Genomic DNA, 242983 nt, shown 5'->3' with positions numbered 1-242983 from the left:
TAATTTATTGATGATAGCCATTCTGACAGGTGTGAGGTGATAACTTATTGTCATTTTAATTTGCATCTTTCTGATGATTAGTGACTTTGAGTATTTTTTCATATGTCTCTTGGCCATCTATATGTCCTCTTTGGAGAAGTGTCTATTTAATTCCTTTACCCATTTTTAAATTGGATTGTTCATCTTCCTTCTGTTAAGTTGTATGAGCTCCTTATATATTTTGTATATTTACCCTTTATCAGATGTATCATTGCCAAATATGTCCTCCCATACAGCGGGCTCCCTTTTTGCTTTGTTGATGGTTTCTTTTGCTGTGCCAAAGATTTTTATTTTGATGTAGTCCCATTTGTTTATTTTCTCCTTAATTTTCTTTGTCCTAGGAGATGTATCTGTAAATATTGCTACAAGAGATATCTTGAGATTTTGCTGTCTATCGTTTCTTCTAGGATTTTTATGGTTTCACGGCTTACATTTTCACAATTTAACAATTAAAAAAACAATTTAAAATGGGCAAAGATTTAAATAGACATTTCCAAAGAAGATAAACAAAGGATCAATAAGCACATAAAAAGATGGTCAATATTATTAGTCATTATGGAAATGCAAAATGAAAGCACATTGAAATACCACTTCACACCCACTAGAATGCCTAAAATAAAAAGGATAGACAATAATAAATGTTGATGAGGGTGTGGAGAAATTGGAACCCTATACATTGTTGGTGAGATTGTAAAATACTACAGACACTTAAAACAGTTTGGTAGTTCCTCAGAATGTTAATATGATCCAGAAATTCTACTACTAAGTACATACCCAAGAGAATTGAAAACCTATGTCCACATAGATACGTGTACACGAGTATTCACAGCAGTATCATTCACAACAGCAAAAAACTAGTATCAGCCTGGCCATTGTGGCTCAGTGGTTGAGTGCAGGCCCAGGAACCAAGAGGTCATGGTTGGATTCCCTGTCAGGACACATGCCTGTGTTGTGGGCTTGAGCCCCAGTAGTGGGCGTGCAGGAGGCAGCCAATCAAAGATTCTCTTTCATTATTGATGTTTCTGTCTCTCTCCCTTTCCCTTCCTCTCTCCCTAAAAATCAATTAAATTTTTTTAAAAAAACTAGTATCAACTCAAATGTTTATTAATTGGTGAATGGATAAACAAAATGTGGAGTACCCATATACTGGAATATTATTCAGCAAAAATAAAGGAATAAAGTACTAATACATGCCACAACATGAATGAGTCTCGAAAACATTATGCTAAGTGAAACAGAAAGGTAGTATAGATAATTCACTTATGTGAAATGTCCTGAATGGGCAAATCCATGGAAACAAAGCAGATGAGTAGTTGCCTAGTAACAGTGAAAGCTGTGGGGAGGAGAGAGTACGGAGTGACTGCTAATGGATATGGAGATCCTTTTTTTTGGGGGGGGGTGATGAAAATATGATGATATTGATGTGAATGGTGTGAGCCATCATCTCTAGTGGTTAAGGTTGCACAATTCTGTACATATCATAAGAATGATGTAATTGTATCTTTTAAAAGGCTGAATTTAATGTTGTGTGAATTAAAAATGTACTTAAACTAGTTGTTAGCACGAACCTAAGTACTCTGTTTCCAAATATTCATTGCCTCTCTCTGGGGGAGTCTTAGTCATGTGACATACCTCAGCCCCTGAAATGTGACTGGGAGTGATTGTGTATATAAGTCCCTGGCAGGAGCTCTGGGAGCCAGCATGTGGCTCACCATATCATTCTCCTCTGCTGCAATAGTCAGCAACGCTCCCCAGCCTGTGTCCCCGAGTAAAAACCATGGAGAGTAGAGTCCCCAGCTTTTGATGGACACGTAGCAGGAGTGAGAACTGATGTTGTGAGCTACTGAGATTGAAGGGTATGTGATGATAATAACAACGGCTGGTATAATTCCCACCACTGGCAGAAAGGAGGAAATAGACACTGTCTGTCGCGCCATTACCTCAAACAATACATTTATGTGGCAACACCACGCAGACGGTGAAAACACAGACAGGGGAGTGTAGATGAAGGCAAGGCAGGAGGAGAGGTACCCATTTACCGAGTGGCCCGTACTGGTTTGGGGAGTCAGAGTGCAACACGCAACTTCTCTTTAGCTGACACTGACCGAGCGCTCACCATGTGCCAAGCCCTCTGGGGCTCTGGTGCTTGCCTTGTTTCCAGTCTTGCCAAAGAGCGGTTTGGTGATGAACAAGAAGCTTCCTCAATTTTGACCCACAAATAAACAGTTCTATTTTAGAGAAATTAGTGAAGCAAATGAAAGGCTGTGGGATCTGCTTAAAATAGCAACAGAGTGTCAAGGGCTGTGAGCCAGACCAAACAACACACCTTCCCACACACCCCGCTGGGGCCTGTGATTACTCAAATCCCAGCGCTGGCCAGGGGGGCCCCCCATGGCCAGGAATGGCCCTCAGGGAACACGGCTGGAAGGCAGTTTGCCAGGAAAGGGCTGCTGGACCTGGCCTCCTCTTTGAATGGACGAAGACCTAACTGGGCGAAATGCAGGACGCTATTCATACACTTATGCTTCATAGCATGACTCCCGTTGTTTGCTTTTCTGCTCCCTCACCTGGAAGTGGGCCTTGGCAGTTCTGCTCGCAGCGTGGCCTGGCCCGGGAGGCTGGGAGAGGGACGTGGCGCAGAGACCCCTTTAGGCTGAGCCGGCACAGCCCGGCCAGACGCTTACCTGGTGGGAAGGAGGCTGCAGAGACACACATTCATTCGTGCCCAAAGGTTTTAACACTCTCTTTGTGGATGGAGCGAGGTTGGTTCACTCCCGAGCTCCAGTGAGGGGCTCCAGGGCAGAGGCTGGACCTTGAGACTCATAAACAGAAGGGCAGGCAGGGCTGGGGGCAGTAGGTGTCTCTCTGCCCAGCGGCTAGGCAGCCTGCTCAGGGCTGGCAGGTCCACACACAGTGTGCCTGGAGGCAGGAGTACAGCCGACACCAAGGAGGACACCTGGTCCCGTCCTGGGGTGGGAAGGGCTGAGCTGGCACCAGAGGCCGGGAAGGCCTGGGCCTGGAGAGGAAGAGCCCTTGGCGGGGAGGAGACAGGCAGGAGACCTGACCGGCTCTGTGCTGGCTCGGCTGTGGGGTCTGTGAGGGCTGAGGGGGGTGTGGGGGCCGTGGGGACCGTGGGGGCTGAGGGCAGTGGGGGGTGTGGGGGCTGAGGGCAGTGGCTGCTGTCTCACCCACAGGCGGAGGCAGGGAACAGTTGGGAGCTCCCAGGTGCATCTCAACTGCCACGGCATCTCTCAGCCTGGGAGTCTCTCATGTGTACAGTAAGCATTTCCTTTAAAAAAAAAAAATCAGAGAAACAACATCTGTAAAGCCAACTCGTTTCTTTCCACCTGCCCTGCTCTCTCCTCTCACTGAGGACGGCCTCAGGAAGGCCCACCCACCACTGGCAGAAATGAGGAAACAATGGTCAGCCCTGGGTGACGAGAGTGCGGACAAGTAGCAGCTCCTTCTAAGAATCAATTCAGGCCCGGCAGTGTGGCTCAGTGGTTGACCACTGACCTATGAACTAGGAGTTCCTGGTTCAAATCCCAGCCAGGGCACTTGGCCGGGGTTGTGGGCTCGATCCCTGGTAGGGGGCGTGTGGGAGGCAGAGGATCAATGACTCCCTCATCATTGATGAGTCTATTTCTCTCCCTCTCCCTTCCTCTCTGAAATCAATAAAAACATATTTTTAAAAAAGAATCTATTCAGGAGGATATGAAAAGTTTCTCTGGGTCTAAAATCCTGCACACTGGGTTAAGATGCTTTATTTCTAGGCGTCTTTGGTAGAATTTAGAGTGATGGAGAGATGTAGCCATACACCCAACAGGAGACATGAGCACCTATGTAAGAGCAGGTCCTTGGATAGGAGACCATGGGGCCTACAGAACGGTCGTGACGGGGACCATGATCCCTGCCCTGGTGCAGGGCAGAGCTTTTGGATGGGCAGGAAAGGGGGAAGGGCACAAAGGAGGCCTTAACCCAAGCTGGGCGTAACCTCTGAAATTCCCATCGCATCGTATCGGCGCCCTGCATCTCCCGTTCGCGAGCCAGACAAGAGTTGGTCTGGTTCATCTTTGCCGCCTCAGCAGTTCCTGGTTGATGCCTGAGAGGACCCCGGAGCCAGGTGGTGCGTTGAGTTTTGTATTTCACAGATGGTGTCCATCCGTTTCCACAGCGAACTGTCTGAGGAACAGTGATTTATTCAACTACTCATGTCACTTATTCAACAAACATTTATTGTGAGCTAAGACGCTGTTCTGAATTCTGGGGGCAGAGGCAAAAATCATAAAGCTTGCATTCGAGTGTGGGGAGACGAACAAAACAAATGAAGATGTAAAGAGCATAGGCTGTCAGGCAGCCGCCGATGCTGCGGAGCTACATAAAGCCGGGAAGGGGCTCTTTGAAAGGGAGGATCCGAAAAGGCTTCCTGTGCGGTGATCCTTGAGCAGACACCGGGAGGAGGTGGCGGAAGGCCCTTCCAGGAGGGGCCAGGCCCTGGGTCGCATCTGGTGATCAAGGAGCAGCAAGAAGGCCGGAAGTTTGTCCTGTCCAGGTCTCAACACACAGCTCGGGTCCCAGTCTAGTGCCAGAATTCTAAACCTAAAAAAACGGTGTGTGTTTCATGGGCAAATACAGTGGATACATTTGATAATGTTTAGGTTTTGTTTTGTTTTTTCCTTCTATAAATCTTTGTTTGAACATATTTCATTTATAAGCTGATAAGTTTTTAACATGCCCTTTTTTAAAACTTTATTTATTTGGTTATTTTTTTAATCCTTGCCCGAGGATATTTTTCCATTGATTTTTAGAGAGAGTGGGAGAGGGACCGACGGAGAGAAATATGGATGTGAGAGAAACGCATCCCTTGGTTGCCTCCTGAATGAGCCCCGACCAAGGCCCAGGCCAGAGAGGAGCCTGCAACCTAGTATGTGCCCTTGACGAGAATTGAACCTGGGACCCTTTGGTCTACAGGCTGATGCTCTATCCACTGAGCCAAACTGGCTAGGGCAACATGCTTTTTTAAAAAAACAAAAGATTTTAACCATTTTAAATTGTATAATTCAGTGGCATTAAATACATTGTGTTGTGCAACCATCATCACTATCCATTTCCAGAACTTTTTTTATCATCCCAAACAGAAACTCTGGTCCATTAAACACTAACTTCCCTTTTCCCCATATTCCTAACTCCCTGCTAACATCTACTATACTGTACTTTTATGAATTTGCTATTCTAGGTACTTCATATCAGTGAAATCATACTATGTGTCTGGTTTATTTCACTTAGCATGTTTTTAAGGTTCATCCATATTGTAGCATGTATCAAAATTTCTTTCCTTTTTGTAATTCAATAATATTCCATTATATGTACAGTGGGACAAAAGTAGGCTTACAGTTGTTTGTATGGAAAATAACACAATAATTAGTAAACAATACAAGAATAAACTGTGTTTCACATACAATTGTAAACTTCTTTTTGTCATACCCAGTGCAGTGGGGCCTTGACTTACGAGTTTAATGAGTTTAATTCCTTCCGAGACCGAGCTCGTTAACTCAAATTACTCTATCAACTCAATGCAAAAAATCGGCGGACAGCTGGTACCTCAAAAAACTCCTTAGTCGGGACACTCGTAAGTCAAGGCCCCACTGTATATACCACCTTTTATTTACCCATTCATCTATTGATCATTTGTTGTTTCCACCTGTCGGCTCTTGTCCTGCTATTATGGACATTGGTGTACAAATACCTGTTTGAGTCCCTGCTTTCTTTTGAGTGCATATGCAGAAGTGGAATTGCTGGGTTGTATGGCAATTCTGTTTTGAGGAACTGCCAAAACTGTTCCATAGTGGTTGCACCGCTTTACATTCTCAGCAGCAATGTACAAGGTTCCGATGCTTCCTTGTCAACATGTTAATTTTTTGTTTGTTTTGAATAGCCATCCTAGTAAGTGTGAAGTAACACCTCATTGTGGTTCAGGTTTTAGTTTTCGCACTGACTCCGAATTTGTAAGCCATCTTTAATAGTATAGGTAGTTTTAGTTTTGGTCCTAGTGGCCCTTTGTTTTTTGACCCACTTCAATCTAAATTTATACCAGAGATTCTCAACCAGAGGCAATTTTCATTCCTAGTCCCTCCCTACCAAGGACATGCAGCAATGACTGGAGGAAGACATTTGCAGTTGTCATACGCAAGGAGGGGATGCTGCTGTCATTCAGGGTGTAGATGCCCTGGATGCTGCTAACCATCCTACAATGTACAGGGCGGCCACTTGCAGTAATTTGGCCCCAATAGTGCCAAGGTGGAGAAACCCTGGACTATAACTATCTTGCCATATTTCATGTGCCTTTATAAAGTACCTTAAATCCTTTTGGGAATAAGGCAGAATATATAGTATGCTACGGCTTCTAAGTGATACTAACATTGTGATAAAAATGCAGAAGCCATAAATTTCTTATAATAGCATCTATATGTATATTCTAACTATAGATATTTGAATACATTTATTGGATTAGTTGCTAATCTATATAATAAAAGCCCAAGTGGCCATTACGGCAGAACGACCGGTTGCTATGATCACACTGACCACCGGGGGCAGACGCTCAACGCAGGAGCTGCCCCCTGATGGTCAGTGCGCTCCCACAGGGGGAGCACTGCTCAGCCAGAAGTCAGGTTCACGGCTGGTGAGTGCAGCAGCAGTGGCAGGAGCCTCTCCCGCCTCCGCGGCAGCACTAAGGAGCAGCGAGCCGAGCAGGAGCAGTGAGCTGAGTGGTAAGGAGCCTCAAGCAGGTGGGTGGTAAGGAGCGAGGGGTCCTGGACTGCGAAGGCGCAGGCCGGGCTGAGGAACCCCCCCCCCACCACTCCAATGCATGAATTTTGTGCACTGAGCCTCTAGTTATTTTAACTAAAATACAGTGAGATGAAACTATTGCCATTAATATTTTTTTAAAATTAGTATGGCCCTAACCGGTTTGGCTCAGTGGATACAGCATCGGCCTGCAGACTCAAGGGTCCCAGGTTCGATTCTGGCCAAGGGCATGTACCTTGGTTGCGGGCACATCCCCAGTAGGGCGTGTGCAGGTGGCAGTTGATCGATGTTTCTAACTCTATCCCTCTCCCTTCCTCTCTGTAAAAAAATCAATAAAATAGATTTTTAAAAAAATTAGTATGTTCCTGAAGGAAAAAGCAAATCTAGATATCTGGCCTTTGATTACATTAAAAAATATCACATACCAGCCTGTCTTGTACTAATCCAGCCGTGGGCAAACTACGGCCCGCGGGCCGGATCCAGCCCGTTTGAAATGAATAAAACTAAAAAAAAAAACACAACCGTACCCTTTTATGTAATGATGTTTACTTTGAATTTATATTAGTTCACACAAACACTCCATCCATGCTTTTGTTCCGGCCCTCCGGTCCAGTTTAAGAACCCATTGTGGCCCTCGAGTCAAAAAGTTTGCCCACCCCTGTGCTAATCACACATGGGGGACCAGGTGGATATGGTCCCTGTACCCATGGGGCACAAACCTCACTAATGAGTATCTGATGTCGGGCCAAGCAGTTTTCGTGTTTTGCATCTCATTTTGTTTTTTTCAGAACTGCAATTTCTGTAATTTAAATTGCCTATTTCCATGTCTTTAAGTTAATTACTGGAGATTTTTCCTTTTCTTCTGAGCTGCCTCATTACCTTGGTTATTCATGGTGTTCGATGGCTTCCTCCTCTGAGTAGACATCAATGTATGAGTGGTACTGCTCTATAGACTTTTTATTGTTTTGATGCATCTTCCCTTTTGAGTTGAATAGTTTAAGGAAACAAGAATTCGTATAAAATGAAAAACTTTAATTGTTTAAAGCAAAGGCACAAGTAAACATTTCAGGTTATCATACAATGTTACAATAAGAAATTTCAATGGTAAAATAAAATACATTATAATTTTGCATATCTATAGTGTCATGTATTACTCTAGCGGCTAGAGTCTAGCATAATGTATTATTCCGGCATCTCTTCTTTGGAGTGAAAAGGGGACAGGTAGATCAATGGATATGATATAAAAACTTAGATTATAAATAGCATACACTCCACTCTTAATTTCAGTAGAATGAATTAAAATTAATTAATTTTAAAATGTACTGTTTTGTTAATGATAGAGCAACAAGAACTTTCTTGCTAAAGCTCATTGTTTTAATAAAAGTAAATCATTGATTTCTGAAGTGTTAGCTGTCAACATCTGGTAGTATAATCACCAAGCTGGCCATAAAAGGGCTTTACCAAAATACAATTCATCTACTTTTCTTATTTAAATCTAAAAATTATAGTGCATTATGTAAAAGATAAAGGATGAGGAGCCAAATAATTTCTTATGTCATAAATAATATACTTTAAAAGGTCTACACCTTTTCAATCAAAGGCACTATCTGGAGAGTAACAAGTTGCATCATGAGCCAAGAAAAAGTTGTTTTTTTCTTTCAAAATAGCCAGCCAGTTACTTGGGATTTGATGTCTCAATTTGTCATCAAGTGCCTGATATTTATCAATAAAAAGGGTAGATGTGGTATAAAGTTACATCTTTGACTTCTTTTTCCAGGATGAAAAATTTACCATTAAATTTTAAAACAGTGGTTGAAGTATTTTCTTGACCTAAAAGTTCTGTTTCATCACCTCAATGCAATTTCCACTATATTTAGGTCATTTGTAAGCCTCTACCCTTAGTCTTTCAACCCAGGGTGGCAATGACGCCAGGAAGGTGACTAGCCCAAGGGAGTGTGTGTTATTTTAATTTATTATGAGTTTTAAAAATTTATTTCATCCCCCCCCCCCCCGGCCCCAATATTCCTCAATTCTGTTTAACTGAGTAACATTTAAATGACAAAATAATTAAAGAAAGAAAACATTGTCAATGTCCTAAAGTCTTAATTTGAATAAAATGGAATCAAATCAGAACACAGTATCCTATTGCATCTTAAAGGTGAGGAAGATTTTAAACTCTTCTAAGGAGTATTTGAATCAAAGATCTTGAATGAGAAGATTTTTTCTTGTTTTTCATTGTCCAAATTACAAGAGTATCAATCAATTAAGGTTTACTTACCGTGATTCTTTTAATACCTAATTCCAAATCAGGAAAAGTACTTAAGAAATTCTCTAAGAATATCTTTCAAGGTTTAGAATTCAAACATGATTACAGAAAGATGTTCTTTCTTTTAAAGTCAGATGATAACATTGACTCAATGAGGCATACCTTAAAGGTCAATCATACATACTTTAAAGAGCAGTGCTGGGATTTTGGAATCCTTTCTTTCTCCATTTCCAAAGACATAGCTATCCTTCCAAATCTGTCTATGGTGTCACAGGCTTCATGATATAAAATAGCTGGCACACGTTTCACTTTGAACAATTTTGAATACAAGATCCACCAGGAAATTTTAGGTTTCCAAACTATTAACTCAACAGCAAAAGCAAATGGTCTGATCCTCTATTAAGACAAATTGAAGAAGCAAGCAAACATTTTAGAGTATCTAAATCAAGGGTCAGCAAACTTTTCTCTAACGAGCCAGACAGTAGATAGTTTAGGCTACTCAGCTTTGCCACTGTAACATAAAAGTAGCCATAGACAGGATATAATGCATAGCTATGGGTATCCAATAAAAACTTACTTATTAATATAGAAATCTGAATTTTATGATTTTCATGTAACAAAATATCCTTTTGATTTTCTTTTCTTCAACTATTTTGAAAACGTAAAAAAGCTTTCTGCTTGAGGTCATGTAAAGACAGGGAGTTGGCTGGAATTGGCTCGTGGGTGCAGCTGCTGACCTCTGGTCTAGATCATTCAGATTTCTTGATGTGGGTGTCAAAGCAATCATGAGGCCATGAATCATCTCATTTCACTTGAACATCAACAGCCTCTAGGCTGACAGTAATGAACCCCAAAGCACCAGTCAGGCAATTCTAGTAGAGTAGTATCTATACTCAAAAGCTGTGAAGTGTGATTTAAACTTATTTAAAATCACACTAATTATCAGAAAAGCAGGGAATGGAGAAATTCATTAGCTGAACCTTTTCAAACACTTTCACTAATTATCAGAAAAGCAGGGAATGGAGAAATTCATTAGCTGAACCTTTTCAAACACTTTGGCGTCAGAGAGATCTGCATTAAAATCTTGGTCTGCTACTCACCATGTGACCACAGGTAAGACATGTAAGCACTAGAATTTAGCCTGGTGCTACGGACACAGCAGGCATGTTCTCAATCTCGTTTTCTCAAGCAAATAGCTAACACAGGGCTTCTCGGAGAAAGCCTAATCCACGGAGATGCATAACCTTAATTCCTGGTGTTAGACATAAAACTAGTTTTGTCTCTTCTACTCCATTCTGTAATATGTATCTTTTTCTGCAAGCAACATATTGTGCAAAATTGTATCTCTATACTAAATCCAACCTTCCCATCTTATCCTCCAAGGCTATTTTTTTCATAGGATGCTGATGAAAATGAGAGTAGGAAGCATCCAGTGAATATATTCTTGTCTTTCCATAGTGTAAGTGTAATTTGGGTGTTTCCTCTAATTTATTAATGATAGATACTCAGTTTCCTAGGAAAAAATAGTCTAGATGATTAAAAAAAAGGGAAGAATTGGTAGAAAATAATTCTTATGGCTTTATCTATAGATTAGCAATTAAAGAATCTGAAGATAATGATTTGTAGATATTATTGTTTGGTATCTTGGACTTCAGTCCATTGCTTAATTTATATTAAGTAGAATATTAGCACTAAGTAATGTGTGCTATAACTTCTTTAATCATGGACAATTAGTTTCATACATGTGAAGTTAAAAGGTCTTACCAATAGTGTTTTTGAGCAAGCATCAGTTATAAATCTGCTAGTGTTGAATGCTAAGCAAAGTACTAAAACTATTAAAATATTAGTGTTTGGTTTTATTTTCAATTTCCCTTTAACTTTGTATTTACAGAAGTCCTGTTAGAATGCTGAAGGCAGTCACTTTGCAACATGTACATTCTCCATATAAAATGATGTTCAATGTTGGATGATGCAGATTTATAAATTATGTACAAAAAACAATATATTTGTAGTTAACTTACTGCGCTGGATAATAAGCAATATATGGAAGTATCATATGATATGCACATAAAAACTAGAAATTCAAACGGAACTTAAAACTCTCAAGACAGTTAACCCTTAATTTGTATTTAAAACATTATATGGGGAAAAAAACCTGTGTTTGGGAACTTTCAGTGGTCTACTAATAAAGCAGTAATTTCAATTGGGGGGGAAAATTCCCTCAAACACAAAGCATAAGATAAATCTGACGTGCGTCTTGGTCAAATGTTTGTAGACAGCTGCCCTGAAAACAAATTGATAAACATAAATATACAATTTGTTTACTAAGCATAAAATATTGCACACGAGCAGTTTTGTCTGAAGAAAATTAAATTTTCCATAGTTCAGAACTTCAAAATGGTTTCCACATATAGATATAATTACATTTTCTACACAAGAAACATTAAGATTCAGTAATACTGCTAGAACCTTATTTTTCACATTAACCATAGTCCAGCCTACTTTATGGCAATGGTCAGTCAGTGGTGACGGTTTGGCAAAGATCAAAAGGCAGATAAGATTGAAAAATATATATATGTACATATGAAACAGATATGTCCCCAAAAACCCTTAATCATATAACTGATCCTTTAAAAAAATCCAATCTAGTTCACAGTGATGGTCAGACAGTGGTTGAGTACGATTCTCTCTTTCTTGGGGGCTGTTCCTTTTGATCCACTTGATTGCCCTCTCTGGTCTCCATCACACTGTCTTCTGTTTCGCTTTCACTACCATCTGCCACAATGGGGTCTAAAGACATCGCGCCAGACTTTCTGTGCAAAGGAAAACCAATGCCACTCTCCCGCAAGGAATTCTCCATGAGCTCTTCATCAGAGGAATGGGATGAGTCATCGTCTCCTATCAAGTGGTTGACAATGTGGATTCCATCAAAAGGGGGTTGGCCCAAGAAGCCCCTCTGGCCTTTGAGGCATCTGAGCTGTCAAAACAAAATCCAAGTTAATACAGTCACCTGGGGAAAATACACACACACCTCACCAAGAAAGCAAACATTTCCTGTTTAAGGAAGATGAAACATTGATTTCCTCCTATTTATAGATAGAATAGTAACTACCAATTTTTGAGCAACTCCTGTGTGTTACGTAGTCGGCACATAATGTGTTATGTTAACTGAATAATTACAACAGTCATTATGGTAGATTTTATTACCCTCATTTCAGAGGTTAGGAAACAGACTCAGGTAGAGCAAGTTGCTGAGGACACATAGCTAATAGTGAAGTTTAGAATCAGATTGAACTTTCATTTTACTAGAGGTAATACAATGAACCCCATGAACCCATCACCTAACACAATTAACACAACATCAATAATCTAATTACAGTATACCTCTCCAGTCCCTGGATTATTTTGAGGTAGAGCTTAGATATCCTATCAGTTCACCTTTAAATATTTCAGAAGATATGGACTTAAAGGCCATACTCCAAACTATCACACTGTCTTTTAAGAGCATGTCTCCTTAATTCAGTGAATCATGAAAATAATTTACAAATCATTAAAATTTGCTTTAATGTCCTGTTACAATATCCTAAGAACTACCACACCACTATCACTCTGTTAGAGCAGGAATGCTTCCTCCCACTAAGTTACTTTCTCCTGTGGGGGGAATGTCAGTAGTGTGTAACGTTTTTGCTTTCCTTCCCCTCCTCTTTCCTGGGAGGAGTGACTTCCCTCACCATCAAGTAGGGGAGAGCAACTGCACGTTTTGCTCAGCTCCTTCTCTTTCCATCTTTGAGAACCAGGTGGTTTCTCTATTCCTGGAGTTTTATAGGGTGTGACCCTCGAGGAGGAAGGGTTGTGGAGATCAAATGCTACACTTTACTGGTGGGCAAGTCTGACTAATTCTAGAGTTCATATTGAAAAACCCACTGTCACAAATCTAAACCACATCCTCCAAACCCAGCTTTATCAGAATTTAAGGTTATTTCTTTTCATCATCTGTCAATCCTTTGCCTAAGTTCCTTCACATTCCCACCCACCTCCATGGATACTACTACTTGCACTACCATATAATTAAGACATTAGCCCTGTCCTCAAGAGTTTATGCTTTAAATGTAACATTTAATTTTGATATTGTCATGTGTCAAAAAATGCAAAAACAACAATAAAGAAATAATTAACTACCAAAATCTGCTTTGATTATCAAGAATTTTGCTGAAATACACTGCATTCTCCTACCCTTATCATTACTGTCAATCTTCAATTTTGTTTCTCAGGGACAAATTCCTGGTCACTTACTATCTTTCAAATCTTGAGATAAAAGCAATGTGAAATACTCAGGAAATATTACATACACTTTCAAAACTAACGGTTCCGAGAGTACAGACATTACACGTAAGCTTTGCCATAACACCTCCCAGCTTTCCCTACAGACTTCCAGGAAGATGTGAGGAAACCCAACACCTCCCTGCTGGTACGGGACCACAGGACACAAGAGCGTGCTGGGACTCGGCACAGTGATGTCTGTGGCAAACTTTCACCCATAAAGAAATGCACGTGCCCTCGGCGGAGAGAACAAAACGATCGGGAGGTACATGTAACCAAAATAACACCTTTCTCCTTGCGGGTCAGGAGGGGTGCAGACTTGGAGCTGAAAGACAGAGAGCACCACAAAGCCTCCCCGTGGCTGTGCTACCCACTGCATTACAACGGCCACATCCAGTTCTGATGCAACATCCTATCACCGCATTGCAACACATGAGTTATGGCTCCAAGTGTTAAATTCAGTCAGTTAATCTCTTCCTTTCTCTCTTTTCCCCAGGCCCCTCTCAAGAGATAATATGGAACACGTGATTCCTTCTTCCTGGCTGCTGCAGAGGAGGAGCACAGCAGGGGAACCACAACTTCCCAACTGTTTGGAAAGTTGTAGCTTTCCTCTGCTCTAGCAAAACTTACTACAATTAAAACCCTGCAGTACATCAGATGTTAATAAGCCATCTCAAATATTACATAAAACTAACTATATGTTGAGGGTCATTTCCTCAATGTCAAAGGAGATGCAATTAATGCTGCTTTTTTTTTGAGAACTGCTAATATAAAATAGCAAAGGCATAGAGGAATTGTTTTGGTGGGCAAGAGAAAAGGTTAAGGGAAGAGACTATTTGGTAAAACTTAGTTATCCCCTGGGCCTAGGAGGAAAGTGGACACGGGCAAGGAATTACAGAGTACTAAGTACCCAGATGTGACCTGGAAGGGCTCGACTCCAGGTGGGGATGTCCTCCGGGACCCCTCCTCCTGTGAACTGGGACTTGACTGGAAGAACACCAGCGCTGGGCCCACTACAGTACAAAGTCTTGGTTGCTTAGCTCTCAGAGCTGCACTGCTTATCCTTATTACTATTCTTTTAGGAACTAATTATATTTAAACAATACAAAAAACAAGATATTTAATCTTCTCAGTCCAACCCAACCCCCCAAAACTTATTGGTAACAAACATTACTGGTAACAAACTTAGATTAGCATATCTCTAAATATGGCCCACTGGCCATCTGCATCAGGATAACAGAGGGTGCCTATTAAACATGTAGAATCGTTTCCCAGATCTAAGGAATGGAAACTCGAGAGTGAAATCCCGGAGCCTACATTTCTAACAAGCACCTCAGGAGATTCTGATATCCTCAGTTTGGGAATCATTGTGGTAGACCCTCTAATCCAACCAAATGGGGCCGAGTCACAGAGGACTTACCTGAAGTGGAACTCTTCGTTACTCAGGACAAAAATGCGGCTCAACTATGGACATCTCCTGTGTGTGTGTCTGGTATATACAAATGGACACCACCTTTCAGCAGCATAACTAAGCTAGGCCACCTCCACCATCCAGAAAGCAGCAGTCAGTTTAAACATTTTTCCCTGAAACTTTCTCCTGGTAGGGTCCAGGAATGCGTATGTTCAACAAAACTGAACTGTTCTGCCCAGTCAGCATGGCTCAGGGATTGAGCGTCGACATACGAACCAGGAGGTCACAGTTCGATTCCTGGCCAGGGCACGTGCCCGGGTTGCAGGCTCTATTCCCAAAGGCGGGGGGGGGGGGGGGGGTTGCAGGAGGCAGCCTATCAATAATTCTCTCTCATCATTGATGTTTCTATCTCTCTCTCCCTCTCCCTTCCTCTCTGAATAAAAAAAGAACAGGATACTCTAAAAAGAGATCTTAAAAACAAACAAATGAAAACAGATCTTAGACATACATTTCTCTGTCATGAAAGACATGAGCTTTGAGATTGAAAAGGCCTGTGAAGTACCTGGGCACAAAGAAAAGAACAAAGCATCCAGCCCCAAACAAAAACATGTTTTATATAAAATATTAAGAATCAATGCCGAAACCGGTTTGGCTCAGTGGATAGAGCGTCAGCCTGCGGACTGAAAGGTCCCAGGTTCGATTCCGGTCAAGGGCATGTACCTGGGTTGCGGGCATATCCCCAGTAGGAGATGTGCAGGAGGCAGCTGATCGATGTTTCTCTCTCATCGATGTTTCTAACTCTCTATCTCTCTCCCTTCCTCTCTGTAAAAAATCAATAAAAAAAATATATATATATATAAAAAAAAAAAAGAATCAAAATGATATCAGACTTCTCAACTATAGAGCAGAGCCTTTAACATTCTGAGAAAAAAAATTTCTAATCTACATTTAATTATCTTTAAAATTTTTAATGCTCACTCAAACTATCAATTAAGTATGAGGCTAAAATATGAGTTAAAAGCTGCAATGACTTAACCTGACCCCTCAAAGAAAACCCTTTTCTGGGTGAATCACAAGAACCAAAATTCAAAATAAAACTTTTTTACAGTTTATCTCCCATAAATCTTTTTTTTTTTCCCCAGAAAGATGGATTTGCTACATCAAATTGAAGTACATTAAGAAAGAAAAAGACATTTTTTTATCCAGGAAAAAGCAAGTCCAATACAAAAGTGAAGTCAAAGGAATCCCTCTGATGCCGAAAAAGCTCCCAAGATGACAACTGTGCAGGAGGCCTGCAGTCACCTTGTCCTCACTGAGGTCGCCTGGGGCAGGCCAGAGAAAAGACTTCTTCAACAAGGAGAAATTAACAGTACACATAAACTGTTTGGACAGAAGAGAAGAACACATAACAGGGGTTTTAACGGTACGAGAGGACAATTACACATAAGAAAACACACCCTAAGAAAAAAATGAAAGAACTAAGACAATCATTTGAATAAAAGTATCATGTAAAATAATCACATTAAGACATTGTTTCCATACAATTGAATGCTATTTGGCAATAAAAAGGAATAAAGTATGGATACATGGATGAACCTCAAAAACATTAAGTCAAAGAAGCCAGATACATAAGATGACATATTGCATGATCCTATTTATCTTTTATTGTTATTTTTTGCATGATTCCATTTATATGAAACGTCCAGAATAGGCAAGTCTATAGAGACAGAACGTAGATCAGTGGATGCCTAGGACTGAGGGAGAAGGGAGGAGAAAGGAAGTGACTGAAAATGGGTATGAGGTTTCTTTCTGGGGTGACAGAAATATTCCAAAATTGTAAATTTTATCTCAATAAAACTAAAGTCAGAAAAACAAATTACTCCCTCTCCAAACCCACATTATTTTCCAAACTTTCCTCATAAGACCATTTTGGAAACCTGTAAAAATAAGACTTCCCGGGTATCTCGGTCTCCATTCCAGAGGAAAGGCCTGAGGAGTTGCATTATTAAGCATCTGTGTGCTTGTGGTTCCACTGTGAATTGATATAGACTTAAGGATGTAAATGTAAACTAATGATGTTGATCCTGAATACTAATATAACCAAAGTCATTATACAGAAATATTTCGTTTTATTGTGCTTTGCCTTACTCCACTGGCAAATACTGCATTTTTTACAAATCGAAGGTCTGTGGCAACTTCACATTGAGCAAGTCTATGGGCACCATTTTCCCAGCAGCATTTGCTCACTTTGTGTGTCTGCATCACATTTTGGTAATTCTCACAATACCTCAAACTTTTTCATTTTAGTCATGTGCTGCAACTATGTACTGCGTATAAAAGGTGGTCCCCATAAGATGGAGCTGAAAAATTCCTATCTCTCGTGATGTTGTAGTCATTGTAACACTGCAGTGCAATACAATATTTATGTTTGTGGTAATTCTGGTGTACAGTGTTCATAAAATTTACAGCAGTGTAATGTCCTAGCCCTTCACATCCACTCACCATTCACTCACTGACTCACCCAGAGCAACTTCCAGTCCAGCAAACTCCACTCATGGTAAGTGCCCTATACAGGTGTACCATTTTTTATCTTTTATACTGTATTTTACTATATTTTTTCTGTTTTAAGATGTTTTTAGAAACATAAATGCTTACCTTGTGTTACAATTGCCTGCAGTGTGATGGACAGTAACAGGCTGTGCAGGTTTGTAGCCTAGGTGCAATAGGCCATACTATACAGCCTGGGAGTGCAGTAGGCTATACCAGCTAGGTCTGAGTAAGTGCACTCTATGATGTTTGCACAATGACAAAAATGCCTAATGACACATTTCTCAGAAGGTATCTCCATTGCTAAGCAACACAGGACTGTATTATATGTTATGGTGATCTGTGATCAGTAATCTTTGATGTTACAATTGTAATTGTTTTGGGGAGCCATGAACCATGCCCACAATTCCACCAACTGGTCATGTCCACCAACTGGTCATGTCCTGCCCCCCCACCCCATCCCCTCATCTCTTTCCCTCTCCTCAGGCCTCCTTAATCCGAGAGACACAACAATATTGAAATTAGGCAAATTAATAACCCTACAATGGTCTCTGAGTATTCAAGCAAAAGGATAGTTATATGGTTCTCTAACTGGAAAGCTGGAAATGCTTAAGCTTAGTGAAGAAGACATATTGAAAGCCAACACAGGCCATACAATTAGCAAAGTTGTGAATGCAAAGGAAAAGTTCTTGAAGGAAATTAAAAGTGCTACTCCAGTGAATACATGGATAAGAAAGTGAAACAGCTTTATTGTTGATATGGAGAAAGTTTTAGTGGTCTGGATTAAAGATCAAATCAGCCACAACATTCCCTTAAGCCAAAGCCTAATCCAGGGCAAAGCCTAACTCTCTTCAATTCTATGAAGGCTGAGAGAGGTGAGGAAGCTAGCAGAGGTTACTTCAGGAGGTTTAAGGAAAGAAGCCATCTCTATGACATAAAGTGCAAGGTGGACCTGCAAGTGCTGATGAAGAAGTTGCAGCGAGTTATCCCGAAGATCTAGCTAAGATAATGAAGGTGGCTACACTAAACAACAGGTTTTCCACGCAGACAAAACAACCTTATATTGCTTTTAAAAAATATATTTTTACTGATTTTTAGAGAGAGGGGGAGAAAGAGAAATATTGATGTGAGAGCAAAACATTGATCGAAACCTGGGCATGTGCCCTGACTAGGAACCAAACTGCAACCTTTCAGTGCACAGGACAACTCCAAACCAACTGAGCCACACTGGCCAGGGCAAAACAGCCTTATATTGTAAGATGATGCCATGTAGGAAGGATTTTTCATAACTAGAGAGTGTAGTCAATGTCTAGGTTCAAAACTCCAAAGGACAGGCTGACTCTCTTGTTAGGGGCTAATGCTGCTGGGAACTTCAAGTTGAAACCAATGCTCATTTACCATTCCAAAAGTTATACTAAATCTAATCTGCCAGAGAAAAATATCCCTTTCAAAATATTACTGCTCATTGACACTATACCTGGTCACCCAGGAGCTCTGATGGAGAGGTACGAGATTAAGGTTTTCATGCCTGGTAACACAACATCCTTTCTGCAGCCCATGGATCAAAAAGAATTTTGACTTTAAAATCTTATTACTAAAGAAAAACATTTCATAAGGCTATGGATGCCATAGATCAGATGTGGGGAACCTTTTTTCTGCCAGGGGCCATTTGAATATTTATAACATCATTCGTGGGCCACACAAAATTATCTACTTAAAAATTAGCCTGTTACATATGGTCTAACATTTAATTAACTCACCCCTAATGCCTTGACAGGGCCAGACCAAATGATTCCTCGGCCTTATACGGCCTTTGGGCCAGATATTCCCACCCTGCCATAGTGATTCCTTTCATGGATCTGAGCAAAGTAAGCTGAAACCTTCTGAAAAGAATTCACTCTTCTAGATGCCATTCATGACTCATGGGAAAAGGTCAAAATATCAATATTAACAGGAGTTTTTTAAGAAGTTGACTCTGAACCTCATGGATGACTTCGAGGAATTCAAGACTTCTGGGGAGGAAGTAAACGCAGATGTCATTGAAACAGCAAGAAAACTAGAATTAAAAGTAGAGCCTGAAGACGCAACTGAACTGCTGCAATCTCATGGTAAGACTTCTACTGTGGGTATGCTATCAAACAAATGAGGAGTTGCTTAAGGATGAGCAAAGAAAGTGATTTCTTGAGCTGGAATCTACTAGGTGTACCAGTTAATGCGGATTTTGTAATCAAAGAAAACACCGTAATTTCAAGAGAAACATCAAAAGTGCTTTATTAAAAGTAATGTCCACTGATAGCTACACATTTCCCCCATCTTTCAGGTAATTTGTGGATACCGTCCCAATAGAACTTTTCTTGTTTTGAGGCAAATCATTCAGAAACCCAATTTTTCACTTCTTCATACGTTTTGAAGTGCTGCTCAGAAAGTGTGTGTGTCATTGATCAGAACAAGTGGGAAGATCTGAAGGAGCAAGGTCTGGTGAATACAGTGGGTGGGTTAATACTTCCCAGGCAAGATCTCTTAACGTGCCTTTAACTGGTTTTGAAGTGTGTGATGGTGCGTTATCATGAAGCAAAATTACTTTGCCGTGTCTTCTGGCCCATTCTGATCGTTTTACGATCAAAGCGTGGTTCAAATTGATTATTTGTTGTCGGTAGCGATCAGTATTAATGGTTTCACCTGGTTTTAGAAGCTCATAATACACCACACCTTCCTGATCCCACCAAACTCAGAGCATTGTCTTCTTTCCGAAGCGATTTGGCCTTGCAGTCAATGTTGATGGTTGACCTGGATCAACCCATGATTTTGTGCATTTGGGATTCTCAAAATAAATCCACTTTTCATTGCCAGTCACAATTCGATGCAAAAAAGACTTTATTTCATGCTGTTGAAGCAACATTTTACTGATGACTTTTCGGTTTTCCATTTGTCTTTCACTCAGTTGATGTGGCACCCATTTCCTTCCTTTAATATCTTTCCCATTGCTTGTAAACGATCAGAAATTGTTGCTGAGCAATGTTTACTCTTTCTGCAAGTTGTTTTGAGTTTGACACGCATCTTCATCCAATAATGTTTGTAATTGTTGGTCTTCAAACTTTTTTGGTTGACCTGGATGTTCTTTGTCTTTCACATCGAAATCATCACATTTAAAGCATTTAAACCAGCGTTCACAAGTATCTTGAGATGGAGCATGTTCACCATAAGCTTCCTGAAGTATACGATAACTTTCAACAGCACTTTTCTTCAAAATAAAGTAATGAATTAAAACTTCCCGCAAATGCTCTTTTTTGGGGGGCACAAAATTCAACATTTTTAAGCGTAAAAATATCTATGATGTTAACACCTTCAGCAAATTTGACATATGAAGTTTTGAAGCTTGCTGTCAATACAACAAAATAGCATACATATCAAATCGCATATATATCACATATGTGTAACTCCATCCAGTGAAAAAAATCCGAATTTTTAACTGGTACACCTAGTACTCCTAAACATGCTGTGGAGATTATTGAAATGACAGCAAAGGATTTTTTTTTCCTTCAAAGATTTTATTTATTTACTAGAAGCATGGTGCATGTGCACAGATGGGGTACCACTGGCCTGCCCCAATTGGAGTGGCCAGGGGGAGGGGCTGTGGGCAGTTGGCTGGCCAGCTCCACCCCCTGGTTGAACTCCCAGTTGAACTCCAGGTTGAGGGGACAATTTGCATATTAGCTTTTATTACACAGGATTTGTTTGGGGTTTTTTTAGAGAGAGAGGAAGGGATGGGGAGAGAGAAACATCTATTTGAGAGGAAACCATCAACTGGCTGCCTCCTGCACACCCACTACCAGGGATCAGGGATCGAGCCCGAAACCTGGGCATGTTTATGCCCTGATCAGGAATTGAGCCAACAATCTTTCAGTGCACATGACGATGCCCAACCAACTGAGCCATACCAGCCAGGGTGACAACCAAGGATTTAGAATATTACATAAACTTAGTTGATAAAGCAGTGGCAGGGTTTGAAAGGATTGACTCCAATTCTGAAAGAAGTTCTACTGTGGGTATGCTATCAAACTGCATCGCATGCTGAATCAATTGATGTGGCAAATTCCATTGTCTCATTTTAAGAAACTGGGTGGGTTGCCACAGCCACCCCAACCTCCAGCAGCCCCACCCTGATCAATCAGCAGCCACTGCTCCACATGGCTCCACAGCCCAGTGGCGGCTGCCTCCACACTTCCATCTGATACTGTATACATTCTTGTGTGATAACATGAACTGATTTTACAAGACGTTGTCGTAAAACTAATTCTTTTAACTATTATATTGAACTGCATGCTATTGCTATTTTTGTAAGTAAAAGTCAAATATCAGCAATTTCACTTGATTTAATTAACCTAATATTAAATTATATTTTTATTATAAGTATTCATGCAAACTCCCTCAAAAATCTGTGGGAAATAAGGCAGGGTATAAATCTAAAAACAAACACTTCCCACCATGCATACAGAGTTTCTTAGTTTCAGTTATTTGTTTAGTTGTATTCCGAGAATAAGGCCATCAATAAGACCTCTAAATTGTGCTACAAGATGTACTTGTAGCTTGATCATTTTCATAATAAAGTAGTTACACTCATCTGAAACCCCCCCCCAAATAATCCAATAACATAAAAACAAAACAATTAATACTGCTTCCTTTACTTTTAAAAGCATTTTTGTTTTCTAGTATTATTTCAATATTAATTTAAAATATTAGCATCTTGCCGAAACCGGTTTGGCTCAGTGGATAGAGCGTCGGCCTGCGGACTGAAGGGTCCCAGGTTCGATTCCGGTCAAGGACATGTACCTGGGTTGCGGGCACATCCCCGGTGGGAGATGTGCAGGAGGCGGCTGATCGATGTTTCTCTCTCATCGATGTTTCTGACTCTCTATCTCTCTCCCTTCCTCTCTGTAAAAAATCAATAAAATATATTTTAAAAAAATAAAATAAAATATTAGCATCTTAATAAAACTTTTAATAATTTTATAACATTTTAAATAAATCAATAGCCATAAATAATTTCATAAATACTTTCTCTTCTTGATTGAAACACACATATATGAGTGTATTACTTATAAATTTTTCCCAAATTATATGATTTAACACTAGAATCCAATATTTAAAATGAGCACTACCCGGAAAAATATTGCTGTACATTTATCCTACCTCTTCTGTTAGCCCCTGCTGGTGGGGATTGTTCCTTAATCATTTTTATATCCCAGAACTTAGCATTCTGACTTGACAAGTGTTGGAACATAAGAAATGTTGATGAACTACACTGAAAACATGGCAGGATTTTTTTTTTAAAGCCCTCAGGTACTGATTATTCATCCCATCCCCTTAAATGCTGAATGAAAATATTAATAAGTAGACAGATAGGAATACTAATATATATATATATATACAAGATCCAAATAATGCACTATTTCTTACCTGATGTGGACTGCTTCATCATGTTATGCATTAAGAAACAGAGTAAAAATAGTAAAAACACGTAGAATTTACTTAAATAATATTGAAGACATTCTGACATATTCACTACAACTTAAAAAGTTAACAAAATCATAACTTCTCACTATCAACAAAGAGATGAGACTTCAGGATTTCACTTTTTGTATTAAACAATGCTGACCTAAGAAAACATTTAGCAATTGCAAAAGGAAAGCGATAAGCTAAGATATTATATAACTTTAAAGAATAAAGCACAAAATGCAGTATAGTTAATAAGAAAACAGGAAACTGTTATGTTCATAGTCTGATGAACGTAGGTTTTGACAGGAAGCAGCAGTTCCTAACTGCATGATAGTAAAAATTAAAACACAAAAGAAAGCATTAAAAACTATTACAGTTATTTCACAGAAATATTATAATTAAAATTTTAAAGCAGAGAACCTGCAGGAATGAATATTCCCAAAGGACTTCATAATCAGTAAGGGTATGTAAGTATTTAAATTTTTTTCGTTAGTTTACTTCATTAACTAAACTAAACCACTAAAGGTTAAGACAGAATTTTCTTTTGTAAAACAGAAAAGTATCATAGTTTTGGAGATTTATAGGCTTTAAATATAACTTCTTAATAAATAATAGAAAAATTAGTGCTAAGAAAATTGGTCACTCGAGCTAGTGTCCATGTGGACAGAGGACAGATGTTCTCTATGTGTTCGCTTTCTGTCATCACATTACAGAATACTGGTAACTGGAAAAAGTTAGGGTTGATTTTTACAGTTGATTTTATAAAGAGACACAGGTTATTCTTCCTCAATTTTAACATATTGGGGTAACAGATTTAGTAATAAACCCTTAGATATTATAAGTGAAATAAGTAAGTCAGAGAAAGACAAATATCATATGATTTCACTTGTATGTGGAATCTAAAGAACAATATAAAAGAACAAACAAAACAGAAACAAACATAAATACAGAGAACAGACTGATTGTTGCCAGAAGGGAGGTGGGCTGGGGGGCAGGGTGAAAAAGGTGAAGGGATTGAGAAGTACAGATTGGTAGTTACAAAATAGTCAGGGGGATGTCAATTACAGAAGAGGAAATATAGTCAATAACATTGTAATACCTATGTATGGTGCCAGGTGGGTACTGGAAATATCAGGGAACACTTTGCTAAGTATATGATTGTCTAACCACTATGCTGTACACTTGAAACTAATACAAAATAAAATTGAATGTAAACTGTAATTGAAAAAGAAAAACATTTTAAACCCTAGATTTACATGATGCTTTACAGTTAAAAGTACTTCCAGGCATATTATTTCAAGTTAACATTTTTCCCCCTGTATGTGATTGGAGGTTGAATGGTGCAACTACCACTTTCTCAGATTCAAAAAAATATGAAGGAGTGCACTGAGTATTTTGAAAGACTATGAATCCACAACAAAGTGGAAAAAAATCATCCACACACCAAAAAAAACCCCTAACCAAATGAACTTTGATCACTACTAGACAGGGTTGAACCACTGAAGTGAGTCATGTGATACCACCAAGTGAAGTGCAAAACAGTTGCAGTAAGTTTCCAAGACTGAGTCATATCAGATTATAACGCTTTTGGGTTATATAATCAATCTTTAAAACACAGAGTAATATAGCTTTTAAAGCTAAATGTAATTTTTCTAGAAGAGATGTACAATATATAAAATTTTAAATAACTCAACATTATACTTCACATAGGAAGATGGCCATAAAATCCAATAACCTCAAAGATTTGTGTTTCTAAGTTCTAGAGGCTTTCATTTCCCCCCTGAGAGTTTAATCAGTAATTTTGTTGAATTCTTTATAGAATGGTTTTCTCAGTTTTCTAATTTTAAAATAAATGCAAATGGGAAATAATATGCTACATTTATTCTCAATTTTCAGCTTCTTTAAAAATGGAATTATACAGATGACAAAGATTACAACTAGCAATAAGCACACAAACCCAAAGATTTCCAGTGAATCAGAACAGGAAACCAATAAAAGTGATCAATCGGAGGTCATGACTTTTTGATCGTAGAATTACATAGACAAGAGCCAAAATTCAGACCTACAGTACTTAAAAGATTATTTAAATATTCAATAATTTTATTAAAATAATATAAAATAGAGAATGCTGAAAATGTTTCTGGCTTTAAGCTAAATAAAACATTTTTAAAAACCAGGTAAAAACCTTAAACATTTTTTAAAAGAATAGATTCTATGTTAAATGTATAAAATGCAATAGTTAAGACATTTTTAGAAGCAAAGAAAACATGTACGCACATTAATAAGTGAAAAAGATGGAAAGGAAAGTTTGAAATTGAAGGAAGTTATACTATGCATTTGCCACTACAGAAGGAGAGAGGGGGAAGAAACAAAAGTCATTTACAAAGAACTCTTCATCTTTTTTTAGTGCACACTTAGATTTACCCAGTATAGTGGGTCAAACAAAACGAAACTGCCATTGTCCTCTTCCTGGCAGCTGACATATCTTGATAAAATTGAAACCATTAACATTATTTAGACGGTAGTCTAATGTCAATGGTTGATGAGGTTAGGAATATATGAGGTTCTATGTAAATCTATGACCAATTACAGGAAATAAATCACTTCACACTTGTTTCACTCTGAACTTTTAAAACTACATCAAAGTACCACGTACATTTCATTTGATTTAACCTTTAGCTGAACACTGAAAAAATTCAAACCTTTAGCAAAACATCTTCACGAAGTGGGCTTTCTTATTGTTTTGTTGGTGGTTTCTTTCGCTGTTCAAAAGCTTTTTATTTTGAAGTAGACCCATTTGTTTATTTTGCCAATGTTATCTCCGATAAGGGTTTAATCTCCAAAATTTACAGGGAACTCATACAACTTAACAAAAGGAAGATAAACAATCCAATCAAAAAATGGGCAAAGGATCTAAATAGACACTTTCCGAAAGAGGATATTCAGAAAGCCAAGAGACATGAAAACATGCTCAAAGTCACTAATCATCCAAGAGATACAAATCAAAACAACAATGAGGTACCATCTCACAACTATCAGAATGGCTATCATCAACAAATCGACAAACGACAAGTGTTGGTGAGGAGGTGGAGAAAAAGGAACCCTCATGCACTGCTGGTGGGAATGCAGACTGGTGCAGCCACTGTGGAAAACAGTAATGGTGTTTCCTCAAAAAATTAAAAATGGAACTTCCATTTGACACAGTAATCCCACTTCCAGGAATATATCCCAAGAAAACAGAAATACCAATCAGGTGTTTGGATATATGCACCCCTATGTTCATAGCAGCACAATTTACAATAGCTAAGATTTGGAAACAGCCTAAGTGCCCATCAGCAGATGAGTGAATTAAAAAACTGTGGTACACCTACACAATGGAATACTACGCTGCTGTAAAAAAGAAGGAATTCTCACCATTTGCAATAGCATGGATGGAAATGGAGAGCATTATGCTAAGCGAAATAAGCCAGTCAGAGAAAGATAAATATCACATGATCTCACTCATTTGTGGAATATAAGAAACAACATAAACTGAGGAACCAAAATAGAACCAGAGTCATACTAGTAGAAGCATTGGACAGACTGTCTAACCTATGAAGGAAGGCAGGGGGTGAGGGGATAAGAGGTCAACCAAAGGACTTGTATACATGCATATGAGCAAAACCAATGTACACAGATGGGGGCTGGGGGGGGGGTGAAAGCATGTGCTGGGGGCTGGGGGTGGCCGGGGAGAGGTCAATGGGGAAAAAAGGAGATTTATGTAATATTTTAAACAATAAAGAATTTAAATTTTTTTAAAAAAACAAATACATCCTCACGAAAAGGAAATACTTCTTTTTTTGAAATCTGGATTGAATTATTTTAAAAGGAATTATTCCTCTCTAAAGCTAAATCATAGGTTTTATCAGTCTAGCCAATCACTTAACCAAATTTTGAATCATGTACCAGATAAAGAACTTGAATTTAAAATATACAAAGAACTCTTACAACCTAATTTAAAAGAAATATCTCAATATGACATGGACAAAGGATTTGAATAAATATTTCCCTAAAATATAAATGGCCAATAAGCATATGAAAAGATGACCAATATCATTAGCTATCAGAATAAAAATCAGAACCTAGATGAGGTGACATTCACACTTACTAGAATGGCTATAATACTAATAAAAAAGAGAGAAACTTAAAACCACAATCACACCTGCCATGAATAAATCAACAAACAAGTGCTGGTGAGGATATAGAGAAACGGAACCCTAGTACGCTGCTGGCGAATGCAGCCATTATGGAAAACAGTATGGAGTTTCTTCAAAAAATTAAATATGGAACTGCTGTTTAACCCAGTGATCCCACTTCTAGTAATATAGCCTAAGAAACCTGAAACACAATCAGAAAGAATATATGCACCCCTATATTCATAGTAGCATAATTTATAATAGCTAAGATCTGGAAATAGCCCAAGTGCCCATCAGTAGATGAGTGGATAAAAAAGCTGTAGTACATTTACACAATGGAATACTATGCAGCAGTAAAAAAGAAGGATCTCTTACTCTTTGAGACAGCATGGAGGGACCTGGAGAGTATCATGCTAAGCGAAATAAGCCACTCATGTGTGGAATCTAAAGAACAAAATAAACTGATGAGCAAAATAGGTCCACAGGCATAGAAGCATGGAACAGACTGATGGATCTCAGAGTGAAGGGGGAAGAGGGAGCAAGAAGAGATTAACCAAAGAACATACATGCATATATGCATAACCCATGGACACAGTCAATAGTGTGATGAAGGCCTGGGTGTGGTGGAAACTGGGTGGAGAGGCACAATGGGGAGAAATGGGTGACTTCTGTAATCCTCTCAACAATAAAGATTTTTTAAAAATATATTTATTGATTTCGAGAGGAAGAGACAGAAACATCAATGATGAGAAAGAATCATTGATCGGCTGCCTCCTGCACATTCCCTACTGGGGATGGAGCCCGCAAGGTGGGCATGTGCCCTTGACCAGAATTAAACCCGGGATCCTTCAGTCCACAGGTCGACACTATCCACTGAGCCAAAACAGCGAGGGTGACAATGAAGATGTTTTTAAAAGATACTGGCAAAGATATAGAGAAATTGGAACTTCCATATAGAGCTGGTAGGAAGGTAAAATGATACAGCTGCTTGAGAAAAGAACTGGCAGTTCCTCAAATGGTTAAACATAGACTTACCATATGACCCAACAATTCCACTAAAAATATATTCAAGACAAATGAAAACGTTTTACAAAGAAACCTGTACACAAATGCTCACAGCAGCATTATTCATAATAGCCAAAAAGTGGAAACAACTCAAAAGTTCATCAACTGAGGCATGGATAAATAAAATGTCGTATATCCCTATGAAGGATTATATTAGGCAATAAAAAGGAATGAATTACTGATACATGCTATAACATGAATGAACTTTGAAAACATTATGCTAAGTAAAAGAAACCAATCATAGATGAAGACATAGCGTATAATTATATTTAAGTAAAATGTCCAAAACAGGGACATATCTAGAGATAGAAAGTAGATTATTGGTTGCCTAGGGCTAGTGAAGAGGCCTAGGGGGGGAATGAGGAGTGAATACTAATGGAAGTAGGATTAATTTTTAGAGTGATAAAAATGTGAATATAGTAAAAACCACTGAATTTTACACTTTGAATAGGGGAACTGTATTGTATGTGAATTATATGTCAATAAAGATATGTGTGTGGGTATGTGTATATATAGTTATTTTGTGGCTATGTTTCCAGTGGAGATACTGCCAGATTGAAAAGAAATAATTTTCTATTTAAGAAATGTGTAAGATTTGATTGAATTTAAACAATTTACCAACAATGTTAATTTTCAACATTCAGTTTTTTCTTCAGCAGAAAAAGAAATGGTGGCTACTGTCTACAGCTTCATTTTAAACAGGCAGAAAATATTTGTAATAAAAGTTTTAATTTTTAGATTGAAGTATTAAGTATAAGAAGATGAATGTATTTGTAGTATTCACTTTTTTCAAAAACTAAAACTAACTCCTGATGAAAAAATAATTTTACAAATACATATACTCCTATATAAACTACACAAGGTTCACATGTTGTTACTGAACACACAATAAGCTCTCAGCCAGACAAGGTCAGTATCCCTCTCTTCCTCCTTCTGAGTGCTCACAGGCTGCTGATGTAAGATTGGGCACTTGCAAACAACATGACCTAATGAATGCTATCTTATCATATCACAGGTTCCTCAAACTGACCACAACAACTTAAATCAGACAGGCAGCAAGGGAGCACTAAGTCTCTGACACATATTATTGACATGACATTTCAGCTGTCCAGCTTGTGGGGAGTAAAAATCTGATTATCTCACGTCCAACTGCATCTGTGAGATATGGTCCATGAAAAGCACAGGACTGACTGCACTGAAGACTTCCAACAACAATGTAAACGTTTTAGTATTTGTAAATCTGAGAGAGCTAGTTTGTTCATCTTTTATCAAATCTCCTTAATTGACAGTAAATTTGTGGAACACATTTTCAAATGTTCCTAGTTTGAACAAAATGTTATTGTTCCTTTTTAACAAACTAGCATTTAAAAATGGAATTACTTGATGTATAAAAATAAGGTTTTTCAAATGATTGACTATATTTCAAAATCCTGGCATAGTTGAAGAAATTGGACTCACATTGAAAAATATATAGCACTAAAAAACAGTGTTAAGTATTGGGTAGCTTGGTAAATAACAGCAAAAGAATATCTAAATTAGACTGAAAGGATTCAAACAGGCTCTGAGATGCATAATTTAGATCCAGGCTTTGAAAGGAATATAATTCAAAATATAATCAAGGAAGATTGATTTAATGAATTTGCTCTTGTGTAAGAAAGCTTTTCCCTCAGCCATCAGATCAATCTCTACAAATGCTCTTTTCACACTAAAAACAAACTAACCAGGGAAAGTCTCCTTTTTGCTTTCAGAGATGACCCTCTCTACTGATTTCCCACCTACTTTTTATAGCTGCTCCTTCTCAGTCTCCTTTGTGAGCATTTAACCTGCCTCTAAACCTTTGCATATGATGGCGTCTCTCCAAAGACCCTTCTGCTCTCCTCTCCCTGGCCGTCTTCTCCTTCAATGCACACCACGAGACTTTTGAAATGCTTCTAGGCCATGGTGCCATGTGATTCTACCAACAGCGCTGCCCACATTGCCTCTCACTAACAGTCCGAATTCCTTAACAACGGGGTACTAATTTTATACATCTAGGACAGGACTGGGATGGATGTATAACTTTTGGAATGCAGAAACTAAGGCCTGAAGATGCCTGGGAGCTAAAAGATGTTCAAATGTTCATGGACTTCATGAATATATGAAGGAAACTGGTCACAGGTAATCAGTGGCAGAACTAGGCCTAGAATCCAGGTCTCCTGACTCTAAGTTGCACTGTTGTAAAGATGACAGTGTCTTGGCCACCTGTAGTAAGATGGAGAACAGACACAACATCCAGAAACGAAACTAAACTGATTAAAACACACACACACACACACACACACACACACACACACACGCAACAAATGAAAATCCAGAACAGCTATTAAGAACCTGATAAGTTTACATGAATATCTATCCCTCCCCTTCTCCATTCTATGGATGTGTTTAAAAGTTCATACTGGCATGATAATGAAAGGAGAAAGTTAAGAATTAGATGCAGAGGAAGGGTAATCAACTTTTGAATAAATAAGTTTTAAATATGAATATTCAAGTCTTGAAACTTGAGTACATAAGTAAGTTCACTGGATTTTAAAATTGTAGCTTATTCTGGTTGCCCATATCAGGTTGAATGAGATCTTCAAGCAAATCCTATTAGTAAGATCTAAAAGTATGCTATTAGATGGTCTAGTCACAGGAATGCTAAAAAACAAAACAAAAACTTTTCCACCCTTACTGAATTAAATCTGCTTAAGAACTATAATTATAAAACCATAAAAACTGTTGCTATAGGCTTTATAGTTAGTTCCATTTCCCTTTCAAATGCTTATCATCATCTGCATTTATTTCTCATAATCCAAGTGGTATTTGACATCCAGTTCCCCTTGAAGTAGTTTCTTATGACTATTGTTTCGAATCTACTTGTCACAGAGTAATTGTTAGGACCATTTATTAAGCAATTTATAGACCAGTACTAATAAGCAATGTTTCACTACTGTACTACTGAATATTTAGCTATACTCATTTGATACAAAATACTATTAAAAATTTGCCACCTAGTGCCAGAAAACACAGAGATGTCCAGAGACTAATGAAGGTATAGAAAAAAAGATACTGGTGGTAGCTTGAAAGAGTTCCAACTGGTCAAATTCAGGACAATCTGAACACCAAGAGAACAGAATGAATCAGAATTCACATTACTAGGACTTTTGAAAGACACCATCTTTGCCATCAAGGAATTCACAGTTTAGATTGTTCCTAAGCATCAAGGAGAGTACAAGAACCATTAATTAAAATTAATGAAATTAAGTGCTATGTTATCTCCCATTTCTGAAATACTAAGTGCTATCAGTACCAACTATATAGTATTTGTCAAATTAACTTTACACTTTTCCCCATTAGACTGTAAGTTCCTTGACAGTAAGTCTAGGAAGTACATTGTACTTTCAATAGTGTCTGGCACAACATCAGAAAAAATCCCATCTGACACAGCTTAATATCCAAGTCTGACTTTATAATTCCAATTGGCTCTGTTCCTTGGCCAGTGTGATATTATCTCCTAAGGATATTTATTCAGCCCTCTAATTCTATTTTTATTCTTTCTTTATTGATATGTACCCTCATTCCCCCCCTCCACCCCCGCTCATGCCCTCACCCCCCTGGTGTCTGTGTCCATTGGTTATGCTTATATGCATGCATACAAGTCCTTTGGTTGATCTCTTCAGCCCTTTAATTCTGAGGACCATATCCAAATCCCTTATTTCAGATTGACTCTGCATTCTCTAAGTTGGCAGCTCACCCAGACTTTATCCTAGAAATCCCTTAACAAACCTTCTTGAAGCATATACTACCTCAGTCAATATTTCAAAAAGGCGTCTTTCCTTGGTATCTTATCTTTACTAGGTTCTAATTCCTTTCCCCACTTTGTTCTTTATTTTTAATTTTTCTTTTTTTTATTATCTCACCTTACTCTCTCCTATATTTTGTATTATTTTTTTCATGATTCAACTCCAGTTCCTTAATTAAATTTCCATCATTAGAAACACATATTTTCATTAAGAAATTAAAAAATCCTTTTTACCTATATCAGAACTAGGATACATAGCTGCATATAATTGGGTAGAACACCCTCTTTTTATGAATATGACATAAAACTAGAAAGTGGTCTAAAAATCTTAAATAAAAGTAATGTATTTTATGTGAGATTATAGGTTTTCTCTGAATGTGGTATGTTTTATATTCTTTTGAAGGTGAAGAATGAATGAAAATATATACAGCTATGGAGATTTAAAAACTTAATCTAGAAACAATTGCTAGAAGTTTGTCCACCAGTTAAAGAACAAACTCTTGAAACAGAATGTATTGAATGGTTGAGCTAATTTATGTCATTTGTAAGCTTGTATTTTTAAAATAACAGGTATATATGAAATTAGGTTGACTATTTTTTTTACCTGAGGATATATTTTATTGATTTAGACAGCGAAAGGGGGAGGGGAAGAGAAGGGTAGGGGAAGCTGGGGGAAGGGGATGGGGGGGGGGGGAGTGGAAGAGATCAGTTGTCTCCTGCACCCTCCCTAACCAGGGATCAAACCCACAACCTTTTGGTGTATTGGACGATACTCCAAACCAACTGAGCCACTGGTCAGGGCTGGGTTGACTATTTTTGTCTGGTTTTTTGTTTCTGGAAATGTTAAATTTGGCTAAAAAATCTCAGTTGCCTCTATTTTCAGAAAATCATTTAATATCTAAAAGCTAAGATTTTAGTAGCAGCCACTGAAAACTGAAGCAGAATTTGAGGGAACAATTCAGACCAGTCCCCAGCCTCAGATGGAAAAGAAGTCCAGAACCTGATGCTGAAAGAAAAGTAAAGATCCTAAGTGAGAGTAGATTTCTAGTTACTAAACACTGGTTTCTCATCTGACAGAAGTAATTAATTTAAATTCAATTAAACACTTATATCTGCCACTATATCTGCTATGTGAAGTAAGCAGATTGGCAGGATGGTTGAAGGGAGGTGGGATATAGATCAGAAGCCAGAATGCCTGGGCAATAGTTCTGTCTCTGCCACTAAACTAGCTGCGTAATTCTGAGCCCTTAACTTTTGGGCCCTCAGTTTCCTCATTTATCAAGTGAAAAACTAGATAAACTTTAAGAACACATCTAGCTTAAAAATATATGATGAATCTGAAATATCAGCTTTAAGTCTTTTACATAGTGATATTATTCCAGACAAAATATTGTACATCCTATCTAATAAAAGAGAAAAATGGTAATTGGCGTACGACGATACCCTTTTCATTGGCTAATCAGGGCTATATGCAAATTAACTGCCAACTAAGATTGGCAGTTAACTGCCAACAAGATGGCGGCTAATTTGCATATGTAGGCACAATGCAGGGAGGCGAAAGGGAAAGCAGGAAGAAGCCCCCTGCCACTGACAGTGATTGGAAACCCAGGGGGGAGCTAAGAGCTGGGGGGCAGGGCAAAGGCGGCCCTGGGGCCGCCTTTGCCCTGCCCCCCAGCCATGATCGGAGAATCAGGCGCCTTTGCCACCCTGGCCAGTGATAGCAGGAAGTAGGGGTGGAGCCAGCGATGGGAGCTGGGCACGGTCGAAGCTGGCAGTCCCGGGAGCTAGGGGTCCCTTGCCTGGGCCTAAAGCGGAGCCCACGATCGCGGGGCCGCTGCAGCTGCGGGTCCCCGCTGCCCAGGCCGGACGCCTAGGCCAGAGGCGTTAGGCCTGGGCAGGGGTGGAGCCTGCAACGCGGGGAGCTGGGGGTCCCCTACCCAGGCCTGACACCTCTGCCGGAGGCCTCAGGCCTGGTCAAGGGGCTGATCCGGTGATTGGTGATCCGAGGGTGATGAGGGTCAACTCCTCTGGCCGAGGCATCAGGCCTGGGCGGGGGGCTGAGCCGGGGATTGGGGGGATATGATGGTCCCCTTGCCCAGGCCTGAAGCCTGGGTCAGAGGCGTCAGGCTTGGGCGGAGGGTGGAGCAAGCAATCAGAGGGAGATGGGGGTCCCCTGCCCAGGCATGATTCCTGGGCCAGAGGCCTCAGGCCTGGGCGGGGGCCAGAGCCAGTGATCAGGGGGAGATGGGGGTCCCCTGTCCAAGCCTGACACCTCTGGCGGAGGCGTCAGGCCTGGGCAAGGGGCTGATCAGGCGATTGGAGGGTGATGGGGGTCAACGCCTGAGGGCTCCCAGTATGTGAGAGGGGGCAGGCTGGGCTGAGGGACACTCCCCTCCCGACACACATCCAGTGCACGAATTTCGTGCACCGGGCCCCTAGTTGTACAATAATTATCTTGACTTCAAATAAAATAACTTCTTATCCAAGATAAAATGGAACATACAAGAGAAAGAGAAGTAATAACACTCATTTAAATATGTCATTAAAAATGAATTTTATATCCATAAATGGAGGTTACAAAATTGAAAAACAGTGCTAAACATTTAATCCAAAGGCCTTAAAGCAATTTTTGTAGTTGTACAAATAAGACCTCTCATTATCTACATGGAACCTTTTTGGGCAGCAAAGAAAAAACATTTTGCTTGTACTGAGGCCTGTGTGAGCTTCTGCATGGCACTTTACATTTCTCTAACTAGAGAAAGAATAAATGTAAGGGGATAATTTCTTTAATTAAGAACATGCCACACAGAAAAACTGAGCATTTTTTACTGTACAAACATACATGAAAACTTGTAACTCCATATATTGAAAATTTTCTTAAATAATTCTAAAACTAAAATTCAATTATCAGCAGGCATCAGTACAATTAGAAGACATTTTACAAATATTTTTAAATTTTTATTTATTGATTATGTTGCTTTTAGAGATTGGTAGGAAGAGAGGGAGAGAGAGAAACATCGATTTATTGTTCCATTTATTTTTTTTTCTATGTAGGAGAAATATACTACTATTCAACCTCTACTGTAAGGTTGGCAGCCCTGAGAACTCCGTTTATGTAGCATGTTATGGAGGTGTTCCACTTATTTATGCATTCATTTTTTAAATAAAGTACAAGATATATCCATTAACAGATCCAAATTTATCTTTTAATAATAAGAAGCTAAAAGTAGGTAAATTTAATTTTGATATTGAATAATTTTATCTCACTTAACTTAGTAAAACCCTAAACTTTTGAGTTACCAAACTATTTTGGGAAACTATGTTTAACTATATATATACATATATATATATATATATATATATATATATATATCCTCCCCCACACACACACATACACACATATATTATATACATATAATATAAAGTTAAATAAATTTAATAAAGTTTATAATATACAGTTAATAAAGTTAAAAGACATGTCTATTCAAACCAAACTTAAACTAGCTTTAATATTAAATATTTTTCTAGATTACATTATCTTAAAAATAAAGGGTTTTTTATTATTGCTTAATTTATTTATTTATTTTAAATATATTTTATTGATTTTTTTTACAGAGAGGAAGGGAGAGGAATAGAGAGTTAGAAACATCGATGAGAAACATCGATCAGTTGCTTCTTGCACACCCCCTACTGGAGATGAGCCTGCAACCAAGATACATGGCCTTGACCGGAATTGAACCTGGGACCCTTCAGTCCGCAGGCTGATGCTATATCCACTGAGCTAAACCGGTTAGGGCATTATTGCTTAATTTATATAAGCCAAATAAATATTAAAATTAACAATACCTCCTGGAGGTAAAATAAAAAAAAAAAAAGAACACTATATTACATATAAAACATACAAACAGGGAGAACCAAGATGGCGGCATAGGTTAATGCCGGAGTTTGCTGCTTTGAACAACTACTTCAAAAGTGAAACTAAAAGACGGAAGGGACATCACCCAGAACCACAGGAACGCTGGCTGAGTGGAAGTCCTACAACTAGGAGGAAAGAGAAACGCATACGGACACTCAGAGGAGGCGCAGTGCTGAAGTCAAATTCTGAGGTGTGGAGTGCGCGGAGCGGGCTGGCGGCGGAGGGCATGGTTGGCGTTTTCAATCGGGAGGGAGTCGCAGACTCTGAGCTCCAGATACAGGCGAGTCTTTAGGGACCCAGACTCAAACGGGAGAAGCGGGACTGTCTGGCTTCGGTCAGAGCGAGTGCAGCTTTCTCTCCGAGCTTTGCAGCGGGTGCTGGGACTCAGAGAGGCACAGCCCCTGGGGACAGGACTGAGAGCCGCCATAACTGCTCTCTCCGGCCCACCCTGTTGATCCTGTGTGACCCGCCCTGCCCAAGCCCTGCACAGAGGCATTTGCCGGATAGCCTCAGGCAAAGGCTAGATTAGCACCTCCCTAGAGGACAGAAGTTCTCTCACTGCTGACACAGCTGATTCTCATAGCCACTTGGCCTGGAGGTCAAACCCTCCCTGGTATTAGCTACAACAAGCAAGGTTTAACTATAAGACTGCAAACAAAGACCACTAGGGCGTGCACCAAGGAAGCATAACAAAATGCGGAGACAAAGAAACAGGACAAAATTGTCAATGGAAGATATAGAGTTCAGAACCACACTTTTAAGGTCTCTCAAGAACTGTTTAGAAGCCGCCAATAAACTTAATGAGATCTACAAGAAAACTAATGAGACCCTCGATGTTATATTGGGGAACCAACTAGAAATTAAGCATACACTGACTGAAATAACGAATATTATACAGACTCCCGACAGCAGACCAGAGGAGCGCAAGAATCAAGTCAATGATTTGAAATGCGAGGAAGCAAAAAACACCCAACCGGAAAAGCAAAATGAAAAAAGAATCCAAAAATGCGAGGATAGTGTAAGGAGCCTTTGGGACAGCTTCAAGCATACCAACATCAGAATTATAGGGGTGCCAGAAGATGAGAGAGAGCAAGATATTGAAAACCTATTTGAAGAAATAATGACAGAAAACTTCCCCCACCTGGTGAAAGAAATGGACTTACAGGTCCAAGAAGTGCGGAGAACCCCAAACAAAAGGAATCCAAAGAGGACCACACCAAGACACATCATAATTAAAATGCCAAGAGCAAAAGATAAAGAGAGAATCTTAAAAACAGCAAAAGAAAGAAACTCAGTTACCTACAAGGAAATACCCATACGACTGTCAGCTTATTTCTCAACAGAAACTTTGCAGGCCAGAAGGGAATGGCAAGAAATATTCAAAGTGATGAATACCAAGAACCTACAACCACGATTACTTTATCCAGCAAAGCTATCATTCAGAATTGAAGGTCAGATAAAGAGCTTCACAGATAAGGAAAAGCTAAAGGAGTTCATCACCACCAAACCAGGACTATATGAAATGCTGAAAGGTATCCTTTAAGAAGAGGAAGAGGAAGAAAAAGGTAAAGATACAAATTATGAACAACAAATATGCATCTATCAACAAGTGAATCTAAGAATCAAGTGAATAAATAATCTGATGAACAGAATGAACTGGTGATTATAATAGAATCAGGGACATAGAAAGGGAATGGACTGACTATTCTTGGGGGGGAAAGGGGTGTGGGAGATGCGGGAAGAGACTGGACAAAAATCGTGCACCTATGGATGAGGACAGTGGGTGGGGAGTGAGGGCGGAGGGTGGGGCGGGAACTGGGAGGAGGGGAGTTATGGGGGGGGGAAAAAGAGGAACAAATGTAATAATCTGAACAATAAAGATTTAATTAAAAAAAAACAAGCAAACAAGATCACAAAAAGATAAAAAACAAACAGAATTAAAATAATTATAGGAAAAACACAAGATTTTTATGTTCCCTTCACAATTTTTAAGGAGGCTGGGGAAAGGGGGGTCAGGCATGGAAGACTTCAGCCACTTGTACAAAATAAAGGCTGTAACAAGAGACAAAAAAGAACTCTGCAATTTCACTTCTGGGTATGTATCTGAAGAAACCCAAAACACAATTTTGAAAGACATATGCATCCCTATGTTCATTGCAGTATTATTTACAATAGCCAGGATATGGAAGCAACCTAAGCATCTACTGACAGACAAATAGATAAAGAAGATGTGGTACATATATACAATGGTATATTCCTCAGCCATAAAAAAAGAGTGAAATCTTGCCATTTGTGACAACATGGATGGACTAAGAGGGTATTATATTAAGTTAAATAAGTTAGCCAGAAAAAGAAAAATACTATGGTTTCAATTATATGTGAAATCTAAAAAACGAAATAAATGATCAAACAAATCAGAAACAAACTTATATAGAGAACATTATGATGGTTGCCAGATGAGAGGGGGGTTAGTGGGGTGGGCAAAAATGGGGAAGGGATTACGATTATAAATTGCAAATTGCCAGTTATAAAAATAGTCATGGGGATATAAAGTACAACATAGGGAATAGTCAATAATATTGTAATACCTATGTATGGTGTCAGATTAGATTAACTATGTATAATCTAATATTGTAGATTAACTATGTATGGACATTAGACTTATTTGGGTGATCATTTCGTAAGTTATATAAATGTCACTCACTATGTTGTACACCTGAAACTAATATAATATTATATGTCAGCTGTATTTGAAAAATTAAAAAATTATTTAAAAAAGGAAAAAAGGCCCTAGCCAGTTTTGCTCAGTGGATAGAGTGTCCACCCACGCACTGAGGGGTCCCCGGTTTGATTCCGGTCATGGGGAAGGAACCTTGGTTGCTGCTTCCCCGACCCTGGTCAGATGGGTGCAGGAGGCAATCAATCGATGTATCTCTCACACATCAATGTTTCTCTCTGTCTCTCCCTCTCCTTCCCACTCTCTCTAAAAATCAATGGAAAAATATCCTTGGGTGAGGATTAACAAAAAAAAAAAGGAAGAAAAGCTAGGGAGATCTAAGATGGTGGCAGAAAAGGTGGATGTTACACACTCACCTCCTCCTAGGACCAAACTGAAATCACAACTAAAATTAGAACAATCAACCTGAATAACCAACTGAAGACTAGCTGAAGAGAAGTCTTATAACCAAGGAAAAGAAAAAAAAGCTATTAAGCAAACAGAACTAGAATTACTTTTATAAGGTTTTAAGAACATAAAGCACAATCAACTATTTTATTAAGATATAAAAATTTAGCCCTAACCGGTTTGGCTCAGTGGATAGAGCAACGGCCTGCAGACTCAAGGGTCCCAGGTTCGATTCCAGTCAAGGGCATGTACCTTGGTTGAGGGCACATCCCCAGTGGGGAGTGTGCAGGAGGCAGCTGATCAATGTTTCTCTCTCATCGAGGTTTCTAACTCTATCCCTCTCCCTTCCTCTCTGAAAAAAAAATATATATATACATGAAAAAAAATGTTAAAAAAAAGATATAAAAATTCATCAAAGCTGTTTAATGGAACAATATAATTTTTAGTGTAAGCAAACTATCTTTAATCTGAAATGAATTTATCTATTCCTAGAACATCCATCAGAACACATCACCATGAAGAACTAGTGAAAACATAGACTCTATATTTTAAAAACATTTTTGAATCAGTTGTTTAGTATGCATTTTCCCATGAAACAATACTGCAAATGATAGCAAAGGGCTGAGCAGCTTAGTCAACTGGTAATTTGGCTGAACTATTGGAATATACTTCTCAATAAGTCAATACCTAGATGATTTCTGAGTACATTTCCTTTGGCTTATAAATGAGTATAACTTTCTACCTCATCTTCCTTTCCTGGTATAAAGAAAAATTATTGGGGGAGAAACTAAGATGGCGGCATAGGCAAACACCAAAATTGCTGCCTCCTACAACAACTTCAAAACACAATAAAAGGACAGAACGGACATCATCCAGAACTTACAGGAGGGCTGGTGGAGTGGAAATTCTACAGCTAGAAGGAAAGAGAAAAGCACATTGAGGGTCAGGAGCTGCGGAAGTAAAGTGCAAAGGTACGGAGGCTCGAGAGTGCGAGGAAAGGGGCTGGTACCTGAGGACACGGCTGTCTTTTTGAATAGGGATGGAGTCACAAGCTCCCGACTGCTCTGAACTCTGGTTCCGGGAAGTCTCTGGGGACCCAGGACTCATACGGGGAGAAACTGGACTGTCTGGCAGTGGGCAGAACTCAGAACTCGAGGGCGGCTTTTCCTCAGAGGTGCTTGCAGCAATTAAATTATCAGGACACTGAGACGTGCGCGGCCCCTTAGGGCAGGGCTGAGAATCCACCATAGTTCCTTGCTCCGCCCTTTCATTCCCTGAGACCCTGCCCCACCCAGGCTGCGGCAGAGGCTTTTGCATATGAATGCCCTGGCCCTCTGCAACCTGAAAATTACCTAACAAACTGGAGCTGGGCCACAGACCCAGAACTTCCAAGAGAAGGCCCAAGGCCCCATAGCAGCTTGCATTGCTTCACAGCTGGGCCTCATCAGGGCACCTCCAAACTCCAAAAAAAGGAAGGGGAATCTGCAGTTCTCTTCATAGCTCCTGCTGGGTAACCTCCAAGAGCCAGTGTACCCAGTGGTCAGAGGGGGACCATCCGGATTACCACTCCTCAGATCCATAAGGGACACACCCAGGGGGCAGACTCAGTGAGCACTAAAGCCCCACTGAAGCAAGTCTTGCCCCAGAAGGGTGTCTTCAGCACAGAAGTTCTCCCACTGCAGACACAGCCGATTCTCACTGCCAATTGGCCTGGAGGTCAATTCCTCCCAGTGATCCTACAACAATCAAGGCTTAACTACAACAAGACTGTGCACAAAGCCCACAAGGGGGTGCACCAAGAGTGTCCACCTCAGGTAACGGGGGAGGCTGAGCCACTGGGCCCTACAGGACACCTAGCACACAAAACCACTCTACCAACACAGGGAAGCATAAAAAATGCGGAGACAAAGAACCAGGTCACAAATGACAGAAATGGAGGAAAGCAAACTACTGGATATAGAGTTCAAAACCACGTTTATAAGGTTTTTCAAGAATTTTATGGAAACCGCCGATAAATTTAGTGAGACCCTCAAGAAATCTAGTGAGACCCTCGAGGATATGAAAAAGGACTAACTAGAAATTAAGCATACACTGACTGAAATAAAGAATAATATACAGAGATCCAACAGCAGACAAGAGGATCCCAAGAATCAAGTCAAAGATTTGAAATACAAAGAAACAAAAAATACCCAACCGAAAAAGAAAAAAGAAAAAAGATTCCAAAAATATGAAGATAGTGTAAGGAGCCTCTGGGACAACTTCAAGCGTACCAACATCAGAATTATAGGGATACCAGAAGAAGAGAGAGGGCAAGATATTGAAAACCTATTTGAAGAAATAATGACAGAAAACTTCCCCCACCTGGTGAAAGAAATAGACTTACAGGTCCAGGAAGCGCAGAGAACCCCAAACAAAAGGAATCCAAAGAGGACCACACCAAGACACATCATAATTAAAATGCCAAGAGCAAAAGACAAAGAATCTTAAAGGCAGCAAGAGAAAGACAGTCAGTTACCTACAAGGGAGTACCCATACGACTGTCAGCTGATTTCTCAACAGAAACCATGCAGGCCAGAAGAGAGTGGCAAGAAATATTCAAAATGATGAATAGCAAGAACCTACAACCAAGATTACTTTATCCAGCAAAGCTATCATTCAGAATTGAAGGTCAGATAAAGAGCTTCACAGATAAGAAAAAGCTAAAGGAGTTCATTACCACCAAACCAGCATTATATGAAATGCTGAAAGGTATTCTTTAAGAAGAGGAAGAAGAAAAAGGAACTCTTACCATTTACCACAGCATGAATGGAACTGGAGAGCGGATAAATACCACATGATCTCACACATTTGTGGAATATAATGAACAACATAAACTGATGAACAAGGACTGATCCAGAGACGGAGAGGCATTGATTGGACTGTCGGGCCTTGGAGGGAAGGTAGGGGAGGGTGGGGGTAAGGGAGAAAGATCAACCAAAGGACTTATATGCAAGCATATAGGCCTAACCAATGGACACGGACAACGGGGGGGGGGGGGGGGGTGGCGAGGCCATGAGCGGGGGGGGGGGGGCGGGGTAGGGGGTAACGTGGGGATAAGGACCTATATGTAATATCTTAATCAATAAAAAATATATTTAAAAAAATTATTTGTCTTTAGTGGTCAGCAGCTGTAAGAAGATAGAACTATGTTGCAAAAGTAGATGGCTTATTCATTTCTGGTGCCTATAATTTTGTTTATTTAAGTGTTCCTGATGCCCAATCTACCTGAAAAATTTCTTTTCATTTTTCAAAACCGAACCCAAATGCTGTTACCAGCTTACTTACCCCTGCATGTTTCAAAGGAGGCTATATAGCATATGGTGGTTTAAGTGCATTGGATGGGCTTGGAGTCATATATAGTCTGAATCAGCATCCTACCTCTATTACTGTCTAGTACATGACCATGAGGAGTTAATACTTTTTATTATATGTAAAACATGAATAATAATAGACCTAAAACCTATCCTCCTCAGACTATGTCAAAAGATCCAAGAGGAAGGAACACTTCCCAGCTCATTCTATGAAGCCAATATCACCCTAATCCCAAAACCAGATAAAGACAATACAATGAAAGAGAATTATAGGCCAATATCCCTCATGAACATAGATGCCAAAATCCTCAACAAAATCCTAGCAAATCGGATCCAGCAGTACATCAAAAAGATCATACACCATGACCAAGTAGGATTTATCCCAGGGATGCAAGGATGGTACAATATCCGCAAATCAATAAATGTGATACATCACATAAACAAATTGAGAGAAAAAAACCACATAGTCGTATCAATTGATGCGGAAAAAGCATTTGACAAAATCCAACACCCTTTCTTGATAAAAACTCTCAGCAAGATAGGAATTGAGGGATCATACCTCAACATAATAAAAGCCATATATGACAAACCCACAGCCAACATCATACTCAATGGGCAAAAACTAAAACCATTCCCCCTAAAAACAGGAACAAGACAGGGATGCCCCCTCTCACCACTCCTGTTCAACATAGTACTGGAAGTACTAGCCATTGTGATCAGAAAAGAAAAAGAAATAAAAGGCATCCAGATTGGAAACGAAGAAGTAAAACTGTCCTTATTTGCAGATGACATGATACTGTACATACAGAACCCTAAAGACTCCATCAAAAATTATTAGACTTAATAAATGAATCCGGCAATGTAGCAGGATACAAAATTAATGCTAAGAAATCCATGGCATTTCTTTACACCAATAGTGAACTTACAGAAAGTGAAACTACAGAAGCAATCCCATTTACCATTGCACCAAAAAAATTAAAATACCTAGGAATAAACTTAACTAAAGAGGTAAAAGACTTATATGCCAAAAACTACAGGACGCTGAAAAAAGAGATAGAGGAAAACATAAACAGATGGAAGAATATACTGTGTTCATGGATTGGTAGAATCAACATCATCAAAATGTCCATACTACCCAAAGCAATTTATAGATTCAATGCAATCCCCATTAAATTACCAACGGCATATTTCACAAATCTAGAATGAACATTCCAAAAATTCATCTGGAATAAAAAAAGATCCCGAATAGCTGCAGCAATCCTGAGAAAGAACAAAGTAGGTGGGATCTCAATACCAGATATCAAACTGTATTACAAAGCCACTGTTCTTAAAACAGCTTGGTACTGGCACAAGAACAGACATATAGATCAATGGAATAGAATAGAGACCCCAGAAATCGACCCAAACCACTATGCCCAATTAATATTCGACAAAGGAGGCAAGAGCATACAATAGAGTCAAGACAGTCTCTTCAATAAATGGTGTTGGGAAAATTGGACAGATACATGCAAAAAGATGAAACTAGACCACCAACTCACACCATACACAAAAATAAACTCAAAATGGATAAAAGACTTAAACGTAAGATGGGAAACCATAAAAATACTAGAGGAATCCACAGGCAGCGAAATCGCAAACATATGCCGAAAGAATTTCTTCTCTGATAATGCTCCTACGGCAATGGAAACTAAAGAGAAAATAAACAAATGGGACTACATCAAAATAAAAAGTTTTTGCACAGCAAAGGAAACCATCAACAAAACAACAAGAAGACCCACTACATGGGAGAATATATTTGCCAATGATACCACCGATAAGGGTTTAATTTCCAACATTTACAGGGATCTCATGAAACTTAACAAAAGGAAGATAAACAATCCAATAAAAAAAATGGGCAATGGACCTAGATAGACACTTTTCGAAAGAGGACATACAGAAGGCCGAAAGACATATTAAAACATGCTCAAAGTCACTAATTATACAAGAGATGCAAATCAAAATGACAATGCATTATCATCTCACACCTGTCAGAATGGCTATCATCAACAAATCAACAAACAGCAAGTGTTGGAGAGGATGTGGAGAAAAAGGAACCCTTCTGCACTGCTGGTGGGAATGCAGACTGGTGCAGCCACTGTGGAGAACAGTATGGAGCTACCTCAAAAAACTAAAAATGGAATTCCCATTTGACCCTGTGATCCCACTACTAGGAATATATCTCAAGAAACCAGAAACGCCAATCAGAAAGGATATATGCACCCCTATGTTCATAGCAGCACAATTCACCATAGCTAAGATTTGGAAACAGCCTAAGTGCCCATCAGCAGATGAATGGATTAGAAAACTGTGGTACATATACACAATGGAATACTATGCTGCGGTAAAAAAAAAAAAAAAGGAACTCTTGCCTTTTGCAACAGCATGGATGGAACTGGAGAGCATTATGCTAAGTGAAATAAGCCAGTCAGAGAAAGATAAATACCACATGATCTCACTCATTTGTGGATTATAGAGAACAACATAGACTGATGAAAAGGGACAGACCCAAAGACTGAGAAACAGCAATCAGACTATCAATCCCCAGAAGGAAAGTAGGGGAGGGCGAGGGGAAGGGGAAGAGATCAACCGAAAGACTTGTATACATGTATATAAGCCAAACCAATGGACATGGACAACAGGGGGATGGGAGCATGAGTGTGCGGGACGGGGCGGGGGGGAGGTTTGGGGTTAATGGGGGGGATGAGGACACATTTGTAATACCTTAACTAATAATAAAAATATATATATATTAAAAGAGAAAAAAAATAATAATGCTACCTACTCATAGGATTGCTGTGAAGATTAAAAGAAATAATGGAAGTATAACACTTAGTTATAACACTTAGTGTCCAGCAGAGAGTGACTGTTATATGAATGGTAGCTATATTCTATATATACAAAAGCCTAAGTGACCGGCCGACCATTTGACCGGTAGCTATGATGCATACTGACCAGGGGGCAGACGCTCAATGCAGGAGCGGAAACCACAGGCATGGAAACATGGAACAGACTGATGAATCTCAGAGGGAAGGGGGGAGGGAGGGTGGAGATTAACCAAAGACCTTATATGCATACTAGAGGCCCCTCAGCCTGGTCTGTGCCCTCTTGCAATCAGGGCCGGTTTCGGCCTGATCCTGAAGGCCAGGCCAAGGGACCCCACCCGTGCATGAATCGGTGCACTGGGCCTCTAATAATGCTATTTTTTTTTTTTTTATTATAGACTGTGAGACTCTTGAGGCTATAGATTGTGTTTCAATCTTCTTTATCTTCAGTTCAAAACCCAGTGCATAGTATATAGTGGGTGCTATGATGACAGATGGGTGGGAGGGTAGGATGTGGAAGATGGGATATGGAAGCACTTGAATTGGGATCCAGCTTCTTTTCTATGTATGCCATGAGGGCAGGATGTAAGGATAGCAGAGGATTTAACCACAGCTCTTGCCAGGTCTGGGATAGCACAGGTTTCCACGGTGAATTCTGTGGATAACTTAGCAGGATAATAGAGGCTCCAAATTAAAAAATTTTTATGAAAAGTAGGTAAAATTAGGAACAAAATTAGTTAGGTGATAAGAGTAGGAATAGCAGGGGTTGGGATTCAAAGAAGACACTGGGATGAATCATAGGGAACCGCAGGAAGTGAAGATAAAGCTCCATTTGTAGTGCTAAACAGGGAGAGACAGGGGTTCTTCAAGCTAGGTCAACTGTGGAACTCACTTACTGGCTAGGTCAACTGCAGAATTCACTTATTGGGTATATGCAAATTCACGTGTCAAGAGAGTGAATAACATAGTTAGTAAAATATTGTCATTAACTGCCACTCTTAAATTTTTAAATATTGACGTTTTCTAATCTAATGTCTCCATAATCAACACAGAAAAGAATAGGCCAAACTGAATTCAATCCTGGCCCAACCATTTACTACTTGTATAATAATCCTTGGCCAGTTACTTAATCATTGTGAGTTTGTTTCTATATCCATTCAACTGAGAATACCACCAACATGTGGGAGTATTATGAAGGAGGGTTAGTAATAATAAATATGAAGTGTCTGACATAATGCGTGGCCCATAAAGGGTACTCAATAGATAGTAACTATTATTGTTATTTTATAGATCAACAATAAAATCAGCCATTCATAAGAAATAACCTGCTTAATCTTCTTTACAGCTGGCTATTCTAAGTGGTCACAGTTATTATAACATGTACAACAATGCTGTATCTACAAAGTTAATTTTTATGTTGAAAGCCAAAGATTTTGTCAAATTCTAGCATATAGGCAAAAGTTAATTTGGAAATTTTAGACTGATTTTGGTTACCTTTTTCCCCCCACTGTGAAGTGCTGTATTACAAGAATGGGGTGATAACTTTATAACTTATATATTGTACACCTGAAACAAATATATTGTATGCCAACTGTAAATGAAAAAAAAAGTAAATAAGTAAAATGAAAAATCACTAGAATAAAAAATTACCTAACTTAACCCTCTTAAGAAATTGGTCTAACAAATAGTAATTTTCATTAAGTCTACTACAACCAGTATCTTGGTTTAAATTGTACCTTGTTTTCATTTATCTTTTCCTTAGTTATAAAACTTTAAAACAGGTAAGTATTAAAATCTGCTCAAAAAACATAATGAAAAGGAATCTCCATTTGAAGATCTATAATAGTTTCATATTATTTAGTAAATTTAATCTCTTCTAGCCTTGAAGATCCACCATAAACTGGTTCTAGTCAATCTACCCTTATTTCCCACAACTTAGTCAACATTCATTCTATTTGTTGTTGTTGTTAATCCTCACCTGAGGATATTTTTCCCATTGTTTTAGAGAGAGTGGAAGTGAGGGGGAGAGGCAGAGAAGGAGAGAGAGAGAGAGAAAGAGAGAGAGAGAGAGAGAAACATCAATGTGAGAGAGACGAATCCATTGGTTGCCTCCTGCACTCGCCCCCAGACTAGGGCCGGGGATCAAGCCTGGAACTGATTTACGTGCCCTTGAGCGGAATCAAACCCGGGGTCCTTCTGTCCTAGGGCTGACGTTCTATCCAACCGGCTAGGGCAATGACATTAATTCTTAATTGAATCTGGACTCCTCTAAACTCCCAACCTCTGTATTTTGAGCTCACCCTCCCTCCAAGCTCCTGTGGCCCCTAGCTTTACTATACTCACTCTCTTCTCTACCATGTTTTCTGACTGGGGCCTGTTTAAACCCAGGCCTTTGGCCTACTCTGAATCCCATAATTAACATCTCATCATAAACTGTTTTAGCTTTTATTTGCACAATCTAGCTCTTTTTTTTTTTAACAGTAGAAAATTCTACTGTTGATCAGTTTTCTTTGCAAGCTTGTGTAACATAAAAGACTGCTTTCACAGGGCACACATGAAAAAACGATGGTAAAGCTAAACCTCCTCTAAACTATTTTCTACCGGTCCTGACGAGGAGAATATCACTCTTTTTAGTCAAGGTACATGACAGGAAAATTTAATATTTGCAGAATGATTTTTAGGATAGTCTTAGAAATAAAGTCAATCCACATACAATTTTCTTAATTCAGCAACATGAAAACTTCCTTATCACTAGAAATCAAAATTATAAATTGGAAAGTGCTTTACTTTAATCATTAATTTCCTTGAGAAAACCTTTTGAACACAAGGAATAATGCTTGGGTTTTCAAAAGAATAAGGATTTCTAGACCATGCTTATTTGTAACTTGTTCTTTCATACTAGGTTAGTGGATCAGAAGAGATCATAAAAAATGTACACAAAAAGGAAAAATTATGCAGAATCCTAAATACCTCATATGTTATCATGGCTGAAAATCAACAGTCACAGGAATGATCCCCAAAATTTTAGGACAAATTAAATTAAACCATATCTAAGATTAAAAATTTTTGTTAATGTTTTGTTTCTTCACTCAGAATGTACTTAGATTGACTACCTCCAGGAGGTATTACCCAAAACACTCAGACTTTAACTGAAGAGTGTTAACACCAGGAAAGAGTAATGTCCAAACTTTTTCCTTTGAGGTTTAAATTAACTTACTGAGTGTTTTTCCCCCTTAATGAAGAGGCTTATGTTACCCATTACATTTATCATCACTGTGAATAAACATTATTGTACAAATAATTCAAGATTGGATGAGAAACAGGCTTTTCCATTAATGTCTTAAAGATATTTATCATTAGAAAATAATAGAGGACAAGGAAATTGACCTAGAGCCACAGTAACAGAAAGTATTCCTCTATCAAAACACATTAGTTTAAATAATTTAAATTACTTAATATAGTACACTAGGCAAAATTATCTGAATTTCATGAGTTGAATCTCACAGATTCAAGGTAGTGCCAGTTTAAAAGTATTCAGCTACTAAGAAATCTGTTAACTGAAATTAGGCAAGTATCCTTTTTTGCAATCTCAGTAATACCACCTTGCAGGGAAAAAGAAGAGAAGAGTGAAATGACTTCCCTCTATCCACAACGGTAAATACCACAAATCTATTGGTATATATAAAAATTTTTAGATTAATTGCAGTCACTTTGACACTTGAGACAAACTATCAAGGGTTTTTAGATCACAATAAAAAATAAAATATTTTTCATGCAAATATTGACTATTTTAGATCATCATTAAATAGGTTTAAGAAAAATAAATCTTCAATATTGGAACAGAAAAAAATCTTGTTAAAAGAAGACAATCTTCTAAAATATAATTATAATCAAGAATTTACAAAAAAAAAGGAGACATATGTAATACTCTTTGTAATACTTTAAGCAATAAAACAAAATTTAAAAAAAGAATTTACAGAAAACACTTCTCATAAAAGAGTCAGTCATAACCAGTAATAAAGTGTTGTTACAATACAGAGGAAGGAAGAAAGAAATATGTGAAGATCAAAATTTATCACTTACCTCATGATTCAGCTCTGCTATCTGATCTTTCAGTTCCCTAATATACTGGTTAGAATCAGACTTGTTAAGCTGTCCTTGAAGCTTTCCTTCTTCTTTCTGTTTTGTGAAAACATCAAAGGAAAAACAAAGGAATTTTCACAGCATGTACTCAAATACTTGAAAATATAGGACAGCATAATGGCATACCCTTTTAAGTGGCTAAATTCTGAACAAATCTGTTCTCAAACTATCTATGAAAAATAATTCATAGTATACTTTACTGAGTATTTCCAAATAATGCTTAATGGAACTGTTTACAATAAATACAATTTACAAAAGGTACCTTTGAGAGACTTACAAATCAATAGTTAATTGGGTCTAGTAGTGAAAAAAATTATCCTAGAATTTCAAAGCCATTTATCTAGTTATTTTGAGTGCTAATGATTCTCTCCCTATAAGAGACTCAGTGCTTAGCTGAGAAGGGAGTGAGCCTCCTACAGCTACACTGGGAATCTGCTTTTGTTTGGGCAGCAGAGAAGGGGAGGAAAAAAAGGTTCTTCAAACCACTCTTAAAAGGGGAAGACAGCTCTGACTCTCTTCTATTCAATTAGCTCAGGAATGTGTGCTGGGAATCCTAGAAATGGCTGCTATAGCCCCTCCCCTTATTGCTCTTTGTTCTTTTTTGGCAACCTGCATTAAAAACCTTTTATTGGATATGGCCTGCTGAATTAGTTTGATTTAGCTAATATTTGTATAGCTGTAAAACACAACTACAGTTTCTATAGGCTCTAAAACTTTTCTTATATATTTAAACACATGAACATCACATATAAATCTCCTAAGCACAGATCTAATTTAACAATTACTATATCCCAAATACTTATGCTAGGCTTCTTATATATATACAAAAGATGCCTATGAATTTTAGCCATAAGCCTTAAGGAAAACACACACATATTTTGAAACTTTACTTAAAATATTAGTTTGTCGGCCAGAGAAGGGTAGAACCAACAGAAGAGCTGAGAAACCAAGCAGATTGGTTCCTAATTAAATTATTTCAGAAGCCTTTCCTACCTGCCTTTTCTTTTCTTTTTAAAAAGATTTTTATTAATTTTCAGAAAGAGAGAAAGGGAGAGGGGAAGAGAGAGAAAACATGGATCAGCACAACCTCTACCAGGGATTCAGCCCGCTACCAGGCATACGCCCTGACCAGGAATGAAACCGGCAACCTTTTGGTGCATGGGAGGATACCCACCCAATTGAGCCATACTAGCCTGGGCAACCTGTTTTTTCATTTAATGAACCAATAAAGTCCCTTTATTATTTGAACCAGTATGTGTATGGGTTTCTATCACCTGCAGCCATAATAGCTAAAATATCTTGAGGACTTATCAGACCTTCTCCATTGAGGTTCCCCAAAGGAATTAAGCCCTAACTCCTAAAAGCATCCTTGTATGTAGTGATTTAACTCACCTCCCAAATTCAGTCTGTTTCATGATTATCTTATCCTAACATTTTCCTTAGCTATAGACTTACTCCACCTTAGTCCTGTGAACTCCAAAGTGGGAAAGGATGATGTCAAGTAAAAGGGCATAGGTAGTGAGTGAGTGAAGTGAGAAGAATGTAGAAAAGAGAAAAATAACATATGGAGGGAAACTATTCAGTGACGTTAAATTAAAAAAAAACACACATTATTTTTATAAAATGTTTTTTCCAAGTATTATATGTAGCATGAGAAATGGCAGTAGCAACTGAGTAAGTAATACACTTCCAAAGGCGACTAATTTGGTGAGAATTACTTTACGTTCAGTTATACTTTTTGATTATTTTTAACTTTAGAATCACATCATATTAATTCCCTTGAAATGACTGATTAAATAGAAATGTAACCCACTTCTAGAAAGAAATCCTTCAGGACGAAATGGAAAGGCTAGCTATTTGTGGTTTGGGGTCAGACTTAGAGAAAGGTACCTTTAAATCTGGTCCTCAATGAAGGCAAAGTTCTTGAGGATGTTGGACATCCCATAGCAGTAATATAATGTGGGATACAATAGAAATTTCAGGGCAAATAAAATGACAAAGCCCAAGGTAAGCTCTGACGTTGTAAGAAAAAAGTTCAAGAATACAGAAATACTTCAAGTTTAAAGGATGAAAAATGACCAGTAACAATAATTAATACCAATTCTTTCCTGTAAAAAAAAGTCTGTTAAGACAGAAACCATTAAATTTGTTTTTACAGAAAGTGATCAGGTGATGCCAAAGAGCTGTTTCCTCCAAAGGTAGTCTTAGTAGGGTTTAGCTAAACTTTTTTATATAGCACCTCGATTTCTTTGGAGGAAAGGCAGTATTTAATAAAAAATGAGGCAGTTAAGAAGTTTTAGGAGAACCAAGATGGCGGCATAGGTTAACGCCGGAGTTTGCTGCTTTGAACAACTACTTCAAAAGTGAAACCAAAAAACGGAAGGGACATCACCCAGAACCACAGGAACGCTGGCTGAGTGGAAGTCCTACAACTAGGAGGAAAGAGAAACGCACACGGACACTCAGAGGAGGCGCAGTGCTGAAGTCAAATTCTGAGGTGCGGAGCGCGCGGAGCGGGCTGGCGGCGGAGGGCGCGGTTGGCGTTTTCAATCGGGAGGGAGTCGCAGACTCTGAGCACCAGATCCGGGCGAGTCTTTAGGGACCCAGACTCAAACGGGAGAAGCGGGACTGTCTGGCTTCGGTCAGAGCGAGTGCAGCTTTCTCTCCGAGCTTTGCAGCGGGTGCTGGGACTCAGAGAGGCAGAGCCCCTGGGGACAGGACTGAGAGCCGCCATAACTGCTCTCTCCAGCCCACCCTGTTGATCCTGTGCGACCCGCCCTGCCCCGCCCAAGCCCTGCACAGAGGCATTTGCCGGATAGCCTCAGGCAAAGGCTAGATTAGCACCTCCCTAGAGGACAGAAGTTCTCTCACTGCTGACACAGCTGATTCTCATAGCCACTTGGCCTGGAGGTCAAACCCTCCCTGGAATTAGCTACAACAATCAAGATTTCACTATAAGACTGCGAACAAAGACCACTAGGGGGTGCACCAAGGAAGCATAACAAAATGCGGAGACAAAGAAACAGGACAAAATTGTCAATGGAAGAAATAGAGTTCAGAACCACACTTTTAAGGTCTCTCAAGAACTGTTTAGAAGCTGCTGATAAACTTAATGAGCTCTACACGAAAACTAATAAGACCCTCGATCTTATATTGGGGAACCAACTAGAAATTAAGCATACACGGACTGAAATAACGAATATTATACAGACTCCTGACAGCAGACCAGAGGAGCGCAAGAATCAAGTCAATGATTTGAAATGCGAGGAAGCAAAAAACATCCAACCGGAAAAGCAAAATGAAAAAAGAATCCAAAAATGCGAGGATAGTGTAAGGAGCCTCTGGGACAGCTTCAAGCGTACCAACATCAGAATTATAGGGGTGCCAGAAGATGAGAGAGAGCAAGATATTGAAAACCTATTTGAAGAAATAATGACAGAAAACTTCCCCCACCTGGTGAAAGAAATGGACTTACAGGTCCAAGAAGCGCGGAGAACCCCAAACAAAAGGAATCCAAAGAGGACCACACCAAGACACATCATCATTAAAATGCCAAGAGCAAAAGATAAAGAGAGAATCTTAAAAACAGGAAGAGAAAGAAACTCAGTTACCTACAAGGGAATACCCATACGACTGTCAGCTGATTTCTCAACAGAAACTTTGCAGGCCAGAAGGGAGTGGCAAGAAATATTCAAAGTGATGAATACCAAGAACCTACAACCAAGATTACTTTATCCAGCAAAGCTATCATTCAGAATTGAAGGTCAGATAAAGAGCTTCACAGATAAGGAAAAGCTAAAGGAGTTCATCACCACCAAACCAGGATTATATGAAATGCTGAAAGGTACCCTTTAAGAAGAGGAAGAGGAAGAAAAAGGTAAAGATACAAATTATGAACAACAAATATGCATCTATCAACAAGTGAATCTAAGAATCAAGTGAATAAATAATCTGATGAACAGAATGAACTGTTGATTATAATAGAATCAGGGACATAGAAAGGGAATGGACTGACTATTCTTGGCGGGGGAAAGGGGTGTGGGAGATGTGGGAAGAGACTGGACAAAAATCGTGCACCTATGGATGAGGACAGTGGGTGGGGAGTGAGGGCGGAGGGTGGGGCGGGAACTGGGAGGAGGGGAGTTATGGGGGGGGAAAAAAAGAGGAACAAAAGTAATAATCTGAACAATAAAGACTTAATTAAATAAAAAAAAAAAAAAAAGAAGTTTTACAATAAAAATGGGAGTGTTTTTAACTTAAAGACTCCTGAAAGATACTTGTGGAAATCAAAGAAGTTCTCTTAGATTTTATGACTAAAAAAACCCAGATGGTCCTTGAATTTTCATTAATTGTAGGAAAAAGAATTTCAAAAGAGAAAAACTTTATATGTTTAACTCCTATTATATATAATTGTTCTTTTTAGATTTAAATATAACTTTATAAAGCTTAATATTGGGTTTCTTCAGTAAAACTTTTTTTTAATCTTTATTATTCAGATTATTATAGATGTTCCTTTTTTCCCCCCATGGCTCCCCTCCACCCAGTTCCCATCTCACCCCATGCCTTGGCCCCCCCACTGTCCTCATCCATAGGTGTAAACTTTGTCCAATCTCTTCCCACACCCTGCACAACCCCTTCCCCCCGAGAATTGTCAGTCCACTCAATTTCCATGCCCCTGATTCTGTTACATTCACCAGTTTATTCTGTTCATCAGATTTTTTATTCATTTGATTTTTAGATTCACTTGCTGATAGATATGTATTTGTTGTCACTTTGTTGTTCATAATTTTTTATCTTTATCTTTTTCTTCTTCTTCCTCTTCCTCTTCTTAAAGAATATCCTTCATGCCCTAACTGGTTTGGCTCAGTGGATAGAGCGTTGGCCTGCGGACTGAAGGGTCCCAGATTCGATTCCAGTCAGGGGCATGTACCTTGGTTGCCGGCACATCCCCAGCGGGGGAGTGTGCAGGAGGCAGCAGATCGATGTTTCTCTCTCATCAATGTTTCTCTCTATCCCTCTCCCTTCCTCTCTGTAAAAAATCAATAATAAAATATATTAAAAAAAACATTAAAAAAAAAGAATACCCTTTAGCATTTCATATAATACTGGTTTGGTGGTGATGAATTCCTTTAGCTTTTTCTTGTTTGTGAAGCTCTTTATCTGATCTTCAATTCTAAATGATAGCTTTGCTGGGTAGAGTAATCTTGATTGTAGGTTCTTGCTATTCATCACTGAATATTTCTTGCCACTCCCTTCTGGCCTGCAAAGTTTCTGTTGAGAAATCAGCTGACAGTCGTATGGGTACTCCCTTGTAGGTAACTGACTAACTTTCTCTTGCTGTTTTTAAAATTCTCTCTTTGTCTTTTTCCCTTGGCATTTTGTGTCTTGGTGAGGTCCTCTTTGGATTCCTCTTGTTTTGGGTTTACTGTCCTTCCTGGGCTTATAAGTCTATTTCTTTCACCAGGTAGGGCAAGTTTTCTGTCATTATTTCTTCAAATAGGTTTTCAATATCTTGCTCTCTTCTTCTGGCACCCCCATAATTCAGATGTTGGTATGCTTGAAGTTGTCCCAGGGGGTCCTTACACTATCTTCATATTTTTGGATTCTTTTTCTTTTTGCTTCTCCAGTTAGGTGTTTTCTGCTTCCTCATATTTCAAATCTTTGACTTGATTCTTGGGATCCTCTAGTCTGCTGTTGGGAGTCTATATAATATTCTTTATTTCAGTCAGTGTATGCTTAATTTCTGACTGGTCCTTTTCCTTTTTTTTTTTTTTTTTTTTTTTGGCATTCTCACTAAGATCCTTGAAGGTCTCACTAAGTTCCTCGGAGGTTTCTAGAAGATTCTTGAGTAACCTTATAACTGTGGCTTTGAACTCTACATCCAGTAGTTTGCTTTCTTCCATTTCTTTCATTTGTGACACATTTCTTTGTCTCCGCATTTTGGCTGCTTCCCTGTGTTTGTTTCTATGTATTGGGTAGCTGCTAAGTCTTCCTGAGTTGATAGAGTGGCCTTGTGTGGTAGGTGTTCTATAGAGCCCAATGGCTCAGCCTCCCCAGTCACCTGAGGTGGACACTCTTGGTGCACCCCTTTGTGGGCTGTGTGCACAGTCTTGTTGTAGTTGAGCCTTGATTGCTGTTGGTATCACTGGGAGAAATTGACCTCCGGCCCAATTGGCTGTGAGGACCAGCTATGTCTACAACGGAAGAACTCCTGTGCTGGAAACACCCTTATGGGGCAGGACTTGCTTCAGTGGGGCTTTGGTGCTCACTGAGTCTGCCCTTGAGTGTGTCGCTTATGGATGTGAAGAGTTGTAATCCAGTATGGTCTCACACTGAACACTGGGTACACTGGTTCTTGGATCTCCAAGGAGGTGCAAAGTCAGCCACAGCCTGGGGCTGCCTAGTAGGAGCTACAGAGAGATCTGCAGATTCCTCCTCTATGTATCGGGTTTGGAAGTGCCCAGAGGCCCAGCTGTGTAGCAAGGCAGGCTGCTGCCTGTTTAACAGGTTTTAGGCTGAGAAAGGACCGGCCATTCATATGCAAAAGCTGTTGCGCACAGCTTGGGTGGGGTCGTAAATTGGGTGGGGTAGGGTCTCAGGGAATCACCAGGGCAGAGCAAACAGTAATGGCTGCCAGTCAGCCCTGCACCAGAGAGGTCCCCATGTCCCAGTGTCCCCAAGCAGGAACAATGATTGCCGCAAGCACCTCTGAAAGAAGCCGCCCTCGTGTTCCTGTCCCAATGCCAGATAGTCCAGTTTCTCCCCGTATGTGTCTGGGTCCCCCAGAGTCTCGCCCAGAACTGGAGTTCAGAGCAAGCTGGAGCTTGTATCTCCCTCCCAATTAAAAAAGCAGCACACCCGGGTGCCAGAACTTTCTGCGCCTCTGCACCTCCTACCAGTCTCAGTGCGCTTTCTTCACCTCTCTAGTTGTGGAACTTCCACTCAGCCAGCTTTCCCGTGGTTCTGGGTGGTAGTTGTTCTGCCTTTTAGTTGTAATTTTGATGTGGTTGTGAGAGGCAGCAAGTACAGGCGTTTACCTATGCTGCCATCTTGGTTCTCCTTCAGCAAAACTTTTACAGACAACAAGTCAGACTATGATGTCCATTAAACCAGTTTCTCTGGACACACAAACACACACACACACACACACCCCACAAACAACAATTTGTAAGGCACACTACTAAACTGAGGAAAGAGGAAGGTGACCTGAGGACAAGACAATCACCATCCCAGCACACTTGTCACATATCAGCAGCACATGTGTGACAGACACACCAGTTAGAAAGCTCTGCATGGGATATTCTGATTCGACAATCTGCTTAAAGGAAATATAGCTGCTACTTAAAAAACAGAAGTGAAAAGTGAGAGATATTTTAAATGCTATTTAATAAATTAAAATGTATAAATAACTTTTTATCTAAAAGTCTGGGATTTTTGTGTTCTATAAATGGGCTCTCATTTAAATATATTAATTCAAAGTCATTTAAGAATCCTCTTTAAATGTAAAAACTGAATAGCTATATATTTACAATACCCTCCCCAAATCTAAGTAAATATTATATTTTAAGAAGGGGTATCAATTTAATTTCACTTGTGAGACAGTTCATTCAATAACCTAATATTTAAGGTTTTTGCAAGTATTTTTAAGCTTTCTATTTTCAAGCAATGTTCACATGGTTCTTTCTGATAAGCAGGTGGGAAAATGTCAACTACACTAATAAATTTACCAGGAACCTACATTTTCTTGAGTTTTTTTTGTCTAGCTGATAACAACAATAGATTGCCGGTTAACCAGTTTCCTAAGCAAAACTAATTAGGTAAGTAATAAACTTAAAGAGCTCAAACACATCAACAATTTTGGTATTCTGTAATTTCACTGAACAGACTTTAAATATATAACCTTTTGGCACACAATAAAAGAAACTTTATATTAAGAGGGCATAAAGTAACATTTGAAAAAGGTTTAAATGTACATTTCACTCTTGGAACTATCTTTGAATATTTTAGCAATTACCAATATAATATCTATGCTAATCTAATTCATATTGAGGCCTTAAGCCATAGAACTTTGTACATACGCCTCTTATTAATCAAAAGGTTATCCATAACTCTAGTTAGTAATATGCATGTTTAAGTCACTAAGGGTGAAGTATAACAAGTTTACTCTGAAATGCATCCAAAAATAAAGTAGCTAGAATGGTGGATAGGTGAGTTTCTGATAAAGAATAGATAAAATATATCAAAATATTAATTTCAGAATGAGGCGGGTGAGTTTATGGTGTTCATAGTCCAATTCTTTCAACTTCTGTACGTTTGAAAATTTTCATTTAAAATACTGGGAGGAAGAAGCCATCAATAAAAATAATTAATTGTCTCTCCCTACTGCCTGCTAAAGAGTGAACCCTTGGTCCACACTGTACCTCATTTATATATGGAAAAAGATACTTATCTCCCACAGGTTAGTGACTCTTCATTTAAAATTTACCTTTTGCTCTAGGAATAGATACTACTTTCTTCACATTTATTGGAAATTTAAGAAACTAAAAAGCAGTATGATTAAATCACATAAATTAGTATCTTATTAAAACAGAACATAATTTTAGAGCGATCTGAGTTATAATTTCATCTCCAGAATATTTTGTAGATTTTGTGGTTGTTTCCTCAAGATTCCTTATCTCTCCGTCATTATGTAATGGTATTAAGATTAGAATCATCCCCATCCTTAACCCCATTTGTAACCTGATTAATAGGGTTTAAAACAAGTAGGGTAATCATACCTATGTTGCACAGTGGTTGAATCAGGGGTTGTACAAATAGTGTGGTTTTCAAAATCTTTTGCTGGAAATTATGGGGCACAGTTTCTTATCCTGGACATTATGATATGTGGGTACTTGTTAGCCATTTTAACACAATAAGAAAAAACCTCCTGAGGAGAAAAATGACAAGGGCAGAGTCTTGAGAATCATGCTTCAATGCAACAAGTTGGAGCCCACATCAAACTTCCTGAAGCACATCCTACTTTTGAACTTTTCAGGTTCATGAGCCAATAAATCCCTTTTATTATTAATAGCCACAAATAAATTCAGATTTGGGTTTTCTGCTAACTGCAAAAAAACATAATAGTTTAAAATAAAATATGGCTAAGTAAATGAATACAAAAATATTAATAATATAATCTAAAATACCTAAAGCAATAGTTCCCACAGTTGACTATGAAGAAAAATTACTTTGGGAGTTTTGTAAACATACAGATTAAAAGAACCCATTCTGACCTGAATCCTAAATATCTGGGATTGGGGCTTGAAATCAGTACACTTTGAAAGCCACACTATAGTGGTGATTATGATGTAGCCAGTGTGTAGACCTAAACTTGAAATGCCCTGGTTTGAAGCACCTTTGAAAATTAACTATCAACTATGTTTTTTAACACAAACTCAAAATTCTATTTATGTGCCAATTATAAATTACTTTTAATCCTATTTCCTAAGGATCTCAAACATTTTGACTTTACACTTGTTATAAAAATTACTTGGTATAATTTTACATATAAAAAAGAGAAATATTTCTTTCAACTACCACCACAATGGTAAATGTGGTAAATGACCAAGACTCATAACCTTATTTACAAATAGTCTCTACATTTCCAGAAAGAATAATTTAAAAACAAAAATAGAGGAAAACTGTCAAGGGTTCTTAAATTAATTTCTTTTCAATTCTGCTATCAGTTTCACTTCACATTATATCTATGCTACTTTCAGCTGGTCAGTTCCCTGTCTACAGAGGTTGGTTCAATTTTGAACTCAAATCCCTTTCTTGGTTAACCTACCTCTCAAACAGAAATATTATTTTAAAATCTAGTAATATATGATGAGGAACTAAATAAAATGGTTAGGCTGAGAAAATTCCACACATATGACCCCTATTACTGAAAACTAAGATAACGGTTCTAAAGAATGAAGAGAAACCAAATATTTGGAGACCAGCAAAATGATTCTATAAAAACTTAAGAACATCAATTTCTAGGAGATATGGCAATAAATAAGGGGAATTTGAAGTCCAATTCCCTAAACTTTTTAATGGGTAACAGGTGGGTATAATAAAAAAAGCCATGTTCTTTAATATAACACATAAAAGTGTGGAGAGGAATATTTTACTCAGAGTAGTGGTTCCAGTGTTCCACCACCTCCACTGTGCAGCCATGACTTTAGGCATATACACTCACCTGCTTTTCCCTGCAACCAAGGGAGCTGTAATCAGAAAAAGGATGAGGTAGAAATGGAATGAGCCCAGGATGTGCCACGTATTCTGTTACAGTTGATTAAAATATCAACAAATACTGTAGTCAGCAGGAAAAAAATGACTAGGTATTTGTGCAGTGTGTAAACAATCACAGTAGAAAAGTGGACATTTTATTCAGAGATCTCTTCAACTACATCTCCTGTACTCCAACACGTACTTAGAAAGTTGAATAATTACATGTGATGGTTCCTCAAACTAGAAGATGGAAGAAAAAATGTGCAACGTTTTCTTGATACCTCTAAGCAGCATGTTTTTACATGATATATTGCACCAAAACTGAGATGAATACGTTGTTAAATTGCTTTAAACAACTGTTTGGGAGGAAAGTGGGGTTTAGTAGTGTATGCTCTTAAAAAATACTGTGGAGTGGAGAGAAGAAGAGGCAGGGGCCAGGTTTGTTTAAACCCACAAATTTAGTCAGCTCATTTTAAAAGAGATATTGTAATAGGAATGCCTAGAAATCAATTCTTGTTTATTTGTTTCTTTTTCTATGTTTTTAATGTTGGCAGTAACTTATCCTATCTTGCCACAGGAAGGACACTTCCTTACACAGGAAGACAGTAGATTTTAAAAGCCATTGTTACAAGCCACTGGTTTTTTAATACTCTCTACTACCAGATAATTTGCTTAGAAGTTTTTGGGTTTTTAAGATAATTTAAACAGCTAGTAACTGATTAAGGTAATTTAAACAGTTAATCTTGTATATTATTTACATCTTACAAATATTTTTTCTAGGCTTTTAGTTTTCAAATTTTTCAAATTCACAGATCTAATGGTATAACAATACCTAGATGCCCTCCAATTATATTCACCAGTTACTATTTTGCCACATTTGTCTTCATTTTTTCCATCTGTGTATATCTGCTGAACCACTTGAATGTAAACTGCAGATAAGACATGCCACTACTATATGTTTCAGTATGTATCTCCTAAGAATAAGGTAATGTCTTCCATAACCAAATGCCATTATAACACCTAAATTAATACTAATTCCAGGTATATTCATTGAACATGTAGTTCCTATTCAAATTTCCCTAAAAGTGTGCAAAATGTTTATTACTGTCCAGAATAGAACCAAGGTTCACACAGTTACATTTGGTTATTGTATCTCTTTAGCCTCTTTTAACCTATAATAGTCCCTCTGCCTTTTTTAATGACATTGTTAATATTTTTAAAGAGTCCAAGTCTAAAAATTGTGTATTATACACGTTAAAATAGAAATTTTTACCATTCCAACAAAACTCCAAGTAAAACACTGTTTTTATTCCCTTTTTCAAACCAGCAGTGAGGTAAAATGAATATAATATATATTTAATGGGTGGTTGGATCCAGGGAGTAAGTGTAGACCAAGGCATTTCTGCCTCTTATTAAGAGGCTACCCTATAGGTTTAACTGTGAGGTTCAAAGAACTCTCTCCACGTTTGACGTCACTTTAAAATAAACCTGTCATTGGTCTCTTCACAAAAGTATTCTAAAAAGTAGGCAGATGATTTTAAATTCCGGGAAAAGTATAGGGTTAGTCACAAAGAAACCACTAAGAGAGGACTTAAAAAAGAAAGCATCAACTCTGGCCAGTTTTTCCTAGTGGTTAGAGCCCGCGGACTGAAGGGTCTCGGGTTCAATTCCCAATCCAATCAAGACACATACCTGGATTGCAGGTTCAACCCCCGGCCCGGCCCCGGTCTAGGTGCATGCAGGAGGCAACCAATCAATGTGTCTCTCGCTCACCCCCTCCCTCCCTTCCACGCTCTAAAAATTAATGTAAAAAAAGTTTCCTCAGGTGAGGATTTTTTTTTAAAAAAAGCATCAAATAGCCACTCATTAAGGTTCATCTTGCTCACTGACACAGTGCTCACAGGTAGAGAACTCTATAGCTAAAGAAAATGTGATTAATCTTCTGGATAGTGTAAATGTCATATTTTATTATCTTCATATTCCATGTCATGGGGGTTATCATCTCAGTGAAAGATTCATCTCCATTTCTGTTTCTTGGCTCTGTTTTTTGTTTTTTACTCTACCAACTAAGCTATCAAAGGGTGCACTGTTTGTTTTTTGTTGTGTGTGTGTGTGTGTTTGACGCCACAAAGTTAAAATCCAAATACGTGCTCTTGTGTCATGTAAAGCAGCCTTGCCTCACTTTCCCCTATGAGGAAAGGATAGAGGGCGAGATAGCCCGTTTACTAATGATGAACACCATCATGCTATGCTGAGTTAGGACCTAACAGGACCTCTGGGGAGTGCTGCCTTGGGATACCAACACTTTTGAAGGATTAGTTCCAAAAAGCCTTTCTAGGTAAACATTTCATCTTCTTGTCATTTTACTGCCCATTGCTGTTATTTCCCTAGATCCTCTCCTCCCAGCTCGATGATTATTGTGGTCTAGAGACCAGCTGTTCCCAGACTCTGGATTCTATTACCAATTGCTTCCCTCTTGGTTGATAAAGAATAATCCTCTTTTGGGGGATGGCCCCTTCATCTGTGCACTGTCCTCAGAGATGGCTTGACCTAAGCTTCGATAGACTAGAGGATGAAGCAGATTCAGGGCTGGCTAACTTACCAAGGACCACATGGCCAGCTAGGAAAAAGTCAGGTGCAGAAGTCAGCTTTCACTCCTAGCCCCACGTTTGTGAGACAAATCACAGCAGGGTATGTGCTGGAATTGTTTTCCTAAAAATAGTGTTGCTTATTTTATGTTCTTCATGTATCTTTTTCTATTCAAATTAATTATTATTCACTACCCATCTTTTCAAATAACATACACATTTCTTAGTTCTTTTTTTTAACATATATATATATTTTTTTAAATATATTTTATTGATTTTTTACAGAGAGGAAGGGAGAGAGATAGACAGCTAGAAACATCGATGAGAGAGAAACATCGATCAGCTGCCTCCTGCACATCTCCTACTGGGGATGTGCCCGCAACCAAGGTACATGCCCCTGACCGGAATCGAACCTGCGACCTTTCAGGCCACAGGCTGACGTTCTATCCACTGAGCCAAACCGGTTTCGACATTTCTTAGTTCTTTATTTTGACTTGTTTTAAGGTGAATTTCCAGTAGTTTTTTAAAGAAAGGATCATGAGCCTTGGCTGGTCTGGCTCAAAGGCTGGAGCATTAGCCTGCACACTGAAGGGTCACAGGTTCAATTCCCCATCAAGGGACAGTACCTGGGTTGCAGGTTAGACTCCTGGCCCTGGTTGAGGCATGTGCGAGAGGCAACTGATCCATGTGTCTCCCTCACATGGATGTTTCTCTCTCTCCCCTCCCTCCTACTCTCTCTAAAAAAGCAATGAAAAATATATACTTGGGTGAGGATTAACAACAACAATAACAAAAGATCACACCCAGCCGGTGTTGCTCAGTGATTGAGCGTAGAGCTATGAACCAGGAGGTCACAGTTTGATTCCCAGTCAGGGCACATGCCCTGGTTGCAGGCTTGATCCCTGGTGCAGGAGGCAACTGATCAATGATTCTCTCTCATCATTGATGTTTCTATCTCTCCCTCTCCCTTCCTCTCTGAAATAAATAAAAATATATATTTTTAAAAATCATGAGAACAGTATCCCAGCAGTCTTTTCAAAATGGAAAATGCCAACCTATTTTTTTTTAAAATATATTTTATTGATTTTTTACAGAGAGGAAGGGAGAGAGATAGAGAGTTAGAAACATCGATGAGAGAGAAACACCGATCAGCTGCCTCCTGCACATCTCCTACTGGGGATATGCCTGCAACCCAGGTACATGCCCTTGACCGGAATCGAACCTGGGACCTTTCAGTCCGCAGGCCGACGCTCTATCCACTGAGCCAAACCAGTTTCGGCCCAACCTATTTCTTATTTATTTATTTTTAAATCCTCACCTGAGGATATACTTTCCATTGATTTTTTTTACAGAGAGTAAGGGGAAGGAAGGGGAGAGAGAGAGAGAGAGAGAGAGAGAGAGAGAGAGAGAGAGAGAGAGAGAGAGAAACATTGATGTGAGACACAACATCTGGTTGCCTCCTGCAAATGCCCAACTGGGGCCAGGGATCCAGCCCACAACCAACGTATGTGCCCTTGGCTGGGAATTGAACCCGAGACCCTGTTCCAAGGGCCGGCACTCTAACCATTGTGTCAAACCGGCCAGGCTGCCAACTTGTTTCTTCAACATATTTAAATAACTTCTTGTTTGACTATAGTTGTTTGGGACACCCAAGGTCAGATTTCTGTAGACTAGCCCTAAAAGAACTTTCTGTGGTAATGGAAATGTTCTCCATCTGCACTGTCTCATATGGTAGTTAACAGCTACCACATAATATGAGTCTACTGAGCTACTGTAACTGAGGAACTGATTTAAATTTTATTTAATTTAAATCAGCTAACAGCGGTTCTCAACCTGTGGGTCACGACCCCTCTGGCAGTCGAACGACCCTTTCACAGGGGTTGCCTAAGACCATCCTGCATATCAGATATTTACATTATGATTCATAACAGTAGCAACATTACAGTTATGAAATAGCAACGAGAATAATTTTATGGTTGGGTCACAACATGAGGAATTGTATTTAAAAGGCCAGAAGGTTGAGACCCACTGAGCTAGAGGCTACTGTATTGCAGAGTGCAGCATAGCCATTGCTTCATTGGTCTCTGGACTGAATATGCTATGAGAAACCTGGAAGACAAGTCTTTATCTTGCCATAAAAACTTTGTAGGTAATTTGCTCTGAGAATTTACGGAGCATTCTGTATCAAATTCCTAGAACACAGGGTGGGTGTTCTTTTAATTTAATATTTGAATCTTCCTTAATCGCAGGTACCTTTCTTTTGTTGATTTAAAAAAAATTATTTTTAGAGAAAGATGAAGGGAGAGGGAGAGAGAAACATCAATCAGTTGCCTCCTGCCTGCATCCCAACTGGGGATCAAATCCGAAACCTGGGCATGTTCCCTGAATGGGAATGGAACCAGCAATCTTTCAGTGGACAGGATGGCGCTCAGCCAACCGAGCCACATTGGCTAAGGCTCCTTTTGTTTATATTTTTGAATACTTTCTTTCCATTTGCTGTGGGATACCAATTTTCTTTAGTGTAAAACAATCTGTCTGTCATCTGTATCTATTAGCTAACACTTGTTTTACATTCTTAATCTCTGCAGTCAGTTATCCCAAGTTTTTTTTCCATGCCTTTAATCCACTTTTTAGCATTTTCTATTTTTTTTATTAAATCTTTATTGTTCAGATTATTACATTTGTTCCTCTTATTTTCCCCCCATAACTCCCTTCCAGTTCCCACCCCACCCTCCGCCCTCACTCCCCACCCACTGTCCTCATCCATAGGTGCACGATTTTTGTCCAGTCTCTTCCCGCATCTCCCACACCCCTTTCCCCCCCAAGAATAGTCAGTCCATTCCCTTTCTATGTCCCTGATTCTATTATAATCACCAGTTCATTCTGTTCATCAGATTATTTATTCACTTGATTCTTAGATTCACTTGTAGATAGATGCATATTTGTTGTTCATAATTTGTATCTTTACCTTTTTCTTCTTCTTCCTCTTCTTAAAGGATACCTTTCAGCATTTCATATAGTCCTGGTTTGGTGGTGATGAACTCCTTTAGCTTTTCCTTATCTGTGAAGCTCTTTATCTGACCTTCAATTCTGAATGATAGCTTTGCTGGATAAAGTAATCTTGGTTGTAGGTTCTTGGCATTCATCACTTTGAATATTTCTTGCCACTCCCTTCTGGCCTGCAAAGTTTCTGTTGAGAAATCAGCTGACAGTCGTATGGGTATTCCCTTGCAGGTAACTGATTTTCTTTCTCTTGCTGCTTTTAAGAGTCTCTCTTTGTCTTTTGCTCTTGGCATTTTAATTATGATGTGTCTTGGTGTGGTCCTCTTTGGATTCCTTTTGTTTGGGGTTCTCTGCGCTTCCTGGACTTGGAAGTCTATTTCTTTCACCAGGTAGGGGAAGTTTTCTGTCATTATTTCTTCAAGTAGGTTTTCAATATCTTGCTCTCTCTCATCTTCTGGCACCCCTATAATTCTGATGTTGGTATGCTTGAAGCTGTCCCAGAGGCTCCTTACACTATCTTCGTATTTTCAGATTCTTTTTTCATTTTGCTTTTCCAGTTGGGTGTTTTTTGCTTCTTCACATTTCAAATCTTTGACTTGATTCTTGCGCTCCTCTGGTCTGCTGTTCGGAGTCTGTATAGTATTCTTTATTTCAGTCAGTGTATGCTTAAGTTCTAGTTGGTTCTTTTTCATAACATCAAGGGTTTCATTAGATTTCTTGTAGATCTCATTAAGTTTATCGGTGGCTTCTAGACAGTTCTTGAGAGACCTTAAAAGTGTGGTTCTGAACTCTATATCTTCCATTGACAATTTTGTCCTGTTTCTTTTTCTCCGCATTTTTTTATGCTTTCTTGGTGCACCCCCTAGTGGTCTTTGTGCGCAGTCTTATTGTAGTTAAGCCTTGATTGTTGTAGTTAATACTGGGGGGATTTGACCTCCAGGCCAACTGGCTGTGAGAGTCAGCTGTGTCTGCAGTGGAAAAACTTCTGTCCTCTGGGGAGGTGCTAATCTAGCCTTTGCCTGAGGCTATCTGGCAAATGGCTCTGTGCAGGGCTTGGGCGGGGCGGGTCGCACGGGATCAACAGGGCGGGCGGAGGGAGGGAGCAGTTATGGCTGCTCTCAGTCCTGTCCCCAGAGGCTCTGCCTCTCAGAGTCCCAGCAACCGCTGCAAACCTCGGAGAGAAACCTGCCCTCGCGTTCCGACCGATGCCAGACAGTCCCGCTTCTCCTGTTTGAGTCTGGGTCCCTAGAGACTTGCCCAGAACTGGAGCTCAGGGCCTGAGCCTCCATCCCAATTGAAAACGACAACCACGCCCTCAGCCACCAGCCCGCTCCGCGCGCACCTCCGCACCTTTGTATTTTCCGCACTGCGCCTCCTCTGAGTCTCGGTATGCTGTTCTCTTTCCTTCTAGTTGAAGAATTTCCCCTCAGCCAGCTTTCCTGTGGTTCTGGGTGATGTCCGTTCCGTCTTTTAGTTGTATTTTTGAAGTGGTTGTGTGAGGCAGCATTCTCCCGTGTTTACCTATGCCGCCATCTTGGTTCTCCGCATTTTCTATTGAATAGACTAGTCTTTTGTGGTTTCAGCAATAATGCACTAGACTTCAATTTGTTTCCTTAGTGGTACAATCTTTTCTCTTACCTCATTACATTTTTTATCATCTTATCTTTTAATATCTTAATTTTACTGAATTTATGTTTAGTTGTTTAATAGGGTGAAACAATTAATCCCTCTCATCCTTGAATTACCTTTCTTTTTGTTTGGGATCTCTTTGAATGGTATTTCTTTCTTTCTCTGTTCTAATACTATAGACCTAGTTGTTGTACCATTTCTTCTCATCATGCTCATGGCTAGGTGATTGTCCAGGTATTTCAAATGCTTTAACAAATGGGTTATTTATTAATGCTCTTTCCACCATATTTTATTTTATTTTATTTTTTTAAAATATATTTTATTGATTTTTTACAGAGAGGAAGGGAGAGAGATAGAGAGTTAGAAACATCGATGAGAGAGAAACATCGATCAGCTGCCTCCTGCACATCTCCCACTGGGGATGTGCCCGCAACCCAGGTACATGCCCTTGACCGGAATCGAACCCGGGACCTTTCAGTCCGCAGGCCGACGCTCTATCCACTGAGCCAAACCGGTTCCAGCTCCACCATATTTTAAATCTATTTTCTTTGCCCTCCAAGCTCAAGTTTGTTCACACTTTTCTACAACCCGAGGGATAGCACATGGAAAGGGAGAAGCTGGCTGAACAAGGGCTCCACATGTTCTCCTGCGATTTTGTTAAATATCTTGTGTAACCTAAATGGAAGGGGGATATGTCAAAACCTTGGTTTTAGAATTCAGATCATTTCCCAAATTCACTGTGCTGTCCCAGGGCCTTCACTTTAGTTAAAATTTCTTATCTCTCACTGGATTGTTCCTTCCAGAAGTTTTTACAACCCTCTGTCAGGAAATTACATTCTCGTTTTCCTTCTTTACACATTTGGGATATACACAAATCCTTGGGGGATTGTGCTGACTCAACTATACCGTTTGGTGAGTGGAAAGGAGAGGAGAGACAGTCAAGGTTAAAAGCCAAGCCCTGGTAGGTCTCTCTGCTACAGAATGGCCTATTTCTTTCCTTAACTGTCACTGAAAAAGTTTATTACATTAGGTTGTGCTTTTTTTCCCCTCTCAGACTTCTTTTAGTGGGAAAGTATTTGCCTTAAGAAAAAATTACAACTATTTTTTACTATTTTGTTAGATGGCTGGGATAGAAAATTCTGGGATCAGTTTCAATCTATCTCTGAGGCAGCATTTGTTTAAATAAATGAATCTTTACATACATATAAAGTATTTAGAATCTGCTGCTCTATGACACAGAATATCAGACTCTCTTATACATGACTGTTTTCTGCCCCTTAAGTTTAATTCAGCAATTATTTTTTTTTGAGCACCTGTTATATGCCATGGCACAAGGTATCATATAGCAGTAAATAAGAAAAACAAGGTTCTGATGTATTATGTGGTTATGAGTTAATTTTTAAAATAAACATAATTTCAGGCACTGATAAGAGATATATTAACATAAAAAACATGATGATGAAATAGAGTAACAGTGTGAGGGGACTGCTTTACAAGGGTGGTCACAGATTATTTCTATGTTGGTGACTTTTAAATTGAGATATAAATGATAAGAAAGAACTGGTATTGGGAAGATCAGCAAGAATAGAATTCCAAATGTAAGAAAGAGCAAGAACAAAAGCCTCAATGTAGGAATGAATGATATTCGTTCAAGAAACAAAAAGACAGTTGGTGTTGCTAAAGCATAACGTAAAGGGGTGTGCTGTTTATGATGCAGAGAAGTAGGCAGGAGCCAGACTGCTTAGGGACTCTAAGGGCAGAGGAGTGTGGCACTTTTGCTAGGTTGACCAAGCTTTCTTTGTTGCTATTTTCTATAATTATCTGGAACTCCTACTTCTTATTTCCATTCTAGCAATATTTACTTTAAAAATTATTCAAATGTATGTACATTAAAAAAAGTACAATGGTAATCATGTAAATTCATAAAGTATAGAAAATTCATTCCTGCCCTGGCTGGGAAGCTAAGTTGGTTGGAGCATCGTCCCACACACAAAAAGGTTGCGGGTTCGATCCCCAGTTGGGGCAGGGGCATGTATGGGAGGCAACCGATCACTTTCTCTCTCACATCATGTTTCCCTCTTGCTCTATTAAACAAACAAACAACAAAAATCATATTCTTGGATGAAGATTTTTTTAAAAAAGTAAACTCCTGATCCTTTTGCACCAAGCCCTTTCCCACCAAACACTCTTGCCAAAGAGAATACTGTAAATAGTTTGATAGGTATCACAGATGACATTCCAATGTATTCTAATACTTACATATATGCATACACATGTATGTCTATACACATAATATATACAAACACTTTTTAAACAGACACAAAGGGAATTATGACATATATCCTGTTTATCATTTGTTTTTCTTACTTAATATGCCTTACAGAGCTTTCTTCATTTTTTCTTAAAGATACAGACTATTCCAAGTATGGATTAACTATGGTTTAAGCATGCTCCTATTGATGAGTAGTTGCCAATATTTTTAAATAATAAAAGCAATATGGGATGTATGATTTATCTTAAGTATATAAAAAACAAAATAAATCTAAAATAGAAGGGAGAAAATAAAAACAAGAACAAGAATAAAACAGAAAAAAATGGTGGCTTGTTGTTTAAATTAGCGATTGTTAAATAGTATTGTACTGCCCAGTAGTAGTAAAAGTATTGGCTACAGGAAGTACCACTGCTTTCTTTCTTGAATGCTCTATAGATGTCTAACATATCACCCAATTCTCAACTGAAACTTATAACTAGTTAATAAATTTTTAAGTTAAGTTTAGAATAGGAAATCAGTACTTAATATACCTTGACATTTTAAGCCTGACAACTTAAAACTTAAGACACAGTTTACAAATAGACATCACACCCTTAAAGGAAATAACAGAAACAATTAGTAATCTCTCTATGCTCTCTTCATAGAGATTTCAAAATAAATCTAAGGTTATACATAGGATGTGGGTTTTTCACTGGGAGTAGTATTACAGAAGGTTTGTGGTATTAGAAGAGTCATGACACAATGCAGGTTGCTTAGTCTCAAATGCAAGCATAAAGCTTACATTTAAAAAATATTTTAAATTATACTCAGAGATGAAAAAAATGTAACAAAGAGATTATGCTACATAAAGATATATCCAATCTCTCTCTCTCTGTAAAAGTTAAACTATTTTAGAGACCATAAAAAGGCAGTATCTTGACTGTTTTAAAGGTTAAATAATACTTGTTTTCAAGGCTACATTATGAAACTATTTTCAACGGTCACAGAAGCAACCATATTAACTTGCAGCAGGGGCCCAATTTCTAAATCCCAATTTGATATTTTCAATTAATTTATCAAAGCAAATGTATTAAGAAAATAATAACTGCATATGAAATTATTATAGAAAAAAATCCCATGATTTGAGTAAATTTGTGACAAGTGATAAGTAATCACCGTGATTAATCAAATAACCTTACTGAAACATCAATAGCAACCTCTAAGCTTTTAAGTTATTACTGATTTGTACTTTGCCCTAAGACAAATTAATCAGAATAGTAAATGTGGTAAATGTTAGCCTCTCTGTGACTTCAAGGTGACTCATTCGAAACATCTAAAAACAAATCATACTCATATCATGTACTATCGGTAAGTTTCTAAAACAGTTTCCTGTAATTTAAAGTCATGGCCAACAGATATATGAAAAGATGCTCAACTTCACTAGTTATCAGGAAAATGCAAATAAAAACTAGAATGAGATACCACCTCCCACCTGTTAGAATGGCTATTATCAACAAGACAAATACAGATAAATAAAACAAGTGTTGGAGAGGTTGTGGAGAAAAAGGAACCCTTGTTCACCTCTGTTGGAAATGTAAAATTGGCACAACCACTTTGGAAAGCAGTATGGAGGTAGCTAAAAAAAATTATGAACAGAGCTACCATATGACCCAGCAATTCCTCTTCTATCTACTGGAAAATTTTGAAAATATTTATTCCCATATGCACCTCTATGCAGTATTATTCACAGGTTGCCAAGACAGAAACAACCAAAGTGTCCTTTGATAGATGACTGGATAAAAAGATGTGGTACATATATACAACTAGAGGCCGGGTGCACGAAATTTGTGCATGGGTAGGGTAGGGTCCCTAGGCCTGGCTGGCGATCAGGGCGGATTGGGGCCTTCTGGCTGCTGGCTGGAGCCTTCCTTCCGGCTGCTGGCCAGGGCCTCCCTTCCCTGGCTGCTGGCTGCGGCCTTCCTTTGTTCCACGCCGCCCCCTGGTGGTCAGCTAATGTCATAGTGAGTGATCGAACTCCTGGTCTCCTGGTCGAACTCTCGAGGGGACAGTTTGCACATTATGCTTTTATATATATAGATGGAATACTACTCAGTCAAAAGAAAAGATTAAATACTACCATTTGTGACAACATAGGATGGACCTTGAGGATTATCATGCTAAGCAAAATAAGCCAGTCAGAAAAAGCTAAGAACTATATGATTTCACTCATATGTGGGATATAAAACTGAAATTCATAGACACAGACAATAGTATGGTAGTACTAGAAGGAAGGAGAGTGGGAAGTAGTAAAGGGTAAAGGGGCCATGTATATGGGTGGTGGGTACACAATCTAATATACAGATGATGAATCATGGAAATGCACACTTGAAGCCTATATAATCTTATCAATCAATGTCACCCCAATAAATTTAATAAAAATAAATGATTGATTAATAAATCTAAATATTCATGTAGTCCTAATAAAAACCTTAGCAAGCAAGAAAAAAAAATTTCATGGACAAAAAAGTTTGTTCATTTTAGTAACTAGAAAAAAATACAAGTATATACTACATATAAATATTTTTAAGAAAATAAGGTAAGTTGAAAAAAATAATAAATCAAAAATTTTCCTCAGTGCTAAGACACACACATACACACACACATACACACACACAGAGTTTTAAAGTGATGTTGCTTGTAAGACCAGCTAAATGCACACATGAAAGACCAGCATTTGTACAAGGTCCAAAAAGCTAGAAAATATTTTTTTTTTTTTATTGCTTAAAGTATTACAAAGAGTATTACATATGTCTCCTTTTTCCCCCCCTGCCCTTGACAATCCCCTGGCCTCCCCTACCCCCCAGTGTCTTATGTCCATTGGTTATGCTTATATGCATGCAGACAAGTCCTTTGGTTGATCTCTTACCCACCTCCCTCCTGCCCTCCCACCCTCCCCGGCCTTCCTGCTGGAGTTAGACAGTCTGTTCGAGGCAGCTCTGCCTCTGTATCTATTTTTGTTCATAAGTTTATAATGGTCTTTATTATCCAGAAATGAGTGAGATCATGTGGTATTTTTCCTTCACTGACTGGCTTCTTTCACTTAGCATAATGCTCTCCAGTTCCATCCATGCTGTTGCAAATGGTAAGAGTTCCTTCTTTTTTACAGCAGCATAGTATTCCATCGTGTAGATGTACCACAGTTTTCTAATCCATTCATCTACTGATGGGCACTTAGGCTGTTTCCAGATCTTAGCTATGGTGAATTGTGCTGCTATGAACATAGGGGTGCATATATCCTTTCTGACTGGTGTTTCTGGTTTCTTGGGGTATATCCCTAGAAGTGGGATCACAGGGTCAAATGGGAGTTCCATTTGTAGTTTTTTGAGGAAACTCCATACTGTCTTCCATAGTGGCTGCACCAGTTAGAAAATATTTCTTATAAATTATAGTTTAATTGGAAACGAATCACTTTTGTGACTAATATTTAAAATTCTATGTAATTCTAGGGGTTCCCCAAAACCATGGAATTACATAAACCATTTTTATAGTACTTTAAAAAAAAACAAACAGTTTTAGACTTATAGAAATACTGAGAAGACAGAATTCCTATTTACCCCCTGCACTATTTCCCCGATTATTAACATCTTCCATTAACAAAGTATGGTCAATTTGTTACCATTAAGGAATCAATATTGATAGTTTTACTAACTGAAGCTCATATGTTATTCAGTTTTCCTTATTGTATATATGTATTTGCTCATTTTTTAAATTTGATGTCCTTCTGTTCTAAGATTCTATGCAGGACTCCACATTACATTTAGTTGTCATGTCTCTTAGGTCGCTCTTGGCTGTGACAGATTCTCAGACTGTCTGTTTTTGATCATCTGGAGAGTTTTGAGGAGTACAGGTCATGCATTCTGTAGGATGCCCCACTATCAAAATTTGTCTGATATTTTTCTCATGGTAAGACTGGGATTTGGGGTTACTGGAAGACTAGAGAGACAAAGTGGCATTATTATCACACTGAATCACGGGTACATACTTACAATGTGATTCAAAACTGTTAATGTTGACCATAATCATCTAAGTCAGTGGTTCTCAACCTGTGGGTAGCGACCCCTTTGGGGGTCGAACGACCCTTTCACAGGGGTCACCTAAGACCATCGGAAAACACATATATAATTACATATTGTTTTTGTGATTAATCACTATGCTTTAATTATGTTCAATTTGTAACAATGAAAATACATCCTGCATATCAGATATTTACATTAGGATTCATAACAGCAACAAAATTACAGTTATGAAGTAGCAATGAAAATAATTTTATGGTTGGGGGTCACCACAACATGAGGAACTGTATTAAAGGGTCGCAGCATTAGGAAGGTTGAGAACCACTGGTCTAAGTAAAGGAGTGTTTGTTAGGTTTCACCACTGTAAAGTTATATATTACTAGAGGCCCAGTACATGGATTCATGCACCGGTAGGGTCCCCCGGCCCGGCCTGCACCCTCTTGCAATCCAGGACCCCTCGGGGGATGTCAGACTAGTGGTTTTGGCCCCATCCCTGCAGACCAGGCCAAGGGACCCACCGGTGCATGAATCCGTGTACAAGGCCTCTAGTATGCATATAAGATCGTTGGTTAATCTCTTCCTGCCCTCTCCACTCCCCGCTTCCCTCTGAGATTCATCAGTCTGTTCCATGTTTCCATGCCTGTGCATTGAGCGTCTGCTCCCTGGTGGTCAGTGTGCATCATAGCTACCGGTCGACCGGTCACTTAGGCTTTTATATAGAGAGATTTTTTCCCTGCCCTTTCCATACTGTAGCCTTTGTAGGAAAGTCACTGTGCATAGCCCACACTTAAGGAGTAGGGATTTCTGACTCTTCTCCTTGAGGGCAGAGCATATGGAACTCTTCTTCACAGAGATTTATCTCTTCTCCTCCATTTATTATGTTAGTCAATCATTATTTATATCAGCATGGATTCATAGATATTTATTTTATACTTTGAGTTACAATCCACTACTACTTTATATATTTCTAAAAGTACGCTTTTATTGATTTTTTAGAGAGAGGTAGTGAGTAGGGAGAGAGAGAGAAACCCTGAGAGAGAAACATCAATCAGTTGTCTCCTGCACACCCGCTAATAGGGATCAAACCAAAACCCAAGCATGTGCCCTGACCAGGAATCAACCCAGCTACCTCTTGGTGCATGGGTTGATGCTTACTTAACCAGTGAGCCACACTGGCCAGGCATCTACTATTACTTTAAATATTCTTCCACCTTTGATGACCTGGAGCTCCTGCAGTTGGATCCTCTTTGTCCCTTTAACATACATCTATTAATGTAGTTTTGTTTTGTTTTTGAGCACTCCTTTACTTTCCGGCATTATAAGATGCTCCAGGCTCATCTTGTGTATTTCCTGTCTCAGTCCTGGAATCAGCTATTTCTCTGAGAAGCCTTGATTTCTTTTATTGGAAATGGTATAGAAAACAAGATCTGTGTGCTAGGTGTACATAAACTAATTTTTAATAACACCAAGACAATCACTGATATTACGATACTTAAGAGTCTAACCTACCTTTACTAATTCTTCAGATGCTACTATGAATTGGTTTTGGGTATCTGAATGATATCTTTCATTTACAGATACAGCAATACCTTAAAAACCTCTAGATACTAAATCCCTTTATATTTAACTGCATACTAAAGTTGGATACCAAGAATAATCTCTGAGCACATTAGTAAAAAAAAGTTTTAACTAAGTTTTATAATACCTAATGACTAGGTAACAAGCTAAGTAAAATATTCTATATACCTTACTTTCTTTGTTGAGAATTCATGTTAAGACTAGATAAGGTTACAGAATAGATATTTTTCTAATTTAAAAATGATTAAAATTTTGAGAAAACTATTAAAAAATGAAAAGTATTTTAATAATCAAGTAAGTTGCTCAAAACAGAAAGCACTGCTTCAAGGGGGAAAAAAATCTTGCCCAAAAAAGTTTGTTAGCCAAATTGGCATATTAAACTACCACCTGTCGTGAAACTAACAAACAGCTCAGGAAGTTGGAAAGCATGAATTGATCACAAAGTTTCCTGAAAAAACTCCATCACTTAGTAATGTCATGGTAATGTAATTAAAATATATACTATTTTAAAGTTCAATAGTGAAGATTTTATCATTTCCTCTCCAATTTTGTCATAACTGCATACTGATCTGGGCACACTGATTTAAACCTAATTATGTCAGAACAGAATTTTGAGTGGGTGTTTTTAAGCCAGGAGTGGTTAGGGTATTGCCCATCTGAGGCATCCTAAGAGGTTATCTGCTGGGCAAACTAACCAAAGTGGGTAAATGTGACTGGGTACCAGGAAAAGAACAAAAAGTTGGATTTGAGTAGAACTAAACTGTTTTAAACGAAAACCTTTCCATTACTTATAACAAAGCAGAATTAATTTCACAGATGTGCTTAGCCCACAGAAGCTTTTTTTTTTAAATTTTTTTTAAACATTTTATTTTTTTAAATATATTTTATTGATTTTTCTACAGAGAGGAAGGGAGAGAGATAGAGAGTTAGAAACATCGATGAGAGAGAAACATCGATCAGCTGCCTCCTGCACATCTCCCACTGGGGATGTGCCTGCAACCCAGGTGCATGCCCTTGACTGGAATCGAACCTGGGACCTTTCAGTCCGCAGGCCGACGCTCTATCCACTGAGCCAAACCGGTTTCAGCCCACAGAAGCTTTTAATATGGTCATGACAAATTATTATATTTATCTCTATAATAACCAAAACATAAACTCAATTACAGGTTAAATATCAGAAGGCTTGGGTTCGATTCCCATCTATTTTCTTCAATTAACTGAGCAAAATTAACTTTTCTGTGTTTTGTTCCACCATCTGGAAAGTGGAGAGTTCTATTGAATATTGTTTTCTGAATCAATTCAATCTTTTAAATAGGTTAAGTGTCATCTGACTGATCACTCATAGCTTAAAATCCTCCAGTGACTTTCCATCTTACTCAGAAAAAGGCCTAAATCTTGAGCCCTACATGATCTGCCCTATTTACCTCTCAGACATCCTCTGCTTCTCCTCTAACGCCACCCAGGGACTCTACTCAGACAAACTCTTTGGCCTTAGACTCTTTGCCTTTACTATTCCCTCCCTTATCGGGGATTTCTTCCCCCAAATCTGCATGACTTATCTGCTTCAAATCTTTGTCTATATCAGGTTCTAATGAGCCCTTGCTGAAATTTAAAATAGCAATAGTACCCTATCATCAACAGCTCAACCCTCTCCCTTTCATACATTTTTTTTCTCTATTGCATTCATCATCTTCTAAATTACATACTACATATGGTTCATTTATTTTGTTCATCTGACTTTTCCCTCTACCATAAGCTTGATGAGAACAGGGATTTTGTGTTTTGTTCACTAATTCTTCTAAAGTGTTTAGAATATGGACAGGCACATAGTAGACACTCCACAAATATTTGTTGATTTGAAACCGATACTTCATTTAAATTCATAATTTAATCTTCACATCTGTGCTTTTAAATGAGAATGATTAAAAAAATATGAGGTGGCCTGGCTGTTGTGACTCAGTGGTTGAGCACTGGCCCATGCACCAGAAGGTCACTGGTTCGATTCCCAATCAGGGCACATGCCCAGGTTGCAGGCTCGATCCCCGGATGATGACTCTCTCTCATTGATGTTTCTATCTCCCTCTCCCTCTTTCTTCTCTCTCTTGAATCAATAAAAATATATTTTTAAAAATACTATGAGAGGTATAAGAGAGGTCTATAACAGTGTTAGAGGAGCTGAGACAACAAAATTGGCTGAATTGGCATCATCAGGGAAGACACATCACAGCAGGTCACCTTTCCGAAGTAAAAAGGAGAAGAAAAACAAAGAGTGAATCAGATGACAGACTGGAAGGATTCTTAACTAATTTACTGTGACTCAAGTACAGGCATATGCTGAGAAAAGTAAAAAATGAGGCATGAATCAGAGCAGAAAGGGTCTTGTGAGGAGAGCCAGAATTTGAACTTTGTTGTGAAAGCCATGGGAAGCTACTGAAAGATTTTAAATGATGCACAGTGAACTGGTAGGAACTATATTATAAGCAGAGTTATAGGAGGCAGTTGATCTGCTATTAAGAAAATTCATAAAACTACCATGACAGTACTTTTAATATTAAAGAAAAACATTTCATTTTAATCCCAGAAAGAATTTAAGTTACAGAGTAGGTTCTCATAAAAACAACAAAATCTCATTTTAAAATCATCTCTATGTCTCAGTTTCCTTAACTATAAAATGGAGACAATAACAATACCTATTTTGTCAAATGGTTGTTTTTTGTTGGCTTTTTTTTTTTTTTTTACTCCTCACCCGAGTATATTTTTTCCATTGATTTCTAGAGAAAGAGAGGGAGGGAGAGAGAAGGGGGAGAGAGAGAAAAAAACATTGACATGAGAGAGACACATTGATTGCCTGCTGCATGTGCCCCTACCGGGGCCGGGGAACCTGCAACCGAGGTAAGTGCCCTTGACCAGGTCAAACCTCTGACCCTTTGGTCCATGGGCCGGTGCTCTAACCATTGAACAACTAGCCAGGGCCACATGGTTGTTGTGAAGACTAAATAAGAGAATATATACTTAAGTGACTAATACTGCCAGGGGTGGGGTACTTTTTGTCTACCAAGGGCCATTTGGAGATTATATATATATATATATATATATATATATATAAACATTATTGCAGGCCATACAAAATTATCAACTTAAAAATTAGCCCACTTTATTTGGTCAAATGTTTAATTAACTCAGCCCTAATGCTTTCTTTCGCAGGGACAGACCAGATGAATTCCAGGGTCTTATACAACCTGTGGGCTGGATGTTTTCCAAAAGCAATCAAGGCTGCTATTACTACTTTTATTATTAGTATCCTGGAAGAATTAAAGTTACAAGTAATAAAGTCTATGTTCCCCAAAATGAAAAATACATAATAAAGGGTAAATTAAATAATAGGGCTTACAGTGGACAGTAATAAGCTTACTGAAGTATACATTTTAGGAAAAACCAAAAAGTCAAAGCAATTCTTAATTTGAAGCTATACACAATTCTTGCAAAGGGATAAATTCATTACCTGCGGTGGATAAAGACTATCTTAAAGAAAACTCAAATACTTTCTGCACTTTCCAGTTTGGTTGTAATTTTTGGAATCCCTTACAAAGCTGAATGTGCTTTTTTTTAATATTAGGTACTTTCTGAGCTGTTTTTCTGGAGACTAGTTAGGGAAGAAAGGACACTGTACACATGCTTTCTCATTTAATCCCAACAACTCTAAGGCAGGTAACTTTAGGATCCTCAGTTTTGAATGAGTAAATAAAAAATAAGTTAACTTGTCAAAGAGATAGTTAATAAGAGGATTGACTTCAAAATCTATACTGTTAACCAATACAAAATCTCTAGGAATTTTAAGAAGACAAAAAGTTGTGACCACAGAGTCATTTAGAATTCTAAAATCCTCTTGTTCCTAGTGATAATTAAGTTTTTTATTCCTATCAGGGTATGTGATAATTATCTCTGCAGGCTACTTAAAGAAATTCCATTAGCCTGAGGCATTCAGCCAGCAAGTTATCTTGTAAAGCACATGTGCAGAGAGCAAGAAAAAAATAAATTTCTCCTTTAAAGATAATTGCCATTATCTTATGTATAATTAAAGCCATTAACACCAACAATAAATATACCTGAATTTTCAGAGATTTAAATTCTATCCAATGACATTTCAAAGAAGGGCCCAGGCTCAGTAATTTCTTCTGTATAATAATAAATGCATTTAGGCCAAGTCTGAATTCATTTAATCCTTCCTAACAAGTAGTGACCTATTGATAAAAGGATGTATACCAATTGATACGTGTGTGAATATAGGATAACCTCTGAATTTTAAACATTTGAATACTCAAATTATATATATTAAAAATCACTTATTGTAGAAACAACAGCAGGTGAGTAAATTATTGCATTCATTTAATTTCTTCAAATACAAATATTTGAGTGATGGCTATGTAATAGGCATTCTAAACCAAGTACAGAGAAATACAGAAATTGAATAAGACAGGTAAAAATTCCTTGCTCATGGAGCTTCCATCCTGGTGGAGAATGTGCATAAAAACAAAAATGTATCATTTATGACAAAAGATTGTCCTGAAGAAATATAAAGCAGCATAAGAATATAGTAATCAGGACAGGAATATTATTTTACATAGAAATTTGGCCAAAGGAGCTTTTTTTAAGAAAATAATGGAGACCTGAATGAAGTGAGAGGATTATGCAGTATTTAAAATTCAGAATTGTAACTCTGAATTGTCACAAAAATTGAAATGATATACACTGTAACCTTACTTTTCAACCCAAATAAGTACTATAGAATGGTGACTAAAATCCATCGATAAGTGCCATTCATGTTGAGAAGGAAGAAACCTAGGTGATAACTTTTACAAACAGTTCTAGGGAAATGCCAAAATTTTAAAGCCGCTACACTTAGAAAAGGTTAAATTCATTGTGAAACCCTAATATAAAATACCTCCTCAAAAGAGGGGTGAGGGGAGAATTATGGGAGAGGATATTAAGTATATATTACAGATGTAGTTATCTCAGAACAATCACATGTGGGAGATTATGAACTTTAAATCATAAAAGTGTCAAGTTGACTAAAGAATCTTTTAAAATAAATTTAATAAACTTCAGCCTCATAAGTATACCTACTATATAATTCTAGTATTTATAGAAATAAGTATTTATCTAATGTATTTTCTCACCTAAATATGACATTTATAAAAGTACAATTTTCATAACTACATTAAAAAGCAGTCTTTGATTATACTAAATAACAGCTTATATACTAATGTAACTTACTAGGTGAAGAGTTTGAAACATTTTATTCATGAGAGTAACAGTAATTGAAAGAGCTGGTCTGAAGAGATTTGAAGTATAAAAATGTTTGACTAAGTGGAGTTCTCCCCCTAGTGGAACTTGAAAGTGATCTAAGATATTTCCTTGACGAAGAATAACCTAAAATGTATTATTCTTGGAACTGAAGAAGGAGTTTCAGGTTTTAACAAAAGCTCTCTTTATGGTCCTAATCTGCATGTAGTAAGTAAATAAATGAGTAGAAGTTGAATCATTAAGATGTTTACTGAAAACACATTTACTAAATGTATTAATAGCAAGCTAACCAAGAAAAATTCAGTAAGCAAAAGCACCTCAAAAGACTAGGGGGCACAGAAAAACACAGCAATTTAGGAAGACATAGCAATGTGTAGAATGGTATCTAATTCTGAAGGAATGTGAAATTTTGAAAAGAGAGTATATGTGTGTAGGGTGTAGGGAGGAAGAATGGGGAGGTAATGGTGAGAGATGAAGCTAGAAATGCAGGTTGGTTAATAATGAAAAGATAAGCATTTTATGTTGAAGAGCTTTGATATGATTTGGTAGGTAAAAGGCAGTCAATAGAAGTTTTTATGTTTTAGAAAGATAACTGGTAGTTTTGTGGAAGAGCTGAGGGTGGAGAAAAGGAAACTGGACAGGAAATTACTAGTCAGTTGTGAGGGGCAGATGAATTAAGGGAATGGCAGAGGATATAGAAAGGCTAAGTAAGATTTTTAAATGTTTCTGAAATCATTAAAATTACCTTTGATTTAATTTTACATTTACTCAGGCCTTTTCTCTTTTGAAGGAACTGAAGAGTTGGGCAAGACACTTTAATCTGTATGAATTATTAAGGATTTTTTGAAGCCTTGGTTGGGTGACTCAGATGGTTGGAATATCATCCTGTACACCAAAGGTTGTGGGTTCTATTTCTGGTCAGGGCACATACCTAGGTTGTGGGTTTGATCCCCAGTTGGTATGCATATGAGAGACAACTAATCAATGTTTTTCTCACATTGACGTTTCTCTCTCTCTCTCTCTCTCTCTCTCTCTCTCTCTCTCTCTCTCTCTCTCATCAATAAACATATCCTTGGGTGAGATTTTTTTTTAAGTCGTGTGTCCTTCCCTATGAGCAATAGGAGGGCTCTGAATTCTCTTAAAATAATTTCTTTGAAAACAAATCTACTAGAGTAGGTGAGGGGGTAAAGTGCTGATAGAAATGTCAACTAGCACAAGCACTTGGTAAAATAATTGGATATTATCAGGTAAAGTTGAAAATTTGCACACTCTATATAACAGCCCTGGTATATATGGTAGAGGATAAGAAAAGCACAAGTGAAATTCCTACTAGGTTGAATAATCCTATAAAACAAAAGGCTAATATGCAAATTGTCCCCTTGACTAGGAGTTCAACCAGGAGTTTGACCAGGGGGCAGGCCTGGCTGACCAACTGCCCATGGCCCCTGCCCCAACTGGTCCCGTCCCTGATCGGCACCCCCCCCTGATTGGGGCGGTGCTAGCCGGTAAATCTCCCGCGTCCCTTCCCCCAGGCCTGCCTGGCCCAATTGGCCCCAATCCGGGCAGGCTGGCTAGACCCCACCTGTGCACGAATTCGTGCACTGGGCCTCTAGTTCAATAATATATAATCCCATTGATCAAGCCTAGAGGAAAAAAATAAGAAAACAATTTTAGTTGGAAATAGGAACACATTTGATTTTAAACATGGTGAATTTGAAGTGTCTACAATTTCCAGGTGGAGCTGTTCATTATCAATGAAAACTATTAGTCTACAGCCTGGCTGGTGTGCTCAGTGGTTGAGCATCCACCCATTAACCAGGAGGTCACGGTTCAATTCCTGGTCAGGGCAGCCGATCAATGATTCTCTCTCATCATTGATGTTTCTCTTTCTCTCTCCCCTCCCCTTCCTCTCCTCTCCCCTCTCCCCTTCCTCTCCTCTCCCCTCTCCCCTCTCCCCTCTCCCCTCTCCCCTCTCTCCTCTCCCCTCTCCTCTCCTCTCCTCTCCTCTCCTCTCCCTAAAAACATACTAAAAAACAGTAACAACAGCAACAATGACTATTGGTCTATTCATTAAAAGACACAATAAATTTAAAAACAATAACAACAAAAGACAAGTCACAGAGAGTAAAAATTTGTAAAATATAACCTCAATAAAGAAAACTACAAATTCATGAGAAAAAGACAACCCAATAGAAAAATATACACAAAAGACTAACAGGTACTTGACAAAAGAGGAAATCCAAATGGCCAAAATCGTTAGTACCAGGTCAATGGAAACTAAAAACATGATGAAATATCACTGCATACCCACCCAACTGGCAGAAATTGAAACATCTGGCACTACCAAGTGTTGGGGGAAGATGTGGAACAATAAGAACTTTCGTATGATTCTGTTGGGAGTTTAATCTGGTGCATTTTAAGAAAATAAAGTTGAATATTTGCATGCCCTCTGACCAGCCATTCTGCACCTTGGTATAAATGCTAGAGGAACTTGTGTACAGGTGGTTAGTATAGTGCACAAGATTGCTCATAATCACAGCACTGTTCAGAATAGTGCCAATCTGGAAAGTCCTAAATGACCACTAATATTAGAATGGACAAATACACTGTGATATATTCATAAAATGGAATATGTATAACAATAAAAATGATGACTCATACTGTTGAACAAGGAAAGTAGAAATAAAAATGAAAATATTTAATATGATTATACAAAATTCAGAAACAGGGTAAACTAAACTGTGTGGATCAGAGATGCAAACAAAGAGATACAACTATAAGGAGTTTTATGGTAATCACCATAACTTTTAGTATTACCATAAAATTCATGATAATGGAGCAGGGTGTGATTGTGTAGACTATGGAGTATAGGCAATATTTTCTATAGTGGTCATATGGATAACATTTTTATATATATACTGGAGGCCCAGTGTATGAATTCGTGCACCAGTGGGGTCCCTCGGCCTGGTCTGCGGGATCCAGCTGAAACCAGCTCTCCAACATCCCGAGGGGTCCTGGATTGTGAGAGGGTGCAGGCCAGACCGAGGGACCCCACCGGTGCGCGATCAGGGCCAGGGAGGAATGTGGGAGGTTGGCCAGCTGCTGGGGAGAGAGTGTGGGAGGGCTCAAGGGCGTGTCTGGCCTGTCTCGCTCAGTCCTGATCAGCCAGACCCCAGCAGCAAGCTAACCTACCGGTCAAAGCGTCTGCCCCCTGGTGGTCAGGGCACATCATAGTGACTGGTTGACCGGCCGACTGTCTGCCCCCTGGTGGTCAGTGCATGTCATAGCGAGCGGTTGAGCGGCCTTAGCGTATCATTAGCAAATTACGCTTTGATTGGTTGAACGGCCGACCGGACGACTGGACACTTAGCATATTATGTGTTTATTATATCTACTAGTAGCCCAGTGCACAAAAATTTGTGCACTCGGGGGTGAGGGTGAGGGGTGAGGCCAGACCCCTCAGCCCGACCTGCACCCTCTGTCATGTTCCAGGACCCCGGCCACTCCTGGCCTAGGCACAGGCCTACAGGCTTGGGGCGGCCTGGCTCCCGAGGCCCCATTTTATCAAGAGAACAAAGTCGGTGTTAGTTACAGCCCTCACCGAACCCAGTACACTGCATCTGTGCATACAACCGCCTCGTTCATGTGCCTGCTTCGCCCTACTGAATTACTAACATCTTGAGGACATAGCTCTGTCTTATCCTGCTTCAACTTCAGTGCCTGGCCTGGTGCCAGGGACCTGAGAGGGTTTGCTGAGTGAGTGAATGAGTGAATGAATGAGCAAGTAAGTGAATGAGCAAGCAGCTACCTGTCGGGATAGTTCATACTCCGCTCTGTGCTGCCTGATGCAAACCCTGGGAAGTTCCTCTTCTGCTCTCAGTGGCCCCACTCCCCTCTCCCAGCTGCATAGTTTGTGCAGGACAAAGGCGGCCCCGGGTGTGCATGTGGTAGATCCATGCATTAGCACCTGCCAGCCTCGGATCCCCGCGGGAGGGCCGTTTGTGGGCGTGGCCGGTGGCGGATCCGTGCATTAGCACCCGCCAGCCTCGGGTCCCCTCGGGAGGGCCGTTTGTGGGTGTGGCTGGTGGCGGATCGGTGTGGTCCTGCCCGCCAGCCCTGGGTTGGGTCCCATACGAGCCACCTGCCACCCAGGTCACAGAGAGCAGGCCTGGATGGCAGCGGGGCAGGCAGGATGGCGCTGTCCCGCCCTGCCTGCAGTATGCAAATCAGCCGCCATCTTGGTTGGCAGTTAATTTGCATATCGTCCTGATTAGCCAATGGGAAGCGTATCGGAGGTACGGTTAATTACCCTATTTGTCTTTTATTAGATGGGATATAGATATAAAAGAGCAATATGCAAATCAACCGAACGGCGGAATGACCAGAACGACTGCTCGACCAGTTGCTATGAGGTGCACTGACCACCTCTCGGTCCCTCCCCCTGGCCAGCAGGCTGCAATTGCCAGATGGCAAATGGGGAACCAGAGGATGCGAGTGACACCAGGCCAAGGCCCCTGCCCTGCCGGTCACCCCACATACAGAGGACGACACGTGATGGGAGTGGGACCGGTGAGCGGGCAGGAATGGCCAACCTCTTGGTCCCTCCCCGTGGTTGGCAGGCTCCGATTGCCCAACGGCGAATGGGGAACTGGGGGTGGGTGGCAATGGGTGGCGGGACAGGCTGCCAGCAGCCAGGGAAGATGGTCCTGATCGCAGGCCAGGCCTAGCAACCGTACCTGCACGCGAATTGCATGCACGGGGCCTCTAGTAGGATTATAATTTTGCTTTATGAACTCTGTATTATTGTGCTAGTAATTTTTAAAAGGTTTAACAATTATTGGTCAAAAGTAATCACAACATGTTTTGATTTATATAAGTTTATAAAAAGGTATCCTTTATGTTCTGTTGATAATATCCCTCATAAAGTAGTACATGCTAGGGATGGACATATATTAGGAATCACTTGTAAAGACTGCTCCTGAAGCCATGTAGGTGAGACTTTTCATTTGAATACAGTTTTTAAAACACCCAAAACTCGGATTTTGGGAAGAATACAAAGATTCAGAACTGATAGAGAAGACTGAAAACAACAGTTTAGAAAGAAAGAAGAAAGTCAAAAGTGAGTGTTGTTAGGAAAGCCAAGGGAGGAGACAATGAAAAGAGGATGAGAGGTCAACAATGACAAATGAGATATGTTCAAGCAAGACAAATACTGAAAAAATACCAACGAATTTGGCAATCAGGATTCCAGTGATCACTTAATCAAGTGCCATTTGATACTAACATACTGCTATTGATAGTAAAAATTTCACACATTTTCGTTTATTTTTCAAAAATGAAATGTTATATTTCATCTTAAATAAAACATGCATTATGCCAAGTTCTTCATTTTAATAAGTACTTCAGAATTAATAAAAAGAGTGATTTAAATCTTGCTATTTTGTGACTGATGTATAAAATTTTTTATAATTTTCTTGATGTTAGAAAAGTACATATTAAACTAGAATTGCATACAACAGCAATGTAAATAGCTGATTATAAATATATTATGTATGCCTTAAGTTTTTCTGAATATGTGCTACTTTATGGGTAATATTATCAATAGGACAGAAAAGATACCTTTTAATAAACTTATGCAAATCATAATGTGCTGTGATTACTTTTGACCCAGATCAAAAGATGAGATTATAATATGTAAGTCTTAGAACACATCGATTGGTTGCATCCTACATGCCTCAATCAGGGCCTGGGACAGGGAGGAGCCTGCAACCAAGGTACATGCTCTTGACTGGAATTGAACTTGTGACTCTTTGACCTGCAGGCTGATGCTCTATCCACTGAGCCAAACTGGCTAGGGCAGAAATTAACTGAATTTTAATTGTAATTTAAGGACAAAATTATTTTTCAGGTGGGAAGAAAATTCTAGATTTGCAGATAAAACTATTTATAGCCTGGAACAGACCAAAATAAAATGCTGTGAGAGAAATAAAGATTTTAAATATAATACTTTGCCCATAATGGAAATGTATGTATTACCTTATTCTATATATTCTATATAATAAAAGCATAATATGCAAATCGACTGAACAGTGAACAACTGGTCGCTATGACATGCACTGACCACCAGGGGGCAGATGCTCAATTCAGGAGCCTCTCCCACTTCCTCTGAAGGCGGGCAGTAAGGAGCAAGGGGTCTCAGACTGCAAGAGCCCTGGACTGCGTGAGGGTGCAGGCTGGGCTGAGGGGACCCCTAACCCCCCAGTGCATGAATCTTGTGCACTGGGCCTCTAGTCCTATATAATAAAAGGCTAATATGCAAATTGTCCCCTCCACTGGGAGTTCAACCAGGAGTTCAACCAGGGGGTGGGGCCAGCCCACCAACCGCCTGCGACCCTTCCCCCATGGCTGGCTCTACCCGCAGTCCCTCCCCTCAGCCGGCCTGGCCTGATCTGCCCCAATCAGGGTGGGCTAGCCAGATCCCACCCGTGCACAAAGTCGTGCACCGGGCCTCTAGTACTGTATAAGAAGAAGTGACAAAACAGTTATTTTTAAAGCTTTGAATTTTCTTTTGAAAACAGCTTTGACAATATAGAAATGTGATCATTATCATTCAAAAATGGACTTGGAGCACAGGCAACAAAAAAAACCCCCATAAGTTAGACTTCAAAAAAAACCCCAAAACTTTTGTACATAAAGGGAAATAAGAGTGAAAAGGCAACCTATGAGATGGGAGAAAATGTTTGTAAACCACATATCTGATAAGGGATTGACACTATAAGGAACTTCTAAAACACAAGAATAACCTCATTAAAAGATGGGCAAAGACTTGAATAGACACTTCTCTAAAGAAGATACACAGAAGACAAATAAGCACATGAAAGATGCTCAATATTAATAATCATTAAGGAAATGCGAACTAAAACCACAGTGAGATACCAGGCACACTCATTAGGATGGCTGGTATTGAAAAAAGAAAACAAAATTAATATATGTTGGTGAGGACGTGACGAAATCGAGACCTTTGTCCTTGTGCATTGCTGGTGGGAATGTAAAATGCTGTAGCTGCTGTGAAAAAAAGTATAACAATTTCTCAAAAATTATGCCGAAACCGGTTTGGCTCAGTGGATAGAGCGTTGGCCTGCGGACTGAGAGGTCCCGGGTTCGATTCCGGTCAAGGGCATGTACCTGGGTTGCAGGCACATCCCCAGTGGGAGATGTGCAGGAGGCAGCTGATCGATGTTTCTCTCTCATCGATGTTTTTAACTCTCTCTCTCCCTTCATCTCTGTAAAAAATCAATAAAATATATTTTAAAAAAAAATTAAACACAGAATTGCCATAGGATCCAGCAATTCCACTTATGGGTGGAATTGAAAGCAAGGACTCTAACAGATATTTGTACACCATGTTCATAGCAGTATTATTTACAACAGCCAAAATGTGGAAGCAACTCAAGTAATCATCAATGGATAAATAAAATGTGGTACACACATACAACGGAATATTATTCAGCCTTAAAAATGAAATTCTGACACATGCCACAACATGGATGAACCTTAACAGCATTATACTACGTGCAATAAGCCAGTCACAAAAAGAAACACTGCATGACTATACTTATATGAGGGACCTAAAATAGTCAAATTCAGAGACAGAAAGTAGAATGTGTGATTTCCAAGGGTTGGGGAAAGAGGAGAACAGAGAGTTATTTAATAGGTATAGAGTTTCAGGTTTGCAAGATGAAGAGTTCTGGAGATTAGATGCAAAACTATGTGAATGTACTTAATGTCATGGAACTATACACTTACAACAATAAAAAGAATGGGCTTGGAAATGAGTAAGTGTTAAAAACAGAATCACAGTCATTTTCAGGATGAAGATACAATTGTTCAGGCACAGAGGGAGAGGAAACGATTGCATTATTTGTATGTGTATTTTATTATGTCCATATGGTACCTGGATTTCAAGCTCAGCGATGTGCTGCTGCAGTTCAGCCACAGCAGCTATGCTATCTGCTTCCCGCAGTCTCACGGCCATCACTTCTTCCTTGTTCTAGGGTGGCAAACAAAACAAGCCAATAATAAAACATACAATTAACCAAACTAAAGATAAATTAATACAGAAACAGAAACACTGTAACCTATCTCAAAATTCAGAAAATAACAAGCCCATCAAATAAGAAAAAGCCATTATCTCCTAAACTTGGTATGAAATGAATATACAAGATAGCACCCCATCTTTAAATATTAAGAAATATCATTCATATAAATTAATATTGCTCAAAATATTTAAATTAAAATTTAACTTAATTAAATTTTTTAAAATTACTAGTAACTAAAGTTAAGTTTTTTATAAAAGAACAATTATTGAGAACTTTGAAACCCTTAACCAGGACAACAGAATAACAAAGATATGAATACTAATAATGTTAGTAGATAATACTTTAAAAATCATATTCTTTCTGAAGAATAAATGTTAATAAATATTTACATCATATTCAAATAATAACAAAAATTAGACTGTAACACAATTCTGCATAATATTTACCCCTCCACCTCAAAATGTCACAAAGAAAAAACTCTAAAACCATATTCTATAATATCCGTGCTGTCACAGATTAGAGGAAACTGAGACATGCTAGGAAAATCTGAATAAAATCTATAGTTTAGGACTAACATTGTATCAACATTCACTTCTTAGTATCAATAAAGGTACCATGGTTATGTAAGATGTTAACATCAGGACAAGCTGATGAAAGGGTCTATGGAAATTCTCTGCACTATCTTTGCCACTTTTCTTTGAACATAAAATTATTTTAAAATCAAGAGTAAAAAAATCTCAGCCAGTGTGCTCAGTGGTTGAGCACTGACCCATGAACTAGAAGGTCACAGTTCAATTCCAGGTCAGAGCACAAGTCCGGATTTTGGGTGTGATCCCCAGGAGGCAACCAATCAATGATTCTCTCTTATCATGTTGTTTCAATCTCTCTCTCTCATCAGTAAACACATTTTTTTAAAAAAGAATCTTTTCAAAAAGTAAAAAAATCTGAAGCAAATACAGTAAAACAGAAAAAATATCATATATTGCTTTCCTACTTAAAATGTTTCACTAGCCTCCCACAGAGCAAAACCCAAACTTGTTGCCATGAGTATAAAAATCTACACTAATAAAAGAGAAAAATGGTAATTGGCGTACGACGATACCCTTTTCATTGGCTAATCGGGGCTATATGCAAATTAACTGCCAACTAAGATTGGCAGTTAACTGCCAACAAGATGGCGGTTAATTTGCATATGTAGGCACAATGCAGGGAGGCAAAAGGGAAAGCAGGAAGAAGCCCCCTGCCACTGACAGTGATCGGAAACCCAGGGGGGAGCTAAGAGCTGGGGGGCAGGGCAAAGGCGGCCCTGGGGCCGCCTTTGCCCTGCCCCCCAGCCATGATCAGAGAATCAGGTGCCTTTTCCGCCATGGCCAGTGAGAGCAGGAAGTAGGGGTGGAGCCAGTGATGGGAGCTGGGCACGGTCGAAGCTGGCAGTCCCAGGAGCTAGGGGCCCCTTGCCTGGGCCTAAAGCGAAGCCCACGATCGCGGGGCCGCTGCAGCTGCGGGTCCCCGCTGCCCGGGCTGAACGCCTCAGCCAGAGGCATCCTGCAGGGGCAGGGGCGGAGCCCGCGTGATCGCGGCGCCCCCCCCGCTGCCACTGCAGGTCCCCGCTGCCCGGGCCGGACGCCTAGGCCAGAGGCGTCAGGCCTGGGCAAGGGGCCGATCCTGCGATTGGAGGGTGATGGGGGTCAACACCTGAGGGCTCCCAGTAGTGAGAGGGGGCAGGCTAGGCTGAGGGACACTCTCCCCCCCCCCCCGCCCCACACCCAGTGCACGAATTTCGTGCACCGGGCCCCTAGTTTACATATAAGAAGTAGGGTCACAGCCTATCTCCCTGGCTTCATCTCATTAAGCTTTTCATTATGTACAAGACTCAGCAACCAAGTTCTTTCCTGCTTTTGAACTCTGTGACCCTATTCATGCAGGGATCTTGCGCTGGCTCTTCACAAGACTAATTCTTTGCTACTCTTTAGGTCCCACCTCTCATACCACCTTCTAGCACCGCATCTTAATTCCCACTTCCTCTGAACTCCCAGTCCACAGTAGATCATTAGTAATGATCTTATCAATTTTCACTTATTATCCCACTAAACATTATGTCCACCTTCCTCACTACTGTATCCTCAGTGCCTATAAGAGTAACTGACAGCCCTAGCCGGTTTGGCTCAGTGGATCGAGCGTCAGCCTGCGGCCTCAAGGGTCCCGGGTTCCATTTGGGTCGAGGGCACCAAAAACAAAAAGAAAAAGAAGAAAAAAAAAAGAGTAACTGACAGAAGACAGCCAAATATTTGACTTTATTCTCAAATACATAAGTAGATGCCATCATTCTTTGAAGTCTCATAATCTCGCCTCCTCCCAAACCGATTTGAGAATCACTGTCCTAGAATATGTAAATTACATCTATTTAAAACGAAAATATTTGCCTAGACACTTTGTAAGTAACATGACAAAGAAACAGGTACCATAATGCCCTTCTGTCAATGAAAAAAATGGTACAACATTCAGGAGGGTAATTTAACAAAATCTATGAAAAGAACCAATGTATTTACTCATTCACCAAACAATAACATTTATAGGAATTTATCCTACAAGAATGTGTAGATACATTTCTATACATCTGAAATTATGTATTTTACAAGGTTATTCATTATACTCCGTTTATAGTAGTAAAACACTGGGAACAACCCATGTGCCCATCAATAATGAGAAGACACTTCAAGAACTGATATTTAAAACTTTAGAAAACATATGGCCAAAAAAAAAAAAAGCAAAAGCAGAATATACAGTATGCTAACTTTCATGTAAAAGAGTGAGGACAAGAAAAAGTATGAACATTTACTTCACAATATTTGCCTAAAAGAAACTCTAAAAGGACTTATGAAAAAATAAAAGCATAACCTGGGGGTAAAAAATGAAAGAGGTATGTGGGAGGGTCAAGAAGAGAATGAGATAGAAGGGGTGTTATAATATTAGTATTGTAATCATAGTAAAAATACCTTGACTGACTTTCCTCACTTAACATTATTCATTACACAATTTTATAAGTTTGTATATAAATTAATATGTTTTCTCAATATATGTAGAACTAGAGAACCTAAAATCTTCCTATAATCTTCAAATTTTAATTTATGTAGAAAATCCCACAATCCCATTACTGAAATCTTAGGATCCAGGTGTGCTATGAAATTTCAGATTTTTTAGATTTTACAAAAGTAATATGATATATCCAGTAGGAGCTGAGGTGGCATCCATAATGAAACAGTATACTCAATGCTCAACACAATGAGGCAGTGAAGTATAAATACCCACACCAACTTGGATAAATAAAAATGATAAATGGCCATATTTCAATTCAAATCAGGTTTTGCTTCCAAATGAATTTGTGTAAAATTTATGAAAAAAACCTTTGGGTTTTATAGTGTTTGGGATTTTCATATTGGGAATCATAGACTTGTACTATGATCTTAAAGTGGGAACATTCAAATTCAGTTACAGAGGGAAAATAACATTAATATTAAAATAGCATCCTGACATTTTAAATAAATAAAAAATTAAATGAACTTTATTATTGTTTATCAACAAATAAGCTATAATCATATAAAACTAAATGAAAATTAATCAGATTTATATAATTGAAGGACAGGCTTCCTTGAAAGATAGGTTTGTTCCTGAATTGTTCCAACATAACAAGGAAAAATAAACTTAATCAGAATGTACTAGGTGCTAGAGAGACAAATAACACACTAGTCATTCTTGAAATAGGCAAAAGGCATTATAAAAGATTAAATAAATCATTACACAGCTTAAATGCAGGGGAAATATCAGAGTCAGCATCTGTAACATACTTCACAGAGGTATTAATGAACATTAAAAATTTTTTAAATCTCAAAAGAGTTCTTAAATTCTCTAAAATTCCAAATCTGAGCCTATTGCTTAAATTCAAAGAAAATTATTTTCGTCAGCAAATTCCCCAAATATTTATTTCCAAAGAACACTTTACTTTGATTAAAAGGTGGGAAGGCATTTGAGGAGAAATATTAAATCTAAAAATAGTGTTATCAACACATTTTAATAAAAACTTATAGCAATAATGAAAAACATTACATTTAGTTCTTTAATAAAAATGAGTCAGCAGACAATATAGCACAATAAAAACTCAGTAAAATATTAGTATAACAAATCAAGTTGATATAAACTCATCCCACATCATTTTATTTCTAAATTAGTCTAGTCATATACTTCAAGAGGGACTCCTCTTAAATTAGTACAAATTTCAGTACTGCCTACAGATTTCTGTCAGTGTAAATTGTAACAGCCATGCATATTAATTAGGATGTAATTTCATCTCTGGATTTCAGTGACACTGATAAACCACTCAAGCTTCACTCTTGGTTTTTAATGACACCAGAACAAGTTGATGGAATTACAGCTTTATATGTGCCATTGAAAGTCTTATTTCTTATCATAGAATAATAGGACTGGAATCTTTAAAGGGCATCATTCCTACGATCTCACCATGGAAAGATGGATATCTAGTTTGTTTTTTAAATCCCATAACTTGTCCTCAGCAATCCATTCTAATGCTCAGACCCCAGCACCTCTTTAGTTATTTCACACACACACACCCCCTCTCCTCCCACCCCACTTCCCATCTCCTCTCTCTTTCACCACTGCTATACTATAAACTTATTTCAGGAAAAAACATACTTGCATTCTAATGCTTTTACATGCTTTATGAATTCAAACACTTCACACAAAAATAGAAAAACTTATTAAAGTAGTAATGAGAAATGGACACAGTTTTCCCAATCCATTGGCACACACCCATTTCTTTTGCTCTCTACTCTATCCAGAAAACATGTGAATATATTCACTGCCCACTAATAAGGTACCTATCAAAGCAGAGCTGCCCTAACCTCTCTAAATTACCTATCTTCTTGGTTGAGACCTTAAAAGCTTTGGTTTTAAAGGGCTATCGGTCAAAAGAAATGTTGCAGACAGATACCAGTTTTAACCCCTTGGCTAACTTAATTTCATGCACTGGCACTTAACCAAGTGGTCAAAAACAAGGTTTCCTACCTGAAATCTACCTCAGAGCAAGATGCCCTACCCTGGTCTGAAAGCAACCACCAAACCAAGTTCAGAAAAACTGGAACATTAAACTAGTTTTATGGCTTTATTTGGTTTAAAGATGATGTAATCAATAATGAGATAAAACAAAACAGGAATTTTTATATTGACAAAAACAACTAGCTACTTGATATGTTTACCTTGCATTCAATCTCTGCTTGTTTGCGTTTTGCTTCACTTAATTGAGTAAGCAGTCCTTTGTTCTGCGCAGAAAGATACTGCACCTTCTCCTGTAGACTGATCACCTCTTGTTCTGCTCTTCGAAGATGGTTACTGTTGATCTGGTTCTAATAATAAAAAAAATACAAATACTCAGATTATACATATAAAAGGCCTGAAAAAACTCATAAATTTCTACCTACCCATTTCATGCTTATACAACATTATAAAAAATGTTGTTGCCGAAACCGGTTTGGCTCAGTGGATAGAGCGTCAGCCTGCGGACTGAAGGGTCCCGGGTTCGATTCCGGTCAAGGGCGTGTGCCTGGGTTGCGGGCATATCCCCGGTGGGAGATGTGCAGGAGGCAGCTGATCGATGTTTCTCTCTCATCGATGTTTCTAACTCTCTATCTCTCTCCCTTCCTCTCTGTAAAAAATCAATAAAATATATTTAAAAAAAAAATGTTGTTATATTACTTATAGGTAGATTTTATTCAACAAATACTTAAAAACTAAAAAAAGTGAAAGATTTATAAAACTGCTTTAAAATCAAATTAATGAATTCATAAGGTCCATAATTAGAAACTCTCATTATAGCTCAATTTACCATCTATACTAATAAAAGGGTAAATGCTAATTAAACCAGACATCTTCCAGACATCCTTCTGAACAAAGCCACAGTGGCGGGGCAATCAGGCCAGCAGAAGAGAGCAGTTAGGGGCAATCAGGCCAACAGGGGAGAACGTTAGAGGTGATTAGGCAAGCAGGAAGAGTGGTTAAGGGTGACCAGGCAGGCAGGCAGGTGAGCAATTAGGAGCCAGCAGTCCCAGATTGCGAGAGGGATGTCCTGGATTGGAGAGGGTGCAGGCTGGGCTGAGGGAACCCCCTCTTGCATGAATTTAGTGCACTGGGCCTCTAGTTATATAATAAATACCTATAAACTACAAGGATGGTCACATAGAACTTGAAGGTATTAATTTCTGAAATAGGCAATGTGGTACAAAGTGGGTAGATACAGGATGAGGATGAATTTAGCTCTTCTTTCCAATTATCAAAATAAAGCACAGACCAATTGAAGGTGCCATTACCATTTACTGGATGTAAACCTGTTTTCAAAAATGTTCCATGTGCATGTCTACATTCCTCCAATACACAGAACAGTCTACTTTCATGGAGCATGGACTGATTTTGAATTCTGGCTTACTATTTGGTGATTAAGCTAACTAGTTAATATTTCTGAGTCTCAATTTTCTTACTTAAAAATGTATATAAAAATACTACTATCCTGGCCTCTGTGGCTTAGTTGGTTGGAGCACCATCCCATACACCAAGAGGTCGCAGGTTAGATTCCCAGTCAGGGCAGATACCTAGGTTGTGGGTTTAATCCCTAGCTGGGCACATTGAGGTAGCAACAGATTGATGTATGTTTCTCTCTCACATCGATATTTTCCTGTCTCTCTTTTTCTCTTTCTATCCCTTCCTCTCTCTAAAATTAATTTAAAAAATACTACCTATTTCCCATTTGGTTTTCTTCAGAATTAACTGAGATAATACATGTAACTAGCTTAATATATAGTAAGAACTCAATAAACACTATCTGCTTCATGTTTTATAATTATAGGACATGCTATAAAAAACCCCCATAGAACTTGAATCAACTGACTTGAGATAATTTTTCCATTCAGGCTTAACCCAGCCTGAATTTTCTCAACCTCAAATTATTCTATCAGGGGCCTGAAAGCAACAATAGGAATTTTCATAACCAAAGACATGTAAAATCTGGCTCCTCGTTTAACAGTTCTTCAACCTTGGTCAAGTTATCTAATCCCATCAAATTTCAGTACACTGGTATAAGCATAGATATTCCCACTTGCCTTTCAAGGCTGTGTTGTAAGAATTATATGAGAAAAGTTTATGAAAGGAATCTCATACAATGCCTGAAATTTAACAGATACTTAATAAATGCTCAATTGTTCCTATCATATCTATTCTGAAACCAACCCTGCCTCTAGTTTTAATTAAAAATCTGGATCATCTAATAGATTTAAGATCCAACATTTCTTACCACTTCTGGATTTCTTCATCTTCATTTTTACTTATCTTTCTGACTCACAGAAGAAATGCCTCCTTTCTAAGTAATGCCTCTATATTACTCTCTTCCTTTTCATTTTCAACGAATACTGCCTGTCTACAAAATTGTAGTAAACTCTTGGTATTGTATTCAAAATGTTCCACCACCTCTTTCTACTGCCTTGCCTTCTACCATTAAAACAAATAACTATACTTCAGAGGAACATACCTTTAAGATAAGCTGTAAAGAATTCCCACAGATAAAATTCCTCCTGCACCCTGATTACAATTCCATGACCCAGAATGACAAAACACACCCAAAACCCAAAAATTGGCTATGAATGAGAAACAGTAAATAAAAAAATAGCAAGAAGAGATTTTTAAGAACCCTATATAACAAATCACAGAGACTTTATATGAGATAATTTATGTTTAAAAAAAAAGATAATTTATGTTCAAAATTATTAGACATAAAAAAGGAAGCAAAAGCAAAGCACAAGTTACTGTCAAGAAAATTTGACAAATTTTAAAAAATAACCAAGTGCAATTTCTAAAAATAATATAGCCACTGATATTAAAAATCCAATTAAAGGTTAGATTAAATACACTGAAGAAACAATTAGTGTCTCAGAAATCAGACATAGAAAAGAGAATAAGAAAGTACAAAAAAACCAAAACTGCCTAATAGAGGTTGCAGGATAAAATAAAATAAAATAAAATAAAATAAAATAAAATAAAAAGGAGGTGAGAGATGATGGTTTAAGACAGCAATTTTCAACCTTTTTTGTTTCCCGGCACACCAGAAAGATATTATATTTTTGCCAATCTTAAAAAAAATGGATATAATTTTTATTCATTCATATAGGATGGCTTCTATTGTGCTGGCTGTTGTCATTTTTTTTTATTTCACAACCTAAGGCAGGTTGGGGAACATCTGGCCCGTGGGTCATATAAGGCCAGCAAAATCCTTTGGTCTGGCCCTGCCAAGTCATTAGGGGTGAGTTAATTAAATGTTTGACCAAATATAGCAGGCTAATTTTTTTAAATATATGTTTTATTGTTAATAGTATTACAGATATTTCCCATTTAGCAGGCTAATTTTTAAGTTGATAATTTTGTATGGCCTGCAAATGATGTTATAAATATCCAAATGGCTGTTGGCAGAAAAAAGGTTCCCTATCCCTGATCTAAGGGAAAAGACGTCAGTGCCCCTGACTAAATGGTCAGGTATTTCATGTTTTAAAAATTCTTGCAGCACACCGGCTGAAAATTGCTGATCTAAGCAATGATAATAGTTGAGAATATTTTACAACTGAAAGAAAAAAAAAGAAAATATATATAAATCCACATGAAGTTCAGGAAACACAACTAGTCCCAAACAGGACAAATAAAATCCTCACTAAGACAGAATGTAACAAAGCTTAGAATGCTAAAGAAAAGAAGAGGCAAACGAAGGTAAAATCTGAGTCTGTGAAGGGGGAAAGTGAAATATCTGGCAGACATATATATCAACAGGAAAAATATGTAGTGCTTAAAAAAATAAATTTCATCCTCCAATTCTATACTCAGCTAAACTTTTACACAAGAGTGAGAGAAAGCATATTTATTTTCAGAAAGTACGAGTATAAATATATGATTGAAACTGGAAAGAAACTTAAATAAAAGAATAGAGAGCAAAAAATTGGTAAAATAGGTAAACAAATTCAAACGAGCAAAGACTCCATAAAACAACAATAATGCCTAGTAATTTGGATGTATAAAAAAGATATACAATAACAGTAAAATGTAAGATCTGAAGATGGAAGAAGAGCACATGAAGTTCGTCTAAGGCCCTTACTAGTTTGGAAGGAAGACAGAGATAATTACTAACTTTAGTCTTTGTTTAGTCAAATAAGCATTTTCAATATTTTTCAAGTAATATACACTAATAGAAAAGAAATTATGAAAGTCACACTAGAAGAGAGAAAGAAAAATGAAAGTAAGCCAATAAAAAGCAATAAAGGAGGAAAAAGCAGAGAAAAGGAAGACATAAAAATTACAAAGTAATTGCAAATATATCATAATAAAGACTTTTGAATTCTGTCAGGAATCTAGAGAGTCAGAAAGTGCATTGTGCTCACCCTTTCAATTAAAAAAAGAAAAAATGCCAGTCAAACTCTACATTCATGACTTTTGTTGAACCCATAGAAGTGAGGTCAGAGGGCAACCAACTAGCCCCAAATCTAAGGAGAGACAAGGGCAGAAGCAGTTGGAAACTATTAAGCATATTTCAACTAGAATAAGTATCAGATTGGTGGAGGCCAAGTGTGGAGCCCAAGGGCGCAGCAAAGTTCACAAATCTCTTCATGGGCCCCAACAGGTATATACAAAAAATATTGCTGAGAACCTTGAAAAAGAGAGGTCAACGGTACAGGCCCGAGGGAGGGGAATAGCAGCCAATACGGGAGGGGCACTAACTCTTGCTTGCCTCCTTTAAGGAATAAAAGGTTTAATTTGGTTGGAATACTAATCTCCTTGGGGCACTAGGGAAATTTTTGTATCTGAGGAAGGGGCAGGACTATATATGGGCCTAGGACTATAGTTGCGGGTGGGGCAGGAGTACTAAGAAGGCCAAATACCCCAGGCCCAGGGACAGTGCAGCCTAAGGCTGAGACTTTATCAGAACAATAGGACAGAGGTATTTTCTACCAGCCAACTTCCTGTAACAGGTAACTGGAATACTGCTAGAGAATGACCCTCTCTGAGGTGCTATGCAAAGGGAAGACCTAGAGACACTGAGAAAATGCTTGGCAAACCAGCCCCCAATCTAAAAATAAGATATTGTTAGAGGAATTTGAAGTCTGTGGTGTAATGAAGGTTAACCACAGAAACAAACCTCAAACCCAGCCCAACTCCTAACTATATTAACTCAAATCCCCCACATTAAAGTCCCAGAGGAAGGAAAGGTGTGCGCATAACCAGGCACAAAAACTGTTTACCTTAGTCTACTGTCCTACACAAGGTATCCAATTTTCAACACAGAAAATTACAAAGCTTAGGAAAAGGTAAGAAAAACAAAACATTACCAAGAGACAAAGTAATCAACAGAACCAGCTTCTTGTATGACACAGATTTTAAAATTATCGACAGGGTATTTAAAATAAGTGTGATTAATGTGCTAAATGCTCTAAGGCATCGGTTCTCAACCTGTGGGTCGCGACCTCTTTGGCGATCCAACGACCCATCCTGCATATCAGATATTTACATTACGATTCATAACAGTAGCAACATTACAGTTATGAAGTAGCAACGAAAGTAATTTTATGGTTGGGTCACAACATGAGGAACTATATTTAAAGGGCCAGAAGGTTGAGAACCGCTGCTCTAAGGGAAAGGTGAAAAACATGTAAGATCAGATAGGTAATATCAAAATAATGGAGAGAAAAAGAAGAGAGCATCCAAGAGTTGCTGGTCATCAATCTAACACATGTGTAACTGAAATACCAAAAGAAGACAGTGTGAAACAGAAGAATATTTGGAGAAATAATGACCCAGAATTTTCCAAATTTTATGGTACACATACATCCACAGGTCCAAGAAACTCAGAGAAAAAGTAAAGAAAAAACCACTCAACTCATATTTCCCAAAAGAGGCTGTCAAATTTCATTGAAATTTGAAAATTTCAAGTTTATCACTTAAAGTTGTTCAGAGAATCTTTTTAAAAAGTATTTTCACTGAATCTATACCAGGTAGGGCAAAGGTACGTTTACGGTTGTGAGTATGCAAAACACAGAGTTTATTCTTACTGTACATTATTATTTACAAGTTTTTTTCCATACAAATTTGTAAACCTACTTTTGCCCCACCCTGTATTTACCAGGCATGTTCCTTTTTTATTCTTAATAGTGTTTATTTGTGTCTTCTTTATTTTCTTGAAGTCTTGCAGAAGTTTGCTTTATCTTACTAAACCAGACTCAAAAAGACACAGAAAGCCTGAGATCAGTAACCCTTCAACAACTAGGATCAATAGTTTCTATACTCACAAAATAAGACTGTTTGAAGATAGAAATTCCAGCAAATATTAAAATAATGAGTAATTCCAATCTCATATAAAATTTCTGAGAACAGAAAAAGATAAAATACAACCCAACTCATTCACCTTGGGGCAAAAATCAGGAGTCTCCCCCAAAAGGAAAATCTAACTTAGGTACCACAAAACCTAAAGTATAAAAAACCTGAATCCAGCAACGGTCATGTGTTGTATATGTCTCTGTGTAAACGTCCTGTCACAACCTTGTTTGCCTTTTAGCACTTTAAGAATAGTTTCTCAGTGTAACTGGTTTGCTTTACAAACCTATATATTTTACTTTATGCATTAAAAAGCATTATTTTGAGGAGTCATGGGTTTCAGACTGAAAAGGGGGTTCATGGAACAGAAAAATAATAAAACCCCCTGATAAAAGAAGCTCTTCGAGATACACACAAGTAAAGATGTGCACGGATGTTCAGAGCAGCACTATTTACAATAGCAAAATGGGTACAAAGAGTGTGTGGTTCAGTAACTAAGGTATGCACACTAGGCGGACTTTTCTAGAAGTCATTAGGAATGAAGGAACTGGAGCTATATGTATCAATAAGGACACATGTCTTAACCTGGACGCTGGGTACATAGGTGTTTGATGTAAAACTCTTTGAATGATTAATATAGCATTACTATTAAACCACCGTTTTTATTTTTCACATTTTGCAATGGGAAAACTTCACGGATCATCTCTAGTTCAAGCACTGGCACTTAGGAACCATTTCTCTTCTAGCAAAATTCATCCAAAATCACACTTATTAGTCAGGTACAATTCAAAATACAAAATCCTTAGGGAACCTTCCCCCAAACAATCTAGTTGGAACTAATTTTCCCCTCCATTCTCCATAGCAATTTCCAACTCTCTAATTACCACATTTCTGATTATATATTTTTCCAGTTATATTAAGACTAGAGGCCCAGTGCACAAAATTCATGCGGGGGGGGGGGGGGAGGTCAGTCCCTCAGCCCAGCCTACACCCTCTTGCAATCTAGGACGCCTCGGGGGATGTCCCACAGGGATCAGGCCTAAACCAGCAGACAGACATCCCTCTCGCAATCCGGGACCACTGGCTCCTAACCACTCGTCTGCCTGATCACCCCTAACCACTCTGCCTATCTGCCTGATCACCCCTAACCACTCTGCCTGCCTGCCTGATGCCCCTAACTGCTTGCCTGCCTGCCTGATCACCCCTAACCGCTCACCTGCCTCTAACTGCTCGCCCCTAATTGCCTCTGCCTTGGCCCCCACACCCAGGACCCAGGCATCTGTCCTCCACCAGCCGCAGGCACCCAGGACCCAGGCTTCCCTCCCTCTGGCAGGCCGCAGGCACCCAGGACCTGGGCTGGCTTTGCCCGGGCCAGCCACAGGCACCCAGCCAGCTTTGCCCGGGCCAGCCACAGCGCAGGCACCTGGTACCCCAGGTGACCTCTCTTAGGCCCCAGCTTTGTCCAGAAGGATGTCAGAATGACGTCCGGTCTAATTAGCATATTGCCCTTTTATTAGTATAGATATAACTGACATATAGCACTGTATAAATCAGTGGTGGCGAACCTTTTGAGCTCTGCGTGTCAGCATTTTGAAAAACCCTAACTTAACTCTGGTGCAGTGCCACATATAGAAATTTTTTGATATTTGCAACCATAGTAAAGCAAAGACTTATATTTTTGATATTTATTTTATATATTTAAATGCCATTTAACAAAGAAAAATCAACCAAAAAAATGAGTTCACGTGTCACCTCTGACATGCGTGTCATAGGTTCACCATCACTAGTATAAATCTAAAGTGTACAGCATAATGACCTGACTTAAATATATTATGAACTGATTACCACAATACTTAATTAACATCTATCATCTCAGAAAATAAATTATATTAAATATAGTTTGTGAATGCCTGATTCCTCAAGGATAAGTTCTTGGAAGGTTGGACAGTACTTTATATCACAAGTTCTCAAAACCACATTTGTTGAATTTGACTCATTCACTTATACCCACTCTGAAATAAATCCTGAACATGGCTTAAAAGCTGTGTTTGCATCTTTAATATCTATACTGAGATAACATTTGATTATAAAAACTAGATTTCTACTTTTCATCTTACTATTATTTTTAACTACTACAATGAAAAATACAAGAAAATAACTTTGAACAATGTAAAACAAAATATATTTATTTATTTTAAAGGATTTACATATTCATGTTATGTTCGGGTTGGAATGACTGTTTTTTGCACATAAGTTTATAGACTGATATGTGAGTTAACTATGCCCCCTACTGACTGAATAAGTATTTTGAAAACAAAATTAACATTACAAAGAATAGAGAACATGGCCCACACAAATGCATCACATAAAAACTATATGTACCTTTATAATACAAATGGATGTCATAAAAAGGACCTTTCAGATCTTAAATATATTTAAGATAGAGTTTATTAGAGAAAGGGGGATTTGAGAAGTATAATTTTGAACTGACTCATTCAGAATCACATTACACAACTTTAGGAATCATTTTTCACATTATATTTTATACCAGTGGTTCTCAACTAGGGAATTTTGCCAAGGACATTTGCAATGTGTAGAGATATTTTTGGTCATTACCCATCTAGTGGGTAGAGGCCAGGGATGCTACTAAACATCCAAAAATGCACAAGCCAGTCCCCACAATAAAGACTTCACCTTGTCCAAAATGCTAATAGTGTTGAGATTGAAAAATCTGCTCTACATGAACATTCCCTCTCAAGTTGTATAACAAGCTAACAAAGTCAAATGGAGCATTACGACTTGCTTAAACTTTGTTGAATGGCTCAAAGACATTACGTCTCTGATATCAAAAACCATAATGTTAGCCCTTTTTATTTGGGCTACAAAATTGTAGTCTAGATAGTTTCACATGTCCACCTTTTAGCTCTATTCTAGGGATGATTCAATCTGTGCATAAATTTTTGATCTGCTAATGATATTTTTTAAAGATATTGGGCTTTCCATCTTACCTGTGTTTCCATTTCCATCATCCTTTGTTTTATTTCTCTTATTTCTGCCTGTGTTTCTGCTTCTCTAAGTCGAATAGTCATCAATTCATCTTGTAACTCATTCACAGTATTTTTCTTAGGTGGGTCTTTCCATCTCCCAGTAGTACGAGCTAAGTGGCGCTAAAACACAAAAAATTACATTGCAACAAATATTTCCAGTATCAAAATAAGAGCTAACTTTACTGAGCAATTATTTTAGATCCAGTAGTATGTTAAGCACTTTATACACAGTATTTTATTTAATCCCCAGAAACATCGATGTTTCTAACTCTCTATCCTTCTCCCCTCCCCTCTGTAAAAAATCAATAAGATATATTTTTTAAAAATAAATAAAAAGTTACAAATTTATATTGGTGTCAGCCTTCTACTATCTCATACTGAAAAATGGATTTAATATCAACAGAAGAAATATGTACTATATAAAGGATTATTTCTTTATAGGTTTTTAGAAAAAATTATATAAATTACAATGATATGACAGCAAAAATATGATGATCTCCATTTTATCTTCTTTAATTATAAGAGTTAAAAAGGGAGAAACAGTTAAAGATACTTGCAACTTATAAATTCTCTCAGTTGTGTACATTATACAGGGTCTTTCATACTTTAAAGTCATATCCCAGTGTTGATCATCAACTACTTCAAACTCATACAAATTGAATATTCAGGTTTTACCCTCTTTTTAGAAAGCACACAAAACATATTGATATACCTGCCAGTGTTCCTCTAAATCTCTGACTTGTTGTCTAAGTTCTTTCAAACCCATAATAGCTTCTGCTTCTCTCAGTTTCACAGCAATGAGTTCTTCCTGAAGCCTTGCAATGTTATTCTCATCAGGAAAGGAGTTGTTTCTCTAAAGCAAGAAAAAATTTAACTTAGGATTTTTAAATGTAAAGAATAAAATAAAATAAATAAAGCATATAAGAGCTATTTTGTCCCATATATAATTATACTTAATTTTATTGAGATACTAGAGGCCTGGTGCATGAAATTCGTGCACTTGGGGGGGAGGAGGGGAGAGGTCCCTCAGCCCGGCCTGCGCCCTCACCTTCCGGGAGCCCTTGGGGGATGTCTAACTGCTGCAGAGGTGAGAGAGGCTCCTGCCACCACCACTGCACTCGCCAACCGTGAGCCCAGCACAGGGCTTATGGCTGAGTGGCGCTCCCCCTGTGGGAACACACTGACCACCAGGAGGCAGCTCCTGCATTGAGCATCTGCCCCCTGGTGGTCAGTGCATGTCATAGTGACTGGTCGTTCCACTGTTCAGTCAATTTGCCTATTAGCCTTTTATTATATAGGATAATTCATAAACCACAAAACTTACTCTTTTTAATTAGACTAGTCAGTGGTTTTTAAGAGATTCACAGGGCTGTATAACCAACATCTTGATCTAATTTCAAAACATTTTAATTACTCCCAAAAGAAACCCTATACCATTACCAATCACTCCACATTTCCCCTCCCCCCCAGCCCTGGGCAGCCCTTATTCCTTCAGTGTCTATGGATTTGCTTATTTAGGACATTTTCCTATAAATGAAATCATACAATAGGTGGCTTTTATAATTAGTTTCTTTCATTTGTCATTTTTTAAGATTCATTCCTTTTCTTTTTGCCAAATAACATTCCGTTCATTATATGGATATACCATATTTTATTTATACATTCATCAGTTGACAGAAATCTGTGTTGCTTCCACTTTTTGGCCAGTATGTACAAGGCTGCTATGACTGTGTAAAAGTTTTGGTGTGGACCTGTTTTTAATTCTCTTGAGTATATATCAAAGAGCAGAACTGCTGAATCAAATGGCAATTCCACATTTAATTTTTAAGAAACTGTTAATCTTTTCCAAAGCAGCTGCACTATTTTACATTTCCACAGTAATGTGTAACGCTAACTACTTAATTCTGAGAACACAGAAAGTCTAACTCTACTTTGTTTAATAATACTAATCAGTGTTACAAACCAATAGAATTAAAAATGCTTTTCAACATGACAATAGATTTACTCACCTGTGGTTAGGACTCCAAATGAAGCATAACATCATTTACATTTTAAAGATTCATGGAAAAGAATAGCCTAAAATCTGTTTTGTTGTATTTTCTCAGCATGTCATTTTGGAGAGGAGTATAAAATCTCTGTGAGTTAGTCACTATTTATGTCAATAGTTACAAAATTAGTACTACTATTAGGTTAGGTGACTGTTAGATTACTCTCCTATCATACTGAAAGACCCACCTTAAGAAATAGGGTAGCCCTGACTGGTTTGGCTCAGTGGATAGAGCGTCGGCCTGCAGACTGAAAGTTCCCAGGTTTGATTCAGGTCAAGGGCATGTACCTTGGCTGCAGGCACATCCCCAGTGGGAGGTGTGCAGGAGGCAGCTGATCGATGTTTCTCTCTCATCGATGTTTCTAACTCTCTATCTCTCTCCCTTCCTCTCTGTAAAATATCAATAAAATATATTTTAAAAAAAAAGATATAGGGTAGCCCTGAATTAAAATGCTCTGGGAGGTGACCATGAGATCCTAAATGAGATGCCCAGTAAAAGCTCCATAGGTAAACTGAGGTACTAATGAGACTAACTTGAATCTATGAAATTTTCTATCTCTGAATACATAAAGTGGTTCTTGCCAACTACACATTTTTATGATGAACTTTAAATATTTTCTCTATGAAAAACCAAAAATTTACTGCATATGCATAAAAAGAGAGCCTTGCTTGAAGAAATTAACCTTAGGAAGCACAAAACCTTCCAATTTCCTTTCTATCCTATGCCATGAATACCAACAAAGCTCCTTAAGAAATCCATTTTCAAAATGGACTCAAGGACATTTCTTACTACCAAAAATTCAAAACAGAGAGGACCAGTTTCTTATCTACATCATGGAGCCCATAAAACTCCCAAGTTAGAGACCAAATATTCTGTTAGGCATTTTCAGTCTTATTGGCCTTTTTCTCAATAAATAGAATAAATTTTCCCCAAAAAATGTAAAATAGCAAGCAGATTTCTAGCAAAATTATTCCACTACTGACTATAGTTATTTCCTGCTCTATTTCCACTATTTGCCTAAACCTCAACTTCTTTAATGACTTTGAAAAGAGATAAGTTAGCTTCCGTAGCATACCTCAAGCTAAGATCTTCCTGAGGTGGCTTACTATACCTTGGAAAATTGCGACAGTTATACTCAGATGAAATTCTCCCTGAAATGTTTATGTATTAGTCATATCCAATCTCTTGCAGAAGAAGATATTACAATATTTGAGAACAGTTAATTTCTATCCCCTAAGTATCTCTTCTCCAACATTTAAATATTATTCATATCAAAATTATCCTGTTTTCCTGTAAAAGGACTCTAATCTCTACTTTTACCCTTAAATATGGGGCTTTGAGTAGTATGGCAACAACAAAGAATAATTGGGAATCTTACTTTTTTCCTTTCAAATCTCAGTATCTAATATGTAAGGTTTCTAATGTGTAAAATCACCAAATCCAACTGAACTGCTCAATAAGTACTTAAATATCTAACACATGTCCCTTTAATTTGGGAGTAACAGCATTTATGTTGGTCTCACCTTCTCCATATCCAGGACTTTATCCTGCATCTCCTTTAGTGCACACTGAGCCTCGGCTTCCCTCAGACGGGCCTGAACCAATTCCTTCTCTAGCTGTAGCACAAAATCTTCACTGTAGCTGGAACTGCATTTATGCTACAAATTACAGACATATACTGAAATTTCATGAAGCATAAATGTACGTATAATAGAAATAAATGCAATGGCACAGTACAGTTATTAAGAGCAATCAAACATAAAAGTTCCATCTACCCAATATTTTTAGCATATCTCCTCCAAATAACTTTTCAATGAATAAAAAAGTTTGACATCCATAAAGATGATCACATTATTGGGTGTTGGTAACCAGTTATTACACTCATTAAATCCAATTTATAGAAAATGTCTCTTTATCTTTCTATCTATCCAGATACTAAGAGTCTGTCCTGATTCTATAGACCTGCACTGTACAATAGTGTAACCATTTGCCGCCTGTGGCTCCTGAGCATTGAATGTGGCTCGGCCAAGTTGAGAAAGGCTGTAAGTGGAAAATACAAACTGGATTTTGAAAATATGAAATACAAAAGGTAAAATATCTCATTAATAACTTCTATATTGATTACCTGTTCAAATAATATTTTGAATATACTGAGTTAAACAAAAATATTCACTTTTCTGTAATTATTAATTACTACTTTTAATGTGGCATTTTAAATGCCGATGTGGCTCATTATATTGCTATTGGACAGTACTGTTATGGACTACACATAAGTACATATTTACTGAAAATTCTATTTTAATTTAACAGAAATAAAAACAAGGGATCCACAATAATGTGAACCATCCTAAATCCCAGCAAAACAAAAATGTATTTTCTTTTAGAACTGTAGATCTCTTTTTAAAAATATGCATAAAAATTAGTGTTGGAAGCAGAGAAAAATGCAGATGCTGCATGAACAAATTAACCATAGAAGCATGAAACCTTTCCATTTCCTCTCGTATGCTATAATGTGAATAGCAATGCAGCCACTTAAAAAATCTCCTTTTACTAGTAAACCAGTTTCTACACAAAAGTTGTTCTAAAAAAAGCAAAAATATGTCAATTCACCACTCTAAAAGATTCCTAAAATAAAGTATCACTTTACATCAACTCAAAATTTCAAAATAGAGTCATAGAGAACGATCTCCTACTGAATTAGCATGAGAATGGCTCCTTTCATTCTTCAGAATATTAGGAACAAAACAAATGCCAGACTAAAACTCTATTTTAAAAAAACTATTAAGTGCCTATTTAAAACATATGGTACTCCCTTACCCCAGTTACCCAAACAGATGATGTCATTTTTTAAAATGTGAACAATTCACTTATTAAGCAAATTAGGACTTTTTAATTCAATACATTACACATTATTTCTCCTAGTAATTTTCTGATACAATTAAAACATTTCATTACAAGAAATACATCTGCAACAAGTATATCACTTTAGCAAATACTTACCTTACCAAATGGGGGAAAGGCACTCTTTTGGAATGACCAAACTACAGGTGTCATCATTTTTGTTTAATAAGATCATAGTTATTTTATGAATAATACCAGGATTTTTTGCCCTTAATCTAAAGCCCTAGAAACTGCAGTTCAGGTTTGTTTGCCAAGACTCTATTTTAGGAAACCCCCAGGAATACATCAAACCCAAATGACCCATATGAGAATGGACTCACTGACCTGGTATAAACCAAAGGATCCAACCAAGCACACAAAAAATGCTACTAAGATTGGGAAAATTTTTTTTCAATAAAATTTACAAAACTTCTAATTGTTCTCTTGTTCAAGTGGTAAATTCTAAATTCCACAGTTTATATGTTATTTCTCCTTTCATACTTCCTATTTGTTCCTTAACCCACTGAAAACTAGCCTTAGTTCCTGATAAAACTGCTCTAATTATGAACAATAGCAATACTCAGTAAAAACATAAAACCTCAACGAAAGCCCTTTTCTTCAGCTCTTATCTTCACCAGGCAACTGATTAATCTTAAATACAACTTTTTCCTGCCTTAGATTTTGGGATATTTCTCTTCCCTGGTTCTCCTGCCTATCTTCTCTATCTCCCCTACCAATTCTACTTTAGATAGGTATCCATGAGTTTCAATATTGTGTTTTATCTCAATCTTTCCTTTAATTTTCTTATTTTGTAAATCAATCCTATGTGATTTCTTCCATTGTCCATATAGTAGTCTGCATGTATAGGCAGTATCAGATATTGTCTTTATATAGTCTACTTAGAAGATGTATGCTATCACCAAGGAAGCATCTATTAAAATAGCAAAATGGGGAAGGTAGAGGGAAACAGGGACAAGAGGAAGAGAGGACAAACAATGTTGGAATTCAAAGGAAGGAAGGAAGGAAGGAAGGGAGGGAGGGAGGGAGGGAGGGAGGGAGGGGAAGAAGGGACTCTTAAGTCCATATTTCCAGCCCACATCTTTTTATTAAGCTATATCCATATTCATCACAATTTCCTACTGGTCTTCTGAATCTGGTTGATCTCATATTCACCTCACATTCAACATGTCAAAACTCAACGCCCCATCTTTCCCTCCTAATGTATTACTATTTTGCTAAAAATCCCACCATCTAACATATGACCAAGTCAAAACTTCCCCTGTTATATTCCCCTTATAATCATAGAACCTGAATAATTTTTCTTCCAGATATCTCTTGAATTTGTCTGTTCCTCTCCACCTTTATTGTCTTTGTTTTTATTCATGCCTTCATCTCTTTCTTTGGACTATTGCAATAGTCCTACCTATATCCTTCCTGTTTAGTGGGTATCATTATTTTATGTTATGTTTCACACTAAATTGAAATGAATAGAAGGCATTTTTACAATTCTTCCACCTGAACCCTACTGTTTTGAGCTGGAGGAAGTTTTGATTCCACGTTTATTAATACAAATGTGCTACTGAAAATTATACAAACATTGAAATACCTTTAAAATGTATTCAGGATGAATCTAACGCCACTAAGCCACTTTCACCCTGGCCAATTATATTCATACACACTTTGGTTGGGCAAAGAGTATTTTCATTTTAAAATCAATTGGATAGGATGATCCATTCTGTGGATAACAGTCAGCCTCCTTCCTAACAACTCCCGTCATTGTCCCCAAACAAGCTTATGAACAAAGTGGCCATGGTGACAGGGATGGAGGTTATGCATGGGCTCAACAACATGGATTTCCACTCACTGAGGCTATGACCACTGCAGAGTGTCCAATCTGCCAGGAGCAGAGACCAACACCAAATCCCTGATATGGCACCGATCAGTCAGCTACCTGATGGCAGGCTGATTACACTAGACCATTTCCAACATGGAAGGGGCAACATTTTGTTCTTACTGGACTAGACACCCACTCAGGATATGGGTGTGCATTCCCTGCATGCAATGCTTTTGTCAAATTAGCATCAATGGACTTAAAGAATGCCTTATCCACCAGCATTGCTTCTGAACACAGAACTCACTTCACAGCAAAAGAAGTGCAACGATGGGCTCAAGTTCACAGAATTTATTAGTCTTACCATGTTCCTTAATATCCTGAAGGAAATGGCTAGACAGAACAGTGGAATGGCTTTTCTGAAGACTTAGTTACAGCTAGATGGCAATACCTTGCAGGACTGGAGCAAGGTTCTCCAGAAGTATGAACATGCTTTGAATCAGTGTCCAATATATGGGTTTTTTCCCCCATAATAAGGATTCACAGATACAGGAATCAAGAGGTAGAAATAGGAATGATACCGCCCTAGCTAGTTTGGCTCAATGGATAGAGCATCGGCCTGCAGACTGAAGGGTCCCGGGTTCGATTCCGGTCAAGGGCACATGCCTGGGTTGCGGGCTCAATCCCCAGTGGGGGTGTGCAGGAGGCAGCTGATCAAGGATTCTCTCTCATCATTGATGTTTCTCTCTCTCCCTCTCCCTTCCTCTCTAAAAATCAATAAAATATATATTTTTTAAAAAGAAATAGGAATGATACCACTCACTATTACCCCTAGTGACTCACCAGCAAAATATCTGCTTTGAGACTCTACTCTGCTGATCTTCAGATCTTAGTTCCAGAGGGAGGAATGTTTTCACCAAGAGCCAAAACAATAATTTCACTAAACTGGAAGTAGACTCACCTGGCCACTTTGAGATCCCTATGCCTCTGAATCAATAGGCAAAGAAGGGAGTTAAGGTGCTGGCTGGGTGACTGATACTGACTACCAAGAAGAAACTGGACTACTAGTCCATAATGGAGATTAGGAAGAGTATGCCTGGAATATAGGAAATCCTTCAGCATCTCTTGGTATTATCGTACCCCGTGATTAAGGCCAATGAAAAATGACAACAAACCAATCTAGGAAGGAGTACTGAAGGCCCAGAACCTTCAGAAATGAAGGTTTGGGTCACCCCACCAGGTATAGAACCATGACCAGCTAAGGTACTTGTTGAAGGCAAAGGAAATAGAGTGGGTAGTGGAAGAAGGTAGTTAGTCATAAATACTAACTACCACCACGTGACCTGTTACAGAAATGAGGATGGTAACTGTCAGAAGTAGTTCCTTTTTTAGAACTTTATTGTTGAGAGTACTACAGATGTTCCCTCCCTGCTCCCTATACCCCCCTCATCTGGTTCTGACCCTGGCCTAGGCCTTTGACACCTTATTGTCTATGTCCATGCATATATGTATATGAGTAGTTCCTTTTAATTTTGCTATGAATATGTTTGTGCATCTATCTATCCATCTCTCTACCTATCTTCTTTCCTCTTATTCCCTTATCCTATCGAATAAAAGAGAAACATGGTAATTGGCGTATGGCTGCTACCCTTCCCATTGGCTAATCAGGGAGATATGCAAATTAACTGTCAGCCAAGATGGCGGCCCGCAGCCAGGCAGCTTGAAACTAACATGAGGCTTGCTTGCTTCAGTGGCGGAGGACTCCAACGTTCCCCGCCTGCCGTTGCAGGCCTCTGAGCTGGCAGTTTGAAACATAGTTACAAAAATAGAAGCTAAACAAAACCCCAGAAACCAGCTTTCAGCTAGCCAGGATCTCAGACCTGGAGTTGATACAGAGTTTCGATTGTAGAACCTAAACAAACCAGATACCTGCTTTCAGGAGCGGAGGCCTAAGAGCTGGAGCCTCAGAGCTAAAGCTGGTTCAGAATAAAAAAAAAAAAAAAGAAAAAAAAAGAAAGAAAAAAAGGAGCAGTTGGGAGCTTCAGTCCCAGCCTGAAAACAGCCCTCAGCCCCTCACCCAGACTGGCCAGGCACCCCAGTGGGGACCACCACCCTGAGGGTGTGTGACCAGCTGCAAACAGCCATCATCCCCTCATCCAGGCTGGCCAGGCACCCCAGTGGGGACCCCCACCCTGATCCGGGACACCCTTCAGGGCAAACCAGCCAGCCCCCACCCATGCACCAGGCCTCTATTCTATATAGTAAAAGGGTAATATGCCTCCCAGCACCGGGATCAGCGGAGCCGCGAGGTCTCCTGGCACCGGGATCAGCATGACAGGGGGCAGCGCCCAAACCCCCTGATCACCCTGTGGCTCTGTGTGTGACAGGGGGCGGGGCCACAACCTCCCTATTGGCCCTGCTCTGTTCGTGACAGGGGAAGGAGCCCCAACCCCCTGATCGGCCCTGCTCTGTGCCTGATAGGGGGGAGCTCCCCAACCTCCTGATCGCCCTGCAGCTCTGTGTGTGACAGGGTGCGGCGCCCCAACCCCCCCACCCCACGGGCCCTGCTCTGTGTGTGACAGGGTAGAGCCATAACCTCCCCATCGGCCCTGCCCTGAGTGTGAGAGTGGCGGCGCCCCAACCCCCTGATCGGCCCTGCTCTGGGGGTGATAGAGGGCGGCGCCCCAACCTCCCCATCCCACGGGCCCTGCTGTGTGTGTGATGGGGTAGAGCCATAACCTCCCCATTGGCCCTGCCCTGTGTGTGACAGTGGCGGCGCCCCAACCCCCTGATCCGCCCTGCTCTGTGCATGACAGGGGGGAGCTCCTCAACCCCCTGATGGGCCCTGCTTTGTGCATGACAAGGGGGAGCTCCCCAACCCCCTGATGGGCCCTGCTCTGTGTGTGACAGGGAGCAGCGCCCCAACCCCGATTGGCCCTGCTCTGTGCGTGACAGGGGGTGGCGCCGCAACCTCCCCATCGACCCTGCCTTGAGTGTGACAGGGGGCGGCAACCCAACCTGCCAATCGGCCCTACCCTGAGGGTGGCATCACAACCTCCCGATCCGCCCTGCTCTGTGCATGACAGGGGGCAGCGCCCCAATTCCCCAAATGGCCCTGCTCTGAGCCAGACCAGGGGCTGCACCTAGGGATTAGGCCTGCCCTCTGCCACCCGGGAGCAGGCCTAAGCCAGCAGGTCGTTATCTCCCGAGGGGTCCCAGACTGCAAGAGGGCACAGGCCAGTCTGAGGGACCCCCCCTTCCCCCCCAAGTGCACAAATTTTTGTGCACCGGGCCTCTAGTCCTATATAATAGAGAAACATGCAAATTAACCGTCCCTCTGCTACACTCAAGCCACACCCACAAGCCAATGAGGAGTATGCAAATTAACCTGACAAAGATGGCGGGTAATTTGCATACACAGAGCACAGTGGGAGAGCCGGCAGCTTGGGGGGGACGTGGGTGGCTCCTTCGGTCGCTGCCTTGGGGGGACGTGGCTCCCTCGGTCACTGGACGGAGAGCAGAGCAGGAGAGCCAGAGACTTGGGGGGACATGGCCCCCTTGGTCGGGGAAAACCTAGAGCGGGGGGGAACATCAGAAATGCTGGGAATCGTAGTTCTGATGGCAGTGCCAGGACCGGAAGCCCAGAGCGCAGGGAGCACCAGGAATGCTGGGAATCATAGTTCTCCTAGACACTAGAGCAAAGTGAGCCTGGAGCAAGTTACTGTTGCAGTTGGGGATGGAGGGAAAGCAAAGGTGAGAGACATAAGTAAAATCAGAGTATCTAGGAAAAATTAAATATATCCTAAAACTTCCAGGAAATCTCCACCAATAGAGCAAAGAAAAAAAATGCCTCTATTATTCTGTGAGCAACAAACCAAACTGGGTTGGGGGTCTCAGACAATTCGCTCATAAGACTGCAAAGACAGACAGAAACTCCCGGATTGGAGAGGGCTCCCCTGAGGGTTCCCAGATTGGAGAGGGTGCAGGTCGGGCTAAGGAACCCCTCCTCCACCCCCCAACCCCACCCCCACCCCATGCATGCATCTTCATGCACCGGGCCCCTTGTTTAATATAAGAAGCATTAACTTTTATTACAGTACTATATAAGTACTGTTAATTTTACATCATAGTATTTAAGTTACAGGATATCAAGAAAACATCACTCAAGGACTTTACCTCCTCTTCTGGGGAAGGCGTTAGTGCATTTTTGGTTGTGTGTAGGATAACTGCATCATGTTAGGCAGAATTATGACCTTTTATTATGACCTTATGTGGAGATTAAGTACGGTTTATTGAGATGCACATGGGTGTCAAGTTGATAAGGGCTGGACTTGTGATGTTTATTTTATGTCAAATTGACTAGGCCATGGAGTGCCCAGAGTAAACATTACTTCTGGGTGTGTCTATGAGGGTGTTTCCAGATGACTTAGTAGATTGCCATCCTCAGTGTGAGTAAGCATCATCCAATCTGTTGACAGCTAAATAAAACAAAAAGAGAAGAAAGGTAAAATTCATTTCCTGACCTAGCTGGTTTTGCTCAGTGGGTAGAGCACTGGCCCATGAACTAAAGGGTGCCAGGGCTAATTTTGCTCAAGGGCACATACCTCATTTGCAGGCTCGATCCCTGGCCCCAGTCGGGGTGTGGGTGGGAGACAACCAATAGATGTGTCTCTCTCACATTGATGTTTCTCTCTCTCTCTCTCTCTCTCTCTCTCTCTCTCTCTCTCTCTCTCTCCCTCCCTCCCTCCCTCCCTCCCTCCCTCCCTTCCACTCTCTCTGAAAAATTTATGGGAAAATATCCTTGAGTAAGGATTGACAAAAAAATAAAAAATAAAATAAAAATAGCATTCTTCTTTTAAAAAAATTCATTTCCTTTCTGCCTGCTTGAGCTGGTTCATTGGGCTCCTCCTGACCTTGGACTGGAATTCTGGGATTTATACCACTGGCTCCACTAGCTTTCAGGCCTCTGGTCTTAAACAGGAATTATATCATTGGCTTTTTCCTAGGTCTCTGGATTTCAGTTAGCAGACTGTGTGACTTCTCATACTTCATAATGGCATGAGCCAATTCCTCACAATAAATCTGTGTGTGTGTGTGTGTGTGTGTGTGTGTCATTGGTTCTGTTTCTCTGGTGAACAGACTAATACAAGGTAAATTTTATAAATAAGATTACATTTATTGATTAGGGGTTTTATTGTTGTTTGTTTTTGGTCCATTTAAAATTTAACCCATTGGAGCATATGCAATTGGATTCTCTTTTTTGGTCATTATTTTCTACCATTTTAAATTTTCCCTGTTGAAATTTTTGCAGATCTAAGTTTTGTCAGGAAGGTGATACTTGTGATACTTCTATCAATGTTTAGTCTACTAAAAATTTTACCTTATCAGTTTTAACTCTTTGTAAGTTTTGGTGTGTTTTTGTTACTATCAGTCTATGCCATTGGCCAAGCAATCTGGTAGAATCATAATAAATGAATAATGTTAATACTAATCCTAATAATAGCTACCATTGATTGAGCACTCACTACGTACGAGGCATTATTCTAAAGTACAACCCACATAAGTCTCAACAACCCTCTTATACACAGGACAAACTGTAGCACAGAGAAGTTAAGTAACTTGTCCAGGGACACACAAGCAGTGAGTGGCAGGATTGGCATCAAAGTGGCCATGCTAAAATATGCTGCTGTGGACTGAAAAATACCTGTTTGTCTTTCCCACAAGAGAAAAAAAGTACTATTTATAAAACAGGGTTTAAAGTTTATAATGATGACGATGATAGGAGCTAGTATCTAGTGAGTACTTATTATGTGCCACACAAACCTAAGCACTTTATATTCTCATTTAACCTTCACCTCCTCTTTTTTTTAAAATTTATAATTTATTAAAGTATAGTTGATAGATAATATTGTATTAGTTTCAGGTGTACAACACAGTGATTTGACATTTATAAATCTTACAATGTGATCACCACAGTAAGGCTAGTAACCATACAAAATTATCACAACATTACTATTTCTCCTATGCTACCATCTCTATGACTTTACTAATAAGGTAACTAACAAGACTCAGCAAGGTTAAACAGCAATCAACAATTCTGTTAAACCTACGTTCTTAGCCTTTAAACCATATAAAAATTGAAATAATACAGGGTGGGGCAAAAGTATGTTTACAGTTCTGAGTACATGATACAGTTTATTCTTGTATAATTATTTATTACTAGAGGCCTGTTGCACGAAAGGATTCATGCAATAGGCCTTCCCTTCCCCTGGCTGCCGGCACTGGTTTTCCTCTGGCACCCGGGACCCAGGCCTTCGCTCTGGCCGGAGCCACCTTCAAGCCTTCCCTGCTCCGGCTGGAGCCGCCTTCACACCTATGTATGCAAATTAACCGCCAACAAATATGGTGGTTAATTTGCATATCTCACTGATTAGCCAATGGGAGGCGTAGCAAAGGTACAGTCAATTACCATGTTTGTCTATTGTTAGATAGGACTAGAGGCCCGGTGCACAAAAATTTGTACACTGAGGGGGAAGGGGAGGGGTCCCTCAGCCTGGCCTGTGCCCCCTTGCAGTCTGGGACCCCTTGGGAGATAACGACCTGCTGGCTTAGGCCTGCTCCCGGGTGGCAGAGGGCAGGCCCAATCCCTAGGTGCAGCCCCTGGTCCGGCTCAGAGCAGGGCCGATTGGGGAGTTGGGGCGCCGCCCCGTCATGCACAGAGCAGGGCAGATCAGGAGGTTGCGATGCCACCCCCTAGTCAGGCTCAGGGTAGGGCCGATTGGGGGGTTGGGGTGCCGCCCCCTGTCACACTCAAGGCAGGGTCGATGGGGAGGTTGCAGCGCCACCCCTTGTCATGCACAGAGCAGGGCTGATCAGGGGGTTGGGGAGCTCCTCCCTGTCACGCACAGAGCAGGGCCCATAAGGGGGTTGGGGCGCTCCCCCTTGTCACGCACAGAGCAGGGCGGATCAGGTGGTTGGGGCACCGCCACTGTCACACTCAGGGCAGGGCTGATGCGGAGGTTATGGCTCTACCCTGTCACACACAGAGCAGGGCGCGTGGGAGGCGGTTGGGGCGCCGCACCGTCACACACAGAGCAGGGCCGATCAGGGGGTTGGGGCGCTGCAGCCTGTCACACACAGAGCCGCAGGGTGATCAGGGGGTGGGGGAGCTCCCCCCTATCAGGCACAGAGCAGGGCTGATCAGGGGGTTGGGGAGCCTTCCCCTGTCACGAACAGAGCAGGGCAGATAGGGAGGTGTGGCCCCGCCCCGTCACACACAGAGCAGCAGGGCAATCAGGGGGTTTGGTCGCTGTCCCCTGTCATGCTGATCCCAGTGCCGGGAGGCCTCTCGGCTCCGCTGATCCCAGTGCTGGGAGGCCTCGCTGCTCTACTGATTCTGGTGCTGGGAGGCCTCGCTGCTCCGCTGATCATGGTGCTGGGAGGCATATTACCCTTTTACTATATAGGATAGAGGCCCGGTGCACGGGTGGGGGCCGGCTGGTTTGCCCTGAAGGGTGTCCTGGATCAGGGTGGGGGCCCCCACTGGGGTACCTGGCCAGCCTGGGTGAGGGGCTGAGGGCTGTTTTCAGGCTGGCGGGTGACTGAAGCTCCCAACTGCTCCTTATTTTCTTTTTTTTTAATTCTGGGCCAGCTTTAGCTCTGAGGCTTGGCTCCAGCTCTGAGGCCTCGGCTGCTGAAAGCAGGTATCTGGTTTGTTTGGGTTCTATAATCGAAACACTGTATCAACTCCAGCTCTGAGATCCTGGCTGGCTGAAAGCAGGTTTCTGGGGTTTTGTTTAGCTTTTATATTTGTAACAATGTTTCTTAAACTGCAAGCTCAGAGGCCAGCAAGGCAGGCGGGGAACGTTGGTTTCCTCCATCACTTAAGCAAGCAAGCCTCATGTTAGCTTCAAGCTGCCTGGCTGCCGGCCGCTACCTTGGTTGGCAGTTAATTTGCATATCGCCCCGATTAGCCAATGGGAAGGGTAGCGGAGGTACGGCTAATTACCATGTTTCTCTTTTATTAGATAGGATTGTATTATTTTCCATATGAAAAACTGTAAACCTAGTTTTGCCCAACCCTATTTTAAAGAGCTTGATATATTGTTTTTATATGTACTGTTCTAAGAATTAATGCTATAATATTTAAAAACTGAGCATCTATAAAAATTTAAACAGCTCACATAATGCTCTTGTAATAAGAAATTCTTAGATTATATTTCATATTCAAATTAGTAACCTGGACAAATAAACAATTTGTTTTACCAAATGACAACTACCACAATTATGATGGCTGAAGGGGTACTTATTTAAAAGTATATAAATAATGCCCTGACTGGTTTGCCTCAGTGGATAGAGCACCAGCCTGCGAACTGAAAGGTCCCAGGTTCAATTCCGGTCAAGGGCATGTACCTTGGTTGCGGGCACATCCCCAGTAGGAGTTGTGCAGAAGGCAGCTGATCAATGTTTCTCTCTCATTGATGTTTCTAACTCTCTATCCTTCTCCCTTCCTCTCTGTAAAAAATCAATAAAATATATTAAAAAAATAAAAATAAAAGTATATAAATAATGAATGACTTCCCTATATTTACATCAAGTTCACTTTTGTCAATGAATCTCTTAATGTTCCTGTGATACCAGCAATATCATGCTAATGAGATTGACAGAAAAAAATGTTTAATAAGTAGAATCTCTGCTTTTCAATCTCATATGCTTTTCTGGTGTTGCAAAAATTACAAGGAATAAGATAAGCTAGAAAGCCCTTATTACTCTTTCTTATATTCTGAGTAAAACAAAAGAATGAATTCTCACATTCAATGTTCGAAGGACATATGAGTTGATATAGTGAGTACAAAAATATTTCCCAACAGATTACTTAATAGTTGCAAAGAAGAAACCATACCTTCACAAGGGCAAGAGTCTACAGTAATCAAACTTAGGATGGTAATCAAACTGAGCATCACTAAATAGTAAGAACAACTTATATGTTTTCTGATTTAAATCAAAATAAAGTTCACAACATTATCTATCATCCAAATGTTAAAAATGTTTAACTGAATCTAGTTTATAGGAAATATGATACCACAAGGAAGGAATCAGACTCATTCAGAATATCAGACAATAAAACTTGGCTACATTTTCAAAAAGTCAATGTCATCCATGATACTAGTTATTTCTTCTCTTTTTAGTCAGTCTAGACAGAGGTTTATCAACTTTATTAATCATTTCAAAGAACCAGTTTTTCAGGGATTTTCTCTATTTTTGTTTTGTGCTATTTTAATTTCATTGATTTCTACTTTTTATTATTTCTTTCTTCTACTTGCTTTATGTTAAATTTCCTCTTATATGTCTAGATTTTTAAGGTAGAAGTTTAGATTATTGGTTTGAATCTTATTTCCTAATATAAGCATTCAATACTATAAATTTTCTACTAATTACTGGTTTAGGTGGATCCCATAAATTTTAATGTTTTTTATTGATTTCAGAGAGAAGAAGGGAGAGGGAGAGGAAGAGACAGAAACATCAATGATGAGAGAGAATCCTCAATCGGCTGCCTCCTGCACACTCCCTACTGGGGATCAAGGCCAAAACCCAGGCATGTGCCCTGACCCAGAATAGAACCGTGACCTCCTGGCTCATGAGTTGATGCTCAACCACTAACCCGTACTGACTGGGCAGATCCCACAAATTTTGATATAGTTATGTCTTCATTTTCATTTAATTCAAAATACATTCTAACTTTCTTTGAAATTTTCTCTTTCACAATAGGTAAAAATATGTGGCTTAATTTCCAAATATATGGGGATTTTCCAAATATATATTATTAGTTTCTAACTGAATGCTGTTAGAGTCAAAGAAGATACTCTGTGTCTCCTTCAATTACTTTAAAATTTTTTAAAGTTTATTTTATGGCCCAGAATATCTTATAGCTTTGTAAATGTTCCATGTGCACTTAAAAAGAATATGTATTGTGCTAAATATGTATTCTGGTAAAGTGTTCCATAAATACCAATCAGCTCAAGTTGGTTGACAATGCTGTCTAGGTCTTCTATCTCCATACTGATTTTCTACCTAGTTGTTTCATCAATTACTGAGAAAGGGGTATTGAAGACTCCAACTGTAACTGTGGATTTGTTCACTTTACCTTTCAGTTCTATCAGTTCAGCTTCATGCTCTCTATTAGGAGCAGACATATGTTTGGAGACATATTCCTGAACACATACAATCTATATATATAAAAGCCTAAGTGACCAAATGACCGGTCGACCAGTCACTGTGACACGCACTGACCACCAGGGGCAGATGCTCAATGCAGGAGCTGCCCCCGGTGGTCAGTGCACTCCCACAGCGTGAGTGCCACTCAGCTGACCAACCCATCCCAGTGGCCAACCAGCCCGGTGGCAGCCACTAACTCCCTCAATAGTCCTGAAAGTCTAATCTCTGGAGAACGGGCCAGGCACCAAGGGACCAGTGCTGCTGGCATGATCCCAACAGCACCGCCAGCCTCCTGGAGGTCGTCTTTGGGCACCGTGGCCACTTCCCCTCTCTAGATGCTCTGCAAGGAAGAAACAATATAAAAGTGGCCACCAGGTGGCTCCCAACAACCGGAGCAAACTCAGCAGGACCAATCCAGATCCCGGGCCAGCAAGGGCATCCCACGGCCTGCCAAGAAGGCCAATCACATCCCACCCTCCCCACCCCTCTCAGAATGAGCACCAGACGCAGGGCTCATGGCTGGCGATTGTCGCTGTGGTGGTGAGAGCCTCTCCCAATCAGGACTGACAGCGCGAGCACCCAACAGGCCCACCGGGGCCAGGATGAGCAAAAGCGGCAGGAGGCCTTGGACTGGCGGTTTCGGTCCAATCCCCACAGGCCACGCAGAGGGACCCCACCCATGCACAAATTCGTGCACCGGGTTGTATTTAAGATTGTTATGCCTTGTTGGTGAACTGGCCCTATTACTATCACAAAATGTCCCTCTTTATTCCTGGAACTATCCCTTGTTTTGAAGTCTACTTTGTCTGACATTAATACAGAGACTCCAGCTTTCTTTATTTTAGTGTTTTCATGGTATATCTTTTTCGTCTTTTTACAATTTCCCTCCCAGTGCAATTAATACTTTGTGTCTGACAGTTACAGGTAGACAACCTTCATCTTTCACTCCTGGAAATATTTGGGGATTTTCCAGATATATATTATTAATTTCTAATTGAATGCCCTTAAGAGTCAAAGAAGATATTCTGTGTCTCCTTCAATTACTAGGGGATGGAGAACCATCCTCATTAGTTATTATGCTATTTACATTTCTTTTTTATATGTTTTAATTAATTAATTAAAATTGTTTTTTATAAAGAGAGGAAGGGAGAGATATAGAGATAGAAACATCGATCTGCTGCCTCCTGCACACCCCACACTGGGGATCAAGCCTGCAACCCAGGAATCGAACCTTGACCTCCTGGTTCATGGGTCGACGCTCAACCACTAAGCCATGCAGGCTGGGCTCTTACATTGACAGAGGTTCATCCATAATATAGCATGTATCAGTTCTTAATTCCTTTTTATGGCTGAAAGGTATTTCATCATATGGTATATATCACAATTTTTTAATCCATTCTTCCATTAATGGTCTTTTGATCTGTGACCACTCTTTTGTGAATAATGTTGCCAAAACCGTGTTGCTACATACTTGTGTGGATACCAATTTTCTATTCTTTGAGGTATATATCTAGTAGATGAATTATGGGTAATTCTATGTCATAAGATAACTCTCTGTCATATGGTAACTCTATGTTTAACTTTTTGAGGAACCACAAAACTGTTATCCACAGCAGCTGACCTTTTTATATTTCCACTAACATTGTACAAGGTTTTCAATTTCTCCATCAACTTGCCAACACTTACTTTCAGTTTAGCTTTTTTTATTAGGGCCATCTTAGTGAATGTGAATTGGCACCTTGTGTGGTTTTTATATGCATTTCCCTAAAGACTAAACATGTTGAGTGTCTTCATATGTTCTTGTCCACTTGTAAATCTTCTTTGGCATTAGGTCTATTCAAGTCCTTTGCTCATTTTAAAATTGGGTTGCTTGTCTTTTTGTTGAGTTTTAAAAGTTCTTTATATATTCTGCATGCTAAATCCGCATCAAATACATGATCTGCAAATATTTTCTACCATTCTGTAACCTGCTTTTTTATTTTCTGGATAATGTCCTTAACATCACCTAAAATTTTATTTATTTAATATATTTCTCCTCAACTAGAATGTACACTTCATGTAATACCAGACTTTTTTTCTTGTTTACTATTACACTCTCAGGAATAGTAAATTTGTACATTATTTTTCCAGTGAATAACTGAATACATGGCTCTATTATCAAATTGTCACATCAGAGTCATATAGAATTGAGCAAAATACAAAGTGTTTACACAAACTAAACCTGATACCTTGACAATAAATACAGAATAGTCAGACTGTTTTCTTTCTCGTGAGTATGTATTTTGGCTGCTACTTATATTTGTAGAAAAGGGAAAAGAGAAGCATTATATAAGGATCTGGGTCAAAAAAGTAACACTTTAGTGTCCATTTGCTATGGTCTTGGCATGGAAAGAATTTTAACTAAAAAAAAAAAGATTTGGGAACCACAGCTTCCAGTCAGGCACTTGATCACGACAGTAAACAACTAATTTGGATATTGTGTTCTGAGCACATTTAAGGTAGGCTAGGCTAAGCTATGATGTTCGTTAGGTTAGGTGTATTAAATGCATTTTTGACTTAACAATATTTTCAACTTATGATGGCTTTATGGGACATAATTACATTATAAGTAGAAGAGCATCTCTATTGCCAGTAGAAGGTGGTGGCAGTGATTATATTGGTAATTCAATACTTACTGCTGCAATACAGATTTAAATCCTTATTCTGAGAGTTCTGAAGAATTCATAAAGTTATACTGGAAGGTCAAAAACCTTTAGCAATAGATGTTCACTATGTATTAGTATTATGCTCACTATTTGCAAAGCAACTACTCTATTTGTCAAAATTCAAATGAATAAGATTTTGTGTCCTTGGATCTTAAGTACATTCTGCTCTCTGGAGCAGTATCAAACAAAGGCTAAATAATCTACACTAATAAAAGAGAAACATGGTAATTGGCGTACGACCGCTACCCTTTTCATTGGATAATCAGCAAGGTATGCAAATTAACTGTCAGCCAAGATGGCGGCCGGCAGCCAGGCAGCTTGAAACTAACATGAGGCTTGCTTGCCTCAGTAACGGAGGAAACCAACGTTCCCCGCCTGCGGCTGCAGGCCTCTGAGCAGGCATTTTAGGAAACATTGTAACAAATAACGCAGGGCTTCAGCCAGCAGATTGGCAACATTGTAAGCAAAGGCCAGAAACCTACTTTCAGCTGGAGGCCTAAGAGCTGGAGCCAAGCCTCAAGGTAAAGCTGGCCCAGAATAAAAAAGAAAAAAAAAGGAAAAAAAGGAGCAGTTGGGAACTTCAGTCACTCCCAGCCTGAAAACAGCCCTCAGCCCCTCACCCACGCTAGCCAGGCACCCCAGTGGGGACCCCCACCCTGATCCAGGACACCCTTCAGGGCAAACCAGCCGGCCCCACCCATGCACCAAGCCTCTACCCTATATAGTAAAAGGGCAATATGCCTCCCGGCACCGGGATCAGCGTGACAGGGGGCAGCGCCCAAACGCCCTGATCGCCCTGCGGCTCTGTGTGTGACAGGGGGCGGGGCCCCAACCCCCTGAGCAGCCCTGCTCTGTGCCTGATAGGGGGGAGCTCCCCAACCCCACCCCACCCCCACGGGCCCTGCTCTGTGTGTGACGGGGTAGAGCCATAACCTCCCCATCGGCCTTGCCCTGAGTGTGAGAGTGGCGGCACCCCAACCCCCTGATCGGCCCTGCTCTGTGGGTGATAGAGGGTGGTGCCCCAACCCCCTGATGGGCCCTGCTCTGTGTGTGACGGGGGCAGTGCCCCAACGCCCTGATTGGCCCTGCTCTGTGGGTGATGGGGTGGCACCGCAACCTCCCCATCAACTCTGCCTTGAGTGTGACAGGGGACGGTGCCCCAACCCCCCAATTGGCCCTACCCTGAGCGTGACTGAGGGTGGCATCACAACCTCCCAATCTTCCCTGCTCTGTGCATGACGGGGCGGCGCCCCAACTCCCCAATTGGCCCTGCTCTGAGCCCGACCAGGGGCTGCACCTAGGGATTGGGCCTGCCCTCTGCCACCCGGGAGCAGGCCTAAGCCAGCAGGTCGTTATCTCCCGAGGGGTCCCAGACTGCAAGAGGACACAGGCCGGGCTGAGAGACCTCCCCCCCCCCCCGAGTGCACAAATTTTTGTGCACCGGGCCTCTAGTCCTATATAATAAAGAGCTAATATGCTAATTAGACCAAACAGCCAAACGACAGTCTGGACAACATTCCGGACAACCGTCCAGATGATCTTTGGATGAAGCCAGGGCTGCAAGGGCAGGACGAGGCGGTGAGGGGCTGCGAAGGCCGAGCCCCTTGCACAAATTTCGTGCATTGGGCCTCTAGTCCTACATAATAAAAGCCTAATATGCTAAGTGCCCAGTCATCCAGTTGGCCGTTCATCCAATCCTATCTAATAAAAGAGAAACATGGTAATTAGCGTACGACCGCTACCCTTCCCATTGGCTAATCAGGGCGATATGCAAATTAACTGCCAGCCAACATGGCGGCCAGCAGCCAGGCAGCTTGAAACTAACATGAGGCTTGCTTTGCTTCAGTGACGGAGGAAACCAACGTTCCCCGCCTGCCTTGCCGGCCTCTGAGCCTGCAATTTGAAACATAGTTACAAATATAGAAGCTAAACAAAACCCCAGAAACCCGCTTTCAGCCCACCGGGATCTCAGAGCTGGAGTTATACATTGTTTCAATTATAGAACCCAAACAAACCAGATACCTGCTTTCAGCAGCAGAGGCCTCAGAGCTGGAGCCAGAGCTAAAGCTGGCCCAGAATTTAAAAAAAAAAGAAAAAAAAGAGTAGTTGGGAGCTTCAGCCCTCAGCCCCTCACCCAGACTGGCCAGGCACCCCAGTGGGGACCCCCACCCTGATCCAGGACACCCTTCAGGGCAAACTAGCCAGCCCCACCCATGCACCAGGACTCTATACTATATAGTAAAAGGGTAATATGCCTCCCAGCACTGGGATCAGCAGAGCCGCGAGGCCTCCCAGCACCGGGATTAGTGGAGCCGAGAGGCCTCTCGGCACCGGGATCAGCGTGACAGGGGGCAGCGCCCAAACCCCCTGATTGCCCTGCGGCTCTGTGTGTGACAGGGGCGGGGCCACAACCTCCCTATCGGCCCTGCTCTGTTCGTGACAGGGGAAGGCGTCCCAACCTCCTGATCAGCCCTGCTCTGTGCCTCATATGGGGGAGCTCCCCAACCCCCTGATCGCCCTGCGGCTCTGTGTGTGACAGGGTGCGGCGCCCCAACCCCCTGATTGGTCCTGCTCTGTGTGTGACAGGGTGCGGCGCCCCAACCTTCCCCCTCCCCACAGTCCCTGCTCTGTGTGTGATGGGGTAGAGCCATAACCTCCCCATCGGCCCTGCCCTGAGTGTGACAGTGGCGGCGCCCCAGCCCCCTGATCGGCCCTGCTCTGTGGATGATAGAGGGAGGCACCCCAACCCCCTGATCCGCCCTGCTCTGTGTGTGACAGGGGGCGGTGCCCCAACTCCCCTATCGGCCCTACTCTGTGAGTGACGGGGGGAGCTCCGCAACCCCCTGACGGGCCCTGCTCTGTGCGTGACGGGGGGAGCTCCCCAACCCCCTGATGGGCTCTGCTCTGTGCGTGACAGGGGGGAGTTCCCCAACCCCCTGATCGACCCTTCTCTGTGCGTGACAGGGTGAGGAGCCCCAACCCCCCTGATGGGCCCTGCTCTGTGCATGACAGGGGGCAGCGCCCCAACCTTTGGATTGGCCCTGCTCTGTGGATCCCAGGGGGTGGCGCCGCAACCTCCCCATAGACCCTGCCTTGAGTGTGACAGGGGGCGGTGCCCCAACCCCCCAATAGGCCCTACCCTGAGCGTGACTGAGGGTGGCATCGCAACCTCCCGATCCGCCCTGCTCTGTGCATGGCAGGGGGCGGTGCCCCAACTCCCCAATTGGCCCTGCTCTGAGCCCGACCAGGGGCTGCACCTAGGGATTGGGCCTGCCCTCTGCCACCTGGGAGCAGGCCTAAGCTAGCAGGGCGTTATCTCCCAAGGGGTCCCAGACTGTGAGAGGGCACAGGCCAGGCTGAGGGACCTCTCCTTCCCCCCGAGTGCACAAATTTTTGTGCACCAGGCCTCTAGTCAAATAATAATATGCTAATGAATGCTACGGCCGCTCAACTGCTCACTATGATGTGACTGACCACCAGGGGCCAGAGAGTCAACTGTTTGACCAGTCGCTATGACATGCACTGACCACCAAAGGGCAGACGCTGCAACCGGTAAGTTAGTTTGCTGCTGAGGTCCTGCCGATCAGGACTGAGCGAGATGGACCAGACATGCCCTGCAACCCTCCTGCGGCCCCTTCCAGGCTGGGCAACCTCTCACATCTCTCCCCGGCCCCAACTGTGCACTGGTGGGGTCCCTCGGCCTAGCTTGAGCACTCTCGCAATCTGGGACCCCTCGGGAGATGTCGAAGAGCCAGTTTCAGCACGACGGCAGACCGACCGGTCGCTATGATGTGCACTGACCAACAGGGGGCAGATGCTCAACGCAGGAGCTGACACCTGGTGGTCAGTGTGCTCCCACAGGGGGAGCACTGTTCACCCAAAAGCTGGGCTCACAGCTGGCAAGCACAGCGGCAGTGGCAGAAGCCTCTCCTGCCTCCACGGCAGTGCTAAGGATGTCCGACCGATGGGTTAGGCCCGCTCCACTTTGGGAGTGGGCCTAAGCCATTGGTCGGACATCCCTGAGGGCTCAAATTTGAGAGGGTGCAGGCCAGGCTGAGAGACCTGTCCACCCCCGAGTGCACGAATTTCGTGCACCGGGCCTCTAGTTTTACATAAGATTACCTCTCAATACTTGAAAATGACTTTTAAATATATACTCATCTGTCCTTATAACAAAATCACATTGCACTGATAACTCAGTTCAGCTTAATTCCTAACATTACCCTCAATTCTGCTTTTCCTATTTTTATGCTTTTATATTGACATTTCATTCCAAGACAGATCAAAATATTTTAGTTCTATCTTTTGAGTATTCTTTACCACTCTCATTTTTTAACCATCTTTAGTAATATTAATAGAAGATAATTAGCTGATGTTGGGTTTTTTCAATTGTCAACTTTTTAATTTTTTTTAGTTTTCTGATTTTTATACCCAGATGATGTTGTTTCTTCATTTTACTGAATGAAAGTAATGTCCACTTTGAAGTAACTGTGTTTTTTGCTTCCCAATCCGTAAAGAGTTCCAGGTTTACATAACATTCTTCTGCCTACCCCAGCCGTGGGCAAACTACGGCCCGCGGGCCGGATCTGGCCCGTTTGAAATCAATAAAAATAAAAAAATAAAAAGACCGTACCCTTTTATGTAATGATGTTTACTTTGAATTTATATTAGTTCACACAAACACTCCATCCATGCTTTTGTTCCGGCCCTCCGGTCCAGTTTAAGAACCCATTGTGGCCCTCGAGTCAAAAAGTTTGCCCACCCCTGGTACCCTGTTACTATCTAACTCATACTTAAAAACAGAAAACTGAAACAAGAAATATCTTTTCAAAGTTTAACAGCTGACTTTTCTTTTAAGCTCTCATATTATTGATTAAGATCACTCTGGCCAAAACCGGTTTGGCTCAGTGGATAGAGCGTCGGCCTGCGGACTGAAAGGTCCCAGGTTCGATTCCGGTCAAGGGCATGTACCTGGGTTGCGGGCATATCCCCAGTAGGAGATGTGCAAGAGGCAGCTGATCGATGTTTCTCTCTCATCGATGTTTCTAGCTCTCTATCTCTCTCCCTTCCTCTCTGTAAAAAATCAATAAAATATATATTTTAAAAAAAAAAAAAAGATCACTCTGAATTTGCCAATGGAAAATGATGTCTAAGTGGCAAAAGACACCTGAGGATAGCTGTACAATCAGTGGCTGTTCAGTAGTCTAAATAAGTTAACATTATTTTTATAAGTTCTTTCTTTTTCGTTTTGACAACTTCTCTACTTTTGAAAAAAATGTAAGCATATACCTTAACCCATAACTTAATATTTTGGTATAAGAAGGTAAGACTATGGTATTTCATAAGACATAAATCACCACATTATCAAAGCTTTAAATGAGATAATTACATGTATTCTACATTGGATAATATTTCATCTGCACTTTTAACAAAGACTAGCTGAAGTTATGATTTTAAAATTAACTATGGCAAAATATCTATTATGAAACAGATTTATAAAACTTGAAAAAAAGGTCTGACATACATCACTTATTTTCTATGACTGAAAACATAAAGAAAATAGTACCTATTATAAACAAAACTGTGTAGACAGAAAAAAAAATGTTAGAATGAGGAAACTTTAGGCCACAATAAGACACTATTACAGAACATAAAACTGACTCAGAATTTAACTGAAATAAAAAATAAAATTATTTTAACAAGAGCACAAAAGCTGTGCTTTTAAAAAGGATTTAAAGGAAAGGAAATGAGAAAGGTGAGAAAAAGTACCACTGGACTCCTTACCCATTGCGGCTGGTGCTGGAGCTTCCTGATGGTATTCTCAGCCTGCTCCAGCTTAGCACTGGCCTCATCACTCTGCTGTTTGATGGTGGCCAGTTCCCGTTTTATGAGGTAGTTTTCCTCAGCCTCCTGGGCTCTTGTCACTTGTCCCTTAGGACATAATTTTTGTGTGTATAAAGCAATTTAGGATAGAGTCAAGAAAGACTGTCTTTGGGAGGTTTAGTTATTTACTTTGACATAGTTTTTTTAAATCACCTCAGAGAACAGAACAGCCTAAGCAATTGTTAGCCAGCAGCTCATTATTGCTCCAGCAAATTTTGGGGAACTAAATGAAAAATTCATCTGACAATCTTAAGAACAATTCTTGTTTCAGTCAATAAAAATTCAATTCATGCATTATTATTGAATTGTACATGCAGGACAAAATGTCAATGAATAAGTAGTTAATTTCACAGAATCCACTGATTGCCATTTTGTAATACTTTAAAAGAAGGTTAGCTTTAAAACGTGCAAAATGGTGCTTATTTTAATAAACCAAGATAACACCCTGTTATAAAGAATAAGCTTACACCCCTATGTACCACCTAAAATATTATTTTGGGTGGGAAATGCATGTAAAATTGCATGCATTAAAATACAAATTTCTATATTTAGGACTTTCCTTAAAAGTTAGAGAAAATGCTAAAAAAAAAAAAAGTAATAAGAAACTATACCTGTATCAATCTATCTGCCAAGGAAGCACTTTCCTACAAAAGGAAAAATTCAGATAGAAATGTAAGAGAAAGAAATAAAATAAAGGTGATAAAATTAGGAATAAGAAGAAACAAGCATACCCAAATTCCACCTACTTTTCATGAAATTAAAATAAACATGAAGATTTTAAAGCTATTTTTACTGAATGTGTTTTTATTCTTAAACCTTATAAAAATATATTAAAGAATAGGCTGCAGAAAGTCATGTACTAGAAGAGACTAAACACAAATTCCAAGAGGTTTTTCATTATTTGGAACAAGCAAATATCTTCCCTTTAAAGCATACTTTTAAATCTTTATTTTTAGAGTTAGTCACATTGTCAAACCACTTATATGAAAAGGAGAAGGAATTTGAGTAAGCAATTCCACTTACAAAGTGTGACAGCAGTTTGTGCAAGCCCAACTTCCAAAGACGCAAAGCAAGAAAAATATCACAAGTGAAATTAATGAGCTCAAGGTAACACACCCTAGCAATAACTGATTAAACTTGTTGGTTGCAGAATTTGATACATACGTATTTACAGAATTCTAAGTGGACACACATAGGCCATCTAAGTCAATAAAAAAGGTACTTAGCTTTTAGAATCAAAATCCAAGCTTAACACTTTCTAACAGCACCTTTATCATTGTGAAGGTTCAATAAAATAAAAATGCTTTCTCTGTGAAAATATCTCACTTCAAGGATAAAAGACCACTAAGATGATATATATATTTTACTATAAAACTGAGTATTTTTTGAAAAAAAAAAAAGGATATAATTTAAACAAAAACAATTAAGCTCAATCTTTTTGCAGAATCACCAAAAAAGGAGAATTGTCATCAAAGCAACTCTAATAAGATGAAGAAAATACAGGAAAACTACTTTTGACTTAATATAGCGAACCTGCAATTATCACACACAAAAATAGGCATGTAATTAGCATCCTGGTCCTTGTGCAGCACTTTTTGATATAAAACCATTAATACTTTCAAACAAAAGACAAAAATGCAAACTATCCATTTTTTTATTTATTGCTTTCTTGAATATTGATCCATAGATTAGCAGGGAAGTTTTAAAGATAATTGGCAATATCATAAAAAGTACTTTTAAACCTACTTTCTCTCACCTTTAGTCAAAAACAAACACAAAACCCCCAAAATATCAAAGACTTTGTAAATTCAGATGTTTTTCTTAAAATAAACCAAAACTCCTACACTATACTTTTAGTATTCAATACATTCTTATAGCATCAGAAACAAGACTACAAAAGATATATCAAAAGCATAATATAAAAAAGAATGCAATATGTCCACATTTGCCCAGTTATTTTATATGAAACAAAGAGGAATAGGTAACAAAAATGGTATCAAAATAATTTTAAGAACCAAAAGTTTAAGCACAATTCCCCAGTGTTGAAAATCACGGTGAATTTTTAAATAAGAAATCAGTCAGTCATCTTGACTAAACTTAAAGCAATCCTAGCTAGGCCTTACATGAGTCATTGCCACATTTAATATATGGCTAGAAAGTCAAAGCAATATTTGAAAATATTATACAGAGTAGATTCTAAATTAAGTTACCTCAAAAGAACATACATTTTAGAGATTATAGATTAAAGAAAACAAGTATTGCTATATCTTACTTAAAACTTTAAAGTTTAAGAGCTAGTAGTGATCAATTTTTACTAATGACAAGTTAATTAATTAAGTAGTTAGCCAGGCAAGCTAAGCAGTTAATACCACAACTTTGGAGACATATAAACTAGATTTCTTTATATAAAATAGACAGGAAAAAACTGTGTATTTAACAGAAGCTTACATAAGTAGTCATTTACTTACTTTTTCTAATGTTTCAATGCGTTGTTTTAAAAGCCTATTTTCTGTGCGTAACCTCTGAAAAAAGAAAGAAAAATACAAACAAACAAAAAAATGGTTTGGTTGCAAGCATTCCTGAGAGGGAAAAAAAATACCTAAATCATAGTCCTTAAAAATATATCACATTTTATAAATAAGAAAAGAATCTAAGGAATGGTTATATTATTATCGGTCAAATTCTTAAAGAATCAGAGTAAGAAATACCTGGCAAAGAAAATGACCACCTTTATCATTTCAGCTGTGGTTGAATTTTAAATATATTCTACAATACATACAGAAATAACCCCTTTGTTTTCTGTACCTGTCATAGTGACTCTTAATCAATGTGTATTTTCTTATGTCTTAACATATGCATTAGATAGAAATGATTCTAACTAATTTATCTCCTACAAAGCCTATCTACATGAACAATATTCCAATGTCTATCAAATTTTTAAAAAATAAGAAATCTGCAAAATGCATGCTCACAGGATAAGTATTAAACTGTTTGGAACTAGACAAGTCTCAAATTATAATGCATATATATGCCAAGTTGCAGAATTCCTTACATTTTGAAAAGATAAAGAATGAGATGTTCTCCATCATGAGGTGTTTTAAATGTAAGAACACTAAAAGTTCGAATTATTAGCATCTTTCACATAGTTCAAAGAGTAAAACCAGATTTTTAAAAATCTTCACCTAATTGTTCAATGCCTGACTCCCCACCCTGCCAAGTTATTACCATAAAGTATTAAATCTAAAATACTCTATGTTAAAAGAAATCTTTTTGCACATATCAACCAATATAATTTCATATTAATCCCCTATATAAATTATTCCTTCATTTTAGAATCCACTGTTATCCCTCCATTTTGTCATCACTCTACTCTCAAAACTCCTCTTACCTTTTTGTATCAATTTACTCCACAACTCAATCCAGCCATCTTCCAACCCTGCTCTTCCTCTAAATTCCTGCTAAAAAATGTCTTCCTCAGAAATTTCTTCTGTCAATTCAATCTAATATTTTGTCAGTAAATATAAAAATTTAACATTAAGTCTCAGATCAAAAAAATAAAAAAACTCTCTATGAATTACTGTATCATATAAAGTAGACTACAGATTAGAACAAATACATCTTAACCTAAAAAATATAATCTTCTAAAACTGAATAAGAATAATCAGAAAACCTAAGTAGACCAATAACAATTGATGAAACTGAAGCAGTAATAAAATAAAATAAAATAAAATAAAATAAAATAAAATAAAATAAAATAAAATAAAATAAAATAAAAACTCAGAGCAAACAAAACCCTGGTCCAGACAGCTTCACAGGGGAGTTTTACCGAACATTCAAAGAACTAACACCTATCGTCCTCAAACTATTCTAAAATATCCAAGAGGAAGGAACAGCAATATCCTAATTCCAAAACCAAATAAAGACACTACAAAGAAAGAGAATTATAGGCCAATGTCCCTGATGAACACAGATGCTAAAATCCTCAACAAAATATTAGCAAATCGGATCCTACAATATATTAAAAAGATCATACACCATGACCAACTGGGATTTATTCCAGGGATGCAAGCTGGTACAATATTTGCAAATCAATAAACGTGACACATCACATAAACAAATTGAAAGACAAAAATTACATTATCATATCAATTGACATAGAAAAAGCATTCAACAAAATCCAACATCCATTCTTTATAAAAACTCTCAGCAAAGTGGGAATAGCGGGAGCATACCTCAACATAATAAAGGTCATATATGACAAACCTACAGTCAACATAATACTCAATGGGCAAAAACTAAAACCATTTCCTCTAAAAATAGGAACAAGACAGGAATGTCCACTTTCACTACTCTTATTCAACAAAGTACTGGAAGTCCTAACCACAGCAATCAGACAAGAAGAAGAAATAAAAAGCATGCAAATTGGAAAGGAGGAAGTAAAACTCATTCAGATATGACATGATACTGTACAAAGAAAATCCTAAAGACTCCACCAAAAAACTACTAAATTTAATAAAGGAATTTGGCAATGCAGCAGGATACAAAATTAACACCCAGAAATCAATGATATTTTTATCTCTATATATAAAAAGCCAGTGACCATAATGGCTATAACGACCGCAACATTTGGTAGCTATGATGCCCACTGTGACCAGCGAACCACCCGATCAGGGGGTGGGGCCGGCCAGCCAACCTCTCGGCCCATCCCCGCTGCTGGCCTGCCCCTGATGGGACTATCCCACCCTGATCAAGAGCTGGCTGGCTGGCCAAATTGCCCCTCCCTTCCCCCCAGCCAGCCCCTCCCCTGATCAGCCTACCCCACCACAATAGGCTGGCAGCCGCTCCCCACAGCTGGCCCACCCCGGATCACACCCCTCCACCCCAATAGGGGGTGGGGCTGGTCAGCCAACCTCCTGCAGCCCCTCCCCCACCACCCAGACCCACCCCAGATCGGCCCCCCCAACCCCAATCAGGGGCAGGGCCGGCCGGCCAACCACCCATGGCCCCTCCCCCAGGTCACTGGCCCCTGATCAGCACCTCCCACCCCATTTAGGGGTGGGGCAGGCAGGCCGGCCGACCACTCACAGCCCCTTCCCATGGCCAGCTCCATCCCCAATCGGCACTCCAACCCCAATCGGGGGTGGGGTCCGCCAGCCAATCGCCCGCGGCACTGATTGGGGCTGGGCTAGCCGGACCCCACCCATGCACAAATTTGTGCACTGGGCCTCTAGTATACTAATAATGAATTATCAGAAAGAGAAACTACACAAACAATCCCATTTACCATAGCAACAAAAAAATTAAGATACCTAGGGATAAACTTAACTAAGGAGGCAAAAGACTTGTACTCAGAAAACTATATGACATTGAAAAAAGAGATAGAGGAAGATATAAACAAGTGGAAGAATATACCCTGTTCATGGATTGGTAGACTTAACACCATTAAAATGTTCATACTACCCAAGGCAATCTATAGATTCAATGCAATCCCTATTAAATTACCAACAGCATTTCACAGATCTAGAACACATACTCCAAAAATCTATATGGAACCAAAAAAGACCCCAAATAGACACAGCAATCTTGAAAAAGAACGAAGTTAGAGGGATCACAATACCAGATATCAAGTTATACTACAAAGCCACTGCAATCAAAACAGCCTGGTACCGGCACAATAACAGCATACAGAGCAATGGAACAGAGATGCCAGAAATCGATCTAAGCCATTATGCTCAATTAATATTTGACAAAGGAAGCAAAAACATACAATGGAGTAAAGACAGCCTCTTCAATCTTCAATCAACGGTACAGGTACATTCCAAAAAATGAAACTAGACCACCAACTTATACCATACACAATAAACTCAAAATGGATAAAAGACTTAAATGTAAGTCATGAAACCATCAAAATTCTAGAAGAAACCATAGGCAGCAAAATCTCAAGACATCTTTCGTAGCAACATGTTTTGGGTACATCTCCTAGGGCAAAGGAAACTTAGGAGAAAATAAACAAATGGGACTACATCAAAATAAAAAACTTCTGCACAGCAAAAAAAACCACCAACAAAATAAAAAGGGACCCCCCCCACACCACTGTATGGGAGAACATATTTGGCAATGATTCATCTGTTAAGGGTTAATATACAAAATATATAAGGAACTCATACAACTTAACAAAGGAAGACAAACAATCCAATTTAAAAAATGGGCAAAGGACCTAAATAGACACTTCTCAGAAGAGGACATAAAGATGGCAAAAAAAATATATGAAAAAGTGCTCAAAATCACTGATCAGGGAGATGCAAATCAAAATGACAATAAGGTATCACCTCACACCTGTCAGAATGGCTATCATCAATAAATCAACAAATGACAAGTGCTGGAGAGGATATGGAGAAAAGGGAATGCTACTACACTGCTGGTGGAAATACAGACTGATGCAGCCACTATGGAAAACAGAATGGAGTTTCCTCAAAAAATTAAATATGGAACTGCCATTCAACCCAGTGATTCCATTTCTAGGAATATATCCTAAGAAGTCCAAAACACCAATCAGAAAGAATGTATGCACCCCCATGTTCATAGCAGCACAATTTATAATGCCTAAAATCAGGAAACAGCCCAAGTGCCCATTAGTAGATGAGTGGACGAAAAAGCTGTGGTTGGCTTGGTGGATAGAGCATCAGCCTGTGGAGTGAAGGGTACTAGGTTCGATTCCGGTCAAGGGCACGTACCATGGTTGCAGGCTCCTCCCCGCCCGGGCCCTAGTCAGGGTGAATGCAGAAGGCAACCAATCAATGTGTCTCTCTCACATCGATGTTTCTCTGTCTTTCCCTCTCTCTTCAACTCTCTAAAAATCAATGGAAAAATATCCTCAGGTGATGATTAAAAAAAAAAAAGCTGTGGTACATTTACGCCATGGATTACTATGTAGCAGTGAAAAAATAAGGATCTCTTACCCTTTGAGACAGCATGGAGGAACCTGCAGAGTACTACGCTAAGCAAAATAAGCCAGTCAGAGAAAGGCAAGTATCACATCATCTTACTCATATGTGGAATCTAATGAACAAATTAAAGTGTTGGACAAATTAGATCCAGAGACACAGTAGCCTGGAACAGACTGTTGGATCTCAGAGGGAAGGTAGGGGGAGGTAGGGAGAAATCAACCAAAGAACTTGTATGGATATATACATATCCCATGGACACAGACAGTAAGGTGGTGGAGGCCTGAGATGGGGGATGGGGTGGGCTATGAGGGGTCAATGGGAGAGAAAAAGGGGACATGTGTAATACTTTCAACAATAAAGATTTTTAAAAATAAATCTTAATAGTTATTACAAAGATACTATGCAAATTAAATTTTCTTCTATTTACTAAAACATATTTAGATGATTTGAAAAGTGTGATCTCAGACTACAAAATAGCATGGAGGGTCTACACAAATAAGCAATAATTAAATGCTGTTAAAGTCTAGGAAGCCAAAACAACTAATGTGATTCTCAAAATGTTCATCAATATAAAATTATAACATTTTGTTTATCCTAAAAGACTTAGAAAGTTAAGTTCAACCAGACAGTTGAGTGAATAGAGTTAATGTTACAATAATGTTAAAAATAATAAAAATTTTAAAAACATTCACCTGGATTTCCTTTCCCATCCCCTTTAAATCTTCTGAAATTCTGCTATAAATAAAAATTTAAGATTTTCCACCAAAGATCTACCGAAATGTCTTAATACCACTTTTTAAGTAAATCACTAATTCCTCATTTGTGTTATATCCACTTCAACATGAACTGATAACTATAATAGACTTTATCAATTAGTAAAAACTACTTCAGGATTACCTATTAAATTTCGGAGTTTGTCTTTTTTTGGATTAGTTATCACAGTATTTTGGTCCCCCAAACCTCAACTATTAGTGTTCTAAATTAGTACAGAGACTAGGTTTTGAAGTTAGGCAGAGTTAAATTCAAATTCTCACTCTACAATTAACACCTGTGCATGTCATTTATTGTCTTAGACTCTCCATTTCCTCATCTAGAAAATTAGAGTAATAACCCCTACAATACTGGAAGAATTAAATAAGATAGCATAGTGCTTAACATATATATCAAACACTTGGTTAGTGATGAGCATTGCTCATATTTTTAAAGTTAGGCATGAATATTTTTTATTTTGTCTTTTACAATTATTCTTTAGATTGTTTACTTCTCTGGAATACTGCATGGAATTAAATTTGACTGGGTTTGTTAATGTGTATTTTGTGGGGAAATTAATGTGTTTATTCAGCTTGTAGTTATTTTTGTCTATCTTTTATTCATCTTTTTAAAACACCTGTATGCAAAGTTTTTCAGAGTTTATTTCTTAGGTTCTATCCTATTTTTCATTTAAGTTAGTCCTAGATATGCATTTATTTTTAGTTTACATGAAACTTCTTCACAGATATTTTTTAAATGTTTGTTGCTAATACATAGGAAAGTTAGCGTCTAAAATGCCTGATTTCTCACAAATTTTTGAGCATCTTTCTTTTTAATCACATTTTCTGAAACTAAGAGTGTTTTCTAACTTTTAAGTAAAAAACACAGAGAAATATCAATAGACATGTACACTTAAAAAAAATTTTTTTAAAGTCTTTTGACCTACCAAATTAGAAAAAAAAAATCAGACTTGAGAGTGAGAGCAAGAACGAAATACCTAATGTTGGCAACATATTTGTGAAATGGAAACTCACTGCCAAGAAGGATATACTCTGGAAATATTTTTAAGGAAATTCAGGTAGTGTATATCAAACATCTTAAAAATATTAATATCCTATAATTCTACTTTTTACAACTGGCTATGGAAATTCAAGGTACCAAAACTTTATATGCAACATGCTAACTATAAGTATATATAAATAATGAAAAAAGTGAGAAACGTCCCAAAATAGGAAAATCTTGGATTCGAAGAACCCACTCTTGAATCATCTATTCTTTCCAACATACTTATTTTATGACATAACCCAGTTCAACAATCCTCCTTCTCATAGGGAGAATCCTGTGATCCCATCAACTTTTCATTGCTCCTCACTCACTGATGTCCTCTCTTCTCTCTTTCCAAAGTTTAATTTCCAATCACTATAGACTTTCCCTTGCTTTTATCCTCCCTTTCCTATCTCTTTCTTAGTAGTTAGTATACTTGTCTGATGAAACCACTACTCTGGGTCAACATACTGACAACTTGGTGTCTGCATCTATGCTGGAAAATATGACCAAAGAGAAACATAAACATGTTGCTTATTTAAAATTAACAATCACTAAATTCATTTGGACTCTTAATGTATCCCAGCAATAAATATGTATTTACATGTTTATTTACATAAAAAAACAGCAAATCTCTAACCCACTATCATTTGATAATCTTGCTTAGTATTTCACTGAAAACATTATAGCAGTCAGAAGAAAACTCACAAACTCCCACAACCACATCTTACATTTTACCTGTTTTTGTGCATACGTTTTCCTTTCTCTCCTGTTATTGTGGATTAATGTTAACAGACCAAGTTAAGTCTCCTACCCATACCCTCCCAACACCAGCAATTATCTTGTTATTCATACATCAATTTTTCCTATTTATTACCATAATAATGTACTTAATAAAAAATGTGTTTATTTCTACATTAAAAAAAGAAATACAAAAAAACCAACATAACTACCTTTTACTCTTTTCTTCTGGCTTCTAGGCACTCTGTCTCCCTGCAGTTCTGTTTTGCTGCTTTAGCCTCATCTTCCTAATTTTAAATGTTGGCTTACTCTAAGGCTCAATTCTTGAACTCTCTTCTCTATTTTATCTATTTAAGAATTTCTGGCCTTACCCAGGGTACAAATACAAATTTTTAAAAAATACATTTTTTATTGATTTCAGAGAATAAGAGGGAGAGATAGAAACATCGATGAGAGAGAATCATTGATTGGCTGCCTCCTGCACGCCCCCCACTGGAGATTGAGCCTGCAACCTGGGCATATGCCCTGACTAGGAATTAAACCGTGACCCCTGGTTCATAGGTTGACGCTCACCACTGAGCCACGTCAGCTGGGCAAAATACAAATTTTAAGGTATGTATAGGAATGTATACACCCTTTAAATTGAAAGTGTACCTGTTTCTCTGGAAAGTAGTTAAAAAGTATAACCTTTGCTTAGTGATAATGAGATTCCCAAGTAATCTCATTCACTCTCATGGCATTATCATATCAATAACTGCCCAATTTGTATTTATACTAGAGGCCCAGTGAATGAAATTCGTGCATGGGTGGGGTCCCTCTGCCTGGCCAGCAATAGGGGCCAATCAGGGCCATCTCGCCCAGTCCCAATAGGGACCAATCAGGGGAGGGACTGTGGGAGGGCTCCAGGGTGTGTCTGGCCCCATCTCGCCCAGTCCCAATTGGCCAAGCCCCAGCAGCAAGCTAACCTACCAGAGCATCTGCCCCCTGGTGGTCAGTGCACATCATAGTGACTGGCCAGTTGACCACTCAGCTGGACACTTAGCATATTAGGCTTTTATATATATAGATTGAGTTTGTCCTCTCAACTCTAAATCTGAATATTCAAGGGGCTATTCAAACATCTCCTGGGCATCTCATACTTTTAAAATATGCAAAATCAGCCCTAACCGGTTTGGCTCAGTGGATAGAGCATCGGCTTGCAGACTGAGGGGTCCCAGATTCGATTCCGGGCAAGGGCATGTACCTTGGTTGCGGGCACAACCCCAGTGGGGAGTGTGCAGGAGGCAGCTGATTGATGTATCTCTCTCATCGATGTTTCTAACTATCCCTCTCCCTTCCTCTCTGTAAAAAATCAATAAAATATATATTTTTAAAAAATATGCAAAATTAGGTTCCTGGTATTTCTTCCCAAACCAGATTCTCCTGCAGTCTTCACCATCTCAGGTAATGGGAACTCCATTTTTCTAATTGCTCAGGCCAAAATGCTTAATTCCTGTCCCTCTCATATCTCTACATTCAATCTGTCAGCTTTACCTTTAAATTTCTCCCAGTTTTCAATTTAAACACTACTATTTTGTTTTTCATACCTTAAGGTATTTTGTTCTCCTATTTAACACTTATCATTATCTAAAATACTATACATTTTACTTTTCTGTTTACTGTCTGATTTCTGTACTAAAATGTAAACTCCATGAGGGCAGGAATTGGTTTGTTTCATGAACACATCTCAAGTGCCTAGAACAGAGCTTGAACATGTAAGTTGGCACTATAAATATGTTGAATGAATGACATTAAATAAATTATGCTACTGCACCCCCACTATATATTATTATTCAGACATTAGTTTTTTAATAAGAAGTTCGTAAAATGAGCACCCAAATCCTTCTTACATTACCTACACATTAAAGTCTCTCTTGGAAAGCATCACAGTGTATACACTGAAGAACCTATATGGGCCTTAAAAAACCAAATCAGAGTTCAAATTCTTGACTTTTACCATTTTCGAGCAATGTGGCCACTATCATATTATTTGAGCTCTCTGGTGCTTAGTTTCTTCATGAAAAGATGGGAATAAGAAACCTTTCAAAATACTATGCTAAGAATGAATGGAGATAATGCATGTAGATGACCTCTCATATATTAAATGTTGAATAAATGTAACTGTCAATACGAATACCTCACATTGCTGAAAATAATTACTGAATGACTTAGATATTTGTCATGACTTCTTTTTTATGTCAGGCAGTAGATGCACAAGTGTTTTTATATTATTCTCTGTTTTTCAACATATATGGACTATTAATTTTTAAAATTTAAAAAATGTTAATTTCTGATTAAAAATAAGTCAGGATTTCTAATACCTCCCATTTGCAAAGAACAAACTTAAATATAAGTACTAGAGTTCATATGTTTATCTTAAGTAGAAGACAAAGCTTTTTCTTTTTTTCTTTATTAATTTCAGAGAGAGGGAAGAGAGAGGGATAGAAACATCAATGATGAGAGAATCATTGATGGCTGCCTCCTGCATGCCCCCTACTGGGAATCAAGCCCGCTACCTAGGCATGTGCCCTGACAGGGAGTCGATCCATGACCTCCTGGTTCATAGGTTAACACTCAACCACTGAGCCACAATGGCCAGGCAAGGTGTTTCTTTTTTAAAGATTTGTGGGTTACCCTAATATAAGCTATAATTTTAAATTTGTACCTCCTTCCTTTCAGGTGGAACATCAACAGATTAGAAAAAGATACTGATAAAGATGTTTCCATTAACAAAAATTTCACACAGTAAAATGTGAGATTCTCCATATGAAAGCATTATTATAAAAATCTTCCTAAATATATACATATATATCAAACACTTTCTCAGAGAAGGGGTAAAAATACTTAAAAATTACATCTTGACCAGGAAGGTGACCAACAGATATAATTCTTAGAATAAAAGGTCACCAACCCAAAGGTCTTAGAATTTTAATTAAAGTAAAGAGAATGGAAACCTTAAAAATACTGCATAATATCAAAGGCTGTTCGTTTCTGCTTCCATATTAAAGCATCAAATAACTTGATGATCATTCTATGTGCTTGTGTAGAGAACAGTATAAGACTATGTCCCTGAAGGCTTTTGAGGAGAACCAAGATAAGAAAGTACTAGTTTAACAGAACTCATTCCCTCGGAAAAGGAACCTCAAGGAGAAGGGGAGAGAGTAAGAAAGTGGCATATCTCATTTTACAGAAAGGTTCATATAATACATGGCTAATTAATTGTAAATAAGGTGATCATTTGATCATGACTGATCCAATAAACAAGGTGGTCATCTGATTATGACTGACATGAGTTGCCAGGTCCAAGTCAAAGCCAGACATACCAAATTTTAAGTGAAAAAAGTTCAGTCACACAAAAATTGTTTGGCTTTGTCGTTTGGTGGCGGGGTAGGGGAACATGAAGAGTGAAAAAAGAGATGGATATGGTATAAGAGTAAGAAAGAACTCTGTGTAAACAAGGTTTTATAAAAGGAAAAGACTACCTTTGAGATCAGCATACTTTATTTACCTGATATGTCCCACTAATATTTTTAATTTTCTTTTTTTTCCCAGATTCTCTTCTGATAAATAACTTTATGCCATCTGTTTTTGCCTAAGACACATGGAGCTGGCAAGCAAAAGTATTTTGTGAGGTAACTGAACTATAACTTCCCCCAAAAAACAAAATTTGAAAAAAACTGCAAATATAGGCTAAAATCTGCAGTTACCTTTTTGAAAGGTCTTTTGTTATTTCTACATTCATGGGACTTAATTTTGGAAAAAACTTCAAGAGCAAGAATTGTTCATAGACCTGAGATTATTGTTTCCCACAATAACATAGCATGATGAAATGAACAGGATGGCTTCCCCATCCTCAGATTCTTGATTTGTAGTTCCGAATATTCCTGGTATGCGATAACCCATACTCTTTCCCCACTCATCAGGATGACGTACTTTTTACTTTCAGTAGGTTGAAGTAGAGGGTATAATTAATTTTACCCTTACTCATGGTACCTAAAAGAAAAGCAAATGGTAGAGTAGCAGTTGGATGATAGAATTTTAAAAAGGATGGAAAAAACATCCACAGGGATCTTTCTGTCTGTCTGTCTCTCTGTCTTAAACATGTAGAAGTATCTATTTCCAATTAATAAGAATAAGGGGCAAAATGGAAATAAACCATCTAGAGAAGGGAGTCAAAGTTGATAAGAGAGGTCACATAGAAAAATAGGGGAGATTGTCTCCCAGGAGGCTTTTTGAGGAGGATCATGGCAAGAAGAAATACTAAAAGAACCCATTCCCTTGTATAAAGGACATGTAGGGTGTGAGTACTACAGTGGTACTACCGAGGCTGAACTGATACATGGCTGATTAACTGTGAATAAGGAGGTCATCTAATGCCCTGCCAGATCCAAATAAAAAAATCAGGCAGACACACCCAAACCCAGAGGGTTTTTTTAAAAGTGGAATCACTCAAGAAATACTGTTTTATCTTGTTTCTTTGCAGGGTGGGCGGGGGGAGTATTGAGAGATAAGAAATTGGATCAGCCAGTCACTGAGTTCCTTCACTAACTCATCCTCCTACTAATCATCCCCATCCTAATGTATCAGCATAAAAGCCAATAAAACTTGCCTTAACTCTCAGCTCAAACAATGACAAAGATCCTCAACCTAAAAATGTCTGGCCTTACAGGGGGTACAATAAGAATTTTAAGGTACATATAGAAATTTATATGTTCTTTAAACTGAAAATCTACCTGTTTCTCTGGAGAGTAGTTCAAAAGTGTAACATTTCCTTAGTGATGAAAAAATTGAATTAGCCAAAGCTTCCTGCATTTCTAAAGCAGCCATAATTAGTTCTAGTGCAATGATTTGTTCTATTTAGTCTACCTTAGGCTATAGTGCTGTTAGTGTCAGCATACTGTGGATTGTCTTCTCTGCAACTTTAAAATATCCTTAAATGGAATAATTATCTTACCCATAGAAGTATTTTCTCCTGATGACCCACCAACATATCTAGTAAAAGGGAAGAGTTGCTCTCTTTTACACTAGAATGAAAACCACCCTGGTCACATTATTCTGCTTTTTGAAACATCTACTTTTAACTACAATTAGTGGGACAGAAAATAAGTTTATCAATAAATAAATACAAACATCATTGCTAAATGTGCTATAAGTAATTAAAAATATATTAACATAACCTAACATCTCTTGCCAAATAACTGACTTCCATCAATGTATGTGCTGTACTTTTAAAAGTCCTGAGATGCTTACTTTAATTTCAACTTGCTCTTCCATTTCTTTAGTTTTTATTGTAGTGTATTCCTTTTCAAGCCTAAGAAGAAAGAAAAGGTGTATTTTCATTCAAAAGTAGTTATTAAATTATAAAGTTTAACACTATATATGAACACAAAATATAATTTCATTAGGTTCCCCCAACTTATATTATAAATTGAGATATTTAATGAGAAAAATCATTCAAATAGTTACATAAATTCTTAAAAAATTACTTCAATAATAAGAGAAATAAGAACCATACAAAAGTAAATTTTAGAACAGCAATTTTCAATCCTTTTCATCTCATGGTACACATAAACTACTAAAATTCTGCAACATACCAAAAAAACACATGTCTTGCTGATCTGACCAAAAAAAAGGTATAATTTTGACTTACAAAAAATAATAGTAATTATCTACCCTTTTTCCTCCAAAGTAACTTTTTAAAAAATCAGGTGTCTATACTTGTATATAAGGATTTCTGGTACCAAGAATTAACCAATCAGACACAACCTTATTATGCCACATGACCAATAAAAGCAACTCTATTATATGACCTATATATTTATAGCTCAAGGTAGAACATTCACACCAGATAGCTACTGTTGTGTTGACTGTTGCAATTTTTTTTTTAAATATATATTTTATTGATTTTTTACAGAGAGGAAGGGAGAGAGATAGAGAGTTAGAAACATCGATGAGAGAGAAACATCGATCAGCCGCCTCCTGCACACTCCCCACTGGAGATGTGCCCACAACCAAGGTACATGCCCTTGATCAGAATCGAACCCGGGACCCTTCAGTCCGCAGGCCGACGCTCTATCCACTGAGCCAAACTGGTTACGGCGACTGTTGCAATTTTTTTCATTCGACAATCTAAGGGAAAAGAGGTCAGTACCCCCGACTAAATAGTCAGGTATTACATGTTTTAAAATTTTTTGTGACACACAGGTGGAAAATCACTGCTTTAAAAAGTAAAATATATAAGGCAACAAACAGAGAACTAAGTGTACAGTTCCAATTCAGCACTGAACTTATACAAAAGAACTACCCATCCGCCCCCCTCAAATTCAAATACATCTGTAGAGTTCAACCAAAGAGATCTTAACCAAAAAGAAAAACTTAATGACAGGGATACAATGCATTGTTACACAAATTCATCTTTGTGCAAAAATCTCAGGCCCTAGCCTATTTTGCTCAGTGGTTGGCATTGGCCTACAGACTGAAGGGTCCAGGTTCGATTCCAGCCAAGGGCACAAGCCCAGGTTGCGGGCTCGATCCCCAGTGTGGGGCATGCAGGAGGCAGCCGATCAATGATTCTCTCTCATCACTGATGCTTCTATCCCTCTCTCCCTCTCCCTTCCTTTCTGGAATCAATAAAAAAATATATTTTTTTAAAAAGCTCAGAATGAGCAACATTAAACTGATGAACAAAAACATATCCAGAGACAGAGAACCATCAATCAGACCATCAAACCTCAGAGGGAAGGTAGGGGATCAACCAAAGGACTTGTATGATTAAAAAAAAAAAAAAAAAAGCTCAGGAACCATGAAGAACAAAACAGCACACAATTAAATCAAGCACAAGAGAAAATGACACAATAAAGAGACGCAGTAAAAAGACACATATGTAATACCCTTTGTAATACTTTAAGCAATAAAAAAAAAAAGAGATGCAGTAAACAAAAGATGTATGAGGCTGTTGCACAGGTGTATGTATGAGGCATAACGTGGCATGTTTTCTTTTTTATAAATAGAAAGCATGCATTCTAAAATAATAGTAAAGCAAATATATAAACCAGTAACATAGTTGTTTACTATCATTATCAAGTACTATGCAATGTACATGATTGTATGTGCTATACTTTTATAAGACCTGCAGTACAGATTTGTTTACATCAGCATCAACACAAACACATGGGTGACGCACTGTACAATGATGTTACCACGGCTACAACATCACTAGATAGAAAATTTTCGGCCCCAGTATAATCTTACTAGAAGCCCGTCGGGGTGTCCCTCAGCCCAGCCTGCACCCTCTCCAATCTGGGACTCCCTCTCACAATCCGGGACCACTGGCTCATAACCGCTCGCCTGCCTGCCTGCCTGCCTGATCACTCCCTAACCGCTCCCCTGCCAGCCTGATTGACGCCTAACTGCTCCCCTGCCAGCCTGATCACCCCCAACTGTCCTCCCCTGCCAGCCCGATCACCCCCAACTGCCCTCCCCTGATGGCCTGATCGCCCCCAACTGCCCTCCCCTGACGGCCTGATCACCCCCAACTGCCCTACCCTGCCGCTACCCACCTCCTCCGCTGCCGCCGGCATCCGCCTCCTCTGCGCGAGGCAGCAGAGATGCAGAGACTGGCCTCCTCCGTGCCACAGGGAGCCACAGGACCCCCAAGGCCTCACCGTGCAGAGCGGCCACTGGGCCCCACCTCCACTTGTGGCAGCCATCTTGTAACGACATCACGCGCAAGGGCGCGAGAACCACCCAGGATTTTATTGGTATAGATGGGATCACCTTCATAAATTTGGTCTGTTAGTGACCAAAAACATGGTTATCTGGCACATGACTATATTAAAATTAACTAACATATTTATAATGGGGGAAAGGGGACAACTCTATCTAACAAAAGAATTCCAATTAATAAATATATAAGGAATGAGGCAAATACAAAAATCACCATTAGCACTCCACACCAGTAACTGCCACAGGCAAAAAAAATCAATGAATTCTAAAATTAGTGAATAAAACCTTAAGCTAGTTTCAAAGCAACTGTCCAAAAATATCTAAGAATAGACAAACATGGTAATTAACCGTACCTCCGACATGCTTCCCATTGGCTAATCAGGGCAATATGCAAATTAACTGCCAACCAAGGTGGCGGCCGGCAGCCAGGCAGCTGAAGTGAACAGGAGGCTTGCTTGCTCCAGTGATGGAGGAAGCCAAGGTTCCCCGCCTGCTGCCGCCTGCCTCTGAGCTGCACTCTAAGAAACAATGTTGCAATTATAGAAGCTAAACAAACCCCAGAAACCTGCTTTCAGCCAGCAGGCCTCAGAGCTGGAGCTGCAACAGTGTTTCAATTATAGAAGCCAAACAAACCCAGATACCTGCTTTCAACAGCCGAGGTCTCAGAGCTGGAGCCAAGCCTCAGAGCTAAAGCCGGCTCTCAGCTCCAGTGACAGCCATAGAAGGTAAATAAATCCCAGAATAAAAAAGAAAAAGAAAAAAAGGAGAGGTTGGGAGCTTCAGTCACCCACCAGCCTGAAAACGGACCTCAGCCCTTCACCCAGCCTGGCCAGGCACCCCAGTGGGGACCCCCACCCTGAAGGGGGTGTGACCAGCTGCAGACAGCCATCAGCCCGTCATCCAGGCTGGCCAGGCACCCAAGCGGGACCCCCATCCTGATCCGGGGCACCCTTGAGGGCAAACCAGCCGGCCCCCACCCGTGCACCAGGTCTCTATCCTATATAGCAAAAGGGTAATATGCAAACTGACCCTAACAGCAGAAGGACTGGGAATGACTGGTCACTATGACACACACTGACCACCAGGGGGCAGATGCTCAATGCAGGAGCTGCCCTCTGGTGGTCAGTGAGCTCCCACATGGAGGAGCTCTGCTCAGCCACAAGCCAGGCTGATGGCTGCCAGTACAGCGGTGGTGGTGGGAGCCTCTCCTGCCTCCTCAGCAGCACTAAGGATGTCTGACTGCAGTTTAGGCCTGCTCCCCGCTGGCAAGTGGACATCCCCCGAGGGCTGCCGGACTGCCAGTGGGATGTCTTGATTGCCATCTTAGGCCCAATCCCCCGGGGAGTGGGCCTAAGCCAGCAGGTGGTCATTCCCTGAGGGGTCCCAGACTGCGAGAGGGCACAGGCTGGGGTGAAGAACTCCCTTCCCCCCCCCCCCGAGTGCACAAATTTTTGTGCACCGGGCCTCTAGTTTAACAATATAAGGGGAAAATAAGTTTATAGTACAGAATCCTAGCGGGCAACATCGGAGCCAACTGATCAAAGTTAACATCACCAATAATCATTTGACATCAAGCACCCTTGTTAGGATATATTGAGGAGGGAACGTCGCTTCTGTGGTATCTTTTCCAGTAATCAAGATAAACCATCAAACAAACCCAAACTGAAGGACATTCTACAAAATAACTAATCAGCTCGCTTCAGAAATATCAAGGTCATAAAAGACAAGAAAAGACTAAGAAAATAAGAAATGACAAATGAGATATACTTCTTACAATTTTACTGTTAAGTGTAAAATCATTTTTTAGAAACTTATAGAACATAAAAAGTAGTCCCAACAAATTATTTTTATGTATTTCTCTTGACCAAAAATGTTAATATCAAGTTTAACAACTCCAAATATTAATAAGATCAGGCCCTATAACCTATAGCTGCTTTTAAAAATTAAATTCTCCAGGGGGGGTGAGGGCATGAGTGGGAGGGCAATGGGGGGATAAGGACACATATGTAATACCTTAATCAATAAAGAAATCAAATTCTCCCTCAAAAAATAAAAACCTATTATATATAAAATCTTAGAGTAATTTCTAATTGAGATAAAATATATAAACATGAAGTTTTTCATTTTAAGTATTTTTAAATGTACAGTTCAGTAGTATTAAATATTCATAAAGTTATACAGCCATTATCACCAGCATGTCCATAGTACTTTTCATTTTATAAAACTGAAACTCTCCCCATGAACCAATAAAACCCCATTCTCCTTTCCTTAGACCCAGACAACCATATTATATTGTGTTTATGATTATAACAACACTAAGTTTCTCATATAAGTGGAACCATACTGTGACTGGCTTATCACTTTTAAAAAAGGTCCCCAAGGTTCATCCATTTTATACCTATGTCAGAATTTCCTTCCTTTTTAAGACTGTCTTGTATTTGTTGTAAATATAATGTATTTCATTGTGTTCATATACTACATTTTGCCTATTCATTTATCCATTAAAGGACACTTTAGCTGCTCCCAAGTTTGACCTAAAATGAATAATGCTGCTATGAATATGGGTATACAAATATCTTTTTGAATCTTTATTTCACTTTTTTAGGAGTATATACCCAGAAGTGGAATAGCAGGATAATATGGTAATTCTATTTTTAATTTTTTGAAGAACTGCCATATGCGTTCCCATAGCAGCCTTGCCATTTTTCATTCCTAGCAACAGTGCACGAGGGTTCCTATTTCTCCACATCATCAGCAACACCTTTTATTTTCTGTTTATGTGATAGAAGTCATCCCAATGGGTGTGGGGTGGTATCTCACTAGTTTTTTATTTCCCACTATAGTTTTAATTTACATTTCCATAATGATCAAGGATGCTGAGCATCTTTTTTTAAATGTGATTCATTTTTTTCCTTAATTTCCTTAAAACTTTTATATTGATCTTTAGAGAGAAAGGAAGGGAGAGGGAGAGAAAGAAACATCAATGTCAGATGGAAATATCAATTGGCTGCCTCCTTCACACCCCCTACCAAGGATCGAGCCGGCAACATGAATCAAATCAGCAACTTTTTGGTGCAATGGATGATGCCCAACCAACTGAGCCACTCCAGCCAGGAAGAGCATCTTTTTATGCACTTATTTAATTGGCCATCTGTTTATCTACTTCGGAATAATGACTATTCAAGTCCTTTGCCCATCTTTTATTATTTTTTAAATTTTTTAAAACTGTATTGGGGTGACACTGGTTCACAAAACCATACCAGTTTCAAGTGTACAACTCAACAAAACATCATCTGCACACTGCATCATGTGCCCATTGCCCAAAGCAAAGTCTCTATCCATCCCCAATTATCCCCACTTTGCCCACCTCACCCCCGTTTCCCTCTGGCTATCATCACACTGTTGCCGGTGTCTATGTATTTTGTGAGTGTGTGTTGCTTATCCCTTCATCTCCTTTACCTTTTCATCCAGCCAGGCAAGCCCCCTCCCCTCTGACAGCTATCATTTTGTTCCTTGTATCCATGCCTCTGTGGGGGGTTTTTTATTGCTGTTGTACGTAAGTTAATTTTGTTCATTAGATTCCACATGTAAGATCATATGGTATTTCTCTTTCTCTGACTGGCTCGTTTTATTTAGCATAATAATCTTCAGGTCCATCTATGCTCTCCGCAAAAGGAAAGATTTCCTTCTTTTTTATGGCCAAGTAGTATTACATTGTGTAAATGTACCACAGCTTTTTTATCCACTCATCTACTAATGGCACTTGGGCTGCTTCCAGATCTTGCCTATCTACACTAATAAAAGAGAAACATGGTAATTGGCGTACAACCGCTACCCTTTTCATTGGATAATCAGCGAGATATGCAAATTAACTGTCAGCCAAGATGGCGGCCGGCAGCCAGGCAGCTTGAAACTACCATGAGGCTTGCTTGCCTCAGTGAGAGGAAACCAACGTTCCCCAACTGCGGCTGCAGGCCTCTGAGCCTGCAGTTTCAAACATTGTAACAAATACCGCCGAACTTCAGCCAGCAGATTCGCAACATTGTATGCAAAGGCCAGAAACCTACTTTCAGGGGCGGAGGCCTAAGAGCTGGAGCCAAGCATCAAGCTAAACCTGGCCCAGAATAAAAAAAAAAAAAAGGAAAAAAGGAGCGTTTGGGAGTTCAGTCACCCCCAGCCTGAAAACAGCCCTCAGCCCCTCACCCAGACTGGCCAGGCACCCAGTGGATACCTCCACCCTGAAGGGTGTGTGACCAGCTGCAAACAGCCATCATCCCCTCACCAAGGCTGGCCAGGCACCCCAGTGGGGACCCCCACCCTGATCCAGGACACCCTTCAGGGCAAACCAGCCAACCCCACCCATGCACCAGGCCTCTATTCTATATAGTAAAAGGGTAATATGCCTCCCAGCACAGGGATCAGCGGAGCCGAGAGGCCTCCCGGCACCGGGATCAGCATGACAGGGGACAGCGCCCAAACACCCTGATCGGCCCTGCTCTGTGTGTGACAGGGGTGGGGCCACAACCTCCCTATCCGCCCTGCTCTGTTCATGACAGGGGAAGGCGCCCCTACCCCCTGATCGGCCCTGCTCTGTGTGTGATGGGGTAGAGCCATAACCTCCCCATCAGCCCTGCCCTTGCCGGGGTCCAGCCCCAGCGGGTCCAGGGGTCCCCAAAGGTGTGGATGGAGTCGGCGAAGAGGGAAAGACTCGGAGGCAGCGTTCAGTTGATCAGCATGGTTGGGTTCTCTTGCCTGGTTCTATTGCCAGGTTCTGTAGGTTCTCTTTTTTCTTTAGGTTCTCCAGCCAGGTTCAGTAGCCATGTTCCCTCGCTAGGTTCTCCAGCCAGGTTCTGTCTGAGATCTCCAGCCAGGTTCAGTCACCAGGTTCTAGTCAGGTTCTCTTGCCATATTTCTGTAGTCAGGTTCAGTCCAGGATCTTTTGCCATGTTCTCTCCAGCGAAGTTCTTCTGTCTGTAGGTTCTGTGTAGGTTCTGTCTTCTGAGTTCTGACTTCTAAGTTGTGTGTGTTGCTGTCTTGTTACATCTGTATTTATACCAGTTGATTCAATCCTATCAATCTCTATTACAAAGGTTAGGGCATTTCTTATCTCCATTCCAGGGAGTAAAGATTATGTAGCTTAAGCATGATTGTTCATAGTTAAAGTGATTAATTACCCGCCTGGCACTTAGTTGAGGGGTTTTATTCCCTCCCTAACTTCAGGGGAAAATCCCTACCTGGGGATTCAACCTTTCTCGGAGAGGTGACCTTGGTTAAAACACAGCGCCAAGAAGGTGAGCAAACATATTAAGAACCGTATGCCATATATGCCAGGTCCCTTGAAACAGCAAGGATGGACCGGCTCCCGGCATGCCCTGAGTGTGACAGTGGCAGCACCCCAATCCCCTGATTGACCCTGCTCTGTGGGTGATAGAGGGCGGCGCCCCAACTCCCCTATCGGACCTACTCTGTGAGTGACAGGGGGGAGCTCCTCAACCCCCTGATGGGCCCTGCTCTGTGCGTGACAGGAGGGAGCTCCCCAACCCCCTGATGGGCCCTGCTCTGTGCATGACAGGGTACGGAGCCCCAACCCCCCCTGATGGGCAATGCTCTGTGTGTGACAGGGGGCAGTGCCCCAACCCCCGGATTGGCCCTGCTCTGTGTGTGACAGGGGGTCGCGCCGCAACCTCCCCATCGACCCTGCCTTGAGTGTGACGGGGTGGTGCCCCAACCCCCCAATCGGCCCTGCTCTGAGCCCGACCAGAGGCTGCACCTAGGGATTGGGCCTGCCCTCTGCCACCCGGGAGCAGGCCTAAGCCAGCAGGTCCTTATCTCCCGAGGGGTCCTAGACTGCTAGAGGGCACAGGCCAGGCTGAGGGACCCCCCCTTCCCCCTGAGTGCACAAATTTTTGTGCACCGGGCCTCTAGTTGTAAATAACACTGCAATAAATATAGGGATGCATATGTTCTTTTGAATTAGTGTTTCCAGTTCCTTCAGATATATTCCAAGAAGTAAAAACTCTGGGTCAAAAGGCAGATCCATTTTTAATTTTTGAGACAATTCCATACTGTTTTCCACTATGGCTACACCTGTCTGCATTCCCATCTACAGTGCATGAGGGTGCCCTTTTCTTCAAATCCTCACCAGCACTTGTTTGTTGATGATAGCCATTCTAGCATTTGTGAGGTGATATCTTACAGTGATTTTAATTTGCATTTCTCTGATGATTAGTGACATAGAGCATCTTTTCATATTTCTATTGGCCATCTGTACATCCTCTTTGGAGAAGTGTCTATTCAAGCCCTTTGCCCATTTTTTAAATTGGATCGTTTGGGGTTTTTGTTTTTAAATATATTTTTACTGATTTCAGAGAGGAAGGGAGAGGGAGAGATAGAAACATCAATGATGAGAATCATTGATTGGCTGCCTCCTGCATGCCCTACATTTGGGATTGACCCTGCAATCCTGGCATGTGCCTTGACCTGGAATCAAACCATGACCTCCTGGTTCATAAGTCAATACTCAACCACTGAGCAATGCCAGCCGGGCAAATCACTTTTTTTTTCAGTGTTGAGTTGTATACCAGTAAGTTCATTATATGTTTTGGAAATTAGCCCCTTATCAGATGCATCATTGGCAAATACATTCTCCCATTCAGTGGGATGTCTTTTCATTTTCTTGGTTTCTTTTGCTGCACAAAAGCTTTTCAGTTTGATGTAGTCCCATTTGTTTATTTTTTGTTTCCCTTGCCTGAGGAGATATATCAGAAAAAATATTGCTACAAGAAATGTCTGAAATTTTACTGCCTATTTTTTCTTCTAGGATATTTATGGTTTCACAACTTTTTTTTTACCCGTTATGAGTTTATTCTTGTGTATGCTGTAAGTTGGTGGCCTAGTTTCATATTTTTGCATGTTATCTAATTTTCCCATCATAATTTTTTGAAGTAACTGACTTTATCCCATTGAATGTTCTTGCATTCTTTGTCAAATATTAATTGATCATAAAGGTGTGGGTTTATTTCTATGCTCTCTATTCTGTTCCATTGATCTGTATGTCTGCTCTTGTACCAATACTATGCTGTTTTGATTACTACAGCCTTGTAGTTTAGTTTGATATCAGGTAGTGTGATACCTCAAGATTGCTGAGGCTATTCAGAGTCTTTTGGGGTTCCATATAAATTTTTGGAATATTTATTCTAGACATTTGAGACATGCCATTGGTATTTTAAATAGGAAATGCACTGAATCTATAGATTGCTTTGGGAAGTATGGACATTTAATGATGTTAATTTTTCCTATCCATGAATACAGTATATGCTTCCATTTACTTATATCTTCCTCAATTTCTTTCTTTAGGGTCATATAATTTTCTGAGTTCAGGTGTTTTACCTTCTGGGTTAAATTTATTCCCAGGTATCTTTTTTTGTTGTTGCAATAGTAAATGAGATTGTTTTTTTTAATTTCGCTTCCTGGTAATTCATTATCCTATATAGTAAAAGCCTAATATGCTAAGTGTCCGACCGTTTGACCAGTCACTATGACATGCACTGACCACCAGGGGGCAGATGCTCTGACCAGCAGGTTAGCTTGATGCTGGGGTTTGGCTGATCGGGCCTGGGCAAGATGGGCCGGATACACCCTGAAGCCCTCCCGGGAGCCCTCCTGCAGCCCCTCCCCAGCAAGCCAATCTGCCATGGTCCCTCCCCGGCCAGCCAGCCTCAATCAGCACCGATCAGGACTGGGCGAGATAGGCCGGACACGCCCCGGAGCCCTCTCGCAGTCCCTCCCCAGCCCAGATCATGCGCCAGTGGGGTCCCTCAGCCTGGATTGCACCCTCTCACAATCCAGGACCCCTCGGGGGATGTCGGAAAGCTGGTTTCGGCCCAATCCCTGCAGGCCAGGCCAAGGGATCCCACCAGTGCACAAATCCGTGCACCAGGCCTCTACTTAGTGTATAAAATGGTTCCAATTTCTGAATATTTTATATCCTGCTACTTTGTCAAATTCATTCATTAGATCTAGTTGTTTTTTTGGTGGAGTCTTTAGGGTTTTCTATATACAATATCATGTCATCTGCGAACAATGCGTGTTTTACTTCTTGCTTTCCAATTTGGATGCCTTATAATTCTTTTTCTTGTTTGACTGTGATGGCTAGGACTTCCAGTACTATGTTGAATAAGAATGGTGAAAGCAGACATCCCTGTCTTGTTCCTGATCTTAAGGGAAATGCTTATAGTTTTTGCCTACTGAGTATGATGTTAGCTGTGGGTTTGCCATATACAGACTTTATTATGTTGAGGTATGATCCTTCTATTCCCACCTTGCTGAGAGTTTTTATCATAAATGGGTCCTGGATTTTTCAAATGCTTTTTCTGCATCTATTGATATGATCATGTGAATTTTATCATTCAGTTTGTTTACATGGTGTATCACATTTATTGATTTGCAAATATCGTACCATACTTGCATCCTTGAAATAAATCTCACTTTTAATGTATTGTTGAATCCAGTTTGCTGATATTTTGTTGAGGATTTCAGTATCTATGTTCATCAGGGATACTGGCCTACAATTTTCTTTCTTTGAAGTGTCTTTACCGGGTTTTGAAATTATTCTTTTTTTAATATATTTTTATTGATTTCAGAGGAAGTGAGAGGAAGAGAGAGAGAGAGAAACATTAATGATGAGAATTATTGATCAGCTGCCTCCTGCATGTCCTCTGCTGGGGATCAAGCTCACAACCCAGGCACGTGCCCTGATCTGGAATGGAACAGTGAGCTCCTGGTTCACAGGTAGATGCTCAACCACTGAGTCACACCACCCAGGCCAAAATGCACCTTGTTAATCTGTATACCCTCTCCTTGCATGCTCTATCTAAGATATTATCCCATTGCTCTATGTCCTTCATCCTGCTTTGTTTTTCCTATATGGCACTTTCACTGATGGATATTATATATATACAGTGGAGCCTTGACTTACGAGTTTAATTCGTTCCGAGACCAAGCTCGTTAAGGAGCTCGTTAACTCAAATTACTCTATCAACTCTGCAAAAAATCGGCCGAGAGACAGCTGGTATCTCAAAAAACTCATTAGTCGGGACACTTGTAAGTCAAGGCCCCACTGTATATATATTTATTATGTCAGTTTTTTGCACTTCTGTAAGTTTCCCACAGGAGGGACTTCCTGTTGTAGTCATCATTTAAACCCCAGCAATTAGAAATATAAGTTCTTTAAAAATGACACTCAGGGGTCAACTGAGAGGAAAAGAAGGTCAGTGAAATGGACCATACCATAAAAGTGGTTTTAAAAATAATAGCACACTTACACATATACACTTACCAGGTTCCTAATTCTAATCCATATGGAATAGGAAAGGGGAGCTTTAAAGGTAATCCACATGGTCCCATGCACTGCTATTAAGAGCAGTATGAAATTCCAATATTAAACTTGTTACATTAAAACCATTTCCACCAGACAACAGTGTGGTGATTTCATGGGGGGGAGGGGGAGTTGGGAAGGGTGAAGTGGAAGCGGGCATAGAGTGGACAAATGGTGATAGAAAACATAAAATTAAATTAAAATAAATAAAACCATTACTACCAAATAAAGTACTATAGTTGTATAAACTGAGGAGGAAAACTGAACTTATTATTAGAATATTTTACCACTTTTATTTCATTTCCTATATGCTTCAACAAATCCCTATTACTAAAAAACGAAATATAAAATACCTACTTTTTCATTTTTTTTGAATTATACTTGACTTGGTAAGCTGCCTGAATTAATTTGTCTGGACCTCCATCAAACTGATGTGGAATGACCTTCTGAAAGTGCTAAGAAACAATAAAAGAAAAACATAAGAAATACTTAGTGCTGTTTATTATTAACTAATTAATAGTAAAATCTAAAGGCATTCAATAAATCATGAACTGACTTACTTGTAACATCCCTTCCATGTCGAGTTGCATCAGTTCTGTCTGATTCATTTGAAGAAGTGCTAATCCTACTCGAAACACTATCTCTAAACCCTGAGGAAACAAATTATATAAAGCCAAATTTGTCTTACTCTTCCATCAACAAAAACTAATCATTCAAAAGAATAATAAGGCAAACATTCGGGAATCTAAACTAGAGGTTGGCAAACATTTTCTGTAGAGTCAGATAGTAAATATTTTAGGTTTTGTAGGCAATACGGTCACTGTCACAAATATTCAACTCAGCCATTGTAGCCCAAAGCAGACATATCAACAAATGGGCATGGCCGTGTTCCAAGAAAATTTTACTTCCAAAAACAAATGGAAGGACAGATTTGGCATGTAAACCAGTACACAAATCACAGTTTGCTGGCTCTAGACTAAACTAATTTAGTTAGGTAATACAAATTAATCTTCCCAAGATGTAATTAATAACAATTAACATTGAGTTTGATTAAGAGGTAATTAAAATATTAATAATACCTATAGGAGCTATCTACCACTTTTCACCTATCCGCCCTACCTTACCATATTCTCATCCAAAATACAGAAGACAAAGGATCACCTACCACATGTCAATGACAATTAAAGGGCTACTTGTAAGGTGTTCGTGGAAAAGAAGAAACTTAGATTAATTAGATTCATCACTTCTGGCTCTTTGGATAGCAGATGCATTGCAACATGTTAACAGTGAGGCAAATTCTATCACTCACTAATTCTTACTAAATCAATCAGGAGGTCATACATAAGTTTAAGAGTGTAGGCTCCAGATTCTGATTGCCTAGATTTGAATCCTGGTTGCTATACCACTTATATGCTATGTGTCTATACACAAGCTAGCTACGTCTTGGTTCCCTCATCAATCATAGGGGAAAATGAACAGTACCTGATAGGGGTGTTACAGGTTTAAATGAGATCATCCATGTAAGCAGTTTAGCATGGGACACCTGGCTCCTTTATTGTTCTCCTCACTGCCCTGCTCTAATTAACCCAATGATTCCCTGCTCAGAATGCCCATTAGCTTACCTCAGACATAAAGATATCAAATATCCTTGTTGCAATTGGTAGTGGAAAAGTCGTAAGAAAGATAGTCAGAAACCAGGATGATGCATACATTGAGGTATGAAAACTCTGAGACTGAAAATGTACAAAGAGCTCTGGAAGATGTTCCTAAAGAGAAGAAAATAATTAGTTAAAACACAGTAAGTAAAGTTGGTTATTTTAAACCAGATCATTGCATATACACTAGATTAGCCTATACCAGACACGAAGATAAGATCAGACACCATATGGAAAAGTTTAAGATGTAGAAATTGATATGTTCAAGATAATAGTTACTACCTGGGAAGGGAAAAGAATGTGGAGTTAGAACTTTGGCTGTCTCTATGACATTTTATTAATAAAAAGAAAAATTAAAGCAAGTAAAATTTTTTTATTTGTTTAAACTTGTTGGTGGGTAGATGGGTGTCTGATATTTTCTATAAATTATAATATTTCAAAAAAATTTTAAGGAAAGAAATGCTATTTTGAAATACTTTCAGGTACTATCTGTCATTGTTCACCTTACCTACCTACCTTTTCACACAAAATAACAGATGCTTCAGCAACTCGTAATAATTCAAAACATAAATGACACATGAACTGAAAATAAACCAAGAGCTTTAAGGGTTGGTACAAAACAAGCTTACTATTTTAGAAAAAGAATTTAAGAATCATCTCAAGATCTACTTTGTCTTTAAAATGTAAAAACATTTTACATATCCCCTTCCTCTTACCATACATAGAAAAAGATAGAGAATTTAAAAATTCCAGTGGGTGCCCTGAGTGGTCTGGCTCAGTTGGTTGAGCATCCTCCCATGCACCGAGAGGTTACAGGATTCAATTCCCGGTCAGGGCACATGCCCAGTTGTGGACTTGTTCCCCAGTAGGGAATCAATAAAAATATATTTTTAAAAAATTCTTGTAGGTAAGGCTGCCAGAGAAAAGGGGACTCATAAAAATGGCTCTCATGCCAGCTCAATCATTAACCTATATTCTTAAATTCTGATTATTTAATTGACATTTAACTAAACGAGAATACTTACACCATTATTTTACAGGACAATATAGTAAACTTATTTTTATATATAAAATATAAAAACTGGCCCTGGCCAGGTGGCTCAGTTGAATAGAGCATCCTCCCATATACAAAAAGGCTGCAGGTTTAATTCCCGGACAGGGCACATACTCAGGTTGCAGGTTCAATGTCACAAATAGGAGGCAACTGAGCAGTATTTCTCTCTCATCAATGTTTCTCTCTCTCTCTCTCCCTTCCTCTTTTTCTAAAATCAATAAACATATCCTCAGGTAAGGATAAAATAAAATAAAAATTAAATCCAGAAAGGTAAAATATTTCAAAGGTATTTTTCATTTAACTTTGATTCCTCTCCCCCTCACCCTCATGAAGTTGACTCTGAATCTTAAACTAGCAACAGAAAAGAATGGAAACATTGTTTTTTAAGATTAAAAGCTAGTGGGAGAACAAAGATGGAGACATAGGTAAATGCCTGTACTTGCTGCCTCCCACAACCACATCAAAAGTACAACTAAAAGACAAAACGGGTATCATCCAGAACCACGGGAAGGCTGGCTGAGTGGAAGTTCGACAACTAGAGAGGGAAAGAGAAAAGTGCATTGAAACCAGTAGGAGGTACAGAGGTGCAGAAGAGCGGAGGTACGGAGGCAACTGGGTACGCTGTGGTCTTTTTCAATCGGGAGGGAGATACAAACTCCCAACTGCTCTGAACTCCAGTTCTGGGCGAGACTCTGGGGACCCAGACTCATACAGAGAGAAACTGGACTGTCTGGCATTGGGCCGGAACATGAGGGCGGCTTTCTCATAGAGGTGCTCAAAGCCTTCATTGTTCCTGCACGGGCTGCGGGACACAGAGACCCAGGGACCTATTGGGGCAGGGCTGACGGGCAACCATTGCTGTTTGCACCGACCCATGATTCCCTGAGACCACGTCCCACCCAATTTACAACCCCACCCAAGCTGTGCACAGAGGCTTTTGCAGATGAATGGCCTGGCCTTTTGCAACCTAACCTAACAAACTGCAGCTGGGTCAGAGAGCCCCAGAGCTTCCAAAAGAAGGCCTAAGGCTTGTCAGTTGCCTGCGTTGCTTCACAGCTGGGCCTCATCTGGGCACCTCCAAACCCCAAAGAGGAGGAATCTGCAGATCTCTCCATAGCTCCTGCTGGGTAGCCTCAGGCAGTGGCTGACTTTGCACCTCCTTGGAGATCCAAGAGCCAGTGTACCCAGTGGTCAGAGTGGGACCATCCCGATTACAACTCCTCAGATCCATAAGAGACACACTCAGGGGGCAGACTCGGTGAGCACCAAAGCCCCACTGAAGCAAGTCCTGCCCCAGAAGGGTGTCTCCAGCACAGAAGTTCTCCCACTGCAGACACAGCTGATTCTCACAGCCAATTGGTCTGGAGGTCAATTCCTCCCAGCGATACCAATAGCAATCAAGGCTTAACTACAACAAGACTGTGCACACAGCCCACAAAGGGGTGCACCAAGAGTGTCCACCTCAGGTGACTGGGGAGGCTGAGCCACTGGACACTATAGGACACCTGGCACACAAACCCACTTAGGTGGAGGGGAGCTATGGGGAGAAAAAAGAGGAACAACTGTAATAATCTGAATAAAGACTTATTTAAATAAAATAAAATAAATAAAAATTTAAAAAAATTTTTAAGAAAAAGATTAAAAGCTAGCAAAATGTGAGGTAGAAAGGGAAAGGCATGCCCTGACCAGTGTTTCTCAGTGGTTAGAGAGTTGGCACACCAAAGGGTCACCAATTCCCAGTCAGGGGCACACACCTGAGTTGCAGGTTCAATGCCCAGCCCCTTGTGGTTGGGATGAGAGCCAGAGGCAACCAATCGATGTGTCTCTCTCACATCAATGTTACTCTTTTTCTCTCCCCCCACTTCCACCCTCCCTCCCTTCCACTCTCTCTAAAAGTCAATGGAAAAAAATATCCTCAGGTGAGGATTAAGAAGAAAAAGGGCAGGGGGAAGGCCGGGGAGAGGACTGAAAGAGACAGAAGAAGTAATCTCAAAGTAATCAATGTCATGATGTCATAGGCTCCCGCAAGAGAGCATAGTCTACACATAACAATAGGATATAATAGGTCATAAGGAAACGTATGCATTTCGGCAATGGGGTTATGATACATTTAGCACATATGTTTAAGGTTTGAATGTGAAAATTGCAGTCAAGTTCCAGACTGTGATAGTGCAGATATCTGCAGATAATGCCTAAATGAAAAGTAGGTCTAAATTGTATTAATCAACCAACAAATGATCATGTGATTAAAACACTAATTTTTTTCAATTGCTATAATGCTTTGAACATTAAATATGCTCAGGTGTCACTCAAACCAAGATGACAAACTATAAAGGCAATATGCCTTTAACACTACACTTTTACCTGAATCATGCATTCAAACTGGTACATACAAAGGCCCAATTCTGCCATACTTGGTTTAAAAAGTTCACGAAGTCTATAATCTTGCATTAATTTAACAAATACACAGAAGGCTTCTTCTTCTGGCATCTACATTAGGAGAAAAAAGCAACATTAGGTTAATGTTCTGTGATACACAAGTAAGTTAAAGTCTGTTTAAACTAAGTACCCATCCAACTATAAACACTGTTTTGAGTGGCCATGTGATACAATGTCAAGATCAATAGACTAAAAATCAGAACGTTTAACCTCCCATGTATCACAGCGAATGAAAAGTTAGACAAATCTAACAACCTCTGAGACTAACAGTCTCACTTGCTAGATACCTCTCTCTATCTATCTATCTATCTATCTACCTATGCCAGTCAACAAAATAAACACAATTGCTATACTCAGCGACTTTGTACTTTCTAATGGGGCAAGAGGACAATGTATGGAAGAAATCAATTAATATATGTCAGATGGCTATGAGTGCTATTAAAATAAAACAAAGTAGAGTCAAAACTGATTTGGCTCAGTGGATAGAGCGTCGGCCTGCGGACTGAAAGGTCCCAGGTTCGATTCCGGTCAAGGGCATGTACCTGGGTTGCGGGCACATCCCCAGTAGGAGATGTGCAGGAGGCAGCTGATCGATGTTTCTCTCTCATCGCTGTTTCTGACTCTCTATCTCTCTCCCTTCCTCTCTGTAAAAAATCAATAAAATATATTTTTTAAAAAAAACAACAAAGTAGAGTAACAGGAAAAGCTGGGGAGATGCTATTTACTTTCCCTACCTAGGTCAGGGAAAGTGCCTTGATAACACTTGAGCAGAATTCTGAAGGGAACAACTGAGGAAAACAGTCCTAGGAGAATAATATAAAGGCCTTGAAATGGACTTGTATCTGAAGGCCTTGATTGGCATGCTCAAGGAACAGCAAACAGGGGACTAATAAAGTAGGAGTAATGTTACAGTGGTAGTTACGTTATGGAGGATAAGTAACAGGAAACCAAATTACACAGGCTTTGGAGGCTACTGTAAGGACTTGGACTTTTACCTTAAGTGAGATGGGAAGCCCTTTTAAACATTCTGAGCAGAAGAGATATGGTGTAATTACAAGACCTTGTAAAATACATTTTCAAAGAAACTGTAATTGGGGTTTAAAGATATCAACTTTATATGTACATATAAAGATATCAACTTTATATGTACATATAAAGATATCAACTTTATATATACACAATTTATATGTAACTCACTAGAGAATTATCCTATCTAATAAAGAGGGGATATGCAAATTGACCGTCATGCTGTAACAAGATGGCGACACCCACAGCGGGGGCGGGGCTGGCCGCTACGTGCGCCTGCCACAGGAGTCCCCTCAGACCTGCCGTGGGGGGTGGGGTTAGGTGGGCGGGTCCCCCCTGCTGCTCTGCGCAGCTTCCCCGGAGTTCCCTCAGCTGAGTGCACTGCGGGGGAGGCTCCACCAGGGGTCCCGCGGCTCCGTGAGGCTGGATGCTGCATCTGTCTGCATGGGTGCAGGCAGGTCCGCATTTCGCAGGATTTTGAGGCACATGCAAGTGGGCGGGGACTTGACTCTGGGTCTCCTGGCGCAGGCGGACTTGACACCATGTCCAAGTGGGTGCTGGCCCAGACTCTGACAGCAGGGAGGAGAGAGTCCCATCCCCCACAGGATCAGCCAGAATCAGCCGTTGGTCAGCCAGCTCTCAGAAGCCTGACAGCTAGGACTCTCATTCACCTGCATCCCAGACCCTGACAGCAGGGAGGTGGGAATATGTCTAAAGAGCAACTACTAACACAACGTAGCTCTGCAGCCGAAAGAAGCCGGCGTCATCGACAGACAATGTCTGAAGACCAACGTGCCTCTGAAGCTGAAAGAAGGTGACATCAGCGACAGAATGTATCTGAAGAGCAATTATTGGCACAACGTAGCTCTGAAGTTGAAAGAAGCTGGTGTCGACAGAAAATGTCTAAAGACCAACATGACTCTGAAGTTGAAAGGAGGAGGCGGCGCTGACAGAATATGTCGAGAGAATAGTCATCAACAAGTACTACCAATACCGGTAGGAACTGCCTTCTCAGCGAAAATGGAGTACATAGGATGCAATCCTTGAACATAGTTGTGTTGGAATGACTGTTGGATGTGAATTTTGCCTATCACTAAATTTCTCTGATGAAAAACCATCCGATGGGAAATTTACTCAATGTTGTAGCAAAGGTAAAGTTTGTCCCAATGATATACATTTTCCAGAATACCCAGTATATTTTAAAAGATTAATGACAAACGAAGATTCTGAAAGTAAAAATTTCATGGAAAATATTCGATCCATAAATAGTTCTTTTGCTTTTGCTTCCATGCGTGCAAATATTGCATCGCCATTAGGATATGGGCCATACTGTTTTAGAATACACAGACAAGTTTGTCACTGTACTGGAACTTTACATCCTTCAGATGGTGTTTCTCGGAAGTTTGCTCAACTCTATATTTTAGATACAGCCGAAGCTACAAGTAAAAGATTAGCAATGCCAGGGCTAATTAGAAAACCAGGGCTGCTCAGAAAGACTCATGATCAACATCAACAACTTCATGCATGAAATAAATGAATTAACAAAATCGTACAAGATGCTACATGAGGTAGAAAAGGAAGCCCAATCTGAAGCAGCAGCAAAAGGTATTGCTCCCATGGAAGTAACAACAGAATCACTCCCATGGAAGCGATTAAATACGATAGTATCAGTGATCCGGGTAGATATAATTCTCCTCGTGTAACTGAGGTTGCCGTCATATTCAGAAATGAAGATGGAGAACCTCCTTTTGAAAGGGACTTTCTCATTCATTGTAAACCAGATCCCAATAATCCGAATGCCACTAAAATGAAACAAATCAGTATCCTGTTTCCTATATTAGATGCAATGACATATCCTATTCTTTTTCCACATGGTGAAAAAGGCTGGGGAACAGATATTGCATTAAGACTCAGAGACAACAGTGTAATTGACAATGATACTAGACGAAATCTAAGGACACGAGTCATACAAATGCAGTATTATGGATTTCATCTCTCTGTGCAGGACATGTTCAATCCTATTTTAAATACAGGAACATTAACTCAACAGTTTATTGTGGATTCATATTAAAAATGGAGGCCAATCAGATACATTTCTTTTTTTTTATTTTTATTGATTTTTTACAGAGAGGAAGGTAGAGGGATAGAGAGTTAGAAACATCGATGAGAGAGAAACATCGATCAGCTGCCTCCTGCACATCTCCTACTGGGGATGTGCCCGCAACCCAGGTACATGCCCTTGACCGGAATCGAACCCGGGACCCTTGAGTCTGCAGGCCGACGCTCTATCCACTGAGCCAAACCGGTTTCAGCCAGATACATTTCATCAAAGCAAACCAATCTAAGTTGAGAGTTGAAAATATAGTGGTTTGATGGATTATCTCAAATCTAGGTCTGAAAATGACAATGTGCCAACTGGTAAAATGGTAATACTTCCATCATCTTTTGAGGGTAGTCCCAGAAATATGTAACAGCGATATCAGGATGCTATGGCAATTGTAACGAAGTATGGCAAGCCCGATTTATTCATAACCATGACATTCAACCCCAAATGGGCAGATACATTTTACTCATTAACTTTCATCTCTGACCTATATAAAGAAAAGGCAAATAGGACTGGAGCGGCGCCCCCGCACGGAGTCCGAGCATCAGTCGGTCCCGAGAGTGGCTTCGGGGCGGCAGGCTGCGGCCAGCGGTGCGCGCCTACCAGGGGAGCCGGCAGTGTCGGCGGGCGTCGTGTGAGGAGGCGCGCAGCCCTACGACTCGCACAGCGCCATGGCACCCATTGGCCTCAAAGCCGTGGTCGGAGAGAAGAGTGGGACCATTCAGTTTGCAGCTCCGTGGAACCATAAAAGACACACTCAAGGGGCAGACTCAGTGAGCACCAAAGCCCCATTGAAGCAAGTCTAGCCCCAGAGGGGTGTCTCCAGCACAGAAGTTCTCCCACTGCTGACACAGCTGATTCTCACAGCCAACTGGCCTGGAGATCAATTCCTCACAGTGATAACTACAACAATCAAGGCTTAACTACAACAAGACTGTGCACAAAGACCACAAGGGGGTGCACCAAGAGTGTCTACCTCAGGTAAGCGGGACACTTAGCACAGAAAGGCACTCTATCGACACAGCGAAGCATAAAAAATGCCGAGACAAAGAAACAGGACACAAACAACAGAACTGGAGGAAAGCAAACTGTTGGATATAGAGTTCAAAAACACACTTTTAAGGTCTTTAAAGAACTGTCTAGAAGCCGCCAATAAATTTAATAAGGCCCTCGAAAAGACTGGTGAGACTGCTGATAAATGTAGCGAGATCCTCAAGAAATCTAATGAGACCCTCGATGTTGTGATAAAGAATCAACTAGAAATTAAGCGTACACTGACTGAAATAAAGAATATTATACAAACTCCCAACAGCAGACCAGAGGAGCACAAGAATCAAGTCAAAGATTTGAAATACGAAGAAGCAAAAAACACCCAACCGGAAAAGCAAAATGAAAAAAGAATCCAAAAATACGAAGATAGTGTAAGGAGCCTCTGGGATAGTTTCAAGCGTACCAACATCAGAATTATAGGGGTGTCAGAAGATGAGAGAGAGCAAGATATTGAAAACCTATTTGAAGAAATAATGACAGAAAACTTCCCCTACCTGGTGAAAGAAATAGACTTACAAGTCCAGGAAGCGCAGAGAACCCCAAAAAAAAGGAATCCAAAGAGGAACACACCAAGACACATCATAATTAAAATGCAAAGAGCAAAAGACAAAGAGAGAATCCTAAAAGCAGCAAGAGAAAGAAAATCAGCTACCTACAAGGGAGTACCCATACGACTGTCAGCTGATTTCTCAACAGAAACTTTGCAGGCCAGAAGGGAATGGCAAGAAATATTCAAAGTGATGAATACCAAGAACCTACAACCAAGACTACTTTATCCAGCAAAGCTATCATTCAGAATTGAAGGTCAGATAAAGAGCTTCACAGATAAGGAAAAGCTAAAGGAGTTCATCACCACCAAACCAGTATTATATGAAATGCTGAAAGGTTTCCTTTAAGAAGAGGAAGAAGAAGAAAAAGGTAAAGATACAAATTATGAACAACAAATACATATGTATCAACAAGTGAATCTAAAAATCAAGTGAATAAATAATCTGATGAACAGAAGAACTGGTGATTGTAATAGAATCAGGGACATAGAAAGGGAATGGACTGACTATTCTTGGGGGGGGGAGGGAAGGGTGTGGGGGTGAGGGAAGAGATTGGACAATAATCGTGCACCTATGGATGAGGACAGTGGGTGGGGAGTGAGGGTGGAGGGTGCGGTGGGAACTGGGTGGAGGGGAGTTATGGTGGGGAAAAAAGAGTAACTAATGTAATAATCTGAACAATAAAGATTTAATTGAAAAAAACAAAAAGAAAAAAGAAAAGAAAAGGCAAATAGCAATATTAAGATATTTCCTCTAATTAATTCCCTTTTACTGTGCACAAATTTGTGCACCGGGCCACTAGTATCAAATAAGATAATAAATGTAAAAGCTCTGTAAGAGCTACACAGATATTCATAATACTTAAGCAAATAACACTTATCTAAATTATTAAGTCATCTTTCTCAAAAAGATAAAATTTTCTAGTGCTCATTCACTCACATTATACCAGTGTGTTTCAAAAGAGGAAACCTCAAAGGATCTCTAGGCATTCTTCTCACTGAAGACTGCTTCCACTAACAATACATTTTTCCTGGCCATGTTGCCACAACCAAGACAGGAGCCAAGAGTTACTCTTGGCAAAACCTTCCTCCCTCTCTCTCTCCCTCCCTCCCTCCTCGCCTCCCCCCCTCCTTTTCCTCCCTCCCTTCCTCCCATCCTCCCTTCCAACACACATAACCACAATTCTGCCTTCGAAACCATCCTCATTAATCCTCTTAAGCCCTACAACCCCATTGATTTAAGTCAGACACCGAAGAAAAAAAACAAAACCCAGAATTCTCATCCTATGTGATTCTACTGCTCCCCTAATTTAACCCCACTTACAACCTTCCCAAAACCTCTTCCACAGAACTTTCTAGAACTCATAATCTATCATCAACAAAATATCCTAACTAATCCTCAATCTCTTTATCAAATGTTCTTTCACCTTCTTTTCTAATTGAAATCTGGCTTTCCCTTAAGAACAGTTTGACACCAAAACCTGGCTCTCTCCCGAGGTGGCTGTTTTATCTCCCACAGCACTGAAAGAAGCCATGGGGTAGAGAGGTACATAGCCCTTCTTGAACCTCACTGCCACTTCCACAGCATTAACTCCCCATTCTCTTGAAACGCCTATCAGTAGACATTACCCATGATTCCTCTTTTTTACAGCATCTACAAACCTGTGGGTCATCCCCTCAAACCACACTCATTTTCATGTGGATTAAGGACACCTCTGGCCTAAGACACCTCTGGCTTCCTTTGCGCCAATGATCTTGGCAGGCAGTCACGAGCTCAGGCTCTATGGCCACACCACCTACTGTTCAACTCCCACTAACAGCTGTATGACCTTCAGCAGATTATTTAATTTCCCAGTTGCTCAGCTTTACTACCTATCAAATGGGTATAATAATAGTACTTCACAGGGATGCAGTGAAGATTAATGTACATAAAGTATTTACAATGATCTGACCTTGCAGTCCTCATTCATTTACACAGTACCTTAACTTTGTTCCCAACTCTCTCCTGTGCTCACTTTACTGTTATATTTATTCACACATTTAAATCCACAATTACTTTGTCTTTCTCTCTCAGTTATAATCCTAACTGCAAAACTCCACCTTTAGAAAAATCCAACTCTGTAACTACATTTAGGCAGCAGAAAGTGTCTGGGTGGGTAAAATAAAAACACTTAGCCCTGCTGGCTGGTCTCATTTTGAATTTAGGACCACTAATCTCAGTGGATCTTTAATGCTGTCTGGTATATTTTATTTCTCTAATTCAATCACTCATTCTTGACCATTTCAAACTTTCTTCTCTGTCCTCAAGCTTCCACTCGTCTCTAAGCTAATGACCTTGTTTGCTATTTCAGTATTTTTTTAATAGAAGCAATTAAAAGAAAACTGTCCCATTCTCACGCCACCACATCTACCATTCTACCTGCATCTGAACCCATTTTTATAGCCTTTAGTCTCTCTCTTCTATCTATCAGCCTGGACATTCCCCCAATGCCCATCTCGTATTTCCACCTGCACATTTATATCCCCACTTGGATGTCCAACAGACAGCTTAAATCATACTCCTAATTTCCTGCTACTTCTTGTCCCATACTTCTGCTCAAAAACCTTATGAGTCATCATTCCTCCTTTCTCTTTTACTCCACATCCAATCTATCAGTAAATCCTGCTGGTTCTACATTCAAAATATCTTAAAAATCAACCACTTCTCATCATAACACCTAGTCCAAACCACCATCAAGAGAGCAGTAATCCATGGTCTGGACAACTGCAAGGGCTTCCTCACTGGCCACTCTGCTGCCTCCCTTGTGCTCCCTTCCCAACAACCTACTCTCCATACATCCTGGAGCTGCCAGAGTGATCCTTTCAATTTGTCATTTCAATCATTTCACTCCACTGCTCAAAACAAAAAGCTTTTCTAGTGGCTTTCCATATCCTCAATAAAAGCCACAATCCTTATAGGTCCTATATGACATGATCCCTTACCACTTCTCCAACCCCATCTCCTACCACTACCTTCCACTTCTCCTCCAGCCCCTCATGACAGTTACAGTACGAATAAATCAATTAATCTCCCCTTTTTTGTCTTACAAGAATTTCTTCTCTTGTGAACATACCAAGAAAAGTTACAACCCACCCAGGCGGCATGGCTCAGTGGTTGAGCATCAATCTATGAACCAGGAGGTCACGGTTGGAGCACATGCCTGAGTTGCAGGCTCGATCCCCTGTATGGGGCGTGCAGGAGGCAGCCGATCAATGACTCACTCTCATCATTGAAGTTTCCATTTCTCTCTCCCTCTCCTTTCCTCTAAGAAAAAAAAAAGAAAGTTTCATCCTGCCTAGCTGGTTTGGCTCAGTGGATAGAGCATCGGCCTAAATCCTATAAAGCTAGCTAGGTCAGCTGTTGGAAGACTGATTCATAGCTCAAGTAGAGATAACTGCTTTTTAGATCATCAATAGAAATGTTATTTCGGAACTAATATGAAAGTAAAAGAAACAGAGTTGTGACAAAAATCACTGGTCTAATAACAGGGATATTTGAGTCCAACAGTGAGAGGCCTACCAATACTAACCAATTACAAATTAGGAAAATCACAATGTTGTAAAACAGCTACACTTCCAACATTAACATTTCTAGGTGTTTTTTTTATTATTATTTATAACCTAATGTTAGAAATAGACAAATATTCTGCAATAACAACTTCTGGGTGCAGTTCTTCTATTATAAAGCAAAGTAAAAACCAGTCATTTTTACTATAAACCAGTGTCTCTACACCAAGTTTTTGAGACTCAGAAATGTGTACATCCCTAATACATATAGAGCTTTAAAACTCAGGTAGAACTGTTAGCTAATTGAAGCAAAGTATTTGGAAACACAGTTTTTGAATCTTATTCTGCTTTTATCTATCATGATATGTAATCTTAGAAAGTCATTTAACTTTTATTGCCTATCTACTATGTGCCAAACATCATGCTAGGGTTTTACATATATTATCTCATATAGCCCTCACAATGAATCTGAAAGTAGACAATATTGCCTAATTAAGACTCAGAGAGAGGTTAAATAATCTAGACCAAATTCACAGAACTCAGTGCAGAATTAAGATGCAAAACCCAGCCTATGTAATTCAAATCAAATTATTTCCAAGGTTTCCTTTCAGACTATATTTTAATCTGAGACTAAATATAGAGTATGATGGACTTTTTAAATTTTTTTAACAAGGTTGAAGAGATAACCACACTATGACATTTCCCTTCAAAGCTATGATTATCCTGTCCCTGACTTCTGAAAACATCCCACCCAATCCCACTCCAAAATAAGTCACTGTCAACAGAAATATATACCACATCCCTGGTGTGACTGAGTACCACACTTAGAGCCCATAACAAGTCCTCAAGAAGTCCTATATAATTTCCGAAGATGTTGTATAACATAACATTGCATACCAACACTTGAATCATGTCCTCCTTGGTTGAAAAAAGATTACTCCTCCTTAAATATTGACATATTTAAAATATGTCAATATTTAAAAGTAGATACAGGCTTTAGTAAATACTGTGGTCCAAATGTAAATACCAAAGTGGTGAAATTTCATTTAGTGGAGGATATTATAGCATGTTATTTTCAACAATTTTAGTAACCTTTTAAAGTGCAAACTAAATGCTCCTAATTAAATTGTGCTTAGGAAAAAATGCCCAATAGCAACTTACACTTAATAAAAAACAAGGATACTTTTTAAATTCTTCACTGCAACTTTAATAAATAACTTAATTGGACATTTAACACTTGTACTAACTTACCTGCATAAGCAGCAGTCCAACTATAAAAGCACTTCCTTGACAGTAACCAACCTCACGATCCACTAAAGAATATGCCTAAAAAGCAAAAAATATTGTTCAAAATACTTTAATATACTTTCCTTCTCTAAAAACTTAAAAATAGTAAAACAAGTAAATTAAAGACTATTTTTAAGAAAAACTCTTAGTTGCTTGTTGTAAATGTTATACTATAAATATTTAATAAGCAAATGATTTATTACATCAATTTTTCTTTTTTGACAATTTCCCAATTAGAAACTAACAACTCCTAAGGACAAAAAAAGAAAGAAGTTTGTACTTGGGAAAGTAACAATACTTAAAAATAATTTAATATGAATATTAAATAAAAATAAGACCACAAGGTAAAGAAAGCTTTGGCAAAATATAAATGATTTAATAAGAAATCAGTATTTCACAGAGGTAGCTGGAAGGGAAAGATACTATGGAAGAGGAAAAGGCAATACTGAAGAAAAATTACAATGGCGCAGACTTTCAATGGCTAAGAGCTCTTAACAACACTGACCACAGCAAGTAGAAAAATTTGTTCCCAGACACTGAAACTCATAGAAGGTGAAGTATTCATTTTCCTAGAGGATCTCTCAATGTATAGTGATTTCTAGGCTATTTGATTTTGGCCAACTAATACTGAGCAATGTAATGAATCTTCTAATAAGTTCTCTAAACTAAACTGTAATGTAGCATCAGTATTAAAGCAAAAATTATGCTAAAGCCAAATTTATTGCCAAAGAACTGATTATTGGGGTGAGAGTTCATGCTTCATTGTGGAAAATGAATACTTTCAACCTTCTGAGAATTGACTTCATTTCGAAAAATAAATAGAACTTACCTTCATTACATTAAATAAAACCTCCTGTCCAAAGCTATCTTTTTCCTTAAAAAAATTGTGTTCGGGATAAGTTCTAGCAATGTCCCTTCGGATCAATTTTTCACAAGGTGAAGTCATTTTCAGGAGTTCTGCATATTGATCCTTGATTGGCATACTTTGTGCACTGCATAAAAGTTGCCAAACTATTGCTCTAAAATGGTGAGGTATCCCTTTACGAACAAGTTCCTAAAAATAAAAGTAAAATTTTAAAATGAATTGCTTAAGTCTCCTACCTTGAAAACCAAAGAAGACTTATTGGGGGTTGAAATAGAGTGGGAGACCTTTACCAAGTTTATAATTCACAAAGCTAGTTTTATAATAAGACTTGGGAACCTTTTAACCAATACTAAGATTTGGCCCTTGGGTGTATCCTGTTCTGGCTGGTGAAGGAAGGGCTATAATGTTATAAATTCTTATAATCTCACTCAAAGTATGATCTCTAAAGGTACTAAGGACTCAATAATCTGCAGAGCTGTGAACGGCAGTACAATAACCATCATCTTATAAAGGGCCAAAAAAAAAAAAGTTACATACTGAAAATGCAAGGATGTCACAACTTCATTTCTGAATCTATACAACGATAGAATTTTACCTCTAAAATAATTTTCACCTATATATTTCTACAATTAGGAGACTTCTATAACAACTGATATTTACAAATCAAAACTTCTATGGGGACAAATAAATGAAAACATATAAAGGACACTTCTTTATTACAGTACTTGGAAAGTAGTTGAATCTGAATTTTAATCCTCTATCAATCTACGCCTGATTCCCTTTGGGATAAGAGAAAGAACTTCAACAAAGAATATAAATACCTTACCTTAATGTGTTTTTCCTTCTTTTTGTGCACATCTTCCCATTCATTAACAAGTCTTCCCCAAAGTATCCAAGAATCTTCTTCAAGGTGGCTGAGGTTGCTAGAAGCTGATGAACTTGATACAAGGGAGGAGCCACTGTTTCTTCTTGACCCATTTACAGATTTCAAAGACTTACTATCCGTCTCTAACAATCTAAAACATAATTAAAAATTGCTCAAGATCTAATTTCCCAGTAATACTAGATGAAGTAATGATGGTACTTTTAGAGTTTCACTACAGCAATTTAGTCATAGTTTTAAAATATGTATAATTTCAATAACATTTGGCTGCCATCTATAAAATTACTGCTGTATTTTTCATCTAAGCATAGTAATTTCAAATTTTGAAATAGTAAATTATGTTAAATATTTTAGTCCTATTAATCCCATCATAATGTCCCTTCATCTCCAATTCAAATTCAAATTTGGAGAAATTTAGTGAGAAAAATGGTTGAGAGGGCTTCAGGAAAAAAGAAACTATACTTGGAAAAGCTATAACAAATTCTATGGAAGAACTAATTCTATCATGTTTACAATATGCCCAGTACTAAAAAAAATAAGGAAACATCACATAAATTAAACAAATCCCTTCTCTTTTTTCATTTTACTTCACCCATGTATAACTAATCAATAACTAAAAGTGTTTTGTTTGGACCATGCAGTTTGTTATAAAAAAAAACTGAATAATAAAATTGGAAAGACTTCATTTAATTTTTATACACACATACATATGTATTTATGTATAATTCTGGATTCTCTTGAAAAATAAGATGGAACAAAATTAGGCCCATAATCCTGCACAGGAACAACAAGGTATAGTGAACAGGAGCTTTTATCCACTCAATCGCCCAAAAACTCAGGCCAACTAAAAGCTGTTATTTATCAGTGGGCTTGCACTGTTAAACTGAGACCCCTCCATTCAGAAAGTCCTGTTGGCCTTTGAGTTTAGAACCCTGTGTTTCTTCCTTATCTGTAGAAAGATGGGTTGAATTGAGTTTAGAGAACTATTCCAGGATTCATCACAACATCAAACCCATAATATCTCTTTTTTTTTTTTAAATATATTTTATTGATTTTTCACAGAGAGGAAGGGAGAGAGATAGAGAGTTAGAAACATCGATGAGAGAGAAACATCGATCAGCTGCCTCCTGCACATCTCCTACTGGGGATATGCCCGCAACCCAGGTACATGCCCTTGACCGGAATCGAACCTGGGACCTTTCAGTCCGCAGGCCGACGGTCTATCCACTGAGCCAAACCGGTTTCGGCTCCATACTATCTCTTTAATATATACACCAACTATAAAGAAAGACTGGAAAATATGGCTCTATCATTATAAAGATGTAAATTGTATGTCATTCAAATAAGGGTCCTAAAACATCTATTTGTATACTGAACATGGCTGCCACTCACTGCTTTCTGAAATGCTCCCAATACTAACTTATGATATATTGAAAACTAATAAAGAAAAAAAAAAACATGATTCAAACACTATTTAGCAGATTACAGGAATACCTTTTGTGAGACAGATTTATATCTTACTCATCTTTAGATCCCTAAAAGCATTTAGCCCAGTGAAAGTACATAAAATACTAACTGAATTGAAATAAAATGAAAACTCCCATATTAGAAAACCTTCAAATTCGAGATGTCCTATTCAATAACAATAATATAAATTGAGCAACTACTATCCTTATTCATAGGTAGGATAACATAATACATTTTCATGGCAAAAATAGTTGAAATAAAATGTCCCAAATATTGCTAGAAAAAGAAAAATGTACACAGCAGTCAAATTAAGGGTCAACTACTGCCATAAATATTCTTTATTAAAAAACCATAATTAATGATGATATTTTGACTTTAAATACTTTCCCCCCATGGATCATAATATATCTTATAGAAAAATTATTATACATATGTAATTTTATGTATGATTATAAACCCTAAGAATACCAAATGAAATAGAGAAACAAACTTTACTAAAATAACCCTTACCTAAGTTCTTTGTTTCACTTAATTATTCATCGAATGCTTGTTATATGTCGAATAATTAACTGTATCACTACCATCAATAGAGACATTCAGTTAAAAAGAACATAATGATATTTCCTAAGCTATGAGATACAATGGAAGTACAAATGAAAAGGTGCCTAAACAAAAGGCTTTTAGAGAGTCAGAAAGGTCTCACATTGCCAAATTGCAACTTTTGGTATAGACAGGAAATGCCAAGTGAAATTCATGGATAGGGTTAGAGAAAAGGGTTAAGCAGTTCACCTTCAGAAGAAACTGAAATAACATATACAAGATTGTGAGAAATATTTACAAATGAAATATTTCAAGTAAAGACATAACATTATTTAAAGATATTGTCCATGCCTTAACTCACACGACATACAAACATGACTTAAAAATGGACAATAGGGCTAAATATAAAAGCTAAACTATAAAAGTCCTTGAAGAAAACAGGAAAAAGTCTTCACAACCTTGGAGTGGCCAAAATTTGTTAATGGGACAAAAGGAAATACTAACCATAAGAGAAAAAATGAATAAAAAATCCAAACTTAAAATGCTCTGTGCTTCAAAAGATACCAACTATATATATAAAAGCCTAAGCAACTGGCCGACCAGCTGACCGGCCAGCTGGTAGCTATGACACACACTGACCACCAGGGAGCAGACACTCAATGCAGGAGCAGAAACCACAGGCATGGAAACATGGAACAGATTGATGAATCTCAGAGGGAAGGGGGGATGGGGGAGAGATTAACCAAAGACCTTATATTCATACCAGAGGCCCGGTGCACGGATTCGTGCACCAGTGGGGTCCCTCGGCCTGGCCTGCAGGGATCGGGCCTAAACTGGCTCTCCAACATCCCACCAAGGGGTCCCGGATTATACCGGTCCTCTAGTTAGGAAAACAAAAAGGTAAACCACAGACTGAAAAAATATTTTTCAACATATATATCTGACAAAAGATGGCATCCAGAATATATGCAGAACTCTTAAAATCAATAAGGCAAACAACACATTTTTTAAATGAGTTAAAGACTTAAACTGACAATTTCCAAAACAAGATAATCAAGTGGCCAATAAGCAATTGGGTGCTCAACATCTTTAGTCATCAGGAAATGCAAGTTAAACCACACTATGGACACATTAGAATGACCACACCAAGTGTTGCCCAGGATGGGAGCTATTATAACTCATATACTTGATGTCAGAATTCAACCACTTTGGCAATTCTTTATAAACTTAAATACATTTTCATATGACCCAGCAAGAGAAATGAAAACAAATGTCCACAAAAAGACTTGCAGTTGAAAGTCCATATAAGTTTTATTCATAATAGCCAAAACTCAGAAACAACCTAAATATCCAGAAAATAAATGATGAAATTGTGACATTCATTCATTGAAATATTAAGCAATAAAAAGAAACAAACTGCTGATATATACAATAATATGGATGAATCTTATAATCATTAGGTTGAGTGAAAGACAGATGAAAGAGAGTACATATTATATGATTCTACTTATATGAAGTTCAAGAACAAGCATATTAAAGAAGAAAATATAGGAGTAAATCCTCATGATTTGGGGTTAGGTAAAGTCTTCTTAAATATGACACCAAAAATATTAGTGCAGGAGGCAACCAATTGATGTGTTTCTCTCACATTGATGTTTCTGTCTTTCCCTCTCTCTTCCACTCTCCTTAAAAAAAAAAAAAAAAAATCAATGAAAAAATATCCTCAGGTGAGAATTAACAACAACAAAAAAAAGCTTACAGTCCTCTCCCATCAGAAACTGATGGAGTTTACTTGATATAGGTACTAGAGGTCCAGTGTATGGATTCGAGCATTGGTGGGGTCCCTGTGGAGATCAGGCTGAAACCGGCTCTCTGACATCCCCCAAGGGGTCCCATATTGTGAGAGGATGGTTCGAGTGATGCACCCAGAATCAGGGTCCCTCCTCTCTTCTCCCAATATTATGTCACTTTCTCTCTGTATCTGTCTCGCTTCTTTCATCTCACTTTACCCTAAGTTTGGTGGTAACTGAGGACTTGTGGGCATTTAGCTGCAAAATGCAATTTAGCAAACAGGATTTACTTAGCTTGGAATCTAATCAGCCTAGGGCAGGACCCTGCTCAATGTCAGCCTCCTGCCCAGCCCCTTCCACCCTTCCACCCAGGCGGAGTCCTGTGGCGGTGGGAACTTCCTTCTTCCCACCTGAGCTGCTCCTTCACCTCCTTCCCTCCCCAGAGGTTGCCCGCTGGCGCTACTGTCCACCAGGAAGGAGGGAAGCCGCAGCCAGTTTCCCAGCTGAGAGTAGTAGGGGTAAAATTCACTGCCTCCACTGGAAATGGATATAAGCGGATAGGTTGGTGTGGGCGCCAGACGTCGGGACTACAGCCAGTAGGTCCTGCACATCTCATCATTTAGCTAATCGAGTGAAAAAGTTTCTGTAAGGGCCAGACCCACAACCTCTGCAATGGGCTAGAAACCCAGTGGGGAGCCAATGGGCTAGAGATTTGTGCACCGGTGGAGTCCCTTAGCCTGGCCTGTGGGGACTGGGCCGAAACTGGCTCTCTGACATCCCCCAAGGGGTCCCAGATTACAAGAGGGCAGTTCTCGGGTGACGCACCCGGAATCGGGCTCCCTCCTCTCTGGTTCCAGGTACATCACCCAAGAACTGCAGCTTGGCAGCTCCTGCGTTGAGCATCTGTCCCCTGGTGGTCAGTGTGCATTATAGCTACTGGTCAGACAGTCCAACAGTCATCTGGTCACTTAGGCTTTTATATGTATAGATTCCAAGCAGATTTAACTGCTGGACTTTTTAATTTAAAAAGAGATGATATGAAGCTAAGCTAGTTGCAACTTAAAGAATAGAACAATAAATTATTTTAATTAATTATATCATCATATGCCTCCAGAAATCTGACAACTAATAAAAAATGTTAAACAATCCTCAAAGAAAAAGAACTAAGAGTTTGAGTGAAAATCTAAAGGCCTCTTCTATGATTAAAAATACATATATTTTTTATAAAAATACCTGTTTTTACTATCTTAATGTTCATGGCTATGTTACAGAGAGATATGCTCAGGAAAACTGAGGTAACAATGCTATAGTGGTAAATACAAAATTAAAGATGATCTAAGTCAGCATTTTCCAACAGAAATATAATGCGAGCGTTTTATATAATTTTAAATGTTCTAGTAGCTGCATTTAAAGTAAAATGAAACAGGTTAAATTCATTTTAACATTTTATCAAGTACAGGCAAAATATTTTGACATGTAATGAAAATTTTTAATTATGAGATTTTTTTTAAAATCAACTCTTCAAAACCTGGTGTATATTTTACTCAGAGCATATTGCAATTTAGATCAGTCAAATCTGAGGTGCTCATTTGTCACATATGGCCAGTGACTACCATAATGGATAGTATAAAGATATATAAAGTTTAAAACAGTCCAGCTTAGCATATCAAAAATAAAAGGTACAAAGATATAAAGTTTCAAACATTTGTTTACATATTAAAAAATAAAATGCATTTACTTTAGTTTAAAACAACCCTTTCCATTTCCTCATCCTCCAATCTCAACCCCCAAAACCTGCTAAAAAGCAAAATCTGCATCAAATAATAGAATGTAAAAGGAAACAATTATGGTTACAAAGCCAAACTTTTAAACCATGCAGATAATGGCCCACTCAAAAATTAAATCAGCAACATTCATTTCCTTAATTACACTTGAACCATACCTCCTTAAATCCATCTCTACCAAAGCCAAGAATACAAATTCTTTGTATTTTGAAAAAATAACTGTCCCATTTCAATTTTAAGGCTATAAATTATTAACCTTCATCAAACAGATCTTTGACATTGTATCGAACCATTTCTTCACATCTTTCTGGGACTGCCACAAGTACTTATTTTTCAAAAGTGGTAACTGCAGTAAAATTACAGGAAGGAAAAAGTATAATTATACAATTTGGTATTTTCATGTTTCTCATTTTCATTTTCTAAAATACTACCATTTTTATACTTTCTGAATCAAAAAGAGTTAAGTAATATAACCAGAGATTCATCTACATTTGGAGAAGAGAAGGAAAAATACTAAAAGAAAGCATCTCCCCTGTTAAAATGTGGCGAGCCAGCATAGCCATGGCATACTCAGCCCAGGGCACCTTATGTGCCGAGCCAGCTCAGCCTGGTTTCGTGACCCTGAGAGGGGGCAGTGAAGGATGGAGGAAAAGACAGACAAGAGAAGAAAGCTGGGTCTGGGTGGGACGCTGCTCCCGGATTGAGAGACAGCGCCACGAACTACAAGCCATGTCTTTATTTTATAGACAGATTCCACGAGGCAAAGTAAGGGCGTGATCAAGATGTTTACAAGGTTCTCATGAGTTTCAATCCTACTCAATTACATCCACCTGAACTCTGTCAAGCCCATATTACTCAGACACGTGGGGCCACGCGTTCGGACCATAGGTTCAAGCTTACAACCATAGCTGTTGGCTATAATTGTGCTGGGAGGGCTCTGCTCTCCAAGCTGGGACTTGCACATGGCAATGAGAGGACTGTGCCCTCTCATTAGTCTGAGGCTTGAACCTGTCCAAACACTGTAGCTGCTCTCCACATTAAAAGTAGTTGTGTCTCATAATATTTACATATATAACTTGCATATTTACACTACAAACCACAGAAGTGCTCAGAGAAAATTTAATTATTCTTACAATTTTTCCTTGGACTTAATAGGTTACTGAGGTATTAGGGGAGAACAGGGAGTAGGAAAGCAAGATCTTAGTGTTCATCTTTTTTTTTTTTTTTTTTTGAGAATTCTTAAGAGTTTGAGTAAAACTGATGACATAAGCTGGGGAGCAAGACCTCAAATGTTCCCTGTCATTTTATTTTTTACTAGAGTCAGAGAGATGTGTTTTCCCACCAGGATAGTTCACCTAAGGCAAAAAAAAGATGTCATTACATCCACCCATTCTCTACACAAAAATCCTTCTCATGGATTCTGGGTTCCAATAACTCAAGAGGGGGAAAGAGAAGAGGGGAAGGGAAGAGGGAGGGCAGAGGAATAAATGGTTGCAATGCAAACTCAAAATAAAGACTTAAATGTAAGACCTGAAACCATAAAACACCTAGAAGGAAAAACATACACAATAAACTCTTTGACATTGCTCTTAGCAATATCTTTTTAAAGCTGACTCCCCAAGCAATGGAAATAAAAGAAAAAATAAGCAAATGGGACAACATCAAACTAAAAACTTAAAAAAATAAAGACTACCTACTAAATGGGAGAAGATATTCACAAATGATATATCGGAAAGGAGTAACATCCAAAATACATATGGAACTCAAACAAGTTAACACCAAAAAAGCAAACAATCTGATTAACAAATGAGCAGAAGATCTGAATAGACATTTCCCCAAAGAGAGCATACAATTGGCCAACTCACATATGAATAGATGCTCATCACTAATCACCAGGGAAATGCAAATTAAAATCACAATGAGATAACATCTCACACCTCTCAGAATAGCTATCATCAATAAATCAATAAAATACAAGTATTGGTGAGGATGTGGAGAAAAGGAAACCCTTATGCACTGTTGGCGAGACTGTAAATTGGTATAGCTACTATAGAAAACAGAATGGAAGTTCCTCAAAAAATTAAAAATAGAACTACTATATGACCCAGCAATTCCACTGGGTATTTACCCAAAGAAATTCAAAACACTACTTCAAAAAGATATATGCACCCCTGTGTTAACTGCAGCTTATTTACAATAGCCAAGATACGGAAGTAACCTAAATGTCTATCAACAGACTTCTGGTTAAGAAAAACTGGTAGCTGTATACTATAAAATATTACTCAGCCAAAAAAAAGAATGAAATCTTACCATTTGTGACAACATGGGTAGGCTTTCAGGTATTATACTAAGTAAAATAAGTCAGACAGAGAAAGACAAATACCAGTATGATTTCATTTATATGGGAATCTTAAAAAAAAGGTAAAAAAACACTAATAAATACAGAGAACAAATTGATGGTTGCCAAATGGAAAGGGGGTTGGGGAAATGAGTGAAATCGTGCAAGGGATTAGGTAGTACAAACTTCTACCAGTATAAAAAGTCATAGGGATATAAAGTACAGTATAGGGAACACAGTCAAAAATATTGTAATAATAATGTGTGGTGTCAGATGGGTACCACTTATTGGGGTGTACTTTGTGAGGTATATAAATGTCTAATCACTGTGTTGTACACCTAAAACTAATATAATATTGTACATCAATTGTAATTGAGAAATAAATTTTTTTAAAAAACAAGATATCAATACCTACTAAAATGGCTAAAAGTAAAGACTCTCAGCACCAAGTGCTGACAAGGATGTAGAGGAAATGTTTATAAGCTAATAGTGAGAACATGAAAAAGTATAGCTATCTGGAAAACAGACTGACAGTTAAATGTACACCTACTACATAAACCAGTTATCCATCACTAGGTATGTGCCCAGTAGAAATGAAATTATACAACAATACAAATGTTTGTACTTTTTTTTTGAAAAATGTTTTAATTTTTATTGAATTTATTTATGTAACATTGGTTAATAAAATTATATAGGTTTCAGGTATAACAATTCTATAATACATCATCTATATATTGTTTTGCATGTTCACCACCCTTTCAAAACCACTAATCTCCCCTTTACCCTATTCTACCTTTCCCAACCCCCCTTGACCTTTGGTACTCCCCATACAGTTGTTTGTGTCTCTGAGTTGCTGTTTTTTGTTTTGATTAATCCCTTCACCTTTTTCACCAAGTCCTCCAACGCCCCTCCCTTCTGACAGATGTCAATCTGTTCTCTCTATCTTTGAGTTTCTATTTTCATTCTTTATTTTGTTCATTTGACTCTACATATAAATTTAATCATATGGTACTTGTCTTTCTCTATTCATATGGGTGAATCTCCAAATAATTATGCTGAGTGAAATAATCCATTTAAAAAGAGTACAGAGTGCCCTGGCTGGTGTAGTTCAGTTGGTTGGGTGTCATCCAGTGCACCAAGAGGTCGCTGGTTCAATTCCCATTGAGGGCACATGCCCGGTTGAGGGTCTGATCCCCAGCAGGGGGCATATAGGAGGCAGCCAATGGTGTTTCCCTCTCACATTGTTTCTCTCTCCCCCCTTCTTGCTCTCTCTCTAAAAATCAATAAAAATATTTTTTAAATAGAGTACATAGTGTATGATTCCATTTCTATAAAATTCTAGAAAATGCCAACTAAACTAGTTTGAAAGTATTATCAATGGCTTCCTGGAGATGGGAAGCTGGATAATGGATACATTCATTTTCTTGATTTTGGTGATAATTTTTTTTCTTTGGTGATAATTTTACAGTATATATATATATATATATATATATATATATATATATATCAAACTGTGTACCTTATTAAGTATAATTTTTTATTATGTCAATTATATATCAAAAAAGCTGCTAGAAATTATCTCTGCTATTATGCTTAAAGTGAGTGGTAATATATATCTTGACTAAACACAAAAGGATGCTCTTCTAATAATTCCTTTTTGGCTGATGCCCTAAAGAGCTTTTGATAATCTATATATATAAAAGGCTAATATGCTAAGTGTTTCTCCGACTGTCCAACTGGTCGCTATGATGTGCACTGCCCACCAGGGGGAAGACACTCAATGCAGGAGCTGCTGTGATATGCACTGGCCATTTACAGAGAAATGGCACCGCGGACCTGGTGCTGACAAAGCAACACTCGGCTTCCCCCAAGTGGGACACAGGCCCCATCACCACCCTGGAACGACAGCCCACCAAATCGCAGCCAACGCTGCCAAGACCCCGTGGCACAAAATGTGGCCGACAGCCCAGCCAGCCTGGAAACGGTGGCTGTGGGCACCAGGTAATAACATCACATAGCAACGCCCGCTTCCTCTCCCTAGCAACTAGCCTCCTTGGAGTTTCTTCAGCCTAGGAACATGACTTGCTTTCTAGCCAGGTGCAAACATTGTACACTTTAACCAAATGTCTGTGAAGCGTTTTCCCGTGCCTCATCTCATTTGATCTTCACAGAAGTCCTGAAGTACAGTGGGACCTTGACTTACGAGTGTCCCAACTAACGAGTTTTTTGAGATACCAGCTGTCTCTCAGCTGATTTTTTGCATTGAGTTGATAGAGTAATTTGAGTTAACGAGTTCCTTAACAAGCTTGGTCTCGGAACAAATTAAGCTCATAAGTCAAGGCCCCACTGTAGGTAGATAGTGCCGGGGTCCAACCCCAGCGGGTCCAGGGGTCCCCAAAGGCGTGGACGGAGTCGGCGAAGAAGGAATGACACGGAGACAGTGTTCAGTTGATCAGCAGCCTAGCCAGGATCTACAGCCAGGATCTCCAGCCAAGTTCTGGTCTGGATCTCCAGAGAGGTTCTGCTCAGGTTCTCCAGGCAGGTTCGGTCACCATGTTCTAGTCAGGTTCTCTTGCCATGTTCTATAGTCAGGTTCAGTCCAGGATCCTTTGCCACGTTCTCTCCAGTGAAGTTCTTCTGTCTCCAGGCTCCGTGTAGGTTCTGTCTTCTGAATTCTCTTCTAAGCTCTGTCTCTTGCTGTCTTCTTACATCTTAGCCTCCGTGCTCCGGAATTGTGGCTGACAGACAGGGAGTATCAATCATATCATTTTTCTCCGAGCCAATGCGTGGAAAAATCCCGCTAACTCACAGCAAAGACCAGTCCGAGGCACAGGTTCTAGTCAGGCTCTCCTGCCAATCTCCGCAGTCAGGTTCAGTCCAGGATCCCTGCCATGCTCTCTCGCCAGGCTCCGCCTCCAGGCTCCGAGGCCAGTCCCTGTCCAGGATCCTCTGGCATGCTCTCGCCAGAGAAGTTCTTCTGTCTCTAGAGAACGTTCTGTGTAGGTTCTGTGCCTAGGCTCTGTCTCTCTTGGTCCTGTCTTCCAAGCCCTGTCTCCTTAGTTCTGTGTTCTGAGTTCTGTCTCTCTCTGTCTGGTTACATCTGTATTTATACCAGTTGATTCAATCCTATCAATCTCTATTACAAAGGTTAGGGCATTTCTTATCTCCATTCCAGGGAGTAAAGATTATGTAGCTTAAGCATGATTGTTCATAGTTAAAGTGATTAATTACCCGCTTGGCACTTAGTTGAGGGGTTTTATTCCCTCCCTAACTTCAGGGGAAAATCCCTACCTGGGGATTCAACCTTTCTCAGAGAGGTGACCTTGGTTAAAACACAGCGCCAAGAAGGTGAGCAAACATATTAAGAACCATATGCCATATATGCCAGGTCCCTTGAAACAGCAAGGATGGACCGGCTCCCGGCAAGATAGGAGATTTGGTGGAATCCTATTTTCTTTTCACTAGCCAGAAAACAGAGATTTAGAAAGCTTAGAAACTTGACCTGACTGAAAAGAAGTAAGAAATGGTGGACTTTGAAAATAACATCAGGTTTTCTCACTGCGCAGAATAGAGTCAAACACTGCTGTAGTTAAATATTTCACCCTTTGTTCTCCCTGTGTGATCTACAATCATAATCTGCTTCATGTTGATATTTACTGCTGTGTTGCTGACAGTTACCTAAAAGAGAAGCTGGGGTGCTTCACTGGGCTGGAAAAAATTTAGCTAAATCAGAAAGCAGGTCTAATTAAGCAAGTTTATTCTATATATATAAAAGGCTAAGGTGACTCGCACATGCACAATACATATAAAGCTCTCACTGGCACCAATAGCATGCGTGTGTTTCGATTTATCAGTATCAATTGTGAATTTGGTTGACACTTCTATTTATAGAGAAAGGGTGAACAGTGATATTAAAATATTTCTTCTAATTAATTTCCTTTCAATGTGCACGAATTCATGCACTGGGCCACTAGTAATAGAGTAAAAGGACACACAGAGTCCAGAGCACACATTCCTAGCAGAGTAAACAACTATTCATCAACAGAAAAGAATACTTTGCCTTCCATGAATAAACTTATGAAGAGATTTCCCACTCTAAAACGCAAATCAGATATCCATCCTGATTAAATTATTTTATGACGTAACCAGAGGGGACTATTTTGTTTAAAATAAAAATGGTAGTTTTGCCCTAACTGGTTTGGCTCAGTGGACAGAGCGTCGGTCTGTGGACTGAAGGGTCCCAGGTTTAATTCTGGTCAAGGGCATGTACCTTGCTTACAGGTTCCATGACCTGCCCTGGTTGGGGTGCTTGCAGGAGGTAACCAACCAATGTTGTCTCTCTCGCATCAATGTTTCTCTCTCTCTGTCTCTCCCTCTCCCTTCCACTCTCTCTAAAAATCAATATAAAAATATCCTCAGGTGAGAATTAACAAAAAAATATTTAAAATGGTGGTTTTATTTGCCTTTAAATTTTTTTCTAATATTCAGGAAGAATTTAGGGAATATTCTATACTAAGAAAATAAATATATAGGGAGTGGGTAGGTAGAGGTGGAAGAGTGTATAGGGGGATAAATGGTGATTTTTTTTAAAAAAGAAGAAATATATAAAGCTATGTTAGCCAGAAGAAAATTTTAGTCCACCTTTGGTTTAAGACCAACTCTTCCAAAACAGACTTGAATACTTTTAAGTAATTTTGATAAACAATAAGCCAAAAAATAAAAAATAAACATTCTTAATATGAGTAAATGGTTGAGTTTGTATGAAAATTGGAGAGAAAAAAGACAAACAACTTCACTCACCTATTTTGTTCCTCCAGTTTAGCCAGGAGTTCTAAGTCGTCTGGACTCAGCTGTGACGGGGAAGATGGTGAAAGGGCTGGTGTTGATAATGTGGTAGATGAGGATGTAGTGTGTAATGAAGTAGATGGACTTGCCACCTGACTGGCCATCTGATTGACTGTGTATGATACTGTGTTCTTCACCCATGAGAGAGTAGAACTCAGCTTTTCCGCAACCTTGTCTGTCGTCGCCACCTGAGGATAAAAATAAAAGTTACGTGTATTTTAGTTTTACAGTACTCATTATCAATAACTTGACAATCCTGTAAACTTTTTCTTAGTAATCACCATCAGGATATTCTCTTTGAGGTGATAAAGGTAAAACCTGTTTTAGCAATGATTATCCAGTTTTGGGAAACTTTTAATTCTGCAACATTAATAAACTAAAATAGTGTGTTCCAAACTACAGATTGGATAAAACAATGTAACGGATAACACTAGCATTTTTTAAATTAAGAGAACAGAAGATATTAGTGTAAAGATATATTGTCTTATGAAATTTTTGTTCAAAAATTATGTACTTACATATTTCGATACGTATGTTTATATTCAGTTGAGATAGAAAATGTATTTTTTATTGGGGTTGTAGTAAAAAACATTTAAAGCCAAGAAAGTCAGACATGTCCATTACGTGATGAGGATAGAGAAATCCTGTAACATGACTAAAAATTAAAAAAAAAAAACTGGTTTGCTTTACATAAATAAGATGTAATGAGACCCATGATGTCTGTCTTCAAACAACTGAAGAGTATTTTTACAGGATAAGGTCTAGTTCTAAAGGAACAAAATTATGATGAACAGTTAACAGTGAGATAGATTCAAGGTACAATTTTCAATTGGATAGAACTATTCATAAATAGAATAGAATGCCTAAAGGAGTATATTCCCGACCAATGGCTATAATAAAAGCAATTATAAGATCCAAATGTCAAGAATTGGTAGAAGATGTGTTTCTGTTTTAAAAGTAGGCAATCAAGACTAGAAAAACCTTTAAGATCCCTCTTCTCTGTAGGACTCAATGAATTATACATATGTTCAAATATTCTACATAACAAAACCCAATATGCAAATCAACCACGGCAGAACGACCAGCAGAACAACCAGTCACTATGACACGCACTGCCCCCCCCCCCAAGGGGGCTACCGGCAGCAGTGATCAGGGGGCAGGGCCGGCCAGCAGGTGGCGCCAGGTCACCAGCCAAAGCGGGTGCCAACCATGGGCCCCGATCACCCTGCCCGCCGGTCGCCCCACAGATGGCCCTGATTGCCAGCCAGGCCTAGGAACCCTACCCTGTATATTGGGAACAGTCTCTTAGATTTAAAAATTAAAACCTGGCAAAGCTACTCTAACACTGAGATGCAGCATGACAAAGCCAATTACTTCTCTCTGCTTCAGTTTTTCCACCCATAAGATGAAGAAAACGATACTACTGCCTCAGAAGGATCATGTTATGCACGACTTTTTATAATGAGGGCAAAAAAATGCAGCTGCCCATACAACAGCAAGATGCCCTTCACCTGTATGAAAAGTATGGTCACTGGTGCAGACAGCATCCTGGATTGTGAGAGGGATGTCCGATTGCTGGTTTAGGCCTGACATCCCCCAAGGGGTCTTGGATTACGAGAGGGCGCAGGCCGGGCTGAGGGACCCCCGCCCAATGCATGAATTTCGTACACCAGGCCTCTAGTCCATCATAATTCATATCACCCTAAGAAGGTATATATACAATAAATCCAGCTGAAAGACATTCTATATAATAAAAGGCTAGTATACAAATCAACCAAATGGCAGAACCACCGGTCACTATGATGTGAAGTGACCAACAGGGGGCAGACACTCAACGCAGGAACTGCCGCTTGGTAGTCAGTGCACTCACTCCCACAGGGGGAGTGCTGCTCAGCCAGAAGCCGGGCTCATGGCAGTCAAGTGCAGCAGCGGTGGCAGGAGCCTCTCTCGCCTACACAGCAGTGCTAAGGATGTCCAACTGACCAATTTGGCCTGCTCCCGCAGGGCCAAAGCCATCAGTCAGACATCCCCCGAGGGCTCCCAGACTGTGAGAGGGCACAGTCCGGGCTGAGGGACCACCCCCGCCCAAGTGTACGAATTTCGTGCACCAGGCCTCTAGTACTATGTAATAAAAGAGAAACATGGTAATTAGCCGTACATCCGCTACCCTTCCCATTGGCAAATCAGGGCGATATGCAAATTAACTGCCAGCCAACATGGCGGCCGGCAGCCAGGCAGCTTGAAGCTAACATGAGATGAGGCTTGCTTGCTTCAGTGACGGAGGAAACCAACGTTCCCCGCCTACCTTGCCGGCCTCTGAGCTTGCAGTTTGAAACATTGTTACAAATATAGAAGCTAAACAAAACCCCAGAAACCTGCTTTCAGCCCGCCAGGATCTCAGAGATGGAGTTGATACAGTGTTTCAATTATAGAACCCAAACAAACCAGATACCTGCTTTCAGCAACAGAGGCCTCAGAGCTAGAGCCAGAGCTAAAGCTGGCCCAGAATAAAAAAAAGAAAAAGAAAAAAAGAAGCGGTTGGGAGCTTCAGTCACCCGCCAGCCTGAAAACAGCCCTCAGGCCCTCACCCAGACTGGCCAGGCACCCCAGTGGGGACCCCCACCCTGATCCAGGACACCCTTCAGGGCAAACCAGCCGGCCCCCACCCATGCACCAGGCCTCTATCCTATATAGTAAAAGGGTAATATGCCTCCCAGCACCAGGATCAGCGGAGCCAAGAGGCCTCCTGGCACCGGGATCAGCATGACAGGGGGCAGCGCCCAAACCCCCTGATCGCCCTGTGGCTCTGTGTGTGACAGGGGGTGGGGCCACAACCTCCCTATCCACCCTGCTCTGTTCGTGACAGAGGAAGGCGCCCCAACCCCCTGATCAGCCCTGCTCTGTGCCTGATAGGGGGGAGCTCCCCAACCCTCTGTGTGTGACGCCCCAACCCCCCCCCCTGCCCTGCTCTGTGTGTGACGGGGTAGAGCCATAACCTCCCCATCGGTCCTGCCCTGAGTGTGAGTGGCGGCGCCCAAGCCCCCTGATCGGCCCTGCTCTGTGTGTGATGGGGGCGGCGCCCCAACCCCCTGTTCGGCCCTGCTCTGTGAGTGACAGGGGGCAGTGCCTCAACTCCCCTATTGGCCCTACTCTGTGAGTGACAGGGGGCAGCGCCCCAACCCCCTGATTGGCCCTGCTCTGTGTGTGATAGGGGGTGGCACCACAACCTCCCCATCGACCCTGCCTTGAGTGTGACAGGGGGCGGTGCCCCAACCCCCCAACCGGCCCTACCCTGAGCGTGACTGAGGGTGGCATCGCAACCTCCCGATCCGCCCTGCTCTGTGCATGACAGGGGGCGGCGCCCCAACTCCCCAATCGGCCCTGTTCTGAGCCCGACCAGGGGCTGTACCTAGGGTTTGGCCTGCCCTCTGCCACGCGGGAGCAGGCCTAAGCCAGCAGGTCATAATCTCCTGAGGGGTCCCAGACTGCGAGAGGGCACAGGCCGGGCTGAGGGACCCCAACTCCCCCCTGAGTGCACAAATTTTTGTGCACCGGGCCTCTAGTATATATATAAAAGCCTAAGCTACCGAATGACCAGTCAACTGGTCGTTATGACCTGCACTGACCACCAGGGGGCAGACGCTCAATGTAGTTCAGGCACGAGCCTCTCCCGATTAGGACTGACTGGGCGCAAGCCCGCAGCAGGTGCAGCAGGGCCAGGATGAGCAGGAGCAGCAGGCAGGAGCGGCAGGCAGCGTTGGACTGCCAGTTTTGATCCAATCCCCACAGGCCATGCCAAGGGACTCCACGGTGCACAAATCCATGCACCGGGCCCCTAGTACATAAATAATATTCAAACAAGGCACTATCATTTCAGTATTGAAAAACAATGTGAGCAATAACTACATTTGAATATTTATATAAAACTACATATTCATAATATATGAATAAGCAAGGTATATATTTTTAAGGAATTGTACTTTTATAAAAACTATCATAAAAAGAGCTTCTTGATTGTAAATCCTTAGACAGATATAAAAGCTGAAAACCTCAAAGTGCTTTCGTGTGCTTTGAGAAGATCTTAAATTGTATACAATAGGTAAATTGCTAGCACACTATAAATTATTTTCTGAATCAGTGTATTTTCAGCCAATCTTGGTTATATAAATAAATTCATATACACACAAATCAAAACACCAACACATACACACAAATCAAAATCCTACCTAGACTATCTTGGCAGATACTATTTTCCTCATGGGTTGCCCAAAGCTTTCCTCCATACACACTGGACTTTCTCTTTCTATCCCTCTGCCCCCACTTCCACCAACTCAACCCAGCAGGAAAATACAATATGAGGAAAGGATAACATTGAAAAAAGATTTTAAGGTCATAGTTAAGCAACTCAACATAAAGCTGGAACTGCTAAGACAAAGATTTGATTACAAGTGTTGAATAGTAGCACGAGTTTTATTAACCTAAGGATACCTCTTATTTTCTTTTCACTTTCATTAACTTTCCCCTTTTTCTAACTTATTTCTCTTGGGAATGATATTACAGAATGCATCAGGGAGCTCTTACTATTGAGGGAGAACTCCCAAGAAAGACAAACAGGATAAAGTACCGGACCCAAGGAAAAGATGCATGGAGCAGATCATTAGCCTTCCAGGTAAAAGAAATTCTCATCAATGCATACAGTCCATCAGCACAGTTCATCAGGGCAAAAGACTACATAGAAATGAAGGAATAATTTTGCCAGATCTACCTTTATGCCAGAAAATGGTAGGAGCCATGGTAAACAATAAGATAGCCTACTGTGGGAGAAACCAAGATGGCGGCATAGGTAAACACCGGAGTTTGCTGCCTCGAACAACCACTTCAAAAATACAACTAAAAGACGGAACGCACATCATCCAGAACCACAGGAAGGCTGGCTGAGTGGAAATTCTACAACTAGAAGGAACGAGAAAAGCATACTGAGACTCAGAGGAGGCACAGTACAAAAGTAAAATACTAAGGTGCGGAGGTGCATGCAGAGCGGGCTGGCAGCTGAGGGCGCAGTTATCATTTTCAATCGGGAGGGAGTCTCAGGCTCTGAGTTCCAGTTCCGGGCAAGTCTCTAGGGACCCAGACTCATACGGGAGAAGCAGGACTGTCTGGCATCAGTCGGAACTCGGAGGGGCTTGCAGCGATTACCGGGACACTGAGAAGCAGAGCCTCTGAGGGCAAGACGGAGAGCAGCCATAACTGCTAGCCCCACCCTGTTTGATCCTGTGGGACCCGCCCCGCCCAAGCCCTGCAGGGAGGCTTTTGCTGGATAGCCTCATGCAAAGGATAGATTAGCACCTCCCTAGAGATCCAGGAGCCAGGAAACCCAGAGGTCCGAGTGGGACCATCCAGTTTGCAGCTCCGTGGAACCATAAAGGACACACTCAGGGGGCAGACTCAGCACCAAAGCCCCACTGAAGCAAGTCTTGCCCCAGAGGGGTGTCTCCAGAACCAAAGTTCTCCCACTGCAGACACAACTGATTCTCACAGCCAATTGGCCTGGAGGTCAATTCCACCCAGTGATAACTACAACAATCAAGGCTTAACTACAACAAGACTGTACACAAAGCCCACAAGGGGGTGCACCAAAGAGTATCTACCTCAGGTAATTGGGGAGGCTGAACCACTGGGCCCTAGAGGACACTCAGCACAGAAAACCACTTTATCAACACAGGGAAGCATAAAAAATGTGGAGACAAAGAAAAAGGACACAAATGACAGAAATGGAGGAAAGCAAACTACTAGATATAGAGTTCAAAACCACACTTTTAAGGTTTTTCAAGAATTTTCTAGAAACTGCCAATAAACTTAATGAGATTTACAAGAAATCTAATGAGACCCTCAAGGTTGTGATAAAGGACCAACTAGAAATTAAGCATACACTGACTGAAATAAAGAATATTATACAGACTCCCAACAGCAGACAAGAGGATCGCAAGAATCAAGTCAATGATTTGAAATACGAAGAAGCAAAAAACACCCAACCAAAAAGCAAAATGAAAAAAAGAATCCAAAAATATGAAGATAGTATAAGGAGCCTCTGGGACAGCTTCAAGTGTACCAACATCCGAATTATAGGGATGCCAGAAAGAGAGAGAGCAAGATATTGAAAACCTATTTGAAGAAATAATGACAGAAAACTTCCCCTACCTGGTAAAAGAAATAGACTTACAAGTCCAGGAAGTGCAGAGAACCCCCAAAAAAAGGAACCCAAAGAGGACCACACCAAGACACATCATAATTAAAATGCCAAGAGCAAAAGACAAAGAGAGAATCTTAAAAGCAGCAAGAGAAAGAAAGTCACCTACCTACAAGGGAATACCCATATGACTGTCAGCTGATTTCTCAACAGAAACTTTGCAGGCCAGAAGGGAGTGGCAAGAAATATTCAAAGTGATGAATGCCAAGAACCTACAACCAAGATTACTTTATCCAGCAAAGCTATCATTCAGAATTGAAGGTCAGATAAAGAGCTTCACAGACAAAAAGCTAAAGAAGTTCATCACCACTAAACCAGTACTATATGAAATGCTGAAAGGTACCCTTTAAGAAGAAGAAGAAGAAGAAAAAGGTAAAGATACAAATTATGAACAACAAATACACATCTATCGACAAGAGAATCTGAAAATCAAGTGAATAATCTGATGAACAGAATGAACTGGTAATTATAATAGAATCAGGGGCATAGAAAGGGAGTGGACTGGCTATTCTTGGGGGGGAAAGAGGCGAGGGGGATGCGGGAAGAGACTGGATAAAAATCGTGCACCTATGGATGAGGACAGTGGGTGGGGAGTGAGGGAGGAGGGTGGGGTGGGAACTGGGAGGAGGGGAGTTATGGGGGGAAAAAAGAGGAACAAATATAATAATCTGAACAATAAAGATTTAATTAATAAAAAAAAGAAAAAGATAGCCTACTGTGGTTTGTTATCCTATTACTTTTCTCTACATAGTTACAACTACAAATTCAATTATGAAACTGGCACTAATTTGCATCTCAAAAATGCACTATATTTTAAAACAGAAAACCTTACTATGTAAAATTTATAGAAATGTTACTTTTTACTAATACCATTAATTTCAAATATACATACAACTTTCAAGAATTAGTGCTTTAAACTTTCATTATACAGGTATAAATGTCCTCTGCTCAAGATAATTGCAGCAAGACAAAATTTTTATTATTAAAAACAAATTTTTAGATTTGTTAATCATTACAACAAATAAATTTATCATACCCCTTCTGCATACTGTAGCACCAGGCTTCCATTTAAAGGGTTAGAATAACCAAGAGCACCACCCTGACATCCTTTCAACCTTGCTGGAGTAAGATTTAATCTGTAACTACTGAAGGCTCAACAACCCATCTTTAAATGTTAAATTCTTAAACATAACTGGAGTATTTAATTGCAGTTACACTTCAATAAAGCTTAATACTCATGGTCCTAGAAATCCCACAGGATTAAATTATTTTTTACATAAATCATCATTTCCCATTTTTCCTTTAACTTTGCTTTTCCAAATCTCCACTCAACTGCCTCTAACCTCTTTCCTTCATCCTCTGGTAAACTAAGGTCATGAAGACATAATAAACCTGACTAGGCTATTACATCACAAAGTTCCTAGCAACCTCATAGAGGTGTTATTAATTTATTTTTAAACATTAACATACTTTGAAAAGGTTAAAACCTTTATTAAAAAGGCTTAGTAATCAGACACAAAAGGCCACATATTGTATAATTCCATTTATATAAAATGTCCAGAAGAGGCAAATCCAGAGAAAGAAATTAGATTAGTGGCTTCAAGGGACTGGGGGAGGAGGAACTGTGGAATGATTGCTAATGGGTATGGGTTTCTTTTTGGAATGATGAAAATGTTCTGGTATTGGATTGTGGTCATGGTTATACAATCTTGTGGATATACTAAATGCCACTGAACTGTAAAGAAGTGAATTTAATGGTATGTGAATTCCATCTCAATTTTAAAAGGGCTTAGTCAATCTGAAAAAGCTACATAATGTATTGTTCCAACTATAAGACATTTTGGAAAAGGCAAAACTATGGAGACAGCAAAAAGATCAGTGGTTGCCAAGGGATGGGGAGAGAGGAGGAACAAACAGAACACAGGATTTTTAGGACAGCGAAAATACTCTGTATAATGCCATATGATGAATACATGTAATTATACATTTGCCCAAACCCATAGATCATACAACATCAAGAGTGAACTGTAATATAAACTATGGACTGTGGGTGATTATGATGGGTCAACGTAGGTTCATCGATTGTAACACATGTACAATTGTGAAAGTGTATGTGTGGAGACAGGGAAATATGTACTTCTCACTCAACTTTGCTGTGAACATAAAACTTCTCAAAAAAAGTAAAATCTTAATAAAAAAATAAATAAAATATAAAGCTTAGCTTTAAATATTACTGCAGCCGAAACCGGTTTGGCTCAGTGGATAGAGCGTCGGCCTGTGGACTGAAAGGTCCCAGGTTCGATTCCGGTCAAGGGCATGTACCTGGGTTGCGGGCATATCCCCAGTGGGGGATGTGCAGGAGGCAGCTGATCGATGTTTCTCTCTCATCGATGTTTCTAACTCTCTATCTCTCTCCCTTCCTCTCTGTAAAAAATCAATAAAATATATTTAAATAAATAAATAAATAAATAAATAAATAAATAAATAAATATTACTGCAATATTTGATGATCTCCCATGATAAATAATCATGGTTCCTTTATTACTTTGTATTTTATTAGAACTTACAAGGATGCTCTTAACTGCCAAAAGAACTGCTTTTAAAATTTTTAATTTTCAATCCTAACTCTAAAATACTCTAAAGCAGGTGCCACTATTTCCCCATTTCAAAAAAGAAGAAATGACACAGATAAGTTATACAACTTTATATAAGGTCAGAAAGCTAATAAAAGTCAAACATAAACAGTCTGGTTTGAGAGTGTTTTTCCTTAACTACTGTCAAGGGTGAGCAAGGCCAAACCCTGGCAATGGATATGGTCACTAATAACCTCAGTGAGTCCCCATGAAAAAAAGCATAAACCAGATTATAGTATAGGTGACTATGAAATTATGCTGAGCAACCTGATTGAACAGTTAACAGAATTGCTCAACCCACCACATGGGCTATTAGAGCTCAACAAAAATCTTTGCATTCCTTAGCACATGTACTTGATAATTGCATTGCTCTTGTCTATTTACCTGCAGCACAAGGTAATATCTGTGCTATAATCAAAACCTCCTGCTGGACTGGTGCAGCCACTATGGAAGACAGTATGGAGTTTCCTCAAAAAACTGAAAATGGAACTCCCATTTGACCCTGTGATCCCACTTCTAGGAATATATCCCAAGAAACCAGAAACACCAATCAGAAAGGATATATGCACCCCTATGTTCATAGCAGCACAATTCACCATAGCTAAGATCTGGAAACAGCCTAAGTGCCCATCAGTAGATGAATGGATTAGAAAACTGTGGTACATCTACACGATGGAATACTATGCTGCTCTAAAAAGGAAGGAACTCTTACCATTTGCAACGGCATGGATGGAACTGGAGAGCATTATGCTAAGTGAAATAAGCCAGTCAATGAAGGAAAAATACCACATGATCTCACTCATTCATGGATAATAGAGACCATTATAAACTTTTGAACAATAATAGATACAGAGGCAGAGCTGCCTCAAACAGATTGTCAAACTTCAGCGGGAAGGCCGGGGAGGGTGGGGGTGCAGGAGGTAGGGGGGTAAGAGATCAACCAAAGGACTTGTATGCATGCATATAAGCATAACCAATGGACATAAGACACCGGGGGATAGGGGAGGCTAGGGGACTGTCTAGGGCGGGGGGAAAAAATGGACACATATGTAATACCCTTTGTAATACTTTAAGCAATAAATAAATAAATAAATAAATAAATTTAAAAAAAAAAAAAAAAAAAAACCTGGGAGAAACTAAGATGGCGGCATAGATAAACACCGGGAAATTGCTGCTTCCCACAACAATTGATAAATGCATCAAAAACACAAGCCGGACTCATCCAGAACTACAGGAGAGCTGGCTGAGTGTAAATTCTACAACTAGAAGGAAAGAAAAGCACACTGAGAGCCAGAGGAGCTGCGGAGGTGGAGTGCAGAGGTACGGGGGCTCGCGCGCGCGCGCGCGCGCGCGGAAAGGGTCTGGCACCTGAGGACGCGGCTGTCTTTTTGAATCCGGAGGGAGACACAAGCTCCCCGCGGCTCTGAAATCCGGTTCCGGGAAGTCTCTGGGGACCCAGCACTCATACGGGGAGAAACTGGTCTGTCTGGCAGCGGGCGAGCTTGAGGGCAGCTTTCCCTCAGAGGTGCTTGCAGCCATTGCCAGGACACTGGGACTCGTGACTCCTTAGGGCAGGGCTGAGGCTCCACAATAGCTGCTTCCTCCGCCCTTTGATTCCTTGAGACCCCGCCCCGCCCAGGCTGCAGCAGAGGCTTTTGCATATGAATGCCCCGGCCATTTGCAACCTGTAATTACCTAACCGCAGCGGGGCCAGATAGACCCAGAGCTTCCAAGAGAAGGCCCAAGGCCCCACAGCGGCTTGCATTGCTACACAGCTGAGCATCATCAGGGCACTTCCAAACTCCAAAAAAAGGAAGGGGAATCTGCAGTTCTCTTCATAGTTCCTGCTGTGTAACCTCAGGCAGAGGCTAAATTAGCACATCCTTAGATCCAAGAGCCACTGTACCCAGTGGTCAGAGGGGGACCATCCAGATCACAACTCCTCAGATCCATAAGGGACACACTCAGGGTGCACTCTCAGTGAGCACCAAAGCCCCACTTAAGCAAGTCTTTCCCCAGAAGGGTGTCTTCAGCACAGAAGTTCTCCCACCATAGACACAGCTGATTCTCACTGCCAATTGCCCTGGAGGTCAATTCCTCCCAGTGAGCCTACAACAACCAAGGCATAGCTACAACAAGACTGTGCACAAAGCCCATAAGGGGGTGCACCAAGAGTGTCCACCTCAGGTAACTGGGGAGGCTGAGCCACTGGGCCCTACAGGACACCTAGCACACAAAGCCATTCTATCAACACAGGGAAGCAGCCAAAATGCGGAGACAAAGAAACAGGTCACAAATGGCAGAAACGGAGGAAAGCAAACGACTGGATATAGAGTTCAAGGCCACGTTTATAAGGTTTTTCAAGAATTTTATGGAAACCGCAGATAAATTTAATGAGTCCCTCAATAAGTATAGTGAGACCATGGAGGACATGAAAAAGGACCAACTAGAAATTAAGCATACACTGACTGAAATAAAGAATAATTTACAGAGATCCAACAGCAGACAAGAGGATCCCAAGAATCAAGTCAAAGATTTGAAATACAAAGAAACAAAAAATACCCAACCGAAAAAGAAAAAAGAAAAGAGATTCCAAAAATATGAAGATAGTGTAAGGAGCCTCTGGGACAACTTCAACCGTACCAACATCAGAATTATAGGGGTACCAGAAGGAGAGAGAGGGCAAGATATTGAAAACCTATTTGAAGAAATAATGACAGAAAACTTCCCCTACCTGGTGAAAGAAATAGACTTACAAGTCCAGGAAGCGCAGAGAACCCCAAAGAAAAGGAATCCAAAGAGGACCACACCAAGACACATCATAATTAAAATGCCAAGAGCAAAAGACAAAGAGAGAATCTTAAAAGCAGCAAGAGAAAGACAGTCAGTTACCTACAAGGGAGTACCCATACGACTGTCAGCTGATTTCTCAACAGAAACCATGCAGGCCAGAAGAGAGTGGCAAGAAATATTCAAAGTGATGAATAGCAAGAACCTGCAACCAAGATTACTTTATCCAGCAAAGCTATCATTCAGAATTGAAGGTCAGATAAAGAGCTTCACGGATAAGAAAAAGCTAAAGGAGTTCATCACCACCAAACCAGCATTATATGAAATGCTGAAAGGTATTCTTTAAGAAGAGGAAGAAGAAAAAGGAACTCTTACCATTTGCCACAGCATGGATGGAACTGGAGAGCGGATAAATACCACAGGATCTCACTCATTTGTGGAATATAATGAACAACATAAACTGATGAAGAAGGACTGATCCAGAGACGGAGAGGCATTGATTGGACTGTCGGGCTTTGGAGGGAGGGTAGGGGAGGGTGGTGGAAAGGGGGAAAGATCAACCAAAGGACTTACATGCAGGCATATAGGCCTAACCAATGGACACGGACAACGGGGGGGGGGGGGGGGGTAGAGGGTAACGTGGGGACAAGGACACATATGTAATATCTTAATCAATAAAAATATATTAAAAAAAACAAAAAAACCTCCTGCTGTACCTGGATAAATACCTTTTCCCAGGTATAATTAGAAACAATCAAGCATCTTAAACTCACAAAGTCTGTTAAAGGGCACTTAAAAGTTATCACTGGCATTCCTAACTGGTGGAAAATTAAATTTCCAACATTTTTCAACTGGCTGTCAACTGGACTTTGGGCCATTTTAAGGTCTAGTTTACAAACTGTGATTTTTGCTTGTATAATCTCTGGCTTTCTTTGTCTTACCTTGAGCACATTTCATGTTTCCCTGAATCTGGATCTCGTGGATTCAAATCCTATAAGACCCCAAATTAAATTCTGTTTTACTTTGCAGCTTCAGTTCTTCAGTCCTTCAACACTATAAACTGTGTTTTTACTTTATGTCTTATTTTTTCTTAATAGTTGGATATGATGTACTGGGTAAATGGAAATGCTGTAAATAGGCCTTTAACAATGTGGTTTGAAGGTTTGGGGTAAGGGAAGCATTTTATAATCCTGCTAGAGGCCCGGTGCACAAAATTCATGCACAGGTAGGGTCCCTAGGCCTGGCCGGCAATCAGGGCCGATCAGGGCCTTCCAGCTGCTGGCCAGGGCCTTCCTTCCCCAGCTGCCGGCCAAAGCCTTCCTTCATTCTGCACCACCCGCTGGTGGTCAGCGCAGATCATAGCGAGTGACTGAACTCCTGGTCTCCTGGTTGAACTCAGGAGGGGCCAGCGTGCCTGCGGCCTGGCACCGGATCGGGTCCTGGGAGGCAGGCAGGCAGCTGATGGGGTCACCCATGGGGGCCTGGATGGTGGCTCGTGCTGGCGGCTCACGCTGTCCCGCCTTGCCTGCAGTATGCAAATTAGCCGCCATCTTTGTTGGTGGTTAATTTGCATATCTTGCTGATTAGCCAATGGGGGGCATAGCGAAGGTACGGTCAATTACCATGTTTGTCTATTATTAGATAGGATAGAAGATAGATGAGTCTACCTTCGTCTTTTAGTAACTCTATACCTCTGGACCGTGGACGTCACATGTACTTCTCAGTCCGTCCCCTCCCCTGCCCCACCTCTCACCTCATTCCCTTCTGTGGGACAGGATGACAAGAGTGGGCTGGAACTGGTTATTTTCCTTCCCCCAGGTCAATTAGATTCTGCTAAAACCTCCTGCACGCCCCCTCTTATATCAATATAAATATAAAAATAGCATTAACTGCCCTAACTGGTTTAGCTCAGTGGATAGAGCATCGGCCTGAGGACTGAAGGGTCCCAGATCCGATTCCAGTCAAGGGCATGTACCTTGGTTGCGGGCACATCCCCAGTGGAAGATGTGCGGGAGGCAGCTGATTAGTGTTTCTCTCTCATCGATGTTTCTGACTCTCTATCTCTCTCCCTTCCTCTCTGTAAAAAGTCAATAAAACATATTTTTAAAAAAATAGCATTAACTTGTACCTGTACACACCATTACTTCTCTTCATTCTTCAAGATGTTGAAAATTCTGAGCCCATAAAAAAACTTAATATACAACTGAAAAACAATATATATTCAATTTTGTTCTGGTAGGATTTAAGGTCGATACAAATGTAATATCTATCTTCAATCATTTAAGTAGGTTATAAAAAAGTATTGTTTCAACTCTGTAAACATGGGAATAAATGACACCCTACCTAATAAAAAAGTAATATGCAACTTGACCATCACTCCAACACACAAGATGGCCGTCCCCATGTGGTCAAAGAGGCCGGCAGGGGAGGGCAGTTGGGGTGACCAGGCAGGCAGGGGAGCAGTTAGGCGTCAATCAGGCTGGCAGGGGAATGGTAGGGGGTGATCAGGCTGGCAGGCAGAAGCAGTTAGGGGCAATCAGGCAGGCAGGAAGGCGAGTGGTTGGGAGCCAGCAGTCCTGGATTGTGAGAGGGATCCCAGATTGGAGAGGGTGCAGGCTGGGCTGAGGGACACACACACCCGCCCCCATGCACGAATTTCGTGCATCGGGCCTCTGGTTATATAAACAGCAATGTCCTGCATGTTTTGAGTATTATCAATAAATATGGAGTGTAGATTTTAACACATAGCCTGTAAATATCAAAAAAAAGAATTACAAACTGTCTTTTACTGAAGTTAACAGCTGTCAGAGATGGCAGAAGGGAAGCTAAAGAGCACTGGCTTCAACAGAAATAAAAAAAATAGAACAGGAATTAAAATGAAAGGGAAAAAAACAGGAAATAAGGGCAACACTGCTGACAAGTCTCCTTCCTCTAGATATCTATATGACAAATTTCTCTGAGTTAATTTATTTTCTGTAGGCATTCAGCATATTTCCCTATCTGAAGCTAAATTTCACACATCTAAAGCTAAATTTTAAAAGAGCAAAACTTGTATACAATGATATACTATTGCTGATGCTACAGCTATTATCTACTGTATGTTTTACTATTCAGGTACATTCATATCTTATTTAATCCTCACAATAACCCTGAGATTTTATAGAAGTTTATGGAGGTTAGACAGCTTGCCCAAGATCCATTAGCTAATAAATGATGTAGCCAGCATATTAAACATTCAGCCCTAAAACAGTAACATCCTAACAAATATAAATCACTGATAGGAAGAGGAGCTAAACCTAACTGTAGAACATAAAAGTAAAAACAGAGCAAGCACATCAGAATATGTCATGACCCTGAGGATTTTATTTGACAGGCCAACAGGGCCTGCCCAAAACCAATCTGATTACCTTTTTAACCAAGATTACTTTATCCAGCAAAGCTATCATTCAGAATTGAAGGTCAGATAAAGAGCTTCACAGATAAGGAAAAGCTAAAGAAGTTCATCACCACCAAACCAGTATTATATGAAATGCTGAAAAGTATCCTTTAAGAAGAGGAAGAAGAAAAAAAAGGTAAAGATACAAATTATGAACAACAAATATGCATCTATCAACAAGTGAATCTAAGAATCAAGTGAATAAATAATCTGGTGATCATAATAGAATCAGGGACATAGAAAGGGAATGGACTGACTATTCTTGGGGGGGAAAGGGGTGTGGGAGATGCGGAAAGAGACTGGACAAAAATCGTGCACCTATGGATGAGGACAGTGGGTGAGGCGTGAGGGCGGAGGGTGGGGAGGGAGCTGGGAGGAGGGGAGTTATGGGGGGGGGGAAAGAGGAACAAATGTAATAATCTGAACAATAAAGATTTAATTAAAAAAAAAGAAATTCAATTAACTAAAATATTGAGATGGAAATTATATTTAAAAATAAAACTATCAACATATCACATAAAAATTCCTAACTCTTTTAAAAATAGCCTGTTATAGACTGTACTTAATCTTTTTGTTATTGTTGTTAATCCTCACCCAAGGATATTTTTCCATTGCTTTTTAGAGAAAATGGAAAAGAGAGGGAGAGGTAGAGAGAGAAACATCAATTGATTACCTCCCACATGCACCCCAAACAGGGTCAAAATCAAACCTGCAACCCAGGTACAAGCCCTTGACCAGAATCGAACCTGGACTCTTCAATCCACAGGCTGATGCTATATCCACTGAGCCAAACTGGCTAGGGCTGTACTTAAATCTTTTTTAAACCATTTATAATGCTAGTGTAAAAAAGAAATCTCAAGAATACCAATCTTACAACTTTTTATATAAAACTAGAGGCCCTGTGCACGAAATTCATGAATGGGTAGCATCCCTAGACCTGGCAAGTGATCAGGGCCAATCAGGGCCTTCCAGCTGCCAGTCGAGACCTCCCTTCCCTGGCTGCCGGTTGCCGGCCGGGGCCTTCCTTCATTCCACACTGTCCCCTTGGTGGTCAGTGCATGTCACAGTGAGCAATCGAACTCCTGGTCCCCGTGTCAAACTCCCAAGGGGACACTTTGCATATTAGCCTTTTTTATATATAAGATGTAAACAGATCTGTATAACAGATCTAGAGAAACATTTCACACTTTTCCTGACTTGAACATCTTGCACAAAAAGAAACCTTCCCACTTTGTAAACTACAGTAATGGTTTCTTTTGAAAAAAGAGGGAAGAGAAAATAGAAAATGAACAGAGAAAAGCAACCAATGGCCACCACCTCACAATTACATGCCTATATTGGAAGTAAATGGAATTTTACCAAGGCTAACTCCATCTAATCTAACTTGTTTACAAGACTTAAGTTTTTTTTCCCATCTCCTAAATATAAAATATCAGTTTTGTTGCTAATTTTTATATTTAATGCTCCAATATTATGAGTTTATGGTATAACAGTTGTAAATCTGTATTTATATTCACTGTTAAAAAACTTTACTAACAAGGTACCACATGTATTGCTCTCGGCTAAGTTCTCTTAATTCTACTGGACTGCCACAGCTCAGAAATACCTTAAGCAACTTACAAAATTCAGACACACACACACTTTTCCAACCCATTGAAAGCATATGGCCCTAACTGGTTTGGCTCAATGGATAGAGTGTCGGCCTGTGGACTCAAGGGTCTCGGGTTTGATTCCGGTCAACAGCATGTACCTTGGTTGCGGGCACATACCCATTAAGGGGTGTGCAGGAGGCAGCTGATCGATGTTTCTCTCTCACTGATGTTTCTAACTCTCTATCCCTTTCCCTTCCTCTCTGTAAAAAAACCAATAAAATTTATTTTTTTGAAAGCATATGGGTATTGCTGATATTTATGAGCTACCTAATTGAAACATTTCATGTAAATTAGGTACTAACCAGTTTTAGCATTTTAAATGTTTGAGATATCCAAAACTATACTAGATACAGTGTGCAGTTACCTTGAGGAATTGGCATTCATTTAGCCTTTGAACCTCTTTAAGAGTTATACAAGTTCAATTTTATTCAAAAGTGTAATAAAATATTTTAACTGGCTATTTCATCTATTACCAGTATTGAAAGATTTTTCATATTAATACATTCAGTATACATTGCTAGATTACACTAAATCTTAAGAAAAAATAGTGACCCATTAAAACACCTTGATCAAATAACAAAAATTACCATGAGTTATGGATCTGAATTGTTTTGTTCATGCTAAAAAAAAAAATGACACTTAATTTAATGCTATATACACTTCAGGAAACACAATCTATTTAAAAAATTATACATGCCGGAACTGGTTTGGCTCAGTGGATAGAGCGTCGGCCTGCAGACTGAAGGGTCCCGGGTTCGATTCCGGTCAGGGGCATGTACCTGGGTTGTGGGCACTTCCCCAGTGGGGGATGTGCAGGAGGCAGCTGATCGATGTTTCTCTCTCATCGATGTTTCTAACTATCTCTCTCTCTTCCTCTCTGTAAAAAATCAATAAACTATATTAAAAAAAAATTATACAAATGTACAATCTCTCTTGCCAGTAGGCCAACCTAACCCATTCAAAAAATAAAATAACTATATTTTTTAGCACATACTGTGCATCAAACAACAACTTTATGAGGTATGAGGTAGACAATATAATCCCTAATATGAGAAAACTGTCTCATAGATAGTTTTGGTATTCCTTTTAGCCATTCTGGTCATTCAAAACTGAATAAAAAACTGAAACCAATACTGATATCAGATATCATTCCTTCTATATTATCTTCAATTCTGTTTGCATGTTTCTGCATTTTTTAGTCTTCCTTTATAATGTAGTCACAAAATCATACCTGATATTTATATTGAGCACCAAAACTATATGCCAGGCACTGTTTAGGTACTTTACAGTATTTCCATTCCCCATGACCAACTTTGCACAGTAAATATGAAAATATACATCTATACTAATAAAAGGGTAATATGCTAATTAGACCGGACATCTTCCAGACGTCCTTCCAGACAAAGCCACCGTGGCAGGGCCCGAGGCAGAGGTAGTTAGGGGCAATCAGGCTGGCAGGGGAGGGCAGTTAGGGACGATCAGGCCGGCAGGGGAGGGCAGTTAGGGGCAATCAGGCCGGCAGGGGAGGGCAGTTAGGGGCAATCAGGTTGGCAGGGGAGGGCAGTTAGGGACGATCAGGCCGGCAGGGGAGGGCAGTTAGGGGCAATCAGGTCGGCAGGGGAGGGCAGTTAGGGGCGATCAGGTCGGCAGGGAAGGGAAGTGAGGGGCGATCAAGCCGGCAGGCAGAGGTGGTTAGGGGCGTCAGGCAGGTAAGCAGGAGAGCGGTTAGGAGCCAGCAGTCCCAGATTGGGAGAGGGATCCCGGATTGGAGAGGGTGCAGACAGGGCTGAGGGACCTCCTCCCCCAGGCACGATTCTTGTGCACTGAGCCTCTAGTTTTCTGATAAAAGAACAGACCCAGAGAGCTTAAATGACAAAGCAAAATGCTTATTCTTTCTACTGCACCAGGCCATTTCTTTTTTTCCTGCCATCAATTATTACCATAATTTAATTATTTGCAATACAGAATTTCACTAGATTCTCAACACAAACTAAGACTGTTTTCCTTCAAAGAAGAGGTAATTATTATTGTGTGAAAATATTTTATGGTACTACCAAATTACTGATGTAATCTTCCCACAAATACTTTTGTATTTAACCTGGGAAGAGAGAATGTTATCTAAAATACACCGAATAAGAGCACTAGGTAACTAACATTTGATCATTTGAGCTGCACCTAAAATTGCTATAGCTAAAGTGTTCAAAGTTCATAAGTAAGGAGCCTGCACCCTGACCTCAACCTTCCATTGTTACAAATACAAAATAGTTTTTAAAAAACAAAACAAAAAGCATATCCATACACGTAATTTTTTCCTGGCACAGCAAGAGTACTAAAATACCTGTTTCATTATGTCTCAATATAGTCTGAAAAAAGTACAAAATCAGAACGAGTAGCTCTGAAATGAAATCACATATTACATGAATCTGTTATTTAGTATACACACTGTATCAAGCACTGTGTGAAGAAGTGTTAAGGACTTTCACTCAATACACAATGTGAAATAAAAATGAATTACAACTGTTTTGTAAAATCCTAAAATGGTAATAGGAATCTTCAACATAATTTTCCAAATGGGTACACTGTACAAATCATGGCAATGGCCTAAATATTCCATTTTAATGCTAGTCATTTTAATTACTTTAAGGTCACCAATACTGGTAAATGATGACATTATGAGGGGAAAAATATATGTTACTCAAAATGTGTAGAAGGAGACATATAAAAAAATCAGAAAATCCTGGCAAATACACTATCAATGAAATAATTTTTTGAAGGTTCCTCAGCATCTCAGCAAGGTAAAAGTACCTTATTCTATTAAGAAGATCCATAGGGCCTTCACAAGTTATTTAAATTCTTTAAGCCTTGATTTTCTGTCAGAAACTTGAAAAAAGGCTGGAGTAAATGATATCACATATGCTTTCCTGTTATAACATTCTAGAGTCAAAAGAAAACTGATACAAACTTATATAAGCAGATATCTTAAATGAAGTTTCAATGATAACAGAAAAAAAATCTCCAAAATGTTGCAGTACAAAATTAAGGTCTTATGCCCTGAACCTCATATAGTAGCTACAGAAACTATCAGAAGTTTCTGGGACAAACCAACTCACTGAGAGTATATTAGCAAGACTAACTTTACACAATAACTTTAGACTTTCAGAAAGTAACAAAGAAACATTTAGGATTGCAAGAGATTTTTTAATTTAATAACATTAAAGAAAATTTACATGTTATAAACTTAACTACCCATGTGCATACATTTAGTTCTCACCTACCACAGGCACACAGGTCTTCTATCTAAAGTCAGAAGCTCCCAGGCCTCAAGCTCTTTGAATTACACCTGTAACTCAAAGGATCTCTCCCTTCCTCCCAGTTTCTGCTCTTGAGTCTTAAACATGCTGCTCTGCCCTATTTAAAAATCTCACTGGAGCCGTAACTGGTTTGACTCAATGGATAGAGCGTCAGCCTGCAGACTGAAAGGTCCCAGGTTCGATTCCGGTCGAGGGCATATACCTTGGTTGCAGGCACATCCCCAGTAGGGGGTGTGCAGGAGGCAGCTGATCGATGTTTCTAACTCTCTGTCCCTCTCCCCTCCTCTCTGTGGGAAAGCAATAAAATATATTTTAAAAAATAAATAAATAAAAATAAAAATCTCACTGGATCTTACATCCATCCCCCTAAGTCAGTGGTTCTCAACCTTGGCTGCACATTAGAATCACCTGGGAATCTTTTTTAAATCCTGATTTCTGGGCCTCATCCTCTGGAAATGCTGTTTCTTTGTTATGGGGTGGGGCCACAACATTAGTAACAAAGAAACAGAATTTCCGGAGGATGAGGCCCAGAAATCAGGATTTTAAAGATTCCCAGGTGATTCTAATGTGCAGCCAAGGTTGAGAACCACTGCTGTAAGTACTCCTGGCCTCACAGCATCTGCCATCCCCTCAGCTAAGCACCTGGAAAGATGTTTAGCTTTCACTCTTCCTTTCCTCACCTCCCACTTTTTCACTGCAATCTAGCTTCTACCATATTTTACTGAAAACACACTTACCAAAGTTGCTCACCAAGAAAGACTCTTTTGCTGTTAAATCCAGTAAACACCATACAGTCTTTATCTTACTTGATCTCTCTGCAACATGTAACCCCCAGGACAATACTCTCCTTTAATATATTTTTATTTTTATGATTAGAAACTACGTTTTAATTAAGAATTGAAATATCCCACAGAAAACATGAAAAGGTAAGTACTATGTAACCCCACTCTCAAAGACAGCCAGTGTTAACAGGGCAGAATATATTCATCAAGATTTCTTTTCTATACATATAACACATATATGTATTTTTAATTAAATAAAAATTAGATCATCTATACATACTTCTTAGGGAATTTTTTTACTTAATGTACCTTGCACTTGTGTCTTTTACATATTAGTATTATGTGACAGCCTGATTAACAGCCTCCTAAAAGAGCTCCTCATCATAACACCTGAACCTGTGAACGTTACCTTCAACGGCAAAAGGAATTTGGCAGGTGATCCTCATCATAAGGATCTTGTGACGAGGAGGTTATACTGAATTATCTGGGTTGGGTCCATCTGAAAATGCTATACAGTTGGCCTTGAAGATGGAGGAAGGGGCCAAGGAATGCAATGCAAGCAATACAAGGAATGCAACTCTAACAGCTGGAAAAGGCAAGGAAACAGATTCTCTCCTAGGAACTAGCCCTGCCAATATCTTGACGTTAGCCCAGTGAAAACACCTGTTTGAAGCCATTAAGTGTGTGATAATTTGTTACAGCTGCAACAGGAATACCGTATATGTATGTGTACAAGGTATTCCATTAGCTGCATAGCATTCTATCACATGAATGCATCATATTTCATTTAGACAACCCTTTACTGATGAATACATGGGTGCCATGAACGCCTCTAAATACATCTTTCCACATCTTTGTGTTTTTCTAGAAGTTTTTTCATAAAGTACAACTATTGAGTCAAATAACATGTTTTTAATTTTAATAGATATTTTTAAGAATTAACCTCCAACAAGGCTGTATTTTTTAGTCACATTAACAACATTTAAGCCCCTCCCTCCTTCTTCAAAGTTCTATTCCTTCAGCTTCTATTAAATCACATTCCTGGTTTTCCTCCTGTAGTGGCTACTACTTGTTCTGTTCCTTTGCAGACTACTCTTCATCAGCTCACTTCTTAAATTCAATGACCCCCAAAGTTCCAATTCCATCCGAGGCTCTCTCCTCACTACATATACTTACAGAGTTATCTCATCTACTTCCTTCCACCTCATTAGTATTTACAAACGAAACAGAATTATTCTCTCCTTTCCCTCTAATATCTACTTCTCCACTGCATTCCCTCTATTAATGATTGACACACCAATATCCAGCCTACAGCAAATACATGGGGGTCAACTGACCCCTCCCTTACCCTCATCCCACATGCCATAGCTCTAGAATCCATAAGATTACCTCCCTCCCTATCAATTCCTTAGAACAGGAATACATCAATTTTCAACTGTATTACTCTATTGTGTGTTTTTCCCATTTCAAGTCTTGTATCCACTGTACCAGAATCATCTTTGTGAATTCAATTCTGATTTGCCATTCAAGTAGAACTATCATAGATTGCTGGTTGGAATGTAAAATGGCATAACTACTTGGGAAAACTTGTTTTGCAATGTCTTCTAAAGTTAAACATTCAACTGCCCTATGACCCAGTAATTCTGCCCCGAGTTATTTATCCAAGAGAAATGAAAATGTGTGTCTATAAAAAGACTAGTAGCCAAGTGTTCATAATACCTTTATTCGTAATAAACAAATGGGAGAATGGATAAACAAATTGTGTTATAGTTATATAATGCATTGCCACACACCAATTTAAAAGAACCAGTGATATGAGCAACAACATAAATTTCAAAAACATGTTTAACTAAAGAAGCAAAACAGAAAAGAATACAAACTACATTATCCTATTATTAATTCAAGAACAAGAAAAACTAATCTATGGTAAAAGATATCAGGATAATAGGGACTGACTAAAGGAATCATGAGTGAGAAAGAGATATTCACACATGCATGCAAATACATGCATCAAAATTCAATCAATTGTATATTTTAAGTTCTGTGCATTTTTCTATATGTCAATTTTACCTCAAAAAAGTTTTTAACTTAAAACTTTTATTTCACTCAGCATTTTTCCTTAGTAGTTAAAAAAAAAAAGCCTCAAGTTTTAAGACAAATTAATCACTAAATTACTTTTTTAATTATCTAGCTCAGAAACAAGAATCTATCAGTTGTGTCTCCCCTGGTTTATAAATTTTGTGAGCAAGGATTTTGTCTATGTAGAATAGATCATTATCCTCCCAATACACATCATTATGTATGACATATAGAATATGCTAAATGTTCTTTGGTGGTTCTTAATGAGACTTATGGACAATGTTCTGATCTTGTAAGTAAAATGTAAATGTACCATCATGCTTGACAACCTTTATAACCTTGCTCATCTGGCAGTAGAAAACAAGCTTCTCCACATTTTAAAAAAGGTAGCCAACTTGAGTCTTTAACTTTGGGCTCATCTCTTACATGTATTTCAAGTAAATATTCAAAGGCATTACATTTTTCATGGGTTTATTCCTTAAAATTCATTTTCAATTTATTTCACAGTCTATCTTTTCACCATCAAATTCTGGCTCAGTCCTCTAAACTATCCTGATTTCTGATATACCTCAAGACACTAAATTTTTCATCTTTCTCTCATGTATCACATTAAAATATCATATAAGCCCCAGCTGGTTTGGTTCAGAGGAAAGAGCGTCAGTCTGTGGACCAAAAGGTCCCAGGTTCAATTCCGGTCAAGGCCATGTACCGTGATTACAAACTCCTCCCAAGCCCCGGCCCTGGTTAGGGCTCGTACAGGAGGCAACCAAAGTGTTTCTCTCACATTGATGTTTCTCTCTCTGTCTTTCCCTCTCTCTTCCATTCTCCCTGAAAATCAATGGGGAAATATCCTCAGGTGAGGATTAACAAAAAGAAATATATATATATCATATAATACACTTTTTCATTATATATTATACAATTGTTTATTAAAGCTACACTTTCAACAGTATCTGTTAACACTGCTTTAACAAACTTACTAACATAATTTATGAGAATTTTTGGCATAGCAAAAGAGCCATACCAGGCCAAAAAAGACAGCACCTAATCATTTGAGCACCAACTCAAATGTAGGTCAAAATCCCCCTCTTCACTTCTATATCAGTGCTTACACTTTCCTATTTAAAAAAAACAAAAAAACAAAAAAGGAGCAACGATCCTTAAAAAAAAAGCCAGTTCTTTCCCTATTGCTCATCGAGGTCCCTTCCTAGAACACAGGAGTTAGCAGTTTCTTATAGAGAGAGCCCTAAGGGGGGAGGGGGGAGGAGAGGGCAATGGGGGAGAGGAGGGAGATATATGTAATGCTTTCAACAATAAAGATTTATGAGAGAGAGAGAGAGAGAGAGAGCGAGAGCGAGAGCGAGAGCGAGAGCGGGAGAGAGGGAGAGAGAGAGAGAGAGAGAGAGAGAGAGAGAGAGAGAGAGAGAGAGCGCGCTCTAATTATGAACTCAAAACACACTGAATAGCAAAACCAACAATGAAGACTCAGATAATAGCCAGTTTAACCAGCTTGAGGAAACACTTTTCAGCATACAACTGTGAGGGTTGGATCAGTACAAAGAACAATTAACAAGCACTAAATCCACATTGTCTTTGGCCACTTAAAGGATAAACTGCAGACAGCATAGGTAGGGAAAGTGCTTTTGAAGTAAATAAACAGCTGGAAATGGCAACAAATAAACACACCAGGCAACTTGCAATAATGAGAAATGGGATGACCCTTTCTGAACAAACACAAGGGGCCACAGTCAACTAACTGGTTCTATCCACAAAACACAAATTAATTAACCCACATTTCCAATGAGGAAGGAATATAATATCACCAAGATAAATAGTAATAACTGCCAATGTTATCTTTGATTGATATCTTGAACTTTATATGCAAACATAAAAAATAATTTGTGGAGGAGCAAAAAGGCTAGTGGGAATAGTGTGCAGTGGTAAGTTTGTATTTTATAAAACTTGTCAAAAATTAATTTGAAAAGCAACACAGGGCTGACAGCTTTCTATTTTACCAAACAAGGACATTCCAGAAAACAAATATAAAAAAGCCTACCTAATGCCTAGCATCACAAATTTCATATAAAAAGACATTTTAATACAGAAAAAGATGGACATAATTTAAAGGTAAATAAATTTTATAAAGTTAGCCTAAGAGAAAATAAATTATATTGATAACATTTTCATCCTGAACTTTACGGTAAAAACTCTGTCTCAAAGAGTATTTGGAAACCTACTGCCTTAGTAAGTGTTTTAAACAAAGAGTAAAAAGAATAACAAAGCCATTAGAGGAGCTTACCACAGAGGCTTTAATGGGTGGTTCTAATTAATTTATTTATGTTAACTATAAACCAAGATCTCTACAACTTTATCTTTAGCAATAGTTTTCCATTTTTGCTGGTGTAGAATCTTTTTTCAAAATAAAAATAAAAAATTCTGAGTATTACCTTCTCCTATGACTATAGTTGGATTTAAGTATTATTAACTGAAATGACAAAAATCACATGATTTTTTAAAAATAATTTTTACATGTTACAAATATGCAAGACTATGATTTATTCATTCAATACTAAATGTTTAATGCACCTATGGATTTTCAGACCCTGGCAGAGATCCACAGCCCAATCAGTTTCTGTAGTTACTCATCTCTTTACCATGAGTTTCCCACTACAGAAAGTATCAAATAGCTCTTTGACATCTTTAAAAATCAATTCTAATCCTGAGATTTTAAGATTGTGGGACAAAGAGTACTTCTCAAAGGAGTTTTAGGACTTCTAGAGAAATGAGTTTGATCCAATATTTTGGTGCTCTCCCTCCCGACACTCTATTTAGATAATAGTAAAGAAATGTAAAAGCTATAACCCCTCAAAGAGGAGACAACAGCAGAGGATAAATGACAACACATTTTTGAATAATGGAAAGCAAGACGCTGGACTTCCAGGTTAAGATAGCAGATTGATACACACATCTAATTTTGCTACCTCCCCAAACTCTACTAAAACAAGGATAAAGAAAAATTTTTCTTGTTCTTTTGTTCTGTTTTTAGAACACAAACCATAAGGTCAGAGGGAATGGAAAAAGAGACCAGAGAACCACAATTTTGGAAGGTGGAAGGAAAATGGATGAGTGGTAACTGAGTAGTCAAAGACAGCCAAATGAGTCAGCAGTGCTAACAACTAAGAACAAACCCAGTCTACACTACAGAATCCTCAAAAGGCCCAGGAACTACCAGAACAAAGAGAGGGAGGGAAGACTAAAGTAAGAAAGGACCAGGTAAAGGCTTTTTAAACATTTTAGAAACCTATACCCCATCCTTTCTCCAAGTTGCTGCCTAACCCACCCTCAATGAATCAGCTGATTGGAGATTTATTCTCTTAAGAAAGTAACCCATCCTGACCGGTTTGGCTCAGTGGATAGAGCATCAGCCTGCGGACTGAAGGGTCCCGGATTCGATTCTAGTCAAGGGCATGTACCTTGGTTGCAGGTACACCCCCAGTGGGAGATGTGCAGGAGGCAGCTGATCAATGTTTTTCTCGTATCGATGTTTCTAACTCTCTATCCCTCTCCCTTCCTCTCTGTAAAAAATCAATAAAGTATTTCTTTTTTTAAAAAAGGTAATCCATACATGGTGGAACACACATAGATATCCTAACAAGAAGGAACAAATTATGTGATCCTATACACTAAGTGCTCTATGACTCATGACCCAGCCCTCTCTTCGTGAGTTCCCAGATCACTGGGAACCAGAGCTCTGCCCTTCAAGCAGAAAACTGGAAGATATGCTCTGGGAAATCTGACCGAGAAAAAGGAAACACAGAGAGAGACACCGGAGGTAGCCTCAAAGAGTCCGCCCAACCAATGGTTTCAATCTTAGCCACATAATGGCAGCCTTAGAAAATATGGATGTTAATCTATGACTATGGCAACAGAAATCAGAAAACAGCAGTTGCCTCTGAGCAGGGAGGGGGGAATATAGAAGAAAGGAATATGAAGGAATTTTCTAGGGCAAGCATGTCAAACTTGTGGCCCACAACGAATACTCATTAACGATTACTCATTTATTTCAGCCCTTTGTATTCAGCATGTCTCTATCGAAATAAACCTACATTTCTATGAAAATTAAAGCTTTTTTTTTTTTTGCAGCCCACATAAACTTAAACCTTGTTTATCTGGCCCAAGTTAGCCTTTGAGTTTGACATGCTTGTTCTAGGGTTTTCACAATGCTTTTTATCGTGAAACTATACACTTAATATCTGTTTATTTTACTGTATGCAATTTCACCTAATTTTTTAAAAATTATTGTTATCTGAGTCCAACCCCCCAGAGATTTTAAAGTATTTGGTCTAGCCGAAACCGGTTTGGGTCAGCGGATAGAGCGTCGGCCTGCGGACTGAAGGGTTCCGGGTTCGATTCCGGTCAAGGGCATGTACCTGGGTTGCGGGCACATCCCCAGTAGGAGATGTGCAGGAGGCGGCTGATCGATGTCTCTCTCTCATTGATGTTTCTAACTCTCTATCTCTCTCCCTTCCTCTCTGTAAAAAATCAATAAAATATATTTTAAAAATAAAAAGAAATAAAGTATTTGGTCTAGCAGCAGCATGTGTATGTGTGTACATATGCATGTTTTAAAGCTCCCCATGTGATTCTAATGTGCAGCCAAAGTTCAGAACCACTTTTTAGAGTCTAGATGAGTGGTTCCCAACGTGGGGCACACGCCCCACAGGGGGAGGAATTTGATTTTTAAGGGAGGCAATTTGAGAATGAGTTATTAACAGTGAATTTTTTGCATTTGTTATGGTCCTAGGGGCCTCATATACAGTATATAAATATATAGTGACATATCTATGCATTTCAGTTCTCTATTATGTTTTGAAACTTTACTTGCTATTTTTTCATATCACTTCATATTATTAATTTTTGTAACAATTTCCTAGTGATTTCTTCCTCAGTAGTTCAACTCTCCTTTCGTTATTCTATTTTTCTCTTTCATGGATGCCATGTTCTTTGGAAGCTTGTTTAGACCTAGTTATTGGCTTTGTAGGCTTCCTCCACATGAATAGGGGCTCACTTTTTTAAAAAATTGTATGTCACAGGGGCGGGGGGAGCATCAGGATTTTAGAGATGCTTACGTAGGACATGGCCAAAAAAAGGTTGGGAACCACTGGTCTAGATGATTAGAGTAAATCTCTAAATCAGTAAGCCCCACTTATAAGCTCAGAGCTTCCAAACAGCTTTTAGTCACCAATTATGAAGAAACAATAAAAAATTAATAGACCTCTGTGGAGGGCCTCTGCTGCTGAAACTGTATCAAATGGGGGGTGGGGGGGAAGTAACTTGGGAGAAAAACTATGCAAGGCAAAGAAAGCTTAAACTACATTTAACATTATCAGGTGAGAGAAGACATGGGCATGGCATCCATGAGACAAGAGAAGAGGAATATGTAACTAAGTAAACTAACAACCTTGCAGGTCTGCAAAAGGAAATATTGTCAATGAGTGATTTGCCTCGCTAACAGAAACGCAGTAAAGCTCAGCACTTGGAAGTCTCCAGTTATACAGTAGTGGGGGGGGGGGGGGCAGGGTATGGAGCTGAAGAGCAGGTTAGTGATTTAACGTTTGTACACAAAACCCTCCAGTTTCCCTACTCCACCATGCACATCTTCTCATTACATTTAATTTCTGGAAACACAGAGACTCCAGACTCAAGAAGAGAAAAGTGAAGTGATACTCAAGGGTAAAAGCCAAGGGATTAAGCAGAAGCAGAGTATCCCCCTTTATCCACCTGCCGCAATTTATCCTCCTACCTGCAATAAACCACAGTCTGAAAATATTAAATGGAAAATTCCAGCAACAAACAATTCGTAAGTTTTAAATTGCACGCCGTTCTGAATAGTGTGATGAAATCATGCACCATCCCACTCTGTCCACTCCATTTCTCCCAGGACATGAATCACCCCTTTGTCCAGTATATTCACTCTGTATACAGAGCCAGACCATTAGTCACTTAGTATCCATCTCAGTTATCAGATCGACTGTGGAATTATCACAGTGCTTGTGTTCAAGTAACCCTTATTTTATTTAATAATGACCCTAAAGTGCAAGAGTAGTGATGCTGGCAATTCAAATATAACAATGAAAAGCCGCAAAGTGCTTCCTTTAAGTGAAAAGGCATGTATGTGCAGGGAAAATATAGCATATAGTGTAAAGGATTCAGTACTATCCATGGTTTCAGGCACCCACTGGGAGGCCTTGGAAGGTATCCCCTGTGGATAAGAGGGACTACTGTATGTATAGTGAATAGTAGCTCCCACCCACAGACCACTTCCTTTGCCTAGCTCTCAGAACACTAAAGGCCAGATATTTTACCTCCCCCCGCCCAGTTTGATTTAAATGCCCCCTTTGCATGCAGTCAAACCAATTTTTATCAAAGCGTTTTTCCTAGTAGAGGACAAAGGTCTTTCTCAAATATCTACAACTCCTCCAAGACCAGTGATGGCGAACCTATGACACGCGTGTCAGAGGTGACACGCGAACTCATTTTTTTGGTTGATTTTTCTTTGTTAAATGGCATTTAAATATATAAAATAAATATCAAAAATATAAGTCTTTGTTTTACTATGGTTGAACATATCAAAAAATTTCTGTATGTGACACGGCACCAGAGTTAAGTTAGGGTTTTTTAAAATGCTGACACGCTGAGCTCAAAAGGTTCGCCATCACTGCCCTAGACTCTAAGTTTCTTAAGGGGAGCAGCAGCATTTTTTAAAAATGTATATTTTATTGATTTCAGAGAGGAAGAGAGATAGAAACATCAATGATGAAAGAGAATCACTGATCAGCTGCCTCCTGCACACCTACTACTGGGGATGGAGCTCACAACCTCGGCATGTGCCCTGACTAGGAATCGAACTGTGATCTCCTGGTATGTAGTTCAACACTCAACCACTGAGCCACACCAGCCAGGCGGGAGCAGCATCTTAATCAGCATTGTATTCTCCACAGCTTAACACAGTGACTGTCAATATACTAAATACTATAAATCTTTAATTGGTCCCAAACACTGGAGATACAATAAATAAATAAAAATTATTTTTAAACCCTGGAAAACTAGAACATACAAGGTGTATTTAAAGATTAAAGACTGTTTTTCCAGAGATCCTCCCACCAAAAAAAAATCTGGTTTTTTTTCTATATACCAGCCACAAATGTTTTAAAATATGATTTATAATAACATCAAAAAATATCAAGTACCTAAGAATAATTATCAAAAGATGTGCAAGACTTTTCCTCTGTAATAAAACATTACTGAGGAAAAATTTAAAAGACCTAACCAAATGGAGGAAGATACCATTTCCATAAATTGGAAAGGTCAATATTGTTAAGATGTCAATTCTTTCCAAATTGATATATAGATTCAATTCTGATTTCCAAAATTTGTAGAAATTAACAAGCAGATAATTAAAAAGTGCCACACACTGCAGAGGGGCAAGGGTGGTATAAACGGTGCTGGGTCAAATAGATACCCACAAAGTAAAAGTGGGCCTTAACCCCTTACAATCCAGCTGCAATTTACTGTAAATTGATCATACACTTTAAATATGAAAAGTAGAACAAAAGAAAACTCTTATAAGGTAACACAGGCAAGTATCTTCATATTCTTTGTCTAGGCATAGATGTCTTAAATAGGGTACAAAAAGTAGTAATCATAAAGGAAAAGATTATGTATATTTCATTAAAATTGAGAATTTCCATTCATCAAAAAAAGCCATTAAAAGTGAGGAGGCAAGACACAGAGTGGAAAAGATAATATAATATATATATGTATATATATATATCCCAGAAAGGACTCATGGGAGATACACATACACATACACACACACACACACACACACACACACACACACACACACACAAAACCACAATGATCCAGAAAATGCAAAATCAAACCACACTGGTATATCCCAGAAGAGCAAAAGTTTTTAAAAAGTGACAAGCATCAGGAAGGATGTGGGGTTAACTGGAATATTACTCCCTGCTAACTGGTGCAGCCACTTTGGGGAAATGTTCAACAGTGCCTAATATTAAAGTTTTATTATTATTCACATACCTCACAAACCCACAATCCCACCCCTGGATATGAACCCAACCAATAATGCTGTTTCCTGATCTGTAACGGTACCCCTAGGAAAAATTCTTCACCTGCGGTTAGGATTGTGCACTTTTCTCTGTACACCATACTTCGATGAGTTTTCTAAGATTTCTTGGGCACGAAGTTCCCAGACGCCTAAGGCTAGTATTTTAGAACAGAAATGGAGCTTCTTGTGAGCTGCAAAACTATAATAAAATTAAAAATAGCTATTAACCTCTCAGCCCAGGACGAAGAGGTAAAACCTACCAACAGATAATTTTGCTTGATCTTCGTGAAGCACTGGATTTCTTCCTTTTCAGCAAAGAAAGGAGTTTATTCTTCTACCCTGTATCCCAAAAGAAAAGCCATCTGTGCAAGACAATGCCGCTTTTCGAAATCACCTCTACCAGCAATGGGTGGGAGAAAAGCGAAGCAACCATTCCAAAAGTTTTGATTAACTCTTTGGTGAGAGGCTGTCAGCCGAGTTAGATCTCAGACAAGCGAAAGACACAAAGAAATCACAGCAACGCCAAGCGAACACCGACCCCACAATCCAACCTCCCGGAAATTCTGCGGTTACGCTGAGGCTTGCCCCGCTAGTCATCGGGTGATCCAGTGACGGCTGCAGCCGGAGGCTCCCCAAGGGCATCCTCGGGAGGCACCGGGCTGGCCCATGCCCTGCCTGGACCCTCGGCCGCGCGCAGAATCCCCGAGGCCACAAACAGGCGCTGCCTTCGCTAGGGGCGCGGGCGCTCTCGCCCCGTCGGGTCACCCGGAGGGAAGGGACTTCTGCCCGGAGGCCGGGCGTGCGGGGACAGGACCCCCCACGGGATGGTCGAGGGAGCGCCCCGAGGCTGCCCCATCATCCCCCCACCTCCCGCGGGCGCACTGCTTGCCCAGCTCCCCAGGGAGAAAGGTCCCGGGCCGCAGCGGCCACAGGGAACTTAGGCCCCGGCGGCGCCGGACGCGCCCGCCCCGCTCGCGCCGCAAGTTTGGTGACGGCCCCCACGGCGCGACTCGGCCCCGCCGTGCACCCCGCGCAACCCGGGCACGCGGCCCGCCCGGCTGGCGGGGCACCTCTCACCTTGGAAACGTTGGCTGGACTCCGCGGTAAACATTAACTTCCCATCCAGCCGGCAGCCGCGCCGCCGCGTCCCCGCGCCTCGGCCCCGCTCCGGCTCTGCGGGCCGGCCGCCCGCCCGCCCTCTCCGGAGCGCCGCGCGCACGCTGGAGCTCAGGGGCGCCTCCGACCCTCCCGCACCCCCGGCGCCACCGCGGTCTCCACGACGCGACCCCGAGCCTGCGGGCGCGCGGGTTCCTCCGGGGTCCGGCCCGGCCGCGTCAGGAAAGCCCAGAGCGCAGGCGCGGCAGGGCCTTAAAGAGCCCCGGCCGCCGCCGCCGCATAAAGGGTTCGAGCAGGTTAGGGGCCGGGCTGGCCGAGAAAAGGAGAAGCCCGAGCGATTGGACCGTCGGGGACGTGGGCGGAGAAATCCCGCTCCCTCCTCCGCCTGTTTCAAAGCACCAGCCCCCGGTCCTACAAATTGCTGACTTCCTCCGTCTCTGAGAGCCACCCCTTTGCATGTGAGAGCTGCACCGGGCACACCCCTCCGGCGCCCGGAGCGACCCCGCGCGCCGGCTGCCCAGGCCGCGGCACCGATGCAGATGCGCAGGTTCCCACAGGCTGCCCGAGCTCCCCGGGAGGTGACCGAGTCTCTGTCAAAAACAGTAATCAATTTGTAAATAGCACTTGTGGTTGCAGATACAGTCAGTCCACTCGACTCGCTGGGTTTGGGCAGCCCCGCAGGGGGGCAGAACCTGGGCACAAACATGGGAGCTCCAGCCGGGCAGCCGTCCAATATCAACCAAGAAATTCTTAGAAGGAAAGGACGGACTTAGTAGAAACAACCTACTCATTCCGGTCTAATCCCAGGAAAAACAAGCAAGAAAAACAATAAAGGCAATCTAAATTACTTTAATGATACGCTTATTTGTTTTTAATTTTAAAAAGTGTCCTGTAACAATAATTACACATTTAGAAGTGACAAAATGATAGTAATTATCAGCACACACAAAAACTTCAAAATTATTTTCTAACTTAAATTTATTATCTCCAGATGGGGTTCCACTGTAATAAACAAACATTTCAAAAAAAAAAAAGAAAAACTCCGTATTTTTTTTAAACTCCATATTTTTAACAACACGAGTAAACACCAAAAAATAGGAAGTTCCACCCAGTTAAAAATTTAAAAGCTTGAAATTCTATGAGGCAAATTTTGACATAACTTTAAACTATGTCATTATTTGAAGTTAATTTCAATGAAAGATTTCATTGCAACTGAATCCGTCTTCTATAAGAAAGCTGAGACACATCTTGATCATCTACCTTTCCCTCCTACTTTTCGTCTATTGGCAAATCCTGTTGATTTTACCTCCCAGATTTTCCTCGAATTTGTTGTCTTCTATCTTTTCCATCACCGTCCTAACCTAAACTACCTTGGGGGGAGAGAGAATTCTAATCTAGTCATCTAACTGGTTTGCTCACCTGCTTCTTGCCCGTCTTTAATGTCTTCTTCACGTAGGCTAGGTAAGGCTACTGACCCTGTCATTTCCCAGCAGAGACAACTGCAATGGCTTCCTCTCTGAGACAACACCCCTTAACTAACCAAGCCCTGCATAGTCAGGTGCCTGGCCCACCTCTCCACTTCTTCTCACTGCTCAGACCACATTCCATCCTGCTGTCCCTGTCCCAGCCACACTGGTCTCTTCCAATCCCTCACAATTTCCTCTCTCCACAGAGCTTTTGCCTGTGCTTTGTTTGCTCTGTGCCTGGGAAGCTCGTCAACCTTCATCCTTCTGATCTCAGCTCTAATGTCTAACTCTGAGCAGCACCTTCAGCGTGCTTTGGTACCTTCCTAATACACTGCACTGACACTAATTGTATGATTATTCTGGTGAGTTTTTGTTTCCCCCGCTAGACTACTGCTTCCATAAAACCAGGAACTTGGTTTTCTTTGGTTCGTGGTTGTATTTCCATAGTTGTTCAATACATATTTGTTTAATCAATGAACGAGACTAATAGACTGCTACAACTTGAACAAGATGTGACTTAAAGGTTAGGTATGTCATAGAAGGGCAAACTGTCACAATTTGACATTTGAAATCAGAGTCTAAAAAGAACTCCAGCTACTTTAAAACTGACTTTATATCTTGTTAGGTGGGTTGTCACAGGTCCTTTGGGTAACCTTCAAACCTGAGTTCTCAAAGCGCTTTGTATAAACCCCTGAATGTGCTACGGGATGGACTCACATGAAACTAATAACATTGTTACTCCAACGGAGGAAGATTGGGTGACTAGGGGACAGCCTGGGAAGGAGACTTGACTGCCTGCCCTTTTGTACCTTTTCAATTTCAAACCATTGAATATATTACCTATTCAAAAGTAAGTAAACCACGCAAAGAATGCACACTGTATGCTGCTACTTGTTTGAAATTCTAGAAAAGGCAAAACTAATATTTGCTGAAAAAAATCATAACTGGTTGCCTCTGGCCCAGAAGTGATGGGGAAGGAACATGAGGGAACTTTCTGGGTGATAAAAATGGTCTGTATCTTGATAGGGTGTGAATTACACAGGTGTAGTCACTCTGTCAAAAATGTACAGTTCACATTTAATGTAAATTTTACCTAAAATTTGTATAAAATAAATAACATCTATTATTTTTAAAATAAGCTAACACACGGTTGAGGACTCTGTGTATGAGTATTGGCTAAGGGCTGTGTCTACATTATTTCTATTGGTCTTCATACTGTCCTCATGAGGCAGTTATTACTACCCCCTTGCATATGAGAAAACTAAGACTTAACAAATACCAAGTAACTTGCCCCTGTTTTTACGAGTGGAAAATGGTGGGGCAGGGCTTTGAACCCAGTTCGTCTCATGCCAGAAGTGGTTTAGTATATTACTTACCCTCAAGAACTCTGCAATTATTGAAATCAGATTTTGTCTTAGGCTTCGCAGTAGCCCCATCACTTTGCATAGTACCTTTTCAGTATACACTGAATAGCCAGATTATTATGACCACCCCATCAGTACAATGAAGTGAATTAGTTATGCAAATAATAATAATAATAAAACCTTGGGAGTATTTGCTTAGGTAGTTTTCAATATTCAGTATTTTTGGAAGTGTCAATGAAGTACTGATGGGATGGTCATAATAATCTGGCCACTCAGTGTATATTGAATAAATGATAAAGAACAAGCTTGGTGTTGGTTTTATTGGTACAAATTATGTGTTTTTTAATTAATACTGTGTGTGTAGTCTAGTCTAAATAATCAGCACCGCTGTGCTAAGTTCCTGAGATGTATTATCTCAAATGAGGTCATTGGCCTGAGGAGACAAGCTTGTACCATGAGCTCTGAGCTTCCAGCACTACCCCTCATTTATTCCTTTCCTTCACTCACCCTGAGCTCAACAATTTATATGATGAAACAGCTTACACTTTGATTTTTCGCTGAAATAGCTAAATCTAACCAGAGAAATGGCTCATTCTAACCTCTCACAAGCACTTGAGCACTTGCGTAAGTGAAATTCCATTGTGTGAATTCCACACCAACACCACCTCTGCTCCAGCTCTCTGCCACGCTGCTCTTCACAGTCTGGAACTTCGAACTACAACAGAGGATAGAGGAAGCATGGGTGCAGTGAGCAGTGCCCCCTCAGAAGAGTTTCACTTAAGGTAAATTCAGTTGGCAATTCAAAGTTGTCTGTGTGCAAATGCTGCACACACTCAGCATTGATTTGTGTCACTGTCGCAGAAAGGAAGGTCTGAGCTCTACCTCTAAATCCGGCGAGAACACCATGCTCTCAGCCGCCAAAGGTGTTTTATAAGTCAGCCTTGTGAACCTCACCGCTCAAGAAAGGAAAAGCAAGGGAGCCGTTCCCCTGAGACGCAAAAACTGTCCAGGGTACAGAAGCGGAACTCACCGGTGGAGTCAAGCCGCTGATGAATAACACCCTAACCCTCACCCTGGGCAGCTGGCATTTGGGGCTTCCTTGGAGAACCAGGCCCCCTCAGTGACATTCTAGGATTGCTGTGTCCAAAACAGCACGTGACTGTTTACGTTTAAACTTCCATTAAAATTTTCAGTTTCTCTCACACATTTCAAGTCAAGTGCTCAGTAATAGCCACATGTGGCCACTAGCTGCTATCTTGCACAGTATCAGAAAGTTCCATCCATCACAAAGTTCTCTTGGCAGCACTATTCTAGAAAAAGGAAACAACACTCCTTTGAGACTCGCAGCTAATGTTCAAATATATTTTTTTTGCTTTGGAAAAATGAAGGCCAACAATAAAACAGCCAACAAAGCAATAGCACTTGGCTCATTGCTTTCCACAACACGATAGCAAAAGGCAATCAAGCCCCAAAGCTGTGGCCTCGCCATGTATTGAGAATCTCAGAATGGCTTCAGCCTCGCCAGTTTACCTCCATCACATCCCATTGTTTGTGAGGCTCATTATCTTAGGAAAGAAGACCATTCTGCTGGCATCCCTTGGCATTGGTATAGAGGGGGAAACTAGATCTGCCACCGTTGTGGTGAGGAACAGGCGCTCTGGCTCTGGAGTTTGGACATGGTTTCTTTATGTGATATTAAGACAATTCACACTATCAACCCACTACAGCTTTTGAAATTGCGCCACCAAAATGGGACATCAATAGATTGCCAGTTTCCACCCCACCCACCAAAAGGAGAAGTCCATTCTTTTCTTGACTTTCTGAAATATCTGTTTTAAAGCAAGGTAAAGTTTAGTGCAACTAGAGTAGTAATTCCACTTAAACTTTCCAATTATCTGGGAGTTAGTAGCCTCTTTCTATATTAATGCAAGTGACTAGATTATGACCTAAATTTCAAGTGTGCTTGCCAAAAGTGCGCTTAACCTCTTCGAGCTCCAAACTTCTCATCCATAAACTGGAGATAATAGCAACAATATCTACTTAAGTACTAAAGTGACAATCGAATAAAACCATATATGCAAGGCACAAAGCATTCAAACAATGGCAGCTATTATAATTGCTATTATCCAAATCACAAAGCACCAACGTGCAAAATGTAAAAGACAGATTTTTAAAAATGACTCTGAAGTACAAAAATCCTGACTTTACCACCTGCTAATTGTCTGGCCTTTATCCTCCGTAAGCTTCAGTTTCTTAATCAGGCAACTAAGGATAAGAGTTGCTAACAACAGATGTATTAGCAAAATGTGTTATTTTATGTGAAAATGGTTTAATAACAGTAAGTCAAGTACAAATTTCTGGCCCAACTCCACAAAAATGAGAAGGAAACTATGTTAGGAAGGTGTTGCTTTACAGTAAAATTAATTTAGCTTTTATTATGGACTGTACTCCTTAACATGACTGGGAAGCAACCACTGCTGATGTCATCACTGAAAAGCCGCACTGCCGTCAACATTGCCATCAAATAGGATTTGTGAGCTAATACTGTGGTAACCAGGCATCTTAGTCAGCTACTCTTTCTCCACATGAGAAATTTGAAGCCTGTACAGACATGTCAGGTCTCCTTTGAGAATGTGCATTCAAAAAAGATAGCCAACAGGCACTTACAGCAAAGAGAGGAATACTATTGAATTACAAAAAGTCAGTTACTAATAGATCTTTCTTACAGGCGTGGAATTGAACCTAACACTTCATAAATTCTTGTTCATCATTCGAATGGCCACAATACAATGAGATAATATTCTTAAAATAAAACAGAAGAAATGTTAACAAGCTGTTCCTGCGTTTTGAAGATTAAGAAAAAAAAAAACACCTAACTCAGTAACAAAATATTTCCTGTTGCAGTAATAACATTTTTTATGTGTTAATATAAAATTAAATGTTGTTTTAGACATTTACCTTTTTCCCCCTAGAGTTTCTAAAGGCAGCAGTCATTTTGGTGGTAACCATGATAAGCAGAGAAAACAGAGAGACCAGGGATTTGAATGGAATTTATAGCTGACTCATAGGGAGTGTTTACAACGACATTGCCACTGGGATCCACCCACTTTACACCCTTTCATTTCCACCCTACACATTTGTTAGGTAGCTTCAGGAGAAGCTGGGAATGTGGAGGACTAGGAAAGCAGTAACCAACTGTTGTTTGGTCTTATGAGTGCTAATTGATTGTTTTTCTTCCTCCTTTCTCTCTCCCTCCCTCCTTTTCTTCCTTTCTTTCTTTTTCCTTCCTTCAGTGACCTGATTTGTCTCAAAATGACAACTCATTATTAACTGTTAATGTATTTAGGGTACTGACATTGAGACATTGGCTACAAGTTTCTATATATTAGGTAGTTTCAACTCTTAGAACTTGATGCTAGACAGAAATATTAATTAGGTAAAATTTATTTTTTGGTTATGTTTTTACTCTTTAGCTGAGGTTATAGAACGCTGCAGGCTTTTGTGTTATAGAAATGGATGTTGCATTTTGTGTTATTCAAGGCTTCTGTATAAAATGCAGAAGCAAGTGATATACCTTGTGAGGACATCAAAATAACACTATTCCATTCTCCATTATTTCATTCCCTTGAAAGAGATCTGACATAGTATATCAGTTTTAAAAGAAAGTCTCTCTAATAATGATAGCTTTGAAAAAAATATTTCCCCTGTCTCTTTTTATTTTGGAAATTTTTTTCTTGAATTTATTGGGGTGACATTGATTAATAAAATTATATAGGTTTCAAGGGTACAATTCTATAATATATCATCTGTATATTGTATTGTGTGTTCTCCACCCAAAGTCAAGTCTCCTTCCATCACTATTTTTCTCTTTTGTATACTCTCCTACCTGCCCTCAACCCCCCTTGACCCTCTGGTAATCACCATATTATTGTCTGTGTCTATGAGTTGTTGTTTTTTTTTTGTTTGATAATCTTTTCACTGTTTTGACTACAACCCCCAAACCCATTCCTTCTGATAGCTGTCAGTCTGTTCTCTGTATTTATGAGTATCTTCCTATTTTGCTTCATTGTTTATTTTGTTCATTAGATTCCACATATAAGTGAACTCATATGGTTTTCATCTCTCTGACTGGCTAATTTCACTTAGCATAATATTCTCCAGATCCATCATGCTGTTGCAAAAGAAAGATTTCCTTCTTTTCTAGAGCTGAGTAGTATTCCATTCTGTAAATGTACCACAGCTTTCTTATCCACTCATCTACTGATGGGCACTTAGGCTGCTTCCAAATCTTGGCTATTATAAATAACGCTGCAGTGAACATAGGGGTGCATATATTCTTTCAAATTAGTGTTTTGGGTTTCTTAAGATACATTCCCAGATGTGGAATCACTGGGTCATAATTAATTTTAATTTTTAATTTTTTGAGGAAAGTCTATACTACTTTCCAAAGTGGCTGCACCAATCTGCATTCCCACCAGCAGTGAACTAGTGTTCCCTTTTCTCTACATCCTTGCCAGTACTTGTTGTTTGTTGATTTTTTTATGATAGCCACTCTGACAGGTGTGAGGTGATAGCTCATTGTGGTTTTAATTTGCATCTCTCTGATGATCAGTGACTTTGAGCATTTTTTCATATGCCTCTTGGCCATTTGTATGTCCCCTTTGGAGAAATGTCTATTCAGGTGTTCTGCCCATTTTTTTTAATTGGATTGTTTGTCTTCCTTTTGTTGAGTTGTATGAGTACTTTATATATTTTTAATATTAACCCCTTATCAGATGTATCATTGGCAAATATGTTCTCCCATACAGTGGGTTCCCTTTTCATTGGGATAGTGATTTCTTTTGCTGTGCAGAAGCTTTTTATTTTGATGTAGTCCCATTTGTTTATTTTCTCCTTAGTTTCCTTTTCCCTAGGAGATGTGTCCGTAAACATATTGCTATGGGAGATGTCTGAGATTTTACTGCCTATGTTCTCCTCTAAGATTCTTATGGTTTCATGCCCTAATTTAAGTATTTTATCCATCTTGAGTTTATTCTTGTGTATGGTGTAAGTTGGTGATCTAGTTTCATCTTTTTTCATGTGTCTGTCCAGTTATCCCAACACGATTTGTTGAAGACTTATTCCATTGTATGCTCTTGCCTCTTTTGTTAAATATTAATTGCCCATAATGGTGTGGGTCAATATCTGGGGTCTCTATTCTAATCCATTGGTCTATATGCTTTACTTGTGCCAGTACCAGGCTGTTTGGGTTATAATGGCTTTGAAGTATAGTTTGATATCCAGCATTGTGCTCCCTCCTACTTCGTTCTTCTTTCTCAAGATTGCTGCAGCTATTTGGGGTCTTTTATGGTTCCATATAAATTTTTGGAGTATTTGTTCTAGCTCTGTGAAGTATGCCAATGGTATTTTAATAGGGATTCCTTTGAATCTATAGATTGTTTTGGGTAGTATGGACATTTTAATGATGTTAATTCTTCCAATCCATGAACATGGTATACGTTTCCATGAGAAACATTTTTTAATATTATAAACATTAGATGCCTAGCTAAATATAGCCAATTAAATACACTCTTTTATCTCACTTAAGTTTCTTGCACTATGGGTAACTTTCTAACCTATCATCAGCATTTTCTCCCTCCATCTATTCTCCATCTATTTACACTAAGCTTCACCTTCCTGAAATTCCAGTTTTATCAGATCATGATTAATAATAAGCTTCCTCTGATTTAAATTCAAGTACATAAACAGTAGTATCTATTTATATATTCCAATTAAAACTCAATGTAATGTTCTTCCCATATAAAAAGTGTTTCTAAAGATGAAGCAAGAAGATCATTATGTCAGTGAACATTTATTAAAAATTATGTCATCCTGTCAAACTACAGCGCTGGGGAGGGTTGGGGGGCGGGAAGAGGGGGGAGTTAAGAGATTAACCGAAGGGCTTGTCTGCATGCATATAAACATAACCAATGGACATAAGACACTGGGGGGTAGGGGAGGCTGGGGGAATGTCAAGGGGGTGGGAAGAAGGAGACATATGTAATACTCTTTGTAATACTTTAAGCAATAAAACAAAATTAAAAAAAAATTATGTCATCATTAGGACAAATTACCTCTGAAAGTTTGATTTAAGTAAGGAGCTAAATCAGTGGTTCTCAACCTTCTGGCCCTTTAAATACAGTTCCTCATGTTGTGACCCAACCATAAAATTATTTTCGTTGCTACTTCGTAACTGTAATGTTGCTACTGTTCGCAATGTTGCTAATGAATCATAATGTAAATATCTGATATGCAGGATGGTCTTAGGCGACCCCTGTGAAAGGGTCATTCGACCGCCAAAGGGGTCACGACCCACAGGTTGAGAGCTGCTGAGCTAAATACATCCTATCAGGGATTTATATGTTTCCCAGATCCTACTCAAGAGTAGAGGGAAAGGGGCCTGGCCAGTGTGGCTCAGTGGTTGACTATCAACCTATGAACCAGGAAGTCACATGCCCGGGTTGCTGGCTCCATTTTCACAGGAGGCCACCAATCAATGATTCTCTCTTATCATTCATGCTTCTCTCTCTCTCTCTCCCTCTCCCTTCTGAAATCAATACAAATATACATTTTTAAAAGAGAGTAGAGGGTAAGGGTATGGACAAGATTAAGCAAAGAAACAGGGATCCTTAGGGTACCCAATAATTTACCAATCCAAAAAGCTAAAAAGATGATGATAAGGAAGGAGGAATGCAGCAATGAATGAAAACTGTTGATAAAAGCTTGGAGGACTGACTCAGAAATCAAACTGAGGGGTCAGGATGAATTAGATATAATGTAAAACAGATGACCATGAAACTGAAAGACTAGAATGAGAAGGCAAATATTGAGCAGATATTGGTAAAATTTTGTATTGGTAGAGAGATGTTTCATCCTATTTTCCATGGAAGAAGTAATGTGTGGAAGAACATGTAAAATCAGAGGTTCATTTGACCAAAATCTGAGTTTTATCTCATTTGTATCTATCTCTGCCTACTCTGTGTCTATATTCAGGTGGCTCAATGTGTCTGGAGTGAAATGCACAGCCATGCTGAGCGCTCTCATTTTAAATTCGTGACCATGAATTTCAAATAGGTCATTGATGATGCTGGCAATTGCTCTATGATTTACTATATTTCTCCAGTGAATTTATTTTTTAGCTTTCCTAGACAACTATTTCATACCTTCTCTTATCTCTTTAAACTGCCAATATTTTCTCCACCCTCACTCTCAAGAGATGACATTTCTTCTTGTTTCACCAAGAAATTATAAGCACATTCTGAAAAGAATGTTCACAAATTCCCAGCATATCTACACAGCTACATGCTTTTGTGGACATATGCCCTGCCTTCTCTTTTGTAACAATAAGGAAGGATGCTAGTTTCCATGTGAAGCTAACTCTTCAGCTCAGGCACCAGGTCTCATCCAGCCTGCTCTGTGCTGTTGCTCTAGTAATTCTCCCCCTTCTCTATTGCACCTTTAATTTCCCCTCTCTGATAGATCTTTCCTGTCAGCATCCAAACATAATGTTATTTATATCATTTTAAAAACAAAACAAAAAAAAACCCACTTTCTTTAACTAGTCATCCATTATTCACCTTTCCTCTATAGGAAAATCCTTTCAAAGATTTGTCTGTTTCTCTGGTTCCATTTTCTTTCCTCTTATTTTTTCTTAGATCCACTCCAGTTAGGATTTAGCCTACACTGTTTCATGGAAAGAACCCATGGTTACTAATGATTTTCATGTTGCCAAATCCAATGGTCATTTTTCGTGACCCATCAATAACAATTGACTCATGATGATTGAAATACTTTTTTTCTCCTGCTTTTCCAGACTCTACAGGCTCCTGGTCTCCCTTCTACTTCATTGTCTGCTTCTTCTCAGTCTCTTTTGTTAGTTCTTCTCCCCAACCTGTAATTGTGCCCTAGCTAAGATTCCGTTTTTGAGCCTCTTCTTTTTTTCATTTATACTCACTCCCTTAATTCAATTTCATGGTTTTCAATGTATTTTTATACATTTTAATTTTTTAGTTAATCCTCACTTAAGGATTTTTTTTTTCTCATTGATTTTTAGAGAGTGGAAGAGAGGAAGCAAGGGGAGGAGAGAGAGAAATAGAGAGAGAAAGAAAAAACATTGATAGGAGAGAGACACAGATTGGTTGCCTCCACAAGTGCCCCAATGGGGGCGTGATTGAATCCACAACCCTTCAGTGTGTGGGCCAATGCTCTAACCACTGAGAAACACTGGCCAGGGCTCTGAGCCCATTTTTAGAAATAAATCAAATATAGGTATGTATTCATATACTCAGAAAGGAGACAGAAAGGAAATAGACCAAGAAATGAATGGTGGTTATCATTTGGTAATGAGATTACAATTGATTTTAATCTCTGTGCTTTTCTGTAATCACATTTTATACAGTTAATGTGCAATGTTTCTGTAAGCAGATTTAAAAAACAAAAACAAAATGATGCATGGCTGGAGGGATGCAGAGAGACTTATCCAATAAACTGTAAAAATTCTTTCCCTATCCTGAGTATCAGAACACTTTGGAATTAATGAGAGGCATGCAGATTTGAAGCAATTCTTTAAGGGTGGGGGCGAAAAAGCCTTGGCTAACAAAAACTTGGCCAACTTGCTTGCATTATCTAAGACGGGGCCTATTGATATTTCCCAGGCTCTGAATTGCTGAGACTCATGGATAGCCTTCTTGGGAAGTACAATGGGAAAGTCCGAAGACTCAAGGATCCCAATACTTGAATTCTTGGCTCTTGGATTTTCTTTGAAGTAAAGTGAAAATTTACTGAATATTCTTTTCCTTAAAATTGGAATTTTAATAGTATTACAGAATTTTTCTTTTTAATTTTTTTACTAAATAATAGTTGCTTAAAAAAAGAATATTTATGTGTAATGAAACTCAACAATTAAAATAGAACTTTAAACCTAGGACTTTATCTGGTCTCTAAACATCACTACCACTATGTTTGTACGTACTTGAGCCACTCCTTTTCTATCCTATTCCCTTGCTTTTCTCCCCAAGGAAAAAAAACAATACACTAACCAAAATGTTATCATTCTCATACCTATTTTAATAGTTTTGTTGGGGCATGCATTTTTTCTGTACAAAAAATCTAGTAGCAGCTTTATTTTTCTTTAATTTTAATTGAATTTATTGGGGAGATATTAGTTAATAAAATTATGTGTTTCAAGTATAGGATTCTATAAAGCATCATCTGTATAGTGTATTGTGTATTCACCATCCAAAGTCAAAACTCTTCCCGTGACTATTTATCCCCCCTTTACCTTCTTCTACCTCCCCCACCCCCTCTCCCTCTTGTAATCACCATACTGGTGTCTATGTCTATGAGGTTTTATTGTGCTTATCCTTCACCTGATTCACCCAGCCCCCCAATCTCCCTCCCCTCTGACAGCTCTCAGTCTGTTTTCTGTAGCTGAGACTCTTTCTATTTTGTTTGTTTATTTTGTTCATTATAATTCATACATATGTAAAACCATATGATATTTGTCTTTCTATGACTGGCTAATTTCACTTAGCATAATACTCTCCAGATGCAAAGGTAAAATGTCCTTTTTTTTTTTTTTTAAAGTTGAGTAGTATTCCATTGTGTAAATGTACCACAGCTTTTTTTATCCACTCCTCTACTGATGGGCACATGAGGAGGCAGCCAAAAATGGGGAGATAAAAAAACCCCAAATGAAAGAACAGGAGAAATCTCCAGAAAAGGGGTTAAATGAAATGGAGGCAAACAATTTAACAGAAATAGAGTTCAAAGAATGGTTATAAGGATGCTCAAGGAACTTTTAGCAAGAACATCGAAAGTATGGAAAAGATCATAAAAATGGTAAAAAAAAAAAAAGGGGGACCAGTCAGAAATGAAGGATATTTGAAATGAAGAATACACTAAAATAAATAAAAAGTAGGTTAGATGAAGCAGAGGACTGAATCAGCAATTGGAAGACAAGATAGCAGAAAACATTCAATCAGAGCAGCAGCAAAAAATAGTAATAATAATAATTTTGTAAAATGAGAATAGTTTAAGAGACCTTTGGGACAACATGGAGCATAACATCTGCATCATAGGGGTGCCAGAAAGAGGAGAAAAAGAGCAAGGGATCAAGAACCTATCTGAAGAAATAATGGCTGAAAACTTCCCTATCCTAATGAAAAAAAAAGACACACAAGTCCAGGAAGTGCAGAGGATCCTAAACAAGATGGGCCCAAAGAGACCCACACCAAGGCACATCATAATTAAAATGGCAAAGGTTAAAAACAATGAGAGAATCTTAAAAGCATCAAGCAAAAGACAGTTACCTACAAAGGAGCTCCCATAAGACTGTTACTGATTTTTCACAGAAACATTAAAGGCAAGAAGGGATTGGCAGAAAATATTCAGAGTCATGAAGAGTAAGGACCTACAGCCAAGAGTACTTTACTCAGCAAGGCTGTCATTTACAATTGAAGGAGAAATAAAGAGCTTCCTTGACAAGAAAAAGCTAAAGGAGGTTTTTTTTAACCACCAAACCAGTATTATATAAAATGTTCAAGGGTCTTCTTTAAGAAGAAGAAAACAAACAGAGGAACATAGTTATAAAGAATAAAAGAGCAATAAATATGTACCTATCAATAATCATTTTAAATGTAAATGGCTTAAATGCTCCAAGCAAAAGACAGAATAGCTGAATGAATAAGAAAATAAAACACATATAGATACTGTCTACAAGAGATCTACCTCAGAAAGAAAAATACACATAAACTAAAAGTAAAGGAATGGAAAAAAACGTATATCAGACAAAATAGACTTTAAAACAATGGATATAATAAGAAACAAAGAAGGATACCACATAACGATAAAGGTAGCAATCCAACAGGAGGATATAACTATTGTAAACATTTATGCATCCAACATAGGAGTATCTAAACATATAAAGAAAATCTTGATGGACATAAAGGGAGAGATTGATAGTAACACAGACATAGTAACAAGGTAAAAGGACAATCCACTGAATGGGAGAACATATTTGCCAATGATACATCTCATTAGGGGTTAATATCCAAAATGTATAAAAAACTTATACAATTCAACATCCCCAAAACAAACAATCCAATTAAAAAATGGGCAAAGGACCTAAATAGACATTTCTCCAAAGACATACAGATGGCCAATAGACATTTGAAAAGATGCTCAACATCAACTAATCATCAGAGAAATACACATTAAAACCACCGCAAGTTATCACCTCACTACAGAAAACAGTATGGCGTTTCCTCAAAAAATTAAAAATGAAACTTCTGTTTGACTCAGCAATCCCACTTCTAGAAATATATCCTAAAAAAACCAAAACACCAATCAGAAAGAATATATGCTCCCCTATGTTCATAGCAGAGTTATTTACAATAGCTAAGATTAGGAAACAGCCCAAGTACCCTTCAGTAGATGAATGGATAAAAAAGCTATGGGACATTTACACTATGAAATAATACACAGCTGTAAAAAAGAGGATCTCTTACCCTTTGGGACAACATAAATGGACCTGGAGACTATTATGCTAAGAGAAATAAGCCAAACTGGGAAAGACAAATAGCACATGATCTCACTTATTTGTGGAATCTAATGAACAAAATGAATTGGCCAACAAAATAAGACCTGAAGCAGGGAGGCATGGAACAGACTGACACACCTCGATGTGGGGCTGGGGGGACAAGAAGGGATGAACCAAAGAACTTATATACTTGCATGCATAGCCCATGGACGTGGGCGATAGGGCAGTGAAGACCTGAGGGGGTGGGTAGGACTGGGAGGAGGGGGGTGAAGAGGGGAGGGAAATGGGAGATATCTGTAATACTACCAACAATAAAAAATATATTAAGAAATGTCTCCCACGGAGGCAATCCACATTGGTACTACGCGTGTCAGGCTGCCCTTTATTCGGATGTCTTTAAAGCATAGTAATGCCTTGTTTTTCAGTACTTTTAAGCAGAGTGTAAAATGAGTGGGTTTTGAGTCATTAAGTTGAATTTTTAATTTCTGAATCATTAATATGAGTAATGTCTAAACAAATTCTGCTTAAGTAACTACTTCCTTGTCCAGATGCAGCAATTAGTTTATCTGAGTTTTAATTAACAGCTGGGTGCCTTGGGACTCTAAAACAGCAACTTTCAACTCTGATCCCAATCACTATGTTACATATACTTATCTCATTTTTTTTATTATTATTAGTAGTAGTGGTGGTAGTAGTATTACTTTAATCCTCACCAGAAGGTATGTTTTTATTTATTTTAAAGAGATAGGAAGGGAGAGAGGGAGAGAGAGAGAAACATTGGTCAATTGTTTCCCATATTCACCCCAACCAGGGATCAAACCTGCAACCTGGGTACGTGCCCTGACTAGGAATCAAACCCACAATCCTTCAGTGCATGGGACAGCGCTCCAACCAACTGAGCCACACTGGCCAGGGCTATAGTAATTTCAAAAACACAGGCAGTACATGACATTAATCAGAAAAAAAAAAGTCCATCCTTAAAATCCTTAGGGGTTGAGGGAGATTTTTGTTCTCATGCATTTTGTAGCCACTTACCTTGTGTCCAGAGCCACTAAGGAATAGGAGGCCGAGAGGGCCTGTCTTCCTGCAGTGATTCTGGAACCTCGCCATTCAGTCTTCAGTCTAATTATAAAGTCCCTGAGCCATGAGGAAAGTGGTATCCCTGACTGCTCTTCTCAGTGAATCCCAGATGGTCACAGAGGAAGGGTGTGGTAGAGCAAACAATTCACAGTGGAAGAAGATCCTCAGCAACAGTGAAGTGAAACTTCTCTGGAGGGACCAGGCCCAGCTTTGTAGATACTTTGGGTTGCACATTAGTTGAGGGACTCCCACTTTCTGTGGAAATTCTAATTGGATCTAGCGAACTGTTCAGAGCATCTTAGTTTTCTTAGAATCTCTCTTGCCGTATCTTCTTCCTTTCATTCTCTCTATTGAATTTTCTAAAACTCTTACGTTGATCTATGCCCAAAGTATACTCCATGCATCAGTCAGACTTCTGAGAAACAGAACCAATAGGGTACACACACACACACACACACACACACACACTCCTTTAGTTTACAGAATTGGCTAGCTAGTCTGAAATCTATAGGGGGTGTTGGTAGGCTGGAAACTCAGCCAGGAGTTAATGTTGCAGTTTTAAGTTTGAAATGTGTAGGGCAGACTGGCAGACTGAAAACCCAAGCAGGATTTTATGCTGCATACTTGGCATAATTTCTTCTCTAGGAAGCTGTTTTTGTTCCTAAGGCCTTTAACTGATAAGAAAAGGCCTACTCACCGTATCAAGGGTAATCTCTTTTCCTTAAGGCCAACTGGTTGTACATGCTAGCTATATCTATGAAATACCTTCACAGCAACACGTACATGAGTGTTTGATTGCATAATTGAATACCATCACCTAGCCAAGTTGACACATAAGACAAACCATCACACTCCCACATGAAAATAATTACAAAAATAGTTATACTTTATTGGGCATTTATAATGTGCAAATATAATGCTAGGTATTTCACATGAACTATATTATTTAATACCCACAACAACCCCATGAGATAAATATTATTAATCCTATTTTACAGATGAAGAAACAGGGTAAACAATTTCCTTAAATTCACACAATGAGTAAGCCATTGAGTCAGGACTCAAACCTAAGCCTGTCTAACTCCTGACAAGTCCATGTTCTAGGAAATCCCTCTGGTCTCTGACAGATCTGCTATGCTTGCTTAGTCCCCAAGTGTCTAGTAACATGGAAACTACCTCAAAGCTTTGAGTCCTAGGTCTGAGAGTGGCCAGCACGTTCACTGCCATCCTCAGTGCTAGCTCTGTTTCTAAGACCACACGAATTTCCAAAGAATTCCAACAGTGTGGTTAAGCAAGTGTGGTTAAGAGTGAGAGGCCGGTAGACAAGACCAACCACTCACTCTGGTTTAGAAAACAACACTGTCAACCCGGCCAGTGTTGCTCAGTGGTTGAGCACCGACCCATGAACCAGGAGGTCACGGTTCCATTCCTGGTTAGGGCATATTTCTAGGTTGCAGGTCCCATCCTCTGTAGTGGTTACGCAGGAGGCAGCTGATCAATGCTTCTCTCTCATCATTGATGTTTCTCTCTCTCTCCCTCCCTCTAAAATCAATAAAAGCATTTTTAAAAAAGAAAGAAAACAACACCCTCAGACTGAAGTTTCCACTTCCCACATCAGAGAAACATCTAATATTGCCCAGATTCATAATCTGCTATGCTATCAGGATTTTGCATATGGGCTGTCTTAACTACTAACATTTCAATCACTAAATCCTTCAAGTTTCTAATTATTTCTCTCTTTTCATGATTATCAGAAGTCCATTGCTCCTATATTTTCTCCTTCATAATCTCATTCAAAACCCCTCTTCTGAGGAAAAGAATATTTAAAATTATTCACTTCAAAAAAAATTATTCACTCCAGCATTTACATTTGAGTGAAACCTATAGATAAATGATTAGATTTCTAATCATGGAACATTACCTCACAGTTGAGGAGGCATTGAGTAGCTATGGAGCCTTCTAGTTCCGAACAATCCCTTGCCTGCTGTGTTAATGTCTAGACCTATTCAGGAGAAACTCCCTTTGTGCTCGGGTCTTAACACTTGACCTGCATCAATTTCAAGAGACAAACATGAAAACCAAGAAGATCATGAAACAGTGTAAGAACTGGGCTTATATGTATTTCCACCAATGCTGTTAAGAATGAACATTAAGTATTTCTTTAATCTTCACAGTAACTCTGGAAACTACCTCAGGTAGCTAATTATTGCCATTTTACAGATAAAGAATAGGGAAGTAGTGAGTGGCAGAGCCATATTGAAATCTAGAACATATTCACTATAAAACCCAAGACTTAACAAGTACAATTAAACATCCATCCCAGAGAAACAGGGTACAGAGAAATAATGTGTGAACACAACAACATTAGCTCTGGGAGATTTATTGAAGTTGACTCTTGGGTACATAAAAATTCCAATCTTAGGTTCTGATTCTAACAGTTAACTACTTTATTTTTTAATATATTTTTATTGATTTCAGAAAGGAAGGGAGAGGGAGAGAGAAACATCAATGATGAGAGAGAACCATTGACCAGCTACCTCCTGCATGCCCCACACTGTGGATCGAACCTCCAATGTGACCAGGAATCGAACCAGTGACATTCTGGTTCATAGGTCAATGCTCAACCACTGAGCCACACCAGCTGGGTTAACAGTTGCCTACTTTCAAAAATGAGATACGTTTCTGCAAAATTTGGGTTTGGGAGAGGGAGTTTTTTAAAACCTAACCAGTAGATTTTAAGGTAATACAAAAAAGTCAACTCATATGATATGGGTTTTAAATTTCCAAATTATAAGGTTAGGCAATAGTTACCTTCCTTTTAAGGCTCGAAGATTTGTGTTAGGCAGTGCTTTACTTTCCCAAAAGAATTCTCTCTCTGAGGATTACTTCAGATGTCAGCTGGGGAAGCTGCTTTCTCCACAGAGAACTCACTCCCCAGTTTCTGAGATTTGTAAAATCCAATGTCCTGATCCGGATTTCTGTTCATATCCAGTGGCTTATAATATCATGATCATCTCTGTCTTTGACTTATATGTTTTGGGGCTCGCTGCTATTGTTCCTCTTTCATTAATGCCTTCCCAGAACTCATGAGCTTTCATAAGAAATTCACTTCCCCAAACAGTTTGTGAATTTTAGTAGACTTTACAGAAGATAGGTGCGGTCATAAGAGGGCCATATCAATGTCACCTTCCTCTCTCTCTCCTGTCGCCTTTCTCTCATCCACCCTACTCCTTTTCAGAAGCAAGGCAAATTCTTCACCTGCTTTCTGCATAGCAACTTAGCACGCTTGGTGCTTGAACCCTTTACACCAGCACTTTATCCAAGTATTTCCTCTAGCAAATACTGTGCTCTCCCTGAGAATAAGTCTGGTAGGAAAAAAAAATGTATCTACTCTATTGTTGAGAAAAGTCTCACTTGGTTCTGGGAAAAAGGAGTTATTGTATGATTTTTTTTTAAAATAAATGTGTCTGTCAAGTAATGGTCACAGCAAAATTTGAAGTCTCTTATCTAGAAAGTCATGTTAATTTTATACTTTTGGAGGATAAAAAATTACTCAGAGTGATTTTAAAACAAAGAGCCATTTTAGACGTTTTGTGGTGTGTGTTTTTTTTTTGCCTGGACCTTCAACTGTGATTGGGATGACACCATGTTTAATGATTACTTAATGATGAAACAATCAAAGAAAGTACACACAGTGAACTAAAGGCAAACATTCCAGTTTAGTAGAGAAGTTAAAACTATAGCTACTTGTGCTCATACTAATGCTGATCAGAACCTGTTATTTTAGTGTAAACATTCTAATTACACAAGTGAGACTTGCAGTAGGGCAAAGTTCAAAGGTTCTCAATTGCACCGACTCAGAAACTTAAGATAGGACTGTAGACATCAAACCAAACCAGGAAGCCAAATGTTGTGGGTCACTGCAGATAGCTAAGTGATGGCTTTAGGATTTCTCCATAGCAGAGATGTAGGGCAGCTTTTTGAGTGGGAAGGTAGGTCTTGAAGCTGCATTTACATAGCACTTTACACAAACTGAGTAAATACTAATTGTCTGTAGCAATGACTGCAGTGCCAATGAGGACTGTCAGAATGCTAAAGCCCATTCTCTTTCTTTGATGCTACCCAGGCCCTGAGGCCTGAAATGATCAGGAGTCTTTCCAATTTGTTGGTTTCAAACTTGAAGCCAGATTGATCCAGTCCCTTAAAGTCCTCAGAATATACAAATTACTACTACTGAGCCTCAGACAGCTTTGCAAAGGTGTCCCACCCTGAACTGGTCCTTGCTTTAGCCAAAGACTGGCAGACGGTATTAATGGGATAAACAGAGGGGCAAAAATTAGGAGACGGTGGGACTAGGAGATACAGTGCATTCCGTGCTGAAGAGAGTGTGTCCCTCTGTGTATTAGAGAAGATTGAAATACAAAGGACAGTTGTGGCGCACTATAGGTTGTCCCAAACTCAGAAGCGCACATAAACGCACTTGTATAACATCCGTGAAATCCTATGCTTACTTCCTGGTTTTAGGATAACAACACTGAATTGTGAAGTCTCTTACTGACACCTACTGACTCTGTCATTAACCACCTTCTCTTCCTGAGGCATTTTCCCCATCCCCTGAAACACACGTGATCACACAGACACACAGACACACTGTCAAACTGGCCTGCTCCTGCCCCTCCGTCATTAGAAATAAAGGACTCTTTACAAACTTCTCCCAGCCTTTCCCTTGTACCCTACTCCCCTACTTCCCAATTTTTGGGACAGTAACCAGTAGCTTCACCCTCATCTGGATGGAGAGAAGTAGGTAATTTGCTTTTTTTGCCTCACACCTCTTGATTACAGCATTATCTTCCAGCAGTTTTCTGACCACACTCCTCCTCCTGATGCTCAGAGGTACTGCAACCAATACCAACTTACCTATAATCAACCGTAAACTTACGTATGTAAAAAAAATACTGCACATAAATTAAAAGATGAGCAATAACCCAGGGGAAGGAGTTAATGTTCTTACTACATGAAGCACACCTACAAGTCAATAGGGAAAGAGACTAACAAGTCAATAGAAAAATTGATAGATTACACACATGTAGTTCCCGAAGGTTGCTCAGGTGGTATTAGCAAAGGCCAGGATTTTAAGCCAAGTCTATCTAATGCCACAAAAGGAGGACTATTTGGAAAAGAAGTAGGTTATGAATCAGAACATTTTGGGTGTGTGGTCATAATACATTTATTGACTTTTTTTATTGGTATTTTACAATTTAATTGTTTTATAGTGGTGGAAAGAAAAGAGCAAGAATTCAGTCCTGGTTGAAATTCCTTTTGTGAAAAGTGGTTATACAAGCTGGAGAAGAGGTGCAGGAGACAGAACCAGAGGGAAAGTCCAGAGAGAAACTTAATTTTTTTTTTCTGAGATCCTCTAAGCATACCTTTTTAACATGAGTCCAAGAAAAGTGATTTATTATGTAGCACAGTTTCACACACACCAGTGTGTTTATTATTTTACAGTTTCTCAAAGATTGGCCTAATTAGCATAGCAGATTGTTTTTAAAAGATGGCTACAACAATCTGTCCCATTCTACATGTGCTTTTAGAACCATGCCCCTCTCCCATTCAGAGGCAAAATCCATGTCTCCTCCCCTTGGGCGCGCCTCTGTGATTGCCTTGACCAGTAGATTTCTGTGGAAATCACCCTGTGCCCTGCACTTCTACTTTGTTCTCTTGGCAGCACTCAGTCTTGAAACCTCGCCTCCATTCCGTGAATAAGCAGTGATGTCACCCAGCAGCCCACATGGAGAGGCACCGCGCTCCTAGGCAACAGCAAGCTCCAACTTACCGGCCACGTGAGTGAGCCATCTTCAATGTGGATCCTTCTGGCCCCAGTTCAGGGGCTTTAGCCAATGCCAAATGCAGCAGAGATAAGTCATCCAGATTGAGCCCTACCCAAATTGCAGATTCATGAGCAAAACAAATGAGCGCTCTTATTTTAAGCCTCTATGTTTTGAGGTAGATCATATATCAACTGATAAATGTAATGATCAGAATAAAGGATCAGAGATTATAGTGTGCCTACCATAATATTACACTAATTTCATTTACTCATTCAATTTATTTCGTACCTAGATCTTTGTGCAGGGGATTCAATAGTGATCGCAAGAAATAATGTTCCCTCCCTAATCTTCATGGAGTGCTTTAAGCAGGGAGTGCCAACGGACTATAAACAAATTAACAAATAAATTTATAATTGCTAGGTGGTAGTAAATGCTGTGGATAAAAAGCAAGCTATGGGGTGTTCCATTTTCCATGGAGTGGTTAGGAAAAGGCCTTTCTATAAAGAAGACAATTGAATAGAGACCTGAGGGACGTAAGACAGCACATCAAACAACTGGGGCATGAGTGGTCAAGACAAAGGGAATAGTTAGTGCAAAGGCTCTGACAGGAGTGGCTTAGAGGCCAGTACTTTGGAGTAGAGCGAGGAAGGGATAGAATGAGAAGAGATGAAGTCAGAGAAACATGGGTGGAAGGTGGTCAGAGCATGTAGGGCTTCAGAGAATGCGGTGAGAACTTTGGCCGTTGGAGGGTTTTGAGGACAGAAGGACATGATTTTTAAAAGATCAGCCTTGTTGTATAGAGAATAGATTGTAGGAGTGCAAGTTCAAAGCAGATAGACGTGTTCCAGTGGTTAATGCAATGACCCAAGTAACAGATGATAGTAGCTTGGACCAGGACAGGAAAAATGGTCAGATATTTTATATCTGTGCATATTTAAAGTATAGCCATTAGGATATGGATGTGAAACTTGATTAAAAGAGGGGCATCAAGTATGACTAAGGTGTTTTTTTTTTTTTTTATAGCAAGTACATTTAATGTATTTGTCCTGTTTCCTCCGTTGGAGATGTGGAGTCGCTGTGTGTATTCAAACACTCATATAATGTGTATGATGTCAGTACCAAGTGCCATTCAAGACACTATGCCTTTACGCATGGACTCTCCAAGACGCTGGCCCCACGCAGAAATGCAGGAATGACTCAGCACTGTGACCATCACTTTGAGGTTGTCTTTAACAGATATAATTACACATTTTTCTGTTTGCGATATTTCACTGAAGAAGTTGACCCAGGAGACAGGGAGAATCCAGACGTTGGCTTTACTGACAGGTACTAAGGGGAGAATCAGCCACAACAATTTATGTTGTTTGTCCAAAAAAACTTGATGACTTCCATGTGTGTATCTTGGGTCCCCCTTATATGCCCAAAGTAACTGAAGAGGGAGACAAATATTATTAGTGTCATTTAATAAGTGGAATCTCAAAAGCATTTATGGAGTTTATATTTTAAGAAAACAAAAACAAAATAGGACTATGGTCACTTTTGATGATTCCAGGAAAGATATAGAAACATAATTTTAATTTCCAGGCAGGTTTCTTACCACCTAGTACACTCCTGGTCAGCTACTTCTTTCCCTTTATTTCAGAACCCCCTCAATGTTGTGGCAATAAGAGATTTTTAAGGCAAGCAGGATGGATGATGACTGCTTTTAAAGCAGTACTGACTTAAGAAGGTTAGTAAGCCCTAGGCCAGTGATGGCAAACCTATGACACACGTGTCAGAGGTGACATGCGAACTCATTTTTTTGGTTGATTTTCCTTTGTGAAATGGCATTTAAATATACAAAATAAATATCAAAAAATATAAATCTTTGTTTTACTACGGTTGCAAAGATCAAAAAATTTCTATATGACACGCTAAGCTCAAAGGGTTCGCCATCACTGGCCTAGACTTTTCTTTTGCTTAATGACTTCCTATAAAGCTAGTCTCCAGGAAACCATCTAACTGTTGCTGAATCATTTAAATATTTCCACTTCCATATATTAACGAGCCACCTGAGCAAGTAGAGCTGAACTTCCCAGATTTGTCCTGAGATTGCCTTCCTCAGGCTTCAGGCACTTCCCTCCTGTTGCCAATAATTTGGGCTTCAGCTGGCAAACAAGACGGTGCCCCTTCGTTCACACTGGTCAGATTTCATAAATCTTCATTTTTTTGGAAGTCTGTAATGCTTCAGACTCAGCCCGATAACTTAGAAGATAATGAGTTTCCTAGCTGCAGTTTCACCTTTATTTTCAAAGTTAATGGTAGTTAGTCTAAGACAAAGAATATTTACATCTCAGTCCAACAAAAATACATAATGGAATATTCCAAAGTGAAATATGCACATGCATTGACGTTTTCAGAGTATGAGGTCTCTCTTTTAGCACAATTTGAAGGCAGGCTCAGAACCAAAAGTCGCCCTGCTGATAGCCACCTGTGTTCCACTGTGACCGGCTGTGGCATCCATGTTCTTCATTTGTAAAACAGGGATAATAATATTATCTACTAGAGCAGTTTTGAGATGAAATAAGATAATGGAATAAATGCTTAACACAGACACTGACACACAGGACCTTCTCAATAGATATTCGCTATTTCTAATATATAGAAATTTCCATTCACTGCCTCCCTGGTCAAGTTTGTGAGTTTAATGCAACAGAGCAGCCCAATGGAAAAGGGGCTTTGCAAAGCCCGTGACCTTTAGTGGGCATGAAGTTTCCAGGAAGGACTTCCATCTGACCCAGGCAAGAGGGGTCCTTGGCCTGGCACTGCACTCTATTAATAAACCCTGCACATCATAAGCACACTGAGAAGTAAATGTACTAAAGAATGCACGGGGGTGGTTGCCTCTGTCAGTAGGACCTGGCATTCAGCTCTGACCAGAAACCCTAAGCATCTGCCCTGGTAATCAACACCTTCCAGGCCCCAGAGAAATGCTACTCCACATTTCTTCTGCTGTGTCCTGGAAACAAAAGGCAATTGTGTCTAAATGTCATGAGGTTGTGGGTTTGTGCTGCTGGTGGTATTTGAAATGGACACGGTTTGGAGTGCCAGGAGGATTTCAGTAATGTGAATTTTTTAGATAAGACGGGAGAAAATGAATCGTCAAATCCTTTCTTTCTGAAAATATGAATGCAAAAGATGCTTGAGTAATGAAGTTTCATGGCTGAGAAGGGTCAAGCCTCCATTTTCTTATTTATCTTTATATCCCAGTTCCTGGTTCCAGAGGTATTCAGCATGTTCAGACAGATTTGATGTAGAGAAGATATGAGATGCTGGAGAAGAGTAAAGTGAAACAGCAGAAGGTACTCCACTAAAGAGCAAACCAGTCTTTGGCAGAAAAATGAACTATGAATTTGTGCTATCCAGTTATTTGATATGCAGTATTGCTTACTTTTAATAATGTTAGCACAAGTGTTCAAAACCCAAACAGATCTAAATTGTTAAGGGATTAACATTTTAGACAAAAAATTTTTTTTTCTAGCCCTAACAGGTTTGGCTCAGTGGATAGGGTGTCGGCCTACGGACTGAAGGGTCCCAGGTTCAATTCCCGTCAAGGGCATGTACCTTGGTTGCGGGCACATCCCCAGTAGGGGGTGTGCAGGAGGCAGCTGATCGATGTTTCTAACTCTCTATCCCTCTCCCTTTCCCTCTGTAAAAAAATCAATAAAACACATTAAAAAAATTTTTTTCTAAATTGAATGAAACCACCTGAGAAATAGTCAACACATGTGACGTTTTAATTAAATATAAGAAAATTAGAACACGGAAACAAAGAGAGTTTGCATGACTGTGAGAAAGAAAGTGAATGTACAAATAAACCTAACAGTAGGACATCAGCATCACGGTGGAGTAAGACAACCTCTCAGTCTCTCCCCTTCAAGTTACAAGTTGAACAACCATAATTCAACAAAGAATCCCTACTCAGCAAACATGGCTAAGCGGTCAGTGCAGAGACATCTGAATGTGGCTGTGTCAGAGCGAACCAGGGGCCAAGGCAGGGAGGGACGGAGATGGAGAGGCAGATGCACTTCTGCGGCCCAAGCCACAGCCGTGGGGCATCAGGTTGCACCCGAAGAGGCCAAGGGGCTGAGGCAGCATCGCGGCCTGTAGCTGAGCCCAGTGACTGGCGGGCAGAGAAGCGGTGGGAAGGGTGGAGGCTGCAGTAGAGCAGCCGCCCTAACCAGGGGACAAAAGATAGGCTCAGCTGTGCAGAGACCGCCTCTCCCCCTGCCCCCCAGGCTCTTAGGGCCCACCCGGCTCCAGCTGATGCAATAGCAGCCCAGGTGTCAGATGACAGCCCTCGCTCCATAGCCTGCAGAAGACCCGAGGGGCAGAGTAACCTTCCAGCCTGAGTGGCTGGTACACGTGGCAATGAAACCCAGTGGAAAAAACAAAGCCACAAAGGCACGAAAGCGCTTGCCCCGCCCTTCCTTCCCCAACCTATCGCAGCCAGAACCCATTAAAGGCAACTGGGACGACTCAGATAGCGCAGTGCAGCTGGCAGCCTCTGGAGGAAGGGGGACTCACAGGCCAGAGCCCCAACACTGGCCACATCCACCACAGGGGCGGTACCCTGAGGCCAGAGGACCTCGTCATAGAGGGAAGCCCACGCCCTCAGGGGATATGGTACGGGGCATTTTCAGCCAAGGCAACACTGCCCCACGGAGCCACTGAGATCCCGGAAGTCCCTTTAGTGCAGGTAAGAGAAAACAAAAACTTGCACTATGTCACCATCTACTGGAAATCTAAAGGAAGACTTCTACATATCAACCTGTTAAAAGCAGAGAGATTTCAATTTCTCAAATGCCCAGACAGAGAAATAATCCATGAAGTACCATAAATACCACGGTAACGAGGCAGCTCACAAAGAAAATGAAAAATATCCAGAAAATAAACTCAAGGACATGGAAGGCTGTGACTTAAGTGACAGAAAATTCAAGATTGCATTTCTGATTTTTCATCGAACTGCCTTTACTCAAAGGCAGTTCAATGAGCTCAGGAATAAAACCAACAAAAGAGGTACTTTACAAAAGAGACTGGAACTATAAAAAAAGAACCAAACAGAAGTTTTGGAGCAGAATCTCAATAAATGAGATGAAGAATGAATTAGAGAACTTGAAAAATAGAGCAGACCAGATGGAAGAAAGAATTATTGATTTTGAAGATAGAAATCTAGAAATGACTCAGGTGGAAGAGGGGAGAGAATTGAGAGGAGAGAGAGAGAGAGAGAGAGAGAGAGAGAGAGAGAGAGAGAGAGAGAGAGAAGAGAGAGAGAGAGAGAACTCTATAAGAACTATCTGATTCCATTAGAAAAAACAATTAAGAATAATGGGTATACCAGAAGAAGAGAGGGAATACTACCGAACCATCAGAAAAAATGAAATACTGCCATTTGTGACAACATGAATGGATCTTGAGTATCATGCTAAGTGAAATACTTAAACGGAAAAAGACAAGAACAATATGATTCAC

At 39.7% G+C, this 242983-nt stretch overlaps 1 protein-coding gene and 1 pseudogene across 8 annotated transcripts; both read right to left on the bottom strand.

The window, feature by feature from the left end:
* Positions 1 to 7854: 7854 nt before the first annotated feature.
* Positions 7855 to 184164, bottom strand: EVI5 (ecotropic viral integration site 5). 8 transcript variants are annotated; one of them, XM_059688827.1, is made up of 20 exons: positions 183932 to 184164; positions 171156 to 171345; positions 170294 to 170518; positions 169429 to 169503; positions 159830 to 159955; positions 156379 to 156522; positions 155317 to 155406; positions 155114 to 155211; positions 142906 to 142966; positions 130603 to 130656; positions 128746 to 128778; positions 128036 to 128182; positions 106144 to 106278; positions 103285 to 103425; positions 102534 to 102692; positions 93390 to 93536; positions 87975 to 88070; positions 49281 to 49376; positions 10152 to 12086; positions 7855 to 10089 (listed from the first exon to the last, which is right to left on the bottom strand). In XM_059688827.1, the coding sequence occupies exons 1-19, from the start codon at positions 184078 to 184080 to the stop codon at positions 11772 to 11774; spliced, it is 2481 nt and encodes an 826-aa protein (XP_059544810.1). In that variant the 5' UTR covers positions 184081 to 184164; the 3' UTR covers positions 7855 to 10089; positions 10152 to 11771. The 8 variants fall into 8 exon arrangements, with proteins under 8 accessions (XP_059544810.1, XP_059544813.1, XP_059544815.1 ...); XM_059688830.1 differs by lacking the exon at positions 49281 to 49376; XM_059688832.1 differs by lacking the exon at positions 128036 to 128182.
* Positions 34993 to 35098, bottom strand: LOC132232260 (small nucleolar RNA U109; annotated as a pseudogene).
* Positions 184165 to 242983: the final 58819 nt, after the last annotated feature.

Source organism: Myotis daubentonii, chromosome 3, assembly GCF_963259705.1.
Source record: "Myotis daubentonii chromosome 3, mMyoDau2.1, whole genome shotgun sequence".
NCBI classification, from domain to species: domain Eukaryota; kingdom Metazoa; phylum Chordata; class Mammalia; order Chiroptera; family Vespertilionidae; genus Myotis; species Myotis daubentonii.
Note: the sequence above shows the minus strand (reverse complement) of the source record. Positions and strands in the feature narration are given on the sequence as shown.

What these genes read in the sequence shown, in the direction of transcription:
- EVI5 (XM_059688827.1), bottom strand. Translation starts at nt 184,080, where the DNA reads ATGGCCAGTCAGGTGGCAAGTCCATCTACTTCATTACACACTACATCC. An exon ending in AGTTTGAATGCATGATTCAG is followed by an intron (nt 156,523 to 159,829) that starts GTAAAAGTGTAG and finishes TCTTCTCTTTAG; the next exon opens with GAACATCTTCCAGAGCTCTT. An exon ending in AATTCAAAAAAAATGAAAAA is followed by an intron (nt 142,967 to 155,113) that starts GTAGGTATTTTA and finishes CTTTCTTCTTAG; the next exon opens with GCTTGAAAAGGAATACACTA.